General features: G+C 35.9%; 1 protein-coding gene across 4 annotated transcripts; it reads right to left on the reverse strand.

Moving 5' to 3' along the window:
- Positions 1-67171: 67171 nt before the first annotated feature.
- Positions 67172-190142, reverse strand: Chrm2 (cholinergic receptor muscarinic 2). Of its 4 annotated transcripts, none has more exons than XM_020153583.2 (3): positions 189776-190142; positions 189361-189522; positions 67173-72646 (listed from the first exon to the last, which is right to left on the reverse strand). In XM_020153583.2, exon 3 carries the CDS (start codon positions 72605-72607, stop codon positions 71207-71209), a length of 1401 nt encoding a protein of 466 aa, XP_020009172.1. In that variant the 5' UTR covers positions 72608-72646; positions 189361-189522; positions 189776-190142; the 3' UTR covers positions 67173-71206. The 4 variants fall into 4 exon arrangements, 3 of the variants coding, with proteins under 3 accessions (XP_073918422.1, XP_020009172.1, XP_073918415.1); XM_074062314.1 differs by lacking the exon at positions 189776-190142 and adding an exon at positions 189622-189689; XR_012444177.1 differs by lacking the exon at positions 67173-72646 and adding an exon at positions 185522-188287.
- Between the last annotated feature and the right edge of the window lie 98216 nt (positions 190143-288358).

A 288358-nucleotide genomic window follows, 5' to 3' on the forward strand; every position in this document is an offset into this window, starting at 1 on the left:
AGGCCACAGAATTTATCTGACAGTTGCTGGGCAGCTGAAACTAAATTGGGAGCTCATTGCAATCTATGGGTCCTGAGACAGAAGAAGTAGTCCTTGTTATCTTTTGTTTGGGAACTGAATGTTGCCATTTTCTGAATTCCAGGATAAGAAGGAGGTAAGACCACACAATACCTCACATGAATATTTTGCCTCAACACAGAGATAGACTTTTGTTCTCTCAAAACTAACACAGGAAAACATTTTGATTTTGAGTTTGCAGAAACCCAGAAGTCTGTGATGTCTTAATAACCTCAGGTTACTGAATGAGTCATATGTACTCAAGTCTTTCTTGGCTCATTTCTCAAGCTTGGCTCCTGGCCCAGGAGAAAGAGCATCTCCGTGATATTCTGCCTCCTCTTTTGCCTTAGACATACACAGAGCTCAGTCTAAGAGTCAGCCTAGCATAGTAACATAGATGTCAGGGGAAATATAGTAGCCTGAGGTCACATGAAATTACAAAAATATCATGCAGTATTTCATGATCACTATGCTAGAAACAGGCAAAGTTTCAGCAATGGCAACCATGCTAGAAAAGGAGGTGATTCTAGGGAAATTGTTTTTGAATTTTTTATGTCCATTTTATCACAACATTTTGTCCTGAGTGACATAAGAGAAAACCATTGTATTAGTCTGCTTGAGCTTCTATAACAAAGCTTGTTCAACAGAAATTGGTTTTCTCACAGTTCTGGAGGTAGGAAGTCAGAGATCAGCATGTCAGCATTCAGATTCTGGGGAAGATTTTCTTCCTGTCTTGTAAATGGTTGTCTTCATGTTGCTGGTGTTTCTCAGATGACCTTTCCTTTGTGTGTGTGTGTGTGTGTGTGTGTGTGTGTGTGTGTGTGTGTGTGTGTGCATGTGGCAGGGAGAGAGGAGAGGGGCAGAACAAGGCAGATATTATTCTTCTAATAAGGTCACTAGTCTTGTAAATTACAGACCTAGCTTTATGACCTCATTTTAAATTACTTATCTTCTGAAGACTGTTACCTGCATGTGTAGTCACTTTAAGGGTTAGGGCTTAATCAAATGAATTTTGAGGGATCAAAATTAATTCCATTGCAGTCATAAAGACTGTGTAATTTTTAAAATAGTAGAACAAAACATTATCTATTCACTGTAGAATAAGGAAAGAAAATGAATTGAATTATATAAGATATAGGTAGTGAATATTAAAGGATTAACCCAGTAACCAATAGACTGAGACTCTCAAACTGATTAAAACAAATGAACAAACAAATGCAATGAAGTGTTTTCTAGTGTTTTCTGTGAAACACACACACACACACACACACACACACACACACACACACTGATAACAGAAGGATGAGAAAAGAAATACCAGGCAAACACCCCTTCTTAGGGTGGCTTCAACTAGTTTAAAAACTCTGTATTCATTCTTTTTTTAAAATTCATTTATTCATATGTGCATACATTGTTAGGGCCATGTTTCCCCTGCCACCCGCCCCCTCCTTCTTCCTCCTACCCCCCTCGCTTCCAAGCAGAACCTGTTATGCCCTTTTCTCCAATTTTGTTGAAGAATAGACTTAAGCAATAATAAGAAAGACATGGCGTTTTTGCTAGCTGAGATAAGGATAGCTATACAGAGAGATTCCTAGCATTGCTTCCATGCACAAGTATATTACAACCCAAATTGATTCATCTCTACCTGACCTCTTCACTACTTCCCAGTCACCTTCCCATATTGACCTATGTCATTTTAAGGTTACTGTACTAGCTCCTCTGCAGTGGGGACATCAAACACTTTCAAGTTTGGGGTTTTTTACCTATCCCCATACCTCCCGCATGTGCTCTCCCCTTATCATGTGACCCAAGTTCAACCACATTTCTGTATTTGCCCTAGATCTAAAGTCCACGCATGAAGGAGAACATGTGATTTTTGGTCTTCTGATCCTGGCTAACCTCGCTCAGAATGATGTTCTCCAGTTCCATCCATTTACTTGACAGTGATAAGATTTCATTCTTCTTCATGATTGAGTAAAATTCTATTGTGCATAAATACCACATTTTTTTGATCCATTCCTCAGTAGTGGGGCATCTTGGTTGTTTCCATAGCTTGGGTATTGTGAATAGTGCTGCAATAAACATGGTGTGCAGGTGCCTCTGGAGTAACCTGAGTCACATTCATTTGGGTACATCCCTAGGAGTGAGTGGGATTGCTGGATCATATGGCAGATCCTTGTTTAGATTTTTAAGAAGCCTCCATATTGTTTCCAGAGTGGTTGCACTAGCTTGCATTCCCACCAGCCGTGTATGAAGGTCCCTGTATTCATTCTTGTATAGAGAGTACTTCAATCAGTCTACCATTCCTGGAGTCTGCATGGCTGGTGGTTGTTGTATATAATTTTACTTTACACTAGATTTTTTCTGCTAATATGTTAATTAGAAAAAAATATATGTATTTGCAGATGAGAATTTTCTGAAAACCATTTTATACCATCTCTATCAAGGTTTAATTAAAAATGTGACACTCCTATTAAATAAACTAATAAGGACTGCCACCTTTCTTTGTAGTCTATTTTTATTAGTGTTATTCGTTTATCACTGGTTTTCTGGGGCTTAGCAGTGAAGCCTTTTATTTGTGGTTCCTTCCTTGACAGATATCTATAACCTACTTAAAAATGTTTTGTGACACTAATATCCTTTTATTTTCTTGCTCCATGTTGGGTCAGTTTTAGAAACATATTTTACTGAGAAATTAGTCTTTTCCTCTAGATTTCAAATAGTTCTCAAGTTGCATATGGCATTCTTTTACATTTCATTAATTTCTTATGTATTTTATGTTGTTCTCTGTCTTGGTCTTTCTCTCTCTCTCTCTCTCTCTTTTTCTCCTCCTCCTCCTCCTTCCTGTTCTCTCTCTTCCTTATTCATGTATGCTGGGTTTAGATAGTGACAGGGATATAGTACGATAGCTGATGCATGCTGGAACCAAAGGGGCCTGGTATCACTTGTTCCTCCTCCTTGAACTTGTCTATCAGAGAATAGTAAGGACAAGGCATAAGAACATCTGGACTGAGCATAAAAGCAGCAGTTTTCATTGCTTACGGAGTTTATGCACAAACCCAACGTTTCAGAAACAAGTAGTCTGTCTAGCCTGACAAACTGGATTCATGTTAATTTTATTTTGCTTTGTTTTAAAGAACACATATGAAAATAAATTATGTTCTTCATGGGAAAAAGTGGATATATTTCTTTGTATTTTTGAACGGTCCCAGTATACTTTCTAGACAGTGAATTCCTCATTTGATCATTATTTATTGTTACTCAATATTTGATAGACCACATTCCTGTTTCTCACTGCCTCATTTCCAACAGACAGAAATACGAGCTGGTAACATATATTTGAACATCTTTCTGGATTTTGCCTTAGGAAGAACAATCTGGCAATAGAGAAAATTTTCTTTGTCATGAAAAGCTCATGAACTGCCCAATTTTCCTTTGCTACCTAGTGCTATAGAGGATAGCTCTGATCCTTACAGCTCTTCAATTTTGTTCCTTTGGTAAAATGGCAATTCTCTGTTTAGATACAAACAAGTTTGATGAACAAAAAAGAAAAGGCACAAAAACATTGACTATTAGTAAAAATAAAGGAGACCCAGTTACAGATATAGGAAAGCTAGATATTTAGTGGCTTATAAAAATAATATGTGAAACTCTATTGCAACATGAAAACCTAAAAGAAGTAAATACTTTCTTGGGAAAATATTATTTATCAAATTGGTCCAGATAGAAATAGAAAACTTAAAGATCAGTTTCATACATGAGATTGGAAAGGACTTATGATTATGATATCCATGCAAAATAGACTTCCAACAGGACTATTATCTAGAAAGTGGAAATTATTTACATAGAATCATCGCTCAACAAGCTCAGTGCTATAAACAATACAGGTCTTAGGAACAGAACATCAGAACTTCAGAAATCTGGTGTCCCTCTGTGTGAATTGGCCACAAATGTATTTTCTCTAAGAGCTTTTTCAATTTTTTTGTTTTTTTAAAATAAAAGTTGGTAGCATTAAATTCAATAGTTTTAGTAAATGTTAAAGAACATAGCATATTATTATTTTGTGTATTTCTATAGGCAGTTATTTCTTTTAGACATACTATGTCACTTTGCTTCAAAGTGTTACCCAAAAGAATAACAGAGGACATGAATTTATGTCCTATGGCTTTACATGTTAAACTGTGTAAAGTAGGTTGACTGTACACTGGGTCTGAGTTCAGAAGGACAGAAGACCCCCTGACACAAAAATTACACGTAGTGGATTTATTACTCACAGACAGGCAGCAAAGGATAAAAAAGACCAGGATTCAAGGTCAGTTGAACTATCAAGTTTCCAGAAATCTTTGCAGGTTGGATATAATCCTGACTGAACATTTCCCACTTAAATCATAGCTGAGAGAACTTGGAAGGCAGCACACATGAGTTTTATACTCCAGGATCATATGCATCACTGGGATAAAGGACTGAAGAATATCTTGATTTTAGGGGAGGACTGAAACAGAGCCTGGGTTCCTTCAGCTTGTCATCCCCTATTTCACAATATTGTATCCAAACACATTTTACAGTTATTCCTGGAAACTACAAGTAAGAAAAGAGAAAGAAAACTGAGTCAGTACAAGGTCACCTAGAGAACTGTTCTATAAAGTGAAGTTATGTGGTAGAGTTCAGGACCTCCCCCAGTTGTTGTTTTTTAATGAGAGAAGCCATCTTTTCTCAGTCCAAACTCTAAACTAGTCATGAAATATGTGACATCAAAACAACCACCCTACTGAATCGTCTCTACAAGGAAATACTTGAAAATGCACCCAGAGCTGGAGCTCTTCTGGGACCTGAGCATCAATCCAGACCTGACCTGGGCTCTGCTCTGGAAGCAGATATCCAGTAGGGTTGTTTGCAGCTATGTCCACATTGGTCATCTGTTTTTTCTCATAAATTTATCTATGTCTGAGGAATCAATACAGAAAATGTAATGGAAAACAGACCCCATTTATAGTAGTCAAAATTTAAAAAATACCTAGGAATTTACCTGATAAAAAAATTGTAGGATTTACTTCTGAAGTAGTCAATCAAAAGTAGTTCAGGATATAAATAATGACTGGTTTGTACATAAAATAGAGGATCCAAATGGAAAAACTCAAATTCAAAAGACAAAATTTGGATTCAGATTCATGTACAAACTTTTGTAGACGTGTAGGCTTCGAGGGAGGACATATTGTATATAACGATACCAAAATATGATGAAAGTTAAAAAAGTAAAAATAATCAAGAAAAACTCAGACAAGAGTGAAGAGGACCATACACTGCGATACCTTCATATGCATTGTATCGCTGTGATGAATAAATCCACATGATGGAAGAGAAGACAGATTACAGAGGAAAAATGGAGGAAAAGTCAGCGTGCGTGATGTATCTTCATTGACATTTCCCCTGGAGAATATCTTTCAACTCAAAAAAAATCTTCAATTATTTTCTTAATAGTTTTACCTCCTCTATTATTTTCTGCTCATATTAGAAATCTTTTGAGTCAAATGTGAGACATCTTGGACTCTGTCTGTCTTTTGCTCTCTCTCATCTTTCTATTCAGTCTCTCCTCCCTATTCTGATATCTGGGTGATCATCTCATCTCTATTCTCCACTCTCCGTTCTGACATTTAAATATCCTCTAGTGTGGATTGATTTTTCACTTGCCATTATCTCGATTTTTAATAATCTTCAATGTTTTTAAAGGTGTTCCCTTCCTTTTCCACAATTATAAAATCTTATTTCCCTGACCATGTTTATGATGGCTAATTTTCTTAATACATGTCCTCTTGGATCTGATGCTTACCACTGTGAGCAAGTGAATTTGACATCATTAATGCTTTTAAAAGATGGCTAATATATATTTATACTTAATGGGAAGAAATAAGAACACAAAATAACATCATCTATAAAGGAGACCAGCATTCACAAAAAGGAAATAATAATAATAAGTTAAATGACATCAGAATGAAATAGGAAAATCCAGAAATTATGGTATTCTATCTATAGGAAAGCAGGCCTGGATGCCTCAAAATATGAAATGCCATAGAAAACAAAATCAGAGGTGTCATTCCATATTAAATAGTAAGAGACACAAAACCAAAACACAGTTTATGAAATCTGTTTGCACTATGGAAGCAAAATGAACCATCAGGCCAAATGTGGTGGTGCATGTCTGTAATCCCAGCTACTTTGGAAGTGGAGATAGGAGGATTGTGGCTCAAGGTCAGTACAAGCGAAGATAGATTGAAAATCTGTCTGAAAAATAAACTGAAAACAGAAGGGCTGGGGGCATGGCTCAAGTGGTAGAGCACTTAAACACAAAGTCCTGTGTTTAATTCCTAATACAGCCAAATTAATTAATTTCTGGGATTGGATTTTAGCTGAATTTTTATTTTCTTGTTTATCTTGATTGCTGATTTTTTCTATTGACAAGTGTTAAAACTGTAAAATGAAAAACGTGTAAACGTTGCACTAAAACAGAATAGCAAGTTACCTACATGTTTAAATTGGCTTCTTTGTATGAGCAGAACAGCAGGATTCAAACAAATTACTAAGAATATGAAATGAAATTTCTATCATTTTCATTGATGTTCTCAGTTTTAGCTATTTGCATGCTGTTCTTTAATGGCAAATCCCTCTTTGTTAGGGGATGCACGGTAGACATGGCAGCAATAGAGAGATAAAAATCCTTCATAACATTGTTCAAAGAATGAGTTATTATCCCCCTCCATAGCAATAATTTAATGACATAGTTTCAACAGGAAGGCAAACTTACTGTCACGTTTTTCCTTCTTTGTTAAGCAGATTCCAAACTACAGCTTCTACATGAAAGAGATGATAACTGTGTTAGCCTAAGTCCATGAGACATAATTGAATCTGATTTTGAATAAATCTCCATTTATAATGAATTCAGGAACACACTTGGAAGCATGAAGGGAATCATGAGATCTCTATTTAAAAGCTTTCAGAGGACTTGATGTCATCCACTTCTGCTCTCTGATTATTCTCCAAAAAGGGGTCAATCCAAAAAGAGATGTGGAAGTTGTGTTCTTGTGGCCTCTTTCTTCTTCTTTTCAAAGTAAGCTGGGCAGAGGCAAGAAGGTATAGCCCATAATTTCAAATTTTTCACTTTTACAATTCATTATTTTAAATGTATGTTAACATTGAAGAATAATATGACACTTGGTGAATTGTGAATTTCTAAGAGGAAAGGATGCTAAGAAATGGAACTTTCAGAAAGGCACAGGATAGAGCTCATACAGACCCGTGTCAGTATGACCTTGATTCTTTCCCTCTCACCCTTCAAATTTAAGTCCATAAACCACTGCATAGCTCTCCCTTTAGACCATCTGATCTTGTTTGGGGAGGAAAACCCTAGCTCATACTCTTTGCAACTTAGCATCTATTTTCATTTTCCTATCAACGTCCCCTACTTACATTTTAACTAGCAGCTGACATTTTCTTGTATCAAATTTCTGATAGATGGCTAATGTTGTATTTCTGTACTTTTATTGTGATTCTCACTCCCTGAAGCTCTTTGAGACTTTTTTTTAAATTTTTTTTTTCATTTTTCTTTTATTATTCATATGTGCATACAAGGCTTGGTTCATTTCTCCCCCCTGCCCCCGCCCCCTCCCTTACCACCCACTCTGCCCCCTCCCTCTCCTCACCCCCCCTCAATACCTGGCAGAAACTATTTTGCCCTTATCTCTAATTTTGTTGTAGAGACAGTATAAGCAATAATAGGAAGGAACAAGGGGTTTTGCTGGTTGAGATAAGGATAGCTATACAGGGCATTGACTCACATTGATTTCCTGTGCGTGGGTGTTACCTTCTAGGTTAATTCTTTTTGATCTAACCTTTTCTCTAGTACCTGTTCCCCTTTTCCTATTGGCCTCAGTTGCTTTAAGGTATCTGCTTTAGTTTCTCTGCGTTAAGGGCAACAAATGCTAGCTAGTTTTTTAGGTGTCTTCCCTATCCTCACCCCTCCCTTGTGTGTCTCGCTTTTATCATGTGCTCAAAGTCCAATCCCATTGTTGTGTTTGCCCTTGATCTAATGTCCACATATGAGGGAGAACATACGATTTTTGGTTTTTTGAGCCAGGCTAACCTCACTCAGAATGATGTTCTCCAATTCCATCCATTTACCAGCGAATGATAACATTTCGTTCTTCTTCATGGCTGCATAAAATTCCATTGTGTATAGATACCACATTTTCTTAATCCATTCGTCAGTGCTGGGCATCTTGGCTGTTTCCATAACTTGGCTATTGTGAATAGTGCCGCAATAAACATGGATGTGCAGGTGCCTCTGGAGTAACAGTCTTTTGGGTATATCCCCAAGAGTGGTGTTGCTGGATCAAATGGTAGATCGATGTCTAGCTTTTTAAGTAGCCTCCAAATTTTTTTCCAGAGTGGTTGTACTAGTCTACATTCCCACCAACAGTGTAAGAGGGTTCCTTTTTCCCCGCATCCTCGCCAACACCTGTTGTTGGTGGTGTTGCTGATGATGGCTATTCTAACAGGGGTGAGGTGGAATCTTAGTGTGGTTTTAATTTGCATTTCCTTTATTGCTAGAGATGGTGAGCATTTTTTCATGTGTTTTCTGGCCATTTGAATTTCTTCTTTTGAGAAAGTTCTGTTTAGTTCACATGCCCATTTCTTTATTGGTTCATTAGTTTTGGGAGAATTTAGTTTTTTAAGTTCCCTGTATATTCTGGTTATCAGTCCTTTGTCTGATGTATAATTGGCAAATATTTTCTCCCACTCTGTGGGTGTTCTCTTCAGTTTAGAGACCATTTCTTTTGATGAACAGAAGCTTTTTAGTTTTATGAGGTCCCATTTATCTATGCTATCTCTTAGTTGCTGTGCTGCTGGGGTTTCATTGAGAAAGTTCTTACCTATACCTACTAACTCCAGAGTATTTCCTACTCTTTCTTGTATCAACTTAAGAGTTTGGGGTCTGATATTAAGATCCTTGATCCATTTTGAGTTAATCTTGGTATAGGGTGATATACATGGATCTAGTTTCAGTTTTTTGCAGACTGCTAACCAGTTTTCCCAGCAGTTTTTGTTGAAGAGGCTGCTATTTCTCCATCGTATATTTTTAGCTCCTTTGTCAAAGATAAGTTGCTCATAGTTGTGTGGCTTCATATCTGGGTCCTCTATTCTGTTCCACTGGTCTTCATGTCTGTTTTTGTGCCAGTACCATGCTGCTTTTATTGTTATTGCTTTGTAATATAGTTTGAAGTCAGGTACTGTGATACCTCCTGCATTGTTCTTTTGACTGAGTATTGCCTTGGCTATTCGTGGCCTCTTGTGTTTCCATATAAATTTAACAGTAGATTTTTCAATCTCTTTAGTGAATGTCATTGGAATTTTGATGGGAATTGCATTAAACATGTAGATTACTTTTTGGAGTATCGACATTTTTACTATGTTGATTCTACCAATCCATGAGCATGGGAGATGTCTCCACTTTCTATAGTCTTCCTCAATCTCTTTCTTCAGAAGTGTATAGTTTTCCTTGTAGAGGTCATTCACATCTTTTGTTAGGTTTACACCTAGGTATTTGATTTTGTTTGAGGCTATTCTAAATGGAATTGTTTTCATACATTCTTTTTCCGTTTGCTCATTGTTAGTGTATAGAAATGCTAATGATTTTTCTATGTTGATTTTATATCCTGCTACCTTGCTATAGCTATTGATGATGTCTAGAAGCTTCTGAGTAGAGTTTTTTGGGTCTTTAAGGTATAGGATCATGTCGTCTGCAAATAGGGATATTTTGACAGTTTCTTTACCTATTTGTATTCCTTTTATTCCTTCTTCTTGCCTAATTGCTCTGGCTAGGAATTCCAGTACTATGTTGAATAGGAGTGGAGATAGTGGGCATCCTTGTCTGGTTCCTGATTTTAGAGGGAATGGTTTTAATTTTTCTCCGTTAAGTATAATGCTGGCTGTAGGTTTGTCATATATAGCTTTTATAATGTTGAGGAACTTTCCTTCTATTCCTAGTTTTCTTAGAGCTTTTATCATGAAATGATGTTGGATCTTATCAAAGGCTTTTTCTGCATCTATTGAGATGATCAAGTGGTTTTTGTCTTTGCTTCTGTTAATGTGGTTTATTACGTTTATTGATTTTCGTATGTTGAACCACCCCTGCATCCCTGGGATGAAGCCTACCTGGTTGTGGTGAATAATCTTTTTGATGTGTTGCTGAATTCGGTTTGCCATTATTTTGTTGAGGATTTTTGCATCAATATTCATTAAGGAGATTGGCCTATAGTTCTCCTTTTTGGAGGTGTCTTTGCCTGGTTTTGGGATAAGTGTAATACTGGATTCATAAAATGTGTTTGGCAGTTTTCCTTCCCTTTCTATTTCATGGAACAGTTTAAGGAGGGTTGGTATCAGTTCTTCTTTAAAGGTCTGATAGAATTCAGCAGAGAATCCATCAGGTCCTGGACTTTTCTTTTTGGGGAGACTCTTGATTGCTGCTTCAATTTCATTTTGTGTTATAGGTCTATTCAGGTGATAAATTTCCTCTTGGTTCAGTTTTGGATGATCATATGTATCTAGAAATCTGTTCATTTCTTTTAGATTTTCAAATTTATTTGAATATAGGTTCTCAAAGTAGTCTCTGATGATTTCCTGGACTTCCATGGTGTTTGTTGTTATCTCCCCTTTTGCATTCCTAATTCTACTAATTTGGGTTTTTTCTCTCCTCATTTTAGTCAGGTTTGCCAGGGGTCTATCGATCTTGTTTATTTTTTCAAAGAACCAACTTTTTGTTTCATTAATTCTTTGTATGGTTTTTTTGGTTTCTATTTCGTTGATTTCAGCTCTTATTTTTATTATTTCTCTCCTTCTATTTGTTTTGGGATTTGCTTGTTCTTGTTTTTCTAGGAGTTTGAGATGTATCATTAGGTCATTGATTTGGGATCTTTCAATCTTTTTAATATATGCACTCATGGCTATAAACTTTCCTCTCAAGACTGCCTTAGCTGTGTCCCATAGGTTCCGGTAGGTTGTGTTTTCATTTTCATTGACTTCCAGGAACTTTTTAATTTTCTCTTTTATTGCATCGATGATCCACTCTTCATTAAGTAATGAGTTATTTAGTTTCCAGCTGTTTGCATGTTTTTTGTCTTTACTTTTGTTGTTGAGTTCTACTTTTACTGCATTGTGGTCAGATAGTATGCACGGTATTATTTCTATTTTCTTATATTTGCTGAGGCTTGCTTTGTGCCCTAGGATATGATCTATTTTGGAGAAGGTTCCATGGGCTGCTGAGAAGAATGTATATTGTGTAGAGGTTGGATGAAATGTTCTGTAGACATCTACTAGGTCCATTTGATCTATTGCATATTTTAGATCTTGGATTTCTTTATTGAGTTTTTGTTTGGATGACCTATCTATTGATGATAATGGAGTGTTAAAGTCTCCCACAACCACTGTGTTGGCGTTTATATATGCTTTTAGGTCTTTCAGGGTATGTTTGATGAAATTGGGTGCGTTGACATTGGGTGCGTACAGATTGATGATTATTATTTCCTTTTGGTCTATTTCCCCTTTTATTAGTATGGAATGTCCTTCTTTATCTCGTTTGATCAATGTAGGTTTGAAGTCTACTTTGTCAGAGATAAGTATTGCTACTCCTGCTTGTTTTCAGGGGCCATTGGCTTGGTAAATCTTCTTCCAGCCTTTCATCCTAAGCATATGCTTATTTCTGTCGGTGAGATGAGTCTCCTGTAAGCAACAAATTGTTGGATCTTCTTTTTTAATCCATTTTGTCAAACGGTGTCTTTTGATGGGTGAGTTAAGTCCATTAACATTAAGCGTTAGTACTGATAGGTATGTGGTGATTCCTGCCATTTAGTTATCTTAGTTGTTTGAAGGTTTGATTGTGTGTACCTGACTTGATGTTACTCTCTACTGTCTTGCTTTTTCTTTTCCTGTGGTTTGGTGCTGCCTGCCTTTTCATGGTTAAGTTGGGTGTCACTTTCTGTGTGCAGGATCCCTTGCAGAATCTTTTGTAATGGTCGCTTTGTGGTCACATATTGTTTTAGTTTCTGCTTATCATGGAAGACTTTTATTGCTCCATCTATTTTGAATGATAGCTTTGCTGGGTAGAGTATCCTGGGGTTGAGGTTATTTTCATTCAGTGCCCGGAAGATCACACCCCACGCTCTTCTTGCTTTTAATGTTTTTGTTGAGAAGTCTGCTGTGATTTTGATGGGTTTACCTTTGTATGTTACTTGTTTTTTCTCTCTTACAGCCTTCAAAATTCTTTCCTTGTTTCTGAACTTGTTGTTTTAATGATAATATGTCGTGGAGTAGTTCTATTTTGATCTGGTCTGTTTGGTGTCCTGGAGGCCTCTTGCATCCATATGGGAATATCTTTCTCTAGATTTGGGAAATTTTCTGTTATTATTTTGTTGAATATATTACGCATTCCCTTCGCTTGCACCTCTTCTCCTTCTTCGATGCCCATGATTCTCAAGTTTGGTCTTTTGATGGAGTCAGTGAGTTCTTGCATTTTCTTTTCACAGGTCTTGAGTTGTTTAATTAATAGTTCTTCGGTTTTTCCTTTAATTACCATTTCATCTTCAAGTTCTGAGATTCTGTCTTCTGTTTGTTCTATTCTGCTGGATTGGCCTTCCGTTTTGTTTTGCAGTTCTGTTTCGTTCTTTTTTCTGAGGTTTTCCATATCCTGGCAGTTTTCTTCTTTATTGTTGTCTATTTTTGTCCTGAGTTCATTTATCCATTTATTCATTGTGTTCTCTCTTTCACTTTGGTGTTTATACAGTGCTTCTATGGTTTCCTTTATTTCTTCTTTTGCTTTTTCAAATTCTCTATTTTTATTGTCTTGGAATTTCTTGAGTGTCTCCTGTACATTTTGGTTGACCCTATCCAGTATCATCTCTATAAAATTCTCATTGAGTACTTGTAGTATGTCTTCTTTTAAATTATTCTTGTGGGCTTCATTGGGTCCTTTGGCATACTTTATCTTCATTTTGTTGGAGTCTGGATCTGAGTTTCTGTTCTCTTCATTCCCCTCTGGTTCCTGTACTAATTTTTTGCTGTGGGGAAACTGGTTTCCCTGTTTTTTCTGTCTTCCCGTCATTGTCCTTGGTGTTGTTACTGTCCCTGTACTGTGTGTAATTAAGTATTTTCTAGCTTGTAATAATAACAATGGTAATATTGAGAATGGAAGAGTGAGCTGAGATGGAAAGCAAGAAGTTAAAGAAAAGGGGAAAACAAATATACAGACAAGAGGGAGAAAGCAGAACAAGGTATCAGACAAGAGACTTTCAAAGGTATAAACAGGGAGTGTTAGTGTACTAATCGACAGTAAGCTGAACAGACAATAGAGAGACAGAGAGAGGATTGAAAATCAAAGATAAAAAAATAAAAAAAAAGTAAATGAAAGTAATATCTATATATAAAAATGAATTAAAATAAAAGGGAAAATAGAAAATTAAAAAAAAAACCAAAAAAACCAAAAAACTTCCAAGTTTATATGCAATGCAGTTTCAGTCTTAATAATTTGGATGTCTGTCTCAATCTCCAGTCCTGGAGTTGGTGCCTCAGATGTTGTTCTGTAGTTGTCTCATCAAAGGGGATGCATAAAGTAGAACAAAACTGCACACACACACACACACACACACACACACACACACACACACACAAAAAAGCCCCACCAAGTGTCCCCAGTTCAAATGCAATACAGTTTCAGTAAGTTTTTCGGCTTGCAGGTGTAATTCGGTTGTTCTCTCATCAAAGGTAGGGAGAAAAAGAAAAAAAAGCGTCTGGAGGCAGTTCTGAGAGTGGTATCTGCAACTGTGGCTTGCCTGCCTGCTGCTCTCAGCCTGTAGCTGGTGGCGTTATTTATGCAGATCTCTGGGGTGAGCTAGCACTCACCTGGTCCCACAGGCTTTGTTTGCTCAGTGTTCTCCTGTGCGGGAGCCTCTGCTTCAGGCTTTCCCTTTCCCAAGCAGTGGGAAAGGTGACACTGCCCCGTGTTGTCAGGCCTGCGTGTTTATTTACAGTTCACGTGGGAGGTGGGTCTTCCCCCCTCTCCTCTGAAGTTTTCCTCCCACTGCCAGTTTCAGAAGCTTTCCTGCTCCTGCTTACTGGGCGGTGCTGCTGCTCCTGCCGGCCGCCATGTTTGTTTACAGTTCACGTGGGAAGTGGGTCTTCCCTCCTCTCACAAGCTTCCCCACTCCTGGTTGCTGGGCGCGCGCCCCTCTCCCGCCAGAGCCTGTCTGGCCCACCCGGCTTGTTTATTTACAGTCCCGGGAAGGATTCCCTTCCCCCAATCTTCAGCGCTCAGGGCGCCCCACCCTCTTTCCAGCGTGTCTTAACTGTTCTTATTGCTTATTACTCAGTTTCTCTTTTTTTTTTCCCGGTTGGACATCAGTCTGTCCAGAGGGCTATGCTGCTCTGGCCCAGGCTTGTCTGTGGGGCTACCGCGGTACCGCAAAGCTCACCTGGTCCGCGTCTTCCCAAGCCATATGGGCGCCGGCCACTGGCAGCCCCGGGGGCCCTCCTCGTTTCTCCGTTTAATGTGAAGTGGAGATTCTCTGCGCCGGCTGGAGATGTGGAGGGGTCAAAGTTATGCCTTTTCTCAGTGATTATGCCTGCAAAGTGTGTCTCCAGCGTCTCTCCAAGAATTCACTATAGGAGGGTCACTTTCTGCTTCCTACCTCTAGCTGCCATCTTGGAATTCGCTCTTTGAGACTTAAAGCCATCCATTCACCCTGATACTTTCTTGGCTGGATTATGAACATAAACCTAAAGTTGCTTTGCTCACTGAATCACTACTAAAAGTGACAACTCTCATAAATCATTTTCTATTTAAAAATTTCTAGCTGACAAATGTAAACTGTCTATTTACAGTGATGAATGTATGCATAGTAGAATGGCTAAGTCAAGCTAATTAACACATGGGTATCCCACATACATGTTTTCATGATGAGGATACTTAAAATCTAGTGTCTTAGGAATTTTCAAATATGAAATATATTTTATTAACTATAGTCACCATGATGACTATACCATAGTCAACATGACACATTGTTCAGTAAATCCCATGGCCTCATTCCTCCTTCACAACTGAGTTTGACTTTTTTCCAGATTACATGTATAAGTGAGATCATGTGGTATTTACCTTTTAGCGTCTGGTTTATTGAAAGTCACGTAAAGTCCTCCAGTCTTATCCATGTTGTCACAAATGACATTATTTCCTCATCTTTTTTTAAGGCTATCAAGTATTTCATCGTGTATAAGCATCATATTTTCTTTATTTGTTCATCTATGATGAACACTTGGGTTGATTCATATCTTGGCTATTGTAACTAGCATTACAATGAACATGACAGTGCAGAAATCTCTTCAACATACTAATTTCAGATCAGTAGAAATAAACACAGAAGTGGAATTGCTGTGGTAATTCTGTTTTTAATATTTTTCATTAGCCTCTGTAGTATTTTCAGTACGTCTGTACCAATTACACACCCACTGACAGCATTTTACCGTGTATTTGTTGGCCATTTGTATTTCTTATTTTGAGAAGTATCTATCCTGACCATTTGCCCATTTTAAAATTGTTTTGTATTAAGTTTTTGAGTTCCTTATATATTGTAGATATTAATTAACCTTTTTATCAGATGAATAGCTGACAAATATTCCCTCCCTTTCTGTAGGCTGTTTCTGTACTCCATTGATTATTTCCTTTGTTATGCATGTCTTTCACTTTCATATAATGCAATTTGTCAATTTCTGTTTCTGTTTCTTGTTCTTTGGGGATCCTACCCAGAAAATCATTGCCTGTTCTACTGTCTTGAGCTGTGCTCCTTATATTTTCCTCTAGTAGTCTCAGTTCCACTTTTTACATTTGTGTCTTTGGTTCATTTGTGGTTGATTTTGGCATAGGGTAATGTTTTGTTTCCAACATTCTGCTATTGTTCCAGGTCCCAGAATCTAGCTGGGTTCCAGTGTCTTTCTTGCTGCTCTCCTGTATTCTCCCACAATCATTCTCCTCTAAATGCAGCTCTATACCTATTGCTTTGGTTCTTTGTCAATGAAGAAGTGTGTGCTTGGCACCTCTATTCAGCCATCTTAAATCCCCTTCTATAATCATTATTAACCTGAAAATTGTTACTTGTATACCTATGAAGTAGAAACACAAATGTGGAATTGATGAGTCAAAATACCTGAGTTTTACTGATTTTTATCTTATGTTTTTGAGTAGTCTCAAAATTTACATTCATTCTTTCAACGATAAGTGAAAGTATACATTCTCACACAAATTACTCTATTATGTGTGAAATCAATTTATATATTGGTTTTCTAGTATGGTAAAAAGAAAATGAAATTGGAGTGTTCCTTATATTTCTGTCTGTATCATACAGATTTATTTACAAATAATTTAAACAATCAAACAACTTCTTTTAAGAGCAGAATTTGGATGGATGGATGTGGTACATATCTGTAATCCCAGCTATGCAGGAGATAAGAATGGAGGACTGTGTTTGGAGGCCAGCCTGATCAAAACAGTTAGTGAGACTATCTCCAAAAATAATCTGAGTATGTGCTGCCTGCAGTCTTGGCTATGCAGGAGGCTGGAGAGGAGGATTGTAGTTTAAGCTGGCCCAGGCAGAATTGTGAGACCCCATCTAAAAATTAAACTAAATGAAAAGGTTTGGAGGTGCAATTCAAGTGGTAGAGTGCTTACCTGGCCTTGACTTCAAACCCCAGTGCCACAAAACACACACACACACACACACACACACACACACACACACACACACATACACACAGTTTAATGAGTTCGGTAAAATAGCATTGCCATGAAATCACTGCAAAAATAAAAATAAAGTCTGGAATTGACCTGCATAATATTCAGGACTAAGTGTGAAATGAATTTTGGTATTTTTATTCAAATATTATTGTTTTTATGAATTTCAAAAGAATTACAAAGCCCAGAGTTTTTCTGAACATGAGGCATTGTGGTTCTCTAACTTTTCAAAACCTACTTTAGAGGAGGTCCAAGATGACAACTAGGGTACAAAAGCAGAAAGCCTAAGCTCCATGACTCCAAAAACCTCCCTGAGATGTTGGAGACACACTTGGGTAATTCTGACTGATTCCAGCCAAAATAATACCTGCCATCACATTAGATACAGAAAAAAATGTCAAAGACTGACCTTCAAATCAGTGTTTAATTGCACCTAACAGCTGCAACCCAAGATACAGCCAGCAAGGCTGGTCCAGCCCTGGGGAAACCCTCTTCCCCCAAGGTGACTTCTCTCTCCTTTTTTTTTTTCCTTCTCTTCTCCTTCCTCCATTAAGCAGAAACAGAGCATCAACCTGAATCAAACTCTGACATCCTGAACCCCTAGCCTGTGAAAAGCCTCCTTACGCCATGCTGCACTGAGAAAAGTTGACAGCATTTCTCCTCGCCACTGTTGCCTGCTCCCAACCTGCCTGCTTGTCAATTGGCAGAATGAGCAGGTGAGCACCACACACTGTGCAGGACTCCCCTGCCCACCCCCAGTGACATAAACCAGCACAGCCCCTGGGCAAACTGACCCCCCCCAACAAAACTGAACAACAAACAGTGAACTGTAATCAAACAGGGACTGTGGACGGGGCAGGTGGAATGCTGAATCTGCCCTGGGGAAAGGGGGAGAGGCAAGGAGATAAACTCTTAGTGCTGAATTCTCAGTAAATAAATAAAAGAAAAGCAGCAAAGGCTGAGAGCAGGGGTGGGGTAACAAGCCACTGCAACAAAGCAGAGCAGTTAGTGGATCACAGAGCTGAACTCCTGAGCCAGAGAGCATCCAAAACCAAAATGCCCTTCAAAACTGAAAAACAAACACTGAACTGTAATCAAACATGGACTGCAGAGGGGGTGGGTGGAATGCTGAACCTGCCCTAGAGAAAAGAGGTGGGACAAAGAACTAAACTCCCAGTACTGAACTCTCAGTGAACAACCACAGCAATAAATTACCTCCCAAAACAGGGCAAGTAGTGGATTGCAGAGCTGATTTCCTGAACCAGAGGGCAGCATTCAAAACCAAATTGCCTCACTTCACTGGGGAGGAGCTGACCAAGCAGCTGCAGTTGAAGGATAACATAGCTGTCAGCTGGGGAAACCATTCTGTATGATCTGGCAAACCTATTTCACCTCATAATTTCAATTAAACTGGTGGACAGAAGAATAAAACACTACTCACAAGCCAGTCACCTGGTAAGACCACATCAGAGGTTCTGCTTATATGCTAATACCAGGACTGGATGCGAGAGGAATAACTCCAGAACTTAAACCAAATACTGAAATTCTATTGTTCCTGAACCTGGTGCTTTTTTCTTCTGTTTTTTGTTTGTTTGTTTGTTATATTATTGTGGGTTTTTTATTTTTATTTTTATTCCTATTTTCTTTTTTTCTTTCTGTACTATCAACTTCACCATCACTATCTTCTCATCCCTATTCTCACCCCGTCACTCTCCTTCCTTCTCCTGTGCTAGAATCCATTGCTCTCCTTCCCAAGTACTCATTCTGCCCCTTCTTATTCACTCTATCCCCTTGCCTTCACCTCTCCCTTTCATCCTCCCTCAACCTGTCACCACACTATACCTCCCTCCTACATACTCACCACCTGCTGACTAACCTACTGTACCAACTCTACACAACCCCAACCCCCTGCAATCCCTTACACAGGCATCCTACACTACAACAACAGAAATACCCCCAAACACACACAAGGGCTACAAAACCCAGCAGCCCCACATTGCTTCTCCCACTCACCCACCCCACTTCCCACCTCCTTTTTTAGTGCCACCCTAACCAATTTCCCAAGTTTCTACAGGTAGCCTAACAAACATTAACCCCCCAACTTCCACTGTTTATAGGTAATACCATCAAGGGGTCTTCTATATAAAATATAAACAACTGCTTGGGCATTGAACCTATGAATTAGTTATGGCTAAATTACACCTCCAGGACAGGGACAGAAATAGCACACCAACCTAGCTAACAACCAAGACAGTCACAACACAAAAATTAAATCAAGGGAAAGAAAACAGGCAACTAAAACCACCAACTAGCCTATCACAAACATAATTGCACAGCACCAAGTGCAGCGATGGGAATAAGAAGGGATGGAAACCACTCTCCTCCAAAATATAATTCAATACAAGATTCAGAGAGAAATGAAGAAAATGGACAGCCAGTTCCTGACCCCAAAAAACAATGATAAATGACACTAAGAAACCCAGCAATGCCCACAAAAACACCCTTAAAGAAGAAATCTTGGAAGAAATCACTGAGAATTTCATGGAAAAGATACTAGACATGGTTAACCAAAATATAAAAGATGCACTCAAGAAGTTTCAAGACACCAAAAGTAAAGAACACGAGAAGACACAGAAGCAAACAAATGAACTTAGAGGTGCCCTAAACAAACACCAAAGTGAAACAGTGGACACTAGAAAAAGAGAGATAAATGAATTAAAGATGAAAATACAAAATATTAATGAGGAGGTGACAAAGATATGGAAAACCTCAGAAAAAAGAAACAAAAAACACAGTGGAAAGCCACTCCAGCAGACTATAACAAGTGGAAGACAGAATCTCAGAACTCAAGGATAAAATGGGAATTAAAGAAAAAAGTAAAGAATTGTTAGTCAAACAACTCAAAAACTCTGAAAGGAATATGTAAGAACTTGCTGACTCTATCAAAGGCCAAACCTGAGAATGATATGTATTGAAGGATAAGAGATCCAAGCAAAGGGATTCGTCATATATTCAATAAAATAATAACAGAAAATTTCCCAAATCTTGAGAAAGTTTTGCCCATTCAGGTATAGGAAGCATCTAGAACACCAAACAGACTTGACCAAAATAGAACTTCCCCATGTAATATTATCATTAAAACAGCAAGCACAGAGAATGGAGAAAGAACACTGAAGGTTTTAAGAGAGAGAAAAACAAATAACTTATAAAGGTAAACCAATCAAAATCAAAGCAGATTTCTCAACAGAAACTTTAAAAGCAAGAAGGTCATAGAGTGAGGTATTTTGAGCACTGAATGAAAATAACTTCAATGCTAGGATACTCTACCCAGTAAAACTATCATTCAAAATAAATGGAGCAATAAAAATCTTCCACAATAAGCAGACACTAAAACAATATATAGCCACCAAGCCACCACTACAAAAGATTCTACACACAGAAGATAAAAGCAAACAAAACCATGAGAGGATAGGAAGTATCAAACCACAGGAGAAGAAAAGTCAAGGAATCAGAGAGTAACATTGATTTGATTGCACACAATCAAACCCTTAAAAACCAAAAAGAACTATAAATATTAACACTATCAATATTATCACTGAATGTCATCAGACTCAACTTCCCCATCAAAAGATACTGTTTGGCAAACTGGATTAAAAAGGAAGATCCAACAATCTGTTGTTTACAGGAGACCCATCTCATTGACAGAACAAACATGGCTTAGGGTAAAAGGCTAGAAGAAGATTTTCCAAGCCAATGGCCCCCGCAAAACAGGCAAGAGTAGCAATATGTATATCAGACAAAGTAGATTTCAAACTTACATTGATAAAACAAGATAAAGAAGGACACTTCATACTAATAAAAGGGGAAATACACCGAAGGAAATAACAATTATCCACCTATATACACCCATTGTCAGTGCACTCAATTTCATCAAACATACTCTAAAGGACTTAAAAGCATATATAGACTCCAACATAGTGGTATTGGGAGACTTTAGTACCCCCCATCACCAACAGGTAGGTCATCCAACAAAAATCAATAAAGAAATTTTAGAACTAAATCACACCATAGATCAAATGGACCTAGCTGATGTCTACAGAATATTTCCTCCAACTTCTGCACAACTAAATTCTTCTCAACAGCTCATGGAACTTTTTCCAAAACTGATCATATATTAGGGCACAAAGCAAGCCTCAGCAAATATAAGAAACTAGAAAAAAATCCCCTGAATTCTGTCTGATCACAATGAATTAAAACTAGAACTCAACAACAAAAACAACAGCAGAAAATAAACAATTGGAAACTGAATAACACATTACTCAATGATCAGTGTGTCACTGATGAAATAAAAGAAGAAATTAAAAGGTTCCTGGAAGTTAATGAAAATGAAAACATGACCTACCAGAGCCTATGGGACACAGCCAAGGAAGTCCTAATAGTAAAGTTTATAGCCATGAGTGCATATATTAAAAGGACAGAAAGATCTCAAATCAATGACCTAATTGCTAAATCTCAAACTCCTAGAAAAACAAGAAAAAGAAAAACCCAAAACAAGCAGAAGGAGAGAAATAATAGAAATAAGGGCTGAAATTAATGAAATAGACACCAAAAAAAAAAAAAAATACACACACACACACAAAGAATCAACCAAACAAAAGTCTGGTTCTTTGAAAAAAATAACAAGATTGACAAACCCCTGGCAAATCCATCTCAAATGAGGAAGGAAAAGACCCAAATCAGTAAAATCAGAAATGAAATATGGGAGATAACAGCAAACACCAAGGAAATCCAGGGAATCATCAGAGACTACTTTGAGAACTTATTTTCCAATAAATTTGTAAATCTTGGAGAAATGGACAAATTTCCAGATACTTATGACCATCCAAACTCAACCAAGAGGATATTAACTACCTAAACAGATCTATAAAATGAAATGAAATTGAAGCAGCATTAAAGAGTCTCCCAAAAATGAAAAGTCCAGGGCCTGACAGATTCTCAGCTGAATTCTATCAGACCTTTAAAGAAGAACTGATACCAACTCTTTAAACTTTTCCACAAAATAGAAAGGGAAGGAACATTGCCTAACTCATTCTATGAAGCCAGTATTACACTCATCTCCAAACCGAACAAAGACACCTCCAACAAGGAGAAGTATAGGCCAATCTCCTTAATGAACATTGATGCAAACATCCTCAGTAAAATAATGGGAAACTGAATCCAACAACATATCAGAAAGATCATTCACCAAGACCAAGTTGGCTTCATCCCAGGGATGCAGAGGTGGTTCAACATATACAAATCAATGAATGTAATATATCACATTAATAGAAGCAAAGACAAAAACCACTTGATCATCTCAATAGATTGAGAAAAAGCCTTTGATAAGATTCAACACCACTTCATGATAAAAGCGCAAAGAAAACTAGGAATAGAAGGACTGTACCTCAACATTATAAAGGCTATATATGTCAACCTATAGCCAACATCCTACTTAATGGAGAAAAACTGAAACCATTTCTCCTAAAATAAGAATGAGACAAGGGTGTCCATCTCCCCAGTTCTACTCAACATAGTCTGGAATTCCCAGCCAGAGCAATAAGGCAAGAAGTAATAAAAAATATAGGTAAAGAAATTGTCAAAATATCCCTATTTGCAAAGTATCCCTACAAAGACCCAAAAAACTCTTCTCAAAAACTCCTAGACACCATAAACAGCTTTAGCAATGTAGCAAGATACAAAATCAACTTACAAAAATCAATAGTCTTTCTATATATACACCAACAATGATCAAACTGAGGAAGAATATAGGAAAATAATTCCATTTACAATAGCCTCAAAAAAAATCAAATACCTAGGAGTAAACTTAACAAAGGAGAAGTACAAACCACTGAAGAAAAAGATTGAGGAAGACTACAGAAGTTTGAAAGATCTCCCATGCTCATGGATTTGTAGAATCAACATAGTAAAAATGGCTATACTACCAAAAGCAATCTATGTGTTCAACTCAATTCCCATCAAAATCCCAATGATATTCATCACAGAGATTGAAAAATATACCCTAAAGTTCATTTGGAAACACAAGATACTGTGAATAGCAAGTCAATACTCAGCAAAAAGAGCAATGCTGGAGGTATCACAATACCCGACTTCAAACTATATTACAGAGCCATAGCAATAAAAATAGCATAGCACTGGCATAAAGACAAATATGGAGATAAGTGAAACAGAATAGAGAACCCTCATACGAATCCACAAAACTATGCTACCTTATTTTTGACAAAGGTGCCAAAAACAAACCATGGAGAATACACAGCCTCTTCAACAAATGTTGCTGGGAAAAGTGGTTATCTGCCTGCAGAAAACTGAAACTAGATCCATGCCTATCACCCTGCACTAGTATTAACTCAAAGTGGATTAAGGACCTTAATATCAGACCTGAAACTCTGTAGTACAGGAAAGAGCAGGGAATACTCTGGAAGCAATATGTATAGGCAAGGACTTCCTCAATAGAACTCCAGCAGCCTAGCAACTAAGAGAAAGGATAGAAAAATGGGAATTCATGAAATTAAAAACTTCTACACAACAACAGAAATGGTCTCTAAACAACAGAGACCACCCAGAGTGGGAGAAAGTATTCTCTGGCTATACATCAGAAAAAGGATTGATAATCAGAATATACAGGGAGCTGAAAAAACTAAACACCTCCCAAATCAATGAACCAATAAAGAAGTATGCAACTGAACTAAACAGAACTTTTTCAAAGGAAGAAATCCAAATGGCCAAAAAACACATGAAAAAATGCTCCCCATTTCTGGCCATAAAGGAAATGCAAATCAAAACCATACTCAGATTCCACCTTATTCCTCTTAGAATAGCCATCATCAAAAACACCACCACCAATAAATGTTGGTGAGGATGTGGGGAAATAGGAACCCTCATGCCCTGCTGGTGGGAGTGTAAGCTAGTACAACCACTTTGGAAAACAATATAGAGGCTTCTTAAAAAACTTAACATAGATCTGCCATATGATCCTGCATTCCCAATGCTAGGGATATACCCAAAGGAATGCGACTCAGGTTATTCCAGAGGCATCTGCACACCCATGTTTATTGCAGCACTATTCACAATAGCCAAGCTATGGAAACAGCCAAGATGTCCCACTACCAACAAATGGATTAAGAAATTGTGGTATTTATACCCCAGAATTTTACTCAGCCATAGAGAAGAATGAAATTTTGTCATTGGTATGTAAATGGATGGAACTGGAAAACATCATCTTAAGCAAAGTTAGCTAGGCTCAGAAGGCCAAAAATCATATGTTCTCCCTCATATGTGTATTATAGACCTAAAATAAATGCAGTAATATTGTAGGACATGGGTCACACACTAAGGGGAGAATGCATACAGGAGAAATAGGGAAAGGGAAGGAAACCTAAAACTTGAAAGTGTTTGACGTGCCCACTGTAGAGGATCGCATAAAGTAATCTTAAACTGGCAGAGGCCAGTATGGCAAGGTGACTGGGAAGTAGTGAAGAGGTCTGGTAGAGATGAACCAATTCAGGCTGCAATACACATGTGCATGGAAGCAATGCTAGGAATCTCTCTGTATTATCTCAAGTTTACAAAAATGCTTATCTTTCTTATTATCTTTGAATTTTCTCTTCAACAAAAACAGAGAAGAGGGCAGAACAATGTATACACATGAATAAATGTATAAACAATTAAAAAAATAATGTATACTGGAAAAAAAGAAAATCTATTTCATCTAATTCTGACTTATTTATGTCAACATAAGGGAAGTTTACACCAACAGAACACCATATCCTTCCCTTTGTCACTTTGTCATCTTATTGGCATATATGTTACATCCAAAATATTACAACCTAATAATACAGTAGTATAATTTTTGCTTTAAAAACATATGTCTTTTAAAGAAATAATTAAAATAAGATTAAAACCTTACTTAGCATTTTTCTACTTACCAATCACCAGTTCTGATGCTTTTCATTTTTTCTTGTTGATCTCAGTCACCATTGCAGCCATGTATTTCTCTTCAGTCTTCCTTTAACATGTATCAGAGTGTAATTCTTAGAGCACGTGAATGCTAGCAGTTACATGTTATGGCATTTGTTCACGTAGAAATGTCTGTATTTTGCTTTTATTTTTGAACAAATAGTTAAACTCGATATAGATTTTTTGAGCTTACAGTTACTTTCTTTTTCTTAACACAGTTGGCCCTTGGTATACACAAGTCTATGTTTCTAAGGAGAGGACCATTGAGGAAAAACAGGGAAGGCTCAAGATGCATAGAGTTCAGTTCTGTACTGAGAACACTGGATTATTTCCCCATAATGCCATCCAATTTCCACTAAAGATATGCTTCCTTTCAACAAATCTCAAAATTTTACTTTATCAATTAAGCACATTCACCTGTTTTTTGCCTTCCTTTTTGGGCACCATTTGATTTTTAGGAGGAATGCTTTTACAAAGGTAAGGACAGGGAAACACTCAGCAGATCACACAACTATTTAAACACAAATGACAACAACACAGGACTGACTGAGTTTCTCTGGACGGAGTTGCAGAATGTATGCATAGAAGTTTAAATTTTTCTTTTAAAATTTCTGTTGATTTATTTATTATTTTTTTACCACACTTGTATGAAATCCACAAATAAGGTGGGCTCACTGAACTTGAATGTACAGATGATCCTCAAATTGTGTTGAGGGTTATGTCTTGATAAACTTGACATAATTTGAAAATACTGTAAATTGAAAATACACTTACCACAATTAACCTTCTAAGCATCATAGCTCAGCAGCACAGTCCACTTAGAGTCCCCGTTTTTGCCTTCGTGATCACGGGGCTATGGACATTGTTGTTCACTACCACTGCCCACCTTTGCCAGAGAGAATCTTACCACATCTCACAAGCCTGGGTTAGCAATCAAAACTTAAAGTTTCAAGAATGGTTTCAACTGAGTGTGTATAGCTTTCATTCCATGTAACATTGAAAAATTATAAAATGCACCATCCTAAGTTGAGGACCTGCTGTTATAACTCCAGTTCCTTGTGATGCCAATTACGTACAATGAGAAGTCAGTCATTCAACACATTATGGTTCACTTGGAGGTGACTTGCTATTTTTTCCTCTTGTTATTTTCAAAATTTTTCTCTTTATCATTGTTAAGGAATTTTTCCTATGATGTTTGCAGAGAGTTTTTCTTCATGCTTATTCCACTTGTGGTTTCATGTGATTTTTTTCATACATTTTTAAATGTATTTGGGGTTTTGAGCTATCATTTCTAAAAGAAAATCTGTCCTTTCTGTTTTCTTTTGGAGATCTCAATTACATATATTGAAACACTTGATATCAACCCACAAATTTCTGAAGCTTTGTTCTTTTTTAACCTCCCCCCTCATCTCTTTGTAGGCTTAGATCATTTCCATTGGACTATTTCAAGTTTGCGACTCTGTCCTCTATCATCTAAAGTTGCTACTGAGTCCATTTATTATGGTTTTCATTTTGGTTATCTTTTTAAAAAGTATACTGATTCGTACATTATAGTTGTACTGGGGGTTCATTGTAACATTTACAAAAGTGCTTAGAGTACATCTTGATTAGATTCACCCCTCCATCTTTCTCCTTTATCCTCTCCTCCCCATTTCTTAGAACAGTTTCAACAGGCCTATTTCCATTTTCATACATGAATACATAGTACTCATTTTAAAGGTCTAGAATTTCTACTTGTTTCTATGTTGTAATATTAATTTCTTTGTTAAGTTATTCTTCTTGTTCTTTCATTACTAGAATATTTTCTCTAAATTATTTGCTTGTTTTCTTTTTTCTTAATATAAGCCACAATGCTCTTTTTTTTATAGTAGTAAAAATTTCATCAAAAGCAAATTATTGTGTATAATATATTGCCTTGACTCTCAATATAGTTTTGTTTTTGAGGATTATATTTTTGTTATTTTGATAATCCTCAATTAAAAGGACTGAACTCAATCTGTGAAGTCTGTACGTTGAACAATGTACAGCTGATATCTGTCTCTTTATTTTAAATTTTGTTTCCTTCATCTTTATAGTGAAGATACCTGAAGCTGGTACTTTTCATCTCTGCTGCCTGAATAAGGAATTTAGTTAATGACTGCAATCATGCACTATATAATGGCATTTTGGTCAGCAATGACCATGTGTATAATAATGATTCCATAACATTGTAAGTGTGCAGAAATATTCCCATCATCCAAGTGATGCCACAGCCACTACTTGGAACACATGTGTTGTAGTGACCTGGTATAAACAAACCTACTGTGCTACCAGTTGTATAAAGACACAGGAAATATAATGACATACGGTACATAATATTTGATTTCAACTATGTTATTGGATTGTGTATTTACTATACTGTACATTTTATAGGCATTTTAGAATGTATTCCTTTTGCTTATATTTTAAAAAGTTAACCATAAAACAGCATCAGCAGATCCTTCAGGAGGTGGTTAGGAAGAATGCACTGTTATCACAGCTTTCTACATGTCCTTGCTCGTGAGGGCCAATAAACCCTTTACTCAGAGGGCTGTCACCAGTGGAAGATGGTGACATTAATGACCCTGACCTTGTGTAGGCTTAGGCTAATGTGTGTGTCTGTGTCTTAGTTTATAACAAAAAAGCTTAAGAAGTTAAAATATTGTTAAATAGAAAAAGGTTAGCAGATAAACATAAGAAGAAAGAAAATATTTTCATACAGCTGTATAATGTGTATACCTTTCAACTTCAGTGTCACTATGAAAATGTCAAAATGTTAGTTAGAATGTAAAAAAACTTACAGTTAAGCTGAGGTTCATTTATTATTGAAGAAAGAAAATATTTAAATAAATTAGTGTGGTCTAAGTGCACAGTGTCTATAAACTCTATAGTTGTGTACAGCAATGTCTTAGTTCTTGACATTCCCTACCCACTCACTCACTGGCACCCAGAAAAACTTCCAGTCCTACAAGCTCCATTCATCATAAGTGTCCTATACAGGTATATCATATTGTCATATTTCATATCATATTTTTTACTTTTTAGACATGCTTATATCCTCAAATACCATTATGCTACAGTCGTACATGTTGTGCGGATTTGTAGCCTATGAACAATAGGCTGTATCATGTAGCCTAAGTGTGGGTGTAATAGTAGGCTATATTATCTAAGTATACTCTGTTGTGTTCACACACAAGGAAATTATCTACTGATGCAGTTCTCAGAATGTGTGGCACTCATTGAGCAACACATGCCTGTATATTCATATTGTGGCTTATGTTTATTCATGAGGGTCTTCTTCATGCATATATACCACATTACTAAGTAATATGCAGATTTTGTGAGCGATAAGTTGAATCAGTGTTATGATGTCCTGTTTAAGTGCTTATTAGATTGTAGAGAAAAGTTGCTGAGTTAATATACATTTATTTTGCAAGTAGACTCTTTAACAAATTATCTAATTCTAATAGATTTTGTGCCAGAATTTTTGGATTTCGTAGGATCCTATCACTTAGGACTGCTATCTATTCTGACATTTATTCTTACTTATTGTTTCATTGCACTTTGCTCAAGCATTCCAAGTGATATTGAATAATTATGTCAGTAAGTATTCCTAATTACTCACTAATCTTATTTAAAATGTATTCCAAACAATTGTTTAAACAAGTATTAAAATGTTATTTTCTTTAGAAAAATAATAGTCAAGAAAAGATAAATAAACTTTGTAATATTTAGGTTACTTTCCTCCTATTCATTTCTATTCAGAATGACTTGAAATTTATAAAATGTCCTTAAAGAATTTGTTGATGTGATCATATTTATTTTTCTATGTAAGCATATGGAAATAAAGGATTGTGGCCAATGTTTCCTGATGATGAATCATTTTTACATTGTTTAAATAAAACTTACTGGATCATGCTGCATTACCCTTTGGTTCACACTGGAAATATACCTGCAAAGTCTCTATTTATGCCTCTTACATTACTGTTCATAAATAAAGACAACCTAAATGATGGAGACATTCCCTGTGCATAGATTAAAACACAATGTTTTTAAAGTGGCAATTCTTACCAACTGGACCTCTAGATTCAAAATAATCTGTCAAAATTTCTACAGACTTTTTTTCTACAGACATTGACAAAGAAATCCAAAAACAACAGGGGAAGGCAAAACACAAAGAGCCTGAAAAATTTGAAAAAGTAGGAAAAAATAATTTCAGGACTTCACTTATTGATTTCAAAATTTTCTTTAAAGTTATAACTAAAACAGTGGTATGACATAAGGAGAGTCATATGAGTCAATGTAATAACATGGACAATACTGAAATAAACTCTTATTTGTAACCAATTGACGTTTGACAGATGTGTCATGATTCAGTGGATACCTGTTGAACCCATGGCTCTGGGATCACTAGATAGCAAGAAGCCAAAATAGACACTTAGATTCTCAAGTCACACCACAAACAAGAACTCAAAATGTATCCTAGTCTTCTTAAACATAAGAGTGGATACAGTGTTTAAAAGAAAATGGATCTATATTCCACACGAGAGACAATCTTTGTCTTTGTGAACTGGGCTTACTTTTGTTAACACGATGCTCTCCAGTTCCATTCATTTACTTGCAAATGACAAAATTTCATTCTTTATGGATGAATAATATTTCATTACATATTTAGAGCACATTTTTTCATCCATTCATCAGTTGTAGGGCATCTGGGCTATTTCCATAGCTTGGTTCTTGTGAATAATGCTAAAATAAACTTGAGTGTGCAGGTTGTCTTTATTGTATCCTGACTTACATTCCACAGAATATTTGCCCAGGAGTGGTATTGCTGAGTCATATGGCAGTTCTACTTTTAGTTTTTTGAGGAACCTCCATACTGTTTTCCATAGTGGTTATACTAATTGACATTCCTGTCCTTTCTCCCTTATCCTTGCAAACATTTGTTATTGTGTGTGTTCTTGATGATAGCCATTGTAACAGAAGTGAGGAGTATTTTAATGTGGTTTTCATTTCCATTTCCATTATGATCAGGGATATTGAGCACTTCTTCATGTGTTTTTTGGTCATTTGTACTTCCTTTGAAAATTTCAGTTCAGTTCATTTGCCCATTTCTTCATTGAGTCATTGATACTTTGGGAGTTTAATTTTGTGTGCTCCCTATAAATTCTGGTTACTTATACCTTGTCAGATGTCTAGCTGGCAAACATTTTTTCCCATTCTGTGGGCTGCCTCTTCAGTCTGGTAACCATTCCTTTGCTGTGTTGAAGCTTTTTAGTTTCATGTAGTCCTATTTGTCAGTTCTTTCTCTTAATTTCTAAACCATTGGAGTTCTATTTAGAAAGTTATTGCCCATGCTATATATTCCAGTGTATTCCCTATAATTTGCTGCAGGAATGATATTTGTAAATAGTGAGAAACAGAAATTGAGTTTCAGTTTTCTGCAGGAAGATATACAGTTTCCCCAGTTCCATTTGTTAAAGAGATTGTCTTTTCTCCATCATATGTTTTGGGTTCCTTTGTCAAAAATCAGGTGGCTGTGACTGCATGGTTTCATGTCTGGGTGTTCTGTTCCACTGGTCTTCATGTCCGCTTTTTTGTGCCAGTACCATGCTGTTTTTAATTTTGTGGTTCTGAGGTATAGGTTGAAGTCAGGTATTGTGATACCTGCAGTGTTGCTCTTTTTGCTCAGTATTGCCTTGGATGTTCAGTCTTTTGTACTTCCAGATGAACCTTTGCATTGATTTTTCAATCTCTATGAATGTCATTGGGATTTTTATGGGGATTGCATTAAACATGTGGATTGTTTTGGGAAGTATAGCCATTTTAAATACAAGCATTACAATATGTATATATATATGAATATGTTTGCAAAAGTGGGACTGTTAGAGGAGACAAGAGAAGGATGGAAAGAAGAGAATGATAGAGAGTGAATAATGTTTAAATACATGATCTGTGTAGGGACAAGACACAATAAAATACACTGAAAACTGTTAAGCAATACAGGATGGGGATAAAAGGTAAGGAAGAGTAAGAGAGGGGTTGGACTGATCAAAGTACAATATATTTACAGGTACAATACCAAGGCAAATCACAACCAAACAATGAACACACAAACAATGGAGTAATGACCCAAACACTGTATCCACAAATGAATAAAAGAAATAATAATAAAAAAATAGTAGAATTCTGCATAAAGTAAGTGTATTTCTAAAGAAGGAGTTTTGAGTTGGGCAAGGATGATGGTCTAACACTGTATTAGACCATCACGGATTACACAGATAAAATTAAAACTTCACTGAAAAAACAAAAACAACAACAACAAAAAATGGAGGATGGGAATGTAAAAGAGGTCACATTAAGGGGAAAGTACTCATTGGGAGGGGGAGAGTAAATGAAGAGGACAAAAAGGGGTGAATACGGTTGATATATTTTCTACACATGTATGAATACGGCAAATAGAAAACTGTCAAAGCCATTTTAAGAAGGTGGGAGAGGGAGAGTAATGGAGGAATTGAACAAACAGGAGTACATTATTACACATATGTGGAAATACCACAGTGAAACTCCCTGTACAATCATTATATAGTGATTAAAATATGAAAATGTTAAAGTAAAAAATGGAAACTCATATTTGAGACTTTGAGTTAGGCAAAGGTTTCTTTCATTTGACCCAGAACAATGGCCCATAGAAGAAAAAATGTTGAATTTTACCTTGTCAAAATTTAAAACCTTTACATTTTCAGAGAAACTATAAGAAAATGAAAAAATAAGTCACTGACTGGGAAACAACGTATGTATAACACACAGATAACAGGAAATGATGAGGATGTGGATGAAAAGGCAGTCGTCAGACATTGAAAATCCAAGTGTGAAATTATACAGTAAATTGGAAGCACTTGGCAATTTCTCAACAAATTAAACAGAAACCTGTCATAATACTCAACAATCTGTTTCTAATACTGCCTAATAGAAATAAACACCCACATCCACACGAAGCTTTGCACATAGGCTGCAATTACGAATATTGCATGTTCACAGCAGTAATATTTCCAAAAGTTAAAGACTGGAAGAAATGCTGTGCACTTGGCAAATGGATAGCACCCATGCAATACAATGCTACTCAGAAATAAAATGGAAGGACTATTGATACATCCTGTGTCATCCATGATTATCGAAAATAATGCTAAGTGAAAAATTCAGATGTATGAATACATTTTTGTGAAATGTTAGCAAAATCAAATTTAGAGAGACAGAAAGTAGATTTGTGGTTTGCTGAGCCTGGGGATGAGGTAGGAATTAACAGTCAACGGGCATAAACTGTCCTATTATTTTTCTTTTTTTGGTGAAGTGGTTGATAAATGTATTCATAGACTGATTTGATGGTTTTATTACTCAGGAAATTTACTGAAATTTTTGAACTTTATACTCCATAATGGATTAATTTTATGGTATGCAAAGTATGCCACAATAAAGGTGTTTAAAATTTTATTGGTCATATCAACAGGTCTATGAAAAATGCTAATATCAACAATCATTAGGGAAGTGCAAATTGAAACCACAGTGAGTTACATCTCACCCCAGGCAGGATGGTTCTTATCACAAAGACAAAAGATAACAAGTGAGGGGGGGGGGGCTCAGGATGTGGAAAATGTGTACACTGTTGTTGAGAATTAGTAGAGCCAATAAGGAAAATAGTATGAAGATTCCTCAAAAAATTAAAGTAGAACTATGATATGATCCAGAAATCACTCAGGGTATATATCTAAAGGAATTGAAATCACAAGGTTCATTTTTATTGTAGCAGTATTCATAATTGCCAAGAGATGGAAATACTAAGTGCTCATCAACTGACTAATGGATGAAGAAAATGTGGTACAAGCAATGGAAGAGCATTCATCCCTCCTAAAACGAAATCCTGTTATTTGTGACAGCATGAATAGAACTGTCAATCATTATATTAAGTGAAATAAGACAGGTACACAATGACAAGTACATAATGATATCAATCATATGTGGAATTCAGTTTTTTAGCTTTCTTTTTTGGCAGCACTGGGGTTTGAACTCAGGGCCTCACGCTTGCTAGGTAGGCACTCTCACTACTAAAAAAAGTGAGAGTGCAATTGTGGTTACCAGAAGCTGTGGAGAGTAGTGGAGAAAGAGATGTAGAGGAAGGTTGATCAACTGGAGTTATGTTACAGTTAGATAAGTGGAAGAAATTCTTATGTGCACAGTCAGTTGACTATAAATATAAATTATGTATTGTGCATTTCAAAATCAGAAAGGATTTTGAAAGTTTTTACCATAAAGAAATGATAAATGTTAAAGGTGGTAGTTTAACCTGACTTAAAAATTAAGCAATCTTTACATGGTACTCATTAGTATATATATTTTATGCTTACATGTACTAATCTAAAAATAAATTTAATTTTAAAATTATTTGCCATATATAAATATCAACTTCTGGATTCTCTATTCTTATCCATAGATCCATGTGTTTATCTTCAATTTTGCACTCATTTTCTAGAGTTGTTTTACTGGTCTATATAGTTCACCTTCACATGTTAAACTTAGAATCAGTATGTCAAATTCTAAAAATAAAAGCCTACTCTGATTTTTATTTGGCTTGCATTAAATCTACAGATCAACTTGAAAGAGTTGACAATTCAGTAACGGTGACTATTCTCAAATGATTTGCTGAGACAGTTATCCTGATACCCAACCAGGTAAACCAGGTAAACCAGGTAAAACACTAACTAAAACTTGAAGTCTCATGACCCGAGATAAAACAATGCTTAAAATGGTACTGGTACAAAAATAAACATGTGGACCAATGGAATAGAACAGAAGATCTAGAAATATGCCCACGTGGCTAGGGCCATCTGATTCCTGACAAAGGTGCCAAAAACATACATTGGAAGAAAGACAGTCTTTTAAATAAGTGGTGCTGGGAAACTGGATATCTACAAGTAGGCAACTGAAACTAGAGCCTCATCTTTCATCTTGTACAAAAGTCAACTCAAATACTTTAATATAAGAACCAAAACTTTGAAATTACTAATGGAAAGCACAGAGGTAATGCTTCGAGATCTAGGCATGAGAAATGACTTTATGAATGACACTTCAAGAGCTTACGAGGTTATAGCACGAACTGAAAAACGCAATTGCATTAACTTAGAAAGTTTCTGCTAGCAGAATAAAGAATCAGCAGCATGAAGAGCAATCTAAATATGGAACAAAATCTCTGCAGATATTCATGTTGCAGGGGATTAATATCAGAATACATAAAGAATTCAAAAACTTAAACACCAAGTGAGCAATAATTCAATGAATGGGTAAATGCAGAAAACAGACAACAAAATGAAGAAAACAAATGGCTAATATATACATTAAAATGTTCATCTTTAACCATCAGGGAAGTACAAATCAAAACTACATTGAGATTCTATCTTATTCCAGTCAGAATGGCTATTATCAAGTAAACAAAAAACAACACAAAGCTTTCATATGAACACTACTTCTGGGTATAGGTCCAAAAGAATCAATGTCAGTTTATTATGGAGATACCTGAATATCTATGTTTATTGCTGCACTATTCACAATAGCCAGGCTATGGAACTAGCCGAGGTGCCCATCAATGAATTAGTGTGTATAGAAAATGTGGAGCTCTATTCAGTCATAAGGAATAAAATTATGACATTTGTAGAAAAATGGATGGAACTGGATATCATCATGTTAAGTAAAATAAACCAGTCTCATGGAAGACAATAATAGCATGTTTTCTATCATAGATAGAATCTAGGATGGCTAATAGAGATGTGGTGATAATAAAGGAAAATGGAGAGGGTGAATTTGATCAAAGTACGTTATATATAAACATGAAAGTGTTGCAATAAACCTCCTTGCTTTATGCAATGAATTTTATTAAAAAGAAGTTCAGTACATGAAATCCAATAACAAAAAAGACGACCCATTATGATCAAGTGGAGTATATTAGATGAATTCAAGGCTGGTTTAATATTTCAGTAACAATCTATGTAATCTATAATTTACCCCATTTAAAATATATCAAACATCTTTACCATGCTATATATTTTTCTAAAGATTTTCATCTTCTAATTGTTATAGTATATAGAAATAGAATTATTTTCATATCAACCTTGTATGTTATGACTTTTATAAGCTCATTTAGCATTTTACAGCTAAACAACCATTATGTCTATGGGGAAAAGAAGAGTGTTTTACTGCTTTTTAAATCTGTCTGTGTACCTTTTATTTTTCTTTTCATTTTTTTATTTTTGGTGGGACTGGGGTTTGAACTCAGGGTTTTGCTCTTACAAACAGGTGCTATACTGCTTGAGCCACACCTCCAGTCCATTTTGCTATGATTATTTTGGAGATGTGGTCTCACAAACTATTTGCTCAGGCTGTCCTCGGGCCACGATCCTCCCAATCACAGTCTCCCAAGTAGCTAGGGTTACAGGCATGAGCAACCAGTGCTCAGCTTCTGTGCCTTTTCTCTGCTTTCCTATTACTGAACACACTTGCTGCCACCTCAAATACAGTGATGAGGACCAACATATTTGCTTTAACATCTTGGCGGGGTGTGAGTGCATGGGGTGACATTTAATCTTTTACCATTATGTGTGATGTTGAGTTTTTGTATCAGCCCTTTATCAGTTTGTTCCCTTTAGGTCTAAATTTGCTGAGAATTTTTACCGTGAATGAAAGTTGGATTTTGTCAAAAAAAATTTCAGAATGCATTAAACACCATCCTCACTAAGCAGGCCTAGAGAGGTCCTTGGTTTCATTATGTGACCCAAAGGCTTTGACTCTTGTTTTAGGGATCCCCCAGAACCTCTCTGAGCTCTCTGTTACATCACCACAGATTGTCTGCTTAAGATGGAGCTTATTTCTCTTGAAGGGAATTTAGAAACCTCACAGGCTACATCATCTATATTTCACATATAATATCAGCCATTTTTTCCAATTTCTCATACATTTTCTAGGTTTTAAACTTTGAATTATTTGTATATTAATTTGTCTGCTTGTGGGTACAGGGGTGGTGGTGGTGGTAATAGTATTTGGGGTTTTCAGACTTGTCTCTCCTCCATACACAATTTCTATCTATGGTGTTTTGTTCTTTTTAGATATTTCAGAATTTATGATAAGGGAAATACTATACAGTAATTTTCTGCCCACCTAGGTTCTAAGCATGCTGAGTTTTTTTCAAAATGAAATAAATTAAAAAGAAGTAGATGGGAGCTGACATATCATTATCCTAATAATGCGTATGTTGGGATAATGGCATACATAGGTCAAGTGTGCTTTTCACAAAGGACACCAGAGGCTGGACTGCCCACCAATCAGAAATTATGATGTATCAGAATGAGACTTCCAAACAGAGGCACGGTGACAAGGTCTCCCCAGGAGGAAAAAAAAGACTGATGGGTAGCTAGCGTCCCAGACAAGAGTGAGCTGAGCTGAGACAGTTACTGTTCCCCACCACAGAAGGAAGGGGGACAAAGCCAAGTGTGCCATAGCTCTGCTTGGAAGAAAACATCATATTTGTAGAGGCAGTATTTCTCATAACATAGGGAAGTAATATCTTTTTTAATGAACTGGAAGTACTTAAATGTGTTTTAAAGTTTTTCTTTGTTCCCTAAATTATCTTTGCTTACGTTAAGTAATTTTTCCTCTGCTTCCTTTGCTTGGTCTATTCTATGTTCTGGCTTTGTTGTGGCATCTGGAGCTCCTTTATCATCCGTTCATGTTCAAGAGCGTGACAATGAAACACTTACTGTGAGTTCTTCACTTGAGGTGCTGCGCTTTCCATGCTACCTCTCTGTTCCTATAATCTTTATTAACTGACACATATTCAATATGAATCTTGTTCGACTTTAGACTCATGACTACAATGATCAGATAATACCTAAATGATGGACAAATGGACAAGACTAAAAATTCATTTTCCTAGGTTCAGATAACAGAGAGATCACGGTCTCTCAAACCTGAACTGGATAGATTATTAGATACAATTTTTTAATAATCCTACACCTTTCAGCAAATCAATACTTTACAGTTTCTTTGGTAGTACTAGGGTTTGAACTCAGGGACTTGTGTATGTTAGGGAAATGCTCTACCACTTGAGCCACTCTACTAGCCTCTTTACAATCTTAAGAACATAAAAATATGTTCTCTTTTGAAAGAATCTCAAGTTAAGAATTAGTAGAGATAACTAGATTTTGCCTGTAAAAGAGGTTATTTTTAAATGACCAACGAAAATAATAGAGTATTAAACAAATTAGAGTTTATTGATCTTCAAAGGAAATTACATTTGCCAGTGAGCCAAGCAATAAAAATTTCTGAAGGTATTCTATCAGTTGTTCGGTACATGCATGTGTGTTTAATATAGTTACATTTTTTAAATAGAGGAAATAGCTCGGTGAGTGATTGTCTAAAAGTATTTTGGCAAAGAGTAATCCCAGGAGATAATATTTGGAAGAAATATTTCCCCAAGCAATTTACTTTGTTTTCCTCTTGGGACTCACGCCGCATACTAACACGCTCCAGGAAGCCATTAGTAAACAAAATTGTAGGACTTTTAAAACTCCTTCCCACTGATTTGCAATAATCATCTTTTTCACTTTAAAACCCATAGCTATGTCTTGGGACTCTGTGCTGAACAGAGAGTTTGAAGAAGCAGATGTAAGTTCATGTACTATGTTAGTTAGCTACAAATGTATGTGCGTTGATTATAGAACATAGAATAAATAAAGAGCACAGTATTAATTATAGTACACTTTTGCCAAATTTTCAAAATCGGTGTTGTCTTTCTTAAATCATGTAGGAAACGATTATTAGAGGCGTAATTTAAGCTAAAGTTTTTTGCATTTAGCCCATTACCCCATCATTGGAAATAATAGAAGTTCTTTAAGTAATGTTTGAGAATCCTCAAAAGACAAAAAAAAAGACAAAAATAAGCAAAAAGGACTTTATGTGGGCAATAAATATTTTGCTGTCAAAACAAGTCTAAAATTTTTCTGTTTTATAAGTCATAGATTTTTTTTTGTTAAAATATGTGCCTAGATAAGCTAACTAAAATGATAAAAGTATAAAATGTTAAATGTTTTAGTAACATGCAGTTGAACAGGACAGTTAGCAGAACTTCTTGTCAGAGCAGATTCCTACAATTCTAGTTTTAGTCGAAGACAGCATCTAGGATGGAATGTAATTAAATTATCATGCCCACTGATGTTCACCATTATTGATAAGCAGTAATGCCATTATGTTCTAAAGGATTCTTACTTAGAACTATGAAATTTGAAACTGATCAAAGTTGTGCAGGACAATTTGATTCAAGTGCCCACCAAGCTGTCTGTGCCCCTAGCAGCATCGGCTTTACGCTAAGCAGCAACTCAACAGCACCAGCATGAGTAACGTTTTGCAAATACATTCTGTACCTCATGGGGGATGGCTCTTGGGGTCTAAGGGGGAAATGCTGACTTAGTATAACTTGATCTTATTTCAGAAGTCCCCTCTGTTTAAACACTTCCAGTATCTGGAAATCCACCTTAAATATTATGCTTTTCAGATCTTCCAATACTTTATCCTAACTGGCCTATTTATGGGTGTCACTGTCATTTTCCTTACAGTGTCCTTCAGGAAGATCTGTGACTTCATGGTGTCATTATGCATTTCATTCGTGACTCACTAAGAACAAAAGGAGGATCATGACTGTCCTGAGTATTACTGGATTCTAATCTTCACCTTTAAGTAGCCTTCTGAGAATCTCTGAAGAATGAAGTTTAATCTTTCCTCTTTTTTTCCCTTAGTTTTTCCTGGTATAACTTTTGACTTCCATTTTTCTTTCATGTTGATGCATATGAAGTGTTGTTATGCCCATTGGCTTGGGGTAATCTTGCATAGAGAACATAACTTTTCATTTCTTTTATGCTATTTACAGCACAGAATAGAAAAAAATAAAAGTGGTGCCAATTCACTGGCATAGCCACTGAAATTAATCCACTATCTTAAGTGGTTCCATAAATAGAAAGAAAGCCACATGGTGGGAACCAGAGGATAAGAATGACTAACATCTTCAGAAATCACCTTTAAAATGGAAATGTTCCTCAAAAGGTTCTTATTGAATATTTTGGAACTTGAAATTTTATTTCAGGAGCATTAAAACAAATATCTCAGAAAGGGAGGTTCCCTGACAATCCATGGGAACTATAACAAGACTCTCCCTTTTAATTATTTTGTATTTTTACTTATCAGGTTCCCATTAAACAAAATTCATCTTCTTGTAACAAAGTAAAATAGATAAACAAAAAAGGAAGGACTACAAATGGATCAATTTTTCTCTAATAGCATAATGACATTTACATCACTGCTCCTTCTTTTCCTCTTAATTCAATTAATGAGGTCATTCTTTGACAGGCTAAAAGGAGCTTCATGATACCAATTGTCTTCTCAGGATAAGAAGATGAACACCCCCCTTTCAAAAGTGTGTGTGTGTGTGTGTGTGTGTGTGTGTGTGTGTGTGTGTGTAAACTATTCCTGGTTGTCATGCCATCATAAGGACTTAAAAATATAGATAAAGCCTTAGAAAAAACTTCATTAGACAATTACAAAGTGCTATTTGCCCAGAAGGGAATATGTGTTTCAAGGGCACCTCTCAGACCAAGTTGAAATAAAAATATGAAAAATATCTTCAGGAAAAAAATCCAGGAAATATGCCCTACTAGACAAATGTAATGGCCAAATATAATATTGCATTCTGAATTTGATCCTGGAACTGAAAAGGGACACTAATGAAAAAAGCTGCAGAAGTCCAAATTAAGTCTGTAGCTTAATTAATAATATTTTAACAGTGTTAAGGTTCTTCTTTTGACAAAAGTATCATGGTTAAATAATATGCTACCATTTGAAAATGAACAAGAGTATATGGAAAATCTGTATCATCTTTATAACTCTCTGTTAACCTAGAATTATTCCAAAACAAGAAGCTAGAAAGCCCTAAAATAGCATTCTTATGCACGGATTATACTATTAGTTTCTATATTAGAAGAAGTGCTTTCCTTACAAAGTGAGGAAATCTTTGCACTATTCTGTAATTTTTATTTCTGTCTCACCATGTGCTGGAAAACATATATTCCAAAGACAAGATGAATGTTTAGGGTTTTAGAAAACATCATAAGTACAATCAAGTCTACAAGGGCCGAACCAAGGACCATAGTTAATTATTGTCAATTTTCACAGTGTATCAAATACCAAGGATGCTAAAACTAAGCAAAACAGAGCAACAAGAAACAAATCCACAGAGGCTGGGGCTACATCCTCAGACATCCAGATTCCACTGTTGTTAGGTGAAACCAAATGTCAGTGCTGTGTTAAGATCCTCTTAAGTGATAAAATCCACTGTATCTAATCTGTTGAGGCATGCAGGAACTGGGATTCAAAAAAGTTGAAGGAATAAAAGAAGAGATACTGAATATGATCTTTAATCTCTAGAAGGCTCATTCTATGATTTCATAGGGGGAAAGCTAAACATGGTTATTCTACTAATAGACTAATCATTCATATGTCACCGTTGAGGGTAGATATGGGAAGCAGCAGGAATATTGGGATTGGATATAGAATTGTCTTCATAAATGGATGTTGTTTTTTCTATATTGAGTGGAATATAAAGAAAGAGGGACAGGTGACTCAAAGCAAGGTGGACAAGATGCATGAAAATGAGGACCTGACATTTATTTTGAAGAAGGTTCCCCTCATAGCCTTATTCAATAAGAGTATCAGGGTTTTATTTTTTTTTTATGGTTGGCATCCCTTTGGATTAGTATTCATAGATTGCATTGTTAGTGGTAAGTGACTTTCATAGACTATTAGCTACTCTGCACACTAATTGGGAGTGATGGAAGAGTGCTAATGTCAGAAAGAATGCACACTTGAGTTTCTGCCACTTTTAGCAGACTTCATGGTGCCTTTGAATGTCAGGGATGAGAGGGAGAGAGAGAGGGAGAGAGAGAGAGAGAGAGAGAGAGAGAGAGAGAGAGAGAGAGAAGAAATGTTTCATTTCTGTGGGGGTGGAAGCAAAGGTAAATTCTCATCTGTAATACTCCCTATTTAAGTCAGCATTCATGGATTTTTTTTTCTAAATCAAAGGCAACTTTTCTTTCTTTGTATTTTACTATTCAGGACTCTTCATTTGGTTAATAGAAATTGACCTTGTTGTTAAGGTATTTTTAAAAATACATATTTTGATTAATATATCATGCCATTTTTATAAATATCTACTATAGACTGAATGTGTGTTAAAACTCTTGTGTTGAAATTCTAATGCTCAATGTGATTACATTAGGTGGAGGGGCTTTTGGGATAGGTCATGATGTTGGAGCCCTCATAAATGGGGTTAGTGCCTTTTAAAAGAGACCCTTGCAAATCCCTCATCATCCTTTGTGAGAAAACAGGGAGAAGATGGATGTCTATGAACCAGGAAATGAACACTTATCAGACACCAAACTGTCAGGACTTGATCCAGGACTCCCCAGCCACCTGAACAGTGAGAAACCAATTTCTGCTGTTTATAAGACACCCAGTCTAGCACAGTGTGTTTAAGCAGCCTGAACAGATTAGAAACAATCCAACATATTCATTAAGCACCTGCTATGTGCCAGGTCCTCTTGCAGGTATAGGGGATTGAGCATCATGCTGAATAGACAAATATTTATCACTGGTCAATCACTTGTGATAAATGCTATATATTTAGCTTGAAACCCAAATTAGGTAAATCAGACACATAAATCACGTAATGGGTAACAATTTCAGAATGTGACTTACTTTTTCCTTAGTTGACTGTCTTAATTATTACTTCCTACATAAATGATTTCTAGTTATTACCTTACTCATTTACTTATTCATTCAACCCTTCATGGATAATTTGTATCATCAAATATTTATGAAACTTACACTAAGAGCATGCAGGCCTAGAAGAGCATGAAATATGTTATATTTTTCTTTCTGTCCTACTGCCTGGTACAGTGTTCTATTTTTGCTAAATGCTAAATTAAGGTGAAGAGACTGAACATTTGCTGCACTGGATTAATAAACATGAAAGCAGGCTCTTGCTGTTTACTTTCTCTAGAAACATTTTGAGCTCCTTTCTTTAACCAATTCTTTTGTTTGCTGTTTTGAGTTTCATCTCCACTATAAGTGCTTGTAACCTACCCAATATATTATTTTTTCTACCATAGTGTTGTGGTTTGCATATGAAATATTCCCCCACTCCCCAAAGGGCTCCTTTGCTAAAAGCTTTGCTTCCTTCTGGTGGCACTATTGAGAGGTGATTGGCTCATAAGGGCTCTGACTTTATTAATCACTTAATCCACTGATGGATTCATAATCCAAAGGCATTATTGGGAAGTAGTAGAAATTTTGGGAAGTGCAGGCTTGCTGAAGGCAGTAAGTCACCACAGTCAGGAACTTGTGGAGTATTTCTTGACCCCGGACCCCATACTCTGTATGTCTTTCTGCTTCTTAGCTGTCATGAGGTGGGCAGCCCGTTATACCACACCCTCTCCACTATGTTGCTCTTCTATGTCTCAGACCAAAAGCAATGGAATCACCCTACCATACACTGAACCTCTGAAAGAAAGCCAAAATAAAATCGTTCTTCCTTTTAAGTTATTTATGTCAGGTATTTTGTCACAGAAATGAGAAGGTGACTAATAGAAGTACTAGCTCCAAACACACTTTCAGGGAATTCTCCCAAATTTTGTGAATGATAAACGTTATCGAGTTTGTCTTAGTGGGGATTTAATAAAATTATTTGTAGTTTTATCATGAGTGTAAAAGTAAATTTTTATTGTGATTTCTTTGCCAAAATACTTTCCCTGAAATTTTTAAAAAAATCATCTTTCATATGGGTGGAAATTAACATTTCTTACATATATTCAAAAAAGAAATACAGAGAGGATCCAAGATGGCAACAAGGGTGCAGAAGCAGACAGCATGAACTCCATGAATCAAAACCCTTGCTGAGACACTGGAGCCACGCTTGGCAGAAATAAAGCACCAAAAAGAATCAAAACTTTGACACCATGAACCCCTAGTCTGTAGAAATCTTCTCCATGCTATGTTACACTGAGAAAACAGGAGGGCTGCCACTGCCACCAGATGCCAGCTCCAAACCTGCTTGGGAGACATTCGACATACCAAACACGTGAGCGCCAAGCATCACACAGTATTCCCCAGCCACCCCTAAAGTAAACCAGCATAGCCCCCTGAGCAGCCTGATCCCCCACAAAAAAAATAACTGAACAGTTAGCAGCAAACTGAAAACTAGTACACAGCAAAGGTGGGGGGGAAGCTGAAAGAGAAGGGAGGAGAGGCAAGGAGCTGATCTCCACATGAACTTTCAGTAAACAAAGGCTAGAAAGGAAGGACAGCCAACAGTGGGCAGGTGATATGCTACTGCCTGAAATATGGCAGGTAGCAATCCACAAAGATCATCTCCTGAGCTAGTGAGCAACATCAAAAATCAAACAGGAGTTCAAACTTGAAAAACAAACATCAAACCATCCCAACATGCTGACAGCAGAGGGCCAGCTAATGGATCACTGACCTTGCCCCAGAGAAAGGGAGTAAGGTAAAGAAACAAGCCTCCAGTAAACAAGCATAGTGAAAAGCCAACACCAAAGCAGGACAGCTGGTGGACTACAGAGCTGATCTCCAGAACCTAAGGAAAACATACAAACTTAAACTGCTACACCTCATTGAGGGAGGAGCTGACCAAACAGCTGCTGCTGAAAGATAGAAGAAAAAAAAACCAAAAAACTACATAATCACCTGGCAAGACCACAACAGAGCTTCCGCTTAAATACCAACACCAGGACTGAAAGCTGGAGGAGTAACACCAGAACATAAACTAAGACTGAAATTCTATTGTTCCTGAACCTGGAGTTTTTGTTTGTTTGTTTTGTTTCTTGTTTGTTTGTTCATCTCTCCCTGTTGATTTCTTTGGGTGTTTTTGTTGTTAGTTTTACTATTGTGAATTAGTTAACACTAAATTACAGCCAGACCAGGGACAGAAATAGCACACACACACTTAGCTAAAAACTCAATACAACCACAAAACAAAATTAAACCAGGGAAAGAAAACAGGTGACTGAAACCACCAAATAGCCTGTCAGAACACAGTTGCACAGTACCAAGTGCAGCAATGGGAAGACTAAAAAGGGATGGAAACCATTCTCCCCCACAAAATAATTTAATACAGTATTCAGAGGGAAATGAAGAAAATGGATGCCCAGTTCTGGACTCCAACAAAACAAAGATTGGATGCCAAGGAACCCAAAGATGCCCACAAGAACACCTCAAAGAAAAAAATCTTGCAAGTAATCACTGAGAATTTCATGGAGATGTTACTAGACATGGTTTAACAAAACATACAAGAGGCACGCAAGAGATTTCAAGACAACAAAAATACAGAATATGAGAAGACACAGAAACAAATAAATGAACTCATAGGAGCCGTAAATAAACACCAAGGTGAAACAGAGAATATTATGAATGGAGAAATAAATGAATTAAAGATTAAAATAGACAATACTAAAGAGAAAGGTACCCATGATATGGAAAACCAAAGAAAAAAGAATGAAACAGGAACACAAAACACAATGGAAGGACACTCCTGCAGACTAGAACAGTGGAAGAAAGAGTCTCAGAACTTGAAGATAAAGTGGAAATTAAAAACTGAAGAGCTATTAGTCAAACAACTCAAGTCCTGTGAAAAGAATATGCAAGAATTCACCGACTCCATCAAAACACCAAAACTGAGCATCTGAGCATTGAAGAAAAAGAGGTGCAACCAAAAGGGATTCGTAATATATTCAATAAAATAATAACAGAAAATCTCTCAAATCTACAGAAAGCTATGCCCATTCAGGTACAGGAAGCCTCCAGTACACCAAACAGACTTGACCAAAGTAGAACTACCCCACGACATATTATCATTAAAAGAACAAGCTTAGAGAATAAGAAAGAATACTGAAGGCTGTAAGAGAGAAAAACAAATAACATACAAATGTAAACCCATCAAAATCAAAACAGATTTCTCAACAGAAACCTTAAAAGCAAAAAGGGCATGGAGTGAGGTATTTGGGCACCGAATAAAAATAACTTCAATCCTAGGATACTTTACCCAGCAAAACTATAATTCAAAATAGATGCAGCAATAAAAGTCTTCAATGATAAGTAGAAACTAAAACAATATATGACCACCAAGCCACCACAACAAAAGATTCTTCAAGGAATTCTGCACACAGAAAATGAAAGCAAACAAAACCATGAGAGGACAAGCAGTTCTGAAACACAGGAGAAGAAAAGACAAGGAATCAGAGTAACATTAATTCAGCTGCACGCAACCAAATCCTTAAAAAACAAAAACAACTAAATGACAGGAATCACCACATACCTATCAATATTAACACTGCATGTTAAAATGAAAGCAAACAAAACCATGAGAGAACAGGAAGTATCAAACCACAGGAAAAGAAAAGTCAAGGAATCAGAGAGTAACACTGATTTGATTGTACACAATCAAACCCTTAAAAACCAAAAAGAACTATCAATATTAACACTATTAATATTATCAGTTAATGTCAACAGACTCAACTTTCCCATCAAAAGACACTGTTTGGCAAACTTGATTAAAAAGTAAGATCCAACAATCTGTTGTTTACAGGAGACCCATTTCATTGACAGAACAAACACTGGCTTAGGCCAAGCCAATGGCCCCACCAAAACAGGCAGGAGTAGTAATACTTATCTCAGACAAAGTAGACTTCAAACTTACCTTCATCAAACAAGATAAAGAAGGACATTCCATACTAATAAAAAGGGAAAAACACTAAAAGGAAATGACAATTATCAACCTATATGCAACCAATGTCAGTGCACCCAATTTCATCAAACATACTCTGAAGGACCTAAAAGCATATATAGACTCCAACACAGTGGTAGCGGCAGACTTTAAAACCCCCCTATCACCAACAGATAGGTCATCCACACAAAAAATCAATAATAAAATTCTAGAACTAAATCATACCATAGATTAAATGGACCTAGCTGATGTCTACAGAATATTTCATGCAACATCCATACAATACACATTCTTTTCAGCATCCCAAGGAACTTTCTCCAAAACTGATCATATCTTAGGGAACAAAGCAAGCCTCAGCAAATATATCAAAATAGAAATAATCCCATGCATTCTGTCTGATCACAATGCATTAAAACTAGAACTCAACAACAAAAACAACAGCAGAAAACATGCAAACAACTGGAATCTGAACAACACATTGCTCAATGATCAATGGGTAATTGATGAAGTAAAAGAGGAAGTTAATGAAAATGAAAACATGACCTACCAGAACCTATGGGACACAGCAAAGGCAGTCTTAAGAGGAAAGTTCAAAGCCATGAGTGCATATATTAAAAGATAGAAAGATCTCAAATTAATGACCTAATGTTACATTTCAAACTCCTAGAAAAACAAGAAAGAGCAAAACCCAAAACAAGCAGAAGGAGAGGAATAATAAAAATAGGGCCAAAAATAATAAAATCAAACAATAAAAAACCATACAAAGAATCAATGAAACAAAAAGCTGGTTCTTTGACAAAATAAACAAGATTGACAGACCCCTGGCAAATCTGACTAAAATTTGGAGAGAAAAAAACCCAAATCAGTAAAATCAGAAATGAAATAGGGGAGATAACAACAAACATCACGGAAATCCAGGGAATCATCAGAGACTATTTTGAGAACCTGTTTTCCAATAAATTTGAAAATCTTGAAGGAATGGACAAATTTCTAGATACTTATAACGATCCAAAATTGAAGGAACAGGACATTAATCACTTGAATAGATCTAGAACACAAAATGAAATTAAAGCAGTAATAAAGAGGTCTCCCAAAAAAGAAAAGTCCAGGACCTGATGGATCTCAGCTGAATTCTATCAAACCTTTAAATATAATACAGCACATCAATAGAAGAAAAGACAAAAAACACTTGATCATCTCAATAGATGCAGTAAAAGCCTTTGATAAGATTCAACACAACTTCATGATAAAAGCTCTAAGAAAACTAGGAATAGAAGGAATTTACCTCAACTTTATTAAGGCTATATATGATAAACCTATAGCCAAATCATACTTAATGGAGGAAAACTGAAACCATTTCCCTAAAATCAGGAATGAGACAAGGATGCCCACTATCCCCCACTCCTATTCAACATAGACCTGGAAATCCTTGCCAGAGCAATAAGGCATGAAGAAGAAATAAAAGGAATACAAATAAGTTCAGAAATTGTCAATATATCCCTATTTGCAGATGATATGGTCTTATATCTTAAAGAAACAAAAAACTCTAGCCAAAAACTGCTGGACAACATTAACAGCTATAGCAAGGTGGCAGGATACAAAATCAACTTACAAAAATCAGTAGTCTTTCTATACACCAACAATGAACAAATTGAGAAAGAATATATGGAAACAATTCCATTTACATTAGCCTCAAAAAAAATTAAATGCCTAGGAGTAAACATTAATAAAGGATGTGAATGGTCTCTACATGGAGAACTACAAACCCCTGAAGAAAGAGATCAAGGAAAACTACAGAAGGTAGAAAGATCTCCTGTTCTCGTGCATTAGTAGAATCAACATAGTAAAAATGGCTATACTACCAGAAGTAATCTACATGTTCAATGCAATTCCCATCAAAATCCCCATGACATTCATCACAGAGATTGAAAAATCTACCCTAAAGTTCATTTGGAAATACAAGAGACCACGAATAGCCAAGGCAATACTCAGCAAAAAGAGCAATGCTGGAGATATCACAATACCTGACTTCAAACTATATTACAAAACAATAACAATAAAAAAACATGGTACTGGCACAAAAACAGACATGAAGACCAGTGGAACAGAATAGAAGACCCAGATATGAAACCACACAACTATGCCCACCTTATTTTTGACAAAGGAGCCAAAAACATATTATGGAGAAAAGACAGCCTCTTCTACAAAGGGTGCTGGGAAAAGTGGCTATCTGCCTGCAAAAAAATGAAACTAGATCCATGGTTTTCACCCCGTACTAATATCAGCTCAAAATGGATCAAGGACCTTAATATCAGACCCGAAACTCTGAAGTTAATACAGGAAGGAGCAGGGAAGACTCTGGAAACAATAGGTATATGCAGGAACTTCCTCAATAGAACCCCAGCATCCCAGCAACTAAGAGAAAGGATGGACAAATGGGACTTCATAAAATTAAAAAACTTCTGCACAACAAAAGAAATGGTCTCTAAACTGAAGAGAACACCCACAGAGTGGGAGAAAATATTTGCCAGCTATACATCAGACAAAGGACTGATAACCAGAATATATAGGGAGCAAAAAAACCCTAAACTCTACCAAAATCAGTGAATCATTAAAGAAGTGAGCAACTGAACTAAACAGAATTTTCTCAAATGAAGAAATTCATATGGCCAAAAACACATGAAAAAATGTTCACCATCTCTAGCCATAAAGGAAATGCAAATCAAAACCACACTAAGATTCCACCTCACCCTTGTTAGAATAGCCATCATCAAAAACACCAACAACAATAGGTATTGACGAGGATGTGGGGAAAAAGGAACCCTCGTGCACTGCTGGTTGGAATGCAAGCTAGTGCAACCACTCTGGAAAACAATATGGAAACTTCTTAAAAAGATTAAACATAGATCTGCCATATGATCCAGCAATCCCACTCCTAGGATATACCCAAAGGAATGCTACACAGGTTACTCCGGAGGCACCTGCAAACCCATGTTTATTGCAGTGCTATTCACAATAGGCAAGCTATGGAAACAGCCAAGATGCCCCACTACTGACCAATGGATCAAGAAAATGTGGTATTTATACACAATGGAATTTTACTCAGCCATGAAGAAGAATGAAATCTTATCATTGTCAAGTAAATGGGTGGAACTGGAGAACATCATTCTGAGCGAGGTTAGCCAGGATCAGAAGACCAAAAATCGTATCTTCTCCCTCATATACAAACTTTAGATCTAGGGCAAATACAGCAATGTGGTTGGACTTGGGTCACATGACAAGGGGACAGCACATGGGGATAGGTAGGAAACCCAAAACTTGAAAGTGTTTCATGTCCCCACTGCAGAGGAGCTAATACAGTAATCTTAAAATGACAGAGGTCAATATGGGAAGATGACCAGGAAGTAGTGAAGAAGTCGGGTAGAGATGAATCAATTTGGATTGTAGTATACTTGTGCATGGACATAATGCTAGGAATCTCTCTGTATAGCTATCCTTATCTCAACTAGCAAAAATGCTTTATCTTTCTTATTATTGCTTATGTCTACTCTTCAACAAAATTAGAGAAAAGGGCAGAACAGGTTCTGTTTGGATCCGAAGGGGGTGCGTGGGAGGATGGGGAGGGGGTGGGAGGTAGGGAGGAGAATGGCCCAAACAATGTATGCACATATGAATAAATAAATAAACAAAAAAAGAAATATGAAGAGCCTTGAAGTATAAGAAACTGTCGTTCAGTAATCAACTTTTCCCACAATTGAATGTAAGGAACCATGAAATCTTTTTTCCTTGATCAAAAGGTAAAAGGAAACATGTATTTAGCCTAATTTAGAATTACAGTAACATTGCCTTGGTTTTGATCCTTAAAAAGTAAAAACATTTACAAATGGCATGATTAATTTTAACTATAGTCGAGAAGTTTACTATCAGACCCTAAATTCCGTTATTAAAGATGTTTAGACCATAGGAAACTTGAAACTCAAAGTTGGAATATTGTCAGGCTTTAATCACATTGTTATCTTTAAGACACCAAAAGGGGAAAACACTTCTCTTTTACTTTCTCTCACTTTGGATTTCCTTTATGAAGAAGTTTTCACTGCAAATTTCTAGTCATATGGTCTTTGAAAGACTGAATGATATTGCTAAATATTTGGTGACAAATTCTCTGGCACTTATTGTAGCTTTCTACTTCTCCTTAAAGGAAATGTTTTAAAACTTATTCTCCTTACACTTAATTGCACTCATACATATCTTACGTAAGAATATAAATATAATCACATATATACTTGTAAAAAAATAAAAGTTTAAAAATGCCTGGATATTGTTCTTATATTTGAGGCAAGCATTTGATAAACGAGTAAAATTTCTATCCAGAAAACAATGAACTCTATTGGAAGAGGGGCTTTGCTTTACAGATTGTAGACTCAGGCCCCCATTTATTCTAAATGTTTAGAGTGTGGAGGACAGGGGGAATTAGGTTTTGATTATATTTTCTACACAGGTATAAAATTCTGAGGGAGTGGTTTATCAGGCCTTTCCATCTTCTGTTTAAAGTAAACTTCATATTAAACCATAGCTCCTTTGAGGAACAAACTCACTCAATGCTGCTGTTGAGACATTTTTATAATTTAAACACAACTGAAATTTTCATGTTTAATTGTATAAATCTCTTTCCAGTGGATTATGCTTCTAAAACTGAATGTTTGATGTTATTTGAGTAAAATTGCATTCTGTATTCTTTATTACTAAAGTAACAGAGAGGATTCTGACATGAATGATGTATCCCAACTCTGAAATATCACTGAAAATGGTAGGTTCTGTCAGAAGTCATAAAATAAATTCATGGGACAACAGCCCTGAGTCATGAAGTAGTGAAAAGTAGGGACGGATAGCCCTTGAAAATGCCATGAAGATCTCTGTGCAGTTAGACATTGCATCCAGATGGTGTCTCCTAACTGATGTCCTTGTTTGGGTACATTTTACCCATCCATACTTTATGACATAGAAGGAAGAACACAATGAAAAGGGCAACTGTGTTCTGTCCCTGGATTCAGAGTTTAAATCCTCAGTAGCATTTTTGTGGAATTGTTTATGTACCAACGATTTTAAGGGAAATTGTACAGCATAGGAAATAGAAATAAGCCCAGGGATTACCTCATGGGACCTCTTGCTTCCTCCTAGAGAGGCAATTAATCCAGAAGAGACAGACTGTTTTTTGAGAAACTAAGGGAAAACAATAGCATATCATTTATTTATTCAAAGTCTTATGGTCTTGAAATAAGTTAGTGGATTTTCATTTACAGAGAGAAACTATGTCAGCCATCTCCATTTTAAACCTGTGTCCTTCTTCTTTGCATCTACCCTTCAATGAATGAGTAAATGAACATATTATTAATAAATGAATAATCAAAATATGAGTATCAATCTTTCCTTACCTCTTGTGTTTTTACATTTGTTTCTGTTTCTCTTATTTTTATGAGAAGGGGAGAAAGAGAAAAAGAGAGCGAATGTCTGCTGTGGCCTCTCGTAAGCTTCATGGGTGTTCCCACCGCCTACCGTAGACTTATTTCTGCTTTGTACCTGAACCTGTGGCACCTGAGTCCTTATGATGAATTCTCCATCACTTGATTTAGCCTGAGGAGACTTCTGTTCCTTGAAAATAAGTCATAATTATAATAACATTCTATCCTTCACCTGCTCTTTATTTCACCAGATAGTAAACAACTGTTTCTGTCAAAGAAACCCATCCAAGTTTTAATGGGATAGAATTTCCTATCACGCAGTATGATAACTTATTTTCATTAAAATGTTTGGTATGGTTTAAAACTTTAAATATGAAAATATGCTTCTGAGAAGCATAACAGGAATAATAAATGGAGCAAAGAAAATGGAATGCAGACACAATGTGACCACCCTGCTTCCATTGTTAACATAATTATGAATTCCCACTTCAATTGTTGTTGTTATTTATTTCATTTGCTCTAATCCCCATAAATAGTGATTCTTCTTTGCTTAAAAAATAACATACTGCCCAAAACAGTAAAGTCTCCTGTGACAACTACTCCAATCTTGATTTTTCAGTCACTGGAAAAAGGTATTTTTTAATTTGTAGAATGCTTCCCATACATTTACATATCTTTAAATGAAATTATAAAAATATCATCTGAATTCCTGAACAGCACATTTATTAATATGTTGTATTGTTTTATGGAGGTTATTTTTTAAAAAATAGTTCATTTCTTTAAAATACTTTCCTAGCACTTCATACCTATATAAATTATGTTTTCTTGATGTTAACTATTTAGGATTTTAACACATGTTAAAATTACAAACAACACAATAATGAAATTTCTTGTACAAACCTATTATCATACATACACAAGAGTTAGATAGTCATTTTAAATACATTTTTACTTGTAGCAACCAATCTGGCTTTATACTAAACCCTGGTGTGAGGGAGAGCATGTGTAGCAGAGAATGGTAGCTCTTCATCAATCTGAATCCTTGTAATCCTAGTGGGAGAAACACAGACAACTAAATTCCCAAGTGATTTTTCTGTATTAAGGTGTGTGAGGGGGAATATTGGTGGATCTTCTCGTTCTCCTTTTCTCTCCCTCCCCTCTCCCTTCTTTCCTTCCTCCCCACTCCCATCCACTTGATGGCAAATGTATGATTCTTATTTAGTGATATCACCAGACTAAAGAACCTGTGTGCTTCAGTTAGTCTTTGGAAGTGCACTAACCAGAAGTTCCCAGCCTACATTTGCTTTTCCATTCTACTGAGTTATCATCAATTAAGAAGTTACTTGCTGGGTGCGGGTGGCTCACGTCTGTAATTCTAGCTACTCAGGAGGCAGAGATCAGAACTGAGGTTCTAGGCTAGCCCAGACAAATAGTTTGTGAGACCTTATCTCGAAAAAAAAATCACAAAAAGAGCTGGCAGAGTGGCTCAAGATGTATGCCCTGAGTTCAAACTCCAGTACCGCAAAGAGAGAGAGAGAGAGAGAGAGAGAGAGAAAGTAACTAATACACACAAAGAGAAGTAACTAATACAGAGATTTGTACCTCAGAGTGCAGCCAAAACAATGGCCTAAAATATATGACTTTGATTAGCTAAAATCCTGGTATCAGGGGCAATGGTGAGGGAAGTTTATGAGTAAGTTGTGAGACAGACAACTCACAACTCCAGAGAAAATCTGGAGTTAGAATATGTTGGCAATTATTGGAAAGGTATTTCAAGAAAGATTTCTTAAGTTAAAAAAAAGAGTGAGAGAGAGATAAGCTGAAGGTGTGTAAGCAAAAATGAAAGGAAAAAAATGTAGAAGATCAGAATTTTGCAGGTTGAAAGGCTGACTGGTTTTAAAACTTCAAATAGAAAGAAAACAATTTTTAAGAGCTCTGCCTGGTGAAGCACCAGAGTGTCTCACTTGCATAACGTGACTTAAAACAAAGATAAGGTGTGATCTTTTCACACATTTTTCCAGATAGCTTACAATTAAATGCATTTTAATAGAGAAAGAAAAGAGGATGGGGCATAAGAGTGGGTGGGGGAAAAAAAGGTAGAAGAGATTTGTCTGTTATGCCCCAAAAGAATGTCACAGGCAGTTACTGTGACATGGAAATGAGCACCTAATAGACCAAACTAGGTGTTTGAAGGAACTTTACTTTCAAAGAGACAATGAGTCTAGAGCAAAAACATCTTTGTTCAAAGCAAAATTACAAAATCAGAAATAAAGAAACTTAAGCTCACTATATGGCAGGAGATAGGTTTTCCAGAGGGCCAACTCTTCAGAATCATCTAGAGGATGAGTAGATAGTAGAAACTGATGTTCCTCCCTGAAGAAAGAATCAATAGCCTTGTGCAACACATCCCCTCCTTACTGTAGAATCTAGGGACTTTCCCCTCTCTCGAATAAGGAGCCCTAGGGTGGTGATACAGTGTGCTCCCCCTTCTTCTCTGTTCTTAATGGGGATGTTTATTGTGGTTATCCTTACCTTGTTCCATTGCACATGCGTATGTGGCAGAAAGGGCAAGTTAGGTAGTGTGGGTCCAGGTAACATGACTTTTTAGTTCATGTATTGGGAGACATCACAGAGATTTGAAAGGAAAATGAAATTTTGACCAAGTGGTCAGAGTAATAGACTGTGGCGTTGATTGACAACTGGAAACTGACACTGTTTTGTTTTTTAGAGAGAAAACTTGTGACTTTCTTGTACTTACATTTATGAAATTATAAATATATATTCAAGTGTGTGTATATATACATATCATTTATTATATATTAAACTAACTTTTTTATTTTCACATAATTTTAGATTTGTATTCAGTTGTAAGAGATAACACTGAGAAACTGCACTCAATTCTTACTCAATTTCCCCCAATGATAATGAAACTAAAGATCAATATCACAGCCACCATATTGATGAGATGTAGCCAAGGTGGAAAATTTACAAGGTCTCAAAAATCCCTTCACACAGTCATTTCCTTTCCTCCTTTGCCCCTTTCCTAGTCCCTGACAACCAGTATTCTGATATCCACTTTTGCAATGTATTGTTTTAAAAATGTGTTATATAAGGTAACCTTTCGTGATTAGATCTTCTTTTCATTCTTCAGCATAATTCTCTGTGAATTCCTTGAGATTGGGGTATATTTTAATATTTCATTCCTTTTATTGCTGAATAATACCTTATGATATGGACATTTTACAGTTTAACTGTTCACTTGTTGGAGAATAGGTTTGCTGTTTCCAGTTTGGGAATCTGAAAAACAAAATTGCTCTAAACAATCCTGAACAGGATTTTGTATGAGTATAAACTTTCATTTTTCTCAGATAAACTCAGGACCACAATTGTGGGTTGGACAATAACTAAAGGTACTGTTCATTTGTTTTCCAGAGTGGCTGCACTATTTTGTGTTCCTATCAGTGATGGATCCAATATTCCCACATCCTGATAAGTATTTTCTATATTCTCTGTCTGTCTGTCTGTCTCTCTCTTTATCTATCTATCTATCTATATATTACATATTTTAATTTTTATTTTAGCCAGACTCTTAAATGTGTGGTGATATTTCATTGCACTTTTAATTTCTACTTCCCTGTGGCTGACGATACTGAATGTTTTCATGTGCTCATTTGCCATCTGTATATCCTCTTTTGAGAAATGTCCGTTCATATTTTATGCCCATTTTTAAATTGGATTGTTTTATTTGGTGCTGACTTTCTCTTACTGTTTATTTTTTACTCGGGAGTTTCATTTATTCTGCATACTATTCTTCTGTTAGATTTGCTGTGATTTGTAAATATTTGCTTCCTGTGTGTATTTTGTCTTTTCATTATTTTCAGAAAGTCTTCCAAAGCAATAGCTTTTAACTTTTCTTGAAGTCGGTTTTTCCTTTTATGTATTACGCATTTGATATCAAATGTAAATACATTTTGCCTAACTTTAGATACCAAAGATTTTTTTCTTATGCCTTTTTTTCTAAAGGGTTATGTTATTTTATGTTTATTTTTAAGTCCGTGGTGCACTTGAATTATATTTTGTACAAGATATGTGGCTTAGGTTGAGGATGAGTATTTTGCTTGTAGAAGTTTATTGTTCTAGCACCATTTGGTGAAAAGGCTATTTTCCTCCATTGAATTGCTTTTGCATCTTTGCATAAAATCATTTAAGTATATTTATGGGTCTGTTTCTGAGTTCTCACTTCTTTTCCACTGTTCCATATGTATATTTCTCTGCCTGTGCCACACAGTCCTGAAATTGAAGTAGAATGAGTCCTCATGCTTTATTCTCTCTTTTTTCCAAAGGTATTTTATCTAGTTTTGTTTTCCCGCATTACTTTTAGAATAAACCTGTTTGTGTCCTACAATGTCTTGTTAGGATTTTGACAGGAATGTGTTAAACCTTTATATAACTTAGGGACAATTGACATCTTTACTATGTTTAGCATTCTAGGCCATGAACACAACATCTCTGTTTATTTAGATGTTTATTTTGTTTTTTAAGTCATCAGCATTGTATAGCTTTCACGATATATCCTGGACATGTTTTATTAGATTTACAACTAAGTGATTTTATTTTTTTGAGCAATTAAGGTATTTTTGTGGGGGTGAGGATAGTTATGTCATTGATATTATACATAGAAATACAATTGATTTCTGTGTATTTATCTTTTATTGTGTGAACTTGCTATATTCACTTAGTGGAAGAATTTTTAGGAATTTTTTGACACATTCCTTGAGATTTCCAATGTAGACTAGCATCCCCTACAAATAGGAAATGGTTTTATTTCTTCCTTTAGTATTTGTATCCTTTTATTGCCTTATTTACTAGGTAGTACTTCCAGAGTTACATGACTACAAGTGGTGAGACCAAAAATCCTCGTACTGATCTTGATGTTACAGCCTTTCATTGTTCTGAATAGGTTTACTGTATTTTTTGTTAGCTACTGTTTATTAAGTTGAGAAAATTTATCTTTATTTTCATTGTTCTGAGAGTTTTTAATTTTGAATGAGTGTTGAATTTTGTTCAATTCTTTTCCTAGAATCACATAATCATGTCATTTTTCTTCTTTGACTTGTTAGTATGATATATTACATTGACACATTGAGCAATTTTCAAATATCAAATTAGCCTTTATCATCGGAATAAAGGCCAAATGATTACAGTGTGTAATTCTTTGAAGTTATTGCTGAATTTTATTTACTCATATTTTGCTGGAGAGTGTTGCATCTATACTCATGAGAGGTACTGGGTTTATCATTATTATTATTATTATTATTATTATTATACCTGGGATTGAACTTAGAGTCTCACACTTGTATGCTTCAGTTACACCCTCGGTCCATGATCTTTGGTTTTTGGCTAGTTTGATAATGCTAATTTTATAGAATGAGTTGGGAATTATACCCACTTCTTTTTTGGGAGAGGAGATTATATAGAATTGGTGTCAATTCTTTTTTAAATACTTGGTAGAATTTTCCAGTGAAACTACCTGGCCTGGAGAAGTTTTTGGAGGGTTGGGACTATTTTTAAATTACTAATTCAATTTGCTTAATAGAAATGGAACTATTCAGATTATCTGTTTCATATTGAGTTAGATATGGTTAATTTCATCTTCCAAGGAGGTGTCCATTTCATCTAAGATCTCAATTTTGTATATGTAGATTTGTTTGTAGTATTTCTTTATTTTCTTTTTGAGGTATTTTCAGGATACTTAGAGATACATCTTCTTTAATTCTAACATTGGTACTTATATCTTCTCTCTTTTTCCTTCAACTATCTTTTAAAATTGATGGTGTTTTTTGTTGTTGTTGTTTAAACAACCATCCATTTATTTCACTGGTTTCTTTTGGGTAAAAGTAAGGCACATTTTTAGGGTTTTATTATAAATTATCAATGGTCTCAGGAAAACAAAAGTATGCTAACAAGCTCATTAGCAGTCTGAAAATAATTCATGATTTTGTTGATATTAGGTGTCCTTATTTGATCACTTTCTGTATAAAAACGGAATCTATTTCTTTAATTTGCATTTTTATTTATGATGAGAATGCAAACTTTTACATATTGAATGGTGTTCATATTTCTATTTTTGGATGGCAACCTTTTCATGTCTTTGGCCAACCATTTATGGAGCTCATCTTTTGCCATTGATCTTCAAGAGATATTTATATAGTAAGTATATCAATACTTTTCTGTTACATATATTGCAAACAATTTCTGGTTTTGTCTATAGCTTTGTTGAAGGGAGTTTAGTAGTTAAAAAAATTCAGATACAAATATGAAAATCTTTTCCTTGGATGCTTTGAGGGTGTCATTCTAAGATTTATGATCTGGAAAATAAAGGAGAGTAGTAATTTCCATTCAATTAACAGATATTTTTTCATTATACAGTATCTGATTAGGGTCACCTTTTTGAGACCATATAGTGTGTTGGCATATAGTGTGTGTTTAAACCTCTTACTTTTAGTATTTCTAATCCAGTGGTGTAAGATTAAAAAAAAAAGGACACATTATGTTTGATACAGAAAACAATGCATTAAAGCTTACTTTTTTTGAGCACTCTGACAGGGAGGCCAGAAATAGTAAAAGAAAGCAGTAAGGAAAATCCAGGAATGCCAGAACACTTAAATTTTTCTCACAGAATATCTAAATAACTTAAGATACTTCTCAAACTTAAGAAAATATTTTCAAATATTTCAAAAAATTATGATCTCTGCCTTAGATGAAGAGAATAAGTATACTCTGCTCCATGTAGTATATGAGGTAGTGCTGTTGCCTGAACAATACAATAGGGCAAAGTTCTCAAAATCCAAATTTCCTGGAGGTTCCTTTCATTCTTCTGCTTAACATTACAAAAGAAATGGCAATATGAAGTTTAGATCAATAGTAAATATTTTAGGAGTACTTGAGTGATGGTTCATGTTTTTTCATTTTATTCATGTTGTTTATTATTTATGTAGAGTTAGTGTATTCTTTATCTTTTGTTTTGGGAAGAAATGATAATAAGTGATTTTAGGTTATAATGGTGAGTAAATATTTTAAAATAGTTCTCTAATAATGACCATAACAGTTTAAAATTTTCCTTTTGTATATATTTCTTTAAAGATTGTTTATAGAGAACATTAAAAACAACAAAAAAACTAAGTAAATATTTCATTTCTTTTAAATAATATATTTCTCATATAAGCCAGAGAGAATTGAATCCTCATGGCTACTGATTAAATTTTCAGCATCTCTATGGAAAGTAAGAAAGTACAACTGGGCATGGTGGTGTGTGCCAATAATGCTGGCACTTGGGAGTATTATGAGTTTGAGGCCAGCTTGAACTCTATAACCAGTCCTCGTCTCAAAAACAGAGTACATTGTCCAATAATAGTGCTGTCAGTAATCCACTTACTTGTACAAGTCACAAATCTTGACTACAGCAATAAAGCTCTCATTGAGCTCTCTGGGTCTACTGCCACCCCATTCTCTATAGGACTTAAATTAGAAGAGTACTTTAAAATCTCAAATCTGATCATGTACCACTCCTCTTCTAAACCCATGAACACCTGGGGTTAGGCAGAGAATACTTAATTTTGTCTATATTCAAGGCTTTCTCTGTACCATCTTCCAGAATACCATTCACCTGTTCGGCCTCTTGTAGAGGACTATATGTGAACTGCAGCAATGAAGGGCAGTGGAATCCATTGGAATAAATACTGTTATCTCATTCACTTCCTCTCTATTGATACGTTAGTTTCCCCGGATGACCCAAACTAGAAATAGAGCAAAGAATGTTAAAGCAATACATACAGATCAACTTGCTAGAATCTAAAGTGTAGGTTGGAGAAGATAGTGGACTGTGATAGTGCTACCTGGTGATGGGAGCCCCAGTGTCAGGACTCTGCTTAATGACCAATGTCCCTTTCTCTTGTACTTCCTGCATGTGGCCAACTTCCCACCTGGTCACTTCTCACCCCTCTACTGCTCCCTTCAATTATCTTCTTTAACTCCATGTCAGTCATTAATGTGAACACAGTTCTAACACATGTCTTAAATCTGACATTTCCTTGCAAATCTGATTTTACTTTGAACTAAAAATTTATTTCTAACCCTTAAGGCAATTCTTGTAAGAAATATGATTATAACCTTTGGGAGTGAATAAGGGAAATGGAAGAGAAATTTTGTGCAGAAAATTTCAGCTTTGATATTCAATACTTTGATTTTAAAACCACAAGAAGTAGCTTCATTGAAATTTATTCTAATGTTTCTAAAGGTGAACTTTATACCTCTCCTTCTCAAGTCACAACATACATAAAATAGAAGATAAGCATTTAATTTTAGCAAGTTGAATTCTGGTATTGGAAAATATATAGCAAATCTTGGTGACTCTTAAATTACTCTAGAAAGTAAATATATCAGTTATTTAAATGTGTCCAATATTTTGAAGTAAATGGAAAAAAATGATATCATTGGATCCCATTGCTGGCCTAAACCAGACTCATGGGGGACATGACTCCAAGGAGTCTGTACTAACAAAACCTTAAGTAGCATAAAATAACTTTTTGACAATATCTGGGCATTCTTTATTATCAGAGAGTAGCTCCTAAAAGGCTTGTCTTACAAATTCAAACTTATTAGGGTTAGAACACCCAAAATCCTGTACCATCAGCGCATAGATCTTCCCGGTATGTAAAATGAACTAGACCAGCATAAATTTTCAATAATCTTACTTCTGCAATATATGTGATTATTCAAGCAGACATATCCTAAATTACAGGATTTGGGTCATATTTCAAAAGAAAATAATTGCATCCCAAGTGTTTCAACTCTTTGCTCTGAGAAAGGGGTAGTGAGTGTTCAGAAGTCACTTGGGTTTGTAGAACACTTAGAGCTCTGCCAACTGCTGTCTGAGAAGCCCTGGAGTTTGGTTTATTACAGTCTTCCACTATAATAAGTGTATAACTGTGCAACTTGTATTGGATGTCTCTCTTTGTCAGGCAGTCTGCTATAAATTTTCCAAACTTCGTATAGTCACTTCTGATCCTCAAATTATTGCTGTATAAATATATACAGTAATGGCATTGATGTACAGGGGTTGGTTCCAGGATCCCATTTAGATACCTACATCTGTACATGTTCAAGTAAAATGGTACAACATTCTCATGTAACTTATGCACAACCTCTTTTTTATATTGCTAATAATATCTAATAAAACATAAATGATGTGGAAATACTTACAATGTATTCCTCAGGGGGAAAATAGCAAGAAAACAGCCTATATATGTTCACTACAGACAAAATCTTTTTTCAAATATTTTTAACTGCATTTTATTGAATCTGGGAATGTAGAACCCACAGATACAGAGGGACAAATGAAATATGGAATATACCTAGTCCATATGTGGTTACACATACTTATAATCCCAGTTAAATGGGAGGCATAAGTAGGAAGAACACAGTCTGAGGCTGATCCCAGGCAAAAAACATGAGACCGTACCTGTACAGTGAAGCAAAATGAGAGGCATGGCTCAAGTGGTAGAGGCCCCAAGTTCAAACACCAGGACTGCCAAAGATAAACAAACAAGTATCATCTTCTCAAGTTCAGATAACTTAAAAGCAAAATGTCAGAGAGTACGAGAACAGTGGTGGTCTATGAGTGAGCATGCATACTTCCAGCATATCTTAGGTGGAAAATGTGAATGTGGTCTTTGTACTTACAAAGTTTACAACCTATAGGCAGAAAAACAAATAAAAAATTGTGCTGTTAAAAAAGCCAATGGGTGTTACAGAGGGGGATTTCATGTAGTTATGGAAGTCAGGGTAGATGATTCTGAAAACGTCATCCTTTCCCTGGGATGTGAAGGGTTAATAGGAGATATCCAGGTATTGAAAGGGAAGAGAGCTTTCCAGGCAAAGTATTATCAAGTGCACATGCAAAGGTTTTTGGCAGGAGGGGGCATGGTCAGGACACTTTGGTTTGTGCCAATGTAATGAGAGCAAAGGAATCGTGTGAGAGTGTGGTGAATGGGGAGGATGGTGAGGTACAAAGTGCTCAACTCTTGCAGGTCTAGAAGGCCAAAGAGGACATCACTGGAAGATAGTAAGCAGGGGTGATGTGTTCAGATTTGCCTTCTGAAAAGATTTCTGTGGTTGCAGGTACAAGACAGATGTGATGGGGTCAGGATCGATGTGCCAAGGTCAGTAAGGTCATTTGCCCTGTGCAGTGGTATTTAACAGAAGTGGGAGAATTTGACAGATTTGCGAGTTCAAGGCCAATGTCCTCGTTCCCATTTTGTGAACTGAGTGGAGGGAGGTTAGGAAACAGCAGAGTAGGACCATTTCTGCTGGTGGAATTAAGGACACCATCTTGGTGTGAGTTGGAGGTGCATGTGACTTGTAAAAGAGGGGTGCTGGGGTAGTTACACAATGGTGAACTCTGTTCTGCTCCGGTGTGCAATCACAAATGCTGGAGTTGAGATGGTATTTATGTTTTGACCCCTGCTGGGAAGGGTGAAGCTCTGTCTTTTTTTTTTTTTTGGCATTGTGAAGATTAGAACTCTGGGCCTCATGCTGGCTAGGCAAGAACTCAGGCACTTGAGCCACACCCCAGCCCTTTTGGCTTTTAGCTGTTTTCCAGATAGGGTCTTGTACTTTTGCCCAGGCTGGACTCAGACTGTAATCCTCCTACTCTGCCTCCCACACAGATGGGATTATAGACACACTTCAGGACACCTGGCTTATTTTTTGAGATAGGTCTCACTAGTTATTTTATTTATTTGTTTATTTTTTTTTGCCCAGGGCTGGTCTTGAGAACAGGATAGAAAGAGCAGCCTGGAACAGTCTTCAAGTGAAGGCTTCGAGGATGAGGCCAGAGCAGCACTTCCTTCTGTTGAAATCAGAACTTCACCTACACTGATCATCATTCTTTCCAAGAGGGTACCAGGACCACACAGTCTGTTTTGTGAGACATGCACAAATAGTTTCTAAACATGATGAATCATTTGGAAAAAAGCAACATATTTTATTTTTGTATTTGTGTATTTTCTGACTACTGTCATGTTTCATTTAGGAATACAGTTTGGCAGAAACACATCTGTGGACACGACATGTAATAATGATTTTCTGACTCTTTTGGGACTTGATGTTTCTTCAGCACTGAATTTGGAAGTTAGGATGTCCGTAAGCATCACTCAGGACTTCAACCAACACTCCTTCAGTATATTTAATACTTTCTATTGCTACATACCCCCATTTTTGTTTTGTGAATAACCATTCATTAAATTTCTCATAGTATCTCTTAAATATGTTTTTTACCTTGAATAAGTATAATGTATAACAGGCATGTAATTATACAGCATATAAATATATTTAATTTGTAGCAATACTCTATAAATCCAACCAATTTATGTAAAAGCTTGGATTACCTTTAAAAAACTTATTAAAAAGATACACTTTATAGAATGTAAAACATGTCTTCCTTAAGAATATGTGTCTTTAAATTATTCTAGTTGTACATTTTATTTATTAAATAATCTCATTATGTGATTTTTGAATTCTCATCCATTTAAATAGCTGTCTTATTATAGGATTTATGTAAACTGGTATTCTATATCATGTGAGTGTTTCTGTCCAATGAAAATTTTGTACTCTTAATAAAGCAAAGTGGTGAATGCACATAAGAAAGGCATCAGATTTCTCTGTCATGACAGGCTTTTAGGAATCATTATAGCTTGTAATTCTAAATTGTCGGTTACACAAGGTACTTAACTTCAGCATGGCCAAGGAACACTATTTGTCTGTTAAAATTTGATTTCTAAAAAGTTTATGTAAACTAAATAAATGCCTTAGCTCTCTTTGTGATCAAGTCTGAAAATTTCAATAGTTTTATTATTCCTTGATCCTCCGTAGCTTATATAAGATGTAATGTAATGCATTTTCTCACACTCGTGTCCAACAAAGGCCTGATTGGCTTTAACTTCTTGATTGTGGACCAATAACTAATTGTGATGAGTTCCTGGCCGATGATCGTATGTGCTTCCATCCCCACAAGCCCTTGTTAAAAGCATGTAGATATGTCCCCACTCTTCATTCAGTGACCAGAGGCCCGTGTCTATCATGCTGTGACATAAACTGTGAGGAAACCCATGAGACACAAAAGAAACTGTGCCATGTTCAGAAACAATTACACATGAGAGCTATCATATACACAGAATTACTTTTAAATTAAAGTTTTTTTTGCTTGTTCATATTTTTGCTATATTGCTTTTTTATATTGAAGCATGTTTTGTCATTATTAGCTGCTTTTTGGTATCTAAAAATTATTTTTATTTTCTGGAATAGCAGTGTAAATTAAAAATTAAAAACAAACCAGAGGAAAACAGCTTCTGTGTTTTCTTTTCAAAACATTTGTAAATGTTACCTTTTAAACAGAATTAGTAAAGATCTTTGCAAAAATACTCAAAAGAATGGAATTATGTGAACATAAGGAAAAAAATTAAATGAACTTGGAAAAAAGACAAGAAGTTCTACTAAATCTTTGTTTTCATTCCTTTGAGAGAGTTTAAGGATAAATTTTCTTAATTTTCCTTACTGAGACTATTTATTCCTCATGTTTCAATCTTCACTTTTTTTTTTTTTGGTAGAACTGAAGTTTGAACTCAGGGCTTCATGCTTGCAAAGCATCTGCTCTAGCATTTGAGCCACACCTCCAGTCCATTTTGCTCTGACTAATTTGGAGATGGGGTATTTGTCTGGACTGGCCTGGAACCATGATCCTCCCAGTGTCAGCCTTCCAAGTAGCTAGGGTCACAGATGTGAGCCACATGTGCCTGGCTCAACCTTAATTGTTATTGTCATGATGTGTTCTTATGTTTCTTTTTCTGCTCAAATACAAAGTTGTTCAGATTATAATTTATATCTAGCTTAAGTTATTAAATGGGGTTGAGAAAAAAGATCTTAATATCTGCCCTTTAAATAACTCCTTTTACTTTTTTATTGATAATCCAAAATAGTGACAGCCAAAGCAGCAAAGCACAAATAATCTGATTGGTAATTATACTTGTTTTGCAAGAGGGCAGGACACAAGCTATTTTGATCATTTAATTGTCTATTTCATATTAAGAGTAAACATCAACTCCTAAGTTTCTCTACCATCCATAGTTATAGAGGACCATGTCTAAAGGGAACATCTGAGAGGGATTTTTGAGAGGATTCTGTTGAGGAATCACTACATTTTTCCTCTCCTCTGCCTTCTACATATTCAAGCTGGTAGTAACAGCCTCATTTTATGAGTTGGCTAGTGTTGATGGCAACCATTGTAAGGATGTGCATTTCTGTGCTATGGTGTGTTCTCTGATCTAGATGTGTTTTCTCACCAGAACTCATGCAATCATTGGAAGGCAGTGATGAGACAGCCTGCAGATGACTAGAAGACTACTGGTGGCAGACATAGGGCTGAAATTCCTGTGACCTTAATAGTTAAGGGAAATTTCTGCAGCAAACTGACCACAGGGAAAAGAGGAAAGAGTACTTTATCTCAATACCAGTCTGCTGAGCTCTAAACTTCAGTGCTTTCTACAGTAAAATTCCAGATGCTTTAGAAGCAGTAGAAAGGTGATGCCTCTGAACACTGTCAAGATATACAAGGTGAGGTTGTGTGTATTTATGTGCACGTATGTGTGGGTTTTTGATGTGTCCATTTATGTTTATGTACTTGAGTATAAGTGATTACATATATTTGTGTATGTGTTTATGGAAGGATTGATTACTTGTTAAGTGCAAATTTTTTATGATAGTAATTCTAAACAACAAAATACTGTAATGATTTTTTCTTAATACTCCTATGAAGAGTGTTTTCCACATGCTATCTATGCAAATATATATGATGTAGGAGGAATCATAAAAAAATGTAAAATATATTTTTTGAATATCTTTTTGGTTAGAATTCAAATCACTCCTCTATCTTTAAACTTTGATACACTGAAGATCCTGCAAGTGTATTTATTAAAATGGTTATTTTTAACCTTTGATGTTAGGATCACACCTTTAAAAGTGACCCAAGAGAGTAAATATGGGAATCCTATTTGTCATAAGCATCAACCTTATATCTAAGAAAAATATTTCCTTACTGTGGATCATGTTTTAAATGTAAAGGTTTTGCCATCTGTAGATGTCTTGTTATCTGATGCTTAGTGAAAATTTTATTAGACCATCAAGTCAGTCGTTGTCAAAGTATGGTTTGCATAAGGATGAACTGAGAACATGTCAGAGACACAAATTCCTAAACTCCTCCTCAGACCTACTTAAAGTTTGGAAATGGGGCTCAACCACCTGGTTTTCAATAAATCTTCTAGGTGATGTTATTGCTAGCTGGAATTGGAGACCCACAGACATTGGTGTAAATAACATATTGCCATCATACACGTAAGCAACCTGCTTCATGTGCAAGGACAATAAGGAGACAAGAGTGACAATGTTGAAGAAATTAAAGATTGAATGTGTTACAATGCTTATCTTTTTATACATAAAGTGAAGCTATTAGCTATCTCTGCAACCCATTGTGATTCTGGACACAAGCATGCAATATATTCACTAATGTCCATTGTTTTATTATAATATCTTGAAATAGATATTTGTTTTTTAAGTAATCTTAGGAAACCTCAGAAATATTCCCATTTCCAGTAAAGGGATAGTTTAAGAAATCAGATAGTTTAAGTAACAAAAGATGAATGACTTTTTCTTCTTTGCAATTTCCTATGACTACGTGAGTCAAAGGCAAAGATCAGATTTGGTGGAATGTGGCCTAGGACCAACATTTGACTACATTGGGTTTCTTCCTTTTTCTGGCTGGCACATGTTACAACGCCTTAATGATGGGAAGATATTTTTCTTGTTCAGTATTTGTAATCATCAGATTAGGAACAGCACTGACACCTCGCTGATACAGAATTCAATTCAAATTCTCAAAGTGAAATGAGAATATTTCCCTGGAACAAGATGCAGTCAATGGGAATTGACAGAAACCTCAAAATTTTCCCTTTTTTTTTTCATTCTCCTATAATTGACTAGTGTAAAGGACAATGATTTACATGGGATAATTGTGTCGTATTGAGTAAAGTTAAGTAGAACACATCAAAGCATGTCATAAAATATGAAGGAAACTAGAATTAACTGAGAAATATCTTTACAAGTCATGCCTTGGTATCTAAAGACTCTAATAGTAATCTTTCAAATGTTCAGTCTTTATATACTTTGAATTAAAATGCAATTATCTCCTAGGATTGCCTGCCCAGTATCAGCTTATAACAATAAGCTCATGCTACAGGCCAAAGAAAGTGTTATGAGAATGTGTATAGTTGAGTGAACAAAAAAGAAAGAGGACTACTAAGGCAAAAATGTAGGACACTTAGAAACATGCTCTCTATTTTGTAATCGTGAGGAAAGTTTTGATTTTGTAATTCATTAAAATTTTTTTTTCATTTAATGTAGGGGAGAATGCATTCGATCAAAACTGGAAAAGTGGTTTATAAAATATAGTTCCTATAAAAATCTTACCTTGTTTTTCAGAGAAAAAAAACACCCCAAAACATTCTGAAGGTCATCATTTTCTCCCAGTATGATTATTTTTTATTTCACTAAAATCAGTTAATTTAGAAGGGAGAGAAACTGTGCAGGAATGGGTTGGTTGCAGCCTCATCAGACAATCAGACAGGAGATCAACACAGCTGTTGGAATCACACCAGCTGGGAAGATTCTCATCATAGGCCTGTCAGGCGCAGGAAAAGAAAGCATGGCTGTCATGTGGGGAAAACACTAGCAAGGTTTATTAATTTATTTCTACAACAGATATATAAAATTACTGCCAGGCTCTTAATAATTATAAATCAGCTTAATATTAATATGAATGGGACTTTGGTTGTTCTTAATCTTTCCTTCAAATGTAAATAACTACTTTCTTTGAAGATGGGACACATAAAATCTATTCTTATTACTCTGAAGCAACAGATACCACATTGCATGTTAAGATTTTGTGTATAATATATTTATTTGCATACAGAAATATGTATTTCTATTGTACACTTTATTACTTTATTTATAGAATATATATATATATATATATGAAGCATACAGCGTATTCCTGGAAGGTAGATTAAATATGCACACGGTTCATGCTACAGCGTGCACTCTTTCAAGAGAAGCATATCAAAGAGAAATGGCATTGTACATCATGCTGAAGATACACTTTGCACAAGGTCATCCAGCTGTGGGTGCTTTCCTAATCTATTTGCAACACCAGTGCTGTGGTTGTTGAAAGGGATATTATCAAATTGGGGAGGGGAGGCAACTATCAATGAACTAAAAACAAAAACAAAAAAAGCAGGTTGCATTGTAAAGTCACCTTTGCCATCATGTTGAACTCCTACCTCACTACCATCATTTCTTCAGGATTAAACAGCAAGCAGTGAGTAGACAAAGAGCAGGTACAGGTGGGATCACCCGCTTCCACACAGCAAACCATGCAGCTGATCCCTTGTGACTCATTACATTGGTGACTTTTCCTAACACTTGGGATCTGGCATTAGATTAATGATGAACTGGTAAGTGGACAATCACTTCTTTTTTATTATTATGATTTCCAAGAAATGAACTGGCTCTTTTCTTATTCTTAATCTCCTCTTCTTATAAGACCACTCTTGGATATTTACATTATTGCTATGAGGAGAGAAGAAATAAAGATTTGAGAGATATTGACATTTCCAGTGAAAGCAAAAGAGATGAAATATATCATTTCTTGAAATGGCTCTTTATTATTTAGAAAGGAAAAATGGCAGCTGCAATTGAAACTGACCATAGCAACTGCAATCATGTTGATAGCCAACTGCTGCAGCCTCTTGATTAGACTACGGCTATCATGATCAGACATTAAGATGCTGGAATTACTGTGCTATGTGACTTTGAATATAGAGATGTGGTCTGTGTTCTTAATGTGTGAATTAAAAATCCACCAGGGTTAATGGAGGAATGGTTTTATTACAGGATTGGTGAGTATTACTTTTTTCTAACAGGTGAGCAATTTTCACTGATCTTTGAAAAATGATGAAGGGTTATTTTCTCACTTACAGGAGGTAAGCTCTAGAAATCCCTTCATATAAACAAGACTTTCTCAGCCTTGGCATTAATGACCAAATTTTTTTTTGTTATGCAAGGGTAAGGAGCATTGTAGTCCATGTATCCATGCATCCATGACCATACTCACTAGATACAAATATTTTCTTCCAAGCTGTGACTACCAAAAATGTCTCTATGTAGTGTTAAATGTCCCTTGGGGGGAAAAAATGCTCCTGGCTGAGAGTCACAGAAATAAGCAAATGCAGCAATGGTCAATATGGTCTCTATATCTCTCCAATCTTTAGTGCTACATTTTTCTGATTTTGATTGAGATGTTTTCATGGTATGTCAGTTGAGCTTCAGTTCTTTTCTTGAACTTGGCAGTTTCTCTTTAAATACTGTGGTAGCTGTGGCAAATATCAGGGAGAGCATGAAGGAAGGAAAGGATAGAATGGCAATGGAGAGCAAGTCACAATTTGACTCATGGTAAGATGGGTGTTAGAGCTGAATCCTGAATCCTGGCCTCCAACGGTTCATCCCAACTGAAGTCAAACCTGTATCATAATAATGCAACACATTTAAAAGTGAAGTAGTCACACAATGGAGCCTTTTCTTTATAGGAAACCACGAAGCCCATTGGCTTGCTGTTCTTTCCATTGAATTATTTAGTTGATTTGAAGAAACAAGGTTAAAAACAAATCTGGATTTAAAATGGAGACGTGTTCAGTTTAGTAATCAGAGAATAAAGGAATCTATATGAGCTGATGTTACAGTTTACACCTAGAAGATTTTGAAGGGATAGTAATTCAAGTTATTCAAATAAGAAGTTATTTTATGCAGGATAAGTTAAGTACATATATTGTCCCTAACTGGCTTTTTACTAATTTACAACTATTTTGTTGTTGTTTCCCTTGTGCTTATTTTTTTAAACTTCAAATTGTTGAGATGCTGTTTATAAGGAAAGTCATACAAAATAACTCTAATAATGTCCTAGATTTTAATATTGACAAATTCACCATGTAACTCATATCAATGTTACTGAGTAAAGTATCATAAAGTCCATATGTTTAAATACAGAATACGATTTTTGAAATGGCATTTATAAGCTTAATATCTATTGGTTGGGCCACCTTTACAAAATCTGATCAGAAGACAATAAAAATAATGTAAGAATAATGTAAGAAAAAATATGAGACATGGAAATAACTAGCTAAATGTGAATCAATATAATCCTATATTTATTTGGATTACCAAATTTAAAAGTCCCTACATAGATAAGATTCTGTATAATGCCACATCTAAGTAGTCTTTCTGACATGACTTTTTATGGTGGAGTTAGATGGTGAAACATGACATAGAAATAGCCACCTACATTCTTCTGTCAGATTCTGTGAGCATAGTTGCCCTTTGTTTGGTTATCTACTACATTTCTGTCACAAAGATTACTACATTCTAGTGATCAGAGAATTATGAAGTTAAATGATCTTAGCGAGAATTGACAATATAAGGAACATGGGATTTGTAGTTTCAGTAAATGTTTTTGAATTACCTTTTTTTTTCTTTTGCTACATCATTGGATGGTTATAAGCAACCTCATTTGAGTATAATTTGCATGTCATCTATAAGCAGGTATTGAATTGATGGTCTTGTTCTGTTGGGACTGACCCAGTAAACTAATTTTGTTTAGGATCCAAATGAATAAAGCAGCATCCTCTTCCTGTTGACAAAAGTCAGGAGTTCATGTCCAAGGTAAGATTTCATACATGGATCATGGACATACAAGTTCAAACTGAATGCCTTCCAGCCTTTTATTTTGTCATCTTGAAATTTATCTGGCATCCATAAATTTCTCCAACTAGATTGCCATTTTTTAATTTGATGCAATGTTAATTTTAGAATGACTTTGGTTTCTCAAGAGCACTTATGTTTTAGATAGACTATTCTGTTAGAATAAAAGGCTAATGTAAAAGAAAACAAGATTGGTTAACAAATTCCCCACAAAGGCTCATAAGAAAACCACATCTTCATAGATTTTTATCCCCCAATGAATGTAAAGGACACAGTGTTGAAGGTGAAATGCCTATTTTCATGGCTGTCTCTGGCTGGATTTAGTGAAAGTCCTATAGGTATCACCCATTTACAATATAAAACAGGGAAGTACAAAAACGAATGCCTTAACTAGAAAAATAATAGTAGTGTAACCTAGTTGGTTTTTTTTTTGTTGATTACTTGGTTATCATGATAAGAAAAGGGAAAGGCAAAAAATAAGCATTGATTACATTACAATCCTCTGAATAAGATCATACCAAGAATAGAACCCAATTTAATGCTCTGGAGACATTTTCTATATCCTTTTTGATTTTTTTCCTTCATTTTCCCATTGTATAGTGTTTATTCCATTATGTTTAAGTCTCCATGTTAGCTTGTAGCTATGGCATTTCATCCTCATACAGACACATGAGAAAATAAAAAGAAACAATAAAGGAACAAGTTATTCTTCTTGTGCAGAAACTGATAAAATTGTAGATTCAGAAGCCCTTCTTCAACAGTTTAAGACAGCATTGATTGTTCCTTAAATTCACAATTCAGACAGGTCTATGTCATTGTCTCATTGCTTCTAAGCTGACAGCATTTATAAGGTGCAAGTTTGTTCAAACTGGAGCATGGACATACTAAGATGTCATGGTTGAGCTCCTTAATTGCACATTCCATAGTAAAACTGTAAAGTGCAGTGGCAGAGATTTTAAAACTAGTAGCTCTTTTATCCTTTTTATTCTTCCCAAGCTCCACTGGACCACCTCCCTTCTTTTCAAAGATGCTTTACCTTGTAGCACCTATGTTCTTGTAATGACACATGAGAAGGTGTTTAAAGGTCTTCTTGAAGGTGGCATTACATAGTGCATAGCAGGCAGGGTTGATGGTGCTGTTGATGTAGCAGAGCCAGTAACCAATTGTCCACACTGTGTTAGGGATGCAGGGTGCACAGAAGGTGTTGATGAGCACCATGACATTGTATGGGGCCCAGGTGATGATGAAAGCCAACAGAATAGCCAGGATTGTCCTGGTTACTTTTTTTTCCCGAGAAGGAGGAGGCTTCTTTTTTGCAGGCTGCTTGGTCATCTTCACAATCTTGCGGGCTACAATGTTCTGTTTTTCATCTCCATTCTGACCTGATGACCCTACTAGCTCCACGGTGGTATTTGTTGGGGTGCATGAGTCACCTTTTGGGGTCTTGGTGACAATTTTGATGCATGTCTGCTTAGAGTTCTCATCTTTTGAATGACCCAGGGAAGTAGAAACTGTGTTTTCATCCTGGGTGATTTCATCATCTCTCATATTGGAGGCAACAGCACTGACTGAGGTGGAATCATTGGAGCTCTCTTTCTCTTCACCCTGGACACAGTTTTCTGTCACAGCATCCCTTGGAGTCTTGCCATTCTGGATTTTGTTGTGTTCCAGGCCGCCGTCATTGGTAGGCATATTGTTGTTGTTGGGCTTCACTATTCTTCCTTGCACCAGACTTGGTGACACTGGCTCTTGGTTGGCCACAGGCTCCTTTTTTTCCTTCTTTATCCTGCTCTTGCTGGCTCGGGATATATGCCAGTACAGCACAGTCATGATGATCACAGGCAGATAGAAGGCTGCAATTGCAGTACCAAAGGTGACAGCAGCATTGGAAAAAAATTGAATGTAGCATTCCCCATCCTCCACAGTTCTCACCCCTACTATGAACTGCCAGAAAAGAATGGCTGGAGCCCAGAGAATAAAGGAGAGGACCCAGGCAGCTGCAATCATCATGCCTGCCATTTTCGTGGTCCGCTTAACAGGGTAGGTCAGAGGTTTTGTGACACAGAAGTACCTGTCAAAGCTGATGATGAGCAGATTCATAACAGAGGCATTGCTGACCACATAGTCCAAGGCTAGCCAAAGGTCACATACCACAGGTCCCAAAGGCCAGTAACCTATCACAGTGTAGAGGGTGTACAAGTTCATGGAGAAAACACCAATGATGAGGTCAGCACAGGCCAGGCTGAACAAGAAGTAGTTGTTGACTGTCTGGAGGTGGCGGTTGACTTTAATGGAAACCATGACCAGGATGTTCCCAATAATGGTCACCAAACTGAGGGATCCAGCCACAAGGACAATAAATACCACTTCAAATGTCTTATATGGACTGGTAATAGCCAAGCCATTATTAGAGGAGTTTGTTGAGTTATTCATTTTGTGCCAGTAGTCAAGTAGTCAAATAAACATTTAAACCTGTAGGGAAATAGAATAAAGTTAACAAAATACTACAAACATTGCTGAAAAATAAATCAGGTTTCTTTCTTTTGAATCACTTTTTTTTTTTTATGAAATCGTCCCCCATATTTCCTGTGCCTGTCTGCCCCAGACAAAAGATAAATAATTTAAATGGAGGATGCAAAAGGTCCTTTCAGGCTAGCAACAAATTTGAAATCCAATTATACTGTGAATATCTCCATATATAGATATGAGTATCTATCTATCAGCCAATCTATCAATCTCTTTATCTATACATATATATATAGTAGTATATATTACCAACTAAATAGTGCATAATCCTGAGTTGAATTAAATAAACCAAAATTATATGTAAACTTTCCAAAGTACCCACAAGTTTCTGAAATGGACATAAAAATTAATAAACCAATGAGAGGACAAAATTATGGAAGAAAGCATAAAACTGAGTGACTTTTATAGTCAATAGCACCTTCTTCCTGATAGTTCTAAGCCTTTTCCATAATAACATTGATGAGGATGATAATAAAGACAGTATAATATTTTATTAGCTAACGTACTTCTCTGAAGAGAATTATTTTCTCTGACCTCTCTTTTGCACATATAATAATTTTCACCTAGCACTAGAGCTAAAATTTCCAATAGTCCATATTTTGGAAAACAATCATTGCCTATTAAAGCATATTGATATGAATGTACTAATTTTCCAAATGTTTTAATTTCAAACCACTATAGAAACCATTACTTTCTATTTTTTCCAGACAACCTTTTGGTTTTGCTGAAGAGGGAAGTGTGAAACATAAAATCACATATTCAGTCAGTGATAGTGAAGAGTGTGAACCTTAGTTTGCTCAATCTCTCATTCTTTCACCTTGTCCTCACATCCCATTGAGCAACTTCTCTCAGTTAGACGTTGTGATATGATGTATTCTAAGCATTCAGTGGTAATTAAGACAAAGTCCCTGCCTATGAGAGGAATAAGTTCTGGTGGCAGAGAGAGGTTGGTAAAGAAACAACTATTAAACCTAACTGCATTTTCTGATGCCTAAACTTGCTGTACTTAAGCAAATTTATCATCACCATTTTTCAGATAATCCTGTCAAAGTCTGGTGACAATTGAATTATCTTTCATAAGGGAGAAAGTATGGGGGGAGTTCAGACAGAAAGTTAGGACTTCTTCAAAGGAGAGATGACACCTTTCTGGAGAAATGGTATTTGAGGGAAAAGGAAGGCCAAGTTTCACCTCCTCTTGACAAGTTCCAGCCCAAGTTCTACCTCCTCTTGCTGTGAGTAATGTCAGAAAATAAGAATTACTGAGAAGTCATTTGTTGTCACTTCAAAAATCAGAAATCTCTATTAATTCTGATACAATTACTGACAAAGTAATGCTATGAGATACAGGTTGGGCAGTGGTCTGCCCTTGAAATCTGTGTAGGAAATACTTTGACACACACCTTCATAGCACAAATAACATTTAAACAAATGATTTCTTATGCTTCCGAAAGCAAATTATCTTCAAGCATTTAATAATCAAAACCCTGGATGATAAAGGTTTGACCTTAAAAAATAAGACCCCAAATTCAGAAACTATGAAAAAGAAAAAATGATTACTACATAATCTTTTAAATTTTTGCATAGAAAATAATCAAAACAATTGATAAGAAAAATATTTGCAATGCATGTGAGGGAAAATTACCTATTTTCCTTAATCCGAAAGAATTTGGGACAAAAGGAAAGACAAAAGATTACCAATCTAAAACATTGTTATTTTAGTTATATCAAAGAAAAAATTAATATTGTTGACTTTAAACATATAAAAAGATGCCCAACTTTACAATTTAAAAACGTAAAACCAAACAATTGTTGGTGCTTCTCTACCAATAAGGTCAGGGTAGTACTGCTGAACTGTTTGGATAGGGCTACTGGGGTAACCTTCATGGCAATTTAGTCATTTCTATAAAAGTTTTAAATAAAAATTTAAGTTTGTAGTTATAAAAATTTTAAACTTGTTAAGAAACAGTTTTCTCAGGAATACTACATCTAGGAATTTGTCTTCTGGTGTAGCTATAAAAATATACAAAAAGGTTTCTCAATGATGTTTTTCAGTGATGTTATAACAAAAATACCTAAAAATACTAAAACTATTCAGCAACATAAGATTTGTTAATATGTTATCAATTATTCTTACATTTTAACATTATATAGCTGTTAAAAAGGGCTGTATGTGTGCATGTGTTTCCTGGCTTTGCTGTAGAAAGTTGTGCATTGTACAAGTAGGAAATTATGTGTTCAAAGAAAGACATGAGTTATTATAGAATACAATAAATTGATGCAGTATCATAACTGTTATGAAAATTATGATATGCTATCATAATATGTATGACATATATAGAGATAGGCCTATAAACTATTGGGAGACACTGAACCATTTAGTGAGGAGAATGTTAGTGGAATATAACTCATTATCAGGGAATTGTTTCAATGACATTTCTCTTCTGCAATTCCTTTTTGCCATTATTCATACAATGTTTTTGAACAAAATGATTTAATTATTTCAGCCATTATTCTATAGGATCAGCATTCTGACTTGGTAATAACAGTCACACCTTTGTCTCTTTGTTATAAACATTTATAGACATCTTACATTAATTGCTATATGATTCTCACTTCCTTATTATTTGTCTGTTGTTTCCCCTTTCTCTACTCCTTTTTCTTCTTGTTTACCAGTGGTGTGCATTACTTTATCAATCAATAAATAAAAGTATGGTTTTAAGTCTCTAAAATTAAATTATCTAACAATATGTTAACAACTATAGGCAATAAATGAGACCTAATGAAACTACTCTAAACATGGAGGGAAAGGAGAAAAAGGAGAATGATGGACAGTGAACTTACCTAAATATATTGTAAGCACTTTTGTAAATGTCACAGTGTACCCCCAGTACAACAAAAATGTGATAACAAAAAAGAAAATATTTGTGACTGGATCTATTTTGTCCTTCCTATGAAGAAGAAATCAAAGTTATAAATGAAGTTAAACAACTGCTCATAGATTATGAGACTGGTGAATAAAGAATGTAGAACTAAAACTGACATCTTTACCTTCTGGTGAGATACTCTTTGTCTGTCCTACCTTTGGAAAATTGTACTTTGTCCAATTATGTGTGAATTTGCCAGAAAACAACAAAAGGATGAACCTACATGCAGAGGCTGCTAGTTAAGGTGGATTGTTTTGGGGACCCTGATATCCCTGTCCATGTCAAACACACTAAATTTATTTGATGTTAGTATAAGTAGTTGCTTTTGTGTCCCCTGGATTTTCAGAGTTATACTAATTTTTAAGCTGTCCTAATGCTGTGTATAAAAATGGAATTCCTTCTGCTTAGGAGAAAGCACAGGCATTTGAAGGGTGGTCTTTCTTTCTGGCACAGGCTTTGTGGGGTTGTGCCTCTTCCATGAAAGAAAGCAGCTTCCTTCGGTCAACCTCTTGCCACTTCTGCTGTCCAAATGTCTGCAAACACTTTTATTTCCAGTGTGGCACCATAGGGCACTATTAAAGCAATAACAGTTCCATCACTGGTGAAGCAATGGAGATGACATCACAGGATTCATTTTAACATAGCAAGTGTGTAAGAGCAGTTTATTATTTATTCGACAATCTAGTTTGTGACCAAACCCTGTAAAAACTATGGAAACTCACAAAAGACAGTTTTTCTGTTCTTAGCTTCTTTGCTGCTTGAGTCCATATACATAGCAGAGAAGAATGTGTCATACTTCAACATTTTCTCCACAAAGTTAATCTCCATTCTTAATTATTAATTTGTGATTCTGAGCATGTCACTTAAATTCCATGAATCCAAATTTTCAAGCAGAAATAGCAATCCTTTTCTTTCGGGGTTGTGGCAAGGATCAAATGATATGATATCTCCATTCAATAAATGCTATTAATATCAAAATTTGCCATGTGGATATAAATTAATAGTAACATAACAGTAAATTAATAGTTAATAGAAATTGTATGTGTGTGTTTAAATTATATTAATAGTGGAATGGTATGGGGTGTTGTGGTTGGATTGATACTAAATTGTTATTATCAATAATATTAAATTATCTATATTTTTACCTATAAAAGGTAAGACACCTAAAAAATTAGCTAGCATTTGTTGCCCTTAACGCAGAGAAACTAAAGCAGATACCTTAAAAGCAACTGAGGCCAATAGGAAAAGGGGACCAGAAACTAGAGAAAAGGTGAGATCAAAAAGAATTAACCTAGAAGGTAACACACATGCACAGGAAATTAATGTGAGTCAACTCCCTGTGTAGCTATCCTTATTTCAACCAGCAAAAACCCTTGTTCCTTCCTATTATTGCTTATACTCTCTCTACAACAAAATTAGAAATAAGGGCAAAATAGTTTCTGCTGGGTATTGAGGGGGTGGGGGGGAGAGGGAGGGGGCGGAGTGGGTGGTAAGGGAGGGGGTGGGGGCAGGGGGGAGAAATGAACCAAGCCTTGTATGCACATACGAATAAAAAAAAAAGCATAAGAAAGTTTCAAATGCAAAAAAAAAAATTAAAAAAATAAATAGTTACTATCAATAATATTAAATTATCTATATTTTTACCTATAAAATCATAATAATGATTATTAGCCTGGTTCAAGCATAACTATACTTCAAAGCCACTCCTGAGGTGCTTACTTTTTTGTTACACATGTTATAGGAATGTTGAACTGAAGATTAAACATTTAAATTAGTTGAGATTCAAATCCAATCCTACACTATTCTACAAATACTTATTTCTTGTCTAAGGAATAGTCTTGCCTAGCTGCAACCACTGACAGCACCAGTGACCTTCCAAGACTAAGCCGAATGCCCTAACATCAAGTTGGGTCTTTTCAATGGGACTGGGGTTTGAACACTGGGCTTTGAGTTTACAAAGCAAGCTCTTTACTGCTTGAGCCATACCTCCAGTCCGTTTTGGTCTGGTTATTTTGGAGATGTGAGTCTCATGAACTTTATGCCCAAACTGGACTTGAACCTTGAATCTTGATCTTCCCCATCTCAGCCTCCCCCATAGCTAAGTTTATAGGTGTGAGCCACCAGCACCTGGCTCAAGTTAAACAAGAGAGTGAAGATCATTATGAGCAGGCCAATATTGGGACTTTGGGAACAGATATTGACAATAAGACATAGAATTAGTAAGAGTGGTCTGCTCATGAAAATACGTGACATTTATGGTTTAAAATATTATCCTAAGAGCAATCATCATAAAGATCATATCACATACCTAAAACAAAGGGATGTGAATTTTGCTCAGTGGTTGAGTGCTTGCCTAGAGCCTGAGGGTCTCATCTCCAGCATCAAAAAATGCATATATAAATACATAATTTTTAACATAATCTATATATAAGCATGTATATGAATATATAAATTTACTTTCATATTCATTATATAGACATATTAGCATGTGAATTCTTAAATAGCTTATCATTAAAATATTCACATAAATGGCACCAAAGTTCTAAATATTGATTATAATATATTTTTCTGAATTGTTACACAGAGAATACTAGTTACAACAATTTAAAAACATTTAGATACAAGCAGAGGTTTCAAAAAATGGGATTTTCCTCTCTGCTAAAGTCAGGCAGCACACCTGATACAGGTGTTATGAGCACTTTCACGAATGTGTCGATGATGTAATAAATTATAAGAAATTTATCAATGTGTGAGCAGCTGAAGTGCTAGAATTCTTGTATTTTCAGTTACTTCTTCAGTTAATTCTTACAGTAACCCTGAAGAGAGTAATTTTCCTTTCCAGTTTTGCAATAATAGTGATAAAAGAGCTGAGAGATCAGGCCATGTTTCAAATTTAGGTCTCTCTGATTCCTACAATCACATCATTTCCACTATGCCCTGCCATGCTACAGATACAGAGTCTAAAATGTGTTCTAAAATAATTTCTTAAAGTCAGGGGAAAAAATGAACCAGTGATTCAGAAGACTGGAAGTCTTCTGATAGACAAAAGTTTGGAAATCAGGGGGGATTCACATGAAGTTGAACTTGTGTTTATATTTCTTTAACAGTCTTTAAAAATGCAATGCTAGGGTGTATTCTTCTATTCCATTTGTAGTTTCTGCTTTTGTTTTAATACATCATCAAAGATGGCAAAGTGTTCTGCATGGTCTTTGTGCAGTGGATTCACCGAGCAAGCACCAGTGACAAAATCATCAGCCTGGTCAGTATTGCCTGAAATTCCCACAACTGACACAATAGCAAGGCAAATAGCAAAAATTGTGCCTTGGATGGAGTGAGAAAAACAAGGATCCCATTTAAACCACATTTATCACTCAGTCCCCTGTATTGATATGAAACAAGCTAACAGAGTATATTCATATTTAAAAGGCTCTCACCAGTCTTGACTGCCTTTAAATTTTACTAATACATAAAGAAGAGTTCTGGTCTGGGGCTGACAATATTGACATACCATTTTCCGAGAGCCTTTGACAATATCACTCAGAAATGGCATGCATTTCCATGTTAATCAGATTTTCCTTTGAGCCACGCCATACATCAAAAGTCAGTGTACATGTCTCTTGCTTCCTTGCAAGCTCCTGAATCTCATTGCAGCTGCACAGTTATGGAGGGGGTGGAGCCACAGGGAGAATTGGGGTCCCTGCTAAGAAATCAAGACTGTCTTTTTCTTTTACATTCCAAAATATGTTGTGGAAGTACTGTTGAGAACAGATTGTCTTATGCCATCAAGGGGTGTGGGGGTAGAAATGAAAGAGGAATGGGTGCTCAAACAAAATAGAACACATTTTTGTCTGTAAGAAATTTATAATCTAGGAGAGACACAAATTTGCTGATGGAACTTCCAGATATCCATAATTATGGGCTAATATCATGACAAGTGGCAAAGCTACTTGAAGCCTGGTCAGAACGGGGTGAAGTAAATAAAGAAGGCTGCCTGGAAATCTTCATCTCTCACATTGCCTGTTTTTTTCTTCTCCATCCTCCTAACATTGGCTTGTGTGCTTATTTCTGATTCTTTGTTTTCTTTTATTGTTGTTCTCTAGATTCTGTACAATATCTTCTTCTCAGAAAGGTGCAATCTACTAGTTAGGGGTGGGATGGGCCATTTACTCACCTACACTGAGTTTGCATGTTATCTAAAAACAAAATGTGCGAAAAGTATTCTGGAAGCCATGTGTGAAATTTTCCTATTTAGGAAACTGTAGCACAGCATGGCAGACTTTACTAGATATGCATTATGCAAAACATCTGAAAAAAAGTCACACCAAAAACATATTTCATTTTTCAGTCTACACCACTATGGTGCATGCATATTATCATACAGAAGTTGCACTTTTTAAAGAAGAAAAAACGTGAAAAAAGAAATGATAGACAAGAGTGAAAGTAGCTGCAACAACAATCTGATCCTCACACCAGTACAAATAGAAGAGGATTCATGAATTTCTGTCAATGTGAAAAACATCAGGATTAGGCAAGGCCTTATTACAATGAAAACATGTTTGCTGTTTTGGCTGCCTGCCAAATATAATGCTAGTGATTCTGGGACTAACTTCTATTCCATGTCAGCCAAGCTATTTTTCCCTTCTTCAAAACACATCGTAACACCACTTACCCTACAAAAATGTCATGACTATAGGCGACAGAGTGATAAATGTGGTTTAAGTAGGATCCTTGTTTTTCTCACTCCATTTAAGGCACAATTTTAGCTATTTGTTCATACAACACACCTCTTGTCAGAAAGGAAAGAGATATGGACAAGTATAAGCAGAATGAAACCTAGAAATGCCCAACTTTGTGATTTAAAAAATCAAATTCCATCTAAGCAAGCATGGCAGCCTCCATCCTTTTCTATACCAGGAATCTGACAGAACTCAATGGTGGATGGTGATTGAAATGGAGTAGACAGTGCTAACTGCACAGTGTTCTGCACAGCCCTCAGCCATACAACTGGAAGGAGCCCTTTGACTAAAGGGTGTTATGTCCTCACGAGGAAGAATAGCAAAATGGAAAGGAAGCAGTTCCTGGAGAGCTACTGAAAATTGTGTATGATTAGGCAGCTGTATTTGAATCAATGTCTGTGTCTTTTTCACCATCTGAGAAGCTGGAAATGTGTATGGTAGGCTTTTGAAATTTTGTTGTTGTTTTTTTTTCCTCTTGAAGTTGGCAGGCTGCTGGTTTAATAACTCTAAATTAGTTAATTCATTGCTGTGAATTAAAAATGTGAATCGGATTTGCAGAGGAATTGAGGCTTGTTATGACTCTAATAGAAAATTCTAGAATGAAAGCTGTTGTTCTCTAGAAGCTGAGCAATTCCAAACAATGCATCCTTTTAGGGAGTCTTTGCAATGATGCACATGCCTTCCATTGGAAGCCGAGACAGAGCACGGGGAAATATGGAGCTTTGGAGAGTAGGTCAAGGGCAGAAAGGAAGGAAAATCACTTTAGGAGCAGAGAGAAGTTAAAGAGGAAGTCAATATGTTTCCTCCCAAGGATAGACCAGAATAACTGTTGTACACAGAAATGCTACACAAATTAGGAGATGTGCACAGAAATGAAATTTCTTTTGAATGTTGAAAAAATTTTAAAAATCAGAGTTCACATCTTATAATAGTTAAGTAGCAATAAAGGCACTTAGTCATATTTAGGATATATATTCATTTTAAGTGTGTTTCTATTTTAGGTGCATTGCTTATGGGAAGAAAGGAACAATTCCTGAATGCATGTGTTACTCTTTCCATAAGAGTGCACATTTGTATGAAAAGTAAAAGTAAGTGAATTGTGTTTTATAGAAATAATTGTACTTGTTATTACCTTTCAAAACACATTCAACTATAAATGTAAGCTTAATAGACACTGGATTTTGTACTAATCTCTGGGATGTAGGTGCATAGAGCCCAAAGAAATAAACTCACCCCCATAAAGCAAAATCTTGGGTCCACACACTTTTCAATGGCAGAAATGACACAAGCCTCATATACTTACGATTCATGACAGAGTCAATGAAGCTGTAAAGACAAAATAGTGATGAAGTGTAGAAAGTAATGGGCAGCAACTATTTTTATTGTTTCCAATTGAAACACAAAATGATTGTTTCCCCCAGAGTCTGATTGCAGCCTATTTCTAGAACTGAGCAAAATGACCACAGTGTTATCTCACTAAAACTTGAAGCATGAGAGTGTGGGGAAGATTAAAGTTTTTACTAAATGATCTAATGTCAATTGAGATGAGGGAACATAAAAAGCTGTATCAACTCAGCAAAATTTTTCATACCTAATTTAGAGTTAAAATAAAGCAAGTTGATCAAAGAGAATGAAGAGGTTTATGTGGTAAATCTGGGCTGTCAACTCTCCTATCTACTTGAACCAAAACTGCTTCTTGTTGAAAACTTTAGGGGAATTACAACATTATTAAATTTATATAATATATGTCACACATGCTGCCCCAACCTCTTCTTCCAGTCCCTCCCATCATCTTGGTTAGATCCTATTCAAGTATTTGAATAGCCTCACTCCTCTTCAGCCCCTTACACTCCAAACACTTTGAAAGCTCAGATCTCTCATGCAGACTGAGTTGTTACTGCAAAGCCTGAATCTTTACCTTTCCCCTGGAGAAAGGGTTCCTGTTCACTGAGAGCTATGACAAAAATGGCACATCCCTTCTTGAACTGTACCATCTGGGCTTGTTAATGGCTCAGCACAATTTATTTGTCCTTGTCTCTGCCATGTCATCTACCAAAAAGTAGCTTAATTTTGAGTGGTTCATAGACAAGAGGCATTCCTATTCTATGCTCTCCATTTCTAAATAATGGATGAGAAGGGAAGATCTTCCAACAGGTACATGGTAAATGGGCTAAGAATTGTGTGCACAAATCTAGTAGACAACATGATTTTGCTCAAAGAGCCATTGTTCTCAGCAGAGCAGTTTTCATTTGAGCTGTTTGCTGAGATGAGGATATGCATAGTTATACCTCTAAGAGAAAAATGCTGGAGCAGGAGTCTGTGAGTAATTATGTAATCCCTAGAACATCTCAAGGTGGACGGATAGTAAGCTAAGAGATTTTCCCCTGGTTTCGTCAATAGCACTGTGAGAATGCATGTGTGCCCAGTGCTAAGTGCATTTGTTGTAGAGGAAGTTCTAACACATATGAGAAGGAAGACAATTTTTTTGTTCTTATAAAGGTCATAGGATGAAGGACAATGTCTCATGAAGGATCAGTGCATTGTGATAACATGCTGTACAAGGGGAACTTACAAGTCAAACACTGGCATGCTGTGAGTAGTGGTCCAAACACAAAGAATGGTAACCATCTAGTGAACACTTCCTCTTGAGAGAGAGAGAAGCCAAGTTTCTGGATCTCTATCTAAGGGATGTACCAAGAGAAGGCTGGCTTCTTGCTTTGCAAAGGTAATAAAACTTCTCTTTATGTAACTTTATTCACAGATAACACTGATGTGTTTGTGGATGTAATTGTCAAAGTCTTAGAGTTAAACCTGAAAATGATGCCTATCTCTGCTATTTTCTGGCTGTGTGAACTTAAAATATTTGAAACCCTTTCCATATCTAAAATATCTAATAGTCAAGGAAAACAAAATGTACCATTCACAATTTTTATGTGAATATGATACACTATATGCCTAGTAGGTGCACATTAAGTAGTTGCTACATTAAGTTTATTTTAATTTCACAGGTGGGTCTAACAAACAAGTGGAGCATTAAAAAAGAAAGAGAAAGGAACAAAGCATGCACTCTTTATTTCTCCCAAAACACAAGAAGTAATTTGAATAATTTTTGTTTCATGAGTCAGTTCTATGTCACTTCTTTTTATTTGCTTCCATTCATCTTAAGAATGCCAGAAATCCCACTAACATTTTATAGTGTCCAGGTTCCAACAATGAAATGCTGTCATCAATCTAAACTTCAATCTAAAAATTAGTAACTAATTCTCTTTGTAACCAGAAAGTCAGAAGGTCACAGACAAATGAACCTCTAATTTAAATTATCACTATAGATCCTTAAAAGAATATCTGGTGATCTTAAATTTATATTTGAGCTCAAAGTTGTAGTATAGTTTGGAGAATATTTCTTAAGGAATAAAGGAAAAAAGTTTGCCTTTCACAAATTTAGAACAAGTCCTGAAATGAATAGATTTCTTGTTGACAAATATAAAAATACCAAATTTTCACTATATGTCAAAATTTTGAATGTGCAGAGAATGGTCTATGAATATGGATAGAATTAATTTGTGACTTACATCTGACATAACATTCTAGGTGCTGCTTTCAAGGAAAGAACCAGTTTTAAAATTTCATTTTAGCGGTTTCACTAATTGAAAAGAAAATACCTTGTGACCCAAAGAACATTCATTTAGCCAAATATCAATTTTCATGAGAGGTTTGCTGCTCATGCCTTTTCTTTCTTACTCATGAATATTTATCTTGACAATTCCAATTTCTTAATCCAAGTCTTCATCTTCTATATTTTTATTCCCTTTTTTCTTCTTCCACCCTACCTGCACTGAGACTTGCCATAGATCACCTGAGAACCACCATAAAAGAGCCATTTCTGTAATGTTACCCTTCTGTTGTGACTGGAGAAAAGTCAGAAACTTAATTTAAATTATAATATGGTGACTATAAAACATTATCTGGAAATATTATTCCATGAGCAACACAGCATCATCATCATGGAATACAGGAGTCAAATTAGAGCTGATTGCCAATAGCAATACAAGGAATAAAGACTTACTGTATTAACAATTCATTGGGAACAAAAATGGCCCTTCACAACTTGCTGAAAAGGCCCTCTCCAGAGTGCCAAAGTTAATTATCACCATAGCGTTGGATAGAGGTCTATGCATCCTTCTGTGAGTCTTCACTCTGATTCAGCCATGACTAGTGCAAAGGAAATACTTAGCCAAAGTGTTCCAAGGACAGATTCATTTGTGGACCTTCTCTTAGTCCCTGCTCTTCATGATAAAACATTCTCAGCTCTGTGTCTGTGTTTAGGAATGTAACCTGTGAGCAGACTGCCTCTGGCTTTTCCTTTGGTTGCTTTCAAAGTGCATTGTAAAGCTAAAAGTTGACAGCTTGACCTGCTTTGCTCAATGATTTTTCTTTCTGGTATTGTTATTAACATAACAAATGTGCACAAAGATGACCTCTTTAAACAAGGTCTAAACTAGTAAACTGCAGAGGAATAGCCCTGTTTAAGGTGGGAAGAAGAAGAAGCAAGACTAGTGAAATACCAAAAACAAGCATTACAGGGGGCAGAGATGGTGGGAAGATTCTTCATTATGTTTGGCACAATGTCCAGTACATCCTAGCATTTCCAAACTGTACTTCAAAATAAAGGCTTGGGAGTCACTGAAATATAACTAGATCTTTTATCTTTAATATGATCTGTGCATTTCTTCTCCCACAATCCCTTGAGCAGTTACTTTTCAAGATTCAATGGATTTATATAACCAAACAATATTTTCCTATGTTGAGGTTAAATGAAATGGAAAATTATCTATGAATGACTTTCAATACAATACACAATGATAGAAAAGCCAAAGAAGAGAAAATCATTGAAATATAGCTTTGGTCACATGCATTGTAATTCATGAGGTTAGGATGAATAACAAAACATAAAAAGTGGACAGATAGACATTTCTTTTGTAACTTGAGGGTAAATCAATGTGGAAGAAAGAAGTGATGTAAAGTAAACATTGGTTAAGGGAAGCCTTTAAAATTATTTGGTTTGGAGCTGGGGATGTATCTCAGTGATAGAATATTTGCCTACCATGTTCAAGATTTGATCCCAGTATTGGAAATGAATAGATCAATAAAATAAAATTAGAAATATATATTTTAGTTTTTAAAATAAGGTTGAATCATGAAAGAAGTAGAAGACAACAAAATACTGGTGAGTCAAAGTCTGGAGATAAAATAAGAGTGATTGTCACTGGCTAGGACAAAGTCAAAGAGAATGGAATCTGGAGGATATGGAGAGAAGTCCCTGGAATAAACCCTGCATATAGAAGGAAATGGGTTAAGGATGAGAGTAGATGCCATGGGTTTGAGAGATCTAAAGGAACATGGAGTCTAAGAAACCCTTCCTGAATGCTATCCATTGAAGATGGGGAGGGTACAGTAAGCAGAGGACTTAGAAATGGAAGCTGGGATCTCCATGGTTCAGAAGGCCAGTTAAAGTCAAAACCTAATCACGTAACATTTTGAGCCAAACTGGTAGCAAGAGCCAGGGATCTTTCACTGTATTTCAACTAATCACCCATCTTTGGTGCTGAGTTTGTCTTCCTCTCCCTAGTCCAAGTTAGGACTTGACCTTCCAGCTGTGATTTATATGGGACTCTGCAGTAATATTGAACACTCAAAACTCCATCCAGGCATGTAAGCCCACTCTGGAATTTTGGTAAGTTTTTGAAACTCTTCGAGAATTAGTTTTCTCATTGTTTATGTTGGGAGGACATCTGCTGAATTTTAAGAATTTTAAAGGAGATAATGCTCACAACAGGGATTTATCCCAGTTGAGCCTTCATTTCCTTTATTGAGAGACTTAAAACTAAAAAACCAGCTCTGGCTAGGTCAAGGGTAGAAGCAGAAAGAGATTTATTTTCATAATTTTCAAAGTTGTGAACTAAGCAGTAGGTCTGTTTGATATGTTGTTCTAATACTTTCTTTTATTTAGAAAGTATATTGGCTGGAAATGTAGCTTAGTGGTAGCACACTCGCCTAGCATGCATTAAGGCTCTGGGTTCAAACCCCCAGTGTGGCAAGAAAAAAAAGCTTACTCTTGAGTTTTTTAAGCTTGGCTGATTACATAACTTTGCTATACTTATTCCATTCTATAACTGGTTTCATGAAGTCTCAAACTCTCATATTTAAATTATCACCATTTATTACTTGACTTTCTGCAAGTTTATAATAGATAAACTGGCTAATAATTGTTTCTTGTTCAGTAACATTATCCAGAAATGGATCCTACCTGTCAGATATCAACAGCACACTGTCTGTGCAGTTTACTTATTCTGTTTGTAGAGCAAAATGTGTCATATATGACTTCTGTTTAACTATTAGCATGTTTTTGAGGGATGACTAATAGCAAGCAGCAGTATTTAGTATGACTCAAATGATTCCCATGTTTAGACTACATGATGAAAAGTAAATGATCAGGTAAAAGTAGGGGGGCATGAGTTGTGAACAGTGTTCACAGCCCAGTTTAGTGACCAAGTTCAATAAATCTACCATGTGAAATCAGTCTCAGTCTCAAAGTATCAGATTATCTAAGTGAGAGTTTTCCTATAATTTTAGGGCGTGATACTGCCTGATAAAAGCAGTTGAATGAATCTGAGGCCGCCTGCCTGCTGCCCTTAGTTTTGTGTAAACTCTGCTTGGCTGTCTTAACTGAATAGTGGCACTATCTGATAGAGGTTTTTATTTTGCATCTGTTTTATCTTAAAAATAAAATGTTTAGCTATGCAGCACCATGTCTTCTTCAGGAATTCAAGTAGATTGACAGCAGACACATTGTCCCCCACACCACCTCTTCCTTTCTCACAGGGATCTGTTTGTTTTAAAACAGCAGTGTTGGTCTAAATTCAGGGGAAGAGCATGGGCTTGTGATGGTAGAACATCTGCATTCTCAGTCCAGAGATGCTGTTTAACCTCTCTGCATTTGATTTCTGTCCTCTGGGGCAGGGAAGACACTAACATCTTTTTCTGCTCTATAAGAGTTCCAGGATTATAGCTTTTTTCATTTGTTTTGTTTCTTTGAGGAAAGGTCTCACAATGGAGCCCAGTGTGGCCTGAAACTCCCTATATATCCTGGGATGGCCTTGAACTCATGATCTTCCTGCCCGGATCTCCCAAATGCTGGGATTATAGCCACACAACACAATGTCTGGGTGAGGATTTTAGTTCTCTTGGGACCCCTTATGATGCTGGATGTCCTTCATCTTTCCCTGAAATCTGCATTTTCCTAAACACTGTGCTCTATATTTGCAGTATAATGAAATCTCTCTCTCTCTCTCTCTCTCTCTCTCTCTCTCTCTCTCTTTCCCATCTCTTGTCTATACTACTTGGGTCTCTGTGGGCTGCCTGAAGGGGCTTCTGCTTTGTGCCAGCTGGTTTTCTTTGTCATGATCTCTGTTCCCCCCACATCCAATATCCTGGTACTTCTCAGCTTCCTTCTGTGACCATTCATCCATGCAAGCTTGAAAATTAGATTCAAATTGCTATCTGTATCTTCATTTCACTCTCAATATTGAAAACATACAAGCATGAACTAATTCTCCCAATCGAGCTCCGCATTTACCTACCAACTCATTAAAACAAGGTTCAGCACTGGAGAAGGAGATCATATATTAGAGGAGGAAAGCAATTTAGTTGGCAAGATCATCTGTGTATTCTCTCAAATGTCACAATGAAGGCTTGTCCTTGAGGTAAGGGTGTTTTCTCACACAGTCTGGTCTCTCTGCTGTCTTGATTCAGCAATTAATTGACACCTCTGCACCAGTGATTTCATCTTGGGCTTATTTAGTGGACAGACTAGAAATAGTCACCCAATGACTTGCGTCCTCTTTTACAGCATCATGATAATCACCGCCTAAGTAGCTCTGTGAGGAGGGAGAGAAATGATGGAAAGTCTCCTAGCAAAACTGCATGTGACATATGCAATAATTTGTAAAGGGAAAGGGAGGATATTTTGAAAATTTCTACTGGAATCTTGAAATCTAAACAAAATCTCGACTATTAGACAGAAATATATTGGCTTGTACATTATGTTTTGTATTATTGCGCAGAATTCCGTGCCAATGTTTACCTGCATTAAGTCTGCACAAAAATGGTATTTTTTCTCTTTAATTAAATCATATGAGATTTATTTATGATATGATTTTACTTTGCTTATAAACTCCCCCTCTGCCTTTGGACACTAGACACTAAAAATGATTGCAAATTTCTTCTTCTTTCTTTCTTTTTAAAATTTCTATAAATTTGATCATTAGCCAATATTTTATACAGTTGCTGTTTTTGATAAGAAACTTTCAAATAGCAATTGATGATTATGTCCCTATAGCTGCTAACAAAAATGAGAACTTTTATTACAAAAACCTTTGCAAATCAAATAAATAACATTTTCTGTTTAAAGTTTTAGATATTATGTTCTTGATTTGTGAAGTTTTGTATTTTTCATGTCATCGGCTGTTTGTTCTACTCACACACTTTGAAAATTGATCGGTGTATGCTGAAGATGTCGTTATGAAGTTAACACAGAATTTACCTATGAAGTTAAAGAATGAGAATAAACTTTCTCCATAATGAAATACCACAATTAGATACAACTACATGATTTATTAAGCTTAAGGATAAGAGAAAGGTGCTGTTAAAGTGGAATCATAAGCCAGAAGTAAGCAGTTGTGCTCATACTTTTAAATATACTCATTGTCTCTTTACAGAGGATATTTGGGCATGTGTTGTATTTGTTGATATTTAATTTTATGGTGTCAAAAAGACTTTTTCCATCACAAAGAGCTAATTTCTTTTAACAACTTCACATACTTTATCCTAAAAACTAATGTGGAATATATTTAGAATAAGGCATGAAGAATCTAATATTGATTTTTTCCATATTGTTTACAAATTACCTCAGTAATATTTATTGCATAATTTATGCTTTGTTCACAAATTTGAAAGCTATTTCTATCATCTTATAAATATTTCTATAGACTTGGGCTTATTTCTGGGTCCAATTGGAAAGGGAAGGCTTTATTCAGCTAGTCTTACATTGGTAATACTATTTTTACTGTAAAATTATGACATATTTAAAAGTTCTAATTATAAGTATCACTTGTTAATGTTCTGTTTTTAACTTTCTTCATATTTCCATGTTATTTTATGTAAACTCTGCAACATTCTGTGAATTCTTTTATCTTTAAAGAATTTTTATTCAAGTATTATAATTTAATATAGGAAAAGTTAATACCTTTGTAGTCTTCAGTATTAACATCAAGATATGTTTTACATTCATTCAAGTTTTCTCTTTTGTCTCTATGTGATGCCTTATAGTTTTATTCATATATATATGCAGATATACAGTATATATATATATATACCCATTTTGTATACATAAAATAAAATTTTTATAGATCTGTGTCTGTGTATATGCATTCATTTATATCTTGCTAAGATTGACCTTATTTATTTAAGCTTCACAATGAATTCAATTTTCTTACTGAATTTCTAATTCTGATTGATGCATAGGTATATAATTCATATAGACTATAGGGGATACATTAATAAAATAAAATTTTAATGTTATGATTGGCCATGTCTATATAATATGTATAGGATATTAACATGCAAAGCTATTATTTTATGTATGAACACTTTTGTTGCATAAATACTATATTAAGCAAAAATTATACTTACATAAGTTTATGTTCAAATAAAGTTTATCTTACTCTATGGTCTTTTCACTTCTGGTAAAAGATTGTTGCAGTACCTTGGTGTTTATTCTTTTGCTTTCAAATTTATCCTGTATAGAACTAAAAGTTTTCCAAAATAAAGAATATAGACCATCTGAATACCCTTCTCTATTAAACTGACTCATTCTAAATTCAACTGAGATCATGAAAAATAGGTCACTCTCACATAAGTTAGTCTTTATCACTTTAAGATACTTTTGAATTAAAAATGCATATCTAAAATATTTAACATATTTTCTTTAATCACATACAATCATGAAAAATAATCTAACAGACAATTCTTACAGTGAAGACAAAAATTCTAAATGTGTTTTTTGTTACAAGGCACTATAAGAAGTGGATATTGTATAGCCAAATAAATACCTCTATTAAAGAATTGGTGTGTTTTATGGAGTGCAGTTCAGTGAAGAGAAAATTGACATGGAAATAATATTAAGGCAAGAATTTAATATTGGTGATTATGTTTCAATGCATAAATTCTAACATAACAAGTTATGTTAAAGATAATTTTTGTGAAGAATAACCACTAAATTTCAGTAAACATGGATGTAAAATACATTACTGACTTTTCTGAATCACTATTGATGTTTGAGCTCTGACACTTTTGACTATAAAAATGACAGCTTTATTTTTACTTTAGAATGTCCCTTGATTCTTCCCAAGGTCTGTCATTTTGTGATGTGGAGGTCAGGGATGGGGTTGGATCAGGGAGCAGGTACACTAGTGCCAGAGAGAGCATGTGGAATGGCAAGGTCTTGATTTCATCTTTCGCAATTAGTCCTCTGTCTTGACATGGCATTGCAACAATCACTTGAAGGACAGTAACCTTTAAACAAAACAGTGGAAATAGTCCACCAATTGTGGGTTTTTTTTAAGTATTGTATATATGAGCTACTTGAGTGGAATTTTTCACTTTTCAGTTAGTCTACCTCTATTTGGACTGAATTTGTGAGTACTTTCTTCTTTAAAAATAAAAATTAGTTATGTAAAACATTTGGATCTGTATTTTTCCCCAGCATACATTTTCTTTTTGGTTTGGGATTGGCTTCCATGTTGACAGAACTTTTAAATGTGTTCTGTAGCTAATGTATGGGAAATATTTTCTTTGTTGATGATACATGCACCTGCCCTAATCCCATGGTCTTCTTGGCTTGGGCATATTTAGTGGCAAGCTGAAAGTCACTGGGCTAGAGGTGGCAGCTTTCCTGTAATTGGCCATCCCCACACTTCTCTGCATGGCTGACAAGGACCTCTGGCTTCACCTTTAAGGGATTTTACTTGTGCACTGCCTGACACCACTCTCCACAGTCCTCAGGGCACTAGCCCAAGAAGAGCTAACATTATTTGAATATCTAAAAAGAATAGGCCTGACATTAAGAGTATTTGTATCCTCATTTCTACAAATAAGAAAAACTAAGGCACATTAGTTGAGAAAGTTCTCCAGAGCCAGCTGTTAAGTAGTGGTGGTCAGATGAAGTCAAAGGAAGTCATTTCATAGCTTTCTTCTGGATTCTGCAAACTTCTCACCTGCTGGAGCAGGGGCAGGTTTATATCTTCTCTCTCTCTCCCCACCCTCTACTCTATAAAGAATAATTCACTTCTATATATGAACATCACGCAAGAATTGGGCTTAGTATAAGTTCATCAATATCTATTGTGATTGTGATTGTGTGATTATGATGGTTAATTTTATGTATCAATTTGCCTAGGTCATAATATCCAGTTACTTAACCAAATAGGAACCCAGGTGTTTCTATGAAGGTATTTCATAGGTATAGTTATCATCTGCAATCATTGGAATTTTTCCTGGAGAAGAATTTTTACCTCAAGAATGCAGTGTGAACTCCTGCTTGAGTTTCTAGCCTGCTGGCCTGTCCTACAGATTTCAGACTTGCTCGTCCCATAACTGTAAGATCCACCTCCTTAAAACTAACCTAGATAGTAGATAGTGTCAATCCCTTTTATTCACAGTAATTGTGTTCTGTAAAATCAATATGAACACTGAACTTGAAAATACTTAAACTATTTCTCAAGGAGAAATGAAGGGTTAGGTCCAGAAAAGTCTGGAAGTTCGAAAAACAGAACATTGTGATATATTAAGCCATTTGCTCTACAAAGGCTGTGGCTTCTCTTCCTCCTGATAAGTTGAATCAATGTGATTTGGAATAGCAGGTAAATCTTCATGGTCAGCTTGTCTATGGTCTATGGTTTATCTCTTTTAAACTAAAGTTAATAAAAATGTCCGAACATGACAACCTAGAACAATCGTCTCTTGTTGTTATTGTTGCTGTTTTGAGACAGGGTCTCACTATACAGCTCAAGCTGTCATAAGCTCACAATCTTCCTGGTTCAGTCTCCTCAAGTGCTGCTGCTATCATGCACTACCTGATTAGTTGCCTTTTAAAAACTCATTAACAGGATCTGATTTCAAATTAACCTGACATGCTTACATTTCCAAAAGGCTATTGTGACTTCGTAGCAAAGTAATACATTATCTAAAAACTTATTTATAATGTATTCATTTAAAGTTTATTGAACACTTACTATATAGCAGATATTGGGTGTGGATACATGCTACATTCATGTTGCTAACAACCTCATGGGAAAGAGGGGCAAAAAAAATTTGGAAAGCGGTAAAAATAATTATAACTTGCCCCCAAATAGGAAAATGCAACATATTAATCGCATAAGGATTGCTCCTACACTGGATCAAAGTTCTCTGAGGTGCAAATCAGAAACTAAAGTCTGAAGTACACGCAGCAGGAAGTCATCAAGAAAAGCCTTACTGTGCAGTGGCTCACACCTACAATACTGTTACCTGTAATCCTGTTGATGGGAAGACATCAGCTTGAGGCCAGCCCAGGCAAAAAGTTCATGAGACCCTAATCTCAACCAATGCCTGTGCCTATCATTCCAGCTACATGGGGAAACATAAATAGGAATATCTTAATCCAGGCCAACTTGGCCTCAACCTATCTCAAAAATAAATGGCTCAAAAAGGCTCAAGTGGTAGAGTGCCTGCTTAGTAAGCATGAAGCCCTGAGTTCAAACTTCAGTATTGCAAAAAAAAAAAAGAAAGAAAGAAAAAGAAAAAGCCTTAAATCTCTAGGAATACAGAACATGGAACACTAACATTTAGTATAGGCCTGAGAAGAGACTCCCATATAGTAAAAAGGGAGTGTCTCTGAGAAAGGCCTGTGGCATAAAAGGTAAATATTAACAAGGATGTTATGATCCTGAAACTAATGAAGAAATGGGGATTGGTGTCACAGTTTGCTTCTACAAAACAATGTGTTTCCCAAGTCCCCTCACACAGAATCATTGAAAATTGATAAAGTATTTAATTTTATCCAGTAGACATGGAAAAGGATTTCCACCAGGAACAATGAAAGCCAGAAGATTTTTAATCTGTATTAATATCCTCGATAAAGTGCTCCTGGAGCTCTGGAGGTGACAACACCTCCAGATTTGTAGCTAAAAAAGTTAACCCAAGTCTGACAATGCTTTGAAATGGAGTAGGATGGTACCTGCCTCTAGAGTTTGTTGTAAAGATTAGACATGTATAAAGCTATAATAATGAAGACGATGTGGATTTGGCAAAACAAAAGACAAACAAATCAATGGAACAGATTAGAGATGCTAGAAAACAGACTCACAATAAATACAGCCAACCAATCTTTGACAAAGCAAAGGCAACACAATGAAGTAAAGGCAGTCTTCAACAAATGGAAATGGAACTGCAAATCCACATGAAAAACATGTATTTAGCTACAGAAATCTCACAAAAATTAATTCAGAATGGTCAGAGACTAATACATAAAATTTTAAAAAGTCAAACTCCTAGAAGAGTACATAGAAAATCTAGATGATGTTGATTACGGTGTTACGTTTTTGATATAACACCAAAGGCATAATCCATGAAAGAGATAACTGATAAGCTGGACATCATTAAAATTAAAAATTCTCCGTGACAGACAATGTCAAGAGAATGAGAATCAAACCACACATTAGAAGAAATTTTGGTAAATGACTTATATGCAATATTTAAGAAACTTAAAATTCAACAATAAGAAAACAAATGATTAAGAACTGGACCAAAGATCTTAATAGACATGTTTCAAAGAAAATATACAGATAGAAAATTAATGTATGGAAAGATGGCCCATATCATATCATCCAAACTAAAACAGTAATGAGCACCACTCCATACCTGTTGGAAGTGTCAAAATCTGGAATATTGACAACACCAAATGCTATGAAAGATGTAGAGCCACAGGTACTAGTATTCATTTCTGGTGGGAATGAGAAGTGGTAGAACCACACTGAATGATAGATTGTTGGTGTCTTACAAAAATAAGCATATTCTTACCATGTAATCTAGCAATCTAATTTCTCATTATTTACCTAAATGAGTTGAAAACTTATGTCCATAAAAAGCTTAAACATGAATGTGTCATTTGTAGCAGCTTTATCCATAATTACAAAAATAGAGAAACCAAGATGTCTTTCAATAGGTGAATGGATAAATAAACTTTGGTACATTCAGATAATGAAAAAAGAAATGAGCTATCAAGCCATAAAAAGACATGGTCAAACCCCAAATGCATATTCCCAAGTAAAATAAATGAATATAAAAGGCTTCATACTGTAGGTTTTCAACTATACGGCATTCTAAAAAGAAAAATAATGGAGACAGTAAAATGGTCAGTTTGCCAATGTTTGGTGCAGGATGAAAATGTGAAGCACAGAGGACATTCACGGCAATGAAAAAAGACTGAATGATAATACAATGATGGACACATAGCATTGATCATTGGTTGTCCAAGCCCACAGAATGTACCACACCAAGACTAAATCCTAATGTAAACTGTGGAGTTTGGGTAATTATGGTAAGTCAGTGTAGATGTATCAGTGTCAACAAATGTAATGGGAGACTTTGGTAAGTGGGGGTGATTATGCATGTATAGGGGTAAAGGGATATAGGGTAGTTTTGTGGCTTCCTACTCATTTTTCTGTGAACAATCTAAAACTGCTCTGAAAAAATAAACTCTTAAAAATATGGTCATGATGATGTGGTTGATTATTTGAATACTCTGAGAAAAATGCATAGAAGCAAGAAAGTGCAGTGTATATATTTTCAACAGTACTTGTAATGCAAAATTTAGTTCAGAACAGGTGAAAAAAGATGACAGAGTCAAAGGGAAGTTGTGGAATGCTTATAAGCCCTACTTAAGAAATTAAAAAACTTTACCCTCTAATAGAGAATTGACGAAGAGTTCTAAAAAAGGAAGTATCCTGAATAAATATGTATTTTAAGTAGATTTCTGAAGTAGTAGTGAAAGAAATGAATTTGAAGAGATGCGACACCATCTATGGCAGAGAACATCCCTAGAGATGATAAGGATGGAAAAAGGGCATGCTAGGTTTTACAGTGTGTGATTGGACATGGGAGATGAGGGAGAAGGAGATGTAAAGGTGACACATTCCTATCACTAGTGTGAACTCCAAATAGCAGAGGCTCTCAAACTCTTCATAAGAGGCTAATGAGACCATAGTCGGAATCACTGACCCACATCTTCAGCAATGATCGTGCAAGACAAGATAGACTTTATTCTCATTAAGTAAATTGCTTCTCAATTAAGCATCTGAATATACATATGTTTGCCTTTATCCTGTGTCATAATGACATAGAAAGAGCCTGTAGAAACTGATGACCTAAATTTGAGTCCTAATTCTGTCATTAATCATTAATCGTTACCTTGAGTTAGTTACTTAAATATCTTAATCCACATCCCTTCAAATATTAAATAAAAATGAAGATTTATTAAATGGGAAGAGAGACATGAAGGCATGATGCAAAAACTAAAATATATAGAATTGTAATATTTACATTCACACTGATTTGCCCTTAGCATGTATATAAATACACACATAAAATATGATACTGATGTACCATTGGTGATCAAGGGAGTGAGGCCTAAAATCAAAATAATAAGGAAGACATCTTGTCTCTGCTACTTCCTAATTTCCTAATTGTGACTTTTAACAAAAGATAAAACTCTATATCTTTGCTTTCCTCTTTTATAAAATGAGTAAAGTAATGGTAACAACCTTGTAAGTTTGGTGAGAAAACTGTGAAACTGTAAATGTAAAATATGTAGAATATTTCCTTAAACTCAATATGTACTAAGTATTAATTGTTATTATCCATACATAAATTTATGTGCACATGTGTAGAAAATGCGTATATGTACATAGACATACTTAAAAAGCTGAATCATTTAAGGTTGCAAATATTCAACCATTTTACTTTATGTAAATTGTAATATCCTTAGTTTGACAACACATATTTAAATATAGCAACTTTATTATCTCTTTTTTTGTTGATTTTCATAGGCAAGTAATAGTTTGAAGGCAGAATTTAATTTATTGACCCCCACATTACTATTTGCCTTCTCCCTTTGTTAGCAATTGTGGGAAAAGCAATAAAGAATATAGGCTGAAGCAGACAGTGCACATTAGACAAATTACTTAACCTCTAAGCCTCAGTCACCTCCCTCTATGATAAAAAATTATCAAATTGTTGTCAATATTAAGTGAGACTACAGAATGTTACACATATATGCATCTGTTCTAGATGTACAACTTACAACATATAGGCCACCAGATAGTAAGCATTCAAAAGTGCTCGCTAGTAGTATTTAGATTAATTCATTTAAATTCCATTTCTACTGATGGTCACATTGTATTTCCTGCCCCTAAAGTTCTTTTCTTTCCTTCCTTTCCTTTCCTTTTTTCCATTCCATCTCCAGACTTTCCTTTTTTACTCTCTTTCCTTTTTCTTCTCTTTGTTTCCCTTTCCTTTAATTTCCTTTCTAATAAGGATCCACTATGACTAACTACATCTGAAATTTTTCTTGGTACATGTATCTGTAATAGAACTTTTCCTGTAAAATAATCCATTGATTTATGTATTTTAAGGGGGTGATGTTATACTTGTGAATATATTTGTGTAGGTAGGATTGATATACACAATATTCCTTTTACCTTAGTAGGGGAAAGTATTAACATAACATTAATATATGCACCATATTTATTTAATTATAAGAATATGTAATAAAATAAGGAAATATTGGAACTGTTTTAACAATCAATAGTGTGTTACATATAGTCTCTGACAGAGAAGGATTGAATTGAGGCTGAAATATGTCTAAGAGAATTATTGAAGGGCTATGGAGAAAGCAATTTGGCTATGACTAACAAAAGAGATATAAATTTCACAGGCTGAGCACTGGAAAATAGACCTTGGTAGCTAAAATTGGTGCATCCTTGCAAGTGTAAGTTTACACAGCAGCCTTACCCTGGTCCATTAGATCAGCAGCAGTCAATGAGAAGTACCAGGGCAAATGTACTCACTTGAGCTACTTTGAGGGTTTATATCTTCAATTTCTAGCATCCTGATAACATTGACTGTGCAATAAATGATGTTGAGTTAATTAAAAGACTAGAGGGGATTTGAACGGAGCTTTGGGAGACTTTCTCTGTATATCTATTATCTGACTTCTAATCTGAATGGCAAAGGGAGAGCCTGGTTTCAGAATGTGTGAATGCTGGGCACAACTGCTTAGTGCAGTTTCCACAGGGGGAGAAAGAAGCTTCATGACATGGAGATAGGGATGTATGTGAAGGAAGATAGAAGACCTCTAAATAGGTCTACAGCACAAGAAAGAAGGTCTGAATGTGGTCTGCTGCTGTACTGACACTGTCCCCCTGCTGCTCTCCTGGCAATGGCCACAGAGGAGAGGAGGCTGTCAACCTCCTCTCAACTGAGAATTCATCCATTCGTATAAGAAACAAGAGGGAGCTGTCAGTTTTTCTAAAGATCCCTCTGTGTATTTTTTTAACTCTTTGTGATATGCAAAAGGTAGGAGATATTGTTTGCTTTACTCTCTGGTTAAAAATTTATCTCAATATCAAAGCTAACCATTGCAAAATAGATATGGAAAATATAAAATAATCGAATATGTCAATTGTCCATAGAAGCCATCAAAGTAATTGAGTTATATGTAACTCAACAAATATACCTTAATACTGCCTCTCTGTAGTATAATACTGCATAAAGAACTTAAGGAAATGTTTCAGTTACAATAGGTCCTCAATATGAAATGAATTTAGATGACCCTGGAACTAACTTTAAGATGCCAACCTAGGTCCTTTCTTGTAAATGCTCTTGGAAGACTTAACCCATAATCTTAGATTGGAAAAAATTCCACTGGTTTTGTCAATGTCATGCAGATATTAGAGGTGCCTTTCAAACTTGATTCTAGCAGTTTCCAAAATTCTTAGCAGCTCATTGAAAAAAGTACAGTAGAAAGACACATGCTTTCACAAGTGTAAACTTTTATCATAGCGCTGTGTGGTAAAACCTTAGCATCAGAGTTGTTCTCATCACCTTACCATGATGCAAAACCAGCACTGACAATGTTTGCTCTATGGAACCCATGGTCCCCAAGTCAGTGAAGATATCCTGTGGAATAAAATACTCCACTTCCAAACAATTTTGAGGAAAGTCTCACTCTTAGCAAGATTCACCCACATTAGGTGAGTCATAATGTACACCGGAGTATTAAAAATGCCACAGGGGAGCAATTATTTTAACTTCCATTGTTTCGGTATTTTTCAAAATCACAAATCACTTGACAAAAAAACATTTCCTTTCACAGTGTATGTATTAACATCTTGTAGAACCAATACACCATGGAACACAGTATAGAACATGAGTCTAAATGAATCAAGAAATTGATTTAGCATGTGAATTGAAACAATTAAGATTTTCTGGACATTAATTCTTTTTTAATTGTTTTATTATTTACATGTGCATACAATGCTTGGGTCATTTCTCCCCCCTGCCACCACCCCCTCCCTTACCACCCACTCCACCCCCTCCGTCTCCTCCCCACCCCCTCTATACATGGCAGAAACTAGTTTGCCCTTATCTCTAATTTTGTTGTAGAGAGAATATGAGCAATAATAGGAAGGAACAAGGGTTTTTGCTAGTTGAGATAAGGATAGCTACACAGGGAGTTGACTCACATTACTTTCCTGTGCATGTGTTCTTGGACATTAATTCTTTTCTCTCCTTACATTTGTACATACTGCTTCTTCTCCTCATTAAGATAATCTATCATCAGCAATTCACCCACTCACCTGCTCTGCCCTTATGTTGGATAAGAACATTTAAGCCCCCGTTTAAAAGTAATTCCTATGGAAATCCTTTATCTGATATCTCAAGACTGCATTGGCTGTCCCTCTTCTCTCTTTTCCTAATGCTGGGTACTAGTTTCATACTAGCACTTAAAACTGTTTTTTTTTTTTTTTTGCTCCTTTCTTACTTACAGGAATTGGCTATGTCTTATTTCATATCATAAAGTAGTACCTACTATAAAATATTATATGTGGGAAATGGCAAACAAATAATTGGTAGATAGATACATGACTGTGGAAACCAAATAAATAAACAAACAAATAAGCAAAAAAGCAAGCAAACAAACAAATAAATAAAAAGATTCAGGGAAGTATATCCCCACATAGTTTGACTGATCAAGAAAAGACATAAAATATCTTAAGGAGAGATTTATGAAATACAGCTTCTTTGTATGATAGAAATCTATCCTAGAGAGAATGGTTATCATGTCACCTTGAAAATAATGTTATCGGTGGTAGGGGATATTTGACTGTTAGTCATGTGGATAAGAAAGATCCTTGAGATAATTTATTCACAAGTCACTTACTAATCTGCTTTAGAGGGAAGCCATGTGGAGAGCTTCTTTTGGATTCTAGAGCAAACAGATGTTCTTTCTCTTATAATGGTGCTAAGCTACTTATATTTCTCCCTTAAAAACCAATAGTAGTACACATAGTGCAATAGAAATTTTATGCACTTTCATAGAAAAGCAACTACACCATTTACATAGTCAATAGACCATGCAGCATTTCCAGAAGCAAAACTCTATGAATGGAAAGAAAGAAATGAATATCCTTGAGGAAAAGCAAATACCACTAGTGAATTAAGTACAGAATTAGAAGCATTGTTCCAAGGATCAACTTGATTCAGACCTGGTTGAGAGATTCATTTCTATAATGGTATAAGAAATTCTCTCTTTAAATAAACAGACATCTTATTCTGAGTAAAAATATAACTATAGGCTCACTGTAGATCTCTTCTGTCATCTCTTCTGCTCAGTCCTTCAAAATATCACACCACATCCATGGGAATAGACTCCTAAGTAGTTTCTTAGCTTTCCTTTTCCACTTCACATTGTCATACAAATAAATGACAAACATGATGCAGAGGCTGGAATCATAGGCTGTGCCCAGTTCACAGTTTGCTTTGTCATGCATTACTTAATGTTACTACCTATTTTAACTTTCAGCTTATAAATCTGGAAAATATAAATGATGATACTATTACCTACATCATACAGCCTTACCAAGAGTCAATTCATTATTAAGTACCTGGCACTTATAATAAGAACCCACTAAAAATAGAAGTTTTTTAATTTTATGAGTATGAATAGCCTTAATATATTACCGTTCATAAAACAATGATGTCATAACTCCCTCTTCTATTCAATGATGTTATAACTCCCTCTTCTATTCAAAATTCTATTCAAGTTTGAACTTCCAACCTCAAAGTCTTCTATCTAATATAATACTTTTATAGGTTACTGTTTCTTAATGTCCAGTCTAAAACTCAGCCTGAAGATCTTTCTTAACCATATCCCAAAACTGCTTAGGCTTTAGCCCAACATTGAGATTTTTGTCCACATGGTTCCCTTTCATAGGATACCTTATTTTCCTCCTAACAAGTCAATTTTAAAAATCATTTTTCAAGGTCTTTTCCAGCTTAACATCATGGGAAAGATCACCCTCATGTCTCTGTAACCATAATGGCTTCTTTTCTGAACCAAACAAAACTTGACATTTTGTTGCACACATAGGCATTGCATGTACTTCACATAGATATATTTGAATACATTCTTGAAATATGAACAAGAAACCTATTGTGTTTACAGATACTGGAATTGTCCTGATAAACACACAATATGGTTGGAGAAGGGGATACTTTGTCCTACTCTATTTCCTTGCTTTGTTTCAGTCAGTTGGCTCTTTTCTTAGGGGCACTTATCTTAACAGGCCTTGTTCCAAATGCTTACCAACTTGCAAAAATGGAGCCAGTAGGAAAAGCCAAGAGATAAAACAAATGGAAATGTTATAGCACTCCTACTAAAATAGCAAAATCCTGTCCCTTGACATTAAAGACTATGGTGAGGGCAGTGAAAAATGACAATTTAATATTTAAGAATGTCTATGTGATGATTTTATTATTGAATTTTATTTTGTTTTATTACAGACTGGTTTTTCCAACTTAAAAAGTAAATCTTACTCTCTGACTTCTTCCCCATCTGCATGAAAATAATTACTAATTAGTTCCTTTTTTCCTCTCCTCTTCCTCTGTGCTTCTCTACCAGAGTCTGTGGTACAGGATATTAATATCTCTCCCACTGGAAATAAAATGTTACCTGGGAAGGGCTATTGACCATCTCTCACCCTCTTACTCTTCTTTTACAGAGTGAGATGGAAGAAAGTCACTAAATCATGTGGGCCAAGTGACTTCAGAACCCAAACAGGAAACAAGAAATTGAGTCCTAAGTCACTAAAGAAAATTGTTTTCTCAGAGATTTATATGTACCACTTCTTTGATATTTCATCTTCACCCTCATTCTTCTGCAAGTAGTCATCTTCATCTATTTCCATTCTTTAGAACTTTAAAGTACATAATTCAGCACCTAATTAAATACTGTCTTGCATTATTCAGTCCCAATAACCCAGAGATCATCTTCAAATCTTCCCACATTAAAAAAAATCATCCCCTAACATACCTTCATTTCAATTCTGTGTTTTATTCACCACCTTTACATTACTACCATCACTATATTAATTACTTCAGAGTTCAAGTCAGCTCTTACCCTCAAGGTCAACTACTCTAATTTATCTTCTATGGTGTCTTCTCCTTAATCTTTCCCTCTCTTGAATATGTCATTCTACTGTTAGATATAGTCAACAGACAATAAAATCTCAATAAAGACTGGCCTGCAAGAACTTTCATGTGATATGTTCTGCCTAGTTTATAAGCTTGTCTGAAGTCATTACTGTGCTTTCCCACACTGTACGATTCTTTAGTAACACTAGAGCAATCCTGAATTTGTTGCAGTCATTAGAACTCAAGCCAGTGTGCTTTTGTATACTCTCTTCTATTTGGAAAGGTTACTTGCTTAAATTTTCTAAGATTAGGCTACGATGGTCTCTTCTCAAGTAAAGCCTTCTCCACCATTCTAGTGAAACATGAATGTTCTTTGCTCCTATTTTAAGTACACTTTATATAGTTCCATGCTAACAGACTCATTGATTTCCAGTGGAGTTTGCAATTCTATGTCCTCAATTAGAACATGGGGCAAGCAATGTGTTTTTTCTGTTTAGTACATCATCTAGCACATAAAAGCCATTTGAGAAATGCCTTTTATCAAAGGATAAAAGAATATCATAACTTCTTGCTTAAAATGTATTAACCTGAAAAGAAAGACCATGATAACCTTTTGATGGCAAAATAAGGGTTGAATGGTTGGGAGAAGCTTAGAAAGCATTCTCTGGTAAGCAGATTTATTTACTCGGGTGACATAAATATAAGATGCTATCTAATTTTATTTCTTATATTTATGAAGATGTGAGAAATTAACAAAAACATGAGACTGCAGCCAAGGCAGAAAGTAAAAGTGACCACATTGCAAACTTTTTTATTTTCAAGACAGGCAACTTAATTATTTTCCATTCCAAGAAGGAGTTAAGCCAGATGTTGGTGGCTCATGCCTGTAATCCTAGCTATGTGGGAGGCTGAGATTGAAAAGATCATGGCTCCAGGTCACCTCAAGTAAAAATAGTTCATAACATCCCATCTCAATGTGATAAAGCTGGGTGTGGTGGAATGCATCTGTCATCCAAGCTATAGTGAGAAGCATAAAATAGGATGATCATGCTAGGTCCTGGCCAACTTGAGCAAAAAGTGAGACCCTATCTCCAAAATAACCAGAACAAAAACAGCTGAAGAGATGGATCAAGTGGTAGAGTACCTGCTTATCAAGTGTGAAGCCCTGAGTTTAAACCCAAGTACTAAAAAAAAAAGTCAAATACTGCTTATAATTATTTGCCATTAGTTTATACTATTAAATTCTTGTTATATTTTTCTCTAGTCTTCTACAATGGGATTGAAGCATCACAATGACTACTTTGCTCTTTAGAAGGTAAGGCACTGCGATCAACAAATAGTTTCTATAACCATGAGTTCACCTCTGATATCACCATCATTGCCACCATTTCCACCATCTTCACCATCACAACAGTCCTCACCATTGCCATTGTCAGCACCACCACCTCCATTACCTATCAGCATCATGGCCACCACTAAAACCTTCATCAAATATTCAAATCCTGGTTGCAAGCATTTTCCAAAGTCCAGATTAATTTATTCAAAGCTGAGTTCCCATTTGATGAAATATCAACTATGTTTTTTTTTCTTTTTCATGAGAAATTAAATCTAAGAAAATGCTAGAGGAAATGGAATCACTAGCCTGGAAAAGCAGAGTTCTTGGCAAGCAGCAGACCGTTGTGTCACTGACAGAAGGAGAGAGAATAAATAATGGAAGTGCCACAGGCTACTGTTTCTGGAAACAAGATATATAAGGTAATAGATGCTGTTATCCTCTAGTTTGGACAAAACAAGGCAGAGAGTCAAAGGAGGAGGACAGATTCAAGACAGTCTTAAAATGAACACAGATACCAATAACGTCCCCCAAGGTGGAAGGTTGAAGAGCCTTCAAGAAACAAAGATTTCACTCTCCCATAAAGAAAAGAAATTCTTTGGTTGTGTTTTGTCTGTCAGTGGATTTACATGAGTCTGAAAACTGACTCTTAGTGAACTTAAGAAAAAAACTGACGGGGCTGGGATCATGCCGCTATTCTATAAGACAGCTGCTTGGCTGTCCCCCCGACGCTTAGTATGGATAATGCCCAAATATCAGATCAGTCAGTAATAAGACCATTAAGCCAGTTTGCCCTTTTAACAATCATGTAAACAAAGCTGCAGTTTTCAAATCGTTATTTTGATTCTGCAACAGTCAGAGTTCAGAGATTTTACCACTGCTGACTCCCTTCAGCCCTTCAGAGATTAACACCAAGAATACAGATACAGTAGTGGATGTGACAAAATTAAAAAAAAAAAGATCCTGAGGCCTGTAAGGAATATCAGAGACTTTCAATTTGTCTTTATTTCTGATGCAGATCTTTATGCAAACTCAGGAAAGAAAGGTAAGAATCACTATGTGCTTTCTTCTACCCCCTCCTTTCCTCTTTTTCCACTTTTCTACTTCCTTTTCCTTCTCTTCTTCCTCTTCCTCTCCTTTCTTCCCTTCTTTCCTTCTTTTTCTCTTTCTCTTTCTCCTCCCCCTTCCTTCCTTCATGTAAATATATCATTTTCTCTTTAATGTTTTTCTTCCTTGGTCTTTTTGCTGCTATAATTTTTTGTTATATTTTCACTAAAGTCCTTCAGCATGTCCATAAGTTATCCACTCAAACTCCCTGAAGCAGTGTAATCAAAATAGTAGGATGTAATTAAAGGATGCTAGAGTGGGTGTGGTAAGGTCAGTCTGAGCTCTGGTCTGGGTTGGCCACCCTGTGTTGAAGACAATTAGGCTATCTACCATGGATTTCCATTTCATCATCAAGAAAGTGAACAAATTGATCTGGATGGTCTCTGGCATCTGAGATCTGCTTCTAGTTCTACTATTTCCAGTTTCTATGCTGTCACATTTCAACAATTAGCTTAAGAATTATTTCATTCTGCATTCAAGCTAATTATTCAGTATTTATTGTTGCCAGACACTGGGCTAAGAGGATGAAGAAGAGAAGTAATTAATTTGTTTTGTCTAAATTTGCCAGTTATTTTCCTTGCATGTTTTGAAATTTAAGGAAATTAAAAGGATATTGTATTCACACTAGTTCCCTATTTCTCAATGAAACCTGAAAGAAAATGTTGACTTTGGGCTTGGACAGAAGCAACACCTCTTGATCTAGTGACAGAGTCTAACTGTGTAAAATACAAAGAAAATGATGAAAAGAGGGATAGACTTTTTCCTCTAAGGTCTTAATATAAAAGTTTTGGGGAGAGTAAAGTTTTTAAGAGCTAAATTGCATAGTGGAGAATTGTATGTTACATGTTAGTACAAAGTAGTTGCTCAGTAAATGTGGTTGAGTGCATGAAGGTCTGAAAATGAGTCAAACTAACATTTATTTTTAGAGAACTATTTGCAAAGGAGTTCAGGACACAGACTTTCCATTCAAAAAGAATTAAAATGTAATTGTGGAAGAATTAACATCACTACCACCACTCCATGAGTAAAAGTAGGAATTGAAGCAGTCTAAAAGGAGAACAGAAATATCATTAGCTGAAGATAGATAGAATTTCAATAGGTGGGGAGGTCTATTTTATAAGGGAGTCATAAGTACAGAAGAAATATCAGAGAGAAAATGTGAATATAAGGATTTGGTTGAAGAAGAGTAGTTCTGTTAGGGAACACAAAGAAATAAAGCTAGAAATAGGTTAGGAACAACACATGAGGGTTCACTTTATTATGGACTAAATATTTGTGCCTCCCCCAAATGTATACATTGGAGCCCTAACCCCTAAGTGATGGTATTTGACATGGCACCTTTGAGAGATTGTTAGAGTTAGAATTCATGACCATGGGTGCCTCATGAGGGAATTAGTGCCTTTCCTTATAAAGACTTGTTCTCACTCTTTTTTTCCATGTGAGAATACAGCAAGAAAGAAGCCTTCTACAAGCCAGGGAAAAAGCTTACTCTGGAAACTCTATCAGCCAGAACCTTGATGTTGAACTTCCCAGCCTACAGAATTGTAAGAAAGTAAATATTGGTGGGAAGTCTATGGTATTTTGTTATGGAAGCCTGAGGTGACTAATACATACTCATTCCATAGTTACTTGGAAACATTGGTTTTGAAACAGTGATTTTGAGAAGATAAGAAATAATTAAATTAGAATTATGACAGATTAATGCCTTAGGAAAGGACATGTTAGTGTGTGAGAAATGAGAAGCCCTAAAAGAGAAGGCAGATGTAATGGTGGCAGAACTCAGACAAAAGGGTCTTGTGGAGTACAATGAAGAGTGATGATGCAACATTTGTTGGACCAAGACAGAGAAGAAAACACTGAACAGAGGGCTAGCAAGAGACCAAGGCATAGTCAGAACAATATGTGAAGCTGATACTGATTTGGGGCTGAGGCTTTGGAAATATAAGGAAAGTCAAGGTGGGATGCTTTTAGTAACTAGGGGAAATCAAGGCACAAAGTAGTCAAGAACTTAGAGATAGGGAAATCAGAGTTTGAGGCAAGGTAGGGGGTCAAACCAGGAAGATAAAGGAGTCATATGGATACAAATAACAGAAAACAAATTTATCTAATGCAGAAGATAAATCAATTACCTCTTGAGGAGATCTAAATATTTTCCTACCCAACTGCAGGCTGCAAGATTTTATATATTAGCATTTTATCAATTCCTTGATGACAAAGTAAGACTTGCAAATTTGTTAAAAATACCAACAGAGGAGGGAAAATGAACAGTATAATATTGGAGTCAGAATTCAAGAAGATCTTGATATTGTGAAACAATCTTGGAAATTGTTCAGTCAGGTATTTGAACAATATTTTATTCTCCCTAACTTCCATAGTGTTGGCCACACAGAGATGCTGAGAAATATTGCCAAGTGGCTAGCTACAATCAAAATGTTCAGAATCCTTGATACTTTTCTACTATATCAGTTCAGAAAACTTGATGAGGTTTCTATTGATTCATTCTTTTGAGTTCATAATTTTTCCTGGTAAACACCACATCCTAATGTTCAACATGTCACTAACAATAGGCATAAACATAGACTTTGCTTGTGCATATCAAGCTCAAGTTTGAAATCATTATTTTTCTGCTTTGCAAGATATTGAGCCAAGACCTTCATGTTGCCTTCGAGAAGATTTCATCCTACAAGACTTCTGAAGAATTTTTCACACTGATTCTGTAAGTACATTAATAAATCATTTTTTTCTAGATTTAACTTGAATTCAAAAGACAATTAAGACAGTGAACTCAGTGTCGATCACTGAGTTCAGTGATAGAGCACTTGCCTAGCATGCACACGGCCCTGGGTTTGAGCCCTAGCACTGCAAAGAAAAAGATATTGATTTCCATGTCCTGGGTTAGGCACATAAAATGCTATGTGGAAAAAGCAAGTTGTAGATAAATTGTAACTGCTGTTATTTGGGTGAAAATTCCAGAATCTGTGTAGAACTATGTATAGCATTAATTACAGTTAGAATATTTGCCTTTCTGGAGAGAAACTGAGAGGAAAATAGGAGGAAAGACAATGTGAGATAATGTTGTGAGCATTGTATTTCAACATTAAAGACATTATGACAAACTTACATCTACCATCAGCCTCATTTTACTAAAAACATAATAAGCAAATCAGAATATGTCAAATCTGCAAAAACAAAAGAAAATAATATCAGAATAAAGAACACTCTTTTAAATTAAATAGACATTTGTAAAATAAACTCACTACATTGTTTTCGTTTTTCTTACTTTCCAGAAGACAAACATTTAGGAGCCAGTGATTCAAACCAACAAAGGCTCTTCTGTTCTCACTTTTCCGTTTTTGGCATCAAATATTATTCTTCCCTTTCTAGTTTATAGTATACTCTCCTTCATAGAAAAATGTGGAAGCAAAACAATACTATCTGAGTTCTAGCTTCCTTTAGTACTCTGTTAACATTATAGCATTTTCTGAGTGGAACAACCAAACTTTTTCTTGTGCTCTGTCTCCAAACAAAGGCTTTAGGTTATTTTTGACATCCTCTTTAGCCTCAATGATTTTTTTTAATACATCTCAGCTCATGTAGATATATTTCCTGCCAAATATTATTCTGACCATTTCAATGTGTCATTTAATTGTTAGTTGTATTTTCTTTTGTCTGTGTCCTATTTTCATATTCGTCCCTTTAACACAACTCCTCATTACATGACTTTGCAGCCGCCACTGGGAGGCTGATTTTTGAGGACTACATTGAGGTGTTGGAGGTGTCAACTCAGATGGAAACTTTTTTTTTTTGCATTAATTTTGTATCTGTAGGAACTTCTCTTTCTCCTTCTTAAAGACTGTTCAGAATTATAGTGCCATCATTTTATCTTTGAATTTTTCCATTTGATTTGAGTTATTTTCTCTTACAGGACTTGACATTTTGCATATGCTTTCTTCATTTTGAAATCTCTCTTGCAAAATACAATCATAGTTTATTTATTTAGTTATAAACAATTAAATGGGATGGGAGTCTCTCTGACAACTTCTTTTTGCTTTCATTTCACCAAAAAATAAACCCATCACAGTTAGTGTATTCATTACTTTCTCAGCTTCTCAATGATGGAGTTTACAGTAAAGACATTTTATCACAGGTTTTATGTAGTCTATATAACAACATAATCTCCTGAAAACATATTTAACCAATGTATATATGTTTGAATTCCCTCACCTTTAATATACATTGTTTTGTATTATGTTGGCTACCTGAAATAAGAAAGTACTTTGAACAGGCATTCTATATACATCACCCTAAATACTATCACCTCTATTTCTCTATTATTTTAATATAAACACTTATCACAATATTTTTCGGCATTAATTCATACATGTCTATAGTTTAATATAATTCAGACATCTCCCATTTATATTGTATCTATTTTATTTAAACCAAGTATAAATTTCATGATATTATGTCAGTCATCAGTCCTTCTTGACAACTTCTGTAATATCTGTAAGGCTTTACCTATAAGGTCATTTGTTAAAATTATGTTTAAAAGGTTCAGAAGAGAAAAAAGGTAAGTTAGAAAATCAATAGTTTTGTTATTTTAAATAAACTGTTTTTGGTTAATTTCTTAAATGCAATCGTTCCACGGGTCAGAAAGGAGAGGTAAGAAACTAACAGGATATCAGAGAGAAGTGAGAACAGATCCATCATCTGCCATACAGACTTCTGTGGATGGCGTGCTTTTAAGAGCACCATGTGAAGACACGACCCATTGTCTTAATCAAATGTGAGGCCAAAGGAGGTAGGAATTCATTTCTCTTTGAGAGACTGGACACAAAGAAAGAAGAAAGTATTTTGGCAATGCTGACAAGTCTCATAATATTTTCTGATATTTTGCAGGCAGGCAATTGAGAACTGTTTTGCTCCCAGCCCTAAAACCACCATGGCCAACTGAGGACCATAACACCACTCAAAAGGCATCCCGAGGTCATAAAATGTTAGGATTTGGGTTATTTCTCATTGCCTACAAAATCTGTAGGTGAGGATCTAAATAAACTGAAGGAAAAGTATACAAATCATATAAAAGTTCTTAATTGGTTTTTAATTCTCTCTTTTGTTGGGGGGGACTACTTAAAAGCTGCTTTTTCTCATTTAATTTTTATTGGCATATGTTAATTGTACAAGGGGGTTTCACTGAGATATTTACAATATGCATATAATGTACTTTGATCAAATTTATCTCACCTATGTTACTCTTTCTTAACCCTTCCCTTCTGCCCCCTTTTAAAGTTTTTGGTGGGTTTCATTATTCTATTTTCATATACGTATTAATGTATACTTTTATTAATGTAATGATATGTAAGTATGCTTATCCATTTCTTAGAAAGTGTGACTGACCTAACAAACACTAGTACAGTTTTATTTATAGTAATGAGTATTGATGAGTATTAATGATGATTGAACTAAGGACCTCATGTACTCTTCCACATAAGCCATACCCTAGTCCTTTTGTTTTTACTTTGTATTTTAGATAAGGTCCTATACGTTTGCCCAGGCCAGTCCCAGACCAAAGTCTTCATGCCTGCCCTGAGTGGCTGGAATTAAAGACATACGCCACCACACCCAGTTAATAATAAGTTTTTTGAAAATCATATTGTAATGAAAATGTTACACTGTTAGGATTTGCTTATTTTCCCAGTTAGCACGCTAGGGAAAAATTATTTGGCTGGTCCCATTGTGAATATGTAGGGATTTAGAAACAAATAGTCAAAATAACAAAACAAGAATTTTCTGCAAATAAAATCTACCTTATTTATGAACCTCATATGGATTCAACTAAATAGTAAGGTGTACAAACAGAAATATAATGAAAAGACATAATTGCTACAAAAGAAAGTGTGTTTCTGTTACAACATGTGGAATTCACCAGAATCCTCGGATAGATCTCTGCCACAGCAGGAATCTGTAAGTCTGTGTATACAAGTTGGTGGTCTCAGAAGATGATCCCCTTTGCTGAGACCACCAGCTTGTATATACAGGCTTACACTGACTCCTGTGTAGTGACTTTGCCCAGGTTCCACTCAAGTGATTTTTATTTACTTTCTCCAGAGTGGGACCCAGGATGTGTGTACTTTTTTAAAGTTCACTGGGTGATTCTAATGTGAAACCAGGGCTGAGACTTGCTTAGCCAAAACATGCTTCCAAGTAAGAACCATGAACCATGGCTGATCGAGGAAATTAGGTTTGTGGCAATGAGTGTTCCAAATAAAGAAAAAACAGTGCTGTACGTTAATTTCAGCATACTCTTTTTGCTTTTCATCACTGAAGACAAAACATCTGAGACCTTAGAGCCTTCAGATCATATTAGTAAAGAAACTTCATCGTGAGTTCCCAGGACACTGAAGCACCCACACCCTACTGCAGTCAATCAATGCTTTACCACTTTGATTCCCATGAATGGAAAATTCCTCAAAAACAGGGATCATGTTTCTTTAGCTTTGTATCTTCATTGCTTAGCACCATGCCTGATATTTATAGGATAAATACTTATGAAACAAATGTGTTAATTAAGGGAAAATAAAATGGGAATGAGTAAGCACTCAGATTCCAGGGGCATTTTCTGACTATGGCACTTTGTCTTCTGTTTATCTTCTTCTGGTCTATGCTTCCTGCTTTCTTTACTTCTATTTCTTTTTGCTTTGTTCTTCTTGAATTTTGGGACAAAGTAGTACCTTCCACCCCTAGTTTTCCATTCTCTTCTCATTCTTCTACATAGCATCACATATGTGTCTAGTTCTGTTAAATTTGGTTAGCTTTCTTTCTTGGTAAATAATTAACAAAATACTTAATAATAATTATATCAAACTTTTATTATAGTTTCTTTCTTCAATTTCTCTATAAGTGGGTAAGTTCTTTGAAAGCATGACTGTATCCACTGGAATTCCTACTATAATGTAGAATATATTTTAAGCCTTTCATAAATACTTGTTGACTTTCAAGGATTTAATTATTTTTTTCTGTGAGTAAACTCTGAGTCACACTGAGGTTGTTCAGTAGCATAGAAAGTACCTTGCATAAAAATGTGTATATTCATTAGACATTTTCTGGTGCTTGTAACAGGGATGCTACTATTTATTTCCCAAATAATGTCATTCTCTAGCAGGTAAAGTATATCTTTTAAGCTTATACTGTTTTGTTTACAAACTGCTATGAAGTAAATAAAATTCTTCTTTAAAAAAAAGAAGAAAACTGTTCCATTAAGTTTTCTCCACTAATTTTGAATTAAAGCAATAGTTTAACATTTTCCTATGAAAAAAAAGAATGCTAACCAAATTTAATAGGACTAGATTTGTGATGTTACATACAAGCTCTTACCCTCCTTTGCTATCTGATTTCCTTCAGTTGCAGCCTCAGGGACCACTGGGATACACCTGTACTGTATGAGGATGCTAGGAGCTGGCATGAGTCCCTACTCCTAATTTCCTTCTCAATGTATGCTCTGTTCCTTTATCATCCACTTCCAAACGCTCCAGAATGGAAACCATTTGGATATTCATTTCTGACTTTACCATTAAGTTCATCGTTCACATTCTGAGAATGTTAATATCTCTTACCGATTCTCTTGCAAACTTCCTTATTTCCATCGCAATGGAGCCTAGTGTGGCCATACTATAGCTAAGGCAACCTCCAAGGCATCCCTCTCTCAATAAATAGTTTTGATAGTCTCCTACTCTAATCACTTTACTTATTTTAGGCAGAAGGGGGTACAACCTCCTTTAAAATATATACTATGAGATATATTTTATTATAAAAACTGATGCAGGAATAGATGTGCTATTAATTAACAATTGCCAAATTCTTTTTAGAAAAATTACATGTATATGTATATATATATATATATATATATATATATATATATATTCAAATGACATGAGTGCAACCAGTTTTGAAATGTGTGCCCAAATTGCATGAATTCCAGCACATCAAGCAGCCACAATGAGTGACTGTTATTTATCCAAATTGAGTGATCAAATAGTAATATTTAGTTCTTAAACTAGATTGCTATCTAGAGGATCAAATTTCAATTGTTCTTTTTTTAGTGCAATGATTTTTTTAAATTGCTGGATTGGTACAGTGCTTTAACTAATTAAAGATGTATCTTCAAGAAAATCTTTTTCACATGAAGATTTTTTATTCAATAAGCAAACTTACTGAGAAGTCATAATTTTTAAAAGATTGTTGCAGAATTCTACAACACATCTCAAATGTTCAGGAAGCCAAAACAAAATAAAGCTTTTAAATTAGGGATGAACATAGAGAAACACAGTCCTGGCATTTGTCTAGTGGCTTTGTCAGAAACATATGTCTTCCCCTGGTCACTCCCCATTCATCAGAGATCCTAACTCATTTCTCAAATGTCCCTAATCAATAAAAAGAATGATATTTTCATTATATTAAGGATGCCATTGCACAGCAAGCAAATGTACTCATTTTCCTTCTCTGACTCATGTGTTTATCAGCTTACTTAATACTTCCAGTTTATTTGCAAGAGCATCAAATCAGTAAGTCAGCAACTTGAAAATCGAAACCCACTGCACATTCTGACAATAATGAAACTCCCTGATTCCTTAGTTACTAGTGCTATTTTAGGAAAAAAGCAAAACAACAGCTACAGAAAAAACACTGAAACACTGAGACAGCTTTTGTATTAATAGGAGTGCACTACCTCCAAAAGATATCCTGGGCAAGGCACAGAAAATAGCCATTCCTAAGCCTGGCCTCCTGTGCTGAATGAGTTCCTGACCTGCCATGCTGTCTATCTAGCACAGATGTAAGTGGGATTTTGGGTCTGGGATTATAGCCAGCCAAGATGGTTGCTAATCCAGGCCAAAGCAGCTACTTCTTCCATTAAGTGTTCCTGAGGAGATGAAAGAAGGAGAGGGTCTCTCCAGCTTCCTTGAACAGCAGGTACCAGGGCTGGCCTCACACCACTTGAACAGTGTCCTTCAAGTAGTGCATATCCAGTGATTACAGAGGGGCCAGTGGAGAGCAAAGTACTCATTCTACCACTTGTACATATTCTCTGGTAAAATGAGTACCATAATAATAAGAAAAAAGGACCTTCATATGATTCCATGCACTCCCTGTTCCCTGTCTGTATTGATCCCTTACTTCAGTTTACGTTTACAAAAGTCCTCTCAGTAACTAACCATGCATCCACAGGCAAAAGGATTTAAGTTGAGGTTAATGTGCTGCAGTCCCATTTCTTTAATAAAAGGGGTAATATTAAGAAGCCCTAACAACAGAAAAGCAAGAACTACACAGTAATTTTGAAATGCTCTGGGCAGAGGGAGGAGGGGGAGGGTATATGATGTCAGGGAGGCTTCCCCTTTCCCTTGCAACTGATAAGCCCACGACATCTATTTTATATATTGGTGTTCTGTAATGGAGGATTCAGAAGCCAGATCTATTTCCAACCTGGGCTTTCTGTTGCTATCTATACTCATTAATCGTAGGTCAGAGTGAAGTATTTTTTATAGATGACTAAGAGTTGGCATTTCCCCTTAAATAGCACATTTATATTAAGGATCATCTAGACAACAGCTCAAAGAGAAAAGAAGCAATATATAAAATGAAAGTACAAAAGCCAAAGGAAAAGCAAAGCAAAGGAGCCACTGAGTAACAATTCTTTCCTCTTTCTTTTCTCATAAAAACCATGTGCTCTATTCTGCACTGTTCCAGAGTCCTGAAATAGACTCCATCCTTTCACAAGATCACTCTCCTTATCTGGTTTGAAATTGTTTTTAAATTCTACTTTTTATGTTGCAATAGTAAAGTGAAAACAATTATTGTATCTCTCCTTTCTCCATCCGAAGTGTATCTCAGAGAGGGCTGGAGTGTAACAATTTTCCTTTTTTGTTGCTTCTAACACCAGTAGTGGAATATAGCTAAAAGAACATGTTTTACAGTTATTAGTTGGACCATTACCTACATTTATTCAGGTAAAATAAAATAAAATATATAAAAAAGAAATTAAAATGCACAGTCAATGCATGTGCAGACAACAGGTACAGTTAAAGTTCATCTAGTCATTTATAACACTTTATATAGATAGCATATGTTAAATGTGCCACATTGAAATTCATATTTTAAAAGAATAGAGATCTTCATTCACTGTTATGAACTTAGTTTCATTATAATATTTTAACAAGGTAACACCAAAGGGCATAGAAAATGCCCAGACTTCAGTGTATGAGGGAAGATAATCCAAAATTATGCAAAACTAACTGCTCAGATCAGTGACTGTGCTGCATGTAAAATGTTCCTCTTAAGAACATAGAGAGGAAAAGGCCAGGACACTCCTCAAACTGTTGAATGGCTAAGTTGAATCATGGGACTATGGTTTAAATATTCATATCTCCTCTAGTGTTCGTAACTAGAAACCTAATCACAAGTACAACTGTTTTGGGAGATGGGGTCTTTGAGAGTAGTCAAATCATGAGGGCAGAGATCTCATCAGTGGATAATGACATCACGAAAAGGCCTCAGAGAAGTGAGTTCTTACTTTGCCCTTTTGCCTTCCTCCATGTGGTGGTGCAAAAAAGAATGGCCTGTCAAATGTCAGTGCCTTGATCTTAGATTTTCCAACCTGCAGAATTATGAGAAAATAAGGTTTTATTGATTATAAATTTCCTAGTCTCAGGTGTTGTGCCATAGCAGCATAAAATGGACTAAGACCTCTGCTCCATCATGGTTATGGATGGTAAAAGGCACCCTATTTTATTCTGTAACTGGAATTGAGACTCTGCCATTAAAGAAATAATAAAGAACCAGGTACAAGGTGGTAGGTTGAGTCAGGCTGAAACTTGACTGGAATAGTTGCTTAAAGTAGCATTTTTCACTCACATTATTATTGCTTACATCAGCCACATAATTTATGAAGACTGAAATAATTAATGCACTTGATATGACTGGAGTATAAAATATCATGGCTCATGCAGGAACCATTCAGAACACATTTTTAGAATTTAGTCATGAGAAATTAAGAGGAAAGGTGAGTGTTTTTCCCAAAAGGAATCATCCAATGTTAAAGAAAACACAGATCTTTAATAATAGTCTCTCATGGGTTAATAGAAATGGAGACTAGCAGAGCAAGAAGGGAAACTGTGAAAAATGGCTTATCCTGGGGTTTCTCTACCTGTGAAAATAATTAACATCCAACTAAATGAAAATTACCACAGAGATCAAGACCTGTTTCATTTAAGTTAATGTGCTGGAAAGGAGAGGAAAACAATTGAACCAGCCAGTGACAAATGTTATTAGTGAAAAGGGAATCTAGATGAAGCATTTTATTCTGTAAAATAAATTTGTAGCACAAGCTACAGAATTCATGAAATTTGTCATAGAGATTCAACCATATCATGACTTACTTTTTCATCACTGAACTTTAAGAAGTATGTTATTCATATTTTATTCTTTTTTTCATGTCTCTTACTTAGCCATTTTATATTCTTGAATGGAGGAAATAGTCATGGACAAAGGGAAGGGAAAGGAGTGATATGGCAAGAACAGCAAAAGAAAAGTCTCTTAGGGAATCCTGTTAACACTCTCAGGCGTCTCCTCAGTCATTTTCCTTTCTTATTCTGCATATTCCAACTAGCAAACTTTACTTTTACCAGAGGACTTCTATTCTTAGGCTCAAGCTCACATCTCCTACACCCATAGTGTACTCTGAGAATGCCCCAAGATAATCTGAAAGAAAATGTGGCTCTAACGGTGCAGGGCAGCAGGGTCAATATTATTCTTAAGACCAAAGGGAAGGGGTTCGGGGTGAGCCCTATAGCTCCGTGATAAGTCCTGGCTGGAAGGCGCTGTGGTCTTCAGTAGAAGATCACTCTGTAATGATCTTGCAGAAGAAGAAATAAGGTAAAAAATCTCCTAATTTAACTCTCTTCTGACTTCTTGCTGGTGTCTCTCATTGGTGCACAGCTCCCCACTCCCACCCCTGACAGCTAAAGGGTAGGAAGACCCATGGATGTGGTCCCATATCGTCTGCTATCTGAGGAACTAAGGATGGGGAAAGAGTGGAAAATTAAATGTCCAGCACACCATAAATCTTGCATTTTTACACTGAATTGTGGTCTTCCTCTGTTGTTTGTAGTTCCATGAACTCACTGAGTATGGGGACAAAATGAATATAAAGAGTATTCAGATAGAGAACACATTGAATATGAACAGGAAAACATGCAAGGGTCAAAAGAAGTAAATTGAATTGCTAGGTTTAGAAGATAATGTACAAATCCTCCATGAGTAACATGGAGGAAGAAATTGATGGAATTGGGGAGTGACTTACATTATTTTTACTCTAGAAGTGATATAAAACATGCAAAGGACACAAAATAAAAGGGTCTTTACACAAAGCTAAATATATCTACCTTCTTGATTTGCATAAAGAATACTTCCTAGCTTTTAATAATGACATCATGACAAATTGGGACACACACACACGCACACACACACACACACACATTCTCTCTCTCTCTCTCTCCCTCTCTCTTTTTCTCACCCCCTACATATGGGTTTTGCTACATATGGGTTTCTAAGGACAGGCAAAGTAAATTAATGTACTTATACATAACCAAGATGTTTGCAACTTTAAAAAGTAGACAGGAAACAAATTCACCAAAAAGCTATCTACATACTTTTGAGTCTTGGGAGGCTGTTATAGAGGATAATTTGTGGACTCTATTGAGGTCTCTGTAAGGTGCACTGGGCAGCACCAACAAAGCAGTGGAATTGACAAAAAACAGTCTAGAAGAATGTGGGCACTTAGAAGTTCTTAGAACATCCATACTGCACTGAGTTTTACCAAAATAAAACAGAGGACGGAAAGATGCTACATTGCAGGTCTCAAAAGATTTCTGAAAGGTAGTTTTAGAAACTGAATTCTGGTCCTAATGACTGGAGAAGAGTAATTGATTGAAGAATTCAAGTAAGCAGAACAAGGTTGCTGATTCTCAATTCCTTTCTTGGAAAATGGTAGGGAGGGGTTTTAAAATCTTCAATAATGGCTCAATTAAGTCTATAAATCAATAAAGTAAATATGTGAATGGCAGTAGAAAGAAGGAAAGGGTTTTAAAAGGTAGCAGAGGAATTAAACTACTGCTTTTAGCGGAATACTTTCCACTCTGAAGTGACAGAATGTGGCAGAGCTACAAATATTACATTTTATATGGTCATATTAGAAACAAAGAGGTATTGATCCTGTATCAAGAATTGAAAAGGGATCATTATATGTCTTCAGTTTCCCTTGCAGTTTGCACTTTTCCTTTTTCCAAATGTTCATAGCCTTCCCATCTACTTCTGCCTTATTCTGGCAATCAGTTCACCAGCCTTAAGGGCCTTCTCCCAAACACAAGCTGATACCCATAAACTGCTGCCACCAACTCTAAAGATCGATGGTTTCAGTTCAGAAGTTAAGGGTCTGGAAAGCCAGACTCTGTGACTCTGATAGGGAAGTGAGGGAAGCTTTCAGACAAACAAGGGACACTCCAGTGACACTATTTTCTTCTTAATGAGGGCACTAAAGAAGGAAGAAAATTAGGAGAGTAAAAAGAAAAGACATGTGACAGAACCCAAGAAGCTGACAGCTGGAGGAAAGTCAGAAAATGCATGTAGATAATAGTGGTCCATCTTGGTAGAAAAATTGGATTTCCCTCACTAATTCAGCTCAGCATATTGCTCCAGGAAAACAAATCAGTGCTTATAATCATGAACTGGGGGGTCAGAAGGAGTGAAAGAATGAGTGAATGAACAATTCACTGACCTACTGCACTTGTAGAGTTTTCTTCTATCTGGGGTCCCAAATGATTCTTTAAAGATAGCATTAGGAAAGATAGTAAATCATCCCCTTGTGTTTTTTCTCATATGCCCATCCCACACTCCCTCTTTTCTCACATGCAGTCAGAGGAGAAAGAATAACAAACTGTCAAGTGTGTTATAAATACCAAGAAACAAAGTTGCAGCAATAAAACCTCCTCAAGCCAGGTAGCCACACAGCCTCTTTAGCTAGTTACATTTTATTATTTTCAGCTCCAAGTGTCATTCTTCTCATATATCTCTTACACAAGGTTTCAAATCAAATCTATATTCACCCCCTCACCCCCTTGCTTCAGACTTCATTCTCTGTGCTACTGGCTACTTCACAGCAAATTTCATGTCTCATCCAAATGAATGAGATTCCTTTGTAATGATATGCTTCGCAAATTTCTCTTCATTTCTGTTGTATACTTATAAAATTAGGTGTTCTTAATAGAAAAGAGTAATTGATAGCAAAATGCATGAAAATGCAATAAAAGTCATGGGCAGAAATTTCACAACACAGGATACATTAATGATCAAAAAAAAAAAACAACCAAAGATGTTTCTCCTCATTAGTAATCAGATTAGTAATCAAAAAATGAGTGAAGAACACGATTCATCTTAATTTCACTGGGTAGGGAATAACAAAGGAATATTATAATTCCAGGTAATGAAAGAAAACTGAATAAACATGATGCTTTTTTCCTACATAAATTGCCAGAGAAACTTTCTCTTGTTGAAAATAATTTGGTTTTATCATACAAAAGGTAAATATTTCTGTTTCTTGAATCTGACTTCTTATAGTATAGCCTTACATAACAGAAGATCATTGTATTTAAATTTAATGGATAAATGAGTATGTGCATTTTCTATATTTATAGAGATTTAAGGATATAAAATGAGTAATCATGAATAAGGGAATTGACATGGATATAAATGGTTCTTATGTTTATTTCATTTTATTTTTACAAACATCTCACTTGATCATTTAAAAAGTCAGATGGTATGAGACAATGTTGATAGTGTTTCTTTTTTGAGATAAAAATGGATTTATAAATTAATTATCTCATCAATTAATCCACCAAGTGTGGAGGTAGATACAAATTCTTTCCATTTGATATAAGAGAAAGGATTTTCAGATAAATGTGGGTTTGAATTTCTGTACATGCACCTGTTGCATTAATAACCACAGAAGAATTATTTCATCTTTCTGAGTTTATGTCTTCCTGTTAAAAATTAAGATAATTATATCCACATTTTGGAGTTGTTCTGATGATTAAGTGAGATGATTTACCTACACTGTGACAAGCATTCATTTCTGATTTTCTCTAATAGGCCTTTTTGCAATGAGCCACAGGCCCTTTCCAGGGATACCTCCTAGTACCTCTACCTGACTAAGCTCAGACAGACCTCTGAATCATTGTTCTGGATGAGTAATTCTGTCTTGCTATTTTTTCCTTGATGTCCTTCACCATTTCTCCAAATTGTAGCTCTTCTGCTCTCTGCACACTTCATTCCACCTTGGTGGCCTTCCACAGCCACCATCCTCCCTTCCCAGAAACCTTTGTGGATCCACTGTCAACTGTCTTGCCTCTCCTTTGATAGTGAGAGATTTCCCTGGCATTCATTCTCTCTCACTCTCTGTACACTGTAGGGGCTATGAGGGGAAAGGACCCACTTCTGTTTGATTGCCTAGACCATTTCCTCTTAACCAAATACACTTCTTCTGCCACTTCTCATCTCAATCACTTTTTTTTATAACATTTTGGCTCTTGACCCTGGTATTCATCTGCACTTTTGATTCCATTTACTACTTGGCTGATTTAAATATCCACAGGGTTGACCCCTTGAATGTCCTAAATTAACATTTTCTTGACCTCTTAACTCCATTTGTCCTCACTTCCATTGGCTTTCAGGGATCCAGTTCACTGACACAATTTCAACCTATTTATAAATTGGAATTTTTTCCATCCCTGAAGTTTTAATCTTCCCCTCCCTGACTCCAATTTAATAATCCAGCTTTGTACTTTTCTTACTACAATATACTGTCTTTTTAACATCAGAAAGACCCCATTAATAGATCCTTTACTTTTTCTTCATTTACTAGTTTTCCTCTTAACCTTTTTTCTTATTTCCATCTCTATCTAGGTAAATGCTCTGTGGTCTATTTCTATTCCCTGGAGTACTTGCTCCTTGCTGCTGTGTTGAATCGCTCTTGTGCACTATACCAGTCTAGACTTAACTCAGCCTCCTGCTGCGGAAAGTCTCCTAGCCATGAGGACTATAACTGGGATTAAATCATTGTTCCAACCTTAACCAGGTCTTCCTCAGTCATCTCTCCACCCAGACTTCCTTGAAAGCAATTTAAAACCCTCACAACTATTCTCAAATTTCCCCAATTCTCACAAATGTCTTATGTCTCCAAAGTATTAGGAATTGAGGCTATCAAGACAGATAGCCCTAAACATCCTTCTTTTTTTTAATTGTTTTATTATTCATATGTGTATACAATGCTTGGGTCATTTCTCCCCCCTGCCCCCACCCCTCCCTTACCACCACTCCACCCCCTTCCTCTACCCCCCACCCCCTCCATACCCGGCAGAAACTATTTTGCCCTTATCTCTAATTTTGTTGAAGAGAGAGAATAAGCAATAATAGGAAGGAACAAGGGTTTTTGCTAGTTGAGATAAGGATAGCTATACAGGGAGTTGACTCACATTAATTTCCTGTGCATGTGTGTTACCTTCTAGGTTAATTCTTTTTGATCTAACCTTTTCTCTAGTTCCTGGTCCCCTTTTCCTATTGGCCTCAGTTGCTTTTAAGGTATCTGCTTTAGCCTAAACATCCTTCTTGACCACCTACTGACTTCCCTCCAGTTGAACCCAATCTTTTCTGTTGACTCTGTGCAAGGCAATGTCTCTTAGCTACACTTAACCTGATCACCTGGTCCCATCAACTCCAGGCTCTTCAAGGTCCTTAATCTCTGTTCCCTGACCTGCAAATTATAAATAATAGTAATATTGCTGGGAGCAATCACTTTCCTCAAGGGAGCAGAGCTTCTTAGTAGATTCCTCAGACAGGAGGAATTCCTACCAGGTTAACAAGTAGGACATAACTGAGGAGGCCTTCTGGGCAGGCAGCCAAGCCAGCAATGAAGACAGAGCTAAAAAAAATTTCCTGTAGTAAATACTGTGTTATTACTTAGATAAAAATCTGTAATAATCACTTTACTGCATATCTACATTAACCTTTGTGATCAAAGCAGGAAAAAAACCGTATATCTCAATTACCATATTCCTTTCCTTTATTTTACCTTCTGACTATTTTTTAGCATTATTTCTATCCTTTTAATTAACTCCCCACCCCTAGATCATAAGGAAATGGGAGAACATAAGAAAAAGCTACATGCACAACTTTTTCTTCAACATCAGATATCTACTTTTACCTCCTTCATTTACCTGAAAGAAAAAAAGAAGGAAAAATAACAAGCAAACAAAAAATTCCCAAATCATAGCTGTTTTCATGGTGCTTCAAATTACTTGCTGGCCTTAGACTGGCTAAACCCTTCCTCTGTCTGCTGAGACAATGATGGTTTGATTGATGTTATTACCAGGGATGAGAAGCAAAAACTATTTGGCTAACCTAAAATGAAGGATTTTTGTTTTGACAGAAATTTTAATAGAATAAATCTACTTTTAAACCTTTTGGTACTCTGAGCATATACTCCACCAGGAAAAGTAGCTGCAATAATTCTTCTGGCTGGCATTCTGTGTGCTTGTAACTGAAGATTTGACAGTGGACCAGAAGAGCTCTGTATAATCAGAAAGTGGTCTCTGAGGTCTTTTTCCTTCCTTTCTGGAGAAAGGTGTTTCCTCCAGAAATAGTTTCACAATTCTGCTCTTAATTAGTTACAGATCATTGCTTGCTATTTTAAAAGTGTCATGACTCTTCACATTTGAGATATTTACAAATGAGTGCCATCATTCTATTTATAGTAAGTTTGAATACAATACAGCAAAGAAAAATATATGTAAAGTATAAACTGTATTGGTTACTGGGCATGGTGGTCCACAGCCTAAATCTCAGTTACTCAGATGGTGGAAGCAAAAGAATTGCAAGTTGGAGGTTGGCTTGTGGAAACTTAGGGAGACCCTATCTCAAAAACAAAGTATTTAAAAAAACAAAACAAAACACTGGAACACAGCTCAAAGTTGTAGAGCACTTGCTAGAAAGGCTCTGGATTCAATCCCCCATACCACAAAATAAATAAATAAACAATCAAATAAAAACAAAAACAAAAATCTAAACTTCCTCCACTATGCTCTTAGTCACAAGAAATCTAAGAACAATGATACAGGGTATTCTTACGCAGATAAACATATGCTGCAAATAAAATTATGTTCTGAAATTCAGCAATAAAAACTATAGATTACAAATATTTTTAGGGAAGAGCTATGTCTTACATATCTTTGTATTTCCTACTACTCTGCCTGGCTTGTAGATTTTCAATAAATGATTTGCCAATCAATTTTATCAACTTGTGTATTTTGACACTGCTTCCAACATCAGACTCTAAGTTTTTCTGCTTATGTGTTTCAAATATTTCACAACTATGCATTACCTTTAATCTTTAGAGCATTTTCACATATATTATACAACTTGATATCTAGGACAACACCTGAGAAAGGTTGCTATTCCCTCTTGCCAGCCAAGCTAAATGAATCTAAGATGAGGTGAATGATTGCATGCTGTGAATCTGGCCAGGATCAAAGCAGGGACAAGAATCTACCTCAAAGTTCTCAGACTGGATCTCTATTTAAACATGCTGCTATTTTCATTCCATATCATAAAATCTATGTAAGATTAGAATAATTGAACTAGTTACTGGAGGTTATTTGAGGGAATACAAAGAATAACAATATGCTATCTTTGATCTTTTACCTAGCTGAGTATGAATCTTGAGTTACGTAATCTTGAGTTAGCAGTGTAATCTTGGATCTTTGTTTCAACTTTCTCATCTGGCTTTCCTCTTCACTAATAAAAGAATAATAAATGATGGAGAGGGTGAATTCAAGTCTGATATATTTGATACCTTGAAAGAATTTTTGTAAATGCCACAATGTTCCCCCAGTACAACAACAACAACAGAAAAAGCAAACAAACAAAGAATAACATCTGCCTTAGCAAGTGTGAGGTTTAACTGAGAAAACTTAGGAAGTGCTTAGTGTTTAGCCAGGTATACACTAAGTGCCCAATAAATGATTGATGAGAAGTCATGAATTAATCTTAACAAAAACAAGGAAACATTCTTAAAAATCAAGGTGAGAAGGTTGACTGTTGATGGTCAATGTCAAGATTAGATTTTTTTTTGGTTGCAGTTGATAGCTCTCTTATCAACCCTTCCCTCACCACTCCTACACTATTGACTGTACCTTCCACCCTATGATCTTCCTTTTACAGTATCTTTCTCTGAGCTTATCTGTACCTGCATCTTCATACCTACAGGTACCTCTCAGCGCAGAGGTTACTCAGTGGCCTAGCAAAACAACTGTTGTTGTACCAGCTTCCTCCTTTCCCTACTGACAGAGGACCCTGTTTACAGGTGGAAAACCAACTTGAGGGGTCATGTTGATGCTATTACTGCAACTGTGGTTGGTAAGTTCACATCCACACATCTGAGAGTCCTTACATTGCCATCCACACATCTGAGAGTCCTTACATTGGCTACAAATCTGTGAATTATTTTTAATCTTACAATGGTATCTGCATATTGACTGGATTTCCCCTTTTGTGCTTATGGATAGGTGATACCTATCTGTATTAAACTCTGAAAGAAGCCTACAACCAAGGATTTGCTAGTAATTATGAATATGCACATTCTATTCTTACGTGGCATTCATTTTCAAATATTTCATGACTGAGCTTATGGATCATCTGAATCTCTGTTCCATTTTCTTATTGATTTCCTATTAAATCATCTGACACTATTTCATTTTACAACCTTAAAAGTCATATTGGTTCTTATCCACATTTGTCTTATCTCTGGAGAAACCTTTTATTCTTGCTGTAAAATGTTTCTGGACAATAACAAAAAATTAAAAAAAAAATCACTGATTCAGAAACAGACTTTAAGTCAATGAAATATTAGTTTAGCAACTGTTATAAGCATAATAGAAAAATAGTGTATCATAAATGCATAGATTAACATAATTGAAGAATTCATATTGTAATGTAAAAGGTCTCAGGCTGCATTAGTAAAGGAAACACCATTCAAGTGACAGAAAGTATGTTTGTATTGCTGTTCTTATCTTCAATTTTGGATAAACAATTGTTGTAAGCTCCACTTCTACCAGAAATTAAAAAACAAATCAGGAAGTCATACAATAGTTGAAAGCATAGAATAAAAAGAGCTCATGAGAAGAAAAACATCTCCAGGAGATGATAGTTGTATTATTGGTACAGCTCTAGAGACAACCTCCGTAATGGTTAGATGTGATCAAAGGATAGATGACAGGGAAAAATAAGAAAGAACCCTGATGATGGGTGTGTTCTGGTAATAAGATAGGCTGCTCTGCAAAACAGGGAGCTTCCCGACACTGGAAGTATCTAAAGAAAGGCTAAATGTCTGCCTGTTAGATGAGCTGAAGATAGAGCCCCCATGTAAGCAGATCTTGGTGACCTCCAAGTCTCTTCTAACCCACTGAGGTCATGATTAAAATGGAAATATGAACGCATATGCAACTCCTAACCTGGAATGAAGACTCCTACTGTCAGAGGTTAGAAAATGATGTAAAGGACAGAGACACATTTTAAAAGGGGAAAAAAGAAGAAGAAAAGAACCAAATTAAAAAAACATTCTCTTGTGTACTGTCTGTTGTCACGCCAGTGAGTGCCTGCAATCCAGCAAAGCATGAGCAAAATCAAAGAGGATAAAGAGGCTTGGGAAAAATGAAATTATCTCTCTGCATTCCTCTGCATCACAAAGGCTGATGAGAAAATGTCCTGCCCTGGGGTTATTCTTCCCTGACAGTGAAGGTGAGCTACTGTCAAGGAGTGATGTGTTAAATGAAAGGGCAAAGGGACAAGAGGAGAACTAAAAATGTCAGACATCACAGAGAAAGGATGCAAGTTCTGAAAAAATGAGAGAACAGCACTTTGGGCCTCCTGACAATGCGTTTCATCTTTCAGAATAGGCATGCTCAAAACTGAGTCCTGCTGGGGTGCCCTGTTTGTTATTGGGCTTTAGTAAGGGGATTGACTCAGGTGCTGAGGAAGGTGGCCACATGCAGTTCCCAAGGGGAAGTGGAGATGAGCTTCTGGAAGCTGTCAGGACCCAAAAGTCTGCTTTCCATGAAGCAGAAGTTAGGAAAGGGTTGCTGTGGTTGGTTTGGACAAGAGCTTTTTTGGGGATCTTTCTAACTGTTGCAGAGGTTGGGGTATTTCAGGGAGGTGACAGTGGTTCTATGGGTTCAAATGAGAGAGAAATAAAACAGACTTTTTTTTTTTTTTTGTGGTACTGGGGATTGAACCCAGGGCCTCCTGCCTCCTGCTTACTAGTCTTGAGCTACACTCCCCAGCCCTTTGGTCTCCAACTCTAGATTGTCTTGCCTCAGTTTTCTGAGTAGCTGGGATTATAGGTGTGTGTGTGTGACCCCCTACTGTGGGAGGTTTTAATGTGTTTTTTTCTATCAGGTTAATATGTAAAGACTAACACTGGGTGCTCAAAAGTAAGGCTCCTAATAATAATAACCAGCCTGTTCTTAAGTTTTGGCTCTAACACTAAAGACTGATCAGTTATTTTCAATTATTTCTCCCCAAAACATCACAGCATCTGAAAGCAAGACACAAAAGTCCCAGTTTAGGAGTAGGAAATGGAAGCTCAGAGAGGAGTTCTTCCCCTCCCTTGGTCACACAGTGAAACATGGGCAGAGCGAATGAGTTAAAACTGGACTGCTGACTGTAGAACTTGACTTATGAATCATGAACACATTCTGGAAATGAGGTGGATGCTCTTACTATCACTGGGAAACCTCTTGTTCCTCACAGTGGTCTCAAACTGAAAAATGACAAATAAAAAACCCAAATAAGCTCAGTGTCACTGATTCTCTCAGCAGCACCCTCACTTGTCTTTGGCTGTTGTCATATACATGTGTTCCAGCAAATCAATCAAACATATTTATAAGTTCAAAGAAAAGTAGAGAAGACATTGATGTCAGGTTATGAGAAGAAAAGACACTGTTAGGGTTGCAGGGAGGAAGTTTATCGCCAGCACTGTCCAGGACAACCTGGACAGTACACATGCTTTGCTTCAGTTATTGTTGCTAATTTGAAGGTTTTGTTAGCAATGGTGGTTATTGATCCACACTCCTGCCTTATGTAACTATAGATTCTATATAAACTATGTGGCTTTTCAAAGCTTAATTTTTCATTTGATAATGAGACAAACCCACATTTTGTCTAAGGCACCATTTGATCCTAAAAGCAATAAATCTAAATGTAGGTGACCACAGGTCATGAGCGAGTTTGAATGCCAAGTTAAGAGGTCTGGACTTTGTCCTGAAAACCAGGGAGGAGGCACTGAGGGGAAGTAAGCTAGATCCTGATGGAAGGGTGGTAGTCCTTTTGGAAGATTAATCTCATAACAGGATGCAGGATGGATTATACTACAAAAAGCTTAGTGGTATGGAGTTCAGATAAGAGGTTAATGCAGTAAACTCAGGCCTACGCAGATAAGGGATGAACTGGAGCCTTGTTCTGGAAACTTTATGTAGGACTATATTATTAGTCAAACAGGGTCAAAGCCCCATTGTACTTGACAGTCCTTCAAATGTGAGGAGACAATATATTTTCACTTGGTCCCTGCTTTTCTAGGTTAACTCTCAGTTTTGTCAGCTGACCCTCAAATAAGCATTACTTAATGGGAAATGGTATTTCAAAGCCAAACAGACATCTATAACTTAGTTGGTTGTGTTAAATAACTAATTCAGTTTCTTTATATGCAAAAAGAAAATAATAGCACCTAATTTTCAGGGTTTTGAAAAGATTAAGTACAAATGTTATTTCCTGGTTTGGAGTTTAATAAATGCTCAGTTAGTGGCTAGGCATTATTACTTAAGAAAATCCTACCTATCTTTTCTGGGAATATTCCAGTTTGCATAGAATGCTAACATATAAATGTCTGTGTGCATTTTTTCCTCATTTACCTTTAAAATAACACATTCATTTGAGTTATTTTGCAGATTGATAGAATAAATAATATGGCCCTTACTTTACAAAAAAAGGAAGCACCGAAATGTACATGATTTTCCCCCAAGTCCACAAAACTTGAAAAATGAAGCACTAGAACTAGAACTTGAGCTCAAATCTGTTTAACTCAAGTCCATTTTGTTGCTGTTAATACCAGTAAAGCTCTGAATGAAACTGCAAGTTAAATGACTCCTCACTTAGATAAGCCCATAAAAGGAGATAAAAGAGCAATTCTTTCCAGAGCTAAAGAAAACTACTCTTAAAGAGAAAAATATTCTGGGATTTACATTGTCTTAAAGGAGATGTCTGTGGCAGTTTCCTTGTGTGTTGCTTTCTTATAGGGACAAGTAAGTTGATGGCTGCAATGGCTGAATGGAGCCCAAATTGGGAGATGGCTTCTGAATGCAGTTGTGAAAAGAAACAGGCAGTTTCCTAAACTAAAGTCATTGTCTCTAGTTATCCTGCCTCTTAGAATTGGAATTATTTAAATGTTAAAATGCTTCACCAGCACTCTTTTTCTGAAAGTTTCTGAAGCCATTAGCTAACTGCTCAATAACACAGGTATCCTGTGAGAGAAGTAGCCATTGATGCAATGGGCTTTTCTAGAAAGGGTGCAGAGACAGTACAAAAAATCCAACAAGAGGAAGAGGTGAGGGCCAGACCATATAATTCCATCCCACCTAGCTGGCCTATTCCCAACTCTAGAAATACCTACCATTCTCTCATAATGAGTAAGACCTGTGACCTGGTGACATTCTCAGCCCTGTGGATGACAATGTTGGTGCACTTCTGTTGGAAGACTGTCAGGCTTGATTCCTCTTTATTTTTAGGATTGTTTTTCTATTAGAAATGACAGGAGACTCTCTCTTTTATGAACTTTAGCAAGAAATGTCACCATGGACCATGTGTTAGAGAAAACTTCAGCACCATTTCCCTTTCCTAAGTGAGACGTCGTGGACAATTTTGATATCAAAGCATGAAAGTTTTCTCTCAAAACCTGATTGTCTATTTCTTCAAGGTGAGTACATATATTTGTCAATCAAAAGAAACTTCTTTGCACTTCTCCATTTGGATAAGTGTACAGGGCTCATTTTCTCATCAACTTACTTGAAAACCTAATTATACTGGACCAGATGTTGTATTTAACATCAAATTGATGTAGCAAGCAGTTGCTTTTTGACAATGACAAAAATATACATTGAAACTGCTCACACTCTGCCCTGAGAGCTGGATTCCAATGCTACCAAAAACTATTGCCTAATCTCTTATTTTAACCTTATTAAATAGAAAGGGGAACCCACAGGGAAATTTACTATAATATAGTGAACAACATGCAAGATAGATTAATGAGAAAACTCACTGATAAGCTAGAAAAAACAATTCCTATTCCAGACAAAACCTCTATTCTTGGGCTTAGAGGAAATAAGAAAAGCTCAAGTATATTAGTATTCAGAATGTAATGAAGTACAATGAATTTGTGGTTTAAATCACTGTTCTTATAAGAAACTCTATTCATGTTGAATGGTTTGATAGAAATGGTTTGGTCTTGGGACTTGAAGGCATGTATGACCTTGATCTGTTTGAAATTGAGCAGATTATAGGCAAATAGTAACTCAAAGTCTGTAGCTATATCCAGACACCTTGAATTAAGGCCTTTTCACTTTTAAAGAAAGCAAACAGGGGCATATGGGAAATATGGAAGAAACTTCTAACTGTACTATTAGAACATATATAAAAATGTCAAAAATTTTAATTACTCTTGTTTCTGATTACAAGGTAGTGCACAGTAATTGTAGAAAAAATAGAAAATTCAGAGAAGAAAAGCAAAGAAAATGATGCATTTACTTAAGGTCAATATTATTCCAGTTCTACATTTCTGTGCATGCATAGGCCCAGACACCCCCCCCGCCCACCCCCCACACAAGAATCTTAAATGGCTCTACTATGATTGATATTGAATCTGTTATGTCTGATTGATAGCTTGAATTACCATTCATTTAAAGCAGTTTCTCACAAGATTTTTTTTTTTTGGTGGTACTGGGGTTTAAACTCAGGGCCTCATGCCTGCTAGGCAGGTGCTGTTATCTCTTGCTCCACCCCGCCAGCCACAATTCCTACATTAATCAGGCAATAGACCTACTAGTAGGTGACTATTAATCCTCTATTGCATTCAGTTACAGTACAACATGTTCTGACACTTGTAGTTTCTTCGTTTTGTTGCAACAGTCATGCATGCATTTTTAATGTAAATGTCAGTAGGTGTTAACAGCTTAAGCTCTGACTTGGTGTTAAGACAAGGTTTCCAGGGGACTAATGTTTAGGGAAAGAGAAAATGTGTATAATCTGGATGAATTTCTCATAGTCTTAGAGCATAGAAGAATGCATGTGAAGTCCTGTAGCAAGTCCGAAGGAGTAATGCTCCTTTTTTCATAAAAATTACAATGGATGTTATGAGCTTGAAGACATCTCTTTGCCTCCAGTATGCAAATAGTGCAGGTTTGCTTGCTTTTGCTGACCTGAAGCAATTTGTCAGAAACAGCTCCAGAATACCTGTTCCTTGAGTTAAGCATTTAGCGTTCATGACTGTCAGTTCATGCATCACAGTAGTTGGAAGTTTCTTATCCTTGTGTAAACTTCACCTCACTATTATGTGTTCAGTTGCTTGGTGCTACCTTACTGTTCAATCAAATCCAACTCAATTTTAAATTATAATCTGATCTACTCTTTTTCATAAGGGCACTATGTATGCATTCCCAGTATATTATTTAACCTCCATGTCAGCCCATTTCTTTCAGAATTGATGCTACATACTTCATGTAAAGAAAATAGTTTCCATACACATACAGACCTGTTTCTGAGGTCTGAAGTTTATTCTTTTCACAAATTTGTTTATCCCTGAATAGGAGTACAGTGTTAATTAATATAACTTCATAATAAATCTTAGTATCTGGTAGAGTAGAAATCTTCAGTTTACCCTGGTGCTTTATTCTCCCATAAAAATTTAGAAATTGCTTTATTAATTTCCATGAAAATACCTTTTGGAGTTGTCAGATCCATCTTGCCCTGACTGTTCTCATCTTGACGGATAACAGCTGACTGACCCTGAATCACTCTGGCCTTTACCTTCCCCACATATCTCCCCAGCACACTATAAATAAACAAAACCATTTAGAGTGGGTATGTGCAGATTTATGATCAGACCCTGGCGCCATAAGTGCCAGGAATGTGCCTGACATCACTAATATTAATTTGAGATAAACCAGGTACATGCCAGATTGGATGAAGTCAGTTTCATCCTGACCATTATACAGTCCCCTCTCTATAACTCAAATCACTAGTATCCACCTGTCTTGCTGGACCCAAGATAAACTGCTATGTATAAGTTGCCCAATAAATTGTACTCCATGCAACCCTGAATCTGTTTGCCTCTTTCTTTGGTTTTATGACCCTTGGCAGACAGTTCTGGTGGCTAGGATCAGGTTTTACCAGAACAGAGATTTTCTTTAGAATTCAACTGAATGAAAAGCACTACAAAAATAGAATTGGTATCTTTAAAATACTGTCCCCCTAGCCTTGAATGCAAGCTGATTTTCATTTATTTAAATGTTCATTAATGTCTTTTGCAGTTTTGTGATTTTTCCTACTTATGCCTTGCAAATTTTTATACTTATTCCTCATTTATTGATATTTGAGGATAGCAAATTGTTCCCTTTTTTGCAATTAAAGTTTTTGGTTATATGTTTCTGGGGCACAAAAAGACATTTTTATTTTTTTGATAACATTCTTTTGCTCGACTACATTACAGATTTTTTTCCATTATTTTTGATAATTTATTTGCACATTGCATTTGGTTTTCCAGGTTTAAAAAATCATATTATTTGTAAACAATGGCAGTTTTACTTATTCTTTTCCAAAACTAACCTTCTAACATTTTTTATCTTGCTTCATTATGCTGGTCAGGAACCCCATACATTGTGAAGGAAATTATGACGGTATTAGGCATTTCTGATGCTAAAGAAAACATTTTCAGTATCAGATGAGTCACTACTGAATTAGAATGTGGTCAAATAACAGGTTGGTTGAATTTTATCTCCTCTTCCAGACTGCAAACTCTTCCAGACTGCTATTTCTCTATGTTCTTAATTCTATAATGCATAGAGAAAGGGGAAAATGTTTATAGAACTGGGCATGGCCTCTAAGCTAGTAAAGACTGTGAGCCATTATCAATGGTAACTAACATTAATGTTAACTGAACTGTAGTTATTCACTTCTTCCTATTGAAAGACTTGGGGAAGCCTGTTACCTTACCTGTGTGTTAATAAAACATTTTCAAACCTTTAAGTTGAATTATCTTTATTTATTTAAAAAGTGAATGAAATATAAAGATAAGCAATATTATTTAAAAATCATATTATGCTAAGGGGAGGTCACTAACAGGAGAGGGAGGGTAAATGAAGGAAGTTAAGAAGGTGAATATGGCTGATGTACTTCCTGTACAAGAATAAATAATAGAATTTTTAAACCTGTTGAAATCACCATAAGAAGAGGACTAAGGTAGGAAGGAAAAAATAGAAGGCATGAACCAATTCAAGTTGTAATACATACATCCATGGAAATATTACAAGGAAACTCCTTATAGAGCTATCTTTAACAAACAAAAATGTCTTTTTTCAAAAACAGAGAACGGGAAGGGAAAATAGGTCCTGTCTAGGAGTTGGTACCATCGGGAAGGGGGAAGATATAAGGAAAGGGTGAAGGAGGCTGAATGTAGTACAAATATTATGTATTGATGTATAAAAATGGAAAAATGAGACATGTTGAAACTATTCCAGAAATGGGGGTAGAAGGAGTTAAAGGAAAATGATGGAGGGGATGAATTCAACTATGATATATTGTAAAAACTTTTATAAATGTCACAATGTACCTCCAGTACAATAATAATATAATAAAAAAGAAAAAAGAGAATGAAAGAATAATGTAAAGCTAAGAATTATAACAAGGTTTACTAAGCATGTTTTCATTTTAGGGACACCCACCTGAAAGCGTAGAGTCTTTTCAAGCCCAGGACTCTTCTTTTGGATCCATTTTCAACAGCACAGGACTGAAGGTCTGATCAATCATGGAATGAATATAAGTTTCAAACAATTCACTATTTACTTACAGGAAGGTTCTCAAAACTTGGTTGCATATTAAGATCACATGGAGAACTTTCTAGACTACTTTGATACCTAGGCTGCACCCCATGCTGGTGAAATCCTCGCTGAATGTGAGTCTTAGGAAATACTTTGTGAAACAACTGGATGATCCCAATGTTAGGCGAGATTGACAAGTTTCAAGATCAGGAGTCTGGGCATATAAACATAAGGCATTTCCCAACTGTAGATGATACAATTAAAGTGCCAGAGGAAAGATAAAGATAAAGAAATGAAGACTTGAGCTGGGAGACGATGGTAGGATTGGGTTATTTGTAAGAATGAAAAATAAGAAATGGAGGCATTGTCTAAAGAGAGACTTAATTACTATAGTGTTCAAGAGAAAAAAAGGAAAAGGAGGAGTATAAAAGGACCTTAGATTTAATCTTTGATGGTTAAAATAATGATATTATAAAGAAATACAAAAAGCTTTAGGAGAAATGGTTTATATTCTATTACATGGAAATAAGACGTACTGTTTATTCATCAATTCATGGATATTTCGGTATTTCCAATTTTTAGCTATTATGAACAATATTAACCCAAATATTCACATACAAGGATTTTTGTGCACATTTTCTTTTTTTTTTTTGTCTTTTCTTTTTTTGTGCTGGGATCGAACCCAGGGCCTCGCACATGCTAGGCATCATCCCAGCCCCTTGTGTGCACATTTTCATTTCACCAGAAGTAGAGTTACTGAGTCATATAGTGACTTTATATTTCAATATTTGAGGAAATACCAAAATGTTTTCCAAAGCAGATGCAACTGTACTTCATTCCCAACAATAATACATGATGGTTACAGATTCTTATCACTCCCAGCATGTGAAATAGTATCTTCTTGTGGTTTTGATTTATATTTCTCTGGTGGTTAACCAGTTGGTCACCATTGCTATCTATGAATTTTTCAACAAACTGATCAATTTTCAAAAAACAATCAATTCAATAAGTTGATCACTTACAGATCTTCTTTGGATAAAATTATTTGCCCACCTTTTAGCTAGATTATTTTCTCATTAGTTAAGTTTTAAGAGTTATTTTTATATGATTTAGACACAGATTCTTTGTGAAATATATGATTTGTAATATGTCTTTCTATTATATGTATCTTTTCAGTTTATTTTGAAATAAGAAAGATTTTAATTGTAAAGATCAATTTATCTTTTTTTCTTTTAGCATTTTTGTCATATCTAGGACAGCATTGCCTAATCAAAGTACTCTCCTGCTTCCTCTGGGCTTTAGAATTTTAACTTTCATATTTAGTCCATGATCCATTTTCTGTTAGTTTTCATGTATGTTGAAAGAAGTGCAAATTCCATGTGTGCACAGAATCCAGTTGTCCAGAGCACTCATTAAGACTACTCTTTCCTCAGTGAATTCTCTTGAGATCCTTGTCAAAATCAATTAATCACAAATTTAGGGGTTTATTCTAGCCTCATAGACAGCACTGGATAGTAGAGCTCCAGTTCTGTTTATTCAAAGAGTTGGTAAAAAATTTGTATTAATTCTTTTAGGCATTTGGTAAATTTCACCACTGAGGCCAAAAGGCTTTTTTTTGTGGAAACTTTATTTGTGTGTGTGAGTGTGTGTACATGTGTGTTAGTGAGGTTTTGAATGGAGAGCCTCCAGCATACTAGGCAGATGCTTTACCACTTGAGGCATATCCTTCCCCATCCTTTTTCCCTTGCTTTAGGATATTTTTCAGATTGAGTCTTGCCTTGCATTTTTTAGCAGACTGACCTCAGACCTATGTCTCAAAATGTAGCCAGGGTAAAAGGGGTATGCCACTGCACCTGGCTGATATGTTGAGATGGGGGCCTTGGTAACGCTTTGCTCTGGTAGGCCTTGAACTACCACAATCCTACCAAGCACTGCCTCCTACATAGCGGGGATTATAGGCACGAGCCACTGCACTTGGCCTTTTGTGGGAAAACTTAATTGCTCATTTAATCTTCTGTTATATGTCTATTCAAATGTTCTAGTTCTTCTTCGATCAGTTTCATTAGTGCATGTATTTCTATGATGTTTTCCATTTTTGTCTTTGCTATTTAAGTTGTTGACATACAGTTGTTTACTGAACTTTCGTATTTCTTTATAGTCCTTTTATTTCTATAGCATTCATAAGTTTTGAAACAACTTATAATTTCTGTTATTATCATTATTAATGCACCAAATGTAGCTTACATTGATCAGCAATGTATTATATAGGTAAAGAAGGATCTCCTCCAACAATCTGAGTGGTTTGATCCTCCTTGTCTTCAGTGGAGCTCCTGAAGTCACCCTTAAGAAACCAATGACTACAGAGTACTGGTGAAAGTCTTGTGTACAGGACTAAGCATGAAGAGTTTGTTTTCTGTTCCCTTGTGTCTGATCAACCTACTGAATTTTAGATGTACCCAGGATGTTCTTGTTTGGGGAGTTGGATATATGGACTCAAGATGTTTTAGTCACCTTTCTGGATGTGAATATTCAAACAGCACATTTAAGTGATTACAAAGGACAATGTAGTAGTTGAAGGATCAGATCAAGGAGGCAAGTATAGACTGTGTAAAAGCCAAAGAGAAAAATACAGGTGTGTCCAAGATTGGATAACATTTAGAGACAACAATTAGTAATTTTGAAAGTATCTTTGAATTTTCTGATAAGGGAAGTGTTGGGAGCTGTGTTTGTCCAATATTGTACTTTTGTGTGGCCTACAATGAACTCTCACCAGTCAGAAACATTTGTCCCATTAAGATAGCCCTCATCTGGCCCCTAATCTGATAATATTCCAAAACATCTTCACAGATCAGGAAGTTCTTCCCATTCCTATTTGCTTCCTTAAGCTGCTTATGCTCTTTGAGACTTGGGCATTGCCACTGTAGGATCAAAAATTTTATCACCCAACTGCTACACTTAGTGCTTTATCTCTCCCTGGGTTTCAGCTGCTCCTACTCTGCATTTCCTGGAACAAACACCCTCTTCTATCTATGTGCCCAAATAAGGTTTACAGAATGAAAAACTAAAGTAAGGCCATTTGCCTTACCAAAAGACATATTTTAATTTTTTTCTGTTATTTATACTTATTCCAAACAGAGTCTGAAGATCTTTATAAATATTAACCCTATATGTTTCTTTATGCACATCATAAAGAAATAAAATGATCTTTAAAAAAGAGATAATTGTGCCAGTCGTGATAATTCCTGTGACTAAACATCCTATTAAGCCCCAAGATTCCTACAAATAGAGCAAAGAGAGAATATAGGGTAAAGACTTTTCTGACCATTTTTTTCTACTACATAGAGCACTGGTGATTTTTGTTGTAGAATTATATACCAGCTAAAATAAAAATTTCCGAGAGAACACTTTCTCAAATTTTGATGTACAAACAAGTCATTGAGAGTTATATTAAACTATATGTTATGATTTCAAGTCAGACTCAAAGCATCTGTACTTCCATCTAGATTCCAGATCAAGTTGAGACACAAGAGGAGCCTTTTGAAACTTTCACTGCTGGCTATCCATATGGCAAGTCAGCAATGCACAATGGCAGAAATTTGGTTTTTTTTTAAATACCAAAGGGAAATTGTAATTCTGGTGTGAAAGATAATAAAAGGAAAGTAGCTTAGAAATGTAATTTCTTGAATAAAAATGTCCTCTTTCATTCAGGTTCATTTCAGGTTCTTAATATATGTTTAATATGAGACTTTCAAGCATGATTAGTACAAAAATAATGGTCAACAGGAATGCCATATGAAAAAATCACATTAGTCCAAATAGATTGAAACTATACCTGTAAGCTAAGAGTCTAAATGACAAGCATCTCTGAGGTTAACAAGTTAAAGTGCTCAGTCACATCATACAGTTCTGTCACTGAAATGTGGGAGTCACTATATTTGTTCAATGAAGATACAAATATATTAATGCAAAACATGAAGGGTATGTTTCAAGAAATTTAAAGGCCAGGCTGTCTGGTACTGTGTTCCTTCCATTTACATTAAATGCACAGATTAATTATATGAGCAGAATTAATTTTTTAAAGAAATTGAAATTCAACTGGATTATTACTAATACTGGTGCCCATTTATTATCAAACTTTAATTATCTCATAATTTCAATTATCTCTCATACATACATGTATTAGCTGTTTGTTTTTCAAATACAATGAGACAATCTGTCATTCAATGGGACATTCAACTCACTCATATTTAGTGTGATGACATTAAACCTTCCATTTTATAACTTACTCTCTTTGGGTTTTCTTCTTTATCCCTTTCTCATTTTTAATGACATGATAAAGATTTCAATCATTACAATTTTCTATTTGTTAATTTGAAATTACATCATCATCTCTAACTAGTGACCATCTTTTCTCTGAATAAACAGGCACATATTTTTCTGTTACATTAAAATGAAATACCAAAGATTCCTCTCCTCCCCCAATTTTCTCTCTTCTTCATTTCCACAATCATTTGCATTCTCTGTGAGTACTTTTCTTCTCTGTGTGATTCTGTGTTTCTTGTTCTGTTAACTTACAGGTTTTCATCTCCCAGGCACTAGGCCCTTCTACTTCACTTTGACACTCAATTGACAACTCTGATCTGGAAAAGATAAGTCTTGTAGAAAGAAGGAAGGAAATAAAGAGACTGAAAAGGAGAGTAGTCAAAGAGAGACTCCTTCTTCTTCTCTGGACCTTAACCTTCTGAAGGAGGCCACCCTGGAACCCAGTAGAGGGGAAGGAGGCAACTATTCTACATCTTTATCTCCTCTGCCTTCTGTGGATTTATAATAAAAATTTGGATGGGCCAAGGCAGAGTGCATAATCTCCAATGCATAGCTTTGTCCACAAAGTTAAGGAACAAAATACATATTTCCTTTTCTTACTCTATTCAGAAAAAAAATGTGCTTTTGAAGGAAAGGAGAAAGTTCTCAAGTTTTTATTCCAGTCCAAAGTTAAGACATTTGTCCAATTCAATTAGTAAATTTGGAGCTGCTTCCAGAGAACAAGTTGGTAGGGGAAAAAACAAAAGAGAGATGTCCTCACCTCATCTAACAGCAAGCACACAACAGAACCTAAGAGGAAGGGAAGCCCTTTCCTTGTGGTCTTAGTTAGAATAGCAATGATCAGCATCAGTGCTTGCAGTTCTGTATACCCTCATGAAGTGCATTCATACATATCCTCTTGTTTCTTCATAGCAGCCCTTTGGAATAGGTGCTATTTTTATTTCTATTTCCATATCAAGTTACATATTCTCAAAGGTTAAATGCTTTACCCCTGAAACAGAATACAGTGAGTGGTTCAATTAGTATTCAAACAAGATAGCTAATTCAAAATCATGGGCTCTTTCCAATATATAACAGTGTCAAGAATGGCAGAGCTGCACTCCCTTTGCACCACAGACTTGAAATCATGAGTGAATTCTTCTCTGAAGAATATTTACTAAATAATCTCACTTAGAAAGAAATAGCAGCTGGAATAGCCACACAGCTAACTCAATCAGCTCCATTATTTACAATGAATACAAGTAAAGTGGATGAATATTAAAAACATTGTTTCTTCTGCTGTTTTGAAGAGTTATGAAGCATGTGACCATGCTCCAGGATCAACATAGCATATGATGTGCAAACCTCCTTTAACATTCAGAAAATATTCACTATAAATTACTGAACATCCACTACTTTCCAGTCTCTATGCTAGATACTTCCTATACTTCATTTACTTTACAATCTGATAAGCAAGGTATATTTATTTCATCCTACTTATAGTAACCATGGTGCTCAGGAATTAAATACAATTGTTCAAGGTTACACAAGTAGAAAGGTCTGGTTCAACCATTATAACAACATCTGTTCTTCCTCCTCCTCATTTTCCTCATTGCTTTCTTCCTCATGCTTATGTTTTCTTGTTATTACAGACTTTCCCCTTTTCTAATTCATCCTTGCAAGTTTTTTTTTTCCAGCAACACCATAAAGCAGAAACTGTGTTGTTTCTGGGAAAGGAACTAAGGAATGAAATGTAAAGCCAGAGTTCTACTCAAGTTAGTTAGAATCTCTTGTATCACAGACATTATCTTAATCAGGGAAATACCCTGAATTTCATAATTCTGTTTTCAAGATTCATCTCATAAGCTTACTTTCTAGAAGTAACTAATTTAAAGATTTTTGTCACATGGTAAATTTTACCATGTCACACAGTTTCGTCCTGTGACATGAAGAAATTCTAGGCAAAGAATTTAAGAATTTCCACTGAAAATATATTTATTTAAGTTTGCTATTGCTGGTGAGAATGATGAGGGTATACTTGCTTCCTCTAGGAAACAGAACTCTGTTGATCCTGTTTCACCACAAGCAGCTCATCACTTGAGTAAAAATATTATTCTAGAAACACTATGCATAGATGCCTTGATGTAGGGTTATTTATTCTATATTTGTATATTTTGGCATAAGTACTTCTTGTGCACTTTAATACTTCCTTGAGGAATCTTGCAAATACTGTGTACACATGTATGTAAATGCAAAAATTATACCTGCTGAAACTGTTCCAGGAATCAGAGCAGGGGGATGAAGGAAAGCAGTGAAGGGGTGAATGCAAGTATGATACATTTGATATATTGTAAGAACCTTTGTTAATGCTACAATGTACCCCTACCCAGCACAACAATAAAAAAGAATATAATTTCCTCAATATGATTTACTTCTTTTTTTTTTCAGAAAAAAAACTGGCCATGGAGATGCTCACTCTTGGTGTTAAAAGAAACTGTAGCAATTAAAATATTAAAGAACACATGCATACCCTGTTGTATGCACAAGGAAGCTAAATCTTGGCGAAGTTCTACTATTTGTCCAAGGTCATATAGTCACATAGTTTAAGCGAGTTGCATACCTGAGATTCTGTTCCAGAAGCCTTCTGAGGTACTACACACTTCTCTGTCTAAATTAGAGATAAATTGATAATAATGAAAATAAAATGAACAACTACTATGTATCGAGTGCTTACTGTGCATGTAAGCACTGTTTTATGAGTTTTCATAATATAATTTATTTAATCGTCCCATCAAACTGTATAGTAGAAACTACTTCTATCTTCATTTTTCTGGTGAAATAGTTGATAAACTTGTCTAAGATCATATCCCTGAACAGAGGCAAAATTTGAAGAAGCTTGTCAGATATCAAAAGTTGTACTTCTATTACACTATAAGTATATCATAAGATGTGAACCGACTAGTCACTTTAAGGCAAACAGAAAATGTGAACTGTAGATGTTGGCACTGGGATGGTAGACATTGCAACAAGGGGATCCACAGACTATGCTCGTTTTGACAGCCTGGCTTGGTTTTCTAAGTTTATCCCTGGGTATAAATAGAATTTCATCAATTAAGTCTCCATACATCTGACAGCTGCAGCAGGAGCACCATCAGGAGGCATTGCAAACACAATAACTGCCTTTTTTCCTGGATGCTTACAGCAGAGTGCAAACTAGAGTGAGCAGAGGAACAGATCTCTCAGACTCCAGGAACTCACTCCTCTTCCACAAATAGGTCCTTTCATATATCCATTCCCATTGCCTCCTTTGTAATGTTTCATGCTTCAACTTTCATAAGCAATTTGAACTCCACTGTTTCAGTTATGCGACACAAATAAAGTGATTATTTATTTAACTTACTTACCTTAATATCTAGATAGAAGGACTCAGTCATGCAAAATGTTATAATAATGAGTTTGTGTGATGGGATAGAATGCATGGATTTCTGTACTGGGACAGAAATTGCTCATAACTCAGTATCAGATACTAGCACCAAAAGGTTGATGATACCACTGATCCATGAGGACCAGTCTCTGTCTAACACATTATAGGTACTCAAAAAATATGGGCTAAAGAAATTTATGTGAGTTAAATAATAAATTGGGATTAGGGGAACCAGATCAAAGCCTGGACCAGAATTTAAAAATTATAGGCACTTTTCTCCCAGAAGGAAAATAGAAGATATATTCACATCAGACAAGTACTCAGTGAAAGTTTTCAGTCAACACCAGGTATGTTGTCACATGTGTGTAATCCCAGCACTCAGAAAACCAAGACAGGAGAATCTCGAGTTTGAGGCTAGACTGGGTTACATAGTAAGACTCTGTGTCAAAGAAACTAAGTCAAAACATGGAAACATTCAGAGTCAGGCATGAAATCAGCAGAAGAAAAGGAGATATAAGGAGCCAATTATGAACACACCTAAAAGTAAGTCAAGATCCATCTTAAATAAAAAACCCTGAATATTTTTGCAGACATAGGAAGTACAATGGTTAGCTTCCAAATACCCAGTTCTTGCCGGGGGACCGTGTCAGACTCAAGAGATATTAGAGGGTCATGAACTGATACAAGTCCAACATAGTTTTTTCAAAATAGTGGGTGTATCATCTATGAAATTTTGGGAAGCTGTTTATACTTTTACATTGTTCCACTGTTTTGAACAAAGTAAAGGAATCATTAAACTTTTTACTTAACACAATGGTTTCTATGACATTGTGTCTGTTACACAGCTTACTGACCCTTAAATTTCCAAAGTAACATGGGTGTTAATAACACCTGAATGGTCAAGCATAATTTATCAACAGTACCTAGTTCAACTATCTGAGATAAAGGCAGACCTGAGCTTTTATCTGACCAGCAACCAGACGTCTAACACAGCTACATCAGAGCCAGCAACAGCACAGCCTTCATTAGCAGACATAGGAATACAGGTACCAAGAAGCAGGACTGTTATTATAGTCATATAGCTTAGAGCATATCTGGAGGGTTTTGTTCCATTCACACTGACAGACTTTAAGAGGGATTTTAACAAATTTCTGCCTACTAGCTACTTGAAGGAAGAGATCATGTCTTATGTATCATATCCTTTATAGCGCCATCCACAACACCCTGTGTTTAGTAAAATCTTGATAGATGCTTGCTGAATGGATGAGTGAAGAGGTGTTTAGAAAGTTACTGCAGTGTAGATACAGGTATAGAAGCTGAGTCTGGAGAATAATAAGTGAAATATTTCCACTTTTCCCCCAAAATCATCCATGCTACTCCAGAAGGTAGGACCATGACAAATGGATGGAAGTTGTAACCAAGAAAATGTGGTTCATCATAAAAAGCAGTTTCATAACAATGAGAGCCATCTGAAGCAGAACGTGGGTATGGTGAAATTTCTACAGAGCTATCCAGTGCAAAGTGAAAGTCAGAATTGGCATTGGGGAGTGCCATGCTGTATGGGGATTCTCCGTACATAACTGTTGACTAACCTCCATTGGTAAATCTATGATTTTATGATAACATATTCCAACATGTGAAAGTAAGTAAACCTAAAACCCCATGCAAAATTATCAATAGAATGGAATTTCATAGGATTTTAGAAGTGATATGTGCATATACCACACATTTATACAACTGTTTTTTTCCTTGGGAACCTTGTATTTGGGTGAAGAGACAGGAAATTACTTGCAGCATGTTTATTTGTAGGAGATAATAATTAAATAGTTTAATCTCTTTCAGTTTGTTTTGTAATTTTTACAAGTTTTTTTGTAAAAATGTAATTTGCAACACTAATAAAAATATCACTCAAATACATGATATGTGCACAGGTTAATTGAGTTGTTGGCTCATAGACCTACTTGGTAGCTTCAAGTTCCTTAATGCAATGTGAGTCATTTTGTATTAAGTCTATACCCATGCCAGTTTTTCTCAGTCTACTCATCTCTCAATGCCCAAGATAAATGACTGGTTAGATTGAAATAACTCATCAGCTGTTTGACTAACAAGAAACTTTCACACCTGAGTCATCCAGTTTGCGTAGCACATTTCTGAGGTGGGGTGAGTGTACACAGTCCATGCTATGCTATTTTGGTCACCAAAACTCAAAATCTGGCTTAGCAACTTCACTTTTTAATGACCATAGTAGAGAAAATGACAACTCGCTCAAGTATTATTTCTTATTTATCTAATCATTTTGACCTCTGTTTTATAAGAAGTAGTAGTACTTTTCCTGTGAATGGAAAGTGTGTAGTGAGATGACTTAAAGAAATATCTTCCACAAAACTTGGCATCAAATTTCGATATTGATGTAACAACCTTCTGTTCTACTACAGCTACCACATGGCATTGTAATTAATGTTCATTAGGGCTTATATTTGCCTGGTATTTAACATGTTATATCTCATTTATTCATAACAACACTCTTGTGAGGCAGTTTCTATTGTAATCCCCCATTAGATAAATGAGTACATCCATGGAGGTTCAGAGGGTTCAGGAAGGATCGGAGAGAGTCACTTTCTTTCATCCATTTGTAAAGTATTTTTTCCTCTAATAAAACCCCAAACAGTCTTGTGTCAGACTATCCATCAGCCTAAAAATGCAAAGAAAATAAAACAATAATTCAAATTATAAAGACTTTGGTTATAAAGTCAGAGTGTCAGTAAAATTTTCTAATTGCTCCCAGTTACTGAGGAAGGAGTCATGGACTGCTTCCCAGGGGAAATAATGTCAAGTCCAACTAATGTAAAATCAATCCTAGTTATTCAGGCCAGTTGCAGAGAGTGACAAGGAGCAACTCAGAAGCAGAGGAAAGCCAGAATTTGGTGGTGGAGAGGTGAGAGTTAAGGAAGGCAGGAATATAGGAAGCTGTAGTGGATTTGCAATGCAGAAAGTCATAAACTTTTTAGTAAGTTATGGCAAAAGAGCCAACAGGGTGGTGATTGTATAAAGGAGCTTTTGCTTTTTTCCTAAGACTCACTAGAAGAATGTAGAAAGCCAGTGAACGGTTTTGAATTTTTAGCAAACCATGCTAGTTACAATGAGGAAATGAGCAGACCCAGGGAAGAAGCATGGTAATCTAGGGGAAACGCAGTGTGGGACTGAACTAAGGCAGTGGCTGTGCAAATGCAGAGAGATTTGGAAATGTTTGTGGGGGATATTGACAGGATTTCTTTGCTGTGTGAGAGAAAGCAAAGAGTTAAGGAGAATGCAAAAGCTGCTGCCTAAACAGATGAACTCGAGGAGACAACTGATAACAATGCTAACTGTAGAGCATCTCCTGGGCCTGTGGAGGCTGGAGGCCATGATGACCTTGCAGTGGCTCCACGTTGCATGGATTAGACATTTCTATAGCTTCACTTGAAGAAGCAGCAAAAGCATGAGAAAGTTTTTTTTTTAATGTAGGAAAAGGGATTTTCTGAATAAGGGTGACAAAAAAAGTGGTAAAGTCATTTGAAATAATGGTCAGAATAGTGACAAGGTGGGCACTAGAATTAAAATCAGTGAGAGAAAGAAGTGAAGAGAGAAGGAAGATGACAATATGGTTAAGTCAAGGGAGCAGCAGTGCTGAGGATTCCTTATAACATCAAAGAATGCATGCAGTTGGAGCAAGAGAGCTATAAGGATAGGAAGTTCTGGGCAGAGAAACCAATGCTTGAATTAGAATGTTCAGAGGTCATTTCAGCTTGTCCAGATGATGACAATCATCTGTGTTTGAATGACATCACTGACATTATAAACAATGAGGAGAAGAAATTGAGTGACTAAGTTACTGGAAGGGCAGACATCCAAGTCACCCAGGATGACAAGAAGACTCACGGTAAAGATAACTAGAGTGCACCAGGCATTGAAATGTCACTGGAATGGACAAGATGACCTGGAGGTCAGCAGATGGGAGGAAGAACACTAAGAATTGTCTAAACAGAAGTATCAGTCACAGAAGAGCAGGTGCTCTACACTATTGAGTAGAAGTCATGGTCTGTAAGCATCCTCTGAGAATTGGAAGATTCCAACACCTGCTTCTTAATCCCAAGGTTTCTGCACATCTTCCATTTGCCATTACTGCAGGGAAAGTGGTACACCTGGGGAAAAGAGTCAGTTAAGAATGCAAAGTAGAAGGATATTCATGGGAGACGTTTAATAACCTTATCCTTGGGAAGGAAAATTTGCTCCTGACAGAAATGAAAAATGAGGAGATGGTGGGAAGTTTTGGCACAAGCAGACTGATGAAGAATTTGAAGAACAAATGCTGAATGTCAAGAACTGGAGAGCACAGAGGAGACAAAATCAGTAGAGGTTTTAACAGCTTGGTCTTTGAAGAACAATGACAGGAATCTAAGGAGCAATGGATTTTAAGTGCCTGTAATTATTTTTCCCAAAATATTTGATATGCAAATGTAGTTTACTCATGGTTTGGGGATGAAGGAGTGAAGCCTAGTCTTCAGGGACAAAATGTAGGAGAGCAACAGCCTCTGGACCAGTGCCTCCTATTTCTCTTAGAGATATCTTAAGGTGAAGTTCCTGAATGCTATGTAAAGCCTAAAGATGTGGTCAGTGTGGATTGAACATCTAAAGAAGGAAGGGAGAAGGGAGGAAAGGAGAAGATAAGTAGATACTAAGTGCTCAGTTCTTAAAAAAGAAAGCAGGGAAAGAAAAATGAGGAAAGGTAAAAATCGTGAATCTGATTGTGTTGTAGGTAGGAGAGATCAAGTTTTCTTCTTTAGCTCATGCCATACTTACTTCTAAAAAAAAGAGTTAGTGAGGTTTTCAATGTTAAAGGCATACACTATAGCAATTAACACAATGGTCAGAGCAATAGGAATCCAAAACCAAAACAAAACAATCAGCAAAAAGAAAAAAAGTAAGAAATACCTAAACAAAAGAAAACTTCTGAAACTGAAATCAAAATTTGGCTTGGAGCTTGAGCTTATGAAATCACACACATAGTATTTATTCACGTGGAGAGAGAAGAGAGAGAGAGAGAGAGAGAGAGAGAGAGAGAGAGAATGAATTAATAATGTCTCCTAATCCTGAATTGTAAAACAAATTTAGCTTTTTAAATTTTCATGTGAAATACCTTATGTAACAGTAAATAACATTCTTAATGGTTGTTTATAAAGACATGAAGACAGAAGTATATTATCTTTGGTAATGTGAAAATGAGGAAATGATAAAAGTAAACATTTAGAGAGAAAAAGTCTAAGGAAATAAAAGAAGAATCATGAGAGCAATACTTTAAAGCAAAATGTGGATATGGAGGAAGAAACAATTCAAAGGAAAATATTGTAGAACACAAAATGCAACAATATCTATTTGCAGAAAATAATAAAAAGAGAGTAGACACAAAATAAATCTTCTATTGAACTAATGTGTTACGTGGTTCTCATATTCCATGTCATGAAGCATCATGTAAACATGTAAGAAAAGTAAAATGAGACTGCCTTTTCAATGAAGTCTGAGGCATACACATAGTAGATGGGCTATTTCACTGTGGAGATAACATAGCATCTAAAATGGGAATTAAAAGTGCTGATCTTATTCTTCTTTCTAAGATGAAATTTGATTTCAGAATTGTGGAGCCATTTCCCAAACTGAAATACTAATGAAGTCAGATTGCATTTAATTTATGTGGTTTATAATTTATAAGGGTCCTGATATGAAAAGCAAAATGGCAATTGTCATGATGATGCAAGAGAATAGGCAGGAAAAACACTGTCTACATAAGAGGTACATAATTCAGGCCAGATGCAGGGGCTATTGCCTATATCCTAGCTACTTGGGAGGCAGAGATAGGAAGCCTCAAAGCTGGAGGCCAGAGATCTTATCTGAAAAGAACTAAAGAGAAAGGTCTGGAGGTGTGTAGATGGTGTGGTAGAGCATCTGCCTAGCAAGCACAATCACCTGAGTTCAAGCCCCAGTACCTGTCCCCCAATATAAATAAATAAAAACACAGGTGCATAGTCCAGCAGAAATAGTGACATAATACAATAACAGCTTATAATACTAGAACCCACACCATTAGGTTAGACCATCCACTACCCTGCTAATTCAATGCCAGTAAACAAGTACTTACAATGGGGTAGGAATAGGAAAGGCCAAACTTAGACAAAGAGAAGTATGATAATACAGGCCATACCTAATCCTGCTGGTTCCTGTTTCCAAGCAAGAAAGTATGATTCTTCAATATGTATTTTAGACTATCTCACTGGGAACACACATTACCCCCCCATACACACAAAAAAAGAAAGGAAAGAAAGAAAATGATTCCTTGTTTTGAAAATGCCTCCTGATTTAGAAAACATAATTTGTGCTTGCCATAGCCTCTACTGTTCGTTGTCATGCTATACTGAGTTTACTGAGGCTAACGTGCTGGCAGTACGGAGAGGAGTTCTGTTACAAAGAGTAATAGAAAAATGGTAGGTATTTCTCTGTCAGCCTTCCTCCCTGAATCCCTGAATATCTTGTGTATTTTTACCAATGTCATTTCTTGACTTAGCCATTGTGATCAGGAGTGGTACTTAGTTAATTTATGTAGTTTTAGAGAAGAAATTCCACTTAAGAGAGTATGAGCTTTCCTATAAATAAAAACATGCTCCAGTTCTTTAAATATCTTGGCATTTCTTAATGATATCCATAACATAAAGCAGGATCAATATGCCCTAATTACTGATCACTTCAATTTAAAACCAATCAGTCAATTCAGTGGAGGTAAATTAGTCACATCAATGATTCATTATTGTCTCAGCAATTGAAATTGATTAGAATTTTCTGAGTGATTTATTCAGTAAATTAATCAGATGGTGTGCATGCACAGCCTGAATTAATTAGTCCCATTCAACCTGAGATTGATAATGCATGACTGTACTTTGAGATTTTTAAGCAAGTTACTTGACTTTACCACTTCACCTTGTGGTTTTCTTTCCCTAAACTATCAAAATTAATCTTGCAGTAGCTATACATCTTTCTCACATCTTTCTTTTGTCCAAAAGTACCTTTTCCACAAGAATAATGTAAGCATTTTAGTACAGCTTATAAGTTAATTAATGGTGTTAACAATTTTTAAACATCTGCAAGACATATTCTGCACATAGTGTGCACACTTTGGTGGATGCATTAATTCTACCCTCTGGTACACTATCATTGGAGGATCATAATTCTTTCTGTGCCCAAAAGAAATCAACCATTATTTAAAAGAAACAATGCCTTTCATAGAGAACTAAAAGTACCCAAGAACTAAATTTGTCATTCATTCAACAATGTCCACTTCATTATAGCAAATATTTTTATGTAATTTACCAAACCCTATCATTTGCATTATCTCCTTTGTACCCCTTCAACAAGGTAGGTATGGTTAAAATTTAGAAATAAGGAAACTGAGGCTCACAAACCCCATTGCTGATTAGAACTATCCAATATATGTGAAGTACTCAGCTGAATCAAGAAACATTCATTTGTTCCCTTACATAATTCTGCCTCATTCTCTTTCATTGAAAGGGGCTGTTTCTGAATCTATTCATGAGATGCTCCAGGTGTCGGTCGTGCTGCCCCTGCACAATGCTCCTTTCAGAAGTGAGAGAGGTGAAGTCATTCCCAGGTGGGTGCCCAATGTGAGAGACCAAAGAACCCTGCTCTACCTTTCTAAATAAGCAGGCAAAGGTGTTCGTTCCTTTACTAAACCCTGTAATATACAATAATGAGTGAAAACTGTAATTGTTTTTTTCTTTCAGACATATCCTTTCTTTAGATGCTGCTTTATGAATCCTTTGCAATCAACTAAAGAGTAGGTGAGCTTGAAGTTGTCACTTCAATGATTGCATGATCAATTGAGAAAAATTGCATGAACTGGGAAAGGACACAAACAATTGGAACAATAATGAAATGAAATAAAAGGAAGCAGCGGTAAGCACTTGCATGTATATTTTTGGAAACCTGATGCAAGACAGGAGATTGAGTTAGGCAGGTAAGGAAAGGAGTTAAAGTCAGATTTCACTTGTCATGTTTGGGAATCTTTTGAAATAAAATCAAGAATTTTCATTCAATTTATTAAAATGATATTTAATGTTTAACCAGTACTGTTTTGGCACAATGTACTATCAGTCCTGATAGGTATAATTCCTGAATTTGAAGATGAGTTTGGGAAATAAGCCCTGATAAGAGATCAGTAATTGAAATAAGAAAGGCATTCCATCATAATGGAAGGACTGCATTAAAAAAATGACAGTTTAAGTCAGAATTCTAGATCCACTGTCTACACGCCTTATTGTTTCTCTGAGTTTCAGCTTTGTAGTCTCAAACAAAAGAATACCCACTTCCCAGTATTGTTTGGAAAAGTAAATGTCCCTGAGGTGGTAAGATAAACCCTCAGAAATGAGAGTTGGTTATGAGGTGTTCAACAAAGATCTCTTACTACAAGTCTCTAGTCCTTGGGACAGAGAAAGTTCAGCTATATTTTCTGTAGACATCAGAGGAGAAAGAACATCTCCTCAAAAATCAGACCACCTGCAGAAACTAAGAGATTACTACAGCAAGGTGTCCAAAGATTATTTGCCCTTTGAAAATGGACACCTTTGAATAACTTCTTCCTATAGAAATAGAATGGTGGTATTCTGCTTCCTTGTGTGATAAACAGATTAATCCATTATTTGCATTATTTTTGTTCTGAAATTTTCAATCAGAAAGATCCTAGCCACAAAGAAGATGCTCAAAATCTTTTCTCAAATAAATTAATTGAAGATTCTATTTTATATTATAGAAGAATTTGAATACTTGTGGAATACTTATTAGTTAGACAGTTTTTCAGCAACTTAATGTATTGTAAGTGTATCACTTATCTTTCTTTTTTTTTTTTGTCAGTACTAGAGTTTGCACTTAGGGCCTCACACTTGGTAGGCAGGTCCTTTACCACTTGATCCATGCTCCTAGCCCTTCTGGCTTTAGTTATTTTTTAGATAGGGCTGCATGCTTTTTGTCCAGGCTGGCCTCGGACTGCAGTCCTCCTATGCTTCTTGCACAGCTAGGATTCTGCCACACCAAGCTTGTTGGTTGAGATTGGGTTTTGCTAACTTTTTATCTGGACTGGACTCAAATCATAGTCCTCCTGATCTCTTCCCAAGTAGATAGGATTATAAGCGTAAACCATCTACACTTATTTTCTGTGAAAATATAAAAAGCGGTTTTACACTTGAGTTCTGAATTTCTACCATGTTTTCTCATCTGCATAATAGTAATGTACCAAATAACTGAGAATTATACAACGGCATTGTAGTGGCTTATGTGTCGAGTTTCATGGTAGATGCTTTACCCGATTATTTAGCCTACACCAAAACTTTTGAGATGGTGTCACTGTTATCCCATTTCACAAAGGATGAAGCTAAGGCTTCAGTACATTAATGTTGTGTGTGTTGATACAATGTTTATCTAAAGTCAAGTATCAGCCAAGTGTTGCGGTTCACTCTATAATCCCAGCTACTGAGGAGGCAGAGACAGGAGAATCAGGAGTTCCAGGACAATCTGGGAAAAGTTAGTGAGACCCTATCCTAAAAACATAATATAAAATGGAAGGGTTTTGAGGCATGATAGAAGTAATAGAGTGCTTGCCTAGTAAACATGATGCCTTGGTTTAATCCCCAGTAGCACAAAAATGTTTCAGTTATCTTTTCACAGTTCATATCCAAGGGATATCTTTAGCTCTAGTCCTTCTTTTTCATAAAAGATAATACTTTGAGTGTAATTCTGTGCCACCTAATAAGCTATAAAAAGAGCTAGAAGCTCTGAGCTCAAAGATAGCTTTGCTACCTACTAGACAAAAGGAAAAAAACTTTTACATATACTCAGATTTGCTCCCACCAATGTAAAGTGACAAGTCTGTTAAGTGTGGGATGAAAGAATGCAGTGAAAGGACTGGAAGAAGGCAGAGGGACAGAAGATCCCTCAGGACAAAGAGAAGGATTTCTTGTCCTTATACCTTCAAAGCAATGATATTTGTTCCTGCCATGATACAGAGGGATCAGTGAAGCAATACTCTTGGTCATAGTTGGAAATTAATGCGCAGTAACTATAACTCCACTTTTTATCCACTTATCCAAGCAAATATACTAAATTTCAAGTAACTAAGATTAAAATAGATGTGCTGTAAGTTATTAAAGAAGGAAATGATTCACTAACATTTGTCCTTTAAATATTATTGTCAAAAATTATTTGTAAAACATGTCAAAATTGGTGGAATCACAACAGGAACTCTTAGATAACTTCCGCTATGTACTCAGTAAATATTTGTTGAATTGACTGTATTTTAAAGTATAGAAAAACGTCAAACTCCAACTCTTTTTTCCCTGGACAGCATCCAATATTAAGAAGTAAATAAGGAAGCATAAATTGCTTAAAGAAAAAAGATAATGCTATTGAAGGAAAATAGGTTAGGAACTTTCAGCTTTTTGGTATGTAATTAACTTTTAATTTTTAAAGTATTAAAAAAGTCATTTTCCCACAAAAGGCCCACTGAGGAAGATATAAAACTTAAGATCTGTGTTTTGATTACATTTTTATTGCAAGGACAAAACTGTAGAAAGAAATTGCTAGAGCAAAAATGAGAAATCACCATTAGCCAATGAATCTTTATTTTTCAAAAGCATTGTCCATTTAAGGTAGCTATTTTAAAATGATATATAATATATAATATGATTGACAAATATTATGGATGACCACTTGAGAAACCACCAGAATCTGTTTGAAAAAGGGAGACCCCTTTCACACATGGCTGCCTTAGGCCCTTACTAATTCACTTTGACATGTGTCCACATGACACAGTGTATGTGAATATCATAGATGATGTAAAGGAGAAAAGTAATCATACCCACCTTAAACACTATACAAGAGGAAAAGAAAACTTGTACATAACAAAAAAGAAAATTAATTACAGACATCCTATATTTAGGTTGAAGCCAGTTGCTACGTGCTTTTGCAACCAAATGCACTTTAATCCATTCATTTGCTCCCTCCCTCAGCCCACAGTGCACATGAGGGTACATCCTGAGGATACAAACAAATTAGAGCCTGGCTTTACATCCCAGCCCTGACAGAAACTAGTTACATGACTTTGGACAAGTTACTTAATACATATTCTTGGATCATTAATTTCTTCAAATATAGGTGGGGAAAATAATGATATCTAATTTATAAAGTGATTATATCTATCAAATACGTAGCTAAATCTTAAATATTCAACAATCACTAAATTAATATCTCTCCACTTTTTTACTGTTGATTTTGCTGCTGTTTATGACAGTATCAATATATCATATTGATGTATTACATGTTATATGTTCATCTGTCGTGGTAGTGTACAAAGTGAGACAATATTAATTTTAATCCACATCATTGCCTAAATCTAACTTTTAGTAAAAATAATTACTGAGGATCATTGTATGTAAGGTTCTAGATATTGTTCCTTCTCCTAAACTATAGTTATTTGAATGGAATTGATCAGAATTAGCTAAATGTGTCTGTAGAAGTGACAGGAATCATGAAAGATCAGCTCCACTACTCAGAAACAGAATTTGTTTGTATATTGGAACAACTAAATTATGAGGTACAAGCAAGTTTAAAACACATTTTGAATGACAGTTGAGTGGCTCTAATTTGGATGACATATAAAGATTTCATTTGGCACCAAATCTCTCTCCTCTTTCTCTCTCTCTCTCTCTCTCTCTCTCTCTCTCTCTCTCTCTCTCTCACACACACACACACACACACACCACTTAATTTTAATTAACTACATCAAAACCTAACAATAATGCAATCAGGAACTAGAAAGTACTCATCACAAATGAAACATTAGTAGCACAAGAAAGTAGTACCCACGAGAAGAGCCAGATTCAAGGTATCAAAGTTGACAGCCTGCTATTGAGATGTAAGGGAGGGAGAGGGATGGCAGCTTTAGCTGTGCATGAGAATCTGTGAGTATCTGCACACCTGCAGTCATGTTCCTTTTTATGTTGTAGCTTAGTAAGCACGGAAGACTTTCTTCTGGGAATCTCGGTGATGAAAAGTGATCCATACTCTTCACAACTTACAAAGTGGCAGGTATAGTAGCTGAGGCAATAAAGCATTTGATGCTTTCATATAAAGACATTAAAATTCTACAAGATGGTTCAAATCCCATCAGAGAATCTACCTTATTGAAACAACTTGGTTTTAATTCAAACTCCCAGAAACACACAAAAAAGAAAGTGCTAAGGTTAGGTACACGTAAACGGTTACTAATTTACTATGTTAATCAAAATCATAGATAATTAATATCCACTGAGTGCTTATCAAGTAATGACACTATATACCAGGAACAAGAAAAATACCTTTGATATAAAAAAACAAAATGATTAGAGGCATCCTTTTGTCTGCTTGAACTGCCTAAATAATCTGGATGTGATGTTGTCTTGCTTCTTTCCTACTTATTTTTTCCTGACGCTAGCTCCAACTTTTACTTCAAGTTGGATAAAAATTACATTTTCTTTTACTCACTCAACCAATAAATATAAATTGCTTTGTGTGTGTGTGAAGATATATGTGCATATATAAAATATATAATGTATAATTACATATTATTAATATAATATACATAGTTTTATCTTGGAGGGAAAACTTATTCAACCAGTAACACTTATTTCATCTGTTGTTAGTTATACTCTGGAAATGACCTTCTCTGATGAAAACTATGTGCTATCATGTAATTTATCCCTGCATACTTGCATACATTTATGTTGGCTACATAAAAATAGATATAACTGTATGTATGAATTGAGGAAGGAAGTGCATCTAAAAGCCCGTGCTCGTGTAGGGTTTGTGGATGACCCCTCTATAAACATTCTTGAAGAGTATGAGCACCTAAAGAATGTGTTTTTTCTGCACATCTGTGTATATTTGGATATGCATGTGTGCATGTATAGACACACATGTACAGATACTGTGGGTCTTCTTGGGATGTAGCTTAACATAATTACAAAACTTACATCTGCAGCTGAATTGTTTGCCTTCAACTCCTTGTTACCAACATTTATAAACTGCACAATCTTGAGCAAGTTATTTTAAATCTTTGTTTTTCTCATCTAAAAAGTGGGCATTAAATTTTACCTACCTCACTGAGTTGTGATGAGGGCTAAACACCAGAACTTTTTAAAAGGCTTAGAGCTGGCCTGTAGCAATCAGTAAATATCCTCTATCATCACCTCCCCATTAAGAATAGAGTATATATTATGTCAAACATAAAAAGTGTATGTGCCAAGAATGTGTCAGAAAATAAGATTGAGCCTTGTGTGTTTTTGTTTTCTATTCCCACAAATGTGGACACAACCATCATGAGAAGTAAAGAATAAAAGGAATAGTCTGAAGCAATCATTGAGCCTAGAATTATCCCTGAGTCAGAGATGAAATTCCAGTGGGATTCATGTATGTCCCTGGCTGATCAACATGTTAAACGCATTATTACACAATTAACACAAAAGAAGAGCAGAAAATTGAGGCAAAGACTTGTCAACTCTTTTGAAAAATAAACTCAAAAACTCATGAAACTATTCCAGGAATGGGAGGAAGAGGGGATAAAGGAGAATGGTGGAGAGGGTGAGTTCAAGTATGATATATTTGATATATTGTAAGAACTTTTGTAAATGCCACAATGTACCCCCACCCAGCACAACAATAAAAATAACTCATAATTTAAAAGAATTTAAGTACCTCTATGTTGTTCAATACTGCTATAAGTGGTTGGTTATGCACTTCAAATTCTGTTTATATTAGGGAAACCTCACCTATAGTTTAGAAATGCTGAGTTCTCTTTGGTACTCCCAATTTATTCTCTCATATATATTTTACCTCTTCTATTCACTGACATATGGAAGATATGAAAGTAGATATTCTGCTTATGCTTTCATAAAAATAACTTATATTTTCAGATAAACAGATTCTGTTTGAAGTTCAATCAGGGTAGTCAGAATGAGGTTGTTCATTTTGAATAAGTATTAACATTGGATCATTCAAAACTTAATTTATGTAAGCAAACTGCTATGGTCAAAGAGAAGAGCTTCAATTCCTCTACTGGTGCTATAGGAAACTTGCCTCACCCCTGCCACCCAACTGCTTCAGGCATGTAAAATCTTTATCACTATCTATATTTTAAAATATAATTTATAAAGACTATCATAATAATATGATCTGAAAATAAATTCATTTATGATTAAGCCCATTTATGCCCTGTCTTACATCATCTTTAGTGTAAAAATGCTGAAATGCTGAGGAAGTATTGCATAATACTTAAGAAGAAGCACATTGTAACTGTCCTTTTCACTTCTTAGGTGGTTGAACTTGAGCAAATTACTAAAGACTAAATTTTGTTATCTCTCAAAAGAAAGATGATAACTGAATCTCTGAGCTCACATAGTTGCTTTGTGGTTTAAATATAAAAGGCGTAGAGTTTCAGGAATATATTCAGCCCTCAAATATGTAGTAAATATTAAATTTACAATTCCTTACACCTAAGCAAGTGAGGTATCCAAACTGTAAGCATAAACGCAAGTGATTCCTTTGTAAATCCTTCTTGGCTTCTCCAGGGAACTCAGGCAAAAATTCCTTAGGGAGGGATAAAGAAGCCTAACTGGACAGGCAGAGTGACACTGGTGGTAGAAACAGGAAATAGGTAAGGGAAGGAAAAACCCTGCCCTGTCTTATAGGGCTTGGCAAGTTCTCATGGATCCCTGTTGGCCCTTCATAGTCTGGGGAGTTGAAACTTATGGTATGGTATAAAAGGGGCTTACAAAACTTGAGAACACACAGGGATGAGGCACTTTTTGAACTCTGCCCTTTTTTCTACTCTTTGTCCTAGTTATGTCTGCTTTCTAAGTACATGTGGCGGAGGGAGAGTACATAACATAAGCATGTCACACAGACTGGATCTAGGTTCAGGAGAGAGGCATAAAGGAGCATTTTCAATTTCATGTTAAAAATTTACTCTTTCTGGGACATAAAAAAATTAGAGATTTAGGATGAAATGTAGGAACAAAAATATCACTTGAATGCACTAGGACTTCCCCTAATGGATGTTTCTTGATACTCTGAGTGTAAGACAAGGTGATAAGCTCAGAATATTTCACATGAACTCCCATCCAGTCGAGTGATGGTTTCCAGGGATCTGTCAAAACAAACTGTCTGGGTTTGAAAGAGGTAAAACAACCAGTGTTCCAGCTTCCCATTTCACAAACTGGCTAAGAAACTCTAATAGCCTTGAAGATAGGAAATTATGGATTCAAGACTTTTATATTAGATATTCATGAGTAAATGCATTGCCTCAAGAAACATTAAGTTCTTTAAGTATTAAAAACATTTCCAAGAAGTTGAATGAGAAAAATGAATTTACAAATAGATTCTTACAAAAACTTTAATCATAGAAACCACAGCTAAAACGAATAGTAACTGATGGAAAATATTGGATTATAAAGAAACACATAAATAATGAAATACAAAAATTGAGCAGCAATAGTTTGATTCTAAATTGCCATATTATATCACCAAAGATCTTAAACTGAATGTGAAATAAACAAATGCTAATTTTAAAAATCCAAGGATAATTTTAATAATTACCAGAAATGAAAGACTGGTGAAATATAGCTTGTCAATGCAAAATAGGAGCTAATTAAAATTTTTACATGGAAAAATACTCTAAAATAAAATAAAATACTCTAAATAAAATACTCTAAACCACTGACAGAAAATTCAAAAAACAATGATGGAGAAGAAATGGAACATAAGTACAAAATGAAAGCAGAACAAATGAGAAGAGAAATAAGCTACTAATTTAAAAGCAAAGACTGAAGAATCAAAATAAATCAATTTGAATTAAGCCAGGTGCCAATGGCTCACGACTGTAATCCTAGCTACTCAGGAGGCAGAGATCAGGAGGATCTGTTCAAAGTCAGCTTGGGCAAATAGTTCATGAGACCCTATCTCAAAAAAACACATCACACGAAAAGAGCTGGTGGAGTGGTTAAAGATGTAGGCCCTGAGTTCAAACCCCAGAACTGCAAAATAATAATAATAATAATAATAATAATTAAGTAACATGTAAAAGTAACTTTCCTGAACAAAATAGCACAAAAAGTTCAAGAATTTAAGTATGGTAAATGCCTGTGAGGCAAACTACAAGGGAGGAAATTGTAGTGAGCAATATGAATTTGTAAAAAATGAGAATTACAAGGAATGTGTATTAAACATAACAAAGCAAAAATCATTAACTACACATAAAATTCAGAATGTATTTTAAAAATTTAGAAGTTGACCTAAACCCAAAAGGTGCAAGAAGTGAAAATATATACATAGATCAGGCAGATTTGTTTCAAAAGGCAAAAACAAGAAAAAATTAATGATATAATTAATTTAGGAAGTGAAAATAAATAAAATATCTGCATATTTGTGTGCCTGCACAGCTGTGTGTACATGAATGAATATAAATTATTGGCCCTCCTCAAGAAGGAAAATAATCTTCAATTATCCAAGTAACTCAAAAATTGAAAAATTGAGAAAATTTCAAAACACAGACATTATTATTCCACATTCTTTGGACAAAATGCAATAAAATTAAAAATGCATAAGGAAAATTTAAGTAAGAACAACCAAAGTAATAAACATATCTATACATTTAAAAATGCTAATTTGGGGGCCAAGAGGGAAGCCAAACTATAACTTAAAAATAAGCATTAGTGTTGTGTTGACTACTTGATTTTGCTGTCACTACATTATAGACTCACAAATACATTATCTCACTTTACCTTACAAAGAACTACAAGCTAAGTCTTATTCTAGATTTTAAATGGAGAAACTTAGTGAGTTAAATGTTCCTTGCACATTATGTGTGAGAGAATTCAAACCTAATCCTGCTGCATCTCAGCTTATGTTTTTATTAACAAGGCTGTACTTTTAACTTATAGATGAGACCAAAGCAATGGTCAGAAACACATCATAACTCTAAACGTTTTTAATACTAAACAACAAGGATTAACAATGAAGAGCAACAATAGCAGCAACAAGAAGGAAGGAAGAAAGAAAGGAAGGGGAGGTAAGGAAGAAAAGAAGGGGAGGGAAGGAAGGAAGAGTAGGGAAGGAAGGAAGAGGAAGGCTGGAAGGAAGGAAGGAATCATTTAACTCAACAAGTTATAAAAAGAGGAGAAACAAAAATACCTATGGAATTAGAAAAAGGAAAATTAAAGTATGTAAAAAATTACAAAATCAAAAGCAGTAGAATTAATAAAAATAAAACTGGTAAAACATACTAAAAAGCATGAGAAAAAGTGATTAAAATTAGGAAAAGAAAAAGAAAGGTAGTAAATTTGCAGAATAATCAATTTACAGAATCATACGCACAATTATTATTGAGTTATAAACATTTTCATTAAATATATAATTCTTAGGAAATTCACAAGTTGCCAAGATTTAAAAATGATTATATATAAAATATGAATATGCAAATGAGTAAGAAAAATGTTATAGACAAGTTTCCAAATTTTTGTAAAAAGTAATTTATACTTCTTGCCAGAAGTTTTATAGGCAGAACCATTCAAATATTTAAACAAATGATCATCTCCATTCTACGTAAGTTTTTCAATTCTATAAGTAAAATGATAGAGCCATCAGTTAATTTTATGCAATCCATGTGACTGATGTAAATATGGGCTGATATTAATAAATTAAAAATAACTTTAACTCAGTCTCACTTGTGAATGTAGAAGCACAAAGCTTTAGTAAAATAGAAGCAAATGGAATTTTATTGTACATTGAAAAAGCAATACATGACAAGTAGAACCACGGAATTAAGAAATGTGTCAATATTATGACACCTCTTAATATGACCCTAAATAACAGTCTCAATACACTTGAAATACCAATACATTAAAAACAACACATTCGAGATTAGCCAATTCCTTAATATCATATGCAACAACCTACCTTAAATCAAATCCAAATGCCAAATTACTGTTGAAAGAAGAGTAGAATTCTTATCAAAACATCGTACAAATGATTGTTTCAACCTTATTAACATTACAGTAGTTCCACTCATCCATGGTTTCACTTTCTAAGGTTTCTGACACCCACAGTCAACCATGGTCTGAAATTAAATGGAAACTCTAGAAATAGAAAATTTATACTTTTTAAATAACATTTTACTAGTAAATTGTTATAAGTACTCTATCTTATTGTTAATCTTTTATCATGCCTAATTTATAAATTAAATTTAGCATAGGAAAAACATAGTGTATAAAGGGTTTGGTATTACCTGTGGTTTCAGGCATCCACAGAATATTTTGGAATTTATCTTCCACAGAGAAGATGGAACTACTGTGTTATAAAACATCCAGTGAAAGACATTTTAAAAGATGTTAAATTAAAATAAGAAATATATTCATTTTTCATTAGTTATGCATAGCATGCTGCTATACCAATTTTAGCTGTTCAATAAATTTAAATTTTAGAAAAAATGAATTGCTTTTTAGACTGGCTTATTATTAAAATTCATTTTATACATAACAATTCACAATTTAATATTTTAATTATGGCTCTCTCATTTCTAACTTTTTTTAAAAGATAAATATTTTATATTTATTACTATTCTAATAGAGTACTTTATGACAACAGCTTCAGTCACATCTATAAAAATAAGCTAAAATATTTTGATGCACAAGTATGCAGTTTGTCTTCATTTTTGGAGAGGGAAGAGTAAGGCTTTCTTTTGAAGATTTTCATGGAACACTATGAATGACACCAGTTTATTTCTTGGGAAGATGGAGTTGGATGTTTCCGCTGCTTGTGAACAGCTCAACAGCATGGAGTCCTCCAGGTTGGTGTATCTCTAAACGTGACCCACCTGGAGATCCATGGTGTCGAACAATGAACTTTCCAAACCAGCAGGGCCTCCATAAAGTGAAGGAAGATCCTCTTCACCACCGTTGGTTGAAGAATACATAACCTACACCCCGCTAGCCCAAGCCAGTTTCTGTCGGTCCTATTCTCTATAACAATTTCCTCTATAAATTTTCCATTTCTGCCCTATTGTGTAAGCTTCTGGTCATGATGCATATTTCCCAGAGCTCACATTAATCCCAGGCTTGGACATTTTGCCTTTGATACAGAATAACAAACAAGGAAAGTAGTAAACATTTGCAAGTAGTGTCTGCTTTACCATAAACCTCCCTAAGGTACAAAAACTTGTGCTGTGTAGCTGCTGTGAAATAAATACATTAATCTGTGCTTACAAATATCTACATCTCACTACAAGTTCAAGGCTTACACATCTGACTGCAGTTCTCTCTACTTTTATAGAGAAAGTATGCTGGGCTCATAGGCATATCCAGAACTGATCTGAGCTTGGGATTGCAAGCAACTTTTAAGTGTCTACTTGGTTATGATTTGCCCTTTTACATTCAGAGTTGTTCTAACCCTCACTCCCAATCTAATCTGCTCTTCCCTGCTGTGGTGCTGTGGTGTCTGAGAGTTTTTGGAGTTCATACTCTGCTGTCTTCTTTTGCTGTATTCCGCAGCTCCCCACAGATAGGCACACTGTCTACTCTAGGGCTTGCAGTTATTTCTCCAAATATAGCCAGAGTCCCTAATGTAGACTAAGGTGTAAAGAAAGTACCTGTATATATGGTATGAGTTCCTAAGACCTGGGAAGGATTGTGTTTATTATACAGCTCCCATGTGCTTCTAATATTCAGATGCATGAAACTAGAACCATGTCTGTTAGTTTTCAAATAAAACCAGAGATAAAAATTAAAATGTTCATATCCTTAGAACACACTACAGCTTAATTTCTCACTTCTAATGGCTTTTCTACCTAAATACAAATTCTTCTGAAATTTAAATTATGTATTCTGAGAACTTAAATAACTGGCAACTGAGTATAAGAGTACATAATGGCTAAGCAATTAAATGATGGATGGACAGATAAATGGATAAATTTTAAAGATGATAACTTGATTGCAGCATGAGTGTTGGCAGTAAATACTTGCTTTCCTACCTTGATTTGAGTGTAGTTTTTGCTGGTGCAGGGAAGACCATAGAGTATAGTGAAAGCCATATTCAGAAAGGGGAGACTGATGTGTTAAATACAGCTCTTCATAAAAAGGAAAAGAGACTGAGTAGAATCTACCTATAATTCTCCTTATCTGACTGCATAAGAGGTTATAATAATCAGAGATGAGAACAGTCTCCTTTGTCAGAAGACGTGGACTTAAGTCACATCTCTCACAAAAGGCTTCTGCAATTTATAATCAGTATCTGGCAAGTCACTTAACCCCTGAGCCCATACTTCTTCAAGTACTTCAATTACTTGGAAAAAATAGAGTTTTTATGAGGTATATGTAAGATGTGCAGTTTCTCTGTAAGCTTATAAATCTGCACATTGAAGAAAGTATTAATATTATTTTAATAAATGCAACTAAAGGACTAGATTCTCATAAATATAGATAAAAAATTGTTTGGATGGCTCTAAAGATTGAAATTGTAAGAAGAGGGAAAATGAAAAAGGGAATGGCCAAAGTTTGGATAGGTTCAAAGATCAGTGATATTCATGTCACAGTGCTACAAGCTCCTGTGAGCAGCCAGCGCTGGTCTGTTTGATTCATTCTAGTATAGTACCCATCTCATGACAGATGCTAAATAAATATGTGAGGGTTGAGTAAATGCATATTTTCTTCTCTTCTGATCAGTATCTAATGTGTCTGTTTACAAATTTGCCTGGATGGCAAAGCCTCAGAGACTTTGAAACACCAGGCCCTAAGAGCCTGTGAGTCTGAATCACCTCAGTGTACTTCACCTTGAACACAGGTGCAAACCACTACACTTTCCATTTTTATAGGAATCAGGAGACACTTGTCTATCCTTAACTGCATGCAATAATTGTATGCCTGGATCTTGAAAGGGATATTTTCTCTTTCCCAGGCCTGGGTATTAGGGTATATATACTTCAAGTCTTGGGAAACACAATCCATTAGCTTGGAGGAAGAAAATATTACAAACTCTGCTCTCATTCATTTTTATCTCATTCTTTAAAATAAATGTGTCTAAATATGAATAACAAGGAATAACATATCTATGTACATACAATTTGTGAATTTTGATCAAGTCTCAAAAATATTATTACAAGGGGCTGAGGAGATGGTCACAAGTAGTCTGCTTGCCTAGTACACATGAGTTTTTGGTTTGATCTTCAACACCCCCTACAGACACACAATACCCCCTCTGTATATGGTTGTGCATATACATTCATATATGTATTTTGTATGTGCATTTATACACATTTTTTGTATATATCAAAAACTACATTGTATATATATATGTATATATATAGCTATAATTACAAGTATGCAGCTGACATTCTCAGTAGCCCCATTTCCTCTACCATTCAGGTCATCCAGTGGGTTCTGCTGAGTCCATGTGCCAGTATCTCTTTACTGGGTCTGAAAGCTCTTATGAAATTCTAGAAAGGTAGCTCTGCCTATGCCTAACGGAAGCTGAAAATGCCCCCTGGAATTGATAGCCCCTAGGAGCAGCCTTCCAATAACATTCTTTCGATAATAATTGTTTCAGCAATTGGCATAATGATTGTGAAGCTAGTGATTTTGAACCATATCTTAGAACTTTTCTCGTGTTTAAGCTCAGTCACTTTTTAAGTTTTCCAGCTTTAAGAGAGAAACTTTTGTCTCCTTTTCCTGTTTCACGATTCCTCTTCCTTACACGGCTCCTTACACTTCCTAAATAAAAGTGAGATCTTGGTTCCGAAAGTAAATGAGGTATCTGATCAGAATCAGTCAGATGCTAATGCTCAAAGTCTGAACATTGCTTTTCAGGACAACCTGCTCAAAATCACTGACAGAACATCAGTCTGGTTTTACCCCTCTCTATAGTTTAGAGTAGTCGTATTCTGGTGTAACGGCAGCAGTTAACTTAGGTTAGTCCTAAGAGTTGACCAAGGGCCTTTGTTTCCTTTCACAGTGTTGACCAGTGTCCACATTGGACTGTCAGGGTTGTCAGAGTCAAGATTTGGTGGAGAACCAGTGCTGGTGGTATCAGAAAGAATGCCACCTTCTGTTTTGGTGCAAATGCTTCTGTCTGTTAAAGCATGCAAACAAAATCCTGTGCACTTAGAGTCTGTGTTTGCTTTTGTTTATTTAAATAGTCTTCAAGCCCTCTTGGGAAACTAAAAGGAAAAATAATGACAATAATAAAAACTAAGCATTCCTGGTTAGAGAAGATTATTCTTTTTGTTCAGATAATTGTCAGTATTTTTTTTGCTGCTAGAATTTGCTAGAGATATTTGCATGCAAACAAGCTTTTTTAAGCTACAAAAGGCACTCCTACTTACTGTCTATCACTTAATGCATAATACTCTGCATCTTTCCTTCCATATATTAACTCTGAAGAAGATCCAGACTTCCTTAAAAATGGGTTATTGAGTCAAAGAAAGGAATATGGTAAAACACATGGTGGATTATAATATTCTCTATTTTACAATGCACAGAAACACAGTGGGAAAGAAGTCAGAATTTCATGTCCTCTGTATGCGTGTATTTGTCTCCTGCATTGTTTCTTAAGGGAGTAATGAAATATGACTAAAAGTCTCTTTTATATTAATGCTGCCATAATTTCTGAATTTTGGTTGAATGGCATATATTCCCATTCTAAGTGACATGGGTTAGACACTTGAACGTTATAACATCACATTTGTTAAACAACAAATATGCAAAAATGTGAAAGCTTGGAGCATTTTCTATATTGTATATCTCATTTGGATACTAGACAGAAATGACACAGATTAATATGTATTTCTTGATAGTTTCTCTAGAGAAACCCACTGAGTTTAGAATCAGTGGGTGAGATTCTCCTGGGGTCAGTCAATTGTGCACATTGTTGTGCTGATGAACAATTCAACTATGGTCAATGCTGTAAGAAAACAGGAACATCTCTCCAGTGCCCCATTGTGGGAATATTTTCAGTTTTTAAAATGATGAAATTTCAGTACGTAATTGGCTTTCCTTTCTAAATAATTTATAAAGAGCAACACATATATAAGACACTGTCCAAAATAAAATTGTTCCTTTGTTGACAGCAATGGACTGTACCTACTTTACTATTATTGAAATTACATAGATTTTCAGGTATATGAGATCACTGGGAATTTAATTAAAATACTGAAATTCAGAATCATATAATATTCATTAGTAGTAAGTCTCTTGAGAATAATAATAACTGCAGTATTTTGAATTTGTGTAGTATTATGAATTCACTATAAACCTTACACTAGCCAACTCAAGTGGGAATACCTAAAAATTACTTCACATTTTTAGCAATGATTTTAAGCAATCATTATTAATTCTTTCATATTTTCTGTCCTTCCATAATTGCTCTATGTATGTTCTTAGGTTAGTTACCAGATTTGAAATTCTTTGAAATCTTTCACTGTGTCCATCTTGATAATTTTTTAATAACTTAAAGGTGTTCACTTTAGCCTTTTAATTTACTACTCTGCACAGCCATCATAGTACCATTTCTGTACTTTTAGAATCAACTTCATTAAATATGCATTGAGTAAATCTCTTATCTCACTTTCTATTTACCATGTGTTAAGACATGGCTCATCCTTTCTAGTCAGCTACTTTCTCTAACCTTGAAAATGAATTAGTCATTGCAACAATTAGTCTCATTCTCTCTAACAGAGCCACAGAAAGGCCACCATATAATGTGCACACACACACACACACACACACACATACTTGAATATTCAATCCACAATTTTAAAGACTTACCAATGTGTAATAATTAACTGAAGGAATGGTAAAATCACTGTGCCAAAAATTAGTTATTGATATGACCTACACAATATCTCTTAATGACTTATATTTAGTGCTTGATTTTAAAGATAGTCTATCATCAAATTAAGAATATTTTCTGGATTTGACACTTCAATAAGAGACAACTGATGAATTTTTGTTTTTAATTCCAAAAATACATAATGCTAACATGAACTTATCAAATAAACACTCCAAAATCAATATGTATGGACTATAAGAAATATGTAAACCTTTAGAAAAATATTTCATAATCTTCAATGTTAATTTTAAGTGTACCCCTAGGTTTTTTTTCTTTTAGATCCACTTTGAACACTTCAGCTAAAATAGCCAGAAATAAGATTACTTAGAATTAATCTATTGCCATCACTGTATGGCCACTGCTGACAGAATTTGAGAGGAATGTGTACCTAAATATAAGTCAGCCCTGGTGATTCTGCTGTAGAAATAGGCATCATAATTAGAGTAGATGGAGAGCTTAGTTAGAGATGACATTTTGAATTTCCTTTGACCAGCAGTCTTATTTTAAAAAATAAAAAAAAACCTACTAAAAATCACATTGATAGATAGACATAAGTAAAGGATCAAAAGTGAGAAGAAATAATAGTGAGGTTTACACAGAAGTATAAGCGAAGACATGCAGATATGCAAAAATGAGCTCTCCCCCGTGAAATTCTGCAGAAGACATATCTGCTTTTACTTCTCATGACTGTTATTAATGCATGCTAAAAATGGCTCTAATAATGGTGCGATCCACCCCTCTTTAATTATACTCTGAGTTATACTTATAGTATTCAAAAGGCAAAGCATAAAACAAGAAGCAGAGAAAAGAATGAGATAAACTTTCAATTAAGAAAAATGGCCAAGAACTGCTTTAAACTCATGAAGCTCATCTGTTACGAGTCTGCCTTTGTTTGTCACTGCTTGGCAATTTTACTTCCTAAGGGGATTCAGCATGAGAGTTCTTGAGTTTTAAGAACAAGCATACACTGAAAATAATTGCTAACATATAAGTACACATATGCAACAGCACTTTGTGGTTAATACTCAGCTGTCCATATTTATGGATTCTACCAAATGCAGGCCAAATATTTTTAAAAATTGCTTCTATACTGAATATACACAAACTTTTTTTTTTTTGCAGTACTGGGGTTTGAACTCAGGGTCTCATGCTTCTTAGGTAGGCCACTCTGCAAGACCTGTTTTACATTGGGTTTTTTTGAGATAGTTTCTTGCAAACTATTTGCCTGGGCTGGCATTGAACTCCAATCCTCCTGGTCTCTGCCTCCCAAGTAGCTAAGATGACGGGCGTGAGCCACTGGTGCCTGGCTGAATATGTACAGAATTTTCCCTTGTCATTACTCCCTGAGCAATACAGTAAATAAAGCAATTATTTACATATCATTTGTATTAGATATTATCAGTAATCTAGCAATGATTTAAAGTAGATGGGGTAATTGTGTAGGTTATATGCAAATACTATGGCATTTTATAGCAGGTACTTGCACAGCTGAGGATTGGGGTATCTGGATCCAGTTCCCTGAGGTTACTGAGAGACAACTATAGTGGTAAAAACTGAATGTGTATCTTTAGTCCAGATTTCTCTACTAAGACTTTCTTGTCTAATACTAACTTATCCTAATTCTCCCCTTAGGTATCCATTAGTTTCCTGAAATCTCATATTCACAGCTGAATAATCAGAACTGCAACATCTCCATCTGCCCAATTGCCTATTCTGTGGAAACTCTCTGTTCCTCAGGTCCAACCTACCACAACTACCACACATATCCAATCACCCAGGCTAATCTATCCTCTCCTTAACTTTTTTCCAATCCACCCCCTCCCTGTCGCCTGCAATTTGGAAACCATTACTCTGTTTGACTTGAATTTCTTATCTTGCTGCCATGTTTTCAGTCTTTCTTCTTTCCAAGTCATTTTGCATTCCTAAACCAGAGTCACTTCTCATAAACATGAATCAATTATACTTCTGTCTTGATTAGTCTTTTATAATGTTCCACTTCCAAAACCTCAACTTTATTAAGATTTTATCCAAGCCTCTTGATATCTACCATTGCCAACTTGTGTAGCCATGTTTCTACCACTCCTTCCCCTTCATCCTTTCCTCTTGTTCTACCTACTGCCTTTAATTTGTCAAACACATTGTGTTTTCCCCTTCATGATTCTTACACTTCACATTAGATTGCATGACCCTAGTTATGTTCTTGTGTGCTTTCATTTTTATCTAGAATCACTATAAATATACAAATATAAGTGCTATATATTTGTATATATACAAAGTACACATATGAACAAGTACACATATGAACAAGTACACACACACACACACTCACTATGCGAGGTAGAGTTAAGTATATTTGAAAGCAAAAGCACCGGAGGCTTATTTTTCTTATTGTCCATCCTGAAGCCATTACATTCTTCCTAGAAAAATAATCCCTGAGGGTAATAAAAATATTGCCTCTATCAGATTTTATTTTAATGCTTTTCTAGGCCTATGAGAATTCAGGAAAACAATATTCTATCTTCTCACTGTCATTGAGGAATTGTGTTCCATTTCTCAGAGAATTGTGGGATAGGGCTTACTTTATAATAGAAAACTAAGACTGACTTTCTAAATGCCTCTTATCGATATCTTATAGATTTTTCAAAGGCTATGTACTTTATTCCTCTCATTTTTGGATAAGACTGAGGTTCAGATGAATGTATCTATACATTCTCTCTGAGTTAGTCTACTATTATTATTTTATTTTAGAAAGATTTAGAGGCAACTTTCTTATTGCTTAAATATTTTCATTTCCTTCTTGCATTATCTGAAAAAAAGTAAAAAATAATATTCATTACACAATGTGACTATAAGAAACATTTTGAGACATTGTCTCAGAAAGAAAGAAATGAAAGGAAGGAAGGAGAAAGAAAGAAGGAAGGAAGGAAGGAAGGAAGGAAGGAAGAAAGAAAGAAAGAAAGAAAGAAAGAAAGAAAGAAAGAAAGAAAGAAAGAAAGAAAGGAAAAGAAAGAAAGAAAATGCATGACAGGAATGTTTTGTTCCAGAAGACTCCACAACCTGATGAAGCCAAATCCCTATCAGAGAGCAACTCAGCAGTGAGAAGTTGGTCTAGATAATCATAAGGCTGATTCCATGGCCTAAAGGGTGAACCAGTGGTAGAAGGCTAGAAAGAGTAAAAACATGATCTGAACTTCACATCATTATGATCAACCAATGATAATATTAATTTGATTCAGGAAATTATTATTCCAGTGAGTCCTTTGAGGGTGTGCTGTGCTATAACCAAAGAACGTCACTTGCTTCCTGTTTTCTTGGAGAAGTCTTTGCAGGACTTCTATTCCTTTCCTCAATCTAAAAGGAAGATACTCTATAAAACCCACTGGGTATGTCCTACAGTTGGCAGAGTCAAAAAGAACAGATATCAGATAATAACAAGTAGTGAATAGAGGACAGGACTAGTCCCAGAAATCAGAGTGCAATTTTAAGCATATTAGCCAAATGGCAACTTAAGAAGAGAAATGAGCAGGAGAGAGGGACTTCTGTTTGTTTCACAGAGCAAAGGACAGAAGAGATGCATACTTTCAATCTAACCTCACTATAAAAGAACTTTAGACAGAATGCTTTCTTATATTTTCCTCCTTGCTATCATTCTTAAGCACCACTTTGATATTTAGAGGCCATCACATATGATAACCTAAGAAGGTGTCTTGTGACCAATGTCATCTCATTAAAGAGTGATATAATGGTTTATCTTTCTCGTCATAGAATATAAATCTTATTGGTTCAATCTCCTTAAAATATATTCTTAATTCATGCAGCAAAAATCAAGGAAGTTAAGTGACATTAAATAAACTAAATATAGCATAATTCACTAATTATTCATTATTTAGAAAAAAGGGACTTTCTTAAATAGAAATTATCACCAGAAATATTCAGCGCAAGTACCTTTTCCCTTATGTTCCAACTCAAGCTTTGTGTTTTTAAATCTAAGACACTATGATTGATTCATTCATTTGACCAATGTTAATACCTATCAAGTAACAGACCCTGTTGGCAAATTGTCTGTTCTCCTTGCCTTATGATTTCAAAAGCATAAAGTGAAAGTTAGAAAAATGACTGCATTAAATTCTAGGAAGGAAACAGACAAAGGGCAAAATGCTCAAAAACCAAAGCCACTGTTTTAGACTAGATTCACAGAAAGGCTTCTTGGGGAGTGGCAGATGATCCAACTGAACAGTAAGATGCTCATCATGCTAAGCATGTGGCAGGAGGGACTGTTTTATTCACAGGAGAAAACACATGCCATACACTCGAAGCAGAAGCCTGAAAACAAGAAAGGACTTATCGTGTCCAAGACAAATAAACGTGGATAAAATCCACATTTTATCCAGTAGCTTAAGATGATACTGGAGAGGGGAGAATTTCCAGTCCCACCATAATGAGAGAAGGTTGTGAAGAATCAAATGAGGCAGGGCAAATAGAACCTTCTCCAGGTGATGGATCTCAGCACCATCAGTGGTAAGCCAAATGGATAGCATGTGTCCTGGGTCTTTCTTCCTGAAACCCTATAACCCCGTTCTAATCATAAGAAAATCATCAGACCAGCCAAAATTGATGACATTCTACAACATTTCTGGCCGGCGCACCTCAAAGATATCTAAAGCAAAGAAAGTCTGTCAGTGTCTAGGAGCCTAAGCAGAGCGAGTAAATTTTTTGTGGTATCTGAAGGGGATCTCAAATCAAGAAAGGACATTAGGTAAAAAAAAAAAAAAATATATATATATATATATATATATATAAAATCAAGTAGAGACTTTACTTAATAATATATCAATTTTGGTTCAGCACTGTCAAATGTATCATACCAAAGCAAGATCTTAACAGAGGAAACTATGTGATAGGTGTATGGGAACCTTCTGCTCTTTCTCTGCTGTAACTCAAAATCTATGCTAAAATTTAAAAGTTCTTTTAAAAGCAATGAGTGTTACATTTCTAAACTTCACAAATTAGTAGATAGTGGTTCCATTTGCTAAGATAAAGAAAGCCAAGGAGACAGAGTGAGGACAAGTGCAAGAGGAAGGAGCAGCAAGTTTCATTTTACAACTAAGCATCATTGTATATATGTATTTAGCATATATTTAATAAAGGACAATTTTAATTGCTATAAATTACTATGTCTTTGGATAGAACCATTGATGGTGGGTAAAACCAGAGAGGCAAGTCTTGCATTCTCTTCAGACCATACGCCTCCACACCACAGTTCTATTACTAACCAGAGCACAGGCCCTGGTTTCTGGCCATTGGAATGAAGACAGTCTTCTGGGGCTTCTCCCTAGAACACCCTGGTAAACAGACTGTTTCTATTCATGATCTTGCTGCCTCTGAGTCACAAGTTCTCACTACTGCAGAACATGGCAATTTCCTTTTGAGTACTGACATTCTTTGGGGATTCTGCAAAGGAAAACTACTTAATTTGAAAGGTAGCCAATGGCCACAGAATACTTCCTGTTCAGCTATATGTCCCCCAGATTATATGATCAATATATCAGCTATTTTTTTGCACATACACAGCAGTACATTGGCTTTGTGTCAGAGCAGAGAGGTGAAACAGTGTCAAGGTAACATCATGGTTCTGAGGCCATTCGTCCACAACTTTCCTTAGGTTATAGTTCAGTTACCTCCTCTCCAATCCATCTCAGCAAGACATCAGTGAGCACTTAAAGAAAATCATATTAAATGCAATTAGACATTTCTTAAGTCTATTCAAGATTAGGAACATATTATCTCAATTTGAAGGAATTTCCTTGATAATTTGGTAATAACTTTAACATATGGCCCCAGGTTAGAAAAATACCCAAAAATTAATCATAAGGTTCATACTGGACATAGATGGAAAATAAATAGGAACAGCTGGATATGGTAAGATCTGCTAAAGCAGGAAGAAGTATTTATTCTTCCCTGGGGAATCCTAGTTACAAGAGAAGGCAGTCTAGATCTCATGCCTCTGCTTCATGTTTGTGAAATGTCTCTGGACTTAAAGGGAGTAAGAAGTTAAGTCTATCAAGACAAGGAATATAATTTAAAAATATGTCCAACAGAGAGAAAATTGCATCCCTGTAATAGCACTGTATGGCTAAACCAATCAAAGAAACATACTTGGAGGTTTTATCTAAATCTAAATCATTGTTAATAGTGTTTGTAATTTTAATACACTTCATGTGTATAGCACTTGTTTACAAAATGGTTTCAAATTTATTTCTCCTGATCCATAAATAACCTCACAAAGTAAGAAGTACAGAAAAGGAATTATCCATTAGAGTAATGAAGAAGTTTCAGGATTGGATGATATTCTGAGACTTACCTGTTCTCAAAAGTGTGGTATATTTGAGTTGGAAAAATTGTCATATACTTGAAATTGAGACTGGGTAAACTCTTAAGGTTTCTTATTCTTCACCTGGAAATCAGTAACAATGCCAATCTCACAAGATTGTAAAGAGAGAAGTAGATCCAAAAGTGTGAAGGCAGTAAAAGTTAAACAGGGTAAATCAGCCATTCTCTTCCTCAGTTCAAGAGGGGCTTGAAGTCACCTAAAAAAGTGGCTCCACCAGAGCACTTAAAGCTACATACAGAAGACCATTCAATAAAAGTTTAGCATGCAACCTACCATAACACCAGACTTTCCCTTCAGAACACACCTCTCCATCAATATTGAATATTGTACCAGTATTTAAGAGCAATTATTTTGAAAAAATGGAATCACTACAAATTGGCCTATAGGACTGGAAAATTCTTTTTCAAATAGATAATTACTTGTAACTGGTATAATCACACCCACATTCCTTTGCAAGTTCCCAAGTCATTGTATTAACAGGAATAACTTTCATAGTTTCTCCACTAGAGAAAATTAAACAGATTATACATAATGTTAAATAATGGGAAACTGAGGCATGATCAGGAAATGCTAATATCTCATTTCTCAAAATTCATTCCCTACCACAGAGACTGTTTACCCAGAAGACTGAGTAATGCTGATGTTTGGTGTGACATGAGAAAAATGTGATTCCTTTTATATCTATAATTCTTTTCTGAAAACCAGCTAAAATATTTCTCACTGAATCCCCACAGCTTCCAACGCCATGACCAACTGTTTGTTCTAGGCTGAAGCAAGGGTTAAATCAGGAAGGTTTTCAGAGATATCATTTCTCTTCTTTCCCCCATACAGACATGGCAGGGATGTGTACATTTAGCAGGAATCACAAGGAAGAGGGGAATTTAGTTCCTATCTAGCACAGTAAGATCTTTCATAGGTTTCATGTTAGGGGACCGTGGACTAAGCTATGACTTGCTTCTTTGCTTCTCTGTGAGGAATGACAGCTTACTGGTAAAATCCTCCTGTTTAAATCCAGCAGAACAGAGCCACCGATGTAGCAGAGCCAAGGTAAGGGAGAAAAAGAGAACTAGAATGGTTAACATGGCCTTGAAGAAAGTGGAATCTACTGGGGAGTCCCAGAGAGCTCCCTTTAGGGTTCACAGGAGGAATTTTATGTTCTACTCTGTAGAACATAATTCCTGTAGGCAGTGTTCTTCTAGCCCTGCCTGCCCAAAGATTCCCAAACTAGTGTTGTCTCAATGAATCAAGTGTAGCCATTAAATCACCTCCTAGGACAGATAAATTTTCATAGTACATCTGCTTCTTCAGATAAGGGGGACCACATTAGATCACAAGGTATTTACAAACAAAATAGGTTTTTTAAAAGTTCTCTGTATCCCCAGAAGGAGAATGGCTTCATAGAGATCAAGCAGCAGAGACTTATTCTTCTTTTTCAGTCTCACACTTGGTTTCTCCTCAGGAGGGAGGTAAAATAATTTATGTGAGGCAGGGTCAGTGAGGTTTGGAGTTTAACAGTGAAATTCTGTTTTTTGAGGGTTAGTTGACTCGAGAAAAACTTAGGCTCATCACACCTAATTAACTTCTGCATTACTCACCTAGAGGATTTATCATAGATGAGTTGTTGGTTATCTTTTATTGTAAGTTCAGGAGATTCTGGCAATGACACAGTGTAATTTCTGTGAGGAATGATGAAAATACAATGCAGTGGGAGTTGGGCATCCTGCGTTCTCATTTGAGCTGTATCACCTTGGATGAGTCATCTAAGATTGATAATTCTGATTTCCTCAATTCATTATTACCACCTTTTGTTTTTTTGTCAAAATAGAATGAGATGATACATATACTAATGTATTGAAAATTGTAACATTTTAAAATGAATCATTAGTTTTGAGCCATAAATTTACATGCAATTATAACTGTTTAAGAGTGGAAATCCAACACAGTCCAAATTGAGACATGTGTTTTACTAGGTATGCTTGTAAGACAAGAGAACACATGATTTCTCAGTTAGCACCTCCATAGGAAATCAATTCTCTCTGATTCATACCGCAGGATCCTGGAACATCGTGCTTCACCCACCTTGCTTTTGTACTACGCAATGTTATTCTTTAGTGTGTACTAGCGGCATTGTGTACTAGTGGAACCTACTTCTCAAGGAGGGGTCCAGAGCAGTGGGGTGCATTTTCTTCCTTCAGTGCCCTGCTCAATTGCTTCAGAATACACATAAGAATGGACCTACCATTCTATCCAAAGCTGGAAATGTTACAGTGAAACCCACTGTATAGCTATCATATACTAATAAAAACTTTAAAAACCAAAACCGCAACCAAACAAATGAACAACCAGCCCACATCATTTGAGGTTAAGAATGATGAATGAACTGTTTCATAGAGAACTGTTATTCTATGTTTTCATGGGTCCACTCTTTCTTAGTACAGCATACTTGCTTAATCTAAGCAATCTTTTCTGTCATGGTTCTACTCAGTTTTTCTATTACCTTCCTTGGTGACTATCAAATGAAAGCACATGTAACTTAGATAAAATGCTTCCAGGAGATGAAAGATTTTGCATATCGTAGCCAACAGAAAAAGTTTAGACCTCTGGAATGACTTATTGACTTTTCATGAGAATGCCCAATTTGCATCTTCCATTTTGCATCACATGTTCTGAAACTTACCCTAGACTGTGTGAATAATATGCGGGAATTGAAATGTTCCATTCTTATGCTTTTGTCCATGCTGTACCCTCTGCTGATAGATCCTTCTTCCTCGCCATCAATGCAGGAAAACCCTACTTACTCTTTAGTGCTTTATTAAACTGAATTTAGGCTGGGTCAGTCCCACATCTCCTCTGTGAGTTCAGGAGTATTAAAGACTGTAGTATAGCAGTCATATTTTGTAAATCAGTTTTCCTCACCTTGTATCTCAGGCCAGACTGTAAGGAGCAGAATTATGATAAATCATCTATGAATCCTACACGTCTAGCAGAGTACCCCTATGTGTCTAACTGTGTAGCAATAAATGATGAAGCATAATAACCATATGTGTGTATGTGTATACATATATATATAAATATATATAATATATATTATATATGTATATATATACATATATAATACATATATATAAATATATGTGTAATAGCTATTCCTTATAAAGCACTTAAATATGCTTTCTATACAGTAACTGACTGACTGAACACTGCAGGAAGACAGAAAACTAAGCTTTAAAATGCAGAATTACAAAATGGAAATGATACAAACATCAATGATGAATATTTTTAGTTTTAAATACAAATACCTTCTTTATGTGTATATACATATGTTACTAAAAAATTAGGTCATTTTTCTAGGTAGAGGTGGAATTGAAGGGAGCTTCCAAAACCTGCTTGTCATTTCAAACAAACTGTGCCCTAATTCTCTGGAATCCTTGGGGTTTGTACAAACCAAGAAAGCAGGGAAACTCTAAAGTCCCCTTTGTTTCTCCTTTATTCCATTGTCAAGGACCAAATCTGTCTAGAAGAACTTCCATTCCCATCTAAATCTTTTTTCCTCTAGGCCTATATGAAGATGAATGAAGCATTTTCATAAAATTGTAGAGGCAAATTATCTTTGTGTCTCTTTGAATAGAGTTTCTCTGAAGTCAAAAGTCTTATCTGTCTTCTAATAGATTCCTGGTACCAACTAATGGCACCTGCTAACTTTTAAATTTGGAAACCCACATAAAAGACACAGAACAAACAGAGAAAAATGGATTTCCTGTCATTTGTTGAAACATTACAATTTTAATTTTCAGTCTTCATTGAGTGTGGAATTCTCTTCAAGTGATTCAAGATAAGCAGCTTTATTTCCTGGCAAACCATCCTTTTTTGATTTTGCCACTGAGTAAACCTTAAAGAGAATACAGTATTTACAAACAAGGCTTCTGGCATGTCCTCATATGCTACCCTGTCCTCTCACAGTTCCAAACGCCTCTTAAAATAGCTTTGCAAGTGCCTTCCCAACATTCCCCAGGAGCACATCACGTTCCCAGTGTGAGTGTCAGTGGTCTGAGAGAGCTTTCTGTCACCTCACTGTGAATTTCTCTGGACCATGAAATTCTCAATGCCCCAGACAACAGCAATTCCTCAACTCACTACCAACTGCTTCTCCTCTTCTTGTTCCCTGATGTAAAACAAAGCAAAAAGACAACCAAAAAAATTGGCATTCATTTTGAAAAGATTTGTAGGAAAGCTGATTACATTTATGGTTATCAGAACTTCAGGATGAAGTAATCTGCTATTTGGAAGAAAAATACATTGACAGAATTAGAAGAGATTACATTAAAATACAGCTTCCCAAATTGTCGCTTTTGCTCTAAAGACACTGCATGGAAAATTTTTGTAATTTGGCTGTAGATGTGATAACAGAGTCTCCTAATGACCTTATGAAATAAGAAAGCAGAGAAAAAGTAGTTTGATGTGGTTTTGGAAAAGGGTTCATCCATCATATTTGCTTCTGCTTTTTGAAGTTGTCACATATCTCCAGAAATAAAGATATTGTCTAATTAGTTTTCAATTATTCTTGATTAGCTAGAGTTAAAAGGTTAGGTCAATTTCTTCTTATATGCATTGATATTTTTTTAAAAACATTGGTCCAAGTAGATATTACAGTTATTAATAAAAACCCTGATTATTTACATGAAATTCAGTAGTAAAAATGACTAGATGATATCCCTAAAATCTCTAAAAAGTTGAACTACTACTTTCAAGATTAAAGTAGCTCTTTGAACCAGGATTGATTTTCAGTAGGACTCAGGAGAATGATAAAATGGCCAACACATGTTCTAATGGGTTGGTGCCATTTCATATCGATGTTAAAGTTTTGAAATCTCTCATTTTTAAAACTCAACACTTCCAACAAAAATATTATTATTAAGTCACAGGATCCTCTGGTAAAGTATCAAGAAGCCCCTCACAGGAAAAAAAAAAGAAGGAGGTGTTAAAGAATCAGATTTTTCTCAGAACATATTAAATTCTAAGATTAAAAATAATTAGGAGGAACATTCCATGAGGATAGTCATTATGGAATAGAATTGATAATGGGTTGGGCATCTGAATGGTCAGACTCCAAACCCTTGCTTTATCACCTCAGATCACAGATCATAAGCCCACTGCTGTTTCTTGGTCACGGTTTCCTTAACTGAAAAATGAGGGTAGTAAAGTAGAGAATGTTGAACACCCCACTAAATCCTCGATCTATGAAGATGACTGAAAAAAGGTAAACTAATAATGATAAGTTGATCCTTAAAATTGATATATTTTACCACTACTTTATACTGTCTGACACCATCTGGAACATACCTGAGCCTTAAGACAGGGAAAAATGTTGAAACTTTTGCTTTCTGAGCTCCACAGGACATGAAGTAGCAAAAGACTCCCTGTGCTAGGGAACACGGTCCACGATAGCTGCTTACATTGCAGCAATGCTGTTTGAAGGGAAATGCCAACCCTTATATATTACAGTAGGTGAAAGAGGGCATTTGTGTAAAGTCATTCTCTTTCCCCTGCTGGTATGTGATGACAGAGAGGGGGCTGGGTAGGAGAGATAACTTGGAGCACAAGCACAGTTTTATGAGCAAAATACATGCTCAACAACTATTTGCTGAATCAAGAAATAGAAGCATAAATGAATGATTACTCCAAATTTATGATGAAGGCTATCATATGGCAAGTTGTCCAGAACAGTACACAGTTTCATGATGAAAATTTATTTTTTATCTTTGGCCATGTATCTTTTAAATAGAATCAAGAAAGACAGAAAGTAATATTAAGTCTAATATGGGAAAAACAATCTGCTTAAATCATATATGATCTATCACTGGCTAACATTTTTATATATATATTCTCTATATATTTACTTATATATATAAATTTCTTTCAATATGTATTTTATATACAAAAACTGAAAAAATTTTGTTTCCTTTAAAAGTTCATGTGCTTGAAATAGAGTAGATTTAGCTTAAACAAAATAATACTACCATATGCCTACAAGGGAAGCCCAGAGAAAATTTTACTAAGATTTGATAAAGTGCTGGTTTCAAAAGTGGGAAAATATGTCAGAAGGGAGGACTTATTGTGAAAGCAAAATTTTACCTAGAAAGAGTTTATTTGAAGTATTTCAGAAAAAGATAATTTGGTATTCCTAGCAGACGAGTGGTATAAAATCATTATTAGATAATATTTATTGAGTTCTTCTTTGTGCCAAGAACAGAGGTAGGCATCAAACGTTCAGAAGAAGGAGGAGAAAGAGAAAAGGAAAAAAAAGAAAACAAGGCAAATCCTGTCTTATGTAGCAGATTTCTTCCAATGAAAACAGAGAGTATCAATGATAATTCCACTGTGAAAGGAGTTGCATGTGAACTATGAGGCTAAGATAAATGTAGGCCCAAGTGAAGATGTTAAAAGTCAAGTTAAAGAAGTGGGTGTCATTAGGTACCCAGTACAAAGTCCATGTCTACATAGCTGGGATGACTAGACCAATATATCAACAAAATCAATTTGCTTAAAGACGGAGAATAGAGAAGAGGGCCCATCCCAGAGGGATGGTCACTCTAAGTGAGTGACCTCTTAGGCCTTTTCTTACTTCTGCCTGTTACACAAATCAAGATTTATAATCTTTCATAGTATGGTATTTTATTTAGGTTTCTAGGACCAAGGCTGCTGAGTTTTGAGAGATCAATTGAGAAAAAGAAATGTTAAAGAAATAGCTCAGTGGTATCCTTCCATTCCCCCCTTCTCGAATTTAGACTTAAGGGACTAGAAGAGTTGTCAAAACTGGGTAAACAAACCATTTAAATCCTTCAAGGAGAGGGATGATCTGATAAGTCAGATCTTATTGTCTGAATTATAAAAGATATCCTGTAAAAAAATACAACAGTGAGGAAATAGTTAAATAAAAACCAGAAAATGCTAAGTAGCAATGCTCTTTTCTCACTAAGTACTGAAATAGGGTTAGGGTTTGTTAAAGAAAGAATAAAAAGCAAATTATAATACTCTGAACATGAATTTTGTGGCTATTGTTGGAAAGTTCTAGAATTTAAGAATAAAGAAATGAAAGATGAAAGAAAATCCACTACAAGAATAAAATAATATTTTATGCATGGTCAGAGTAAAATATTTCTCCGATGTCTTGCTAAAATGTACTTAAAGGAATGAGGAAATTTTTTTTAATCTCAAAGAAAAACCAGTGCAACAGAAAATTACTCAGCTCTAAAACAAAATGAATTGTCAAGCCAAGAAAAGATGTGGAAGAAACTTAAATGGATACCACTATGTGAAAAAAGCTGGTCTGAAAAGACAACCATATGATTTCGTCTATATGACACTGTGGAAAAGGCCACACTGTGGAGACTATAAAAGAAACCAGTAGTGGTTGTCAGGAGTTAGGGAGAAAGACTGAATAAATAGGTGGAACATGGGGTATATTCAGAGCAATAAAAAAACACTTTATGATATTAGAGTTGTGGATACATATTATACATTTGTTCAACTCCATACATTGTACAACACCAAGAAGGAAGTTGAATGTGAACTATGAGCTCTGAGTGATAGTTCCTGATAGCTTATTCATAATCTGTAAAAAATGGACCACTCTCTTAGGATATATTGATCATGGGAGAGGCCATTGGGTGTGTGGGGAATAGGGAATCCATGGGAACTCTCTACCTCTCACTTTATTTTGCTTTGAACTTAAAACTGCTCCAAAACATAAAGGTTTTTAAAAAAAACTAATGCAACAAGAAAAGTTGTCTTTCAATGATTATACATTGAAACAAAGCAAAACAAAACTCATTTTGAATTTAGATAGCTGACATGTTGGCATGAAGTTTCATATCATTTTTGTTTTTAGAAAAGTAAGAGCTGATGGATTTAAGAGAAATAATTCTTTAAAATGCATTCAAGTATTTGCTGCAAGTAGGATAAATAAATCACACTACTTTAATTAAAAGATGCAAACAGGAATGAATTTTAGAAATTCTGACCAATCTATGGTGCAGGAATTTCAATGATCAGCATAGCTAGGTCTTAAGAAAATCACCTCATGGATTTAGAGTCACCATCAATTATTTCTGAAAATGCATCTCAAACACTAACAGCTGCCAAAACATAGGAAAAGGAGCAATACCTATTTTAAAAGAGAAGAAAGCAGGGTTGCCAATTATGGGCAACAATCTGGATTCAGTGTCTACCAACATAATAGGGCTAAACTAAACTGAAAATAATAACAAACCTTATGTACTGAAAAAGCTACAGAGAGGTGGGAGCAATTAAGTAGCTGTGGATTAGGAAATGGAAAGCAGATCCAAGAGGAATGGACCATGGAAACTTGCATTGTGATAAAGAAGCTAAAATAAGCTAGTGAACATCAGAGAGGAGACGCTTGACAACCTCTCTTTCTTCCATGAAAATAGCCCCTGGGATTTGATCTGAACACTTCAATGATAGAAAGATGTCATTTTGTTCGAATATGGAAACTTGCTGAAAAATAAATATGACCTCTTTTCTCTATCACTGCTAAAAAAAATAAAAATAATTTGAATTTTCAGAAAATTCTTGCAGAGATAGAGGCCAAGAAATCTTCTTATAAATAGGGGACTTTTAAAGAGAAAAGCTAGATGTGAATTTCCTGCAGAACATATTATGTAAGTAACAAATTTCAAGGGAGAGAGGAGTAATTATCACTTTAATTAATTAGGGCCCTGTTGTGGCTCCCTTGTGAAAGATAATCCTTGATTAAAAGTGTCAGTATGTAAAAATATTGACTGATATTGAAATGTAAGAGTGTGAATTTTCAATTAATTGTAAAAAAAATTAGCTGGTATTACCATTTACCAATAGACACTAAGTGCTTCTTAGGAGACTTGGAACATAAAAACATAGTGTTGACAATGGTCATGTAAACGGGACACCATTAATCTTCTTGAAACTATCAGGTCCTTTGGCCTTTTGTTTTTATATTTTTAATGCAGGGGTTAACATAAGGTAATAGCAATTGCTTTGCAGAGAAAAGGAATAGATACAACTGCATGAAATAGAAAGAGATGAAATAATAATACTTTACCCATACTTACTATTGTCTTAGTCAACTGAAATATATATGTATATATATATTAATAAACAGCCATGAAATCATATTTTATGCCTAGGAAATTCCATATTTGTGGAAACCTTGCTGAGACTCCTTCTACCTCTGTACCTAGAAAGACTCCCAGGGGACTCTTAGGGATTCAGCACTTCCAAATGTAAGGTATAAAAATTGAACTCAGCCAAGCTAGTGGCCAAAACGGTGTGGTTCTGAGCCTCACCTACCTCTAACATGAACTCTGCCTTTCATCATTTTCTGAACATTGATTGCAAATGAGACTTATGTCTGTTTTTCTTCCCTTTACTCTTCTTTGGCTTTATCAGAATTAGATGTTAAATAATGTAATAGGATATCCTCATTAAAAAGCTCCTTGTGGTATAGCAAAGCAAAACAAAACAAACAAAAAAAATTGTTTCAAAACTACTCTTTGACCTTATATGTGGAACTGATGCCCAAAGCCACAAATTCTCTTTATTTAGTGTCAAAAAGCTCCAATTTCTAGACTTAGAAATATAAAATGGCAAACAGGTACCACATATGGTGGGCATAAGATATAGGGACAATATATGCAAAGGAATGGAAGAGATCTGGAAGTTTTGTAGGTGCAAGAAACAGCAGCTGCTGTTTCACAGGGTTTTTTGGTTGTTTTGTTTTAGGTTGGTTTGGAGATTTGTTTTGTTATTATTGTTGTCACCAGAAGAATATGTCATTCACAATTCTGAAATTTCCCCTGACATGGAGATTTGTAGTAAACAGAAAATATCTAGTCATGCTCATTTTAAAATAAAACCAAAACGGGGACTCCCTGTTTACCTTTGAATGACACCCACTTGCAACAACAATTACAACAGTAATTAAACTTACATCATCCATGCTTGCCTCTCCTTCAGTATTTTCAGCACTCAGTAAAAAGGACAAAAAATAAGTACATAATATTTAGGCTTACATGTCAAGACATAGCTGTCTGCTCAACTGAAACAATGTAATAGAAAAGTAATTTGGGGAATAAGGCAAAGAAGTAAATAAATAAACCCAACAGGCTATCTGGAAAACATATTTTTCCCTCAGATCACTCTTTTGCTTCTCCCTGAAATAAAACCAAATGCCCTGGTGCTCTCCAACGACCACAAAGCATGATTTCCCCATTTTCATACACGTTATGGTAGGCCTCTGATCTCTGTAACTGTACTAAGGAGTACTAGGAAATTTTTATCAAGTTCAAGAATATAAAATTGAGTCTGAAAATTATTTTTATTCTCCTATCAATGAAATAGTTCTGTGCTTAGTTTTTATGAAAAGTGACAAAAATCAGCCTTCAGGTAATTCTTTAGATCTCACCTTTGCCACTATAAAGAGCTTCTTAGCAGTTAGTTAATTTTTAAAAAAAGAGGCTCTCCTTCCTCCATTACTCTTTTATTGGCTTGGCATAAAATGGTCTTTGTGATTAAGAGTGAACAATAACGTGGGGAACAATATGAGAGCATTCCTATTCTTAGAGGAAGTATTTTATATCAGTCTGTTACTTAGGATCATCACAGTGCACCAGTATTTTGCAATGTGAAAGTCCAATGTCAACTTTGAAGACACTTCCCTCACTTTCATTAACTCCTCCCCTAGGGCTGGGAGAAAGGAAGAAGAAGAAGGAGAAGAAGAATATCAGGTGGTTAATTCAGCTAGAGTAGCTGTGCAAACCTACACAGGGCATCATACAGAACAAAGGAACTTTGGAATCACAAAAATATTTATAGTCTAGGAAGGTGTTGATGAGTCTGAGTAGGATTATGAAAGGGAACAAATGAAAGAAGGGTTAGAGAAGAAATGAAGTGCTTATTTCTTAAATGGCCAGGGCTAACTCTAAAGTCATGAGGTAGGTAGATGGAGCTCTGCCCCATCTTAAAGAACAAACATGTAGGTTTCACTTAAAGTGGAAGAGGAGCATCTTTGCCCCGTGGTGTCCTCCTGTGTTGTTATTCATCACTCCCCCTAGAATCTGCCTAAGAAAGCAAAAAGGCCATACTGCGCACTCTAACTTAGCATTAATGACCCACACAGGAATGGAAAACTCACAGGATATTGGCAGAAACATTCCAGTTGAGCATCCTATCTGCTCTCTTCTTCAATGCCGTTAGGTTCCAATTTATCATTCTGTCATTATTTTAAATGTCTCCTGTGATTACTCACTGCAGGATCATGTCAGGTACTCATTAAAAATCTGGATTCCTGGGAGTCACCCCTAACTTACTGACTCATAATATTTGCTAGAGGAATACAGGATTCTAGATATTAGACCTGTGAATTAATTTCATTTAAAGACTTTGAAGATAGTAGTGATTTAACTAATACAGAATTTTGTTATTCAAAGCATGGACTACGAATATTGACTGTTGAAACAGTGTGTACATTTTTGTCTAGAGGTCACCACTCAAGGGAATACGGGATTCTCAGCCTCTGAAAAGAGAGGTCTTTCTTTCCTGAGTTCAATAAATACAGATAGCTTCAAAAGGCCACCCCATTAGCACAACTTTTATTATTTTCATTTATCTTAGACATGCAGATCTTCAGTTTTGTTTTTGCTGGTCCATTATCCATGTGCTGAAAATCTCAACTTGAACTAATATTTAGCCTATAAAGATGTTTATAGCTTCTTTGATACAATAAAATGGAAAAAGGACTATGAATATTTATGGGTTAAAAACATCTCTGCAAAAACTTAGGAAAAATGAATGTCAGATAGCTCTTAAAATTAAAGCTCCCTTCTGCTAATAAACTAAAAATGCACATTTATAAAAATATGGCCCCTACTCTTGCAGTAGCCTTCATCTTTGTCTCTAACAAGTTCAAATTGTAGTTGTATTATCAGCACCAGATAAAATCACCTAAGTTGCTAGCAGTTTTATTTTTTTTATTATTTTTACATTTATTCATATGTGTATATATTGTTTGGGCCACTTCTCCCAACCACCCCCACCACCCCACTCCCACACCCAGCAGTTTTATTTTGTAAATAATTTAGTTTAAAATCCAGGAAAAGAATTTAGCCAAATCCACAGAACTCTTCAAAATACAAATGAAACCCATGCGTGTCTTCACCCTCAAAAACACTTTTCTGTTAATATTGTCAACAATGTCACATTATTACTATATTGATTGCATATATAAAATAATAAGCATGCTGCTTATCATTTCTTATTAGTATAGTAGTAGCAATAATAATTTACATGAAGAGAAAGAAGGAAAAGAGGCAGGGAACAAAAGAAAAGGAATATATTGGCTAATATCTATTTAACATTTGCCCTGCATCATTCACACTAAGCTATTTGTGTGCATTCTGTCCTTGTGCAGTAGAGGAATGAAGAAATGGCTGGTAACACGGCTTTCAACTATAGAAGCTCTCGTGTGGGGTTTGATTTCAATGTTTATCCTAAACAATTACAAAAACTCTGAAGAATTTTTAACAAGAGAATGATGCCTTCAGATTCAAATTTTAGAAAGGTCATTCTGGCAGTGAGAGAATTAGACTGCAGTAGAAAAAGATGGAAGATGCAAGATCACTTTGAAACATGGGGCTCTGGTCATAGTTCATGTGAGATATTCTAAAGGTGTGAAAAAGATCTGCCAGTGGAGAGGAGGTGATGAATTCTAGAGAAGTCTCAGAGGTAGATCTGGTTTATAACTAGAGAGTGGCAATAGAATTGGGACTGAGAAAGAAAGAAAAGATGCTTGTAGCATACCGGTGTCATTTCTACTTTGTCATGTCATTAGTGATTAATAATAATGAATAAATTGATGTTAGCACATATACAATCATATAGAGTAAGAGTCAAATTTCTAAGTATTTCCTGGAAAGAAAATGTTCCCATTCTAAAGATAAAAGACTGTCATTTTAAAGCCTTAAAGCCTTATACATACAGAATATTCCATTAGAATCTTTTCCCAGAGGTTTCTTAATGGCATTTCTTCGTCTCCTATTGGAGTAGGACATAAACATCTCTCCCTTTTTCATAACTTTCTAGAACTCTGCATCGTAACAGCACTTAACATAGACAGGCAGCAAATGTCTTCTTGTAATATCTTTGTTTAAATTATACTAATTAAAAATCTTTCTTACTTATGTCCATTTTCAAATTGTAATTGAAATTTCCTCTCAACTAAAGCTGATGCCCTTGTTCTGGCCAAACCAATGTGCTTCCTGTCCTTGAACACCAGAGGGCATCATTTAGTGAAAGTATGGACAGCCAGGGATGGGTGGAGGAGAAAGAGAATTCCATTACTAATGAAAGAAACTGATTTTTAAGTATGTACCCTTATCTTCCATGAAACATTACCATGGTAACAGCACCAGTTAAGATGATTGTATATTTAGGTCATAGTATAAAAGGAGCTTAAACATGTGAAAAAAGAAAGAAGAAAATGAAATAAAGTAAGACAAGAATATATAAAGAGTAGAAGAAGGCAAACCAAATGGAACCTACCTTATCCTTTGCTAATAGCAGTTCACAAAGCCACATTATGCCTTTCTAAGCAGCAGTGGACAATAAATTCTAGATAAAATTAGTCGAAATAAATGAAATTCAGAGCCTTGAAAGCCAAAAAATTTCAGTAAAGAAACAGGAAGTCATTCAGCATGGCAAAGTGAAGAGACAACTAGATTGGGAGTTGGCATATGTGTTCCCATACTCTTCTTGCTTAGCTGAATTCCCTTGGGAAAGTCTATTTATTTATCCATTTTAATACTTATCATGAATTCAACTGGATGATACCAAAATTCCATTTCATGCTTTTGCCTTTTATCTTAGAAGTGGACAAAGCAGCTGCCATTAGGTAATCTTTGTGCTTTTATTTTCCTCCATCAGAGACAATTACTGACTAAATAGAACATTCTTTGCTTAAAGTTTAGAGTATTCAACAAGAACCTGCAAAGTTAAGTTGAACAGATGGGGAGAACATCACTGAACTCAGACTAACATGGTTTGCTTTCCCTAAACACAGGAAAAACAAGTGATAAACTATGTTTACAGAGCCAGCCATCACAGTATAAGAGCAAGCACTGCAGTCCGGCAAGCTCGTATTTGCATCCAGAAGTTGCAACTTATCAGCTGTGTGATTGATATTGGGCCTCTAACTGGAGATTTCCCTTTCTGTGAAATCAGGACAATAACATCTACTTCGTAGGATTGTTGCAATGATTAAATGAGAAAATAGATTCATCTACTTATTGATTCAACAAAAATTTGATAAATTCCTCACATGTGCCTGGCACTATCTTCAATTGTGAGGCTAAATTACTAACGAAACAGATAATATATATAAGCTGCTTAGGACAGTACCTGACATTTAGGACATACTCTGAAAAATGCAGTTCTAAGGGAAGATGGTTTGCTTCCCTTGCCCCACATGATAGACACACATCAACACCACAAGACCCAGTTGAGCTCAGAATATACAATCTGTAATGGATGCTCCAGTAGACCAAACATCTGCTTGATGAACCAAAGGGAAACAGAGTCAAGACAAATGATAGGGAATGATAGTCAGTTGTTAATAGCCAAAAGGACAATATTAACAATATTTGACACATGCAATCCACAGAGGAAAACGCACAGACAGCAAACATCATAAAATGATGAATCAACTAAAATGTAACTTTCAATGAAAGAAATCAGTCCTTTAAAGTAAATATAAGGCAAAATGTTTGTCAGTCTCCTATTGAGACAAAGGAAGAATTTTTGAAGTAAGATTAAGAATGGGCTCCAGGTACTCAGGGTAAAACAATTACTAACTGGCATTTCTCTCACACAAAAACCTAAACAAAGGCCAACATCAGTGGTGAAAGTTGAACCCAAAACTATTAAGGGTACAGCCACAGATTCTTGCCCTTGGTTTTTATCCCCCATTCTCTCTTCATTTCCCTTCCATTCTATTCTTGTTTCTCCCCCTTTTCCTCTTTTACACTTGCTTTAACTTTATTCATTGCTGTGGGTCAGAGAGACTATGGCTTCTAATTAGCCAGCTTCTTCTCCACTGATGACAGTATCATTCATGCTTTCACTTCCTTTCCCTGCCAGCCAGAAGGCTGATGACTGTGCTGTTCTCTTGCTACCTCTGAGCTGTCCATCCCTCTTATGCCCCTGGCCGTGGGGGCTAGCTGCTTTGGATTGGAATTGGGGAATTACCCAATGAACATCCATTTAGCTGCCTGACTGTGGGATTACCTGGACAAAGAAGGGGATAGGGTCACATTTAGAGCAATGTGTTTTGTTTTTAATATGAAGATAGCATTCTCTGCACCTCAAAATTGAGAGTCATGGGAACTCACTCCAAAAGGACTTTTACCTGTGTTTGAACGGTTAGTCCTTCCTCATCTGTCTCTGCAGTCAGTTGAGAGCTGCAAACATGTTCTTTGGGTTCTCTTGCATTTGAATTATGATAGGTATATTCAAATCCACCAATTTTCTCACTCCAATTTGCCTCCAGGCACCCACAGACACACTTATATAAACAAACATTGTGTCTTCCTTTTATAAGAAGGCAAAGCATCTGTCAGACAGCCTACTTTGAATTTGGGGTCCTAAAACTATTCCCGATCTACACCGCACCTCATTCATAGAGCTGTCAAACAATAAACTGAGGGCCATCTTTTCCAAGCCTTTGTAAAATCCAGGTTTTAGTTTCAAGTTTTAAATGGCATTATCATTTAGCTCAGCAAAGCAATGGAGAGTTACTTAGCTATCATATTGCCACAACTGAGATACATTACTACTAATAATAACAATAAAAACTCATCTGACATTAACATTGCTTCTTGAGTCTTTAGCTGCCCAGCCCGCAAAGCTGCACCATCACTGGCACAAAACTCTTCCTTCATTTGACCAGAGTTTCAAAGGTCCAGTTTCTCAATTGCAGCCTAATAGTTTCCAGCTTGCAATTGTTTCTCGGCCAAATCAACTGATTTTATTTCTACAATCATTAGTGCCTTTTCTATTAGCCCCCAAGATAACACACATATGCCTAATTGTGAGTAGTTTCTATTTAAGTATATCATCAGACCTATTTTTGCTTAGCAGTGAAAATGCTCATACATCCTACCGTATGTTTATCAAGTAATTTATATATACATACAGATGGTAAGCAAAATACAATGAGAAGGTCTTTGCTGCACAATTCAGAGTTCCTTAATTTGGAGTTTATGAGCTGATTCATTTTCAAACTCCTCTCAATTTGACATACCACCATTGTGGGGAGTGAAAGGAGGTGCTGGCCCACTGCAGCCCTGGGCCATCCCCAAGCAGGCTAGAAAAAGGCTGCAGCCTGCGGGTGGGCTCCAGAAGGGACACCAGTGGTGGGGCAGGACAGGGATAGTAGCCAGAGGCACTGCAGCCTCAGGAGCCTTCTGTGTTTCACACAGCAAAAGCACTGGGTCCATTTTCCCAGAATCTCCCCCACCACATCCCCAATCCACAGGCCTTTCTGGTTACCCAGAATTTCTCTTTGGAGTATAGACTAACTCTCCTTTTTTCTTTGCCTGGTCAAGGCCACTGAGGTATCCTCGGCCCAGGCTGCAGAAGCCCAGGATTGTCAAGTAGTGGCTGTGGCCCCAAGCGCTGGCCGGTGTGTGGCAGAGCATGGGGAAGTGTATTTTATCTCTAGCTGTGTATTAAGGGACTGAACGCTGCAATGCTGACAGGTACCCACTGCCACTCAGAGGTAAGAAAAGAGCAGGCAAAGCAAAACAAACAAAACAGTAAGAAGAAAAGAGCAAAGAGAAATAGAAAGTAACTGTGGAGGAATTCCGGAGCCTGAGAACTGGGGGGTGCCGTTTACTTGCAGGGCTTGGGGCATCCATCTTGGCAGGCTGACTTGGACCCCTGGGTGGCTGCAGTCACTGATATGCCATGGCAGTGAGCTGACATAAGGACACAAGAGGGCGGCTTGGGTGAGATGTCAGAGAGCAGTTTTACTTGCCTTAAGAGTTCACTTCGTTTTCTCTGCTCTCCTCCCTCCTCTCTGCACCAAGTGACTCTCCCACGGGTATTTCCATACACGCAAAAGCCTTGGTTTCACTGCCAGAGACTGGCGAGTCAGTGGATCCTCCCTTGGAGGATTTTGCGGCTCAGAGCAGCCTGGAGCACCGCTACTGACAGGAAGTAGAGATGCGGGTGCTGGAGAAGGATGGAGGCAGAGGGAGTGTGTCCTACTTTGTGTCAACAATTTGGGTGAATTTTCACTACTGGCGCGCTCTGCTAGGGAAGTCTCCACCTACTCCGCTGGGGGCACCCCAGAGGCGCGGGGTAGAGTGCACAGGTGGAATTTCTGCCATCAGGCTAGGACCGCACCTTGCGGGTTTCCCCATCTACAAGTTAGCAGCGATTGCCCGAGGTCCGCAAGTGCAGACCGTGAAGGACATCTGGGGCGCAGCGGTCCCCTATTTACGTCGCCCTAGCCTGCTGGGATGGTCTAGAACCCACCGTGAGTTGGGTGGCGAAGCCCAGGCACTGTCTGGGACCTCAAGGGTTCCAGGCTAGGACCCAGTGCCCCAGCAGTGGCTGACAGTCGATCTCTTCGTGCGCCAAGCAGAAAAAGGATGGGGTTGCTGAAGGCTTTTCTCTCTTTTGTCCTGGAAACCTTTCCCCATTCTTATTCCCCACTGCTCCTTGGCGGTGGTCCGCCGACCGCGACACCAAACCTCTCTCCTCCAGCGCCCTAAATGGCTGCTCCAAAGGTGGAGAAGTCAAGGGACAGTGTGGAGCTGGGAACAGCAGGGCCCCTACCTCAAAAGCACACAGGACGTGGTCAGACCCTGGGCAAAAAGGAGTTTGAGGGGAGGGAGAAGCAAAGCTGCCCTTGTCTTTTCCATGATGGCATCTGGAGTTGGGGGGTGGGAGTGACCGAGAGGTGGGTCTCTGACAGTGGAGGGATGTCACGCTAAAAGAGGGAGCGATGCTAGGTAGCGAGGCTCCCAGACTCTTTTCACCACATTCCTTTGGACTCCCTGACAGTGGTAACAGCGCCCCAGCCTTGAGCTGTGCCTCATTTTCCCCTTCTTTCCCGACCCACCATCGCTCTCCTCCTTCCAAGCCGCGCGAGTGAAAGTTTCCACTGGAAAATCTGCACGTGTGAGGGACCACCCTCTAATTGCCCAAACCCGACCTCTCGACACCCATTGGGAAGAACCACACCTTACCAGGGCCCCTGGCGTGGGCAAGGGGAGAATTGGGCAGTGTGGTCCCCTTACCTGCCTCTGATTTAGCTTCACTTGCCACTCCTGGCTGCGATTTGGTGGAGACTGGCAGGACCAGGAGCCCTTCGCTCGCGGGTTCCGGTTCGACTGGCCCGGGTGCCAGCTGCGCACCGCTTAGAGTCCAAAGCCAGCCGCCGGCTCGCTTTCTCCCTTGATCTTGCAAGAGAAAAGGAAAAGATTAGTTGGCGCCGCGGCACCCGAGGGGTGGGGCGGGGAGGGCGGGGAGACAGTCGACCAAAGGCTCTGAGGAGATACCCGGCTCTCGCGCGTACAGAGTCGTGCACTCTACACAGGTCCCGGCCACTTGACCAGTCTGGGACCGGCTTGCGGATTAGACTGGAGTTAAATTAAAGCTACCCCCGCCCTGCACATCACACCGTCAAAGAAGAAGCAAATAAGACTTTCAAACCTGGTTTTCAGGAAGATGAGTCTGGAGACCAAAATAGAACCGAGATCTGGATGTACAGGCGACCTGGGCGGGATTCATTTCTTCACCAAAGTGCCTGGGGAAGTAGTAATTAGTGTAGGGTGGAGTGGAGGAACAGCACTTATTCCAACGCTCTGGAGATTTCGTCTTGGAATCTGCGACTTCAAGGGTCTGGTCAACCCGCAGGCTGGCGTGTGTGTGTGCGTGTGTGTGTGTCCGTCCGTCCGTGTGCACACTTGGAGCAGGGTCTCCGTGCCAGGCGCGCCTTGGGTATAGCAGGAGAGCGTGTCTGTATTCGTGCGTTTGTGTTCGATTAGCTGCAATGGGGGAACAATTTCTGGAGAGAACATTTACAATTTTCTTTCAGTATGACAGGATTAGTTGCTGTTGAAGGAGCTCCTCCAATGAAATCTTCTCTGCTTTCTGATTTGGCGGTTCTTCTGAGCAAATATGACAGCCTTTTCTCCAGGCTCTTTTCTGCTTTCCCAGAGCCCAGCTCTCCACCTGCAATTTCTACATAAAATCTTTGCAATCACCAGCACCACCCCACCAAGCCCCATTCCTGCAAGTGTAGGATTGCTACAAAGGTGACATGGCATATTGGAAAGAATGCAGTGTTGCTTGTTGTTTGCAGAAGATACTTAAGCCCAGTTTTTCCAGGTGGGAAAATATTAGAATAAATGCACTGTATTTTGTACTAATTATATAATCATGCTGAGCTATTCAGATTGTTCCTTTGGGACATTGGCAGATGTGTTAGAAGGAGAGGGTTTTTTGTTTTATTTATTTATATTTTTCTTTTCTTATTGTACACAGGGGTCAATGACCATGTTTTGCTCAAGTAGTGGGAAGTAGATTACAAAATATCTATGGCGTTTTGAGGAATTTGTGATGCCCAGGGAAAAAATAAGATGCAAACTTTTGTATCTCAACCATCCTTGGGGTTTTATTTCTTTACTTTAATAAGAAATTCTTTCCAAAAATTGTGCTCAATGTGTTTTGGGTACCATTGTACCATTTGACAAAGGTACAATGTAGGATAGTTCTTAAAGCATGGACAAGGAGAAGACTTGCTTTTTTGAAAGTTCATGCTTATATGAAGATAGTATCAACATACTACATATTCTATAGGTTGCATTTTCTTACATCCAACTTGAATTAAATAAAAAATCGTTGACACCTTAAACTGAACAACACAGAATGTGACACGTTACCTTTTAGCTCACAGAGACAAATTGCTAGTTAAGGACACATTGATTTAATATATCCAATTAAATTCAGTTCAATTCTTGATGCCCAGGTCTTGGCTGGATGTTAAAGGGCATGCAGAATAACTAAAGACACTCTTCATGCTTTGGAGACATTTCTGATTTTTATTGGTGAGAAAAGACACCCATATGAAACACTTATAGAGCAGCTGACAATCAAGATGATGCATTGTACGGCAACATTGATAAATGGAAATCCAATAGCTGAAAGTTTCTGCCCTTTCTGTTAAGTCACAGATATCACCAAAAGGACCTAACACAAACTTGACATTGCTAGATTAAATAAAGCATTGCAATCCTATCTCTCTAATTTCAAGGATCTTCTTGAAAAGTAATGATGGTTCTGTTCATACTTATTTTCAGTTTCTATTGAGTCCTTGGTAGTAAATAGCCTATCTTGTCCTTTTTGTCTCCCTTAAGTGCTCTTTTGAAAATAAATTCATAATTTCATTCATTTTTCTTTATTTATATCTGCTAAGCCCCCCAAAGTCCATAATACCTTGATGTGCCTGAATCTTGTTTGAAAACACATACACACACGTCAAAGGCAAAGAAAAATGAAGAGGAATTGATTCCTGACCAGCAATAAAGAAGAAAACCCAATGACTTGTTGCCATTTTTTTCACATCACTAATTCCCTCTTACTGACAGTGCCTACTACTTCCCCTTCTCCCCCACAAAAGCCAATGAAGGCTAGTAAATATTTTCCTAAACTGTTATAAAACTCATTCTATGAGTAACTGAAATACTATGTCCAACAGAAGTCACTCCCCTTAAGGTCTTTATGGAGGGGCTGCAAACTGAAACCATAAACAATCATCTCTGATGTTCATTTTCTTCTCCTAGGATGTCACTGAAAATGCTTTTGTATATGTGTGTGTGTATGTGTATTTTTGCTTCTCTCTGTGTGACTTGGAGAAATTATTTAGGTGCCCTGTATCCTAGTTCCTTTACCTATAAAATGTGTACAGTAATGTCTGTTGGGGTTGTTATAAGTAATAGTAATTCCTGTAAAGTTCTTGGAAGAGTGCCTGGCATTTAAAAAAATTAACTGTAATTGCAAGACATCAATCAAAATTTAAAAATACAGGTGCCTTAGCACTCTCAGTGACATACAGAAACAAAGTACTTAGTAGGAATTCTTGCCATTGGAGCCGTGCTGCTCACCAACATCATACGATAAGCATGTTAAACATAACCCATTGTAACACTGACCCCAAGGAACCTCATTCTTTTTCCTTTCTAGTTTCTTTCTATATAAGAAATGATCGTGTGTTTTCTGAGCATTTTACTTTCATCACTTAAGCAAGTTCACTTTCTAAGATAAAAAGAGTACTCTTTCGCTTTAGGAATATGGTGTTTGCATTTATTACTAACTCTTGGGGTGGAACATTTTCAAAAGTGCTTTTAAAAGACTTTGTAGAATGCATCTATGCATTTTCCTTTATCTACAGACCTATTTTCCACCTCAAAGAACTCTAATAAATTAGTAATTTCCACTTGTGAAGCCAAACTTCATTACCTACCCCTTCATGACGCTAGATTTGGGCAAGCATGGAAGAATGCTGATGCCTGTAAGGGATGACTTTGAATCTTTGACAAAGTTTGCATTAGAATAAGACTGTAAATAAGGTCACCACTAACAGGAGAAGGAGATGGATGGCTCTCATTCCTGGGAAGGTGGCGCATATTTTATTCTGCCACTTTGATTTCCGTGCAGCAATAATTAGGCTTCAGTAATTAGATGCACAAATCAGTGCTCTATCATCTTAAGTGGATTAAAAGGGTGACAAGTTCAACTCCAGTGATTTCTCACCAGGTACTGTGGCCATAGGCTGTTTTTTTTCCCCCATTTTCAAAAATGAGAAAATGAATTTGAAGGCTTCACCCACATGGGGAAAATGTGCCCTAAGTGGGAGATCTTGACTTCTCCTTTTTCTCCCACTCACACAAACTGTCCCAGAGTTGGATTAGGGAAGCACAGAGTTTACCAGTAGGAGGTTTGGAAAACACAAATGGATTTATCTGATGTCTGCCAAAGAAAACTTTCTTATCCTTGACCTCAGTTTGAAATATAACTTTTTGGGTGAAATGTGAATCTCTACTAGACGACAATCACTGCTTGAAATGGGTTCTTCAGTATCCCCATTTTAAATTCTTAATAACGGCCCCATAATAGACATGCCATTCTTCTTAGAGTTACTTATTTTCCCTGCAAACCTTCCCGGGAAGTTCTTTAAAGCTTCTGCTCTTTAGCTAGAAAAGATGATCTGTTTTTCTCCCAGAAAATCTTAAGCTTTTCTTTTTCATTCCCTGCAACAGAAGTTTTCATATACAAATGGGACTGATTCTAAGTGACAATGTTTAGTGACAGTCTGACAAACAATGGCTTGCTATTTTTTCTTTGCCTTTTTCTTGAAGTTTGGCATCACAGATGTTTTAAACTCTTCCTGTGTTAGCAGTGGTAGTGTAATCCAAAGCCTGAAAACATTTACTGCGGCTGAGTCTAAAATATTTAAAATACAGAGCTCTTTTTCAAACAGGGAATATTAAGAAGGGAGAAAAATGTTAGGGAAAGAAGGGGTACCACTCTGCAAAATGTTAAACATCCATAATGGTGATAAATCAGTGTTAAGTACACAGAAAGAAAAGGCCATATGGATGCACATTTGCTTAGAGAAGCATTTGGTATATGTGAGTTTCTCCTACCAAGGAAAGCTCAGGGCTCTTTCAGAGGTAAACCCCATGACAGGGTGAATGGAAAAGCTCCAACAACATCCATCTGCAGGTGTATTTTGGAAAAAAAAAGTTTAAATTTCCCCTTTCCACGATCTAGGTAGACGCTGGAATCTCAGATGGAGACAAGATTCTAACAAGTTCAAAGTGACAGTCTGCTCTTGTATATGTTTGAGGACCAGATTATTGATTGAACAACTCTTTGTACAGAAAAAGAGTCATCCAGGAATACTTACCATTGTCTTAGTCTGCTGGGATCCTGCTTGTCTGAGAATTTAGAGAATTCATTCCTGGGAATTCACATAATTTCTCAGATCATATAACATACTTGTTTCTTAAGCTAGCTAAAATGACCTTTCAAGAGAAAGCTGGAAATACACACCCAGGCCAAAGAAACATATTCTGGTGTGTGTGTATGGGGCAAGGGGAAATCTCAGCATAGAAGAGCTCCATTAATAAATTTGATCTCCACCCTGTCTCGTCAGAGTGACTGTGATACTTGTGATGCAGAAAGGAACATTTTACCCTGCAAGACTTAACTGAATGTGACTGGCAATATCACTTCATACAGGACATTTCACTTTAAAAACAGTCTTTCTTCTCATAGTGTGCCTAAGAAAGTATTCTCTAAAGCATGCCCTGATTTATTGTACCTAATAAGATGCACCCTGGACATTTTGTCCTTTCTTTCTCATTTAATCAGCAAGGTGACTGAGTATTGGGTTTAAAGACCTCATTCCCAACATCTCAAGGGCGCTGTTCTATAAAACCCCACAGAAGGGAACGAGGCAACAACACCCTCGGCACAGTGGATCTATGTGCTCTTTCCTACAAAGCTTTAATTGACAAATATTTCCCTAGAAACTGAGTTAATTTGAAAAGGATGCCAAAATAAGCATATATTGGTAATCACTGATGACTTCGATAACAGTCATTCTGTACCTACCCTTGGAACATCAGTTGATACAATGTACTTTTCTTTTATCAATACCAGGTTGTGGATAGACAGTTTCTCTCACCTGATGGTAACCCCTGGAAATAGATTTTTCTTGAGCAGTTCTCTTGTAAACAAGCTGCCATTGCTTTGCTTTCCTTCAGCAGTGTTGTGAACTGCAGGGGGCAGTTCTGAAAACACCAAGTTGAACCTCTGAGAAGGAGTATGTCACAGAAGTCTACCATAGACTGGACTTGAAGCACTGGGATTGGTTCAACAAGTATTTATGTATCAATGAATATTATTTTAGATATCAGGACTTCAAAACAGTAAGGAAGAATTCCTGCCTTCTAAAAGTTAAAGATCCAACTGCAGAGCAAAAGCCTCAAAAAAATATTGTTTTTAGGAACTTCTGCTAAAAAAAATTGATATAGCTTATGAAGGATTCAGAAAAGAGCCATGACACAGATATATTCTAGTTGTCTTATGTTCTACCTGAGATTTGGAAGCTATGGCCAGTTTGATCTTGTGAGTAAAATACTCTCAATGATGACATAATAATTATTTAGCAGTACCTTAAAGCAATTACCAGGAAGATGCTGCTAAAATTGAAAATATTGTCAGTTAGCACCTAGAAAAACCTGGGGCCCATGCTTTATAGCACTCAGGGTAGAAAAATGGAATTCCAAATCACTGAGTACTGTAGTCAAATTTCCAAATTTAGTTGACGGAGAAACCTAGGCTAGAATAGGATCATTCCTATAAACTCTTCATTTAGGTGATATGTTTTAGGATGTGTTTCCAATCTTCCAATATTTCTATAGCTTTCTTTGCTATATCAATTTTCAAATTTTATGTTTTAGAAGTAGTTAGCTGGAAACACAATTACTTAGCAATGAGTGTCTCTGGCACATGGACATTTCTGAAATTTCTTGAGAAGAAAACTCTTGGCTATGGTTGTTATAGCTTGTTCTAATTATATAATGACATTGTGGATGGGGAGTAACGTAACTAAGAACTGGAATGCAGTCTCTGTTCACAGAATGAACTTAAAAGAATGGAAAGCCATTTTGAGCCATAGCTTATACCTTCAGTTTGCTGTCTTATCTCTGGAATATCACTCAGGTTTCTATGCATCTTGCCCCAGAGCTGGCCCACAGTCATAAAGGAGAGAATGAGGAAGGGGAAGGGATGCAAATTGTCAGTTTGTAAGTGAGAAATAAGACATTCAGGTACTAAGAAGTGCAGTGCAGTTCTCAAAAGCAAGGTCACCTGGACAATGTGAGGGGAGGTGAAAAGGATGGAAGAATACTAAGATATAAAAAGCAGACCTGCTTTTAGGGTCAAACATGGGAAACATGGAATTCAAGATTGCATATGGTGAAATACCTTGAAATCAATGTGTATATTAGTGTCTCAAACATCCCACTTACTAGATACGTGATCTTAGAGAAAATGCTTAATACCTCTATACCTTAGTTCTATTGTAGGTAAAAAATGAATTCTGTCCTTGAGTCATTATGATGATTAAATAAAATCCTGTTTGTCAAAGCATTTTATAATGAATTATTAACATGATTACTATGATTGCTGTAAATTATTATTGAAGGAGGGTATGTGATAAAATTGAGATTTAAATGACCTATATCTCTCTGTAAAATTTGAGCTCCTTCTATACAGGTGTTTCCTTTTTCATTACAAGCATTACCTATTAGAGGAATATTAAATAATGTGTGGCTGGAAACAAAGAAAATACATTTTGGGATGGAAGTTAATCCTGTTTCCTCAAGTCAGATCAATAAATAATATTGGTTTCTTGTTACATGAAAGATGAAGGGATCACTACTGACTCCTTTTCTTTACTGTTATGGGCTTAGCAACTTCTGGTTTAAAGTGTGAACTCAGGTACCTCTTATCTTTTTATAGTTCTCAATGGAGAAGGATGAAATTTCTATTCTAAAGTAAAGATGCCCACCTTGCCTAATTCCAAACGGAGAACTACAGTTGCTTTGCTCTGGCTTCTAAAACCAGAAAATGGTTTTAGTGTAAGATCTGTAACAATGGTAACTAATTCTAAACTCCTAGACCATAATATCTGATAGCAAAATGTTAGATTAACTCACTATAATTCTATGCATTCATAGAAGGAAATCAATTTTTTTCTTTCTGACCAACTAATTCAGAAATGGTCTCACATTTTAAGCCTTTGTTGTTGTTTTTTTTTTTTTTGCCTGAAACATTCTCTCAGTCCAAATTGGTTCTTTTATGCATACTACGGATTAACCGGAGATTTACCAGATAATCTTGACCCCCAACTCTGACATCCTAGTGCTCTGCTTAGTTTAGAGCTAGATATTTGTTTAACATTTTAATTAGTATAATACTAATCATACAAACATGTTTCATTGTGATATTTCCACACATGCATATAATATTTTTTGATAAAATTTATTCCCTATATTACTCTTTCTCATTCCCCTTTTAAATAATTTAAGTGGTTTTGTTGTTCTGTTTTCATCCATGTATATAAAGTACTTCAATCATATTCACCTCTCTTCAGCCTACTCTTTCTCATTGGTCCCTATCCCCAAACGGTCCCTGTGTTATACTCCTACCATTCATTTTTTAAGATCTAAATTCCAAGTGTGAGGGAGTACATGCAAGATTTGTCTCTCTCAGCCTGGTTTGTTTTCCTAGACTCTTTTTTTCTTAAATTATTTCTGGTATAAACCATGATCAGCTGTCTTTGAACCTAATACAATCTTTAATTGGGATGTGCTCCCCGCAGCTAAGCATTAAGCATAATGGACTCTTCCTCCAATGGTCAAGTAAGTTTTACTTAAGTATATTCAATTTCAACTCCATGTGATATGGATATTTGCTTACAATTCAGAAAATTATACAGGATATTTCTCAGGATTATATTACACAATCATGGTGATGATGATCCTCAGGAAACTTTAAAACTCGTGTTAAAATGAATGGTCTTTGTTGGTGAGTATATTATTTTGTGCCAGACACTAATATACACATTAACATAACTGCATCATTTATGTTATTATCTTTTAAATAATTTTTTCAATCCCATGAAACTTTTTTCCTGAGTGCTCAGTGATGTTGACTTTTTTGGAATATGAGACCTGATACATTTTATTTTATTCCTTCTTCTTTAGAGAACTTCTGATTGATATTTTTGTTTGTAATCTGGAACTATTTCTAGTGAATATAACTTAAAAAGCTAGCAAATACAGTAAAATAGAAATAGATCTAAACATGATTACCTTAGAAGGAAAGAGATTAGACAGGAGTGTGGGAAGAAATGATGAAAAGCACATGTACAAAGTGAAATTAGAGGTCCTAATGGAGCCCACCATCATGATCTGAAAAACACAGTTTAACTAAGATCTAGCCCCTAGAGTTCATCTACAGGTATGTGGAAAGGTAAATTAAGAGCTGGAAGGAAGACAATGAGCCATTGCTGTTTTGTGCTCCTTCATTCAGCTGCTATAATCTACAGCATGGCTCTCACACTAAACTGAAAGTCCTCACCTCCTCAAATGCAGCTTCTAAATCCATTCCAGTATGCGCTTGTGGAAATTAAATATTGAAAACAAAACAAAAAAATTCTGAAAAAGCATCTATGTCTTTCTTTCTAATTGCTTGCTTTCTCCCTTGTGTAGTGGCAATAGAGCCTCTTTAGAAACCTGGCAGCACAGAGGAAAAGAATGCACTCAAAATAGTCTGGGGGTGTTGCGACAGAGTGAAGGGGAGAATGGAAAAGTGTGGCAGTTTAGTCACTAAGGATAAGGGTCAGAGTCTAATACCCCAAACCAGTGTGCCACAGTTTCTTTCAAAATGGATTCGCAATGAACCATAAACATTAATCTAAATGGTTTATTAAATATATAAATAGCATCTTCCATGCCTGTTTTACAAAGCACAGCAGTGCTCGGGAGACAGCATATTTTAAGCATTTCTATGTCACTGTGTATAAACATGCAGAGTATTAGTTTAGCTTTCAGTTAGCCTTAAAGAATAAAAGTGGCTCTGTAGCATAGATAATGCTTCATAATACAATTCCAAACAACATGGATTTGAAGATAAGTGTTTTTTCAGTGATAGATCTCAAGTCTCCATTCACCTTCTCTTAAATCTGCCTCCATGAGCACAAATATTTATATTTTTCCTCAGTAGTGACCATCTTTGCTCACTTAAAAATAACTTCCCAAATATGTAACTATTTATGTGCATACTTCTATGAATTAAGATGAATTTCGAATGCATAACTTCAGCTTCTTATAAAAAGGATGTGCTTTGTATCACCCTGTTATAGTGAAATGAAGTGGACTAGGATGCACCTAGCCACATCTTGGTTCATCCACTTGTAAGTAGATCACTCAGTGTATTGGAATCCTGACATCACATACTTAGAGAAATGCGTATTTGGCCAACACAAAGAATGGAACTTCTTATGTATTTTCAGCCCACCTTAGTAATGTAAATTTATGATTTTAGGCTTTATGAATTTAAAAAGTTAACTGCTTGATGGATTTGCTATAATTATACTGCAGAATTAACCCCTCTCAATAAATAGAAAGCAATCATGATTTAAAGTAGAAAAGGTCCCAAATTCTAATTTCCATTTTTCTCTATAATTTGGCCTTGGATAGGCCATGCTTCACTTTGTCTATTTAAAGACAGTCTGTCTTAGGAAATACATTGGAACTAATAGGTATAGGCAAGGACTTCCTCAATGGAACTCCAGCAGCTCAGCAACTAAGAGAAAGCATAGACAAATGGGACCTTATAAAACTAAAAAGCTTCTACTCAACAAAAGGAATGGTCTCTAAACTGAAGAGACCACTCACTGAGTGGGAGAAAATATTTGCCAGCTACACATCAGACAAAGGACTGATAACCAGAATGTATAGGGAACTTAAAAAACTAAATTCTCCCAAAACTGATGAACCAATAAAGAAATGGGCAAGTGAACTAAATAGAACTTTCTCAAAAGAAGAAATTCTAATGGCCAAAAAACACATGAAAAAATGCTCACCATCTCTAGCCATAAAGGAAATGCAAATCAAAACCACACTAAGATTCCACCTCACCCCTGTTAGAATAGCCATCGTTAGAAACACCACCACCAACAGGTGTTAGTGAGGATGCAGAGAAAAAGGAACCCTTATACACTGCTGATGGGAATGCAAACTAGTACAACCACTCTGGAAAAAAATTTGGAGGCTTCTTCAAAATCTAAACATAGACCTGCCAGTTGATCCAGCAATACCACTCTTGGGGATATACCCAAAGGAGTGGGACACAGGTTACTTCAGAGGCACTTGTACACCCATGTTTATTGCAGCACTATTCACAATAGCCAAGTTATGGAAACAGCCAAGATGCCCCACTACTGATGAATGGATTAAGAAAATGTGGTATTTATATACAATGGAATTTTACGCAGCCATGAAGAAGAATGAAATCTTATCATTTCATTCACAAGTAAATAGATAGAACTGGAGAACATCATCTTGAGTGAAGTTAGCCAGGCTCAGAAGACCAAAAACTGTATGTTCTCCCTGATATGCGGGCTTTATATCAAGGGCAAACACAAGGGGATTGGACTTTGATCATATGATAAGGCAAGTGCACACAAAGGAGAAATGAGGATAGGTAGGTAACCCCCCCCCAAAAAAGAGATAGCATTTGATGTCTTCAATGCAAAGGAACTAATGCAGATACTTTAAAGCAACAGAGGCCAATAGGAGAAGGGGACCAGGAACTAGAGAAAGGGTCAGTTCGAGAAGAATCAACTTAGAATGTAACACATATGTACATGAAAGCAATGCGAGGAATCTCCCCTATATAGTATCCTCATCTCAACTAGCAAAACCCCTGGTCCTCCTTATTAATGTTTATATTCTCTCTTCAACAAATTAGAGATAATGGCAAAACAATTTCTGCTTAGAAGAGAGGGGATGGGTGGGGAAAGGGAGGGGGCGGGGGGAAAGGGGGAGTAATGACCCAATCATTTTATGCACATATGAATAAATGAAATAAAAAAATAGACAGTCTGTCCATTCTAACATCGTTGGTGAATCCTATTGATTGAAAATATTTTAGTACTTCTATATTTATATGATATGTATGCACATATACATATATATGCGCACACATATGTATACCATACACACATACATATACATACGAGAAAGAGAGAGGAGAGAGAATGCTATCCACCATACTCCTATGACTAATTATATCATACATTTTGTATAATCTGGAACTTTTCCATTCACCTAGTATGGTAGGCAGAATCATGTACTCCACACAGATGTCCATATTCTAATTCCTAGAAATGATAATTTGTTACCAGTCATGACAAACAAGAAATTTAGATAGCAAATATAATAAAGGCAGCTAATCAGGTATATTTAAGGTAGTAGGAGTATTATCTTGCATTACTCAGGGGAGCCCAATGGATTCACATGTTACCATAAAAATGAGTGCCCAAGGCAGGCAAAAGTATTAGTGATGTGATGTGAGAAGTATGGCCATTGATAGCTTCAAAGCTGGAAGGAATGAGCCAAGAAATGTCACCAGCCTCTGACTCCTTCATTTTAACCCTGTGAGATTCATGTCTGACTTCTGAACTACTAACTGTAAGTTTGTATTGTTTTAAGCCACAGGTTTGTCTCAATTTGTTATAGAGCTGCAGGAAACTAATATACCTAGAAATACTGTAGGTATTAAATGGAACGTTAATTCCATTTATCCTAATTTCCAGGTGGATGTCTTATGTTAGCAGTAATATTATTGTGCAGCGTTTTGGGTAGTTTCAGTCAAGTACAGTGGATATTATAACCATTCTCAGGAGCAAAAGATTCACAGGAGTTTTGAGAAAGCATTTTATTGATGCTAAATATTCAGGACTAGGGACAGTTCAACCATATTTTTCCTATTTTAAATCAGTACCTTGGAGAGTGAGCCAAAACATTCCTTCACAGATTATCATGATAGGTCCAGCTAGTTAATTATTTTGTTGTATCCATCTCTGCCAAGACTTCTGAGAGCTGGGAAGTAGGTGTGCTGATTGCAACCTGAGAAGGAAATGCAAAAAAGCCTCCATTTTGAAGCAGCTTTTGCTCACCATTAAGTTCTCATATTTGAGCTTTCCTAAACCCCTTTGGAACCAAGATATAAAATTGTAGTTAACTGCTGCATATCACATGTGCTTTCTGTGAACTTACCAGGTCTGAATTGCCTTTTCTATGTCTTCCCTTCTGCTGGCCTCAATCTCTGCCTTGAATAAAACAACCTTTTCCATCTTTATGGGCCAGCAATGAGCTTGACTTAGATTATAGGCAAACTGAACCGACATAGAGGAAGGTCTGGGCCAAATAAGCCACTAAACATTATCCATTTACTCATTTAGTAATATATATATATATATATATATATATATATATATATATATATATATATTTACTGTCTACCATATGCCATTCATGGACTACATGTTAGAGATAACGGCTGATTAGGTCCAAGTCATGTTTTCATGGGCCTCATATGGAAAAAGGAAGGCAGTAAACAGCACAAAATATATTATGATATCATAATATCAGGTGATAATTTCTATAAAATGGAAAAGCAAGGAAACAGATGATTGTATATTAAATTTTATGGTGTTTGCCAAATATTTATTATTCTCGCCCCTTGCAGGTACTAACTAGATTTGTAGTTGTGATGGAAAAAGGTTATATGACTAGCTCTACATATGAGATGTGAGTGTCATTGATAGCACCCAATGCTGAACATTTCATTACTCACATGAGAGCTTCCTGGGTTCTCTGTACCCTCTGGAATAACAACGGTATCATTTAAGATGGTAGCAGCTCCACAGTCTGGAGCCATGAGTGATTCTTGGTAATCACTACATATATGCAGTGGGAGTGTGAAGTAAAGTCTTGTCATCTTATGTCACAAGTATTTTATCCTTTATAGAGTAGTCTTTTCTGACTTATAAAGGTAGTCAGAAAAAATTTTATGAGCAGGATCTGAAATAGCAGCAGAGACTGAGTGATGATAGTGAGTGAGCAATGTCAGATACTTTAGACAGAGGAAAGAGATAGTGTAAAGTCTCTGAAACAGACATCACTCATGCCCAAAACAGTGTCACACAACTCTGAACCAACTTTGGTAAAGATCACTTAGCGTTAATTGAGCATGACTACTAAATATTATATAATAAGAAGCATTGATCATAACAAAAAAAAGATCATAGTTCTCAACATTGCTATTGTTTTGCGCAATAATATTTACTTCTTCCATGTGAATATTTATTTTGAAAAAAAAACATGGTAGATGTTGGAACCAGCATCTAAAATTCTTACAAATCCAACCCTGGACATGCAACTAAGGACAAAAGTTATTTCTTAGATCCTTTATAGCTATTTTTTTCAGGTGAAGTAACTTTTCCCCATTATCTTAACACCCTAGTTAAAGTTCTTGAATTTTCTTTGTAGCTTTGGGAGTAGTGATTAGGAGACTATGAATCTTGCCATCATGTTTTGTTTATTTGATAAAAATTTATTACTAAATTACACTATTCTTGATCCCAGAAAAGACACCTAGGATAAAATGGTTAACAAAAATAGAAATTACAATACAGAAGAGGATATAACACTAAGCAAATAATCATATAAATTCAATGGAAAATTATGGTAAATGTAAAGGAACAACTGTCGTGCTTCTCTGAGAGTATGCAGTAGGGTGAATCAGCCAGGGAGGTCATGGAAGGCTTACCTGAAGGAGTGAAGCTTGAGTTAAATTTTCAAAGATGAGTTGGAATGAATAAGATGAAGAGTAGAAGGAAATATTTGCTAGAAAATGGGAATGGCAGGTCAAATATTTGGTGGTGGAAGAGAATGTGGATAGTAGAAAAAGAAAAAAAAAGACCCAAGTAAGAAGATTTACCCCAACTCCCATGAAAGGAGGGAGACCAAGCATGACACTAAGCCATGTTCTGGAATACTGTGTTGTTAGTGAAACTAGTGGGAATTCACTGGAGGTTTTTAATGAGTGGGAAGAAAGATGACAAGAATTATGTGTGTTTCAAAAATATATTCTGCTACAGTGTGGTGAAAAGGTTGGGGGAAGTCAAGAACAATGTGGATAGATGATCATGACCATTGCTTTAATATAATTAATAGGTGATAACAACTGTGACTGGAGACATAATGGTGGGAATAAAGTAGTTAAGTTCAAAGAAGTTTATGAGGTAGATTTTATGAAATTTGGCAAATACTGGTTATGGTTAACAGAAGAGGGAGATTTTAAAGATGATGCCTTACAATGGTGACTGCAGTCACTAAACCTGGAAACGTTGGAAGAAAACAAAGCTCTAAGAGGAGGTATCATGCTAGACTTGTTGAATTTGAAGGACCTTTGAGACAAACAAGAAGGGGTGACAAGTAGGCAGTTGTAAATACAGATCTGGAGCTCAAAATAAAGGTCGAAGCTAGATAAATAACCTTGTGAGTCATTTGCTCCTAGGTGGTAATTGAAGCCGTGGGCAAGGCTGAGACTGCCTAGGGAGTGAGCATAGAAAAGGAGGAGCAAAGGACAGGAAGCTGGGGAGACTAATGGAAGATCAGTAGAGCAGCATGGTGGGGGCAGCAGGTGCAGGATTGGAGCTACAGCCAGATCAAGACAAATGTCAGGAAATCTTGTTCCCACCATGATCCAGAGAAAAGATTTTTTTAAAAAATTGCACCCCAGGACACAAGTTCTCTATGATAGACTTTACTTTAGTCATTAACCTTTAAATTGTCTGAATTAGAGAATTAAACACAGTTCTCTGCTCTAAAATTGGATATTGCTCTTTTATTCATCTCACAGTTGATTGTTTATAAAGCAGACTCATTTCATGAGCACATCCCAAATATTCAGTGCACACAAAGACTTGTAGTAGATGGTTAACATATTTGTGCAAACAGGACAGTACCTAGCCTTATGTTTTAGGACCAACATAAAGCAATCATATCCTACTTAGTCAGAGAACAGACTTCCAGCAAAAAGCAACACCTGGAGCATATGTATAACCCCAAAGAAAGCAAACAAGCAAACCAACATCTCCTGCACTTTAAAAATAGATTTTAGAAGAGATCATAAAGTATGTTTTGTAGGGAAGTCCTCAAACACTCATGCAGAACCAATATTTTTCTTATTATATATATATAGATCTCTTCTAGACTTTGTTATCTGGTTCCCAACCAATACACAATTAATTGTACCCAGTGATAAAGACAGGAGCTGTTAGAACTATCCAAGAGAGTGGATACCTGGAATCCTGGCAAGAGGGGAAAAATAAAAATAATAAAATTTTATCCCAGAAATTTAGGAAGCATGGATCTCTGGGACCTTACCCAGAACACACAAGTTTTCTCACCTTGATAGTCCTTCAAACCTTTGCTGTATCTCAATTTGGCAAAATTGATCCTGAGGTTGAATTATGAATTTATTTCATTGAAAATAGTTTATTCGAGGGAGTAAACTTTAGTGATATTGAAAATAAACCTTTTAGGAACCCTCATACACTGTTGGTGGGAATTTAAGCTAGTACAACCACTTTGAAAAACAATGTGGAGGCTTCTTAAAAAACTAAACATAGATCTGCCATGTGATCCAGCAATCCCACTCCTGGGGATATACCCAAAGGAATGAGATTCGGTTACTCCACAGGTACCTGCACATCCATGTTTATTGCAGCACTGTTCACAATAGCCAAGTTATGGAAACAGCCAAGATGCCACTACTGACGAATGGATTAAGAAAATGTGGTATCCAATGGAATTCTATGCAGCTGTGAAGAAGAATGAAATGTTATCATTCGCTGGTAAATGGATGGAATTGGAGAACATCATTCTGAGTGAGGTTAGCCTGGCCCAAAAGACCAAAAAGCGTATGTTCTCCCTCATATGTGGACATTAGATCAAGGGCAAACACAACAAGGGGATTGGACTATGAGCACATGATAAAAGCAAGAGCACACAAGGGAGGGATGAGGATAGGTAAGACACCTAAAAAATTAGCTAGCATTTGTTGCCCTTAACGCAGAGAAACTAAAGCAGATACCTTAAAAGCAACTGAGGCCAATAGGAAAAGGGGAACAGGTACTAGAGAAAAGGTTAGTTCAAGAAGAATTAACTTAGAAGGTAACACCCACGCACAGGAAATCAATGTGAGTCAATGCCCTGTATAGCTATCCTTATCTCAACCAGCAAAAACCCTTGTTCCTTCCTATTATTGCTTATACTCTCTCTACAACAAAATTAGAAATAAGGGCAAAATAGTTTCTGCTGGGTATTGGGGGAGGAGAGGGAGGGAGCGGAGTGGGTGGTAAGGGAGGGGGTGGGGGCAGGGGGGAGAAATGAACCAAGCCTTGTATGCACATATGAATAATAAAAGAAAAAGGAAAAAAAAAAAAGAAAATGTGGTATCTATACACAATGGAATTTTATGCAGCCATGAAGAAGAATGAAATTTTGTCATTCGCAAGTAAATGGATGGAATTGGAGAACATCATCTTAAACAAAGTTAGCCAGGCTCAGAAGGCCAAAAGTCACATGTTCTCCCTCGTATGCAGACTTAAGACCTAAAACAAATGCCACAATGTTGTTGGACATGGGTCACACACTAAGGGTGGGCACATATATGAGGAATAGGGATAGGTAGGAAACGCAAAACTTGAAAGTGTTTGATGTGCCCACTGTAGAGGAGCTAATACAGTAACTTAAGCTGACAGAGGTCACTATGGGAAGGTGACAGGGAAGTAGTGAAGAGGTCTGGTAGAGATGAACAAATTCGGGTTGTAATATACACGTGAATGGAAGCAATGCTAGGAATCTCTCTGTATAGCTATCCATATCGCAAACTAGCAAAAACGCTTTGTCTTTCTTATTATTACTTATGTCTTCTCTTCAGCAAAATTGGAGAAGAGGGTAGAACAGGTCTTGCCTGGAAGCAAGGGAGGTGGGGGGGAGAGGGAGAGGGCAGGGGGCAGTGGGGAGAAATGACCCAAACAATGTATGCACATATGAATAAAAAAATTAAAAGAAAGAAAAGGATTTACACTCAAAAATAAAAAAAGAAAATGAACCTTTTCTAAACTTCTCTTTCCATATGAGCTAGATAAAATATATAAGCACAGATTAATCATTGTATTAGTTAATAGTTATTTTGCCTTAAGACATTAATTGGGAACATATTTAAATTTAGTGTATTAGTTTGGAAGGACTGCTATAACAAAGTACCATAAATTTAGTAGCATAAACAATAGGAATATATGTTCTTACAATTCTGGAGAACAAAACTCCTAAATCATGGTGTTGGTAGGATTAAATCCTCTGAGGGCTGCAAGAGAAGGATCGATTCTAGGCTTCTATCCTTGGCTTGTAGATCATTGTCTTGATTTGCTCATGGAATTCTCCCCATATGAAAGTCTATCTCTGGACCTGCACTTTCTATGAGGCTGCCAATCATATTGAATTAGGGCCCATATTAATGACCTCATTTAAACTTGGTAAAGATCTTACCTCCAACAAAGCTCACATTCTGAGAAATTGGGTCCTAAGACTTCAATGTATGGATTTGGGTGGGGAAATAAATTAATAAAGGTTATATTTTCTTCTCATTATTAATGCTAGCCAAAGGCATGCTTTTTAAAGTTTATTTTAGTATTGCCAATGGATTGCTTTAAATTCACTTGCTTATCTTCTTCATGATCAAAAGTGGTGCTTAATAATTAATGACTGGCCACTGTGCTTTCATAATACTTATCAGATTCAGCCTGGTACTCTATTCTTTCTAAAATATCACCCCCTCTAAGTTTCTTGTAATGTTCTTGGGAACATGAACCGTATATTGATCACCTCAGTGTATTTGTTTAACAGCCTTGCAGTTTGTACATGATACATCATTACTAAGCTTTTATTGAGAATTGAATTGAATGGTTATTTGGAATTATAAATTTCCTCAGTGATTGTGGAGCTGTATGAAACTAATTGACTTACACAGGAGATTGCCTTATTCTCATTCAAGTTCTAATTAAGTAAAAAAGTGAAAAATTGACAAATGGTGTCTCAATTAGACCCATCCCATCTAGCTTGATCTGTGGACATTCATTGGCCTTACACTCCTATAGAGATTTAAATGGACTGGGATAGATCAAGTCTCTGATATCATCACTAAAAAAATCAACCCACTGATTTAGTGGTTCAACTCCCTTCAAGAGTCAATCCAGTAGCTTCCTGTACATAGCTAATGAGGTTGGCACAATTAAAGTTAATCATCCCTGATAAATTTTCCCCAAATGTCACTTGCTATTAGCTGAAATGAGAGGAGTGTAATGACACTTAAATCTATATAGTTTCTACATTGTCCAGTAATGTACACAAAGATTCTGATTTCTTTTTCAAAGATGCTTTCCTGATCATACAATATAAAGTTACTGCCTTCGTTTTCTACACATTTCCTTTTAAAAAGGTTCTTTTTATTGCTGTTCACTACTGGAAATAATCTTTTATATGTGTGTTTACTGCCTACTGCTTCATTACCCTCCTTCTGCTCCCAATTAGAATATGAACTCCAGGAGTTCAATAACCTAGACATTCTTGCTTACTGAGCCTGGCTATACTAAAAAAAAAATCATGTAATATTTGGTAACTATTACTCTGCATGACACAACACCTACCCATGTCAGCTCTATGACCTCAACTCTTACAAAACTTCCTGTAGTAATGTAACTTATGTCTCACTGATCTCCTTATTATTCTTTAAACACATCATCCATGTCTTGCCTCAAAGCCTTTGAATTCCTTTTTTCTTCCCTTCTGCATGTTTCTCTCTTCCACATTTTCGGGCATCTTTTCTACATACCCGATTAGGTTTGAGCGTAATTCCCCTACAACTCCATGTTCCTGAAACTCTACAATGCCTTGCTGTGCTTTGCTGTTTCCTATTGCATATACCATCCAACACACAATATACTACTCATTTGTCATGGTGGATGCTGTGATCACCACTCAGGAAATCCTTCGAGATCCAGACATCTATTCTCTAAGCTGTGGTGAATGTTGGCTACTCCCAGATCATAGCTTCGAAACCAACTCCACTAGAAATTGCCCTTGGCTCAGGGAAGTGGTGTCCATGTCAAACATCTGGTCAATGACAAGGCTATACCAGCTCCAGAAACCCAGCTGCTGGGGTTTGTCGAGGTCCATGGTGCAACTCAGCCTCAGTTTAACTTTTCCTTTCCACCCTAACTCACTTTGTGCATCCTTTGCCTCACATATGTTGACACTTAATAAGCCTTCCTGTACCACAGGTGCTTATTTCAGAATCCATTTTCCTGGGAACACAAACTAAGACTTCCATGTAGCATAAAACTCAGGAAACCAAGGACTTTGTCTAACTAATCAAGTCATAATCACTGCTGAATCCCAATGTATAGCACAGTGCTTGAACTTGTGTCAGTTTGCATTTGCTGAACAAATAAATGGAAAGATGACAGTCATCTCTCCTCCTGGAAGTTAATGCAAGGACATGAATGACCTCTGTATCTTTTTTACTTGAACACAGTGAAGAACTATTTTCATAAGACTGTTCAATGCCTTTGAAGAAGGAATGCTATGATACCATGAACAACCTCTATGAATAATTTACCTTGCATATCTCAATTTCCAGTTTTAAGTGTTTTCTAATAGATATTCAGTCATTCCACTGTGATCTCATTTGACCTTCCTAGAAACTATATGGAGTCATATAAGCAAGTTTTTATCTTCCTTTTTTTTATATTACAAATTATTTTATCTATATTTTGAAGGTTCTCGTTAAACTTTCCCAGTTTTTAAAATATTAGACAGTAACAGATGTGAATTTTTTAATTATCCGTGGATCTCAGTCAGTAGTGACTAAGGAAGATCACCTTTATTCTTGATTTAAAATGTGTCATTCAGGCACATTTAACCTTCTGTTACCTTATAAGATACACTGAAGTTTTCTTGATTGTCTGTGGTAGTGTTTCAGTGGCTTTGAAGTTGCAAGGCCATAACTAAATTTAGTGTCCACAATATACAACTTTTAATAGTTAATTTTTGTGCTCTATAGTACTTTACTATTCTGAGTTTTCTTTGTTTCTCTGTTTTATTTCACCTTTTGGTCAGTTTCCTTTCCTTCTTTCCTTTTTTTTTTTTTTTTTCCTATTCCATTATCCATTCTTAAATTCTCTTTTGTCTTTCTGTGCCTATTCCTTTTATATTTATTAGCTCAGTACTGTGCTTGTTCATGTAATGAGCTCCCCAATCGATGCTAACCTTTGGATCCCCGCCTATTGAAATGCTTTCCCTGCTTTTTCTACACACTTCTTTTTTTTATTATTATTTTTAATTTTTTTAATTTTTCTTTTATTATTCATATGTGCATACAAGGCTTGGTTCATTTCGCCCCCCAGCCCTCACCCCCTCCCTTACCACCCACTCCGCCCCCTCCCTCTCTTCCCCCCTCAATACCCAGCAGAAACTATTTTGCCCTTATTTCTAATTTTGTTGTAGAGAGAGTATAAGCAATAATAGGAAGGAACAAGGGGTTTTGCTGGTTGAGATAAGGATAGCTATACAGGGCATTGACTCACATGGATTTCCTGTGCATGGGTGTTACCTTCTAGGTAAATTCTTTTTGATCTAACCTTTTCTCTAGTACCTGTTCCCCTTTTCCTATTGGCCTCAGTTGCTTTAAGGTATCTGCTTTAGTTTCTCTGCATTAAGGGCAACAAATGCTAGCTAGTTTTTTAGGTGTCTTACCTATCCTCTACCCTTCCTTGTGTGCTCTCGCTTTTATCATGTGCTCATAGTCCAATCCCCTTGTTGTGCTTGCCCTTGATCTAATATCCACATATGAGGGAGAACATACGATTTTTGGTCTTTTGGGCCAGGCTAACCTCACTCAGAATGATGTTCTCCAATTCCATCCATTTACCAGCAAATGATAACATTTCGTTCTTCTTCATGGCTGCATAAAATTCCATTGTGTATAGATACTACATTTTCTTAATCCATTTGTCAGTGCTGGGGCATCTTGGCTGTTTCCATAACTTGGCTATTGTGAATAGTGCCGCAATAAACATGGATGTGCAGGTGCCTCTGGGGTAACCTGTGTCACAGTCTTTTGGGTATATCCCCAAGAGTGGTATTGCTGGATCAAATGGTAGATCCATGTCCAGCTTTTTGAGTAGCCTCCAAATTTTTTTCCAGAGTGGTTGTACTAGTCTACATTCCCACCAACAGTGTAAGAGGGTTCCTTTTTCCCCGCATCCTCGCCAACACCTGTTGTTGGTGGTGTTGCTGATGATGGCTATTCTAACAGGGGTGAGGTGGAATCTTAGCGTGGTTTTCATTTGCATTTCCTTTATTGCTAGAGATGGTGAGCATTTTTTCATGTGTTTTCTGGCCATTTGAATTTCTTCTTTTGAGAAAGTTCTGTTTAGTTCACGTGCCCATTTCTTTACTGGTTCATTAATTTTGGGAGAATTTAGTTTTTTAAGTTCCCTATATATTCTGGTTATCAGTCCTTTGTCTGATGTATAGTTGGCAAATATTTTCTCCCACTCTGTGGTGTTCTCTTCAGTTTAGAGACCATTTCTTTTGATGAACAGAAGCTTTTTAGTTTTATGAGGTCCCATTTATCTATGCTATCTCTTAGTTGCTGTGCTGCTGGGGTTTCATTGAGAAAGTTCTTACCTATACCTACTAACTCCAGAGTATTTCCTACTCTTTCTTGTATCAACTTAAGAGTTTGGGGTCTGATATTAAGATCCTTGATCCATTTTGAGTTAATCTTGGTATAGGGTGATATACATGGATCTAGTTTCAGTTTTTTGCAGACTGCTAACCAGTTTTCCCAGCAGTTTTTGTTGAAGAGGCTGCTATTTCTCCATCGTATATTTTTAGCTCCTTTGTCAAATATAAGCTGCTTATAGTTGTGTGGCTTCATATGTGGGTCCTCTATTCTGTTCCACTGGTCTTCATGTCTGTTTTTGTGCCAGTACCATGCTGTTTTTATTGTTATTGCTTTGTAATATAGTTTGAAGTGTGATACCTCCTGCATTGTTCTTTTGACTGAGTATTGCCTTGGCTATTCGTGGCCTCTTGTGTTTCCATATAAATGTAACAGTAGATTTTTCAATCTCTTTAATGAAAGTCATTGGAATTTTGATGGGAATTGCATTAAACATGTAGATTACTTTGGGGAGTATCGACATTTTTACTATGTTGATTCTACCAATCCATGAGCATGGGAGATCTCTCCACTTTCTATAGTCTTCCTCAATCTCTTTCTGCAGAAGTGTATAGTTTTCCTTGTAGAGGTCTTTCACATCTTTTGTTAGGTTTACACCTAGGTATTTGATTTTTTTTGAGGCTATTGTAAATGGAATTGTTTTCATACATTCTTTTTCAGTTTGCTCATTGTTAGTGTATAGAAATGCTAGTGATTTTTCTATGTTGATTTTATATCCTGCTACCTTGCTATAGCTATTGATGATGTCTAGAAGCTTCTGAGTAGAGTTTTTTGGGTCTTTAAGGTATAGGATCATGTCGTCTGCAAATAGGGATATTTTGACAGTTTCTTTACCTATTTGTATTCCTTTTATTCCTTCTTCTTGCCTAATTGCTCTGGCTAGGAATTCCAGTACTATGTTGAATAGGAGTGGAGATAGTGGGCATCCTTGTCTGGTTCCTGATTTTAGAGGGAATGGTTTTAGTTTTTCTCCATTAAGTATAATGCTGGCTGTAGGTTTGTCATATATAGCTTTTATAATGTTGAGGAACTTTCCTTCTATTCCTAGTTTTCTTAGAGCTTTTATCATGGAATGATGTTGGATCTTATCAAAGGCTTTTTCTGCATCTATTGAGATGATGATCAAGTGGTTTTTGTCTTTGCTTCTGTTAATGTGGTTTATTACGTTTATTGATTTTCGTATGTTGAACCACCCCTGCATCCCTGGGATGAAGCCTACTTGGTCGTGGTGAATAATCTTTTTGATGTGTTGTTGAATTTGGTTTGCCATTATTTTGTTGAGGATTTTTGCATCAATGTTCATTAAGGAGATTGGCCTATAGTTCTCCTTTTTGGAGGTGTCTTTGCCTGGTTTTGGGATAAGTGTAATAGTGGCTTCATAAAATGTGTTTGGCAGTTTTCCTTCCCTTTCTATTTTGTGGAACAGTTTAAGGAGGGTTGTTATCAGCTCTTTAAAGGTCTGATAGAATTCAGCAGAGAATCCATCAGGTCCTGGACTTTTCTTTTTGGGGAGACTCTTGATTGCTGCTTCAATTTCATTTTGTGTTATAGGTCTATTCAGGTGATTAATTTCCTCTTGGTTCAGTTTTGGATGATCATATGTATCTAGAAATCTGTCCATTTCTTTTAGATTTTCAAATTTATTTGAATATAGGTTCTCAAAGTAGTCTCTGATGATTTCCTGGACTTCCATGGTGTTTGTTGTTATCTCCCCTTTTGCATTCCTAATTCTACTAATTTGGGTTTTTTCTCTCCTCATTTTAGTCAGGTTTGCCAGGGGTCTATCGATCTTGTTTATTTTTTCAAAGAGCCAACTTTTTGTTTCATTAATTCTTTGTATGGTTTTTTTGGTTTCTATTTCGTTGATTTCAGCTCTTATTTTTATTATTTCTCTCCTTCTATTTGTTTTGGGATTTGCTTGTTCTTGTTTTTCTAGGAGTTTGAGATGTATCATTAGGTCATTGATTTGGGATCTTTCAATCTTTTTAATATATGCACTCATGGCTATAAACTTTCCTCTCAAGACTGCCTTAGCTGTGTCCCATAGGTTCCGGTAGGTTGTGTTTTCATTTTCATTGACTTCCAGGAACTTTTTAATTTCCTCTTTTATTGCATGGATGATCCATTCTTCATTAAGTAATGAGTTATTTAGTTTTCAGCTGTTTGCATGTTTTTTGTCTTTACTTTTGTTGTTGAGTTCTACTTTTACTGCATTGTGATCAGGTCGTATGCATGGTATTATTTCTATTTTCTTATATTTGCTGAGGCTTGCTTTGTGCTCTAGGATATGATCTATTTTGGAGAAGGTTCCATGGGCTGCTGAGAAGAATGTATATTGTGTAGAGGTTGGATGAAATGTTCTGTAGACATCTACTAGGTCCATTTGATCTATTGCATATTTTAGATCTTGGATTTCTTTATTGAGTTTTTGTTTGGATGACCCATCTATTGATTATAATGGGGTGTTAAAGTCTCCCACAACCACTGTGTTGGCGTTTATATAAGCTTTTAGGTCTTTCAGGGTATGTTTGATGAAATTGTGTGCATTGACATTGGGTGCGTACAGATTGATGATTATTATTTCCTTTTGGTCTATTTCCCCTTTTATGAGTATGGAATGTCCTTCTTTATCTCGTTTGATCAATGTAGGTTTGAAGTCTACTTTGTCAGTGATAAGTATTGCTACTCCTGCCTGTTTTCGGGGGCCATTGGCTTGGTAAATCTTCTTCCAGCCTTTCATCCTAAGCCTATGCTTATTTCTGTCAGTGAGATGTGTCTCCTGTAAGCAACAAATTGTTGGATCTTCTTTTTTAATCCATTTTGTCAAACGGTGTCTTTTGATGGGTGAATTAAGTCCATTAACATTAAGCGTTAGTACTGATAGGTATGTGGTGATTCCTGCCATTTAGTTGTCTTAGTTGTTTGAAGGTTTGATTGTGTGTACCTAACTTGATGTTACTCTCTACTGTCTTGCTTTTTCTTATCCTGTGGTTTGGTGCTGCCTGCCTTTTCATGGTTAAGTTGGGTGTCACTTTCTGTGTGCAGGATCCCTTGCAGAATCTTTTGTAATGGTGGCTTTGTGGTCACATATTGTTTTAGTTTCTGCTTATCATGGAAGACTTTTATTGCTCCATCTATTTTGAATGATAGCTTTGCTGGGTAGAGTATCCTGGGGTTGAAGTTATTTTCATTCAGTGCCCGGAAGATCTCACCCCACGCTCTTCTTGCTTTTAATGTTTCTGTTGAGAAGTCTGCTGTGATTTTGATGGGTTTACCTTTGTATGTTACTTGCTTTTTCTCTCTTACAGCCTTCAAAATTCTTTCCTTAGTTTCTGAACTTGTTGTTTTAATGATGATATGTCATGGAGTAGTTCTATTTTGATCTGGTCTGTTTGGTGTCCTGGAGGCCTCTTGCATCTGTATGGGAATATCTTTCTCTAGATTTGGGAAATTTTCTGTTATTATTTTGTTGAATATATTACACATTCCCTTCGCTTGCACCTCTTCTCCTTCTTTGATGCCCATGATTCTCAAGTTTGGTCTTTTGATGGAGTCAGTGAGTTCTTGCATTTTCTTTTCACAGGTCTTGAGTTGTTTAATTAATAGTTCTTTGGTTTTTCCTTTAATTACCATTTCATCTTCAAGTTCTGAGATTCTGTCTTCTGTTTGTTCTATTCTGCTGGATTGGCCTTCCGTTTTGTTTTGCAGTTCTGTTTCGTTCTTTTTTCTGAGGTTTTTCCATATCCTGGCAGTTTTCTTCTTTAATGTTGTCTATTTTTGTCCTGAGTTCATTTATCCATTTATTCATTGTGTTCTCTCTTTCACTTTGGTGTTTATACAGTGCTTCTATGGTTTCCTTTATTTCTTCTTTTGCTTTTTCAAATTCTCTATTTTTATTGTCTTGGAATTTCTTGAGTGTCTCCTGTACATTTTGGTTGACCCTATCCATTATCATCTCTATAAAATTCTCATTGAGTACTTGTAGTATGTCTTCTATTAAATTATTCTTGTGGGCTTCATTGGGTCCTTTGGCATAGTTTATCTTCATTTTGTTGGAGTCTGGATCTGAGTTTCTGTTCTCTTCATTCCCCTCTGGTTCCTGTACTAATTTTTTGCTGTGGGGAAACTGGTTTCCCTGTTTTTTCTGTCTTCCCGTCATTGTCCTTGGTGTTGTTACTGTCCCTGCACTGTGTGTAATTAAGTATTTTCTAGCTTGTAATAATAAAAATGGTAATATTGAGAATGGAAGAGTGAGCTGAGATGGAAAGCAAGAAGTTAAAGAAAAGGGGAAAACAAATATACAGACAAGAGGGAGAAAGCAGAACAAGGTATCAGACAAGAGAGCTTCAAAGGTATAAACAGGGAGCGTTAGTGTACTAATCGACAGTAAGCTGAACAGACATTAGAGAGACAGAGAGAGGATTGAAAATCAAAGATAAAAAAATAAAAAATAAGTAAATGAAAGAAATATCTATATAAAAATGAATTAAAATAAAATGGAAAATAGAAAATTAAAAAAAAAAACCCAAAAAGCTTCCAAGTTTATATGCAATGCAGTTTCAGTCTTAATAATTTGGGTGTCCATCTCAATCTCCAGTCCTGGAGTTGGTGCCTCAGATGTTGTTCTGTAGTTGTCTCATCAAAGGGGATGCATAAAGTAGAACAAAACTACACACTCACACACAAAAGCCCCACCAAGTGTCCCAAGTTCAAATGCAATACAGTTTCAGTAAGTTTTTTGGCTTGCAGGTGTAATTCGGATGTTCTCTCATCAAAGGTAGGGAGAAAAAGAAAAAAAAGCGTCTGGAGGCAGTTCTGAGAGTGGTATCTGCAACTGTGGCTTGCCTGCCTGCTGCTCTCAGCCTGTAGCTGGCAGCGTTATTTATGCAGATCTCTGGGGTGAGCTAGCACTCAGCTGGTCCCACAGGCTTTGTTTGCCTAGAGTTCTCCTGTGTGGGAGCCTCTGCTACAGGCTTTCCCCTTTCCAAGCACTGGGAAAGGTGACACTGCACCTGCGTTCTCAGGCGCTTGCGTGTTTATTTACAGTTCATGTGGGAGGTGGGTCTTCCCCCCTGTCCTCTGAAGTTTTCCTCCCACTGCCAGTTTCAGAAGCTTTCCTGCTCCTGCTTACTGGGCAGTGCTGCTGCTTCTGCCGGCCACCATGTTTATTTACAGTTCACGTGAGAAGTCGGTCTTCCCTCCTCTCCTGTGGAGTTTTCCTCCCTGTGCCACTCTCACAAGCTTTCCCACTCCTGGTTGCTGGGCGCGCGCCCCTCTCCCACCAGAGCCTCTCCGCCCGCCCGGCTCGTTTATTTACAGTCCTGGGAAGGGTTCCCTTCCCCCAATCTTCAGCGCTCAGGGCGCCCCACCCTCTTTCCAGCATGTCTTAATTATTCTTATTGCTTATTACTCAGTTTCTCTTTTTTTCCCGGGTGGAGGTCAGTCTGTCCAGAGGGCTATGCTGCTCTGGCCCAGGCTTGTCTGTGGGGCTACCGCGGTACCACAAAGCTCACCTGGTCCGTGTCTTCCCAGGCTGTATGGGCGCCAGCCACTGGCGGCCCTGGGGGCCCTCCTGGTTTCTCCGTTTAACGTGAAGTGGAGATTCTCTGCACCAGCTGGAGATGTGGAGGGGTCAAAGTTATGCCTTTTCTCAGTGATTATGCCTGCAAAGTGTGTCTCCAGTGTCTCTCCAAGATTTCACTATAGGAGTGTCGCTTTCTGCTTCCTACCTCTAGCCGCCATCTTGGAATCTCAAGTTTTTATCCTCTAAATGAAGAAACCAAAGATTCAAATGTTAAAATGTTTCAACAAAGGCCACTTGTTATTAAAACACAAGAGAGCTAATGACGAAATTTGGGTTTCACATTTTTGTCTTGTTTATTTTGATTTTCTTATTACATGTAAGCCCAGAAACTAGCAACTAGTAACTAAATTCATACAACTATATAATTTTGAACATACATATACAAAATGGCCTATTCAATTTTTATTTAAAACTTGATTTATTTATTTAAAAGACCAGGCATCCCTCTTTGATTAAGAGTCAGAATTTCCTCTATACTGATGAAACAAGTGAAAAATTAAATCAAAAGAGACCACTGCTCTTAAGGTTACTTTGTGACACTCTTAATAAACACTGCTGGAAATAGTAATCATTATGCCAGTGGTTTTAAGAAACCTTCCCTCAAAGAACCAATGATTAGTCTTGTGACTATAGAGATGTCAATATGGCTTGTCAATATATCTTTCTTATGTATAATCAGAATTTTAATAAAAATGTGCACAAAACATTTCACATATGAAGGATTTACTGCATTAAGGGTTTTATACTTATACAGAGATTTGTCTTTATGGATTTGTGTATAAACACATAAAACAAAAAGTAAATTCAACCAAAACATGCATAATAATTCCAGCTAAGTTGTTTTAAAAAAATAACACATTAAGCTGAGTGCTGATGGTGCATACTTGTCATCCCAGTTATATTATGGTAGGAAGAATAAACTAGGAGGATCACAAGCCATGCCAGCCTAGGCAAAAGTGAGACTTTGTCTCCAAAATAACCAGAACAAAAAGGGCTGGAGGTTTGGCTCAAATAGCACACCTGGTTACCAGCTAAAAGCTCTGGGTTCAAACCCCAGTACTACAAATAAAAGAAAGTAATGGCACATTAAAGTTATAACTTGGTTCACTTGAATCTCATGGCCAGAAAAACTAAAGACTAATTAGTGATATTAGGACACCAATTATTTCAATACTTTTTTAGAGGAATGAATAGTAACACCATGGAATCATCCATAAAAACACACTTCTGAGATTGTTTTCTGTGCATCACAGTTGTTTAGTGACACTAGATGCTATCCTACTGTATCCGTGAAGTCCATGTGTCCCATACACTGATGCTGATGGACGCCTGAGGTGTAAAGCATGCCTGTACTGGATCAAATGTAGGACTGCTCTAGCTAGTGCTCAAGGACTCCGCATCAACTGTGTAGAACTTTCTTGAAACTGTCATGCAATTCAAGGTTCATTTTACCCCGTCTTCCTTCCTTACCTCTTACCTTCCTAAAGGATCATCCTGCCTTCTCCTGCTCCTTCCCCCAGTAAGTCTTGCATACCCATATAAACTCACAAGTAGCAGGTCCAAACTAATGCAAATAACAAAGACTATATGGCGGCATTGCAAGATGTTCCACCCACTTCACCACTTCCTATATTCCAACACTAGGTACAGCATAACCTCCAAAGTAACTATTCCTTTGCCAAGCATGAATGAAGCTCTGTGCCCAGCCTTGGGACAACAAAAAAAAAGTAAAAAATAAAACAAGCATCAAAGTAGCTCTTTCTCGCTAAGTGTACAAGAGACATATGGAAATCATTCTAAAGGAGTCATCCATCACACAGACTACAACCATCCTCGGTATGTGCAGAGAATATTTTCTTAATGTGGCAATGCTACAAGGTTAGAATTTGAGATGGTTACAGTAGGACAGATAACTGTGGTTGAGATTCCTAGAAATTGTTTTGTGATATACATTCAAAATAGAGTACAGTATGATGTTGAGCTATATATCAATGAAAGAAGATAAGAGAGAATGAGGGTATTTTGCACACCATTCCAATCTAGGAAAGCAGGCATAACTACCACATGGTAGTGCTTGCTGGCCATACTGGAGGGAGGAATATATCTTCTGAATAGCAGTGAGAATCTGCAGAATTGAGCTCATAGCCCCTATCCTGATATGCATTTAGTTGCATTATAATCTTTATAATACAATGATAAGGGAAACCATATTTTCCTGGAAAACATTTATGTTTATTTTGATGTGTTATGGGAGGATCTATGAAGTATCTCTTTGGTAGTTATTACATCTTTGGACATATTAATGTCAGTGAAGGACATTGAAAGAGATCTGGGTTCAAACAGCAACACCACTAACCAGCCATGGAACTCTAGATAAATTTCCAGTGGGAAACAATGTAATGCACAGCACCCTTAGGTCAAATGGTTATGCATATCCAAGGGAGTCAAAGTGTCTAGAAGGCTTCTTAAATTAGACATAGAATATAAGAATAAAGCATATTATTCTGTTTACAACAAAAGCCTATATCTTAAAATTGGCAGAATTTAAACTCTCCATTATTGTTTCATTTGTTAGATCTATAAATGCACAATTTCAGTATGGAGAATACAGAACGCATCCTGTGATCTTTCCTGTACATTGCACAAGTCCATGGTGGTTTTAAACTCTGAATGCAGTGTGTTTGTTTTGGCTAATTTGTGGTAGATCATCCTGTTTCCTCTTATATGCAAGAATACACATTTTAAAATATATCCCATATAGTTTATTAATCAGTGATCAAGACACTAATGCATACTACCTAGAGCTTGGAATTTAATTCCTTTTATTTCCCTAAACAGGGTTCTACAGTGACATTTCTGGTCAATTCTTTATTGCCCAAATTGAAATATCAGTCACAAAATTCCACCATTCAGCTCCCAGTCTCCATTTCCTATTCTAACACCAGGACCTAGATTTCTCATTTTTTCTTATACCCATGTATAAATCCAAGATATTTTTTCCTTACCTGTGTAGATTGACAGGACCTCAATAGAGAACTTCCAGCTTTTATAGTCCCTCCTTCCATCAGCTCACCTCCAAATCACTGTTCCTTAGACCATTAGTTTGGTTTTGTGTCTCTTCCTCTAAAGCCATCTCCTGATCTCCTGATCTCCTGATGGATAAAGATCATTCTCTTTAGATTGACATTCAAGGCCACCTGAAATCTGATTAAGACTTACCCTGCTAGTCTCATTTCCCCCTTATCCATTTCTATCTACCTTTTGCTCTGGGTGAGGGGGTAATGATTTACTACCTAATTTGAGAACTGTTGCTGTTCTTTCTATCTTCTTTCCCTTCTTTTTTCCTACATTCATCCCTCCTTAAATATCACTTAATTCTTGAACTGGGAGGATTGCCTACTTGCCATTATACATTCAAAGGTCACAGAGAAGCATAAACAAAACAGAGAAAGGCTGATAACTTCATTACCGTAAGGAATTAATCTAAGATTAATTATATTATCAGTTAAAATAAATATTTGACTGATACCTTTCTTGTTTCCAATTATTAGTATCCACAGACTTCTTTCCCAGTGAGTACTTGCTCAGGTCTTCATTCTTTTCAATGGCCATATCCAAGACAGTGAAAAAAGAGCAATAAATCATACTGGGTGGAAAGAGAAGAGAAACATAATCAGCACCCTTTTCAGGATCATGTGTTGCTTGCACCTTTCAAGACTTCCTGTCATAGCACTAGCAATGTCTGCAGCTCAGAGTGAACCTACTTTTATAGATGGCTTGAGGAAGCAGCTGCCTATCCTCTATACAATGGGTATTTTAAAAATCAATGAAATCTAACCTAAGCGTCTGTCAGATTGAATGTTCTTTCTGTTCTGTCAGTGAAAAGTATGAAAAGTTCTCCATGAGAGTTCCCTCTTTCAATTGTTCATCATTTCAAGGGAGGTTGCTGTTTCTCTACTTCCTAGGGTGCAGAGACACACATCACTGCTCTTCTTCCCCATACTTTCCTCTGAATCCCCACTCTGACATGACTAATTTCTTCCATTTCGTAATACAAACTGCTACTCCATCACCTCACCCCACTTATTATTTTACCTTTCCTCCCTTCTCTTTTCTGTCAGCCCAACAATCAACCCATAGATAGAAATCAGTAGCAGTGAGTATGAATCTCTGTGCTTTATTTATTTCTCAAAAATATTTAGAAAAAATTTCTAGCTCTTTCTGTTCACCAGAAAAGTGGACAGATTCACTTCTCAGTCAGAACTTGTTCTTTTCTCTGCATTATGATCTTCTTTCACACTTATGCTGTGTCACATCTTCACTGTTCCTCAAAACACTAGCATCTCGTTCTAACCCTGTTCTGCCATAACACTTCACTTCTCTGCATTTTTCTGTTCCTCATCCTTTTGTCCAGTTGTCTGCATATTTTGCTCTGATAAGTTTCTCCTTTCTTCCTTTCCTCCTTTATACTTCAGAACTTTTGTTTTTGTTTTTATATTTTAAAAATTATACATCCTTAACTTTCTTCCCAAAGGCCCTTTAAGGTAGCAGCCCTTGATATTCCTTAGGCGGGTTTGTTTCATACAGATTTCTAAAAGAGTTGTTACAGAGCCAGTGAGCCCTGTGATTTATGACTATTGCTCAAGAAGTAACATAGCTGGAAGAATTGAACAAAACATAAGAATCTCAAGGGAAACAAAAAGCGAATGTAAGATGCCATAGACCTCTAGTTTCTAAAGGATGTTTACAATAATCTAGTCAAGACTCAGTACGTTATAGAAGAGAATACTGCAGTTCAAGGAAGGTAAGTAACTTACCTAGTGTCATGGCTTGAGAGAAGAGAACCAAACCCAAGTCTTCTGCTTATCACTTAGGTTCCTGCCTCTATTCCTCCCATTTTAAAATTGCTTCCCAATTTTAAAAGAATTAAGCACACGCTATGTGACTCCTCTCATTAATCTAGGGGTACAAATCTCTGGCACATGTCAAGGGAGTAACTTTTCAGAGAAGAGAAGTCAGTCTGACAACAGCTCTGGAGCTCCCAATTGCATTGTTTTAAGAGAAGACTGCCTCTCTGTTCTGCCTTCTAAATTATAGGGGAGGGAAAATCTAAGCTCCTAATAAAGTTTTAAATAGACTGTATTGAGTGCCAGGCTAACTTTGAATAGCTTTACATCCAGGAGAGCCTCATCATCATTCTGGAAGGTGGGGACTTTTTGCTGGAATCAGGGGGAACTAGTGATTCTCAGGGTCCTTGTCTAATACTAAGGGGAATAAAAATGTAAAGGAGTTTCCCATTGCCTTCTTTTAATATCTTTACCAGTTTGATACTTAGAAAAAGGAAATGAAACTGACTATTCTGTGTAGTCCATGGTAGCTGCTTACAAGTAATTTGATTGTCTTTACAAAGTTCTGTCTCCAAATTTGAATCAAGATTGCAATGGAACAGGAAAATGGAAGAGTAACAAATGTGGAAGGAGAGAGTGTCTTCCCAATTCCATGCATTTCAGAAAGCCTGGTCCATACTACTTCCATGAGGGTACCCTTCATTGGACTCCATTTACCTTAATATACCTTATGCATTCTATGATTATTCTGTGGGTGTTTTCCCCCTGAAAGCATTTGGGAAGGGGATTAGTAAAAACGGTTCCTGGAGGACAGAAGGAAACATTCTTAATTGTACACTTTAGATGTTCTTTTCATACAAACAAACCCAGTAAGCAACATTAGTGATAATGCCTTATGTTTTTATTTGTCTGAGACACACAGGATTATCTATCATCAGGGGGGAACTCTCCAAAACTGTATTACTTTAGTTTACAGTAGGCTTGCCAAATCAAATACAGGCTATATAGTTAAAGGTGAATTTAAGATAAACACAAATTTTTTAAAATATTAGTTTCAAATATTTCATGAGGCATACATCCTCCAAAAGGCCTTAGTTTTTCAACTGTAACATCATTGTATTTTTATTTATCAAAATATGTATCGAACTCACTAGGTAGACTGCTGCTCCTGGAATTATAGTAAAGACTGAAGTTATAAGAAGTTTGATACAATTTAAAAGGGAAGAAAAAAGGAAGAATAGTAAAGTACCATTGAAATGATTCCAACAACTTCAAAACTGTGGCTTCACTTTATAGACTGAATTTATGATTCTTGCTGTCAATGTAAGATTTGATTTTCCAAATTTAGCACTTAGCAATTTTTTCTTATTATTCTTACCACAATGATGACAGAAAATGTAGAAGTAAACAGCTGCACACACATTTGGAGGTGAGTAAAGGGGCACGTTTCATGGTTGTTGAGATTTGGGGAAATTAATTAATACAGCAATTGTTATTGTTCATATCTAGGATTAGTCACTTAATAGCAATATAATGTTGGGTGGGTCTTTTATATGTTCTGTGACCCACTTGTTTCATTTTTAAATATGGGATCAAGATAGTGCCTCTTTCATAGGTTCCTTGTGGGGATTAATTAGCAGAAAGCATCAAATTGCTAAGCACAGAAATAAGGCAAACAAATGCTCAATTAACAGTGATGACTTCTCTCACCTTCTTTTCATCCTTCAAAAGCATTTATCAAGCTTTGAGACGTAAACTATGGTATATTTAGCAATGAGTACCTGCTTAGCAATAAACAGAAATGGACTCTGGTATATGCAGCAAGAGCTTTAGTGAATGTCATGAATATTATTTTGAATAGAAATAGCCAGACAAATGACATTACATTGTATATTTGTGACATGTTTGACATGAACAGTGGACCATTTTTAACATGTTTGCTCTATATAACAAAAGCATCCTCAATGATAATCATAGCATAAAGAAAAATAATTGAGAAAAACAAGGCAAACCATGAAAATAAAGGAATTTAAAATCATCAGTAAAATAACTCAAAATGAGCAATACAGTACAAATGGGAAATACAGTAATAGATGCATTTGACTTTATTTTTATAAAATTCTCCATATATGTTTTCATAATTGCATAGGAAAATTTCTGAAAAAAGTATATACCAATGTGGTCACTGTGTTTATTATTTTCTATCAGCATGGTGGGGGATTATTTATTATATCTAGTTTCAAGAAAGTATAAAAATGTAAATGTGAAGAAATGAGAAATAAGAAATAAAGAATTATGTGCTTGCATTTTGTTATAAAGAAAATAAATAATAAAAGACAAAGTTTAATATCTGAGAAGAGAACTTTGTCCCTTCTTATTCATTGGACTGAAACCAGAATTCCGTATCAGCAAGTGAACTGTGTGATTTCTATAGGCTTCATGGTTCATTGATAGATCACATGTTCTATTGATGTGTTTTACTGAGCTACAGAAAGAAGTGTGGGTAAAGAGATGATGATGATGGTATGATGGTGAGAGAGAGAGAGAATGTTCTGCTGTAATAAGCAATAAAACATACACATTATGATGGAAGCATTGTATAAAAATTGAAGTAAATAAGTGTGCACAGGTAAAATCCTCACTCTTTTATAAATCTTTAAATATTATTATTGTTACATCCCAAGTTTTTTATCCTAACTTTAGTAACTTGTGTCCCTTTACTTAGAGTTAAAACTTTTCTAGACTTTCCTGAAGACTCTAGCATGGATGAATACATTTAGATAAAAATCACACACAAGTTGATTTTGAGTCCTTGATCTTGCAAGAATAATGGCTGTCAACCAAGATAAGCCATCATTTTTTCCAATGGAGTTGTTTTTTTTTTTTTTTTTGAGCCAGTACTGTGGGCAAGATGCAAGTCCTACTGATTCAAAATCTCTGTGGGCACATCTCTTCATTTTCATTTTTTTTTAAATTTCACAGTCCATGCTGATGGATAACCTGGGTTAAGCACCATTGCTCCAGACACAGGGACCTACAATGTAAAAGAAATAAAACCAAAGAGAAGACATTAAGTTGCCTTGCTATAATTCTAAATCATCTGTAACTGAGCATTGGGTTCCTGGCAACATTAATTTATGGTAGAAGCTAAAAGAAGATTAATTTTTTCATAGCATCTTTACATCAGCAAAATAATGTCCCAGGGACTGACCTATTCTGAAATCAGACATTTTTGTTCTTTTCATTTAATTATATTTCTCATCCATAACTGTTTGACTTTCAAATTGTGCATACAGCAGAATAAAAACTGAATTTTAATGTTTAGGTTAGAGTTTTGTTTCTTTAATTCTGCATTTTAAAGTTTACTAATAAAAGTAACATTTATAGTACTTGCTAGCTAAGAAACAATCAATACAGTTTTTATTTACAAACTGAACTGCATAGGAACATAGTTTTTTATGAGATTATTGAGGAACAATTGATGTATAATGACTACATTGTATATGCTTAAAGTATATAATTTATTCAATTTTGACATCTTTATACACTCAGAAAGCCATCTCCTCTATTAAGATGACATTTTCATTATTTGTAAAGTTTCTTCCTATCTCTTTGTAATCCATTCCAATGTCCATTTCCATTCCTAAGCAATCATTGATCTGCCTTCCATCACTAAAAATAGTTTTATTTTCTAGAATTTAAAACATGTGGAATTAGGCATCTGCACCCAGTAGGTTTGATTTCTTTGATTCATCATTTAAGCTTTTTTAAGTCTTGATCTAGTTGAGAATGCTCTCTTCTCCTATGTAAGAGGGTGAATGTGATGCAAATCTTGTGTATACATGTACACAAATGCAAAAATGATACCTGTTGAAACTATTCCAGGAATAGGGGCAAGGAGAATAAAAAAGAATGATAGAGGGAGTGAACTCAAGTACAATCTATTTGATACATTATAATAACTTTTGTAAATGTACTCCCACCAGCACAACAATAAAAACATTTTTAAAATGAGAAAAAAATCAAAGAAAAACTTTACTGAAAGTTCTACTTTCTACAAATCTTGAAATTTGTTAAATGCCTTTCAATGGGTCATGGTATGTTTTAGGGGTGTGTGTGTGTGTGTGTGTGTGTGTGTGTGTGTGTGTGTGTTATCCTTCTTGGAGTTCCCAAAACTTTTTGTATGTGCAGTTTTATGATTTTGTTATTTTCAGCAAAACTCTCAGCCATTATCTATCCAAATATTTAATCTGCCTCATTCTTTCTCCTTTCTTTTTTGGAAGAATTACATGTTAAATTATTTGATATTATTCCATAACTCAGGATGCTCTGTTTTTGTTTTCATCTTTGTTTCTTCTGGCATTTCAGTTAAGATGATTTCTGTTGGCAAAACTATAAATTCATGGATTCTTTTCTGAGTTGTTTTTGGCCTACTATCAAGTCTGTCAAAGTGAGTTTTTATCATTGTTTCCAAATTTTATTTCTAGCATCTTCTTTTGTTTTTTACTATGGGTTTGATGGCTTTGTTTAAATTCTACACATATCATTGGATTTTTATGAACTTCCATGAAAGAAATTGAACACGCAAAGCATAATTATTCAAAAGTGCCTGCCTGAAATTCCAATATCCCAATCATCTCTGAGTTGGGTTGTGTTGATTACTTTGTCTCTTGATCATGTATTGTTTCCTTTCTTTTTTATGTGTTTCTTTTCTTTCTTTTAATTTTATTTATATTAGGACATTTTAATTGTACACAAGGATTTTGGTTGTGGTATTTCCATACACTCATATATTATACTTAGATCAAATTTACCCATCTATTACTTACCCAAACCTTCAGAGTCCCCAATTTTTACAGTTTTTAGTGGGTTAATTATGTATTTTCATACATAAATATAATGTACTTTCATATTATTCATATCCTATTATTCATCACACTTTTTCCCTTCTCTCTTCTTACCAATGCCCCAAGAGTCCCACCACATTTACATAGATGTAAAATATAAATATATATGCATATTTATATGTATGGTATTTGTCTCTCTGGATCTGGCTCATTTTGCTTAACATGATGATCTTCAATACCATCCATTTTCCTCCAAACAGCATAATTTCATTCTTCTTTATGACTGGATGCTATGTATTGTTTCCTTTCTGCATTTTTGGATGCCTCATAAATTATCATTTATTACTTGGCATAGTTTGTAGGGCAGTAGAATTGAAATAATTAGTATTTATGTCTAATATCTTCATGTTTCTTTTTTTGTTAGACATTCCGGGTACAGGGTTGAGTTAATCTGGGCAAATGTAGGGCTATTTTTAGATTTGTTGTCATTATTGCTTTCAGTAGCCACTGGCTTTAGATTTCTTTGGTGGTGTCCTGTGCTTAATGTGAGGATTAATGTGCTAGAAGGTTTTTCTCAATGTTTCACTGGACAGAAGTATTGCTTTAGCTGTATTCAACATATTTTTGAGTTATAGTCCATTTTCACTCTACTCAAAATATTTTAATTTTTAATTTCATCTATTACCCATAAATTACATGAAATACATTAGTTTCTAAATATTTTGATGTTCCAGATATCTTCCTGTTATTAATATGTAATTTAATACTTTTGTGGTCAGAGAACACAATTTGCATGATTTCAATCACTTTAAATTTAATTAGCTAGCCTTGTTTTATGGCCAAGATCATGGTCTATCTTAGTAAAAGTTCCATAAAGAATGAATGTGTTATTCTATAAGGTCAATTTTCTTGGTAATCTACTATTGTTATTTATATCCTTATGAATTATTTTCTTGATTTATCATTTGTTGAGAGAAAGCTGTTGAATTCTCTCTATATATTTATAAATATATTGGTATTTCCTTTCAAATAAATTATGCTAGATGTGTTCTGAAGGCTTGTTATTAGGTGTGTAAACATTTGAATTGCTATGTCCTCCTAATGAAGGGATGACTTTTTGATGAAGTGATATAATTTATCACTGGTAATATTTCTTGTTCTATGTGATTCTTTGATAATAACAAAAGTAGACTATTATATTAAGAAGGGAAACTAATATAAATTATTCATTTTTCATCATTTTATTTTTGCTAAAAATGCTGTATTTACATTTATTTTATTTTATTTTTTTAATGCAGGGGACATTTGCAGGTTTAATTTAATTTAAGTTTTTATTTTACTTTATCATTTTTGCATTTACTTACATGTGTATACACTATTTGGGCCACTCCTCCCTCCCCCCACTGCCTCTGGGCAGAAACTGTTCCACCCTCTTGTTCTCCAATTTTGTAGAAGAAAAAAACATAAAAGATAATAAGAAAAACATGATTATTTTTGCTAGTTTGAGATAAAGTTTTAAAATAGAATTATATAAATGTAAATGTAAATATATTATTTACATATAAGTGGGTTTTTATAAATACATTACAATGAAGTCTAACTTATTTACCTAGTCTAAAAATCTTTGCCATGTTTTGGTGAATTGAAAAATTGAAACATAAATTTATTGTTATTGTAAGGTTTAAGTCTACCAACTTAATAATTGTTTTTTATTTTTCAATCTGTCTCTGATTCCTTTTTTCCTTTTTATGCATTTTTATTGATTATCTTTTATTATTTAATTTTTTACTTCACATTAGCTAGTTTTTATATATGCCTCACTATTTAATTTTCTTAATGGATACTTTAAGCTTTACAGTTTACTCCTCAAATTGATATCACTTTAGATATGGTGCAAGGACCACATATTCTATTATTTCTCCATCCATAATTGAAAATTTCTTATAGTTTAAAGAATTTTGTAAATTTTTAGATAAATGTGTTTACATGCAATTATAAAAAACCATTGCTGTGAGACCTTTCCTCAATGGTAACACCTTGCAAAACTATGGTTAGATGTAACAACTAGAATATTGACATTGGTATAGTCATACTGAAAGTTTTATTATCACAAGTATCTCACTAGGACCCTTAAAGGGTCAAGTTTGTGAAAGAAAAGGAAAAACTGAGAAAATGATACAGATTGAAGGAGACTAACAAAGTAAGTATGATTATTAAATCAATGTGGCATCCTGATTTGGGCTCTGAAGGAGATGGGAGACATTGGTGGAAAAACTGGTGAAATCTAAATACACCCCCCAGTGACTGCATTGAGTCAATGTTAATTTCTTATTTTGAATAAAGTCAACATGGTAATATAGTGTGCTAACAACAGGGGAGCCTGAATGAAGGTCATATTGCAGCTCTTTGTATGATTTTATAAACATTTCCATAAACCTAAAGTTATTTCTAAGTAAGAATTACAAAAATGAAACTCCTTACCACTCACCTACAACAGAAATTACCTCTAACACTTTCACCCTTAATCCTCCAACCGGCATGGTTTTCCTTTAACTTGAGACACTTCCTCCTTACCATATAATTTAGCACAGGGCACACAGGCTTTTCCTCTAGCTTTTATTAAATCCCTTACCTCCTTACCTCCTTTTCTGAAGCACTCACTCACCCTCAGATCTCAGAGAATGAACTCTTCCTCATTTTGTCACCTTTTGCCAGGACAAATCTTCTGCATAGGCTCTTGTATATCATGTTCTATTCTTTCACAACCCTGGACATGGTTAGAATTGTGCATTCCTGTGTATGATTTTATTAATACTTGTCTCTTCTGCCAAACAATAAGGTATATTTTCAGACGCTATTTCCACTTTAATTTACCCAGTGCAGGCACTCAACCAACATGTGTTCAATAAAAACATGTTTTCTTATATATCTAAAACATCTGAAATTGTACTACCACTTGCTAATAAAAGATGGAGGAAGTACTTCTCTTTCCATCCAGCCTGTGGGCAGGCAAAATATCCTAGTTATAAACATTGTAGAGAAACACATTACAGGAAGCAATTCCCCTATATTCCCCTCTGTCCAACACCACAGAAAAATTTCAAGGTATGCTACCATACAATGTGAAGTCCTGTAGTTTCTTCAACAATAACTTCTATTGAATGGATAAAGAGAATTCAGGAATTTCTACAGTGTAAACTTAAAAAACCTTTGTCTCCCTTTTTGTTTTTGTTTTTATTCTTTCTTCTACTTTTTTTTTTCATTGTTAGTTGAAAGGGGTTAAAATTCACATTGTGTCTGCTTTAGTTTCTCTGCATTGAGGGCAACAAATGCTATCTATTTTTTTAGGTGTCTTACCTATCCTCATATAAAGGTACTGAGGTCAATAGGAGAAGGGGACCGGGAACTAGAGAAAAGGTTAGATCAAGAAGAATTAACCTAGAAGGTAACACACACCCACAGGAAATCAATGCAAGTCAACTCCTTGTATAGCTGTCCTTATCTCAACCAGCAAAAACCCTTGTTCCTTCCTATTGTTGCTTATACTCTCTCTTCAACAAAATTAGAGATAAGGGCAAAATAATTTCTGCCGGGTATCGGTGGGGTGGGGGGCAGAGGGTGGGTACTAAGGGAGGGGGTGGGGGGAGGGGGGAGAAATGATCCAAGTGTTGTATGCACATATGAATAATAAAAAAAAATTCACATTGTGGATTTGCAGTATATCAGGCAAATGATTTTTTGAGGCAACTCTCTGGGGGATTTGCTTTACATTTTGAGGACATTCCAGTTCAGTGACAGCAGATGGAACATCATAGTTAAAATTTTTAAAAGAGAGACAGTGAAATTAGTGCTGGGGAGATGACAACACTGCAGTGGCATAGGCAAAAAAAAAAAAAGCTAGAAAAATTGTTGTTTGGAACTAAAACCAATACCCAGGGAATTGAGGGATGAGGGAATGTAAAAAGGATATTAACTCTTTCTTGGCTTGTGTTATGAAGTTCTACTTGCCAAGGAGCTAACTGTAAGAATCCTTTATGTTGATATAATTTCTTGCAGTATATATGATGTTTCTTTGGCCCTGTAGGGCAAGGAAGAAATAAGGAGAACTCAATTCCATCTGGCACTCAGAACAAACTCTCTTTATAGTATGATATTTATTATTTGCCTCTCTGCAAGATAGTTACTAGGCATTAGTTGTGCTAAATATAGAACAAAATGTCCTTTACTAAGAGTAGCAGGTACCAATAAACTTATACATAAAGCTAATCTCATTCCTGCTATGTGCCATGTTGACTCATCTATATAAGAAATGATTGCTCAATGGGTTGTGAGGAGCACATAATCAAGAATTTCTCTAAAATAAATATTCCTTTTGTAATAAAAATACATGTATGCAACATTCTATATTAACGATTAGAAAGAAAATAAAGAGAGTAAACATGAGTACCTTACAATCACACCATCCAGAGATAACACCTATCCCTCTTCATCTTTTTAGTAGCCATGATCACAAATAGCAATTATGAAAACTGCCTCTTTTTACTCATTTTCTGTATGGTAATACTTTTCTCATATCATTATGATTATTTCTAATTAAAATTGGATTGGGTGTACAATATTCTATCAGCTGGGCATACCATAAACAGGACAAAAATTGGACTCAAACTTCTAAGAGATTTCTAATCAGTCTTATGTGCATGATGGGTGAAGATTAGGCAAGATTACCTAGCAAGACTTCACAGTTCTCTCCTGTCACATACCGGATTCATGAGCCAAATACATAGCTAAACATACAGTTTAAAAACACTGGCAAAGATGTTAACTGGAAAGAGTTAATGTTACCAAAGATTCAATCATCCATCTGTGGATTTTCTATGGATTGCCCTTAGAGAAAGATGAAGAGGATTTCTTCCACTTTGGATGCAATTTTATGGATGCTGCCAAATTACCATTTGCCTCCAACTCATTCCAATATTCTTCTATATGATCTTATTTGAAATTATCAGACTTTAGGTAGAAGTTTGTGATGAGTCACTGACTGCTACAAGGAATTCTTCTGTTACAAATGTAAATAATGCCGCATAGGGACTGGTTAAGGACCATGTTCTCATAGGAGCGAGAGACAGCAGATTATAGGAATGTTATATTTTAATAGAATTTGGAGATACAGCTGATAATAGAGTTCTGAATTATGGAGCTCTAGTCAAGAAGAGTAGGCTAGCAAAGTGCAGAATCTTAGGGAAGTCGTCTGAAAACTGATATACAGACATGTAGAGGTCGAGGGAGGGGGTATGCCATGAAATGAAGTGGGTGTAGCAGAAAGACAGGGTCATTACTGGTGACTGAAATTTGATGGAGGCAAGGAATCATAGGAGTTATGTAATATTTATCTTTAGTAAATTCAAGGTCAAGATAATTAAAAATTTTATGTACTTATTTTAATATGTCAGTGGATTATAGAACAGTTATTATGTACATGTGTAAGGGCTGACTCTGCCTAGTCTTTGTTCGTGGCAAAGTGTGTTGTGTGAGCTAACTTTTTGTCTTTCATTTATTTGATGGAAGAGAAAATATTAAGGTAAATTGTCTATAAACAACCAACTATGTCAGCATGCTTCTACCATGCCCTTCACTGTGTTACCTTGTTTGTAACAGATGACATGTTCCTACAAAGGATTGCAATTATGAATAATATATTCTCCACCTAAAATGCATTCTTACTCTGCAGAGAAAGGGAAATGATACTTAGCTAAAATTTAGTGAAACCATATTTTAATTAACTCAAACATAAGCCTATGTCAACAAGAAAATGAATAAACATGGTATTAGGACATTTAGGAAAACAAAAACACTGCTTACTCATGCATAGATTGGAAAAACATTTTAATTAGCAAGGCAGAATTCTTGCAAAGGCATCAATTAGGGTTAATAAGTCAAAAAACACCTATGGAATATTTATATCTTTATTACTGATAAATGCACTTCAGCAGTTCACATGTACAAGCACATAATTTACTAGAATGAGCATTGTTTTTCCTCTCTAGTCTTATTAAAAACTTATCCAAGAGATAATTTCTATCAGATTTACCGAAGAAAGGAAAGTATCCCGCTTCAAACTTCAAAAATAGAGGTATTTGAAGAAGTAGTTTTCAATACTTACATTCAATGATTGCTGTTAGATGTTCCATAACTGGTTCTCTGGGAAAAGAGGAGGAACCCTTATATGCAGCATTTGCTAATTTCCGAATATTCCCAACATAGTCAATTTCAAGCTAGAAATTTATTGACAAATGACTCTCGAAATTCCTGAAAATTTATCTCTTATTAACTAATGTGTCCTGACCCCAGAATCCACCTGCTTTCATATAATATTAGCAAAACTTCAGGAGTTATCTTCCGAAGTTTTAGTTTCCTTTCTCATGCTTCTCCCATGAATCAACAACAAATCTCCAGGTGAGAAGGTGTAACACCAGCCACCGGGTAGGGCCCTTGCTTCTTAGTTCATCTGTGCTTTGCATTTTACTGAATCATAACCCCATCTAGGTTGAGAAGGTCAAGAGAAAACCAGAATCACTAAAGAAAGAAGTAGCTTATACTTTCTAACATGTAGCTATAAAAAGATTGAAAGTAGATGAATTTTAAGTTGTATCCCAATTTTGGGAGCTCATAGCAAGCAGTTCTCAAGCCTGGATGCTTGCTAGAATCACTGGGAAGCATATAATACTGCCAGGACTAGTTCCAATACCCAAGTTTCTGCTTTCATTGGGCTAGTATGAGGGCAGGACCTTGGTGGTTTTTAAAAGGTCTCCATTGAAGTTTGAGAACCATTGGTTTACAGATAGCTAACAGTTATGTTTCTACATTGATGGAAATGAGCAGAAGCAAATGTGTAGAGAAGATAACGGGCATAAGTGTTAAGGGTTTGAGGTATGCATATCTTTTTAAAAGATATTATACTGAAACACCTAACAATAACAAATGGTGATATTTTCACAAATTGATGTAAAAAGAAACAGATTAACATAAATTACTTATATTTCCATTCATTGAGAGCTGTCTTTGAGTTCATCACTTTTCCTGGGACAGTTTCTCAACTTTCAGGATTAGAACTCACAGATGTTACACCCTCAAGTTTTTAGCAGTACTACTAAATATTAGAGGGGAAAATGAGGGCTTTCCTTACCTAGGTTTTATAATGGCTCCCAAACAACAAGGAATGATTTATTCCAAAGCATTGTTAGGTCACTTATGCAGGAATTGGAAGAGTGATCTACAAAACTTATTTAGTTACACCTACTATCTACTTCTGGGCTACAGAAGAGAGCAATGAGTCTTCTTATAGAGGGTTTTCTTTGGAACAAATTATAAAAGTATGTTTTATTCTCATCTCTCCACTTCAAGACAAAGAAGAGGGTTTTTAAGAAAGTCCCTGAGAGAGCTTGAGACATATTTTCACAATTTGGGAAAACATAAGAGACAGACTTTTGTCTAATGTCTCAGAAGTTTACTTACTTATTCATTTGTCATTTATTTATTTATATATTTATATTTTGGTGGCATTGGGGTTTGAACTCGAAGTCTCATGTTTGTAAGGCAGGCACTCTTACTGCTTGAGCCACTCCACCAGCCGCTTTGTGTGTGTGTGTGTGTGTGTGTGTGAGAGAGAGAGAGAGAGAGAGAGAGAGAGAGAGAGAGAGAGATGGGTTTGTTTTTTGAGATAGGGTCTTGTGAACTATTTGCCTGGATCTGGCTTTGAACCACAGTCCTCCAGATCTCTGCCTCCTGAGTAGCTAGGATTAAGGCACAAGCCACCTAGCTATCTCAGAAGTTTGAAGGCAGAAGTTGAGCCTGGAGACAATTGCTTGGCAGGAAAGAGAAGTCTGTGATGGAATTCAGATAAACTTCCACCAGTTACAAGTCACATGTGTCTTTGCTCTGGTTAAGGAGAGAGCCATACCAGAAGAAACTGGCCTATGTCTGAGGCTCCCTCATCTAAGAGGGATTCCTTCTAGAAAGAAGGCATTTCAACAGAAAACTGCATAGGTATACTCAGACACCGTTGAATACCAAATGGAAGAGGAACTGTTGCTCAAAATGAAAAAGATGCAGCTCCAGTTCACCAATGTTAAATCCATGAGGTATCCATAAAGCATCATGGAAGAAAGTCAGCAGTAAACACCTGCTAAACCCAGAGAACATCAGCACAACTATGGCATGACATATAAAGTAGAATCTTTTCTGTCCCAAGTTTATTGCACACTGTCCCATTTATACTTTCAGCCAAAAGCCATCATCAACAGAAGGATGAGGGTTAGGTAAGAAGAAACAAAAGGCAAGTGGAGATATGGTATGAGTATCTTTCTCTACTAACAGTTGTCTAGTTAGAAGCAATATCCAACTGGGGACAGCAAAATTTAACAGAGATCAAGTTTGGATGTATGCTTAAACAGGATTTGATGTATTAATTATGAAGACTTTTCTTAGGATTGATGGGTGTAGAGGACTATTTTCATATGAGAGTAAAAGCCTTACTAGACCTGCGGCAGTGAAAACAAAAAGTTGAGCTCAAATGGTGGGCTCACAGTTTGGAAGAACAATGATGTAGAGAATATAGTTATATTTTGCTGCACCCTGTCAAACCCTGACCTCACGGTGGATGAGCTGCTCCATTCCACCAAAAGCCAACAATTCCAAGAGGCTGTTTGAAGCCTAACTCAATAGAAAATAATGCTTAACACAGTAACTACAATTTTTCCTCAAAGTTGTATAATCATGATGAGTGATAACAAAGGCAAATTGCACTACAAGATGCATGCATGTGGTAAAAATAGAATTATAAGAAGGAAGAAAACAAAGGTTATAGTTTTGGCTGTGCCATTCTTAAAGTGTACAAGTAGATGAAAGAGATTTAACTAACCTCTTTTGACCTCTTTTGATAATGTAAACTAGAAATAATGATTTTTGCCCTGCCTGCTTTCCCAAGTTGTGCGGCAGATAATAGAAGGAAATGCTTTGGAAAACAAATTTCTACAAATGTCTATGGCATAATTGACCATACCAAGACTCGGAGAATGGCATACAGTTGAGAAACCAATGCTTTTGCTATTGTTCTTAAGTCCCATTGCCTTTTTACATCAGAGGATCAAATCTTTTTACCACAAGATGCTATTCTCTCTGTTGACTCCATACAAGGGAAAAATATCAGTTCTATGGCTTTTGCTCCCTATAACACATTTCCATTGAGAGGTAGAAATCAGAAACCAATCTCAGCAAGACATATTTCTTAAATTTGAAATTAACATTGTTTTATAGCAAAAATATATACATAGAGAAAATTTGAAACTATATAAAAACACATAGATAAGTCTCTCCTTATCCAAACATTGGCCCATTTTCTTCTATTGGATTGCTTTTTTGTCCATAGGTAGCAGTTCTTCTACAAAAGGTACATTACTTGGTACGCTCTCAATTTTAACTTATTTAAAATCTTGATTTCTTTCTTGTTCCTGAAAGACTATTTGGGATATATACAATTTGACTTGATGGTCATTTTCTATAAGCACCATGAGCCTATTAATTCCCTGTCATCTGGCCACCATGGTTACTTCTGGGTCTGCTGTCAATCTAATTGGCATCTTTCTAAAGCTATCATTTCTCTTTGCCTGCTTTTAAGATCTTCCTGTCTTTATTGCTATTTGTTTTATCTTGATATATGGAAGGTTTTTTATTTGTAATTTTAATCTTTCAGATGTGTCTGTTTAATGTTTAAACCATCAATTGAGTTTTGGTTTTCACAACTGTATATAATCTCTTGAAGTTCAATTAAAAATCAGCCTGGTTATTCTTTTAATTGTCTGTGCATTTTTGCTTCTGCCCTTGTATTTTTTTTTTAATGATTCATGCATCATTACTGTGTAATTTATATGTTCAGTTCTTTGGATCTGTATCTGTTGTCTTTTGTTTTTTACTGAATCTGACTTAAGACGTATGTCTCTGTGTTTTAGATCTTTGATGGGATTATCACTGTTTGATCTTAATCTGTAAGGGCTTTTGTGGGTCTAAATTTAAGATGCTTTTCCTCCATGGATAATTTGCTTAAGCTTCTGCCAGAAGCCAGAGTCTAGCACACAGAACATCTTTGCTCTAAGCAAGGCTCTTAGGGGCAAGTTTGTACCATCCAGGTGCCTCCAGGTTCAGAATCCTGATGGCAAATTATTATTGGCCGGTATCCTCAGGACAAACCTAGCTCTTGGAATTTCTGAGGCACACCATTTCTTACAAGATTTTCCCACTCTTTGAAGGGTAAGTAGAATTGTGAACCCAGAAATACATTTAAAAAATATGTCCTATCCAGAACTTAATTTTTGTCTTTGTCTTCTTCTGAAGCTGCTGCTTCTGCTTCCCCATTTTTTGGTGAGGCAGGGTACAGGGGGGACCAAGGTGGTGACAGTGCCAAAAGTGCCAAAGTCTTTCAACATTTTTATGTTCCATTCCCTCCATTCCTTCTGCATTTCCCGAAGGAGAATCTCAAGTTCAGGTTGTTCATCACTACTTTAATTTTCTCTAAGGCCTCTTCTGTCCTTATTTGTTCTCATACATATTTTACTTTTGCCTTTTATTTCTAATTTTACAACAAGCTGACTGTATCATTTTCATCAGCATTTTATTTGTATCCCCTGTACATAGCTCTTTCTTATCCTAAACCACAGTTTTAACAATTCATTGCTCATTTCTCATTTATTAGAGGTCATGATTTCTTAAATGTTATTGAGAACACAGACATGAATGCTTTGTAAGTTTTATGTCTGTTGCTTATAGCACTTTTCCAAAAAAAGGCTTAATTCTTGATACCTTTTCCTCTTACCCTGCAGACATTATAGTTACTCATTTTTATTAGTCGTTCTAGGAATAAGCACTATGTTCCAATACAGCATACTTGTTGAGAAAAAGAGATCAAGTGATGGTAGCTCCTTCTTAACTGTTGAGAAAATTGCAGTCCTCTTGATAAATATCAAACTAGAGAACTGGTAGATAAATATAATTCTAGTCAGATTGATCCACGTGAAAATCTCTGAAGCAGAATGTCCTAGGCCTGGTGCACGCTTTGTTGTTGTTTTTATTCTTGTTGTTGTTCCTGATTTTTACTGTGAAGAGAGGAATTTTCCTATAAATGATCTAAAACTATTTGTGGCTTTTCTCTTTCCATAAACTGTTATTTGGCCACAGCTTCCAAAGACGACTTGCTTCTCAGCTTGTCCAGTTCCAATCCCTTCTGCCCTCTCTACTGCTAATTCCAGATGTCATGAAATGTAATACATACTTGGACACACTCCTGCATTTTAATAATAGAGATCTTACATTAGAATGGATGAAGGGAGAGAAGATGGGGGGAGAAGAGAAAGTACAGGACGAAATAAGATAAAATAAGCCCAGGAATATATTATGAAAGAACTTATTGTAAAATCTAAAATCATGAAGAAACTTTCATGCTTTCTTTCAAGAATTTTATGGATTTGCCTCATATTTGTTTACTGATCCACTTTAAGTTAAATTTTCAATCATGTGAGGCAAGGGTTCAACTTCATTCTATTATTTTATTCACTGAGATATTCTGGGCTCAGATATACCCGCACAGGGCTAAACAGAATTGAGCCTGGTGTAATGACTTATCCCTGTAATCCCAGCTACTTGAGAGGCATAGAAAGGAAGATCACAGTTGGAGCACAGACTGGGCGGAAAAAAAAATTAGTGAGGGCCTATCTCAAGGAATACACTAGGTATGGTGGATCACACCAAAATCCCAGCTATATGGGAGGCATAGGTAGGAAGATTGTGGCTTAAAGCCAGCCTGGACAGAAAATTATGAGACACTTTTTGAAAAATAACTAAAGCAAATATCGCTTTGGCTCAAGTGGTAGAGTGCCTGTACAGCAAGCACAAGGTTCTGAGTTCAAAACCCCAGCAACTGCAAGAATTGAGAAGACACAGAAACTCAAATATATGTATTAATGTATGAATTTATGTTTTGGCTTGTTCTACAGAACTCATTCAGGCCTTCCCTTCTTCACACAAGCTTTACTGGGTATAGGTATAGATGTAGAAAAATGGACAGATATGAGTGGAGGTACTGGAACATAAAATGTCAAATGAAATATAGCAACATGTAATTTACATATGGTTTCATACTTTGCCTTGTTCCAAATAAAGATATGTGATAGAAATTACTGTTGACTCAGTAAGAGCCTTAGCTCTTTCGTTTGCCAACAAGTTTGTTCCTGAACTTGTGCAAGTTGGCACAAGGCATAGATTGACTGGGGACTTGTTTTTACTGGGAAGGGCATAGTAACTCTGCAGAAGAAAGGACTTGAAGACAAAAGTCTTTGTAGACTGGATTATAAAGTGAGAGATGATTTTAGAGAGAAATGAAACTCAGGGCAGTAGATAACTGAAGTTGAATGAAATCTTTAGAGAAGACAGATGGGCAAAAAGAGTAGTTAAGTATTGCAGTGTACGTGAATGGAACACTGGAGAGGATTCTTATTTATATTCCAATTAAAATTTAAATAGCCATTCAGAAATTCTTGGATATTAGTTACCTCATTTGAATGGGAATCCATATGGAGACAGACTAATGGATTAGCCCCAATTCCTCTTGTCTGAACAATGAGGGTATTTATGAAAGAGAACCAATAATTAGGATAATACAGTGGAGAGAGTGCATAGTTGGAACTTATGAGAGCTGAGTTTCCATTTGGGCTCATAAAGAACGAAGGTTCTTTCTACCCCTAACTAGCTAACATCTGGTTTATCTTAATGGTAAGACAAAATTTTACATATATATGAAATATCTATCTGTTTGGCTTGATACCTTCACCACTCCCAAACACAAATTGTTCACAAGAGAAAGCAAGGTGGAGGAATGTGCAAGATCAAGTCTAAATAAATGGTGGACCTTGACTTTGGAACACTTCGGGGAACTCCGAACAGACTTTTAAAAGCCACTGTCTTTTTGCTGTGACCACTTCTATAAGTAAGCCCATTTCCCAGGTGAATTATCTGGCTTTCAGCAGTTCATCTTCACTCAATGATAAGACAGACTGAACGTGTGCTGTCACTTAAGTCGACCAGGAGATGGGTTCAATTGGATTTCAATTCGATTTATTTCAGCTCAATAGACAGAGTTTAAGATGTGTGGGAGATGCACAAGGCAATTTATCTCATGAGCTTAAAAATTGTGGTTCTTATTTGGCACGGATTATTTCTCAATATAGAAAATCAATTTGGAGATATTCTTTCAATAGTGTACCTTACTGTACTCACTATGTTGTATAGATTGTTTTAAAAAACAGTTGAACCTTTTCTTATTGTTGCCAACACATAGAAGCAGGATCCAGTAGAAAGATCAATGAATTAGGTGTCAAATAATTGACATTGTAATCCTGTCAAATCTACTGACTTCAAATTTCAAAACTTCTCCTAGTCCATTTTCTTCATCAGTAAATTAAGAAGACTGACCAACAAGAATGCTGTACTTCTTTTCCACTATAGCATCTTCTGATTGTCTCTGTCATCTTTTAATTTGCTTATTCCAAAAGATGAATTGGATTTGGAGACTGAATTGTTGCTCAAAATAAAACTGCTGTCTACCTTTCCACTGTTAGGTGTCTCCAAATTTGGGTCAGGAAATAGTACCATAGTTGCCATATTCACTTCGTTTTAGCCATGGATTCTGTCATTATACCACACACCCAAGTAGCTGTTTGGAGATTAGGAAATACCGAAGTGAAAATATTTGTTGCTGTTTGTGGGAAGAGGGAGAATCTGGATCAAAGTATAGGAAAGCTACACCGACAAAAGAGAGGCAAAATCTGTGTTATGCAATGGAGCATAACCAGTATGTTAGTTATCTGTGGTAAATATCAGCATGTTTCCAACATAATTATTACTCTGTTTGGACTGGAAACATGCATGCATGTGTACAAGACAATACTGCCTTGTAAGATGCACTGCCACAGCTGAGAGCTGATGGCTCATGCCTGCAATCCTAGCTCTTGGGAGGCTGAGATGGTGGATTGAGATTCAACATCAGTCCCAGCAAAAGTTTACCAGACCCCATCTCAATCAATACCTGAGTGTGGTAGCATGTGCCTGTCATTCTAAGCTATGTGGGTGGCTAAGATCAGGAGGAGTATGGTTCCAGGCCAGCCCAGGGAAAAAGTATGTGAGACCCCTTCTCAATGGAAAAAATCTGGGAGTGGTAGGAATCCCAGTGGTAGTGGAAACATTAAATATGTGGACCAGGCCTGCCTAGGCAAAAACTACTGGGGAGTAGTTTAAGTGGTAGAGCATCCAAGTGTGAAGCACTGAGTTCAAACTCCTATACTGCCAAAAAGAAAAAGATGTATAACTCCCAAGTACTTTCTCTTACCATTCTCTTGTCCCCAGATTTTCTTCCCATGTGACCTGAGAGTCTAGTTACCACAATGACATAGTTGACCTTAGATGGAGGAATACTTTTTCCTCCATAAACTGCTATTTAACAACATATAAACCATAAACAGAGTGCTTCATTTTACATTGTAGAAAAACATTTTTCCGGTTCTCCTGAGATTTGTGCTTTGGTCTATTACATGGCAACTTCAAGCATTTTGGAAGTTTTGGAGAAATAGTTTTCTCCTCAACAATGTCCTTTATGTCTCCTCAGTTATTTCTTTACAGAAGAAATGAATCAGAGGCAACACTTCACCAAAAAGGTGCAGAACATTATATTGGTGAGATTGGAGAAAGGCAGGTTTGCAGTGTGTTGTAAGTTTTCCTCCTCATTCATTCAGAACAGACTGTTAGTAACACAAATGCTCTGCTCCTTCACCTACTAAGCTTATAGATCAGGTTTCTCCCCTCCCCTGAAGTGTGGAGACCTAAAGTTCTGGGTGGGTAATATTAAAATTGGGGGAAATTTATAGAAAGCCTGATTCTGGCCACAGGTTAAGCACTAATTTTCAATCCATCTTTTACAATCTTTGCTATGATATCTGACATTCATTCATATGACTGATACCTATGGTTGTATTTCAGCCTTTTCTGAGCTTGCAATGGGGATGAACACAATGATAACTTCCAACACTGTTGCAAATGGATCATGGGAAGAGGAAGCTTAAAAACATAACTCTGGCATTTGAGTATCAAAATAGCACTTGGCACAACAGCTTATATTATGTATTAGCAAATCCTTGTTATCTTCTTCCTTCCAATATGACCAAAACACAAATTCCTAAGGCTTTGAAGTTGAGCTTGGGTTGGATATGTGATTTGTTTTCTTCAGTGTTAGTAGACTGACTTAATCTAAGCTTGGTTTCTGTGCCATGTACATCCTTTTGGTACTTCACTGGCCCAAGACAATGCAAGGCATATAGGGAAAATCTATACCCAACCCACACAGCTCAGCATCAAACCCAGACTATATTATCTTCATCCAAAGGACTCATAGACTCATGAGTATAAGAATAAATGCCCATTCCTTGTATAATACTGAGCTTTTGCATATTAATAATTAAAACACAGAGGTATAAATGTCTTTTAGTGAGAGTAGACCTGAAACTACATACTGGTACTTTGATATGTGCATTCCCTTGTGGCTGTCATTTATTGTTGCCTAGCAGATTTTTCAACAGATGTGTTTATTAAGTATGTAGCCACAGAGGCCTCTGAATATGGCCTTATTCTGGACCACACAGGATTAGTTTGGCCTCAGAACAGATTTATGTTTATAATAGACAACTACAAACATGGTAGAGTTTCAGGGCATAGGACTACCAACAACATGGTGCAAATCTCAGTACTATGGTGTGTTAACTGCAATTGCATGAAGTGTAAACTATCTTGCTGACACTATTGTCTAAAGGTCACAATGTCCATCACAGATGTACATTATCTTCAGTCCATTGGTGACTGATCTCTGTGCTTCTGTCATTCAGTTGGTACACAGACAACAAAGAATATAGTTGTATGGTTTTGTTATCTCTGATCATAAATCCTAAATAACATTACACAAAAGACGGATAATGGAAAGTGAAGCCAAAAAAGTGAAAAGGAATAGCGCTGGAAATGAAACTTGAATGCAAGATGCATGGGGTTGAGAAGAAACTGCTGATGGTGGGGACTTTGGCCCTGTGCCATTCAAGAGACGATGGGAGGTAAATTTATCACCATAAATGAGGAAAATGGTTTAACAAAAAGCATACAGACATCCTAGAGAACTGGCATCAGCAAAACACCTCACTGTGAAGGAACTGTTAGACACATTTCACAACACTGAAGACATTGAGAATAAAATACTGGAAGTGGATCCCAGCTTAGAAAAGAGCATGAAAATTTGCCAAGCCATGGAAAAGATGCTTGCTGTATGTCTTAAATTACGCTGTGATAAGACAAAGGATTCAAATTACTCTTAACAAGTTTTGCAAAAAGAAATGACATTTTAACTTTAAAGGTTTTAATATTTTAAATAACAGTATACTAAATAAATATCTATTGAATGTATTTAAATAAATGCTATTTTAAATTTACTACTTATTACAATTTTGAAATTTTTATTTAAAAATTGTATCTCTATAGTAATATAATTAGCATATACAATTATATAGTTCCTACTATATATGATTTAAATTATGTTTTAGAATTTTAATAAAATGTATAATTTTGTAAATTTATGTAAATATTTATTTAATGCAGTATTTGAACTTTTTTATTTCCCTATACTATACATGCGTAAGTGGCGGAGTTTTTAAGGTTTTGACAACAATTTTTGTTTTTTAAAGTTAGCAGCCATGCAAATTTTTTTATTTTTAATATTTTTGGCAGTAATAGGGTTTGAACTCAGGGCCTCATGCTTGCTTGGCAGGCACTCTACCACATGAGACACTCCGATAGCCCATTTTAGTGTTGGATATTTTCTTTTTTGTTGTTGTTCATTTATTCAAAATACATGTGCATACATTGTTTGAGTCATTTCTCCACTCTGTTTTCTTCCCCCACCCTTTACCCCCTCCCCCCCAGTTCCAGGCAGGTCCTGTTCTGCCCTTATCACTAATTTTGTTGAAGAAAAGACATAAGCATAATAAGGAAGACAAAGTGTTTTTGATAGTTAACTTAAGGATAGCTATACAGAGAGATTCCTACTATTGCTTTTGTGTACCCATGTGTTACGACCCATGTTGATTCAACTCTAACTGATCTTTACCTTGGTTCCTGATCCCCTGCTCATGATAACCTGTCATTTTAAGGTTTCTGTATTAGTTCCTCTGGAATGGGGACATCAAACACTTTCATGTTTTGGGTTTTCTACCTATTCCTATATCTCCCGTATGTGCTCTCCCCTTGTCATGTGATCCAAGTCCAACCAACTTTTAAGGTTAAAGAGTAATTGTGATTTCTGCATTGGTTATTCATGCCTTGCCTGGTTTTGTCTTGCAGTCAGTCTTTGGGTCTTTCACTCTGGGCAAAGTGAGTTTCTTGTATTTGAAACTGCAATTGACTTCCTCACTGTTCCCTTGTTTATTTCTGATTCTCACAGGCAGTATATTCATTTCTTCTGTGCCGTCTGTTATTAATCTTCACATTTCTAATTAATATGCTATAATTGCCTTTTCTTTGCTCATCTCAATAGTTTTTCTTAAATACTTTTGCTACTATTTTTGAATTTTTACTCTTAGGAATTATCTATCCATTGACTTCCTATGTTTTATAGAATTATCTTTATCACCAACATTCTGCCTCATTTGCCCTTACATCATCCTCCCAAAATAGTCACAACTTAATTTTTGTTTGCATCAGTAGCATATGTTCATATTATGGCCCTGTGAATATTACTTACTGCTCAGTCCAGTAGAGTATTTTGAATATATCTTCTTTCTCTTTCCATTTTCTGTACTTCCTGGCTAAAAATTGCTTCATTATTTTTATTTTGCTTGGGTTGTCATAATCCCATCAAGAATAATTTTCCAACAACCTAATAGATCCTTGCAAAGTGTAGAAAAAAATTTCAAGATTTTCAAACTAACAAGGTAATCAATTGTTTTTTGGTTTTGTATTTTAAAAGCCTCTTTACATAGCCCTGCTTCCTGTGTCTTCTTGCCTTTGCCATTATTCTGTTTTCCTATTTTGGGTTTTTTCTTTATCTTCTCTTTTATATTGAGGTAAAATATTTATTTGGGTACATTAGACTCTAAGTGTATGACATGTTAAATGTATAATGTGTGCGTGTGTGCTGTGTATGTGTGGGTGTGTGTTGTGTGTACATGTGTGTATGTGTGTGTTTTGTGTATATGTGTGCATGTGTGTGTTGTGTATATGTGTGTGTGTGTATAAAATGCTTGTGGGCAGCTCCTGCTTGGAGCTCTACTATTTGACATTTATTGAAGTGACATCATTGGTGTATGGATTCTTTTGATCAGTATATCAGCTGTGTGATTTCTTCATGTTATTCTGTGCGGCAGCGTTTTGCTCTCAGTATTGCTTCACAGCGTACAATTTGTTTATCCATTCTACAGCTCACAGACAGTTGAGTATGATGTATCAACCTTGATTGTCCATTCCAGCATATGAACTAGCTTTGTATAACATTCAAGGATATGATCACTATGTTCCTCAGAGCTTGATCATTATAATTAATTTCTAAAATTACATATGAAGCAGTGATTTAGGGACATGTATTTTCACTACTGGGCTCTCTTTCATTGTATCAATGATCTATTCTCTTAATCCTTCTTGATCCTCCTTTACAAAGTGTTAACAAACAATGGTCTAAGAATCTAACATTTGACTTTGGCTTTCACAATGTTTGGTGTATTCTCTAATACTCCACCATTCTGTATTTTCAGTGCTTTATTTTGATTGTCTTCTCATATTAAAAAATCTATATGTGTAAAGCATGTTTATCAACTATGCTTTTCCTTTTAGGCTGTCTCTCATGAAATATAAAAATATTATAATAGAGCAATAAGTAAACATAGATAGTCTCTGATTTATGATGCTTCATTTTATTCAATGGTTTGTAAGCTTTAACATCGTAAGAAAGTGGTACATGTTCAGTAGAAACCTTCTGAGTTTGAATTTTGATCTTTTCCTGTGCTGGGGCTATGTTGTTTGATAATCTTTCGGGATGCAAGGCAGTGGCAGAGCCTGGCTCCCAGTGAGTCTTGTGATCACAATGCTAAGCCATCAGTAATTTACATGTCCTGTGTCTCCATGCCATGATGTTCTGTAGGTTGGGTATATCTTTTCAACTTACAATGTTTATTGTGTAACCCCTTGTAAGTCAAGGAGCATCCATATGTTATTTGAAAACTGAAGAGTGCTGACAAGTCACACTCATTCTCTATTCCTCTCTACCACCAAGAAAAGAATTAGTTCATGCATACAAACAGAGGGATCATCACAGTATATAAATTATTCCTGAGAAAACAGAATTGGAGAATGTGGCTTGTTCTGTACATAGCCATCATTTGCCTCGAAATCAAATTTTCCTTCCAGAACTGAGTTTCAGGATGTCATTTGCCACAGGAAGAGGTACAGAATCTGCATCTTTAGGCCAGGCTGCTCTTGGGGGAATGGAGAAGAGAAAATGTTAGCTGGGCTATCTATAATTATAGCCCTCTGTAAGCTTCTCTGTCAGGTGGATCACCTTGAAGTACAGCCACAACCCCCAAATCTCCTAAAAGGCTGTAGCACAAATATAGGGTGGAGAATTTTCATATGATATAGTTTATATTGTATTTATCGTGTGCCAAATTCTATCCTCAAAACTTTTATATTAATTAAAATATCTAGGGCTAATGGAATGGCTTAAGTTGTAGAGCTCTTACCTAGTAAGCGTGAAACCTTGAGTTCAAACAACAGTGTCAAAAAAAAATTAAAGATTTCAGTAAAATATCTAATCTTTACAGAAGCCCTACTTGATATCTCCATGTTATAGACGGCTAATAGGAGGTCAACAAAGAGTAAGTAACTGGTTCATGGTCACAGTGTTTATTATCAATGACTAAGGTGACATTGAAACCCATGCAATCTATTCTCCCCATACTTGTTTGGTTTAATAAATAAATGGAGACTGAGGGTAAGGAAGTATATCTCAAGAAAGAACACCAGACACTTCTTCTGTACACTACATTTCTTCTTTTTCTATATTCCTGGGATTGGTGAGAGAAATTCACCTTGTGACCTTCTTCATCTCAAACACTGGGCCTGAAATGGGTCTGAATGTTCCATTAATTAAATTAAATTAAATCAAAGCCTACCTTACATTCTGAAGTTGATGTTTCATCACTATTATAATTCCCCTATAAAAAGGTTTCCCTGCCATTTTGTTGACATAGCTCACTAAAGATTATGTAATAAACACAGATGATTCCATAAAATTACTAAGCATTTGCTCATAACCATAAAATATCCCAGTTTTTCACAATAAGAAACTTATTTCATTATTAAATTGCCATGGAAAAATTAGGGTCTAAAAATTTAATCTTCTTGCTCTTGCAATTCAAAATCCTAAGAAATTAAAATCCTTAAATCATTTTTCTAATTCTTTAGTGTGGTCAGTTTCAGTTATAACTAAGCATCCCAGCTACTGCTGGAATTGGGGAAACTTTGTAGCAGAGTCTAGGGTATCTTCTGTGTGGAAAAGTGTGGGTGTTACCTCAATACAAATCATTCAAACCTATGTTTCTCCCAGGTCTTGATTTTAGAGTGTTCCAATGAATTAATACATCATATTTTATTGTCTCTCCTTCCCAAAGGCTACTGTAACAGAGTTACAGAATAATTGTTATAGACATGTGTATACACATTTATGTACGTGTGTATAGATATGAATTAATATGTATGTAAGCATACATGCACATAGGAATAGAGAGGATGGGTAAGAAAGAAAAAGGCTTTTGCAGATGAAAGACTTCAGCAAATTTTAGGAAGGCAGAAAGCAGAATTAGTTCATAGAGGAAGTGAAAAAGAAGCACTATCTGGAGAAATAACGATCAAACAAATTTCCAAAACTTTTCATTTATGCTTATTTAGGATGTAAGTAGATAAAAGAATTATACTTCCTTAATGACTCAGCAATTCCTCTTCCAGTTATGTACTTCCAAGAAATGTGTGTATAGGTCCACCAAAAGACATATACAAGAATGTTCATGCAAGTCTTTTTAATATTAACTAAATATTTGGAAGCAATCCAAGTAAATATCCATCAATAGTATTCTAAACTTAAAGAGGTATGCAGGTATGTTTGTGAATGGAACACTACACAGTAATAAAAAAGCTTTGCTTACTGTTCCATGCAACAGCATAGCTCACTCTTACAACTATAAAAGGGTAAAAAAAGTTACACATTAAAGTTTGTAGAATTTCATTCACAAAAAGAAAATTCCCTTTGATCTCACTTATGTGTGGAACCAAAAAGCATTTACCTCACAGAAGCAGAAGGTAAGCAGAGTGGAAGATGCCAGGGAGTGGGGGTGGGGGAGGAGCAGAGTGGGGCAATGTTAGTTGGACTCCAAACTTAAGTTAGGTAGGAGGACTTCAGATATCTTTCATCTAATGTGGGACTGTAGTTAACAGCAATGTATTGTATACTTGAAAATTGCTAAGAGAATAAATTTTAACTGTTCTTACTACAAATTACATCTAACAGGGATTTTAATTTCTTTGATACAGCCATCCTATCCTGTTCTGTCCTGTCCTGTCCTGTCCCAGCACATTGTATAATATCCCGTGCTGTCCTGCTTTTCCAACCTTTCCCTCTGAAATTACTCCAGCCCAGGTATCCCCAGTCTGAGCCAATTTATGCTGACTAATGACTATTTGCCCACAGATACGTAATGCTGTAGCTTCAGTCCTAGCATCACACTTTAACCTTTCCCATGGCCTCCATTACCCTGCTCAGTTATCCTCTTCTACCACTACCCACCTACAACCACCACCAACAAAGCAAATCAGGCTGCGAAAGTGAGACATAGTCTCAGAGTTAAAAATAAAAACAAATATTTTCATGCTATTTATACTAAATACATAATATTTCTATATTTGTTTATGCTTATGATATTTGATATATAATATTTATTTCATTGGATACTTATTTTAATTACTGGGAAGATTTTTGACTTCTGTGGGTAGGTAATAAAGCCCAGGCTCCTTCTTATACATTAAGCTTGGTTTTGGTTCACATCATATGGGATGCTTTTAATTTCAGTAGCAAAACATCAGATCACTATTGACTATATGCAGTTCCCAGCCCTATAACTATATGGTTTCAGATTATGCTTCCATCCTCTTTCTGATTCACGAAGATTATCACTTTGACCATGCCCATGTCTTTTTATCAGATTCTTTTAAGACTATCTATCAAGAAAAAATGTAACCTCATTATACTAAAATATAAATGCAAAAGAAAGAAATTTCTTCATTAACTCATTTGATATTTTGAAATATGTCTATCATTGTTACATACACATTTAAATGCACACATTCACATGCACACACCACAGTATTGATGTTTTGAATTTTGTACCTTTGTAAAAAGACAGACTTGGGGATGTTATATAAGCAGACCCTTGCTATTGACAATTCAAGAGCATATATAAGCAAAATAGTATGGGTAGAGCTATTAATCTCAAAAATTTTTATTCAACTGTAATATCAAAACTCATTTTTCATTAGTACAATATATGTTGACCTTCATTATATTAAATATATTTCACAAAGATGTTAGCTAATGGTAATTGTAGCATAAACAACAATATAAGGTATAACCTACTTTTAAAACATGACAAGCTATTTTCAAGTCTCTTTCAGAAGCAAATTTTGCAACAGATGTTTGAATATAATGTGCTAATTTCAAATGGTGCTTCTTTAATTCTTGGAGGAAAATACAACAATTATTCTCCATTTGGAATAACGATATATTCCCTAGAATAACCTCAAGTCTCTTGGAGGCTTTTTAAAAGTAAGTTCTTGTATTTTAAAGATATTTAAATCTTTTTGTCCCAACCTTACTAGTTTGAGTTGAAAGGTAGCAATGCAGTGGAAAGAGAACAGATTGTAATGCTAGATAAATTTGTCATCTAAAACCCACCTCTATTACTTCCTAATTATGTTAACTTAGGCAGAATTAACTTCATTTTTATGTATTTGTTAAGTGTAGATAACAACGGCTATCTAATTTCTAGTACTTTGGATAGTTTAATTGAGGTAATGAAAATAAATTTCATAATATGGGACTATAAAGGAATGTGTGTTCAGTATGTGTTAGCTTCGGTATTTGTTTATCCAATGTCTGTGAGATTTCATCCTAAAATGTGAGTGTGACCCTGTGTGCATCTCTAGTGAGTTTTAATGAGTGAGATTATGCATACCAGATCTTCTATCCTTTTATGTCGAAACAACAAAAGCTGATGAAAAATAGATTTTACTTCCTCATGTGTGCACATATGTTTAATTTCCCATTGCAGTTTGAACAAAATGGGGGCATTTGTAAGCTAAGAACTTTGGGAAGCAAAGCAATTATTTGGCCATTCTGAAACAGACTTACTTACTCAGACCTACAAATAGATAATGGGATCATAAACTTCTATTGTAAAGAAGTATTTTGTACCTCAATGATATTAAAAATAACAAATGCCAAATAGAATTAAAGAGATGTAACAAAACTCAATACATTTGTCTCCAATGTGGACTCAGCCTTGAAATACACCAAGATAGGTTCTGAGACAGTCTGCCAAAAGTTGTCCTTCTTTCAGTCCTACAGACACTATGAAGTACTGCGCATGTTGGTTCTTTTTTGTGGGTAGGTCAATATTTATTCTGTCAAAAAAAATCATGTAGAGAATGCTGAAGCAGAAAATGCAAAAATTATTGTTCCAGGGCCAATTATTTAGGGTGGGATGTTGAAAAACATGAGAAGTCCTAGATACAAATCTAAGCTTCATATGACCATGAGCAAGGTAATCTTTCTCTCTAAAAGTCAGTTTCATTACTCTTGGAATAAATAATGTTTTACTGTCTAGCAATATATGTCATATAGTAGTTTCTGAATCATACAGGTTAGCCTCCATCCCCTCTTGTGTAAGTAATGTTACAATCTAAACTCTTTGATAGGCAGCCTCAGGGATGGGTGGAAGAATTAAAGTTTCAAAATACAACAGAGATAGTTTTATTTTGTTCACAAGTATGTCTCATGCCCTTAACATTTATGTTAACCTACAGACAGTTCAATAGGGTTTAGTAAGTTAAGCATAAAATTAAATGGTTCTATCAAAGTCACTTTTTGTATTTTTCTTTGATTAAACCATATTGATTTTCATTTCCAAGCAAATTAAGAAAACAGAAAATTTGAGGTTGAAATGACCATACAAGTCATTAAATTTCATTAAGCATTATTATGTCTTGTTCTACACTAGGCACTGATGATATAAATTTAAGAAAGTACCACCAGATTTGTAACTTTTAAATATTTCTGATCAAATGATACAGACATCTTAGGAAAGAATCTGAAATCCCTCAAATGGTTAAACATAGAGACACCATTCCATTGGCAATTCTAGTCCTATTTATTACCCAAGAGAAATAAAAACATATGTCAACACAAAAACTTGTACATGAATCTTTATAACTCCATTATTCATTACAGCCAGAAACTGGAAATGACCCAGTGCCCATCAATGATGTATCTATGCAATGGGATAGTGTGCACAGTGTTTATAAATGAAGTGCTGATAAATCCAACAACGTGGGCAAATCTTGAAAACATTACACCAAGTAAAAGAAGCCAATCACAAGGTACTGCACATTGTGTGATTCCATTCATATGACATATGTAGAAACAGAAAGCACATTACTTTCTGTTTGGGGCCAGGTATTGGGAGAGTTGGGAGACTGGGTTGCTAAGACTTGGAGTTTCTTTCGTGGGGCCATGGAATGTTCTAAAGTTGTGGTGTTAAAAGTCAATTTTTCACTAATGGGTGAATTCTGTTTCAGTGAGACTGCTAAAAGTAAATAAAGCATCATCCTTGTCCCTAAGGACATATCAGGTAAGACAGACATGTTAACTAATAAATTATGGTAACTCTTATTACAGAGATCCATTTCATCTTTCCACTCACTCTTTCAGATATTTAGTGGGTTTCTGTTCTGTGTCAGGTACCATTCTAGAAGCAGAATCCACATAGTGGTGAGCAAAATAGATATGGCTTCTGTTCTGATGGAAATAAGTACTAACAGCATAGTAAATGACGCTCCATTGATTAGCTTTGTCTAGAAGAATGAGATATGACTGTATTAAGTTCTGACACTTACTTTCCACTTCCTGTGTCCTAAATGAAATTACTTTCAGTACATTTCCTGTAATATTCAAAGGTTTTTCATGTAGGATTCTTAGAATGAGAGAGTAAAAAATACTCAAAAGAAATGAGGTGCTTCATCTGAGAAAGGGTCCTTGATTGTGGCCTGAAATGTAATCACCTCTATGCACGCTATATATATATATTTTTTTTCCAATATTAGCTGGCAGAGTGGCTCAAGTGGCAGAGGAAGCATGAGGCCCTGAATTAAAACACAGTACTGCAAAAAAAAAATGCTACCAAAATGGTGATAATTTGGAGTTCATGCTAATAAAAACTGCAGAGATCTATATGATGAACTATATAACTCTATATAATATTTTGAAGACTACACAGAATATCTTGCTGCCAGTTGTACTATATGATCCCCTTCACTTGGAAGAGATGGCTCTGCTTACAATAAAATCCAAATGACATATTGGCAGGAAATGGAAAGCTAGTAAGAGAGTCAAAGTCAAAACATTGAACTTCTCTTTTCTCTCTAATCTTGCTTCTTTCCCATTCTATAGCCTTCTTCCAATTTGGGGAAATGTATCTTTATCTTACTTTGCCCCATCTACCTTTCCCTCTCAATCTATTCAGAAAACTAAGCAGAAGTTAGAATAAGACTCAGTAGAAAGGTCTTTGGACAAGAATTCATTTTAATAAGAAATCTTATTAATAATACATAGATAGGCTTATGAGGGTAAAATAACCTGTAAAATTAGGAGCTGCAGTGGTCTGAATACTTGCATCCCCCATGAATTCTTAAGTTGATGTCTAATCCCCCAGGTGATTGTATTAGAAGGTAGGGTCTTTGGGAGAACAGTGCCTTTATCAAAGAGACAGTTAGTTAGCCCCTTCCACTACATGAGGATGCAATGAGAAGGCACCACCCTGTGAATCAAAGCTCAAACCCTCACCAGACACCAAGTTGGCTTGCGCCTTGATCTTAAAATTCTTAGCCTCCAAAGCTGTGTGCATTAAATTTGTTTATAAGCTACTGTTTGCATGGTGTTTTTTGTTGCATCAGTCTTAACAGACTACAAAGGGAGCTAAAAAGAATCAAAGAACCAGACCTGGATTACAGAGTAGGATTTTGACACGCTGGACAGACTGGTGTTCTGGCCCCTGACTTAACCACTAATATTCATGTGATGTTGGGCAATTTTACTTTTTAGTACTTTGTTGACTGAGAGAAGATCTGTTAGTTCTTCTTAGTGGCAAATTAATATTTTTTCATTATTTAAAGTCAACCTAATAAGTTTTTGCTATAGTTGAGCATAACTCATCTGAAAATCCAAAATCTGAAATAATATAAAGTCTGAAACTTTTTGAATGTCAAGAAGTCTGGAACTTTTGAATGATGCCACAAGTGGAAAATTCCATGACATTGAAACTTTGTTTCATTCACAAAGTTATTTAAAATGTTATATAAAATTACCTTCAGTTATGCATATAAATTATATATGAAATTAAATTAATTTCATGCCTAGACTTCAGTCCAATCCCCAAAACATCTCATTACATATAAAACATTTTTTAAAAACCTGTCAGACCATCCTGCCTTCAAGCATTTTGAATAGGGATATTCAATTTATATACATTTTGGGATATAGAATGGTATAATGAGTACAGAATTTGGAATCAGACTGAGGAGAGAGTAAATGTATAGCCTGTCATTTATTAGAAAGTTGTTTGGGCCCTGAAATATTCTTTATAAGCTTCATTTAATTTCCCTATAAAGATGGAGACAGAATGGCCCCATAAGATTGTATTGAGGATAAAATAGTAATCCACGTAAAAAGCATCTGACCACGCAAATAATGTGCTCAATATACAAATGGCATTATACTTGACGTAGATTAGATACCCTTGTTTCATATAGTCTGCTCAATGTCTCTGCCATAATAATCCTCTTATATGTAAATTTTATACTTAATACATTATGAGATTGTCTTGTCAAATATGTTATTTGTTTATCTTAGTCTCTGATGGTCAGAAACAATTTCTCAAGTATAATCTAAGCCAATTAATTGCTCCAAACACCAGACTACTATATATTCTCTGTGACATTCTTTAGGAGAAACCTATATTGATAGTGTAGAAAGAGCATGGAGGAAGTGGAATAAAAAGAGACACAGAAGGAAAGACAGTGATTTATGCAAAACAAAATGCTAGTCTATAAGTTAGAAGAGGAGAAAAAGTAATGCAAATGAATAGCATAAAGATGAACAGCTTAATCCAAGCTTTATATATTTTGTGGTTTCTAAGACTTTTACAAAGTTCAAATATTATTTTTGTTATAACAAAAATATCTAATTTATACATGGAAGAATGTATCATTGCATGAAAACATTTCTATACTTAAAAATTCCAAGTATTTCTGGAATGGAGAAGAGCAGAGGCTAAGTGGATTTTTTCATTATTGTTTAAAATCAGATGTAAGGCATTTATATACAGATGCTTTAGCAAATACCTCTCTACTTATGCTTATTTTTATAGATATGTTTCCCAAAAGAGGCACATCTCTGCACCTATTTACAGTTGAACAAATGTATGTGTTCACTAAGCATAGATATCCATTCGATCCAATAGACACATACTACATATTTATCCAAATACATAGGCATATAAACATTGACACCCACAGAGGAAATACCTATATGAGCCAAATCTAGTTCTTCCATTTTAGCAGAAGGAAAACAACTGTTTTTCTCACAGTAATCTTTTAGACCTTTGTAAGTTCAATACTTCTTCTTTGCACCTATATAATATCATTGTATAAGAGATCTCAACTCATCGCTAAAGTAACAGGATTTTAAAATTGAAAATAAACATTATATAGTACAATTTGGTTTTGCATCTTCCTCCTAATTCTAAAAAAATGATTTTCTACATGCATTAAGATAGTGTAAGTTATAGTTTTGGGACTCATTACAGCATTTTTCCGGCCACAGGGAAACAGGATTGGGGACTGTTTGGTGTCTATGGAGGGTGATGAGGAAATCACATCATAATGAAAGCTTTGATCCTACTAGATCTAAGAGTTAAATGAGCAGGTTTCAGATGTGTCAATGAAATGCCCAGAAAGTGCATCTAATGAGAGTAAAAGTGACTTTAACCCAGTTATTTTACCTAAAAATCAGCAGTTAGTTTGAGAACTATACTCTGCAAATGTGGTTTAGTGCACATCAAAATCACCTGAAGGTTTCTCAAAGCACAGATTGCTGGGACTCACCCCCAGAGTATCTGATAGCGTTATTGAAGGAGGAAAGATTCATCAGAATCTTCCAGGAAGTGGAGTTAGAATCTGAGTGGGAAAATGCCCGTTTTCAAAGTTGTCTAGGGGATCATTCCCCAATCAAGTCCCCCAGAGTGATAACTGTTGTGCCAGCTAAATTATGTAGTTTTCAAGTGTATAGAAGTGGAATTCCAGTCTTTAAACTGGAAATATATGATGTATTAAAAGTTATTGTGAAGTGGGGAAGAGAAAATAGGCAGAAACTCATAGTAGCTGCCTCATCTTTGCCAATCTATCATAGATTTTATACTAATAGGAACTTAAAGATATTGATCAAGAGACAATGAAGTCATTAGGTGAAAAGAAAAAGGTTACATTTACAGAAAATTAATGCCAATGGTTTACTCTCTGATAACATTGATTAGAAAACATTTTGTAGTATCAACCAATTGAATCAGCGTCTACCCCACAGTGGGTGAAAGATTGATTCTGAGTCTTAGCGGAAAGAATTAACAAAGGACAGGAGAATGCATTCCCTTTACAGCAAGAGAGAGAAATATTCAGAGGGGAAAAAAAGTGTGCTTGTTCTTCTGAATCCAGTGAAAATGGTTTTCACTCTCAAACCTGCAGCAGCATTGGAGCAGCTGGTCCTTGAGGCACTAAGATGATGATGTGGCTGATTGCTTCTATGCCCAGGGTCATTAAGACTGACATGGGCAAGTTGTTTAACCTCTTTTGTGCCCGGACTCCTCATCTGTAAAATTAGGAAGTTGGAATAGATGATTTCTGAAATGCCTTCCAGCTCTAACATGTTATGATTTAGTGCCTGACTGGCAATGTGGCCTCTTAAGTGCTGCTATGCACAGCCATGCATGGCTTACAATACTCCCATGTAGGGTGCCAGAGTGTCTTCACAATTGCAAGTAAAAAGACTTGACTTTAGGCAAAATAGTGAAGTAATCCAAGTTTTATTTAACCTTCTTTCTGCTTTGTTTAAACCTGACATTTGTGCCCCTTCAGATTCCATTTTAGGCAGCTAAGGCTTCCTTGCATTGCCTCATTGCCCTCTCTTCATGCTGTCTTTGCCTCATAACTAAGAGGATCTGCAATTATTATTTATCATTTAATGTGACTGGATTTTAGAGTGTCCATACATTTTTTTCTGGATACTTGTGCTTAAGGCTAATTTCTTAAATGAACAAATTATACCATCACTGCCAAAGGCATATTGGACACTGATAAACCTCTAAGAAATATTTATTGGGTAATTGAATGCCCCTTTAAGATAGATGGTCATATGTTTATTTTAAAAAATGCTTAAAGAAGATGATTACACCAAGACTTAGTATAGGCAACAGTTCCCTATGCAAGGGAAGAGCCTAGGCAATCACAATTAGGAACCAAGCATAGTGTCAAATTTGGCAACAAATTTGAGAACTCATTAAAGGGTCAGCAGAAAAGCTTTGTAGACCTGAAAGAAGAGGAACCTTGCCCCTCAAATACGTTCTCAGACAATCCAGAAGAATACTAAAACATGCTGTCATAAAATGCTAAAACAAGACTAAGAAAAAAAAAAGTTGACATAATTTTAGCTGGGTTGTCAAAAAAAGCAAAGTAAGCATAACCAGAGGGAGTTCTTACTTGCATTTTTATTGCTCCTGAAATCATACCAGGAGCTTTCTATAAGACTGACCCCTGGAAAACACTAATGGGATAGTTTAGATTTCCCAAAGGGTAGCTGTTTGTTTCCAAACCTATTCCTAGGCTTCCTCTCCTAGGAAGGCACTTTTTGAAGAACTATGAGCTGGTGGAGAGAAATGGAGGAACATGTGTCTAGGAGATACTGCCTTCTAACCAGGATACCTGAAGTGTAGCCCTTTTTCCTGAGTACTGTTTTGACCCCATACACAGTCATTTTCTTGTATCTTTTCCTCTTCCTGCCACTTTGCAACCACTCATGATCATGTGCCTGTGTTTTTGCTCAACTTCTCAAAAAGCCAAGTGACCAAGAGGTCTCCTAGCAATAACCCTCCTAAGATTAAAACAGGGAATAGCTGAAAAGACTCCCAAACAATTCAGAAAAGAGACAAAGATGAAGAGGAAAGAGCAACACGAGTTTTCACCCTAAGCTGTAGAAGATAACATAAGTTGCTTCTGAATAAATGTTAGTGTGTATATGTAAGTACAAAGGAAAATACTGGAGGATAAAATTCAAAGACAAAATAAAAGCAACAAAAGAGAATTAAAAATTGTGGCTTTACTGTGAAAAGTTATATTAACCCCCAAATTTATATCATATAATCCTTCTTATGCCTAGAAATTACACAGGAAATCTAATTATCTAGTAATTTATCATATTCATGACAGAAAGCAGCTTATTGTAAATTTGGTGTAACTACAACACAGAATTCTGGTCAAACACATTACCATGCTGTGCCTTCATAGTTCAGTTGTGGAGGAAGTATAGACATCTGTTCACAGCTCAAAAAGAAATTAGAGAAAGAGTGAATGATTGAACTATCATGTTTATAGATTCAGTATTAAAAATCTCTTTAAGATAGCCATTCAGAAGAAAAAATAAAACTGCTGCTTTTATCCAGTTTCACAACATTAGAAACAAACTATTTGTATGTGAGCTGTGATCCAATTCAGCAGCCCAAGTTTTGTTCTTAATTGTTTCCTTCATACAGATGTGATTTGGAAGACAACCAACAAACCAATCCTTTTATTTCTACATCCAGTGGCTGGAATAAGCCCAGGATGAACATCTTAAAATAATTATGACCAATTTTGCTTTACTCTTCAATGCTTTTACATTGAGTACAGAATTCAAAAGTCTCATAAAATTATCAAGGGGCCTTTTAAAGAAATTCAGATGAAGTCTTTGATTAATCTTAACCCCAATTAATTCTTAATGTTTAAACCAAGTATAGAAACTTAGACTGCTTTCCAAGTACCCTTGGCTTTTCATTGAGTAGCAGTTCATCCAGAGATAAGGTAGTATGTATAGGTACCATGGGATATTGATGAAAGGGAGACATGATACATTTAGCTTAACTAATATACTAACCAATCAGAACACAGTAATGAGTTGAAATAGAATAAGAGAGAATAAGAGTGGAGATGTGTTTTCAAACTTTAGCAATTTGTACTTTTGCCATATCCACATGCCACCTATAATATTGTTCATTGAATAATTATATTTAGATATATTTGCATAGACTCATTTAAATAAATTATAAAATTAGCCTTATTCTATATCTGAGCTTATTTACTTTTCCTATCCAAATGGATAAATACTTTTTTTATGCATATACATATATACTTTTTCTGTACATATGTGCATATGCACACACACATACATTATACACATACAGTTCATCCTACATATGCCTGAGCACAAAGCTTCCCATCCCTGCATCGACACCTTTAGCAATCATCCAAGAAGAGGTAGACTCTTTTTTCTTCTTTGAATTTGTGCAGGCGTTGTGATTCACTGTGGCCAATGAAGTGTTTTATACACGTGATACCATTCCTATGACTAGGTCTTTTTTTTTATGGATTTAATATTCATGTTAACAGTTTCTTTTTTCTTTTTTTATTATATTCATATGTGCATACAACGTTTGGGTCATTTCTCCCCCCTTCCCCCTGTCCCCTCCCTCTCCCCCACACCCCTTCGCTACCAGGCAGAAACTATTTTGCCCTTATGTCTAATTTTGTTGAAGAAAGAGTATAAGCAATAATAGGAAGGACCAAGGTTTTTTGCTAGTTGAGATAAAACTAGCTATACAGGGAGTTGACTTGCATTGTTTTCCTGTACATGTGTTGTTACCTTCTAGGTTAATTCCTGTGACTAGGTCTTAAGGAACTCTGTGCACTTATGGTCTTTTCTAGTGCCCCTTGTCTCCACCATAGCATACTTTCCAATATGACAGCCAAACCCAATATTTTGTTAAATGATGGCATCACTCAAGTGTAGACTACATAAAAGGATGTTATAAAATTAACTGAATGGGAGTACTGGTGAGTTAATAATCTAAAAAAATTTTCAGAGTGCTTTCAGTTTCCCTTTTACCTATAAAACCATAGAGGAAAGCGCTGACTACAAATCAATTGACCTGAGAGATTTGAAATGAACCTTAGGGAGCACATAGACTTGTGCTTATTTCTTAGAAGAATTTAAAAGTGATCAAGTTGGAACTGCCTATGAGAGCCAAATGAGGAAAGAGATAAAATGGGAAGATACTTGTCCTTTGGATGCAGAGAAAGAAGTTATATGTGTAAGCTGGAATGGATCAAATAAAAGGGAACAAATTATGAGACATACAGAATATGTTTGAAGTGTTCTGCCAGAAGGAATAGCTTCCAAACAGAGAATGTTTCAATGGGGATCCCCAGTGTCCCATCTGAGAAATGTATCAAAAAACCACTAGGATCAAGGGAAATCTTACCCTGTTCCATACCTGATCATGGAAGATGCTGGGGGGAGAAAACTTCTAGCAGGCAAAGAGGTTAACAAGAGATGAAAAAATAATATGTTAAACATAAACCCATTCTAAGTTGAGATGAGGGAGAGAAAGAAACTTTGATTTGTATTAGAGGACTAAATTTTGTTTTATGACAGATGAGACATTTTAATGCATAAGAATTCATAGCTAGTACCTGTAAGTATCTGGAAAATCTATAGGATCCAATGAAGATACATGCTGGAATTGAATAATTCAACACATTGATGGCATATGGTGGGAGTAGATTTCTCATTGTTGGAAAGAAAATCTATGAATAACTAATGAGAGAAGTCTCTGATGATGCGTGATGTGTGTGGGAATGTACTACAATTGGATAAATCAGGAATAACTGATCATGCTTACCTTACTATATATCATGCTTACCTTAATATATATTTATATATGTGTGTGCTGTGTTTACAGCTAAACTATTTTATTATTTATTAATTATACGAATTGGTTATACCACGGGGTTTCACATACTTATATATTGTACATCGATTAGATTAACCCTTTCAGTTGCTGTTTCTTTTCCCAATCTTTCCTCCCTCCTTTTTTATTGTTATTCTGATGGGGGTGCATTTTGGCATTTACAAAAGTTCTTATAGTATATCAAATATATCACACTTGAATTCACCCCCTCCACCATTCTCCTTTATCCGCCGCCCCCCCTGCAATTCCTGGAATAGTTTCAACAGGTATCATTTTTCCATTTACATACATGTGTACACAGTATTTGCATTATATTCACCACTTTCCCCACCTCAACCACAAAGAAGAATGAAATTTTGCCATTTTCAGGTAAATGGATAGAACTCCAGAACATCATCTTAAGTGAAGTTAGCCAAAGCCACCTGTTTTCTCTCTCCTTTTCATCACCAAGCTTTCAGTGGGCTTGCTTTGTCCTACATTAATACATAGATACAAGGTATTTCAGCATTGTTTGCAGCTTCCAATCATTCTCTTTCCATTCCCCTTCCTCCTGGTCCCTCCAGACAGTCCTTCAGTTGCACATATATACATATGCATGTATATATCTATTTATATTTTACATCTAAATTCTACATATGAGAGAGAAACATGTGACCTTTGTGCTTCCGAGCCTGGCTTACTTCACTTAACAAGATGATTTCCAATTCCATCCATTTTTCTACAAACACCAAAATGTCATTCTTCTTTATAGCTAAGTAATACTCCATTTGTGTATATACTGCATTTTCTTTATCCATTCATTTGTTTAAGGGCATTTAAACTGATTCTAAAGCTTGGCTATTGTGAATGGCACTGAATATGGGTATGCAAGTGTTTCTCTGTATCCTGACTTATGTTCCACTGGACAGATGCCAGAGAGTGGTATCGTTGAGTCATGTGGTAGCTTTAGTTTTTGAGGAATCTTTATATTTCTCTCCATAGTGCCTGCAATAATTTACATTCCTACCAACAGTGAAAAGGGTTCCTTTTTTCCCTGAATTTTTGTCCTTTTGATTTGCATTTCTTTGATGCCTAGGAATGTTGAATGCTTCTTCGTGTATTTGTTGATGATGTCTATTTCTTCTTTCTAGAATTGTCTGCTCAATTCATTTGACCGTTTATTAATTGAGTTGTTGGTTCTTTTGGAGTTTAGTTTCCTGAGCTCTTTTTGTATTCATGTTATTAATCCCTTGTGAGATGTATAGCTGTAAAAGATTTTTGACCATTCTTCAGGATGTCTCCCAGTAGTGACTGTTTCCTTTGTTGCGGAAGCTTTTTAGTTTGATGGGATTCCATATGTCAGACCTTGCTGTTCATTTACTGAGCTATTGCAATTCTATTCTGCCTATTTACACAGAATAGAACTGTGTACTTTGCGTACATCTCCTTATGTATTTTCCTGTAGTAGTTTCAAAGTTTGAGGTCTTACATTAAGGTCTTTGATCCACTTTGAATTGATTTTAGTACAGGGTGAGAGACAAAGATTTAGTGTTAGTATTGTACACGTGGATATCCAGTTTGTTCACCAGCATTTATTGAAGAGGTACAGCTAAAAATATTTACAGACATATGTATATTCACAGATTAGTATAGAAGTGTGTCAGCTCAGTCAGCTGAGAAGGCCTAAAAGAAATGTTTCTCCAGTAGCAAAAAGCATATTTTCTTCCCAGGCCTTAGTTTCTAATACTCCCCAATGAAAGGAAGCAAGACTCCTTGGAGAACTGGCTGGTACTAATAAAGGAGCAAGAAATATACAAGATAATTCCAGAGTATTTTGTAGTACTAGAAAGTAAGGAAATACTCAAAAAATGTTGGGATATGTTAAATTAATATGAGATAAAACTGAGGGAGTTCCCAATGACCAGAACTAGAGTAATTTGAATACTTAAATCAAGTTTTGTTGGATTATAATATGAATATAAAATAAATATTTATTAATCCATTAATCTATAATCATAAAAATAAATAATTTAATAAGCTAACAAATAGGAGAGAAGAAAATCCTGATCAGAAATATTCCAAATACAGCCTGCACACACTCCACTATAAAAAAAGGAGAAGCACAGCTCTGCACTTCCCTCAGTGTAGGCTGCACATAATGACTTCTTCCCAAAAGAGTACAGAGGGAAAAAATAGGAAAAATGTGGATAAATCTGGTAATCACTACTTCATCCAGGTTATTAACATCAATAGTCATAAATCATATATCATGGATGTGATATGATGAAAAGACACTTCTATAATTTTCCTTTCCCAACCCTATAACTTCAGGCTAATTATGAGAAAGAAAAATATCAAATTCCAATGGAGTGATATCCCACCATGTAAGACCAACACTCTTCAAAAAATTGTGAAGGTCATCAAAATCGAGGAATGTCTTAAAAGCTGTCATAGCCCAAAGGAACCTAGGAGACATAAGAATTAAATGTAATGTAGCATCTGAGAAGGGGTTGAGAAACAAAAAAGGAAATCAGGTTAAAGTGAAGAAATGCTGAACAGACTATGCACTTTAGTTAATAATACTAATGTAATATTGGCTTTTTAATTGCAACTATGTCATTCTAATGCAAGGGGTTTGTAACATGAGAAACTCCCTGTGAGGTGTAGGAGGTGTATGTAAATGCTATTATCTGTCCAATTTTTTGGAAATGGAAAGCTATTCTAAAAAAATAAAATCTATTAAAATTGTAGCAAGTGGATGGTTAAGATCTCCCTGAATTGTAGTGAGCTTACCATGATTTTCCTACATTATCTCCTGGGCATCTCAAGCCAGTCTGAAATTCTGAAGTGGATATTTGAGCAGTTAGAAAGGACTTTAGGAGAAGATTTACAATTCTGGCTGAAAAACCAGGAGAGAGGTATTCTGACTTGCACATGAAACACAGAAGATTCCCCAGTTTTTCTTTTCATTTAACTTGATTTATTTTCTTACATCCCTTTCTCAAGTAATCCTTTGACAGTAGCAGCAGAAGGGGTAATGGGAACCCAAAACCCAGAGAAGACTTTCTCTCCTATCAAAAGAATCATGCTACCAAGTAAAAATGAAAACTCATATTGCTTTTCTGGGTCTCTATATTTCTTCCATTTGACCCCAGACATAGGTATAGCCCAAAGAAAAGTCAAAGGAACCCTGTAAAGCCCGTTACATAAAGCTGTGCCTTTCTTGATGGAGATACTTACAGAGAATATGGAGGTGATTGCAGAGAGAAATGAGGAAGTGAATGAGACCTCTGAAGGTCCTGTGTGAACACCTGGGCTCATTTCTAAGTGAGATTTGTCAACAAATGTAAATGTGGCTCCAAACAACATAGGGAGACTTCGGTAATTGAACTGTAGGATGTAAACACCAGTCAAGTCTCACTGTGGCCACTGGGGGGTGCACACATGGCACAGATCCCAATTGTCCTGCAAAGGCTATGAAAACTGAACTCATATGGGAATCACCAACCACACAAAGTTGATCATGACTTGCAGCCTAAGCCCTATCTAGATGGTTACATGATTTAAAACAAAATCAATATGTCTGTAAACATTAAATCAAAGAGTCTCAAAACATAATATTCAAATTGTCCACAATACAATCCAGAAATTATTCAGGTGAAAAACAAAGATGATCTCAATTTGCATGAGTGAAGAACCATCAAACTTTGTCATTGAGAGAAAAACAGATGTACCATTTTCTATCTAAAAAAAGAGACTAATAGTAATTTAGAATTGAAAAATGTCACCAAAACTCAATAAACAAACCAAACAAAAACCCATCTTATGAACAGAATAGAATTGATAATCAGAGAAGTCAATGAATTATAAGATACATCAATAAATATTATCCCATATGAATAACAGAGAGTTAAAGGATGGAAGCAATGAAGTAACAGTGAAGGACATGTGGAAAAGTAATAAAACATCTAACATTTGTACCATCAGTACCTAACAAGAAAAAGAAAAATAATGCAATGCAAAAATTTTTTGACAAAACAGTAATTACAAACTTCCCATATTTGTCAAAGACATAAACCTACAGATTCAAGAAACTCAGCAAACTGGAAAAAAAGATAAACCCCAGAGATTCTACTATCTATAAATGTCATAATCAAATTTCTTAAAAACAAAGATAAAGTAAAACTCTTAAGAGCAGTGAAGGAAACATGGTGCATACTTTCAGTGGAATGATGACTCAGATGACTGTGGATGTCTTATCAAAATTAATGGGACCAGAAAAATTTGTTACAATAACAAAGATTGACTGAAAGCAACTGAAATACCAGATTCTATATCCATCAGAAATATCCTTCAGGAATGAACACAAAATAAAGTTATTGTCAGAGGAAGGAAAACTAAGAGCATTTGTTGCTAAGCATTCAGGCATGCTATATAATAGGATTATGAAGTAGTTCTTAACAGAGAGAAGAAATTATTCCAAGGAGAAGGTTGGAACATTGAGAATGGAGGAAAAACAACAGAAATGGTAAAATCAGAGTACATACAATAGCTTATTCTTCTGTTTATTTATATAAAGTAGGTCTTGACAGTTGAGAGCAAACATGTTGTCAGCTTTCCATTACTGTAATAAGATACCTGAGCTAATGACCTTAATAGAAGGAAAAGTTTATTTTGACTCATGATTTCTCATGTTTCAGTCCATTGTCAGTAGGCTCCATTATTTTTGAGCCTCTGGCAAACTAGAATATCATAGCAGGGAATGTGTGGTAGAACAAGCTACTCACTCACAGTGGTGGGCAGATGAGGAGCTGGGATCCCAATGTCCTCTCTAAGTACATATCCACCAACAACCCAAGTTTTTACACTAACCCCTTCCTTCTAAAGACTCCACTACCTCCCGACAGTACCATGAGCTAAGGATGAAACCTTCAACACATGGACCTTTGGGGAATATTCAAGTCCCCAAAATAGCAAATTATACCATTGTCTGATAAGTTTTAATGTATGTGGCAAAATGAGAGAAACAACTACACCATAAAGATTTATTTAGTAGTAAGTTTCTACTTAAAACAAGAAAATATCAGTACAATTAAGTATATGTATTAAAGCACCTAGAGAAATCTCTAAAATCATGGAAAGGGCACTGGAAATTAAAACTTTCATGAGATACCAGTGTTAAACTTAGCAGACAATTAAAATAAAATATCCTGACAGTACCTAGTGTGAGCCAGGACGAAGAGCAACTGGAACTTTCATGCATCACTCAAGGCAATGAAACTATCATGGAAATCCATTTGGCAATTTCTTATAAAGTTAAAATTCACTTACCATGTGACCTACAAACTTCACTCATTGGCATTCACAATTGAGAAATGAACATCTTACATTCATATAGCTATATACAAGTGTTCACATTAGCCCAAATAGCCTTCATCGGGAGAGTGGATAACTCATAGGATACTTGTACTAAGCAATATAAGAATAATGAACTAATGATACCTGCAGCATCTTAGATGGATCTCAATGGCATTTTGCTGAGTGAAAGATCCCATTCTAAAATAGCCATGCCTTATTTATATAACATTCTTATAAAGACAGGACTATAGATGAGATTAGCAGTTGCCAGACTTGGGGGAGAAGGATAGAGTGATTATGAAGTGAAGGGTAGCAAAGGGAATCTTTTGGGGTCATGGTATTGTCCTGCATCCTAATGGTGGTGGTAACTGTGCAAATTTATATACATGCTAAAATTCACAGAACTGTGTACATACACACACAAATACACAAAAGTAAATTCCATTTTTATATAAAAGCATATATATATATATATATGCTGTGTTACATATTAACACAGTACATTTTAACAGTTTATTAAGGAATAAGTGCTATGAAAACACTAAGCATATACAAAGCATAGAATTTAATGAGTTTTAGCATATTGTACCATCAAGAAATCATCACCACAGTCAAGGCAATAAACACATCTATAACCTCTAAAAACATTCTTCCCATGCCTTGAATTATTCTTTTGTTTAAATTGTGGCAAAAACACTTAACATGAGATCTACCTTCTTAACATTTTTATAGGTACAGTATAGTATTGTTAACTATAGACACAGTGTTGTATGGCAGATGTCTGGAACTTATTGATCTTGTAAAACATAAACTTCATTAAACAGTAAGTTGTTTCTCTCTCCTTTCTCTCAGTTCCTGCCAAAGGCATTTTATTTGTTTGTATGAACTTGACTATTTTAAAATACCTTATATATGTAGAATTATGTGGTTTTTCCTCTTGTTATTGGCTTATATCACTTTGTTTAAAGTACTTCAGGTTTATTCAAGTTGTTGCATATGCCAGGACAGAATTTACTTCTTTTTAAACATTGAGTACTGTTTAGTCCTTGTTTAGCCATTTATCTTAGCTGTTAATCCATTGATGGGCCTTTAAATTGTTGCCATACCTTGGCTATTGTGAATAATAGGTCATGAATCTGGGTGTGCAGATATCTCTTCAAGACCCTGATTTTAATTCTCTTAGTAAATACCCAGAATTGGAGTTGCCAGATCAGATCATAATGCTGTTTCTAACTTTTTGAGGAATCTTCACTCTATTTTCCAGTAACAAGTGAGAGTACCTCAAACTAAGAAGCATGTCTACAACAAGCGAAGCAATTAACAAAGTCAAAAGGCAATGAATGAGTGAAAATATTTATTTGCCATATATCTGATAAGGGATTAATGCCCTTTAAGGAACTCATACAACTCGATGGAGAAAAATTTATAACAACAAATAACCTGATTAAAAATGGCAGAAGACATACATTGGCCAACAGGTATATGAAAAGATGCTCAGTCTTACTAATCATCAGAAAATGTGAATCAGAACCATTATGAGCTCCTCACACCTGTTAATAAGGCTTTTATCAAGTATATATATGGCACTGATAGGGATAAAAATAAGACTGGAATCAGAAGAGCCAAATGAAATCTTTACCTCTGTGGGTACCAAAGGTAGTGATTCAGAATATTCTTTTTCAAAATGTCTTGTGAAACTGAGAGTCTGAGATAGCAATTCAATAGTGCTAAAGTCACACAATGTTCTTTAATCGCTGGATAAATTAAATTTTAAAAATCACTGGGCCAGATGGCATTCACTCCAAATGTTTTAAAGAAACTATTCTAATGAGAACCTGGTTCTTATACTCTTGAGTTTTCATGTCATAATCTTTTTCGCCTCTGCATTTTCAGCTCCCAGTGCTCCTACAGTACTTTTCATTTCTTGGCAGTTCATTGAGAATCATAAACACTTATAGATGTGAATTATAAATTAATGATATTGGAGTCCAGATGAATGAGGATTGAATATTAGGTTTCCAGCTATAATGTTCGGTGAATTTTTTTCCATAAAATCTACCCTGAAATAGTCCTATTTTATGCCTTGTGCAGGAGGGAAACAAAGATGAGTTGATAGTGGAGAAGATAAAATGTCTTGGATGATAAGCTTTGAGGTTCTGTGAAAATTCTCAGGTAGCTAAGAAGAGTGCCTGACATCATAAAGTGAACTTCAGATATAATATGATGCACAAAGATAATTACCACAAATAAATATAAGGAAAAGAGAAAAGATGATATTGGTAACATAGAAATGAGTTACTGATGACAATTCAGAAAATGTTTTCTTCTAATTATTCCTGATACTCATATTTATTCACTTGCTTCATTTCCTTCAGTACAGAAAGGAAATGAATAAATTGAAGATAACTTTTAAAAAGTGGGTTCTTGCTCCTTTTATTTGTAATTATGTGGCAGGTGTACTGAGTTGGCAGGATCAGCTGTATCTCCCATTGATACCAAGTTCCCCTGGTATCATCTTTTGCAGTTTTCTTTCCGATTCTGTTTGACACTTGCATGGCCTCCTGTCATGGCCCACTCTGTATGAGAAGTGATTAGTCAACCTTTGATAACAGTCAATTTCTAATAAGATTGAATCTCCTCATTTGCTTGAGGACAAAGCACAGCCATGATAACTCTTTCTCTCCCCACCCCTCCCAGGTACCAGAATTTTAACAAAAAAATTATCAGGCTACTTTAGCACATTATTTCTGAAAGCTAATTCAAATTTTTTACATCTGGAAAGGAGTCCAAATGGAGGCAGAAAGAGAGGGATTGTAGTGACTCCATTCAAAGAGAATGGTTTCCTCAAAGAAATGACAATTCCTAAAAAGCTAGCATAGATGAAGAGTTCCCCATTCTAGCTGTAATCATAGACACATTACATACATGTTTTAAATTCATTCATCTAGTAACCTTATATTCAAACCCCAGTACCACAAAAACAGACGAAAGAAAGAACAAAGAAGTAATTGTTACAGTGTTGAAGTAATTGCTCACCGCAACACTTAGGTGTCATCTATCAGTTAACAAGGAGCGACTTGAGCATGTAAAATATGACAGTCTCTGATGGATGCAGGACTGGACAGGGCAGATATAGCCCCTTCCAACACACAGCTATGGTCTGTGGGAAAATATGTATTAAATAAGTAATCATGTCCTAAGAGTTTCGACCAGGGTAACTAACCAAACATGGAGGTCAGAAAAAGCCTTTTCACAGAATTAATATCAAAGTGGCAACCTCAAGAACAAACAGGAGGGTGGAACAGGTTCTACCTTGGGGGGCAGGGAGGTTGGTGTCAGTGAGGGAGGGGAGGTGGTGAGAGGAGAAAGGAGGTAGGAGGGTGAATATAGTACAAAAACAGTGTATGCAAGTACGGAAATGAAAAATGATACCTGTTGAAATTATTCCAGGATTTGGGGGAGGAGGATATTGGAGAATGGTGGAGGGGGTGAATTCAAGTATGATATATTTGATATATTGTAAGAACTTTTGTAAATGCCACAATGTACCTCCACCCAGAAAAACAATAAAGGGAAAAAAAGAACGAATATGAGTTATCTGGTTTAGGTTAGGCAATTCCCCAATGAAATGTGGCTGCCTACCTACCATACCACTTTGTTCTCTCAACTCTAATTCCAACATTGGCCCACAAAAATAAAAAGGTCAAGCATTTTATTATTAAAAATAAAATGCTCTAAGCATTATGTGGCAAAAAATATGACAATAGGTGATGAGATTTGAGGGCACAGAATAAGAGCATAGATCCTAAATCTTACCTCTACTTCCTGGTTAATAATTTGGGAATTTCAAAGATAGCTATGTTTTCATGTTTTAATTGCTAAAATGCAAATATCCCTAGAATCAAAACAATAACTAACACATATGTGGTACTTATTTTGAGTCAGGTCTTATTATAAGAGCCTTTCATATATTAATTGAGTTTATTCTTATTATCATTTTGTAAGAGATTCACCAGCCATCATCCCCAAATAAGGGAAAAACCATTCTCTGGGAAGTCAGGAAAATGCCATAAAGATACACAGTATGTAGGACTCATACCTAAAGTGTGAACTTTTTATCCACTTAGGCTCTATACTCATTTACCAATTGATTGAAAGTAAGATCCTATAATTACAGAACAGAGAAAAAGGGGCAGGAGGAACTTTGTGGGTGATGAAGGAGAAGGGTTCAGGAAAGTTGAAATAATCAGTTAAAGGGGGAAGATGTGGTCCTGATATGAGAGATGAGAAGGTACAAAGGAAAACAGGATTTTTTAAAAAAGAAACAAACCAGTGCCCTTAAGTGGGCATTACCAATTACATCCATTTGGATTAGGTATACATTAGCGGTCCAAGGTGAAATCTCCAGTAGTAAAACACCCCAAAAGAAAAATTGAAAGTTGTGGCCCTAACTCCAGAAAAATTGACACACACACTCTTACGACCTTGAGGGTTTCAAGTCCTCCTGGATATCATCTATGAAGTTGCCTATCTTGCGACCCTCCATTTGTTGTTACTATGTTAATTTTGTTGGAATGATTTTACCAAAGTGCTAAACCCAGGAAAATAGTCAGAAGTATTTAGAACTTGCCACAATGAGAAGGTTCTAAAAATTCAAATGACCAGGGTAGTAATAGAAATGAAGGACAAGTCATTGTGATATTAATGAGTGTTTTTTCCCTGCATGGCTCTCCTGTCACCTATCAGCTGATTGGCTAGGCCGTTATCCTTCTTATTTTATATACTTTGGGGGGTGGGAAGTTGAATTTAGATTTTAAAACTTCTCTATTATTTTTTGTAAAAGTCTGAAAACTATGCAACTTTTATTGTAGATTTCCAAAAGATAAAAGAAAAAGCAGAGTGATTTTAAGAGAAGAATGTTCCTTGCCAGTTACTGAGAAGATGGACAGGTCTCAGTGTTGGTGATATCAGGGTGCATATGAATATACAAGATCCTCAGCACTGGAATTCCTGGACTTGGAACTTTTTATGTCACCCACAAGAGACTCAGCAGAGAGCAACGACCATGTAACCTAAGAAAATATGTTGCTCAGTGGCAACCAATATGGACCTAGGTTTGACAGTGTTCTGGAATATATTGCTCAAAATAAGATGCCATGCTGGAAAAACTGCAATTTCAGCACTCAGGAGGCAGAGGGAGGAGGATTGTGGGGTTGGGTCCAGCCTAGACTACAACGTGAGACACTGTTTCAAAAAAAAAAAAAAAAAAAAAGAAGATTCCAATACCTTTGCATGATTGGTCTCTAAACAGACAACCCCATCCGTGGCTTACACTGCATTTCTAGATAGGGCTTTAAATCCAATTTAATTTGTTGTAATAAAGATAAATAAAACTTACATTTTTGGTGCAGCACTTCATTACCAAAAGAATATCGATTTATGTAAGAAGCAGAAACAATTTTCATTTGGTGAAGAAAAACAAATACTAACATAAATACAACCACTGTAAAGACTTCTCTCACCTCTATCCTCCCCTCAAATACATCTACTACCCCTCAGATGACTCCCACATGAAGTAGGAAGGCAAACACATTTCGCTTTTTAGTAGAAGTCTTCTAACTTAATATGAAAGGGATATGAGAAAGAAAATGATGGTGAGGTTTTCTGCTTTAGCTTTCAAATTTAATTCTAACTGAGAAACATGACCAAGAACTTGAGTTGAAAATAGAATTAGATACATTACTATGCTTGCTAAATGAACACAGGTTAGGCTGCCCTATTGGCATGGTTGCTGTGATTCCCATCCAGTTCCTTTGTCTGCTCTTATCTTCTGGCAAAAAAAAAAAAAAAAAAAAAAAAGTGCCTTCTTTAATTAGCATGCCAAGCTTTCTGTGTTCTGGAATGAAATCAATGTTAATGATTTCTGTGATTCTGGTTGTGTTTGCTTTATTGATGTTTCCTTCTCCCTTCCTCTCTCTTCCAAACTAAATTTTATTCTTTTTGAAAACAACCTAGAATGACAAATAATTTTGTGCTTTTTTTGAAACGGTAAGGTTTAACCAATCTTCATTGTTTCAGCTCAATTCCTAGCCCAAGTAAATAAAATCCTTGAATATGAGGGGACAGACAACAGGTGAGATGTTCTATAATGGTGCCTGAGTATGATAAAATTCTGCTTAATAAAACCATTATGTAACACTGTGTCTTTTGTCTTGTTTTGGCAAAATATTTCCAGAATATCTGGAGTGGCATTAGGAAACAGAAATGTTGCGAAAGAATTTAGAAAGAACTTAATTATTTTAATTAAATCTGTTTGCATTTTCACATATAATATTTATGTTATTTATAATAGCTGGTTCTCCTTTTTTACTGGCTGAGAAAGAATTAAAGGAAATGCCAAGTATGGTAAGTACTCATTTATTGCAGTGTAACAAATCTCTCTCAAACCAGTTAGGTTATGACAATAATTTTTTTTTGTCAGGATCCTGTGTTTAACCAGGTAGTTACAATGCTAGTCTTTCTCAGACTCATACATGGTTGTACTCGGCCAACCACTTGCCTGGGACTGGAGAACCAAGATGGCCTCAGTCTTATACCTGGGGCTCAGGAGCTTTGGTTCTGCCCATCAGCTGAGCTGTTTATATCATCATTCATGGAATAGATGTCTTTTAGACTGTCTTTTTGGTGCATACTGGTATTTATTTGCCATAAATACCGTCTTGCTCTTGGGAGCCTTTGAAGCATTCTTTGCTGGTTGGCCATGGTCCACATCCCTATTGAGACTACAGATTCCTTAAGGGCAGAAAGGTTGTCTTCTCTATCTCCTGCTTTCTTCCTTAAAATCATTAAAATTTATAATACCAAGAATTCTTTTAAAAAATCTGTAATATAAAAAGAGAAAAATGATAAAAGTATTTCCCACGCAAACTAATAGGATTTTTATTTTCTCTTTTAAAAATGAGTTAATATAGGTAAAAAATCTATACCATGATTGACATATAAAAGTTGCAAAATGGTATCATACTGCTCTCACTATCACTGTCATTCCTCCTTGCACATAACTTACAAGCTGTTGCATAAAATGAGACAATACTCGCGCTGTAAGCCATGAGCAAACTACTAAGTGAGTTAGTTGATTTATACAACAATGTTCATTATACATTTAATATATGTTTTCAACTTCAGTGGCTAGCAAAATAGATATAGTTCTCCTCTGAAGAGCTTATAGAATGGTTTGGGTAGAGGCAAGTCAAGAAGAAAATTATACCTTTCGATGAGTGTTACAAATGTAAAAAACAAGGTGTTGTGAATTAGTATGTAAGAGAGGGAGCAACCTACTAGACCAAAGGTCAAAACATACCCTTCTAAAGATGTTATGCTTAAACTAAAATTTTAAAAGCTATATCTAAATGTATCCATTACAGTGAACAAGAATAGAATTGTCTAGACAGAAGAAACAACATGGGTCAAAATGCATGGAAAGAGAAGATGACAACCTATAAATACAGGAATTTCAGCATTCTAGACTACCAAACTAGAAGGAAGTGGTACAAAGTTAGGCTGGACATAAAGGCAAGATTCCTTTTGGGTCTTGGGAACAACTGAGTTTTATCCAAATTTTAACTAAAATGTTGTAAACATGGAAAATGAATTAATTTAGAGATGACTCTGGTTGCTTCATGGAGAATAAATTAAAAGGAAGGAAGAGGGGAGACTATATGAGGCAAAGTAGAGCCTGAAGTGCTGGGGTAAGTGCTGGTGAGGCAGTGGTAATGAACAGGACAGGATACAAACACATTTGAGATAGGCTTTGGTGGTGGGAGTCACAGGATTCATAGCAGATTGCATAGAGGTTTAAAGGAAAAGGCTGTGTTGGGAACAATTCCCAGGTTTTTGCTAAAGTGACTATGGGAACACATTTTCAGAGGATGATTTGTGGGATCCAGAGTTGAATGTTGAGTTTGTAGTTTGAGTTGTCTGTGATACAACTGTGACTTCGGTGATAATTGAAGTACAAGAACATGGTGGTCTTCAGAAAAGTTCATATCCAAGTCAAGAATTTGGAGCTTATCAGCTTATTGATGGCATTTAAATCCATAGGACTGGATAAAAATCACTGAGCAAGAATATAGCCAGAGTTGGAAAACGAGCCATGGCTAATCCAAAGGAATCTTTTCCTTCCAGGTATATTACAGGAAAAATATTTGCCAGAGAAAATTTTGAAAGTATGAAGAGAAGTAAGAAAAACCAGGAGATCATGAAAATAAATCTAAAATATATCAGCTAACCACCTCCCTGATTTGCTTGGATTCTGGAAAACTCACGCAAATACAGCTTACCCTGTCTAAAACTGAAGTTTAGGTATATACTGAAATTTCTGAGAAGCACGGAGAAGACTAGAAAAATAAATAATTTAAAGAGACATAGTGTGTGAAGATAAAGTCTGGCATCCCAGCAATTCATAAGCAACAATAGTGGTGGATGGTCTCCATGCAGTGTGAGACTGGTAGATAGTTCACAGATCCAGCCTGTCCCCTCTCTACTTCCAAGCTCCACTTGTAGAGCTCCAGGCTATGGTAAAGAGCCCTGGCATGAATGAGAAGCCTTTTCATCTGTACCTAAACGCTGTATCCAAGAACAACTACCAACACAGCTAGACAAGGACAAGTGATTCCTATATTTGCTAAAAACCAAAACCTATAACAAAACAAGACAGGTTTGTGCCAAAGATACAGGAGATCTAGGTATGTCGGGAGCATCACTGATGAGTCTATAAATGATAGAGTCTCAGTATAAATTTGAATCAGCCCCTTTTCAATCTTCAATAATCATGAAAAAGTGTGTCTAGAATAGTGTGTGGGAGCATTTTGTTAAGGACCATCATGTTAATCCTCAAAATACCCTGTGAAGTAGTTTCTATTACTGTTTCTTTTAATCATGAAGGAGACCAAGGCAAAGAGTGTCACCAACTTTCAGTCATATACCTAGCAAAAAAACCCGACAACATTTGAAATTAAGCAGGCAGTTTTTAAGAACTCTATTGAAGCACAAAACACTCCTTATTAGCTATATAACATATAAATATGTATATTATAAATTTTTATATATTTTGCACATATGTCTGTATTATATCTAACTATATCATCTCTATCTATGTATCTCTGAGTAGACAGAGAATAGGGGCTCCTTATAATTACTGTTTGACTAATAGGCCAACTAAGGCCAATTTTTCAAGTTACAAAGCATAGAGGTATTATGTGTAAGAAAAATCACTTGTACTAATAGCTGATAATACTATTATCTTCTTAAGTCTCAACAAATACAGACCTGTAAGTTAGCTAAAAATAACTCATTCTTTTCTTTTAGAACTTGTAGTTATTTAGACTCCTGAAATCTGAACAAACATGAAATCTAATCTTTCAAGCAATATTCAGGGAAGGACTCATGCTCATTTTTTACTTATGACCTCCAGACACCCATAATGGATTCTAGAATTTACATTTTTGGCCTAAAGAATGCATCTTATTGAGAAACTGCTTCTTCCAGAACAGTGGTATAAATTCTGGTATCTAGTCCCACAGGTGTTTTATTGGTCAATGTATCACATGGGATGTGGCAGGATTTTTTTTTGTTTTGTTTTGTTTTGTTTTCGGTAGAGGAGAGATGGAAACTATAGTTTTGGAGTTCACAGAATAAATCAGCATGTTGAAGCAACACTTGTCTCTGGTGTGTGTAGGTTCTTGGTCATCTTCCATTAGGAGCTCTTGATTTTGAAACCTCCACTTTGATCACAAGCTCTACTGATCCATGCTTTATTAGTCATCATGGTACTTGGGGCTTTTCCTAGTTCTGCACCACTACATAGGCAAGCAAATGCCCAGGGTTTCCTGGACTCTAGAAATAAAACAGAGTTAACTGTGCAAAGCAGTTTAAGATCAGACATCCTAGACCATCCATGGAGACAGGAACTGTCCCTGTCTCACTGTCATATTCCCAACTGCTAATATAATGTCAGGCACCCATTAGAAGCTCAATAAATGTATGTGAAATAAACAACTAAATATGTAAATAACTAATCAAGCAATTCCACTTCCTAAAAGAAAGAAAAGAAGAAGGAGAGAGAGAGGGGTAGAAAAAGGGAGAAAAGAAGAAAGAAAGAGAAAGTTATGGGGCTGGGTGTGTGGTACACTCCTACAATCCTAAACACATGGGAGGCAGAGGTAGGAGGACTGCAGTGAGATCACTGGGGCAAAAAGTTAGCAAGACCGTATCTCAAAAGCAAGCCAGCTGTGGTGGTGTGCACTTATAATCTCAGTTACATGGGAAGTGGAAGTAGGAATCTCTATAAATCAAGTATATATAGTCAACTAATATTCAACACTTTCTGAAATTCATATGATTTCAGTACAAGTATGGCCCCAGTCAAAGTGTGAGATCCTATCTGAACAGTAAACTAAAGAAGCAAAAAGGAGTGGAGTGTGGCTCAAGTGGAGCAATGCACTTACCTGGTAAGTGCAAGGTCCTAAATTTAATCCCTGGAACTGCTGGAAAAAAAGAAAGAAAAGAAAGGAAAAGAATGGGAAAAGAAGGAAGGAAGGAAGGAAGGAGGAAGGAAGGAGGAAGGAAGGAGGAAGGAAGGAGGAAGGAAGGAAGGAAGAAGGAAGGAAGGAGGGAGCATATATACATAGCTTCTGCAAAAACATATATAAACTATAAATTATATAACTTACACATAATTTATATACATTTCACAAGATTTACATGATTTACATATATATCACAACTTGAACAAAGCCCTAATTTAAATTTTGTCTCAGGGAATTGTTTTACTGTTCTGAAATAAAAAACAAAACACTCAGTTTCTTGCCAAGGATAAATCATCCTAGATGCCAAAGAGAACTTGCAAGTTTGCCTGAAATTTCCAAGTTCATGAACATTGAGTGGTCTCTAAATTAGGCAACTTTTTCTTCTCATTACTACTAATAAGTCCCCTCTAATGTCATACGCAAAGCTTTGAGTACCCAAAATAAAGATTGTAAAAATAACCTCCTTTATGATTGTGCTGATCCAGATGCCCATAGTTTTTCTGCTCTGGTTTGGAGGCTATTACTCTTCTGTCTCTCTTCCTTCTATTCTAATCATTTCCAGTTCTCTACCAAGTTTGGTAAATACTAAAAATAAAATAGGTAACTTATTTAATGCTATTAGACAATAATAAACCTAAGTCCTTGCAATCATTTTCAGAGAAGACTTATTTCAATTAGTCTTCTTCTTAATTGGATTAAGGCATTTTCCTTCTTCATATTTTTACAAAGTATACATTTTGTTAAAAACAGAAGCAAGAAAGGAAATTTGGAAGAAGGTGTGGGCTGTCTATAATGGAATGATGGACTAGAGACCATGAGATGCTCCCTGGCATTCTCAGAAGTTTGTGCAACACCATAAGTTCACTTCTTTAAGACTTCCCCCGAACCTCTACCACCCTACTGCATGCTATCGAAGGCCTATTGTTGCATGATAAAAGGCACTTCTTTTTTTAAAGTATTAAGTAGATTTTTTGTTGTTGTGCTGAATGGTGGCATCCACAAAAGTTCTTACAATATAACAAATATATACTTGAATGCACCCCCTCCATCATTCTACTTTATCCTTCTCCTCCCATATTCCTGGGATAGTTTCAACAGGTCTCATTTTCCAATTTTCATACATGTGTACACATTATTTGCACTGTGTTCACTCTCCCACAACATTTCCCTATCTCCTCCCCACCACACGACCTGTTCCACCCTCCTGTTCTCCAATTTTGTAACAAAAAGAAATGGACATTTTTGTTTGTTTAAGACAGCTATGCAGAGAGTTTCTTTGTGACATTTCCATGTACATATGTATTATAACCTGAATTGGCTCATCTCCTCTATTCTACTTCTTTCTATCTTAGTCTCCCTTCTTATGGTGAGTTCATCAGGTTGAAAAATTCCATATTCATTCTTGTATAGGGAGTACATCAACCATATCACCCTCTTAATTTCCTTCTTTTACCTTCACTCTCTCATATGTGACCATCCCTTAGTGTAACTTGTTTTTCATAATATTGCCTATATTTGTATTAGGTCTTCATTCTACTTCAGAGAAAACATGTGGCTTTTGACTTTCTGAACCTGGCTAACTTCACTTAAGATGATTTTCTCCAGTTACATCCATTTACCTGCAAACAACAGAACTTCATTCTTCTTTGTGGCTGAATAAAACTCCATTGTATGTAAATACCACATTTTTTAATCCATTCATCAGTTGTGAGGCATCATGGCTGCTTCCCTAGCTTGGCTATTGTGAATAGTGCTGCAGTAAACATGGGTGTGCAGTGTCTTTATTGTAACCTGACTCACATCCCATATACTCTTAGGGTATATCCCTAGGAGTGGTATTGCTGTGTTATATGGAAGTTCTGTTTTCAGTTTTTGAGGAACCTCCATACTATTTTCCGTAGTGGTTGTACTAATTTACATTCCTACCAGCAGTGCATGAGAGTTCCTTTTCCCCAAGCCCTCATCAACATTTGTTGCTGTTTGTGTTCTTGACGGTAGCAACTCTGAAAAGAATGAGGTGAAATCTTAACAAATGCACCACTTTTATTTTCATGTAAAAGCAGGTGGATTCCCAGATGAATTTTAAAGACTCTTAGAAGTAAAGAAGTGAGGGTTATTCCTCATCTCACTTGCTGTCTTTCCTGCTCCTTCCCAATGTGAGCATAGGTCTTCTTCCATCACTGAGGAGCATCAGGCAGAGGCTGAGTGCCCTGAGAACCAAAAGTGTGTGGGCATTCTAACTCTATTATTCGTAATGGCTGAGAGCCTTGCCAGACTGCAGTAATGTATTGATGCTGCAGAGAAGCAAGGAGACATTGTAAGATTTCATTTACTTAATGGCTTACAGATTAATTGGGTTCCATAGAGCCCTGAATGTTATACAGTTTTCTTCAAAACATATTGTACTATTTCTTAAACTGTACAAAGATTCTTAAATAAACATAGCCTTTTTGTTCCTTTGAATAGACTGGCTCTGATTGACCCTGCTCATCGAATTCACATGTGAAGAATTTACTCTGAAAGAAATAATCTTACATTGTTCCTCTAACTGCAACAAAAAGCAGGGTACCACCCTGTTTAATTCTCCAGTAAAAAATTCAATACACAGAGGCTGGCTAACTAGTTAGAGCACCTTTCACATAGGGAAAACAAGAGGATTTTTTAGTTATTTTCTCTTGTTATTATTTTCTTTAGCTAAGAGTGAGTGAAAACAAAAATTTGAGTCTTTTTGATCCTTAGAGAAGTTTGAGTTTTCTTGAGGTGTACATCCTATGCAATTAAACATGTGTTGGAAAAAAGAATTTTGAAGAATTATTTCACAAAATTAAAAAGTAAACTAATGCCACTCTTCTATTAGTTATATAATAAGATAAAGTACAGATGTAATAAGAATTGTCAAAATTCTTATTTTTGACAAGTAACCTCTAAAGACCAGGGTAGACAGGGGATTGTCCTTCAGATGGAGATAAGAAGTTTTTCAGCCCAGTGGAGTGGGCTGTAATTCTAGCTATGGGAGGTAGAGATTGAGAAGATCTTGGTTCAAGGCAAGTCCAGACAAAACTTTCACAAGGTTCCATCTCAAACAGTAAAAACTGAACTTGGTGTCAGAAGCCTATCACTCCAGCTACACAGGAAGCATAAACAAGAGGATCAAGATCCAGGCAGGTCTAGACATAAAACAAGACACTATTTAAAAAATAACCTAAGCAAAAAGGGCTGGAGGGTAGGTGTTGCTCAAGTGGTAGAGGATCTGCCTGTGAAGCACAAGGCCCTGAGTTAAAATTCTAGTACTATCCAAAAAAAAAAAAGAAGAAGAAGAAGAAAAGAAGAAGAAAACAGTGTGTTTCCATCATTGGACTCAATTTGGATTTGCAGAAGAGCAGACTACTTCATGATCAAAGTGCAGAAGGGAGGGATCACAGAATGGCTGAGAGAAAAACAGCCTTCATGGAGCACACATTTCATTTGAAAGCAAAGCAGTTAATGAAGCTGACTGAGTTTGGGAGCATGGGGTGAGGAAACAGAGAACAGTAGTAAGAAAATAGGGCAAATCCCTCAGTGCCCACTTGTAGAGTTTAGATCTGACCCTTCAGGTGCTAAAATGTCATTAAAATTTTCTGAAAGATTAAGATTATTATCTCTGTAAAGGAGGGTAAGTAGTGCAGGTACTATTAAGGTAGGTAGTACAGCGAAGGAAAGATCAGATGGCTATTTGTGATTTTCTCACCTGGTAATGCACAAGAACGTGGTCACCATTGAAAAGAAAGCACACTGATTGCAGCTGCCACAGCCATGGAGTTTCTACTAAGAGAACATCAGGAGACAAGATGATAAACTCTGGACTTTGGCCACTGCTGGGCTTCTGCTAGCATTAAGTGAGCTCTTGGCAAGAGGAAAGAATTCAGGCAAAAGAGAGAAAGCCAAAAAGATGGGACATGATCTCATTTTTCCCCATGATAAATGGCTGAGAAGTTAAGGAAGAAATTTTCTCTGTTTTAATGTAATTTAATAAATAAAATTGTCTGTTTTGAATTAATATTAGTCAGCTTACCTTACTTCCCCAGTTCTCTCTAACTAGTCCACTAATCAGATTGGACACTTCCCCCACACTAGATGATGGCCTACTAGCATTTCTAGTGTTTTCTATGTTACATCATGGATTCTCCTGCCTCTCTCAACATTTCTGGCACCTGCTATGCTGCTATTTATATTCAGTGCCTCTCACTCTCTCCTCTCCGACTGCATGCTGTACATACAAATATGTTATTGCTGCTCAAAATTCTAGTCTTTTTCTCTATTTGTTTTTTTAAAATAAAATAATTTCAGATCTTTGTCTTCTGTTCCCAGTTGTCTTAGCTTTTAATTAATTATTAAGCTTCTTTCACACTGAGCAAATGAAAACAATCTTTGTGAGTTTTATTATGCATTTACGGCCAGTCACCAATATAAATGACTGGCTCTAAAATTATTCTTTCAATTTCATACAAGTGTTTTTTTTCCACCTCTCTGCACTGAATTCACTTGCCTAAATGCTAGACCCTATTTGTTCTTGCATTTTCTGAAGACCACAGCTATTCCATCTCCTTTTAAGTACATTTTAGAGTTCTATATAAAATATTTATGATTTACTAAGGTAAAACTTTTGTTTTATTAGTCAGTGGGATTTTGATTGCTTGTTTTTCTTTTCCCACTTGCTATTAAGGATTCTTTTCCATTGGCATATATTGATTATAGAAAGTGAGGGATTTCTTTGTGATATTTCTGTATATGCATTTAATGTATTTGATCATATGGATGGTTGACTACCCATCCATGGCTACTTCTTCCCCTTCCTCAAATCCTACTGAAAAGTAAGGAAACTAAAAACTGCACCTTGAAATCTATTGTACCCCTGAAGGAAATGTAAGGAAAATAAACACATCACACCATGAAATTCTTTGTACCCCCTGATAAAACCCAAAGTGTATGACTAAATAATCAGAACATGGAGGAACCTCCTGACAGCTAAAAGAGATTGTTAATAAAACCTTAAAGAGTTTGTCACCTGCCATTCAAGACAGGTATAAAAGAGATCTACATGAGTGAATTTTTTCACTAGGACTTCCAAAGTGCTCCAATTCCAAAAGCAGCTGGAGCTGGGAGTAGGACCAGAAATGTTAGGTGTTTAGCAAGTTGATTAATTCCAGACTGTGGGGCAGTTGGATCAGTCTCTCACTAAGGAATTTTCCTACAAGCTAGAACTAAGTAAGCAGCTTTTTAAATAAAATGGAAACTTTACCCTAGGGAACTCCCTACACTGCCAATAGGTCAAGAAAAAGCTGCCTAAAACAGACAAAAAATGGTTGGACTTATACATTCCCTTCTAAGGAAAAACTCAGACACCCACAAACCACCTTCTGCATTTTTACCACCTCCACTCTAGTACTCAGCTACAGTCTTTTAAAATCAGCCTCAGCATTTACTGTGGGAGAAAAAAGACTTTTATTACCTGTGATTTGGAAACATCATAGCCTAACATATTGGTACACAAAGGCTGTTGGTTGTAATTGAAAACAAACTAGGATGTCAAACAATTGAAGGAAAGCATAAGCAAGAAAAAACAGATTTAATGAATTAAGCTTCCAGGGAAATCTGTGGTAATGAGCAAAATAGAAAGTATCATCTAAATAGAGCATTTTAATAGCCTCAGAGTTCAAAAATACCATATGTCTAAAACAAGAACTGGGCTACTATAAAATCAACCAAGCATCCAGAGTTCTTGAGAATTAAATTTCAATGAAAAGCCCTTCAATATGTGTTAATACAGAGGAAGGCACAGTTTCAGTGACATTGGACTTGAAGATGATTCAAAGATATGCTTAAAAATAAAAATTATAGTCAAAGAAATAAAAATGATGAATGAGAGTTGAAATGATGAGAATATAACTAGCAAATGTGAAAAATAGACTCAGGAAATCAAACAATCACTCCAGAAGGAAAGAATGGAGTGGAAGAAATGAGCATAGAAGAAAAAATGTCATCCAGAAGAATGGTGTGGTATATGAGCAGACGTGTAAATTTCTAGAGGTTATTACAAGTTCCCCGGACACACAAGGCGCTTCTACTTCTCTCAGAAGTATTGCACCAAGTTTGGCTTCCCACAGCCAGGCAGCTGCAAAATATCACAGGCCTACATTCTGCAGGTGCTGGGCAGCTGATTTTCCAGACAGCTCTTGTAAATATTTGGCACCAGGATTCCAGACCACCTGGCACCAAGCAGTCTCTTCTTTCCCTGAGATGATTGCTCTCCCACTTGGACCTTATCAAAGTGGACACTCAGGAGTGAGGTCCTTGCACTGTAGCTCAGGCTTACAATGTGCCTCAGGAGTACCTCCTCCTCCTCCTCCTCTTCCTCCCCCATAGGATATGGGAGAATGGGAAGCCTGAGCCTTTGCTTCTGTTCTTGTTGAGTCTGGACTCATGAGTTGCCTCTTTCTTTCCTGCAACCACACACTGTGATGCAGAGGCACAGTGTGTAGATGGAGACTGGGCCTTACAAACACTCCCATCTTCAGAGAAAGGGGCTCTGTAAATGTTTTGCAAGTTGTTCATTATTTAATCATAGTCTGGAGAAAAAATTTTATATTTAATAATTTCTACCTTTTCATAGTTTTGGGTAGAATACACAGTCAATTAAATTTTATTGGAATTTCAAATACTTTTCAAACAGGAATTGGAAAGGAACTTGATAGGCCCATTTTGAAATACATTTGGTGTAAAAAATATGAATAAAAACCACAGCGGCATTCCCTGTTAGGACTGAAGGACTTGTTCTGCCTGCTGCTTACAGTTTGGGCAGCTGAAATTCCTCGGCAACCAAGCCCTCTCCAGAAACTTCTCTGAGCACAGGAAAGCCACTTCACCCAGAGCTTGTGTGCTTTCTCAGAAGCCTGCATTGAATTGATCAATGGCAATGAAGTATTTAACAGCAGATTGAGTAATCTCAGTGCTGTCCGTTCTTCAGAGCCCCCAGGGAAGTGTGGTCTGGGGTTTCGTTGTACCATCTCAATCCCACTTCTCCCTCCACCCATGCCTGCTTCCCTCCCTTCCCATAGATATTGATCACCTGACACTCGGTAACAAACTTCCTGCATACTTCTTTCCATCCCACTGTCTGTTTCCAGAGAACCAAACATGCTTCATCAGATATACATATCAAAGTACATTAAATAGGCTGACACCAATACAATAATAGAAAATTGAATCAGGATGAGAATGAGAATAAAAAGGCCAAAATAAACCTATATTATACAGTTATTTGGTATGCCATAGGGTGTGTTTTGTTTGTTTTTCAAATATAACCAAGAAATGACCTTTTAGCTGTAATACAGCTATAATACATATATACAAGGAAGTGCTACAGGCACTTCCTGAATAGTTATCTTAAACATTACTTGTTTAAAAATGTCATTTTTTTCTTTTTTCATCTTTTATACAAAATCAGAGAACAGGAGGGTGGAACATGTCCTGTCTGGTGGGTTGGTACCAGTAGGAGTGGGGAGGAGGTGGGGAAAGGGTGAAGGAGGGTGAATATGGTGCAAATACTGTGTAAACATGTATGTAAATGAAAAAATGATATCTGTTGAAACAATTCCAGGAAGGGTGGGATAAATGTGAATGGTGGAGGGGATGGATTCAAGTATAATATATTTGATATATTGTAAGAACTTTTGTAAATGCCACAATGTACCCCCACCCAGCACAATGAAAAAAAAAAAAAGAAATGACTTCTTAAATAAATGATGGGGAGCATAAATATGTATGTATTTTGTGTATGTATTATTATTATTAAATTATATTTTAATATTATTAAAATTTTGAATTATTAGTACTGATTAATTATTAAATTAAATGATCAAATTACTATTTATTATTAGATTATTAATTTACTACTAATTATCATTTATTATTAAATTATATAATTATTATTAATGAATTTGGTTTTCTGAAACAGGGTTTCACTGTGTAGCTCAGGCTGTTCTCAAACTAGTAATTCCTCTACATTTTCCGTCTAAGTGCTGGGGTTACAGGCATGTATCACCATGCCCAGCCTGTAATTTTAGTTAATTAGTGAAATAAAGGCAAGTAAACACTTGGAATTAAGTTTTGGAGAAAATTTTATCATCTTGGCTATGGCAGAGGTATTAGAAATCTTTCCAAGCAAGACATAAAAGTTCAAATTCACTTTTAAAAATGATCCTCAGATTAAAAAAAATTAATGCAAGTTACAAAAATAATAAAAAAGTATAACCACACAAGTTACAAAAATAATAAAAAAGTATAACCAAATATACTTCTCCCTCGCTAAGGAAAAATGTACAAAATATTGTTTAATATTTAGTAAGTTACTTCTTCATAAGGATTCATATCATTTAGCAATTCTGAAACCACCTTTTATGCATTCTAGAACTTGAGCAGATAAATAAATGTACTGCTGTTAATGAAAGTCAAATTTCTCAGTCAGAGAAAACGTTACAAATAAAAAGATGCCAGAACATCAGAATTAACCCTTTGGTAATTGGCAGGAATAGTAATGATTCATGATTACAGGTAGGTTGATAGGAAGAGAGAGCATTGATCTGTAGTGATATACGTACGTATCCTGTCTACTGAGAAGGCCCAGCAGTAATGTCAGTCTACTACCAATGTCCACAATTAGTGTACAAATATTGGTTTCAAGATAACATTCTCAAATAAAAGAAACCCTGATTTTTAAGTGAGCAATTCTGGAGAATAGATTAAGCCTGAAACATCTTGTGGTACCACAAAGTAAGAAAACACTCAGAAGTAATAGTGTCTTACAATTAACTTGAAGGAGCCTCCAAGTATTTGGCTCCAACAGCCAAATACAGAACGAGACTTACAATCATAATTTTCTATTACACCACAAAGAATAAGAGGTAAAAAGGATGCAAGGAAATAGAATTTCTTAAAGTAGATTCCCAACTAATAACTGTAGAAGTGATGGAAGGAATTGAGCAATCATCTTGTAGCAAACACCACAGTAATGTTTCAGGTAAGAAAACAGTGGATGATGGAGACAGACACTGACATTGACTCACACTGTATTATGAATTAAATTTCTCCACGAAGTATTCACTTATTACAAAGGAAAATATTGTCTTGACACAACACCTAGAGAATCTGCAGACACTAACTTAATGAAGTGATGAATTTAGCTTTAAAGAAGGGCCAAACTAACACCATAAACCTATGATATGGTTTACCAAGAAAGATTCATTCTCACTTTTAAGGTGTTTTGCCAAATATGTATACCCTGGGTTTAGTCTTTGTGAAAATCAGATAAAATCACATTGGGGAACATTTTATAAAAGAACTGGTCAGCAGTCTTCAAGTATCAAGCTATGCCCATTTTTTATTAAATTTATTTCTGTTATTATTAGTGGGGATACTATTGTAAATGGGGTTTTTTCTGACATCATGTCCTGTGACTGGTTATTTTTTCTACTCATGAAAGCTTTTGATTTCTGAATATTAGTGTTTTGTTTTGCTATCTTGCTACATTACATTATGTTTAAGTTAGTTTATCACTGATTCTCTAGGACTGGTCTGTCCAGTGGGATAGTCACCAGTCAAGTTTATGGTGTTGGGCTAATTAATATAAAACATTTCAATAATCAGAAAATGAAGGTTGCATTAAGATTTGTGCAAATGTCCTACAATATCTGCAAAAGATATTTTATTTCTCTGTTAGTACTTTTAGACTGCTAACAGATTTCTCATCTAATTCTTCTGAGAATACTGAATACTGATGGTGGTCAGATTGTCTTCTATCTACATTACCTCTGTAGAGGCACTTACTTTTTAAAGCTAAATATAATGCATATTTGCAAATATAGTTATTCATTCATCTATTTAATATAGTATATATGATGTATATTTGTAAATATACTAATTCATCATCTATTTAATATAATATATAATATGCGTAGAAGTTTACCTTAAATTGTTGAGAATGTATCTATCAATTCTTATTTCTTGATTGATTATGATAAAAAGAGGGGGTTAAATTTTGTCAAATTCTTTTTCAGCATCTATGGAGATACTCATGTAGAGGATTTTTTGAATTTATATTAATATGGTATCTGATATTTTAATTCCTAATTATGAAGTAAGCTCACTTTGTCATACTGTGTTTTTCTATAATGTTAGCAGTTTATTTAATTAGTACTTTAACTTCAGTATTAATAAATGTTATCAATCCATAACTTTCTCATACTGTACTTAGAAAGTTAAGCTATGAGTATTGCCATCTTTCACGAAAATAGGAAGGAAGCTTACTTTAATTTTCAATACTATAGAACAACTGAAGGGACATTTTGGCTATTAAGTTTTGGACTTTTGTTAGTTGTCTCTTATGAAACTATTTGTGTTTGAAGTATTCTGTTAGAGTGCTTACACTAATAACTTTCTTCATTTATCTTTGGGAGTTAGTCTGTTAATGGTTTTTATTTCACACGGAGCCAAATTTTTAAATATTAACTAATATATCCATTTACCTAGATTTTCCCATTTTTGCATAGTATGCAATGTATTCTCTCGGGAAATTTTAAATGTTTCTATTTCAATTTTTCCTACCTTATTTTTACCTCATACATGGTATTGAAACTCTTCTCTTAATAGAATTGCAATATTTCTTTTAATGACATAGCTAGATATTTCTTTATTCTTTTAAAAAGTAACACCAACTTCATAATCAATCAGGAAGACGTAAATTAACAGGTCATCTGTTTTGAACTCTCTGATTGAAAAGTATCAGAAAGACCGATTGCATGTTTTCTTGACTTGTGTGGAGAAAAAGAAAACTTATCAATGCAGCTTCTACCTAGAGCATTTGACATCTCCATCAAAATCAGGTGTGCACATGCTACTTAATCCAGGAATTCCATCTTTACGCACAGAGCTGACAGAACTATTAGCACAAGTATTCACGGACATATGTACAAAGACATTTGTTGCAATTTTACTATTATTCCAAAACAAAGTTTCAGCATGATTTGTTTACTTTTATAAATTAAATAAACAAAACATATGTTTCCATGTACTTGCTCTTATATACATAAAGCTCCAGAGAGTTTAAAAACAGTAAGTTACTCAGAGTATTTGCTCCCTTATTAAGAGTATTACACTCCTCCAATCCCAACACTTTCTAGGTTGAGGCAGAAGGATCACAAGTTTGAAGCTACCCTGGGCTTCATAGAGGGACCCTATCCCGAAAAAAACAACAAAAAAGAAGGGAATAAATTAATGGATAAAATGAAATGAGACTTTCATTTTTCATTCTGTGGCCTTAAGACTACATTGCTTTAATGTTTTCTGTTGAGCATCTTAGCATATTACATTGTAACTTTATTAATGCTTTAATTTTATAAATGTTAAAGTATTTGATTATCTTTTTAAAACAATTGTTAATTTCTTCTTCATTTTTGCTGATAGCTTATAGCTAAGAGTTCAACTTATCCATAAATATTCTCCCACTCTTTATATAATTTCTAAAAGTATATTTTAGAAACTCTTTATATAATTTCTAAAAGTATGTTTTAGTTGTGGTCATAAATTCACAGAATGAAAGCTACATGCATCTTTTGGTGGGTATGCATCTAAAAGCCAGTATGTGGAAAACAAGGGAAGAGAAGGATGTAACTTTTGTTGATAGTGGTCACTGATACTCCCTTCTCTCCTTTCTTTACCTTTGTTAGAATGTGGCAAATCATCTTAGATCAAGCAAAAAAGAACACGACCATATGTTTGGTGGAAAAATGAGATAGAAAAAGAGCTTTCACATAGCAGAGACATCATACTTTCTCTGACTTACAAATACAAACACATGTACACACATTATATATACAGTTAAATATTCATATACATAAATACATTTATAACATAAAATATAGCAATGCAATTTTATTCTATAGGTAAAACAACTGAAGAATGATATCTCTATATTGATGTTCC

This window comes from Castor canadensis, chromosome 2, assembly GCF_047511655.1.
Source record: "Castor canadensis chromosome 2, mCasCan1.hap1v2, whole genome shotgun sequence".
Taxonomy (NCBI): Eukaryota; Metazoa; Chordata; class Mammalia; order Rodentia; family Castoridae; genus Castor; species Castor canadensis.

Excerpts from the sequence above, each read along its gene's own strand:
- Chrm2 (XM_074062321.1), bottom strand. The coding sequence starts at position 72,607 with ATGAATAACTCAACAAACTCCTCTAATAATGGCTTGGCTATTACCAGT.